Genomic DNA, 267,573 nt, shown 5'->3' with positions numbered 1-267,573 from the left:
GAGTTGAAATGAGAGTCCAAACAGAGTTCCAATTTGCCCTAAAGGACTCCTACAAATCTCCATAAACTAGATGGCAATGAACTCTTAGCTTTTATCATAAATTCTGAAATGGCTGGATCTCTTTTCTACTCTGACAGGGGAATTAGTTAGGATTAGATTGTAATTCTCCTGGAGCCTATAAGAAATTGAGTCCATTTGTGCAAAGGAGCAGAGAATGACTGAACTCCCTATTATCCTTCCCTGTTCTTGGCGTTGCTTTTCCATCATAGTTAAGTGTGTTTGCTAGTGGATAGGTATTTCTTAAACAATGTGGAAATTGGGTTGTTTTAGAAGGGGGCTGATCCTGAATAACATCGCACATAACAGCCACAGATATTCTGGGAAAAGTAGGAAGGGATTCAGAATTAGCATTCTCAGAGACTTCGGGGTCCTTACATTACATATAAGGCATTTATATTACATATAAATACCAGCATTGAGGTTTCTTCATCAGGATTGGGTGTCTGCAGCTGCAAAGTCACATGGGTCAATAATCATACAAAGAAGTTGTGCGTTTATACCTTCAGGTGAAGATTAAAGCTCAGAAAATAGAGAAAAACAAAAGGGAAGGGGATGATGATATAGAATTTTTGTTCCTGAAGTTGGGCTTGGGATTTATTATAAATAGAAGTTATAGAAAGGATTTTTTTTTTTGATATGTGTGTCAGCTGTGGGTTGGACTGGATGACTTCTGTGGTTAATTCCAGCTCTGAAATTCTGTGATTCCCTGATCCCTGATAGTTGAAATTGCCCTGTTCTCTGGCAAGGACCTATTATGACTCAGATGTTCTAGGAGTCAGCTTCCTCAACTTGAGAGGTGCATGTGCTTTTAGGTGGGGCTAGGGAGTGGGTGGGTATTATATCTTTGGAGCACACGTAGCCCCTTTTTCTATTCAATAGGAATTTTCAGTTCCCTATATTTTCTCCCTGAGATGTTCTCTCTCCTCATCTCTACCTATTGGTTTCCCTGCCTTTCTAATATTCAATTAAAATCCTATTTTTTTTTTGTCAAAGAGCATGAATAGGCAGTTTTCAGATTAAGTAATCAAAGCTATTTATAGTTATATATTTTTAAAATGCTCTAAGTCACTATTGATTAAAGAAATCCAGACTAAAACAACTCTGAGGTACCGCCCCATATCTATCAGCTGGCTAATATGACAGAAAAGGAAAAATGTTAGATAATGCAATCTATGTTTTAGGCTCTAGATGATCAGCCTTGGGGGAAAGTGGAATTATGGTCACCTCTTCTGATTAGGTGTCTCCTTCTATAATAGTTCAAAGTTAAAGTTTGGGAGACTGATAGCATGATTTAATGGACAACAATCAATCCACAAGCATTTATTAAACTATTAAGAATTTTTCTGTGTGAGAGGCTTGGAGAGACTTACATGAACTAATGCTAAGTGAAATGAGCAGAACCAGGAGATCATTATACACTTCGACAACGATATTGTATGAGGATGTATTCTGATGGAAGTGGATTTCTTTGACAAAGAAATCTAACTGAGTTTCAATTGATAAATGATGGACAGAAGCAGCTACACCCAAAGAAAGAACACTGGGAAACGAATGTGAACTATTTGCATTTTTGTTTTTCTTCCCGGGTTATTTTTACCTTCCGAATCCATTTCTCCCTGTGCAACAAGAGAACTGTTCGGTTCTGCAAACATATACTGTATCTAGGATATACTGCAACATATCTAACATATATAGGACTGCTTGCCATCTAGGGGAGGGGGTGGAGGAGGGAGGGAGGGGAAAAATCGGAACAGAAACGAGTGCAAGGGATAATGTTGTAAAAAAAATTATCCTGGCATGGATTCTGTCAATATAAAGCTATTATTAAATAAAATAAAATAAAATATTTTTAAAAAAGAATTTTTCTGTGTCAAGCCTTGTTTTAAGCTTTGAAGATGCAAAGAAGACTAAAAACAATTTCTATACTCAAAGAATATTCTACCAGGAGATCCACATTAGCATTTATTTCCCTCACATTACTATTTGAAATTCTACCATTTAAGAATATTTGGAGTTAAAAAGAAAATACCACTAAGAGAATTAAGGGCGGGAGGGGGGGAGAAGAAAATGCCTGTGACACTGTAGTTGATTCAGTTTAATTTCTTCTAAAAACATAGGCAAGGTGGCACCTGAGTTCAATTTGTGTGGAAAGTGTTTTGTAGTTTTGCTCATAAAGTTTCTGATTTTCCCTTGGCAGATAGATCCTAAATATTTTATACAATCAGTAGTTACTTTAAATGGAATTTCTTTTTGTAACTCTAACTGTTGGGTTTTGTTAGTGATATATAAGAATGCTGATGACTTATGTGGGTTTATTTTGTATCCTGCAACTTTGCTGAAGGTGTGGATTGTTTCTAATAACTTTTTAGTAGAGTCTCTGGGGTTCTCTAAGTATCCCATCATATCATCAGCAAAGAGTGATAATTTGGTTTCCTCATTGCCTATTCTTATTCCTTTAATCTCTTTCTCAACTCTTATTGCCAAAGCTAGCATTTCTAATACAATATTAAATAGTAACGGTGATAGTGGGCAACCTTGTTTCACTCCTGATATTATTGGGAATGGCACCTGAGTTCAAATTTAACTTCAGATACTAGTTGTATGACCCTTCTTAGGTAAATCACTTAACCTCTGTCTACCTCAGTTTCTTCATCTGCAAAATGGGGCTAATAATAGCACCTACCTCCCAGAGCTATTATGAGGACCAAATGAGATCATAATTAAAAAGTTCCAAGCCAGTGCTTGATATACAATAATCACTAAATAAATATTAGCTATTTTAGTAATAATAGAGAGATGGCATGGTACAATGGGTAGTACTAGTTTCATAGAAAGACCTGAGTTCAAGTCTAGCTTCTGACCAACTCTGACTATATGTAACTCACTTAACCCCTTAGTGTTGTAGATAATTCTCTCAGAATATACATTGCAGAGTATTGCATCGGGAGAGGGGGTCATATGGTCACTGAGGGTTCCCTATGCCAATCTGGTCTAAAATTGGTCTAAACCATAGATCTGGTCTAAAACCAACTTACAAAGAGACCAACCAACCTAACTAAAACTCAGTTGCATTGAGAAAATGAGCATTTTGATGGGAGATTTTTGAATCACGGAACTCTATGTGCAGGGAAGGGCAGGGTGAGGAGGGAGGCTGGGCAGAGACACTTCTTGTTGTATTGGGCATGGCTTTGCTTGTGTGTAGCCTAGAGGCTGTTATGTTCACAATGGAAGGGGAATCCCATGGGACTGCTAATATAGAAGGCTACCACAGAAGGACAGGGCTGGATGAGAACAAAGATAGAGTGGCAACAGCTGCATAAGCATGAGACAATGGAGCAGGAAGGAGGGAAAGATTGGCTTTGCCAGCAGAATGAAAATAAGCAGAATGAGGGAAATGAGCAGTGGTTTGGAAGGAAAGGTGCTGGGGGAAGCAGAGATTCATGAAGGGGACAGAAGGACAGTGGAGTCCAGAACCTAGTGTTCCTATGTTATCACCAAAAATGTTAGCTCCTTGTTCTGCTGTTGGCAGTGGTTTTCGTAGACAGCTCCAAGAATGCTCAGAAGTTTCCTGGCAAGAAACCAGATATCCCTGGATGCGTTTGGGAGCTTGTGTGAGAATCTAAAAGTGTGGCGAAGGGAAAAGAAAAGGGGTTTGCAATCAGAAGTCTGGGGTTTGAATTGTGGTTTTGCCAAACTTGTTTCATTTGCCTGCTTTGGAGATTCCCTTCTACCTACTTTCTATCTAGGACAACTAAGGGTGCAGTAGATAAGAGTGCCAGGTTTGGAGTCGGAAAGACCTGAATTCTAATCTAAGTTCACACTCTAGTTGTGTGTTCCTGGGCAAGTCACTTCATTCTGCCTCAGTTTCCTTATCTGTAAAATGAAATGGAGAAGGAGATGGCAAACTATTCCAGTAACTTTGACAAAAAAAAAAAAAAAACTATAGAATTGGACATGACTGAACAACTCTCTATATATCTTGTATGTACCTGTGTAGAAGAAACTAGGTAGCTCCACAGTACATAAAGCACTGAGTCTGGGGTCAAGAAGATCTGAGTTCAAATCTACTCTCTATTAACTGTGTGAGCCTGAGCAAATCTCTGTCTGCCTCAGCTTCCTTGGTTGTAAGATGAGGATGATAATGGCATTTATTTCATGGTTGCTAAGAGGATCAAATGAGATAATAGTTGTAAAGTGCTTCACAAATTGTCTAATACATGGTAAGAGCTACCTGAGTGTTATGTTATTATTATCATTGATCACCACATTGATCAGAGTTCTTGGATCTTTCAAGGACATTTGTTGTGACAATGTTGTTATCATATACATTGTTCTCCTGATTCTGCTCACTTGGCTCTGCAACAACACATGTAAGTCTATCCAGGTTCATCTGAAAAAGCATCTCATGATAATAATAGCTAACTCTCATAAAGTGCTTTAAGATCTACAAAGCACTTTATGCAATTAATTCATTTGAATCTCACAACATTCTTATGAAATAGAAATTATTATTATTATCATCACCATTTTACGAGATGGGGAAATTGAAGCACAGAGAAGTTAATTGACTTGTCCAGTATTAAGCTGAGAACCAAATAGGACTCAGGTCTCCAAGTGCAACCCTTTTGTTATTGCATCACAAAGTGTGTAGTTGTCTAGATAGGGCCTAGAACTAGAGCTAGAGATGGGGGAGGTGTATACAAAGAGGTAGTAATTTAACTCACAAAATAGATCAGTTATCCAAGAGAGAAATGTCGAGGGCAGAGGAGAAGAAAGGATCAAGGGGCAGGCATAAGAAAAAGAATAAAGCAAGGGAGTCATGGATGGCCAATAAAGAGAAAAGTGAGGTTCAAGAAAGAGAAGGAGGGTTATCAGTGTCAAATGCCACAAAGATCGAGGATGGTGACTTGAGAAATGAGGGGAAATACCATTGATTTGGGATAATACCGATTTTCCATAGTGTGGTTTTAGTGGCTAATTGAGCAGACCAATAAATAGAAAGGATGCCAAGGAAATGGAGGACCAGAGCACTCATTTAAGAAGTTTGACATTAAAAGGAAGTTGGTCCCAGGGAGAATGAAAAAGTGCAATGAGTAGCCTTGCTCCGTACTTCTACAGTTCCCACAGCTGGGTTTCCTTAGCCTCACTCAAGACCCTGGAAGCAATCCCCAAGTAAAGGAAACAGAAGAAACATTAAATTGTAACTCAGCTGACTCAACATTTAATTAGCCTTGCTGCTTTGGAACTGCTCTACTCCCACACATCAATGCTTTTGTATTTTTTTAAAAATAAGTTTGTATTAATCTTTTGTTTTAACTCAGCAGCATTTCCTCGCTTAAAAGCTGTTAAAGCAAAAAAGGAGAAAAAATTAGCACAACCAATCAATACATTGAAAAAAATCTGAAGAAACACATGCGGTGTTCTATATCCATATATTTCCTACTTCTTCAAAGGAGGAGGATAGAGTGAGGGTTATCATCTTATAAATCTTCTTTGAGGTCATGTTTCTCCTTTCTAATTTTGCAATATTGGATTTTGGTTGTTTTATGATGGTTGTTCTTTCAATTTACATTATTGTAGTCATTGTTTATGTTTTTTCCTTGGCTCTGCTTATACTTCACTCTTCATGTTCCTTCCCTAATTCTAATAATGTTTACTATGACCAAATCCTCTTTTCACTCTCTGTTTCAGTTTTTCCAAGGTTTTATTTTGATTTTCCTATGTTTGGTTCCTTGCTGGATACCCAAATTGTTTCAGGAACCTCAGTCCTGTTTCTTTCCCATGATATTACTGAATTCTAATTCCAAAGCAGGGACCTCGCTTATTGATTCCAGACTTTTCTGATGCTAATCATTAGTCTATTAGGATCTCAGCTTGTTGTCATCTATTGTTAGACTTCCCAGCTTTTAGAATGCTTCCTCCTCTAAGATATCCATCCACCTTTTGCCCTTTGCAAGACCTCTGAGATTCTGGGTGGCCAGTTTGTCTGGACTTCCTGATGTTCAAACCAGCTGCAATTGCATGTGTCATCCTAGGGGGTTTATCTAGTCACTTGATACCAAATATCCCTGGTTGGTATATTCTATCATCCACACAATCCTGGTTCTGACAACAAGTAGTGATAATAATATACTCACTAAAAAAAGTACTAAAAACATGATGGATCATAGTAAATGTCCCTAAATCTAAACTTTTAAAATCGCACTAAGAACTATATTTTATTTATTTGAAAGGAACTGAGCAACTATTTTTTTCCCCTCTTGTAGATCTTTTTACAGTTGGATTCATTTACTCCAATAAAATGTTAATAAAAAGAACCAGGTTTCAATAAAAAATGTGATGTTTGCAAAATTCATTATAGTGCAGAAAACAGAAAAATGATTTTATAACTAGAGAACCTGAGTTTGAAGATCAGAATTCAAATCCAGCCTCAGATATTTACTACTTGTGTGACACTGGGCAAGTCACTTAACCACTCACTGCCTCAGTTTCCTCATCTGTAAAAAATGAGGATAATAATAGCACCTATCTCCCAGGGTGGCAGTGAGGATAAAATGAGATGATATTTGTAAGTGGCTTTTCAAATCTTAAGTTTTTGTACAAATGCTATTACTGTTGTTATCATCTTAGCTTTGCCACTTACTGTATGATTGGCCTTTAGCAAATCTATTTCTTTCTCTGGGATTCAGTTTTCTCATCTGCAAAATGAATGAGTTGTAATTGATTACTTCTAAAATCTCTTCCATTTTTAAATCCTATGCTCTTTCTTTTTCTCCCAGGAAGTAGATTCATTTTCAATGTTCATGAAATCTTGTAGTATTTGTCATTATGAGTATCTCCTATGTATTACCATCATGAGCTATTGAATTTAATATTGTCTCTTAAGGAAAGGACAACTCAAAACCCTACCAAAAGAAATCTCCCAAGTAAATTCATCACATCTTTCTAGGGGAGCACGAAATGACAAGACAATGATCAATCAATCAATAAACATTTATTAAACGCCTGCTCTGTGCCAGACACTGTGCTGAACTTTAGGGATACTTAAAAAAAAAGAACAAGACAGCCCCTGCCCTGGAGGAGCTTATAATTTAATGTCGGAGACAACATTGAGAGAAATACATACAAAGCAAACTATTTACAAGATAATTAGAGAATAATTAACAGAGAGCAGACACTGTAATGAAGGATGATAGAGGAAAGTTACCTAGAGATATTAGATTTTAATTGGGATTTAAAGGAAGTTGTGAAATCCAGTAAGAATCATTAGCATTAAATTCATGACTGAGTTAGGATAGTATTCTTATTGTTCCATAATGAAAATAACTAAAGAAGATTTTTTTTAAATGCCTTTAACAGCTTGTAATTTCATGTGGTTTGAAAATAAAAATGAATGGTTTTCCTTTCTTTCAAGATAAGAAAGGATGTCTTTTATTTCTTTTTTCTTCTTTTTTTTTTAAAGTAACTTTTTATTGACAGAACCCATGCTAGGGTAATTTTTTACAGCATTATCCCTTGCATTCACTCCTGTTCCGATTTTCCCCCTTCACCCCCTCCCCCAGATGGCAAACAGTCCTTTACATGTTAAATAGGTTACAGTATATCCTAGATACAATATATGTGTGTAGAACCGAACAGTTTTCTTGTTGCACAGGGAATTGGATTCAGAAGGTATAAATAACCCGGGAAGAAAAACAAAAATGCAAGCAGTTTATATTCATTTCCCAGTGTTCTTTCTTTGGGTGTAGCTGCTTCTGTCCATCCTTGATAAATTGGAACTGAATTAGCTCTCTTTATTGAAGAGATCCACTTCCATCAGAATGTATCCTCAAACAGTATCGTTGTTGAGGTATATAATGATCTCCTGGTTCTGCTCATTTCACTTAGCATCAGTTCATATAAGTCTCACCAAGCCTCTCTGTATTCATCCTGTTGGTCATTTCTTACAGAACAATAATATTCCATAACATTCATATACCACAATTTACCCAGCCATTCTCCAATTGATGGGCATCTATTCATTTTCCACTTTCTAGCCACTACAAACAGGGCTGCCACAAACATTTTGGCACATACAGGTCCCTTTCCCTTCTTTAGTATTTCTTTGGGATATAAGCCCAGTAGTAACATTACTGGATCAAAGGATATGCACAGTTTGATAACTTTTTGAGCATAGTTCCCGATTGCTCTCCAGAATGGCTGGATGTGTTCACAATTCCACCAACAATGTATCAGTGTCCCTGTTTGCCCACATCCCCTCCAACATTCCACATTATCTGTCCCTGTCATTCTAGCCAATCTGACAGGTGTGTAGTGGTATCTCAGAGTTGTTTTAATTTGCATTTCTCTGATTAATAATAATTTGGAGCATATTTTCATATGTCTATAAATAGTTTCAATTTCTTCATCTGAGAATTGTCTGTTCATATCCTTTGACCATTTATCAATTGGAGAATGGTTTGATTTCTTATAGATTAGAGTCAATTCTCTATATATTTTGGAAATGAGGTCTTTATCAGAACCTTTGACTGTAAAAATGTTTTCCCAGTTTATTGTTTCCCTTCTAATCTTGTCTGCATTTGTTTTGTTTGTACAAAAACTTTTCAATTTGATATAATCAAATTTTTCTAGTTTGTGGTCAATAGTGATCTCTAGTTCTTCTTTGGTCATAAATTCCTCCCTCTTTCACAGGTCTGAGAGGTAAACTATCCTATGCTCTTCCAATTTATTTATAATCTCATTCTTTATGCCTAGGTCATGAACCCCTTTTGACCTTATCTTGGTGTACGGTGTTAAGTGTGGGTCAGTGCCTAGTTTCTGCCATATTAATTTCCAATTTTCCCAGCAATTTTTGTCAAATAATGGAATGTTTTTTATTTTGATTGTGTATTTGCTTTTTTGGTTTCAGTTAGTGAAATAAATCTATTTAATCTGTCTCTAAGGACAAAAATAAGGACTGGATTATAGTCAAATTAAACAACAAGGAAATATGTAGTGTCATCAAATTTGTGAAAAAAAAATTAAATGCTCCTCAAATCATTCATATGGAATTTTTAAGGCACCATTTAAAATTAAGATAATTTCTTACAAACATTTCCTTATCTGACTTTGTTCATTGCCTAAGATCCAAGGAGTTTCTATACAGACATTTCAAATCCCTTGTTCAGTAAAAATATATGTTATTGATTGGAGGATCTTGTGTCTTGATAAATAAATACTATCTGTGTGAAATGAAGGCAGTGAACTAGATGATCTCTGAGGTCCCATCAAGGTCTTATTCTGTGACTTAAAGAACTTTTAGTCCTGTCTAAGTATCACTCAACATAAGTCCTAGTTTTGACAAACAGTGATTACAATAGGAGTCACATGAATCTGATTATTTTTTGAAGATCATGTAAATCTCATTTGCTTAAGTCCTCATCCTAATTTAAATGGGAATTTCTAAACTCATATAAACTTAATTTGTTTATGACAGATTGGCAGACCAGGAAAGAAACATACATTTTTAAAAAAATAACTTTTTATTGATAGAACTCATGCCAGGGGAATTTTTTACATTATCCCTTGCATTCACTTCTGTTCCGATTTTTCCCCTCTCTCCCTCCACCCCCTCCCCCAGATGGCAAGCAATCCTTTATAGAAACATACATTTTTTAAAAGTAAAACACTTAATCAGGACTAAAAACAATTAGTGAAGTAATCAGGAAAATAAATATACACATACCAATTCTGAAGATTAGGTTTCTATCTTCAAGTTAATAGTGTAGGGAACAACCTAATCTGAGACATACTTTGTTGTGATGGTGAACTTGGCAAATATTCTTTTTGTGCTCAGGGGGGAAGGAAAGATATGTGCACTTATACAAGAGTTTGAATCTCTGCCCATGCTGCTGTAGCATCTCCTGCCTTCTCCTATTTCAGTCACAGTACAAAATTCTGTCTAGCTGTCCTTCTTCTTCCCTCCCTACTTCTCTCTGTTTCTCTACCTCCTTTCCTGATATCCCTCCCTCTCTGTATGTTTCTCTCTGTTAATCTTAGCAGCAGATAGGAAGGTTGAAGTACTGCCATCTCCATTTCTGAACCATGATTACTCCCCTACACGGCTCCCTTTCTTCTTCTCTTCCTGGACACTTTTATTACTTCCATTGTTCAACTGCTTTGCATTATTAACATAGAGAGTCATGGAGATTTGAATCCTGGAAACTTTATCCAGATCTGCCCTTAAGCTCTAGAGCTTCATAGCAAATGTAGTCCTTTTCTTGCACGTGTCCCTATTATAGTTTCATGTACACTTGATGCAGCCTCAGAGGCTGAGATGCTACAAAGTACGGATCGGTTCTCTGCTATTTGCACTAATTTTAGCCTAACAATGAACACCAAGAAAACAGGTTCTCTACTATCCAGCAAAGTACCATCCATATGTCAAACCATCAGTTACAGCAGATGGATATGTTCACTTATTTTGTCAGTCTACTTTCCAGGGATATACACATAGATGATGTGTTTGGGAAGCTTGGAAAAAAAGTGTGAGAGAGACGAGGTAATAGGCTGATTACCAAACTGAAGGTCTACAGAGTCATTGTGCTGACCTCATTTTTGTATACCTGGAAAACCTAGACAGTTTACCAATGCTATGCCAGGGAACTCAATCTCTTCCATTTGAATTGTCTTAGGGAAATTCTGAGCATCACCTGGCAAGATAAGGTACTCGACACTGAGATCCTTTCCTGAGCTGAGTTGCCAAGTATTCAAACTCTACTCCAGAGAGCTCAAGGCTGGCCAGGTTGTTCAAATGCCAATCATATATTTGCCTAAAATATTATTTTATGGAGAACTCACACAAGGCAAGCACTCGCTGGAGGTCAGAAGAAGTGATACAAAGACACTCTGAAAGGTCTCTGAAGAACTTTGGAACCAACTGTGGAACATGGGAGACACTGGCACAGGACCATCTGGCGTGATGTGCCCAATGGAGGAAGGCATTGTGCTCTATGAGCAAAGAAGGATAACCCAGAGGTAGCCCAAAAGAAATATGAGATGTACAAGTTTAGAGACATCTCCGCTCCAAATGTCCACATGGATTATTGTACCTGACCTGTGGAGCCTTCCTAGCTTGTATTGGTCTGCTCAGCCACACTGTGAATTGGCCACAACATAGTGATATAATTTGATCTTTTTTGAGGACGAAAAACAACCAGTTTCAAATTGCTTTCCTGAAATGCTAGGTCAATTCATAGCCTTACCAATAGTGCATTAGTTTGCTTTTCCTCCCATAACTACCTTGTAATTTTCTCTTTTTTTTTGTCATTTTTGTCAATTGTTGAGTGTGAGGTAAAACTTCAGAGCTGTTTCAATTTATATTTCTCTTATTACTAAGATTTTGTGATCATCTGTAACACTTATTTCATCATTTTTCTCCATCTATATAATTATGAAAGGTATTTCCTAACTCATTTTTTTTTGCTGGTAATAGTCCTGCTGAAAAATCCACTTACACTCCCTGGAGAAGTGCCTTAACTAGAGAAGAGAGAGGTTCCCTGTTGATGAAGCACATGATTCAGACCCTGGGCCTGATATCAGTAACTGGAGGTCCTAGTCGCAGCCTTTCGTTAGAATTAGCACTTTCCAAGAGGAAAAGGACTTCCCTGTTGCTAAGGTGCCAGGCCAAAGCCCCAAGCTTTTGCTTTCATTCTGAATCACAGCTGCCATGCTCATCAGAATATAGGTGGGGCTACCTGATTGAAAGATCTCTATTAAGAACAACAGTTCTTGAGCTAAGAGAAGGGAGTGGGAAGGTCCCTACTGGAGCACATAGTCTAGTGGTCTGTCTCTTGTCTACATCAGTACAGATAGAAGGCAGCAATGAGATTGACTATCCTCTGTATGTACAGGTGAAATGGTGAGGATGGTTAATCACAGCTCTGATCAGTGGCTCATGAGCTAAAGGAAGTTACCAGCTAGTTTGTTTGCATTCTGGCAAAAATTCAAAGTCCCTGCAGGAAGCTTTATTAGTGGTACACGATACTCACTGACAATGACTACCACCGGTAGTTAGGCAGGCAATAGTGATTCCAGAGCAACCCCAGAAAAACCTAAATGAGGAAAAGGGAGAAGGGCAGAGCCTTATGCTCAGTACGAGAGCATAAATGATCCTGAGGGCTGGGGAGGAAGATTTCTGGGCATCAACCAAGAATGGGAAATAATCAATATTACTCTGTTGGCTGAGGTTTCAGTGTGGTGTATACAGTGTATATATTCCCCCACTTTGGCCATTTGGAATAAGGCATTTCTCTTCACCTTTGAGGGAGGAAGGGGTATTTTTCCCTTGAAGCAAGAATGGGCCATTTCCCTCTGACTTTAAGTCCCTTTATCTCCACATGTAAAGTGTTAATGGGCCACCCAATATCCCAGCTTCCTGGCAACCTTGGAGTGCTGGTTCTGTGTCCTGGATGGTAGCCTATTAGGGTAACTTGTCAAAAAAAGGTCAAAGTGTAGTTTTGTTTTATTTTATTTTGTTATTAGCAAGATCAGTAGTAAATTTCCACAGCAAATTAAAAATGCAAGTTAAATTAAGTTAAAATTACAAGGTAAATCCCAAAAAATGAGATGAAAATTTAAGAGACATTAAAAAACTACCCAATTTAAGAAACATCTAAAGAAAATACAGAGAAACATATTTTCAATACAGCCATGTATCCATTTGGAGCTTGCTATGGCATATGGTGGGAGATGTTACTATAAATCCAACTTCTGTCACTGTTTTCCAATCTTTCTAGCAGTATTTATTGAATATGAGTTTTTATTTCAATTCTTGAATTTATCAGACACTGTGGAATGCTATTCATTTGTTTCTGGATCTTGATCAACTTTTCTATTTTTGTATCTAGTATCATATTCTTTTGATGATTACTGTTTTCTGGCATAATTCAAAATGGAGTACTCATTGGCATCCTTTCCACACTTTTTCCCATTATTTTCCTAGAGATTCTTATCTTTTTGTTCCTCCAAATGACTTTTTCAAAGCTAATTTTTCTAGTGCTATAAAGTAATCTTTTTTGTATGGCATTGAATCTGTAAACTAATTTAACTAGAATTCTCATTTTTATTATATTGACATACCCACGAGCAATTAATCTCTTAAATTATTTGTCTTTAGATTTATAAAGACTGTTGTCATATTCATATAACTACTCTGTGGGTCATGGGGGTGGACTGCTACATATTTTATATATTCTGCAGTTATTTTGAATAGAATTTATTTTTTCCATTTTCCTGTTGGATTTTTTGGTAATATTCAGCAAGTATAATAGCTTATAGATTTATTGTCTGTTTTGCTATTTTGCTGAAGGGATTGTTTCAATTAATTTTTATTAATTTTATTTTCCTGTTGGATTTTTTTATTATATTCAGCAAGTATAATAACTTATAGATTTATTGTCTATTTTGCTATTTTGCTGAAGTGATTGTTTCAATTAATTTTTATTTGAATTTGTGGTATTATCTAAATAAACACATATATCATTCAAAAGAAGTGATAATTTATTTCATCTTTTTCTAGGCCCATTTCCTTAATTCCTTTTGTTGCTGTTGTTTTACTGATATAGATAGCATCTTTAGAACTACATCAAATAACAAGCAAACAACAATCAAACAAACAATAGATGTACTTACTTTACCCCCGACCTTAGAGGAAAGTTCACTAGCTTGCATCATAGAAAATACTACCTCTTAATTTTTGATTTTTGCATTTTAAATTGTTCCTGTGAAATTTTTCCTTTAAAAATTTTTTAAATTGAATTTTTAAAAGTATGCATGTATTTTTCTCTCTCCCAATTCCTAATCTCTGTACTGAAAGTAAGAATTGATAAAACTTTACAAAAAATAATTTCTATATCAAACAATGTATTTAACTCTTCATATTAGTCTATTACCTCTCTATCATGAGATGGAAAGTATACTTCATTATGGGTCCTCTGGATGATCAATGAAATAATCAGTTATACGACTAAAAACTTTTTTTAATGATAGTAATATTATAGTATAAATGAAGTTTTTGAAAGATATAAATTTTTCTTATTGAACTGTTTTTGCTGTACCGCAACAATTTTGACATTTTGTTTCATTATTGTCATTCTGGGAGGTTAGACATGTTCTATTTCCAATGTCCTCTGGAGTATCACTGCCTTTGCAACCTAGTGGCCCCATATTCCTGAGGACTCAACACATTAAAGTCAAAATTAGTGTAGGCATAAGATCAACTTAGCTCACTGTAGCTCAGAACTCCTGAATTCTGGAGATATGCTCTTTAGTCTCTCCAGTAGCAGGAGAAAGAGACAAGTAGCATCATGTCTAGCTATCAGTCACTTATATTATTTGTTTTTTGACCTACAAATTCTTTAGGATTAAGTACTTAATATTTCATAGTGTGTATGTGTGTTTATTTTCATTCTCTATGGCACCTTTAAACATAATATAATCTCCCTGTTTATTTCCTTAAATTATGTCTTTTTTATTGTTGCCTTGTTTGATATCTGATTTTTACCCTTACTTTTTTGAATTCACCTGAATTATTAATACATTTTGTTCCAGCCCCTTATTTTATCTCTGTGACTCTTTATGTCTCAGGTAGGTTTCCATCTAGTTGTATTCACTATTTAGTCCATTATGATCAAATATAAAGAAAATAATTGTAAAGCTTGGCATATCATATCTGCTAAATAATTGTTAGCTATTATTATGTTCTATTTTATGAGTTAGTTTATGGTTATAAGTTATTAGCAAATGTTTCACCCTTTCCATCATATTCTCATACTTTTTCTTTTCTTTGTTCAGTTTCCCTTCTTCCTCTTTCCCTTCCTTCCCTCCCTTCCCCTTCCCCCCCTTATCAAGAAGATAGTGAAAAATAAGCAATGTGAACAATACTGGTAATCTATAATTGAAGTGTTCTGCTATCATTCCACTGGTTATCCTCTTTTCCAGACTCTAATCATTAGGTATTACAGTTTTTTTTCCCTTTTCCTTTTAATTTATCCTTTATTATTCAGCCTCTGAAGTTGAAATTTGTTTTGCTTGTAAATATAATGAAAACTAATATTGTTCTCTGTGTTTTAGACACAAGTCTACCAGAATAATTTTTATTAATTGAACGTTATTCTAAATTCAAACATTTTGTAGGCTGTCTTTATCTTTTAGAATATCATATTCTAATATTTTACTTCCTTTATAGCAGTTAAAACATATTATTGTATGCTATTCACTATGATTTCTTGCCACTTAAACTACTTTCTGGGTTTGCTGTATTTTTTATTTGATTTGGAAGCTAAGGATTTGGACTATGTCTTTGCTGAGAGTTTTTTATTTGGAGTTTTTTTCAGGATGTAAATAGTGGGGTTTTTTTCTGCTTTCTATTTGCCCTCTAACTCTAATTAATCTAGGTAGTATTTGTTTATGTTTTATTAAAATAGCCTAACTAGGGTTTGCTTGTTTTTTCATTTGGTCATTGTTTTTAAAATATTCTATTGATTATCCAATTATATATATCCTTAATTTGTTTTCTGAGTCAATTGTTTTTAATAATACATTATATTTTCTTCTATTAAAATAGTTTTTTCAAGTATTTCTTGTTTTCTCCTGTAGTCATTGAGTTCTTTTAATTCCATTCTCTTTTTTTTTTAAAAGAAAATTTGCTATTTGAGTAAAATTTAATACCCTAAATCTACTATCGACAGGGTATACAAGTGCTATCCATTAGACTTCTTCTAAACACAACCTAGCAATTTGGGCAAGCCTGAAGAGACTCGGAGATTTTCTAGAATATACAGGTCAGGTAACTTTTCATCCAAGTGACTTTTCTTTTTGGTTCTTCCAATGATCCATATACCTATTCATAAAAGATTAAAATGTGTAATTATAACTATTATTGGTAATAATTGGTTTTTGCTTTCATTTTTTCACCAGACAACAATAATTTTATAATCCTGGTATTATTTTTTGAAAGGTCTAGATATTATAATCTTTATTTCATACTCAGTGAAACAATTGGTAATGGGCCAAAGGGTTTATTTGGTCATATTGTAAGCTTAAATTAAAAAAAAAAAAGTCAGAATCATAGGATTATTAGTAGAGAATATCTCATTTTAAAGCAAATCACACAGGTGACAGAGCCAGAATTCACATTTGTATTCTCTTAATCTAGATTCAAAAGTCATCTTGCAATACTAAATGAAGGCCTCTACTTATCATGGGGGAGGAGGGTCAGGTGTATACAGGGAAGAATCATAAAAGTAAAAGAAATTTACATAAGAATAAGAAATTGTTTTGTGCTAATTGTATTCTAGTATACCTTAAGTAACAATTAAATATTGAAATGTTATCTTATATAAACATTAGAAGAGGATAATTTTGGGGGAAAAAAATTGAAAGCTCAAATCCAGCAACTGCTTTTCACGTGCTATTTTTGTTTCCTACACATTATTTTAATAATGCAGGATATAACCTCCCATGAGATCTTCATGGCGGATATGAGATAAGGGGTAGATAGGTTAACTTATTTTGGCTTGGATAAGGAAATGCGACTTCTCCAGATGCTTCCATGTTCCAAACACTTTGGCTCCAGTGGTTCAACATAAATGGGATTAGTATTAAGGAAAAAGTTTTTTTTTTTTTTTTTAAGTTAACAGAAGACTTTGTTTGCTTGTTTTAAGAAATAAAGCCTTTCCTCCCACCCTACTCTCCCAAATTAGTATAAGATTAGGTACCATTAAACTATCAAGGACAAGTATAAGTTAAATCTGAGAGAATACATTTAGACTTAGAAGGAACTTTGCTAAATCACAGCTAGTTAAGTATCTGAGACAAGAGTCGAACTCATTTCTTCCTGATTCCAAGCCCAGCATTTTATCTATTATATCATATAACTGCCTCTCCAAGTATAATTTTGTATACATTATAGAACTTTAAGACTTACAAAAGACTTTGACATTCATTATCCCATTTGGTCTTTATAAGCATACTCTATGTTTGGGGAAGGGAGGGGAAAGAAAATGATATTCCTACTTTATATTCAAAGTAACTAAGCAAAAAATAAGTTAAATGATTTACTAGCTGTGTAACCTCAGAAAGCTAGGATTCAAAATGTGATATTCTGGCTGTAGGTTGGCTACTCTTTCCAATAAACTGTGTTGCCTCTGGAGGCAAATTAAGGAGTTACTTCAACAGCTTGTGATTTCATTGGCCATTGTACTTGCTCCACAGACATCAATAACAATCCTCTGTGACTTAGGAGGCCTAGTGATACCATAGTTAAAACCGTAATTACCCCATATCTTCTGATACTTGTCTGATTCTAGGTCAGACTGTTCTTCAGATGATAGGTATAGGGTTTGCCTTTTTAAAAAAGATTACCAAGTAGATTGAGTTTATGAACTTAGATCTATAACAACAACAAAAAAAAGAATGCAGAAAAAAATTCTTCAGAGAGCCAGATAGGACCCTCCAAATCAAATAAATATATGCTTTAATACTTCCTGACTTCAATGCAAAGGAGAGTAAAGTTGGGAAACAGTGTTTTAGGCATAAGAACAAGAGGTCTTTGACCTGTATTCTAAATTCAGGAATGTTGTGACTATATATCATGGGTGCTTTTTACAGTAAGAAAATTGGAAAGTGCTGGACAGGATGAGGACTGAATAAAATACCACAAAATAAATAGATTGCAACTTAACAGGCAGGAGGGAAAAAACAACAAAAACATTTGGTTGTTAATGTGGGCATCATTTCTGAATTGGTTGAATATATTCAGTCAGACCACTTACTTATTAAAGGAAACATTAAAAACAATACCATTTAGAAGAAAAAAATGAAAAGTTATAAAGTATCTCTAACATAACTAGTAGGCAGTTGATGCTGAAAATGTGGAATAATTAAAAGAACAGAGCCGCAAAATATCACCATTTCTTAAGAAAGTTTAACAAGTATACAGCAATTGCCACAATGAAACCAAAAGATCCTAGAAAACATCTCAGCTGGGAAAACCTTAATCTTTCCACCAAACCACTTAGAATATAAATTCCTTTGTATGTAAAGGAAGTATTTTCTTCAACTCAACCTCTATCTAAAAAGAATTTACTCTTCCTAAAGGATTGATAGGGATAACGTACAACTAATACCATATAGGGAGCTTCTGGTGACTGACAAGATGATTGCCTTTGGCTCCTTGTGGGAAAGCAAGTTGCCCGCACTCTGTAGGAAGGTCATAGTGGTAGTTGTTCATTCAAATTAAGCTCCTAGAATCATCTTTCATCTTTCCAGTGAGGTCTCTTAAAGAGTACATCAAAGGAGCTGGAAGGGTTGTTGTCATCCTCGTCCTCCTCTCCCATCAGTAATAATGTTTTATAGTAGAAACCTTTGGGAATAGGAGATAATGCACTCCCTCTCCTATGGAAGGTTCAACTGTGGAATTGAGAAGAGTCAGAAAAAGGAATATAGGGGTCTATCACCTAAAATGGTGATTTGGGTTTAGGATATCCCAGGTCCCAGAGCTAAGATTCCTGAAGGTCCTTGGATGTGGGCTCCAGTTACTCTTGGGCCAGGATTTCAGCTTTGCCCAAAGCTGGAGATGATTGAGATCACAGCCAGGTATTAGGGTTCAGCACAGAAATAGACCGGATGGAGTTTTGCTCTCTGTCAAAGGATAGCACCTAGTGTAAAGCAGCTTGGGAAAGCTACAAGAGAAAAGCTAGGATCCTACACAGTCAGAGGAGTGTTTCCTCTTTCTTATTATGATTATTATGTCTTTCTCTAGCAAAGAACTCCAAATATGTCCTCTCTTTAAATTGATTTTGTATTTTTTTGATTCTGTATGATTTTGACAAAGTGCTCTCCATGTGGACAGAAGCAAAAACATATTTATTACTATGTTACTCAAGTAGAAACCTTTTGGGGGGGAGGTTATTGTGTTAGTTAATTACTAAAAGTAAATCCATAGGTGGAGACTTGTGAATTATACTTTTAGTAACTGAAATCCAGAGAACACATTGGTTCTGGAGTAGTTATTTATATAGGGACTCTAACTCCAAATGAGTGGAAGATTATGAACAGTATTGCTTCATGAAATTCCAAAAATGCAAAGTAGTTCTCAGTCCTCTGTGATCCTCTTTTACTTCCACAGTGATGGAAAGGTAGACAATTGGGCAGTAAGTGCTCAGAATTATAGCGCATAGGCTTTCTAGAACTACTATTTTAACTGAGATTATACACAATGTGCAATCTTTGTCCAAATCCCAATGAGTTGACAAGTTACTCTGTGAACCAAATCATATCCACATTGAGATGTTTATCATAAATGAATCAGAATAAAATAATTGTTAATAAATGGAAAATAGTTCACATGCTCTACAAGCAGTAGCAAATAAAGGAGTCAGTGGAACTGATATTTATCCTATGTTCCAAACACCAGGAAGCGTAGTTTACAAAATCCTTTGTCATTTTGTGTTACAGGGCTAATGATAATCATATCTGAACAGATCAACAGAAACATAATTTTAGCATATGAAACATCACATATTTCAGAGAATGAAGAAAGAATATCTATCAGGAACTCGGCAAGATCCTTCAAATTAAATAAAAATTTTACTTTTATACTTATTGACTTTAATATGATAGTGGGTGCAGATGAAAAATACATAGAAACACATTATTTGAAATAAAGGGAAGAAGGGGAAAATACTTAAAGACTATTGGTAACTTCCTATCTGTATCTCATGAAATTTTTTTTAAAGGTCAGATTTTACCAGATTTGGCAAGGACCAAATGATCTCTCTCTCTCTCTCTCTCTCTCTCTCTCTCTCTCTCTCTCTCTCTCTCTCTCTCTCTCCTCTCTCTCTCTCTCTCTCTCTCTCTCCTCTCTCTCTCTCCTCTCTCTCTCTCTCTCTCTCTCTCTCTCTCTCTCTCTCTCTCTCTCTCTCTCTCTCTCTCACACACACACACACACACACACACACACACACATACACACACCACACAACACACACACACAATTAAATTGATTGGGTCTATCAATCATTTCAATTCAATTTTGTACAATTCAACTTAAATCAAGCATTTATTAAGAAACTACTCTGAACAAAGTGTCGCTAAGTATACAAAGCCAAAAATAAAACAATCTCTGTCCTCTAAGAGTTTATACTTTACTGGGTAGGTAGAATGTATTAAAAGCTATGTAGTCTGCCCCTTCTCTGGGAGGATTTATACTGATAGACAGTTTCACAGAAAATAGTTCCTTGGAGTTCAGAGTGCCCTATAGGACTGCATTCTGCAACGATAGTTGCATAAGTTTCTATGAGTGCATTTATCTTTAACAATGAGTAGAAAGACATAATTAGTTCAAAGCAAAGATATTTACTTTAATGGAACAATAAGAATACTAGTTAACAAAATGTCTCCACCACTTTAATCTTGGGGTTTTACTCTTCTGTGCAAATACACACAGGATGGTGGGAAGAGTAGGAACATACGTAAATAAGAATATATTAGTAGAAAGACATGTACACAGGGAATTCATGCCAGGTTAATACAAAGAACGTTGCCCAAGTAACTCCCACCTCTAGCTCAGTAAGGTACCAGCATCTTTTTCTCCTCTGGTGGTCTCTTTATGCTGCTTCCCCTAGATGCAGTGTATCTGTTGGGATGCTTACTCAGCTGTTTTCCTTGGTCCAGTTCCTTTTTCAATCTACATCTTTCAAAATGGGTCAGGTTGGGTCAGGAAACCTTTTTCAACACAATATTGTGGTTCATGTCCTACTATGTGCTGGATACAGTGTTTCTCGTTGGGTGAAACTGCTAACTTGTGCCTTGGCTGATGGGAAAGGGAGGAAGTGAGGGAAATCTTCCTTTCACTTCCCCTTAGGGATATAAAGGATGATTCCCTTTGAAGCCCTGAGCTCTTGTGCATAATTGTCTTTCTTATTAGAAGTTCACACTCCTCCTGGAGCAGGGATCTTGGTCTCTAAAGGATTATCAAGAATACAGTTTAGCCTAAAACAGCCCTCTAATTCCATTCCATTATTTGATTTGCAACCTTCTTTAAGGTTTATGAAGGGGAAACAAAGTATACACATATTTTTACACTTCTTTTGAAGAATCTAACACCATAAGGCAGCTAGATGGTGCAGAGAATAAAGTACCAGCCCCGAAGTCAGGAGAACCTGAGTTCAAATGTGACCTCAGGGCAAGTCACTTAACTCCAATTGCCTCACACCCTCCACCCCCACCCCAATAACCTAACCCCTCAATGTCCTCTCTAATCTGCTCAACACATTCTGTAGTTTCTGGAGGGAAACCAATTGTTCAGGATGTTCTGATCATTCTCTCCATTATAAATTAAGTAAATAATAATAGCTGGCATTTATATATCCTATTCTAATGTTTTTGAACCACAGTGACAAATTTTACCTCATTTATCCTCACAACAACTCTTCAAGGTAGATGCTATTATTATACCCATTTTATAGAGGAGGCAATTGAGGCAGATTGAATTTAAATGACTTGCCCAGCATCACCCAGCTAGTGTCTGCAGCTAAAATTCAGCTCAAGCCTTCCTGACTCCAGGACCAATGCCCTATCCGTTTTGCTACTCTTTTTTATTATTTTTACATGGTAGTTTTCAGGGGATAGGAGAATACTAGGTTCTGGGTTAAAAAGGAAAGGTCTGTAGATGATAGTAAAGCTAAGACTGGAAGGGAGCTAAATATTCTACTAGTTTGAGAAGAGGAAGGAGAAAATCCCAGGTATGGAGAATAGCTTGTGAAAAGTCACAGAGGTCAGGAGATAGGAATGTCAAGCAAGTAGACCAGCCCAGCTGGAAACATAGAAATCATGATAAGGAGCAATACAAATTCAGTCTGGAGAGATAGGTTGAGCAAACCAATTGTGCAGGGCTTTGAATGCCAGTCTGGGTTGTCTTTTTTTATATCCTAGAGGAAATAGAGAACTTAAGTTTTTTTGCGGGGAGCTGAGGGAATTGTGCTTTAAGAAAATATAACTTTGTCTGATTCTTCTTGTGCAACAAAATAACTGTATGTATATATATTCATATATTGTATTTAACATTAACATATTTAACATGTATTGGTCTACCTGCCATCTGGGGGAGAGAAGGGGGAAGGAGGGGAAAAGTTGGAACAAAAGGTTTTGCAAGGGTCAATGCTGAAAAATTACCCATGCATATAACTTGTAAATAAAAAGCTACAATAAAAAAAAAAAAGAAAGAAAATATAACTTTGGCAGTAGCTCTGGGGAAGATGGATGGAGAAGGTGTTCTCCTCTCTTGAATCCTATTATCATATTGAAATTACATCTAGCCAAGCCTCAGCCTTGGATCATTCCCACTATTCATAGCATCTGCTTTTACATACAATTACAAAACCATTCTGATTGGATTCCCAAAGATTTCTGTTATACAACGTCAATTGGGCCCTTGTTGTTTCTAGGTAATCCAACTATACCTCACTTATCACTTCATTATCTCACTCTCCACAGTAGCTCTTCTAAACCTTTTTACTTCTCAAACTTACCATGGATTTCTCTCCACTCTCTTAGCTGAGGACTTTGCCTCATATTTTGCCAAAAAATGAGGCCATTTACTATGACCTACTGCTCCTCCCCTCTTCCTTATCTCATAATTCTCAGGTACCTTCTACCCCTCTCTCTTCCTTCATTCCTGGCTCACTTTTTGGAGACCTTACTAACCCTTTTATTTGTTCTAGTGATCCCATTCCATTTTATCTTCACAAGATTGCTGCCTGTGTCATCCCAATTCTTTCACTTATTTCCAATTTCTTCCTTTCTACTAGCTCATTTTCTACTGCCCATAAACATGTCTATATTTCTTCTATCTTGAAAAATCCCTCATTTGATCCTTCCATTCCTGCCAATTATCACCTTACATTTTCTTTGCCCGTTGTAGCTAAAATCCTTGAAAAGGCCATCCACAGAAAGTGTCTCTACTTTCTCCCCTCTTATTCTCTTCTTAATTTTTTACACTCTAGCTTCAAATCTTATTTCCCTAAAATGCTTTTCTCCAAAGTTATTGATGATCTTAGTTGTCAAATCCAGTGGCCTTTTCTCAATCCTCATTCTCTCTGACTCTCATCAGACTTTGAAAATGTTGATCGCCCTCTTTTCTTTGATTTTCTAGACCTTTTTTATAGGATTTTGAGACACCATTCTCTCCTAGTTTTCCTCCTTCCCATCTAACCAATCATTCTTTGTCTCTTTTGCTGGATCTTCCTCCTTTAATCATAGATTTTGTTTTGGACTTTCTTCTCTTCTTCTCTGTTTATACTATTTAACTTGGTGAGCTCATCAGTTCCCATGAATTTAATTATTTAATTATTATCTCTATGCTGATGATTTTCAAATCTACTTTTCTTGTCCCAATCTCTTTGCTAACTTCCAATCTTGAATTTCCAACTTTTTTCTTGGATATCTCAAACTGGATGTCCAATAGACGTCTTAAACTCAATATGTCCAAAACAGAATTTCCTAAAATATCCTCTCTTATTTTTCCTATTTAACGTAAAGGATAATATTGTCCCCTTAGTCCCTTAGGCTTGCAATCTATGAGTCACCCTAGTTACATTTTTCACTATCTCTCATTTCCTATAGTCAAGCTGATATACTTACCCTTGTAACATCTTTTGAATATGTCCCCTTCTCTCCTCAGGACTGCTGACATTCTAGTGTAGGCCCTTATCATTTTATACCTTGATTATTCCAACAGACTGTTATTAAGTCTGCTTCCTCAAATCTTTCTCTCTACTTCAATCCATCCTCCATTTAACCACTAAGGTGATGTTCCTAAAATGCAGGTATGATCATGAAATACCCACCGACCTTGCAATAAACTCCAGTAGCTTCTTATCATTTTCTATTGCTTCCAGGATCATATACAAAATGTTCTGTTTGGTATTCAAAGCCCCCTCCTACCTTTCCAGTCTTCCTACATCTTATTTCCAAACAGATATTCTTAAATCCAATATTACTGGCTTATTTATCCTGTATGTAACTTACTTTACATATGTTTGCACATTGCCTCTCCCATTAGATTGTAAGTTCCTTGAGGGAAGGAATAGTTTTTTTTCCCATCTTTTTGTTTCCCCAGCTTTTAACACAATGCCTAAAACATAGTAGAAACTTAATAAATGTTGATTATTGATGGGGAAACTCAGATCATAGAGAGATTTGAAACTATTATAGTAGTCAGGTGAGAAGTAATAAGTTTGTGAACTAGATGAGTTTGTGAATAAAGAGAATGGAGAATTCTCATCATTCAAGAAAGAAATGGTATAGAGGTTTGATAAGACTTGACAAATGATTGGTTATAGGAAGTGAAGAAAAGTGAAGAATCTTAGATAACTAAAGTTGTGAATCTGAGGTGAGTGAAAGACAGAAATAAGGGAGTTAAGAAGAGAATTGATTCTGGAGAGAAATTTGGAACTGTGCCCAAAGGACAATCAAACTGTGTATACACTCTTTAATTCAGCAATACCACTGCTAGCTCTTTTTGGCTAAGATTAAAAATTGAAGGAATATTCATCAATTGGAGAATGGCTGAACAAGTTGTGGTGTATAAATTGTGGCGTATAAATGTAATGGAACACTATTATGTTATAAGAAATGACGAGCAACTCTTTTTAGAGGGAAAAAAAAGGAAATTGAGGGGATACCCAATAATTAGGGAATGGCTGAATAAATTGTGGTATGTAATTATGATAGAATATTATTGTTCTATGGGAAATGATGAGCAGAATGCTTTCAGAAAAAGCCTGAAAAGTCCTCCATCAACTCAAACAAAGTGAAATATTCTATATGCAAAATAATAGTAATGTTCTGGGATAATCAGCTGTTCTCAGTAGTTCAATGATCCACAACTACTCTGAAAAACTTATAATGAAAAATCATATCCATATTCAGAGAAAGAACTGATTGTGTCTGAATACAGATTGAAGAATACTCTCTTTCTTTCCCTCTCCCTCCTTCTCCCTCCTTCTCCCTCTTCCTCTCCTCTCCCTCTCCTCTCCCTCTCCTCTTCTCTCCTCTCCTCTCCTCTCCTCTTCCTCTCCTCTCCCTCTCCTCTCCTCTCCTCTTCCTCTCCTCTCCCTCTCTTCTCCTCTCCTCTCCTCTCCTCTTCTCTCCTCTCCTCTTCCTCTCCTCTCCTCTCCTTTCCTCTTTCTCTCTCTCCTTCTTTCTTTGTCTCTCTCTGTCTCTGTCTCTCTCTGTGTGTGTGTGTCTCTCTCTCTCTTTATTTTCTTCAGGGTTTTTTTTTAGGATGGAGATGTATATTTTCTTTTATAACATGACTGTTATGGAAATGTTTTGTATAACTTTACAGGTGGTTTCTTAATGGGGATAAGGGAAAGAATCTGGGACTCAAAAGTTTTAAAAACAAATGTAAAAGAGTTGTTTTAAATGTAACTGGGAAATATTAAATTAATTAATTTAAGAAATGATTATCAGGCTGATTTCAAAAAAAGCCTGGAAAGACTTTTATGAATTGATACAAAGTGAAGTGAGCAGAACTAGGGTAACATTGTACACAATAACAATAGTATTGTGATAGAATCAACTATGACTGACTTAGCTCTTTTCAGCAATACAATAATCCAAGAAAATTACAAAAGACTCATGATGGAAAATGCTATCCATATCCAGCAAGCAATTTGTTATAGGGGTACTTTGCCTCAGGAAAGAGACTAGGAATGAATATATAACTGTGGGTGTCATCAGTGTAGAGATGGCAATTGAAACCAAGGGAGCCTTGATAACTAAGAATGTGTGGGGGATGGAGAGCCAGATATCTGTGATTGTAAGAAAATAGAAGGAATATAAAAGAAGATGTGAAAGGAATGAGAAAGGAATAAGACTAATGTAAGAATTCCAGCAAAAGCTTGACTGGCTGCCCCTATAGGGCCTAAATCACTAAAAACCTTGGAAGGTATATTACTTTCCACAGAGGGAAGAGAAGAAATACCTGGAAGGCAGAATTTTCTGCTACCATGGCAGTTTCTAAATCTCTCTGTAGAGGAGAGAAGAGAGAGGAAGAAAGAGAGGGAGGGAGAGACAGAGACAGAAACACACACACACACACACACACACACACACACACACACAATACAACAGCTGAAGGCTGAATTTAGAAAACTGACCCTAAGACTACTACTACTGGAGATTTTTCCTTAACTTGTCTTATAATTCAGCTTTTTAAGAAAATCCAGTAGAGTATGACTTAATTCTAGTATCTAGAAGAAACCATTGGAATAATGGTGAATATATTCCACTTGTGCAAGGCAGCAAGGTTCATTATTAAGAGTTTCTTTCATAATGGCTTTTTACATTTTTAAACAATAGTTTACCAGATGAAGATATTTTGCATTGTATCTTGGTTGTTGGTGGCTTTGTTTTTGTTGTTCTTGTTATTTTCTTTTTTCTGTAAAGAGTGATAAGGAAGGGTAAGAAAAATCTGTGAATAATTGATTACACTAAGTTCAACCAGCTGGAAGATCAGCTAGACAATCAAGCTTGGGGACTCAGCATTTTATGAAATTTGTTTATGACTTTATTTTTAATTTACATTTTAAAGCTCCTTTAATGTTGCAGAGAAAGGAAGCTATGTGAAACTGGGACCTTTGCTCTAGACTAAATCCCATTATCTCTAAGTCTGTGGTCTTTTTCAACCTAAGACCTTTGGGTTTTTCTCCCACTTAGAGGTAATAGAAGGAAAAAGAAGCAGAGACCTCAGTGAAATTTTACAGGTTGAGCCAACAGGAGTCAATTCCCTCAATTTTCTTTGAGAAGTGGGTAAAAATTGGTCTTCATCCAAACTGCCCTCCACAATGACCTCTAGGACATCCTAACATGTTAACAATAGGAGAATAGTTGCAGGGAAAAATAGTAAGATTGGGCAAAAGTGGCTATAGATGCTGAGGTGTACTGGGAATAGGGAGTAGACAGTAGTATCAGAAGAGATTTTTCTTGTAGGAAACTTTCAGCTTTGAGTCACGAGAATTTGGAGATTTAATCTCAGTTTTCAGTGTCTGCATTGATTCTCTGTTCAGTTACCCCACAAAGTAAAATTTCTCTTTTCTGTCTCTCTCTGTCGCTGTCTCTCCTTTTTCCCTCTGTAGTCTAAGTTTGAAATGATGAGGGACAGTACAGTGGTGTTGGTTAGATTATGAATTCCTTCAGGGCAGATTGGCCCTTTGACTGGTAACTGTGAATTATATATATGTATATGTGAATTTCATGTGAATTTTATATATATATATATATATATATATATATATATATATATATATATATATGAATATGTGTGTGTGTGTGTGTGTGTGTGTGTGTATATACACATATATCTCAGCAGTGTGTGTATGTGTATATATGGACTGCTGGTTTGTCTTCTTGACTCTTTTTCTCTTTATTTTAGTCCATTCTCTACTTAACTGTCAAAGTAGGCTTCCTAATGTGCATGTCTGACCATGTCACTCCCACATCCCCATCCCTCCCTTGGCTCTTTGTTACTGCTAGAATCAAATATAAAATCCTCAGTTTGTTTTTAAAACCCTTCACAACTTGGTTGTTTCTTTCATATACTTCCAAACTTCTTAACAGTTCACTCACCTCTAGGTATTCTATGCTTCAGCTACAATGGTCTTTTTGCTTTCCTTCCATTTGACACACCTTCTCGCAATTTCACACATTTTCACTGACTTCCCCTCATCATGCTTTCTCTCTTCACCTGTTTCTTGGCTTCCCTGATTCCTTCAAAACTGACAAATTCCCTTATTTATGAGGTCTATCTTGTCCCCTTCCCTCTCTTGATGCTTTATATCAAAAATTACATCCTATTTACATTGTATATGTCCTGATTATGCATGGTTGTTTGCATTTTGCCTCCCCCATTAGAATGTGAGCGCCTTGTAAATAGCTTTTTTTTGGGGGGGGAGAGGTATATCTCACCACTTACTATAGTATTTGGCATATAGTAAGCACTTGAAAAATGCTTGTTGCTGCTGCTGCTGACTATATTGATGCTTTCTTATTAAAATTAATGCAAAAGGTCTTCATTTCTTCTGTTAACCAGCAAGTAATAGATTTATATTCAGCAACTACTGTTTCTCATTTTTTTTTGGCTGAATTTTTTACAGTTGGAAGTTTTTTTTATGACTTTGTTTTGCTCAATCTGTGATTAGTTTTATTTGTTTTCCAATGAAATTTATAAAAAGAAAATGGAAGATCAAGACAAATAGGAGCAAAATTTAACAGACTTGCTAGTGTTTTAAAAATAATCTATTATCATGTAATGATAAACTGTCACCCTATTCTGTGATGGTCTATCTACCTTACTACTCAACTTACTATATATGGCAGTGGCAATAACAAGATGATATCTAGAATAGTGACTGGACTAGATGAAGTATACACTCTCAAATACATAAATGGAATAATTAATTAATTTGGTGGTTATTTCCAACAGTGCAGATTGCATCCCATCAATGTCTACCTATCTTATGTGACTCTTATTACAAATATCATAATTTAATACTTGAAAACATCTTTGATTTTGTCTATGTGGATACCCTTTCTATCAGTGTTGATCACAAGCCTTCTAATCATTAAGGGACAGTTTGCATTAGGTAGGCCAGAAAATAAGATTTTTTGCTAGTTAACCTTCTATGATGAGATTAATATCATATCATGCATCAAACAGTAAGGCATATGTTCATTTAACTTGTTCACAGATATTAAGGATGTCCCACACAGATTTCTTTTTTTTTTTTTTTATATTTATCACTTATTTTTAACATACATTTAAATTTTTGGAGTTTGAATTCTCTTCCTTCTTCCTATCCCTCTCCATCCATTGAGAAAACAAACAATATAAAATCATGCAAAACATATTTCCATACTAGTCATGTTCCAAAAAAGAAAGAAAAAGAAAAAAACGTTTTGTTCAGACTTCATCAAATCTGCACTTAGTACCTTCATTAGCTTTCTCAAAGTGAACAGAATTTTTCATTTTAAGTCCTTCAGAATGTCTTAGATTACTGTATGGATCAGAGTAACTTTTTCACACTTGATCATTAAAATATTGTCCACACAAATTTCAAAAGAATGATTCTTCATTGATAGAAAAATACTTCAAATACTATTACTTTTAGCTATATATTAATTTCATTGCATCTCAGAAAACTACAGTTTTCTATGTGAAATTCACAAGTATGTAAAAGAGATAAAATAGAAATCCATTCAAGAAAAACAAAGTGTATTTAAAAATGCCTCTCATCTTGATTATGACATACAAAATAGGCAGATCATTAAATTAGTCTTTGATCTACTTTATCTTTAAACTATTTGTCTTTTGGACAGGTTTTGCAAAGGAACAATTAGCTGGGACCAGAGCTAAGGAGGATACTACATTTGGAAAATTGTAATCATATTTCTCTCTGAGAAAATGAATCTCGGTCATCTTATAGGGCTGTATCTTTGATTCTTTAGTGAAACGTATACCCAGAATTCTATAAAATCATTGATGTATGGACATAAGAATTTCTAGATCATACTTTGATTTTTACCATGTTATATTGTTTTAGTGGTGATTTAAATTGAATACCTACAATAAAAAGATGTTTAATTCATTCCTTAGATCTTTAATGAAAAATTACAATCATATAACACTATTTGATAAATGATGAAGGATTCTATCAAATTATTTAACTATTTGAACTGACATAATAAATAATTATAATTTTAAAAACTCATGATTTTCTTCTACTTATTCTTATTCTCCTACTTATACTTATAACTACGTATCAAGAATCATTCATATCAGGGCTTCTTAAACTTTGTCTGGATCCTTTTCATCTGAGAAATTCTTATACAAGTCTAGATATTGAGATATATGAAAGAAGTGTACAAATTAAACATTTACTGATAATAACTCATAAAGAAATTTATTTTAAAATGTTTGGTATATGTATAATTTTACCACTTATTAAAGACAAAAGCTTGGCAAAATAATTGATATCTTTTACTGTTGCCAGATTTTTTGTGGACCTCCCCCATTTTGTTATACAAGCCAAATGAAAATCATCTTAAAGGGAATAAAATTAAAGTTGATTCAATAAGAAGTGATATATTACTACTATTACCAATAAGTAATTGTCATATTACTAATAATGTGCATGAAGTAGCATAAAAGACACTATCTAATACTTGAATGGCTGGGGAAAGAGTTGGGTTAGTCATGTAACAAGACTGAGAAGTGACAAATGGGTATTCAAATGTTGCATTAAAATCCATAAGACATAAAAAGACATTTGAGATGACTAGTACATTAGGTTGATCATTACAATGGATCCTCTATGGAAAACTTAAAGAGAAACAGGGCAAAGAAATTATAAGGTGAGAGACATGGGTTACTGATCAACATTGGTGGAGGAGTACTCATAGCAATGAACTCACAAAATTCACCTAAATAAGTTTGATCACAAGATCCAATTGAATTCTTATTCTCAGGTCCTAAGAAAACTAGAACTTGCTACTGACGAGTTACTGTTTGTGATTTTTGAGAGACTTAAGAAAAAGGAGAGGTCCTACAGGATTAGAGGACAAATGCCCTAATTTTTATTAGGTATTTACTATGTGCAAGGAATTGCTAGGCTCTGAGTGGGGGAAGGGATTACAAATATGAATTAGATATTGCCCCAGCCCTGAAAAAGCTTATAAACTAGTAGGAGAATGATGTAGGAAAAGGAATATTATAAAGTAAACAGAATATAAAGACAAAGACCAAGTGCTGTGAAAGCCCTGGGGGAAGAGATGAATTCTAGCATAAGAGAAGCATCAGTGTCCAGATAGAAGTACCCCACTAGCTTGTGCCTATAAGAAGCCTAAGTATCTGACAAAATCAATCCTTTGACAAATGCCATATGATTTTCATTCATTCTATATACTCTGATGCCCAGCTGCTTTGTAGAAGGGTATCTCCATAACATTAGTTTTAGTTCTGCACCCTTGCTTTGGACAACCAATCCTATCTAATGTATCACATGAACATGTAGCAGGAACAAACAAACATTAACCAAGGTCAAAGGTTAGTGGGAAAAGTTTTTTTCTCTGAGTAAAAGAGGAATTGATTACAGATTTAAAGAGCCAAACTTGTTAATTGGTGGTCTCAGGGCTCAAATGGAATAATTTTTCCCCATGAATTAAAAAAAAAACTGAAATAAAAGTATATGATATTATACAGTGTTAAAAAATGTGGCAAGGAGACATTCATTTAATTTTTGGTTAATTTATTCTTAAAGGATGACCTTTTCACATGACTTAAATGTGAATTATTCTTATTGAGTTAAACCTAAATTTTGATGAGTTGTGTGTAGTAGTTATTCATGAAGTTTAAATTGTTTAACTTTTAACTTTTAAACTTTAATCATTTAATTTGCAGGCATGATAGAAATACTCAATGAATATCATTTTAAAGACAAACTGAATTTTCTTTCCATAGTTATTAAGAACTCAGTCATAGTACACAGATCATCTAGCATTTCCTTCTGTAATGATTTTTCACTTATTGTAAGATATTGAATAAGATTAAGTGTACATAATTCTGTAATATAGTTGGTTTCAAACATTTGTTCATTTGATAAAGATTTATTATTCTAAAAGAATACTTAGCATAGTAGCTGGCACACAAATACTTAATGAATGTTGATTGATTGTATAAGTAATACATTGTTTGGGGTCATTGTAGACATTCAAAGTTAAGATAGGACACCTAAAGGATGCCTTAATGAGATCAAAAAAAAGAAGAAAAGTCACATACATACATAAATATTTATAGCATCTCTTTTTGTGAGTGTATTCAAATGGGGAACTGCTGAATATGTTATGGTACATGAATGTGAAGGAATACTATTGTATTATAAGAAATGAAGAAGATGAGTGCAGAAAAACTTCGCAAGACTTATTTGAACTGATGCAAAGTAAAATGAACAGAATCAGGAGAACAATGTATACAATAATACACACACACACACATGCACACACACATACATAATAGCTTATTTTTTAATTTTATTATTTTTCAAAATACATGCAAAAATAGTTTTCAATATTTCACACTTGCAAAACCTTGTGTTCCAAGTTTTTCTCCCTCACTCTCCACCTTCCCTCTCCTCTACAAAGCAAGTAATCCAATATAAGTTAAACATGTGCAATTCTTCTAAACATATTTCTACATGTATCATGCTGCACAAGAAAAATCAGATAAAAAGGAAAAAAATGAAAAAGAAAAAAAAAAACCAAGCAAACAAAAATACTGTTACGATCCACATTCAATCCCCAAGTCCTCTCTCTGGATGCCGATGGATCTTTCCATCATAAGGCTATTGGAACTGGCCTGAATCACTTCATGGTTGAAATGAGCCAAGTCCATCATGGTTGATCATCACATGATCTTCTTGTTGCTGTGTAATACCTATATCATAAGGAATATGAGTTATGAAAGATTCAGTAACACTGATGAACACAATGACCTACCATAATTTACAGAAGACTCATGATGAAGAAATATGTGCTATACCTCTAGATTGAGAGTTTGATGGACACAATGCAGAGTGCAGTATATTTCTTCTATTTCTTCCTTTCTTGCTTCTAAAATCCAGAATAAAGCTTCAAGTGTGATGTCAATGGACATATTTACATCTTGTGTAAAGATACAGATTCAAAGCCAAAACAAAGGCTTCATACGTTACCTTGCTAATTTTGACCATAATGTCAAATTTTTTTTGTTAGTGGTTTTGGATAACTTTAGGTAAAATTTCTCAAAAAAGTATTTGTTTGTAAAAACTTGGAATTATTAGAATATTTTATCATTGAATCAATTCTGTTTTTCTCTTCACCTTTCTTTTTTCTCTCCCTCTACTCTCTTCTACCTTCCAATAAAAACTATTTTAAAAATTATACTTTATGACAAATTTTTAAAACTCAGCCATGATATATTATAACGAATCTTAGTTTTGGAGCTGGAAGTGAACTTAGAGGGCATGTAATTCACCCTCATTTGAAATATTAAAAATTCACATGATTTGTCCAAGGTCAAACTGGAAGGTCAGCATCAGAATCAGGATCTAAATCTATGTTCTCTGACTCCAGACTTCAGTATTCTTTTCAATGTACCATGCAAGGGGAAATTGTTCCCATTAGTTGCTTTTTAGTTTGCCAAAAATTTCCAAAAACTTTGTAGTTTTTTAAAGCTGGACAATACTCGAATAGCTATTAGCTACACCTGTGTTGTTTGAAACTATTATTTTTAAGGTTTTTTTTTTTCCTAACTGAAAACAAATTATATTTTTGCTTACCAGAGAAGTTGAGAAAAAGAACAGTGAGATAAATCCTAGTTACATGACATATAACCTTTTGAAAGGTCTGATTCTCATCCCCCACACACCTTCATGTATCTCCACAAAGAATGGAGTTTGCTTAACAGACAAAGGGCTCCTCAGGAAGATAAGAAGTATATACAAAGACTTAAAGAAGAATTAGAATTGGGTGGAAACTTTTAAATAGAATGCTCTAGCCAATTGCATTTCTGAAGTGAACAGGATAGTCCTTACTGTAAACCATTCCAATAGAATAACTGAAGACAATTTATGGAATAATTTAAGGTATTCTTATGTTTTTGAAATATTATAAAATAAATTCTTCTAGGGGAAGAGAATAAGGATTTATGTAGTGCCTACAATGAATCAGGTACTGTGCTAAAGGTAAGCATATTATCTCATATGCTCCTCAATACAACCCTGCAAGGTATTTGTTATAATTCTCATTTTTTTACTTGTGAAAAGTGAGGTTCAGTTATGGGGGCCATATTTAAACTCACAGCTTTTTGAGTTCAGTCACAGTGTAATATGCACCGTGCCAGTTAGTAGTTCTACTAATGAAGTGATGGAGCAAGAAAACATCAGTCAAATTGGTAATAATTTAGGTGTACCATAGATACTAGAACGCAACAAGGAAACATGTATTTGCCCTGATTTTGAAGTTTTTAGGCATATTTAACTTATAGTATGTTTATAAGGGAGAAGAATAGAATGGACTTTTAATTTATTAGTGCCACTTTTCAGTAGTGATTATAGAACACTTTTCTTAATAACTCCCATGTCTTTTTTGCCCCTGAGAACTAGTCCAGAAATATGACTATATGATCAAGGTTGGGAGTTTCTTCTGGAGTAACATTCAATTATCACTTGCCCAAGGATCCATAGGAAATGATTGACTTATTTACTTTGATCTAGTATGAGCTGACATTATTATTTAGTTTGAAAGCCATCTAAGATTTACTGAATCCTTGGAGAAATTCTAGAACACAAAGTCTTTCTTTCCTTTTTTTCAGGAAAAAAGGATGACACTAATAGAAGCTTGGTGATAAACAAGCTAATTGATAAATATTATTCTTTTTTGCAAGCCTTCAAACATTTGTTCATTTGGCAAAGATTTATTATGTTATAGGACACTTAGTATAGTAGTTGGCATATAGATGCTTAATGAATGTTAATTGATTGTATAAATAACATACTGTATTGGGTCTTTGCAGACACCTTGGAAGATGCAAATAGATGTAATGAAAACATTATTTCTTAGAATCTAGATAAATTAACAAAATATACACCCATGAAAAGGTTTTTTATTTTTAAATACAACTAGTTCAAAAAGCAAAAGACAATGGTTAAATAGATAGAATCTGATCAATTGCCTAATGAGTTATAGAGACAAGTGCTATGAGTTCAGAGGAAGGTGAAAAGTGCATTCAACAGAAAATATTATATAAACATTAGTTATTACTATTATGATGAATGGCCTCTGAAGATTTTATGGAGGATTTGAGATCCTTTTTCCATATGGGGTTGTAAAAAGATGCTATCAGGAAATTTCTGATACTTTGAAGAGTTATGTCCACATTTCTTTTTTAAATTATAACTTTTTATTTACAAAACAGATGCATGGTTATGTCCACTTATTTCTTTTTTTAATTATAAGTTTTTATTTACAAAACAGATGCATGGGTAATTTTTCAACATTGACCCTTGCAAAAACTTCTGTTCCAAATTTTCCCCTCCTTTCCCCTCCCTCCTTCCCCCTCCCCTAAGCTGGCGGGTAGTCCAATACATGTTAAATCCAATACACACACACACACACACACACACACACACACACATATTTATACAGTTATCTTGCTGCACAAGAAAAATCAGATCAAGAAGGAAGAAAAAGAAAAACTGAGAAGGAAAACAAAATGCAAGTAAATAACAACATAGAGTGAGAATGCTATGTTGTGTTCCACACTCTGTTCCCATGGTTCTCTCTTTGGGTGTAGATGACTCTCTTCATCACTGAACAAGTGGAACTGGTTTGAATCGTCTCACTGTTGAAGAAAGCCATCAGAATTGATCTCCATATCATTTTGTTGTTGCCATGTATAATGATCTCCTGGTTTTGCTCATTTCACTTAGCATCAGTTCATGTAATTCTTTCCAAGCTTCTCTGAAATCATCCTGCTGGTCATTTTTTACAGAAAATAGTATTCCATAGCATTCATATAGCATAATTTATTCAGCCATTTTTCAACTGATGGACATCCACTCAGGTTCCAGTTTCTTGCTACTACAAAGAGGACTGCCACAAACATTTTTACACCTGTGGGTCCCTTTCCCTCCTTTAAGATCTCTTTGGGATATAAGCCTAGTAGAAACACTGCTGGATCAAAGGGTATGCACAATTTGATAACTTTTTGAGTATAGTTCCAAACTGCTCTCCAGAATGGTCGGACCTGTTCACAGTTCTACCAACAATGTATCAGTGTCCTAGTTTTCCCACATCCCCTCCAACAGTTGTTATCTTTTCCTGTAATTTTAGCCTATCTAACAGGTATATCAGAGTTGTCTTAATTTTCATTTCTGATCAATAGTGATTTGGAACACCTTTTCATGCGACTACATCATTTTCTTCATCTGAAAATTGTCTGTTCACATCCTTTGATCATTTATCATTTGGAGAATGGCTTGAACTATCATAAATTTGAATCAATTCTTTATATATTTTGGAAATGAAGCCTTTATCAGAACCTTTAACTGTAAAAATGTTTTCCCAGTTTATTGCTTCCCTTCTAATCTTGTTTGCATTAGTTTTGTTTGTAGAAAAACTTAACTTGATATAATCAAAAATTATCTATTTTGTGATCAGTAATAATCTCTAGTTCTTCTTTGGTCACAAATTCCTTCTTCCTCCACAGGTCTGAGAAGTAAACTATCCTATGTTCTTCCAATTTGTTTATAATATCATTTTTTATGTCTAGATCATGAACCCATTTCGACCTTATCTTGGTATATGGTGTTAAGTGCGGGACAATGTCGAGTTTCTGCCATACTAGTTTCCAATTTTCCCAGCAATTTTTGTCATATAGTGAATTCTTATCCCAAAAACTGGGGTCTTTGGGTTTGTCAAACACTAGATTGCTAGAGTTATTGATTACTTTGTCCCGTGAACCTAACATATTTCTATGTCTACTTATTTGAAATATATCAGGAAATGCACCAATTGAGGGAAACATTGAGAATCCATTTGTAAAGCAACACTGAAACTTAACTTCTTACAAAAAGTCTTGAGTTTGTTTAAAGGACTTTTCAAACTCTTCAATGGATTCCTGAAATTCTGAACTAGCAGTCATTCGAAAAGCATTTAAATGCCTATGTTTTGTTTAAAGCATACTGCTAAAGTTCCCTGGCACAAGTGGATTTAGATCAGAGGTATTTAAATCTTTTTCTGTGTGTTATGCACTCCTTTGGCAGTTTGGTGAAGCCTATAGCCCTCAGAACAATGTTTTTTTTTAGATGCACAGAATACATGCTATTGAAAAAGAAACCAGTTACACTGAATTAGTTGCCAAAATATTTTTTAAAAATTATTTTAGGAGACTCCCTGTTAAAAATCACTGATTAATCTGATTTTTTGATATAAGTTCTATCTATAGTTTTATAATTGCATGGTACTGAATATACTGGAGATTCTAAGGCCTGAATAGATGATTCAATGGGGTAAGCATATAGCATTTTCTTTTTTTGTGAAATGAAACTTTTCAGATATTAAATTTAAGTGAAGATATAGTTTCTGAATCTATTTTTCTTTTTCAAACTCCAAATCACTTTCACCTGCATCCATTACACAGAAGTCAATAGAAATGTATTGTGGGAATGGGATTTCATACTACTAAAGAGGAACTTTAAAGAACAAAAGTTAGGGGTGTGATCAAAGATTTGTATGGGAGAAAGAGAACACTGACTTATCTTATGGCAAGAGAGACGGATACTTATGTGGGAGACTAGTGTGTTCCACTTGGTACCTTGCCCTTCAGAGCTAAGGAGAATGAGATGAAGGCATCCTGCATGCTGAGACTCCTTCTATGGAAGTTTTGAGAGGATATTGAGGAGAATCATGTGAAATAGATTTTGATCTACATGTTGGAAAGAATTCCCAAGTCTGAGTAAGTATTTTCAAACTAAAAGCTATAGCTTTGTTCTGAGAAATGAAAATTCAGGCTAGAAACATAAGAATTACAAATGTTGCTATCCATAAATGAAAACCTTATTTTTTGACATAATTCAGGTAAGGAACTACCAAAAACAATTTTTTAAAAACTTTGTATAATATTTACCTACTTCAGACTCCTCCCCCAATATCCATTATTGACACAAATTTGTATAAATTTTGTTTCATCATTATTTGTCATATCTAGCTATATCCATATATGTACATGTATATATATCTATATCTATAGATATATATGAAATCAAAATTTTTCTGCTTAGTCTAGGTATCCAGAAAACATTTCAGAATTGCTGAGGATCAAATGAAACTACAAGAAAGAGCTGTGCACTTTGAAAGTTACATAAATGTAATATTTTTTCCAAAAAGTTTTAACATCTTGATTTAAAGCAAAGTATACTTAAACTTTGGGCTCTTCCCTTTTCCTTGCAACATCAGCATTGGAAAAGGGCCCAAGTTCTGGTTTGGGACTAGAACTCATGGTCTTTTGGCATCAAGTCCAAGAACTGAGTCATTCTGGCATAGGGAATATTTTGTGACTCAGCAGGCCTAAAGAGGAGGATGTCGGAATCTAGATAATTTCGAGTCTTTAAAGGCAAGAGAGAGAACACAAACAACACAGTGGAATAATTTTGCAGTTGGTTTGATGTACCCTGGGGAAAAAAGTTAATTCCATTCCCAGCCTTTTCACTTCCTTCCTAGCCACTGGTAAAATGATTGAAATTACACTTTAACTCCGGGACAGGAAATCACGGCTCAAAAAGTATTGGGATGCAGCTGCAAGGTCCCGAATCTCTGGGAAACCGTTTCTGCCCATCCGATGTCCCGACACATCCCCCTCCTCGGAAAGACTGTGGGGGTGGTGACCCTCGACCCTCGACCTCCACCCCTGGATTTGGCAGGAATCGCCCAAGATCGAGGAGGGAGAACGGGTTGGGGGACTAGTGACACCCTTACATTCGGCTGGGGCAGTCCCAGATGGGTGGAAGGCTAGTGACAACTCCCCCCCTCCACATTTGGCTGGAACAGTCACGGGGAAGGCGATCCTCCAGTCCCTTATATTTGGCTGGGACCATACCAAGTGGGTGGAAGGTTAATGACAAGCCCCTTCCCCGATTTGGGAGAAACGATCCCAGAGGGAGGAGGAAGGTGTGGGATACTGACACCCCAATTTGGCTGGGGAGGGGTACCATTGGGCAGGGATAGGAAGACGGGGGCGGGGGGAAAAGGGGTTGCTGGAAGCTCTGCATCGAGCAGAAAGAATAGTTCATTACCCTGTCTCCTGTCGCCAGGACTTCCCCTTTCTCCATCCTCAGTAGGTTTCCCACCACCCAATTTAGGGAATTACGCCTCAGAAACCCCCAAGGTTTCCCGGGCCCCGAGGAGACTCCTCTCCAGCCCCGATCCAGCCCGGCCCCTAACTTGCCTTTAGTCCCTCTTCCCAACTTTCCCTTCCCTCCCAGCATGCTCTGCGAGGGCCGACCCTCCCATCCTCCCTGCGCGTCCCTTCCCCCTCCCCTCTTCACTCCACCCTGCCCCGCCGACCCTCGCAGCCCCTCCTCCTCTTCTCATGCTCGCCCCCCTTGCTCCGATCACGCGCGCGCACTTCGGGGAACAAGACGCTTCCGAGCCCGCCCCCCTTCCCCCGACGCGGCCGCCAGGGGCGCGGAGGGCGCAGGAGGAGCCCGAGGGCCGCCGCCGGCCCCAGCTGAAGGGCTCTCGGGCGACCTTTTCCGTCCGCTCCCTCCTGGCCGAGCATCTTTTTGGGTGCTCGGGGACGCGCGCGCGGGCACGCGCGAGGAAGTCCGGGCCGGCGGCGGGCGGGGGTGTGGGCTAGGGTGTGGGACGGCCGTCCCTGCCCGGGGGGCGGGGGGGGAAGAGCAGAGGGGAGGGAGAAGCAGGAGGAGGAGGAGGAGGAGGAGGAGGGGGGCGGCGGCGGCGGCCCGAGGAGGGGGTGGTTAGAGCGAGCTGCGGAGCTCTCGCAGAGGCAGGCGCACCGGACGCAGCTCTCCCCGCGCCAGCGTCCGCCGCTTCCTAGATCGCCTCGCCCGCCCGTCTACCTCGCCCGATCTCGGGCTCCCTCCCGGACCGAGCCGCGCGGAGCACGATGCGCGGGAGCCCGCCGAGGCCCCTGGCCGCGCTGGCCCCGCTGTTGGCGGCCGCGCTGCTGGCGGGTTGGGCTACGGCGGCCATGGACGAGTGCGCGGACGAGGGCGGGCGGCCGCAGCGCTGCATGCCCGAGTTCGTCAACGCCGCCTTCAACGTGACCGTGGTGGCCACCAACACGTGCGGCGCTCCGCCCGAGGAGTACTGCGTGCAGACCGGGGTGACCGGGGTCACCAAGTCTTGTCACCTGTGCGACGCCGGGCAGCCCCACCTGGCGCACGGGGCCGCCTACCTGACCGACTACAACAACCAGGCCGACACCACCTGGTGGCAGAGCCAGACCATGCTGGCCGGGGTGCAGTATCCCAGCACCATCAACCTCACCCTGCACCTGGGTAAGCCATCCTTGGACCCTGGCCGGAGCCCGCCGCCCGAGCCCGACCGGGAAGGGCGCCTCCCTTCCGAGGGCTCCGCCTTAGGGCTCTTCCTCCGCCCCCTTCCAGCCCAGTGGGACATCCCTGTATCGTCCATCCCGGCCCTGGGGACGCCTTCACCCCCAAAGTTCCCGTCCTTCCTTAGCGCGGAGGGAGGATCTTTTCTCCTTAGACAGTAAAGGGGTCTTCGCTTAGGGACAGGGGGGAGCGGGGAGGAGCAAGAGCCTTGGCCCAGCCCCCTCCTCCTCCGAATGTGCTCCACGAAACACAAAATCAATTTAAAAGTTATTGTCTCTTTTTGCTTTTGAGCCTTAATTAAGAACCACAAAACCGCTGTAATGCTAATCTTCCTACAGGGGAGACAAAAGGTCTGTACCCATTGTAATCGATGAAACAGTTTTCCGATGTGTGTAAACGGGCCAGTCTTACAGTATTTTCCCATGCTTTGATTCCAAGTAAATGTAGAAATATATTTAAATAATTCTTTGGCAATCAGCAAAGGGATGGTTGAAAATCTCTTCACTGAAAGGGGAGGAGGTTGGGAAAGTTTTCTGCTGCTGTATCCAAAATAGTTTAAAATATTTCTTTAAATTTGTAAAATAGGTTAGCAAAAAAGTAATCGGTAACAGTAGTTAAAAGCATCAGTTAGTTACAAGTATCTAGATTGGTAGAATTAGAAGTCCTTTAGGATCAGAGACCTGGTTGCATCATATCTACCATTTAATGAAATTCCAGAGAACAAATACTCCCCTGATCTAGTCTTGCTATTATTCCTAGGCAGTCTAAATCTATAAAGCTGGTATTTATAGATGTGGTATTTCGAAATGGAAGTTTGGTAGAGGAATGCCACTTTTGCCCCTGATTTTTCTGTTCCCTTCTTTCATTAATGTACTTACTTTGGTACTCTGCTTTCTTGAGCACCAAGATTCTAAGGGAAAGTATTCGGAGTACAGGAAGTGCTGCTTTCCCCCCTTCCCCCCTCCTTTTAAAGTACAACTAACAAATTGTAATTAACTCTGTTTTGTGAGGGGAATAGAACTCATCTCTTTGAAATTAAATCGTTTTGGTTTTGAGGAAATCGAAATTTCTTCTGATAATATTAACAAAAGAAAAAGAAATGTAAGACAGATAGAATTTCAGAAATGGAGGAAGACCTTTTTGAAATGCACCAGAAACATCTAAAACTATGATAGATAATTTTCAACAGGTGCTTTTTGGGTAGACTAGGGAAGAACTCTTACACTTTTAGTTTATATTATTAGTATTGATTAGTTTTTTTCCTCCCAATGGCATACTTGACTTTAGCACAAAAGCATGTTTCTGTATTTTTTTTTAAATGCCATTTTTATTTTAAATTTTAGCTTAAGGAAATTCTAGGATTGTTTTCAGTAACAAATATAAATCTTAGCTTGTCCATTCGTGAATTGAGAAATACATTGTCCTCTTATGAAAAGGACCAAATTTATAAAGTTCTTTGTTGGAATGCCTTTTCGACTTGAAATATTTTGCTGAAGTGAAAATGGGCCTATGTACATTAGTAGATTTGGGTTTTTTACGTTAGTATCTATGTAGATTAAGGTTTTTCATTCAGACAGAACTTCAGTTATTCTGTTGATTGCTTCATTACCTATTGATTACTTAAGGTTGGGTAGAGAAGATAATTGTTCAGCTATTAAATGACTTGGAATTTGATCAAAAGTTGGTTAACCTTTTAGATTGTTAATATAACATTATGCTTATTTTATTCTTAATATAATTTTTGGCATACCTTTGAAAGATTTTTCATTCTTTGAGGGCGTTACAAAAGTCAGTACAGTTTTAAATGTTGTTAAATGTAGTCTTTGTGTATATGAATTTAAGATACTAATTGCTTAATTGTGAATTTTCATCCATGAAATGTTTTGTCTCCATGTTCAGAATTATTATTTTACTGATTGGTTTGTGAAAACATTTAATCCTATACATCTATGTTGAGTAAATTAGAGGGAAAAAGCTATCTTGGAAAAAGTGTATTCTTTAATATTTATAGTTTTAAAAATTGGAGTTTAGAATTAGGATATAAGAGATGATTAGCAGGATAAAAATGTAAAAAATCACTGGACAAGGAGTCAAAACCCCTGCAATCAGATTAGACTGTCTAGTTTGACCCCTGGACCACTCTCCTTTTAATACTCCTTGCTTTTTTTGATGGAAAATTGTTATACTTTAATGTGTTAAAAATGTTTGGATTGTGGGTTTTTTTGGTGGGAAGGAAAATGTGGGGTGAAGAGGGAAAAATTGTATTTATTAAGCATTTACAATGTGTGATCAGCATAGAGTACTTAAAGTCACATAGTAGGTATTCAATGTTTATTGACTGAGAGACTGACCAAAAGGTTTTTTTTAATGGGGATGTATAATTAGGCATTATGTTTTAAAATTAGTTTGTTAGAATTTGCATTGAAAGTATGAATTCTAATATTGGCTTTTTGAGACTCCTTTGGGAATTAAAAAAGTAAAATAAGAAATTGCAAATGAATTGGACATTAGAGTTTATTAAATTGATGTTAAGTAGAGCTTTAGATGCCAGCTTTCATGTTGGTTTTAAGAGCATTTGATATATCTTATGAATTCAGGTTACTTGACTATTTGACTATGCAATTATTAAATCTTCTGTACCTTCAGACAAATGTACTCTGTTTTTTAAAACATACAAATTTGAATCCTTCTAGATCCTGAAAACTTATTTTTCTAGTGTTCCAACTGAGACTTATTAAACATTGAATGGACAACTCTGAAGTGAGCAAAATTGGTTTCTTGGTGGCCACTGATTACAAAGCTATTTGAACTGGTGCCTTTTTTCTTAGGATGATACAATGTTTCCCAAAGGAAAACAAGTCCTAATTATGTTATTGTCATATTTATCACCACCTGTTGTATGAAAGCCAGAAAATCAACAGTTGATTCTGCAGGAGCCTATCTTAAATGCCATATACAGTAATCCATAGAGCTGTGTATTGTTGGATATAATTAGCTACCATTGCTGTGGGAGCCAGCACTGCACTTTCTTAACTACTAGATATTAGAACTCTCAGGCAGACGCTGTTCTTTGATAGGATTCTTTTTTTATTTTTTAATTTAATTTCTACCTGTAAGAAAAGTTGATCTCTCTCTCTCTTTTATCTTTTAAAACCCATATCAGAAAGATAATTGATAGATATATAACTTGAGATTTTCTATTATAAAATAATCCCATTTGTTAATATAATAGGTCCTGGATGAATACTTGGGATAAGGGGTTATGATCTTTGAGAGAATTCTAAAAATAATGAAAAATGAGACTCCTTTTTAAAGATGAAAGTTTTGAGAGGTGGTGATACATGTAGGACTGACATCTGAAGATTAGGAAAAAACATTAAAGCTAACATTAAAAGTAGATCAAAATGCTTTGTAGATACCTATTAAACATGGTAAGGGGATGAGGTATTTTTAGCTACATCTGAATGTCTCTGAGTTTAAATTGCAATGATTGATATGTAACAATGACTTATTCTGTATTTGGGTCAAGAAATATTTAATTGTTGAAGAAATATGATTTTTCAAGAAATCTTTTTGAATCAATCTCGGTTTCAGAATGACTTGCCGAGCATTTCAGTAACTTCACTGAGGTATTTGTAGAGCCCTGAGGGAAACTCTATTTTTGTTAGTCTCACAAAGGTTTGATTTACATTTTGCAGGTTTCAACAGGAGTAAAGAGATCAGCTTCTTCAATGGCAACCAGTTCAATGTAGTTATATAAAGCTGTTTTAAGATTCCTTCTCTTCTTTGATTTATCATTTTCATTAAATTTCCTCATTTTTCTAAGTCAGAGAGACAAGGGAGCTGGGGGATGGGTATAGAGCCAAGCATTTTATTTCTGATGGGTTAGCATAGCACCCCTTCACTTCCAAATAGCTGCATTATTCTGCATTCAAAATTCGTTAAATATTGAGGTCTCTTTACATGTATGTGTTTGTAGTGTCTTTGCAGGACATTTAATTGTTTGTCATGGGCTCCTGTCCTTGAGGAGTTTACAGATTTAATAATCTGATTAATAATTACAAATAATAATCAGAAGACATAATAATATGCCTTCTTTTACTATTTGCAATAGCCATTTTCTAAACTAATACTCAGTAAAAATATTATTTATTTATTTATTATTATTTTTTTTGCAACAGATTGGACATTTTAGTCCCAGGCTAATTAAAAGACAATAGAGCCAGACTTTTGGACATTTGCTTTTTGATTTTAAAGTTTCTATGTGGTTCTTATTTATCATGTTATTGAATAAAATGCTTTGTTATTAGCATTATCTTTTACTTAGATTTTTCTGAGATTCACCATCTATAATGTCTAGATTAAATATAGATTGTAATTATTAATCATATTAGTCATAATTAGTAAACCTTTTTTGGCAAAAAATCATTCATATTGACATAGAACTTTTATATCCTTCTGCTCATTACCCTTAAATCTTGATGTAAGATTTGAGACTATTTTTCCTTAAAAATGGACATTACAGAATTTTATTTTTATAGTTCATTCTTATGCTCGATTCTTGAAGTAGACTTCAGGACAATGTTGCTTTAATTATATATTGTAAATGATATTGCTTTTATTTTGTTTGTAGGTGGGATTTAAGGGAAGCCTAGGGTATTAACTGGTTTTATTTTAAATTTCATCACAGATAAGAAGTTTTAACGTTCTGAAAGAAGTACTTTAGATTTTATAGTGCTTAAACAAGTAATTTCTACATGATGCTTCCTGATTCATTAAACAAGTCTTTCCTTTGCTCACTCAATTTAGCTGTATCTAATAGACACTCTTGAACTACCTAATTTTAATTTTAGGGGGAAAGTGCCAAAGCTAAGAGATGTTTAAAAAAATTCTCTAGAGAAGATTAAAAGAAAAGATGATTTGCTGTCTTTAAGCATACCTTGGACATGTCAAGGAAACTCTTCTTCCCATTCTAATTCTGTGATCCTCTTTTGGAATAACTATTTCTAAGTGATATTTATGTGATTTTTGTTACTTTATCATTTGCAGTAATATACTAAAAAAAAACTATTTATTTGGTTGGATGTCATTGGATCACATATTTAGAATTGGATGAAGATTTGGCTTGAGATATTGAGTTCAGATTCTCATTCTGGTGATTATAACTTCATGTGTGAGCCCAAGTTTCCTCTTCTGTAAATCGTGGGTGTGGGTTAGGTGGCCTTTTCGACTCTTTCCTGATCTAACTCCATTTAACCTATGATCCTTTCCTTATCTCATTTTGCTGATGAGGAAACTGAGGCCAAGAAAGATAAGTATTTAATTGGCAGTCTGGCTTCCAACTCTGATCAAGTTCAAACTTTCTACTATTTTCCTTTCCTTTCTATAATCCTTGTAGATGATAAAATTAGATGTTTGCTCATTTTGGGCTAAATTTGATAGCTGCTAAATTAGTAGAAGTGACCAGAGAAATCATTTATAGGATTGTCTCTGAATTCTTTTGGTGTTGTACCAGACTATAGTGTGACACTAACTGCATCTGCTTTTCTTTGAGTAGGATCTGCCATGGAGCCACACTAAAATAACCAGGGGCACAGTCACTCTTGTGTTCCAAGTTACATATTCACAAAACAAAATAAAACAGACTATCTTTTTCTTAGAGGAGCTCCAGTATCTCTGTGGGTAGAGAGGAGGTGAGATGATGGCAACAAAGGGAAATAAATCTGAAAATTTTAATTTTTTTCTCTTAAAACTTTAAAGAGTGATAGACTTCCTTGTTTCTAAGTTTATAGTTTTCCCTTGGTTTTGTTTTCTTTCTAAATGTGTTTTAAAATGAGTGTTTTCACACTCAGAAATGGGGACCACCAAAACTGTACAGAAAACCCTGGTCACATGTTGACTTAGAGAACTACCTATTAACATTCTGTTTTATTGCAGTTTTATTTATTTTATTAAATATTTTAATCTTGTTTGGTCTTTGCTTAAGAATATTGTGGACATCATGCTTGATATCTCTGCTTTTGTAGTATGAGGAAAGCTTGGAATCCAAGTTAGTAAAACTTATTCTTCATCATGTGAAAGGAAATGCAAGTATAACTGTAATATTCTTGATTAAGAATTCTCTTTAGTGTGGGAATCACATGGGAAATTGGGTACTCGTTTGCCGACTGTGGAGATGACAAGACAATTCACAGGATGCTTTCTGTCATCAACTTGACTTCCTCACAATAGGGTCTGTGGACATGTTCTGTTTTCTGCATTAATTTTCCCAGAGATGAATTTTAACATTTCTTTTTTACACAGAAAATAATTTGGTAAACATTCTTTGTATAAACAATGCTTTCTTTTGTGTAGTATGGATAAATTGATCTCTACTTGCTATCAGGGACAGGAGCTAAATCATCTTTTTGATTTGGGGATTGGGGGGAGGGAAAGCTGAAAAAGTTATAAGATGAAATATTGGTTAGGACTGGAAAGGTAGAAGAAAGAAATGTAGAAAAAGTAAGTCAACTATTTACTTATCATTTACTCCTTGAAAACATTGTATAAGCTCACTGCCTCTATTTATAATTATCTCATTTCTTCATCTTTTGCAATGTGGCTTTTGACTTCATCACTCTACTCAACCTCTCTCTTCAGAGTTGCTAAATCTGATGACCTCTTCTTAGTCCTAATTCTTCTTGGTTTTTCTCCTGTATTTGGCATTTTGGCTACCATCTGTTCTGTAGAGTGTTTCTCTGAATTTTTGAGATTTTATTCTCCCCTATCTTGTCTTCCATCTGTCTGATTGCTGGTTCTCAGTGTGTCTACTTTTTTGGCTCATCATCCTTATCACACTGGCTAGCTGTGGATATTCCCCAAGGTTCTATACTTGTTCTCTTCTCTTATATACTCTTAGTATCATCATCAGCTCTCAAGAGTTTAATTATCTATCTGTTATCTCTATGCAGATTACTCTCATAGTCTCTCCTAAGAGCATCAGTGTCACCAACTGCTTTTTTATCATTTTAAAATGGATAATCAGTAGACATCTAAAACTGAACCTCATTATTTTTCCCTCTTTCATCCTTGAAGACATCACCATTTTTCTAATATCTCAGGTTACTAATCTTGGCATTATCCTTATCTTTATGCTCCCTTATTCCCTATATGCAATCAGTGAAGTCTTGCCATTTCTACTTTCAGATTATTGACTCCTCTCTACTTACGTAACTACTACCATAATTCAGACCTTCACAAACTGTTGCTCATATTATTGCAACAGTCTTCTCATTGGTCTCCCTGTCTCAAGTCTTCCTAATTCCACCTAAGGTATTCACTGTTAACAAAGTCATTTTCCTTAAGTGCAGATTTGACCATGTGACTCCCTTGCTCAGCCAATTCTAGTGGCTTTTTTTGTTGTTATTGCACTTAATATAGTGATTTTCTGTTCTAAAATAAACTAAAAACTTTTGTTGATTGCTTTTTACAACCTTGCCCCATTGCTTTTTACAACCTTGCCCAACTACCTTTCCAGCTTCATTGGACAATATTCTACCTCTTGCACTCAGCATTCTAGTTTAATTGGGCTTTCAGTTTGTTCATCACATATGACACTTCATCTCTTGGCTTCGTGCTTTTTGTTCTGACCCTTTCCCTATGCTTATAACATTATCCCTCCTTATCTCCACTTCACACAGTGTTTTAAAGAATGAACTCGGGCATCATCATTTTGCCTGAAGCCTTGGCTGACTTCTTCCTCTCCAACTGCTTGTGTCTTCCCTCCCAAACTACCTTGTATTTACCTACTTGGTGTGTGTATATATTTTTGAATTTTATGCTTTGTTATATATTTTTATGTTATCACCCTCATTGTGAATTTAGGATTATTATTATTATTATTTTTTTGTAGTTCACAATGCTTGGCATATAGCAAGTGCTTAATACTTGTTGATTGTGATTGAAAAGACATGGTTGAGTGATCAGTACATTTTAAAGTTTGCTTTTAGAAATCTTATCCCATTTTTGAGTTTTCTCTGTTTTCTATGTAGTATTGCATCAGAAGAGGAAACCTGGGATTCACAATTAGCTATCAAAGTCATCTAATCCAGCCCCTTACTATTACTGATGAGGAAAACTTAAAGAATTTAAGTGATTTGCTCAAAATTGTGGGGCAAGTTAATGACAGGACTCCTGCTATAAATTAGGTCTCTTGCTGTTCCTGCAGTCTACTGTTCTTTCCATTATACCATGCTCTCTTCTCTAGCTCCCTACTAACTGGTGTTTTGAGAATGTACCTGGAGAAAACTTACGGAAAAAAATTCAGGTAAGCACCAATATATTGTTGAGAGCTAGCTAGCTGAGGCAAACCACTATATATTCTATGTAGGAAGTTGTGCTGAGAGCACAGCTGCTTTTTGTCTTTTTGCCTTCCTTTAAGCAGGTTATAGCTTTGGTTGATAATTGTGGTTTGAAATGGTAAAATAACAGGTTTCTCCGTGGTTTTGGTGCACATTCCTGGGATTCTTTGAGACTGTTTCTGTTTGGTATGTGTTCTGGTCAAAATTGTGGCTTTTATATGACTTGTCATTAAACTCTGTGGTTAAAGCCAAAGTATTTTTTTCTCTTAAACTGTGGAAGATGCTTTCCAGACAATTATTTTGTTCATTAGTCAGTCAACTAACATTTATTAAAGGGTACTATATACTGGGAATATAAAGACAAAAATAAAATAATTCTTGCTCTCAAGATGAGTATAGTTTTTTTTTTTTTTTTGGAGTAGGAAGACTTGCCATAAATATGTGAAAAGTAAAATGTAGTATTTTTCCAGGAAGACATTAGCAGGTAGGGGATTAGAACAGACTTAATGTAGAAAATAAATCTTGAAATGAGTTTTAAAGGAAATATAGGAGTTCTTTTATTCTGAATTTAACCAAGCTATAAATAAATCCAGCATTTCCATATTTCTCCCACATTTTCTCCAACTTCCTTTCCCAATTCCATTGAAATGACAATAAAACCCTTGTATACAATATGCCTTTATTGACTATGTCTAAAAATATATGCATCATTCTGTATCTTAAATTCTTTACCTGTCAATCATTGAGGTAGGTAGCTGGTTTCTTCATTGGTCCTTTGGAATGGTGCTTGGTCATTGGATTGATTAGTTTTTATTTATTATGTTGTTATTGTTCTCTATGTTCAACTCAATTTACTTTTCAGTTCATATAAATTTTACCAGGTATTTATCTGAAACAGTTCCTCTTGTTTATCTCATAGCACAATATTATTGCATTACATTTCATATAACATAATTTGTTTAGACTTTCTTCAGTTGATGTTATTCTCTTAATTTCCAGTAGTAGGAGACTTAGGGTTAGTTTTCTAAATTCAGCCTTCAGCTGTTGTACCGTGTGTGTGTGTGTGTGTGTGTGTGTGTGTGTGTGTGTGTGTGTGTGTGTGTGTGTGTGTTTCTGTCTCTGTCTCTGTCTCCCCCTCCCTCTCTTTCTTCCTCTCTCTTCTCTCCTCTACAGAGAGATTTAGAAACTGCCATGGTAGCAGAAAATTCTGCCTTCCAGGCATTTCTTCTCTTCCCTCTGTGGAAAGTAATATACCTTCCAAAGTTTTTAGTGATTTAGGCCCTATTAGCAGGACAGGCAGTCAAGCTTTTGCTGGAATTCTTACATTAGTCTTATTCCTTTCTCATTCCTTTCACATTTTCTTTTACATTTCTTCTATTTTCTTACACTCACAGATATCTGGCTCTCCATCCCCCACACATTCTTAGTTATCGAGGCTCCCTTGGTTTCAATTGCCATCTCTACATTGATGACATCCAGAGTTATATATTCATTCCTAGTCTCTTTCCTGAGGCAGAATACCCCTATAACAAATTGCTTACTGGATATGGATAGCATTTTCCATCATGAGTCTTTTGTAATTTTCTTGGATTATTGTATTGCTGAAAAGAGCTAAGTCAGTCATAGTTGATCCTATCACAATACTGTTGTTATTATGTACAATGTTCCCCTAGTTCTGCTCACTTCACTTTGTATCAATTCATAAAAGTCTTTCCAGGCTATTTTTTTGAAATCAGCCTGTTCATCTTTTCTTAAATTAATTAATTTAATATTTCCCAGTTACATTTAAAACAACTTTTTTAGATTTGTTTTTAAAACTTTTGAGTCCCAGATTCTTTCCCTTATCCCCACTCCCCAGTCCCCATTAAGAAATCACTTGTGAAGTTACACAAAACATTTCAATAACAATTATTATGAAAGAAAACATACATCTCCCATGCTAAAAAAAAAAAACTGAAGAAAAATAAGGAGAGAGACACAAAGACACACAGAGAAAGTCAGAGACAGAGAGAGACAAAGAAAGAAGGAGAGAGAAAGAGAAAAGAAGGAGAAAGAGAGAGAAGGAGGGAAAAGGAGAGAAGAGGGAGAAAGAGGGAGAGGGAAAGAAAGAGAGTATTCTTTAATCTGTATTCAGACACAATAAAGAACTGATTGTGGATCAATCACAATGATTGTGGATTCCGAGTATGGATATGATTTTTCATCATGACTTCTTCAGAGTAGTTGTGGATCATTGTACCACTGAGAATAGCTGATTATCCCAGAACATTGCTATTACTTTGTATACAGTATATTTCACTTTGCTTGAGTTCATAGAGGACTTTCCATTTTTTTTTCTGAAAGCATCCTGCTCATCATTTCCCACAAAACAAAAATATTCTATTGTAATTACATACTACAATTTATTCAGCCATTCCTTAAATATTGGGCATCCCCTCAATTTCCTTTTTTTTTTTTTGGTTCTGAGAAGAGTTGCTCATCATTTCTTATAAAACAATAGTGTTCCATTACATTTATACGCCACAACTTGTTCAGCCATTCTCCAATTGATGAATGTTCCTTCAATTTTTAATCTTAGCCACTACAAAAAGAGCTAGCAGTGGTGTTGCTGAATTAAAGGGTATACACACAATTTGATTGTCCTTTGGGCACAGTTCCAAATTTCTTTCCAGCATCAATCCTCTTCTTAACTCCTTTATTTCTGTCTTTCACTCACCTCAGATTCACAACTTCAATTATCTAGAACTCTTTACTTTTCTTCACCTCCCATAACCAATCATTTGTCAAGTCTTATCTTATCTCCATGCCATTTCTTCCTTGAATGGAGAGAATTCTCCATTCTCTTTATTCACAAACTCAACTAGTTCACAAACTTATTACCTCTCATCTTGACTACTATAATAGTTTCAAATCTCTGTATGATCTGAGTTTTCCCATCAATCAATCAACATTTATTAAATGTTTACTATGTTCTAGGCATTGTGTTGAAAGCTGGAGAAAAAAAGCTATTTCTTCCCTCAAGGAACTTACAGTCTAATGGGAGAGACAATGTGCAAACATATGCAAAGCAAGCTACAGACAGGATAAATAGGCCAGTGACACTGGATGTAAGAATGTCTGTTTAGAAATAAGATGTATGAAGACTGGAAAGGCAGGAGGGGACTTTGAATGAAGGGCTCTGAATGCCAAACAGAACATTTTGTAAATGATTCTGGAAGCAATAGGAAATGATAGGAAGCTATTGGAGTTTATTGCAAGGTGGGTTTTTATGATCAGATATGACAAGTAAGTTATCATTGGTAATTTTTGAAAGAGCAGTTTGATTTGATTCAAGGTTGGAAATCAGATAGATAATCAGAGGATGGAAAAGTAAGGTGAGGGGGAATGTAGACTCTTTTCCGCCCTAGGACTTTGGCTGTGGAACGAAAAAGAGATATAGGATGATTATTTTGAAGAGATGGAACTGTTTAGTGAGCTTTGCTAAGTAATAGTTCTTAGACATTTTGGAGGTAGGCACTCTTTAATTGTGAAGTTTTTATTCCAATGGGCTTCTTCCCTCCCTCCCTCCCCAATTCAACTTTGTTAAACTTTATTTCATGTCCAACAAAATGCTTTTAGGATTTCCTCTCATCCCACATTACATGTTCTTTATTGTCTTAGCTTGTAGTGACAATCAAAATGGTGGACAAAAGTCTTTGGTTAGGTAATTTAGACAGCTGGTGTGAAAAGTTCTTAAAGAATTTGTATATAATTTTATGAACAAAAGCTTCATAGTATATAGTGTTGTAGTTGGTTGTTGTCCTTTGTTCTCGAAGAGGACCAAAATGACATCAAGATGTTAGAGTCAAGTTATAGTGTATCTGACTGTGGCTGATCAGATTAATACGAATTTGGAATGCTTTGCTGCAGGTCAAACACAAATAGTCCCTATGAACATTTGGGGGCAACTTCTCTAACTTTGCTCATCTACATTTCTTTTGGGCTAGTAAAATTCTGCTTTGCTTCTAGAGCATATCACCTTCTGTGATGCATGCCATGCTGGGCGGTCCTGTGCCCGTGTTTCTCATGTCATACAATCAATTCTAAAGTTCTTAAGAGAAACCTTGAGAGTGTCCTTGTATTGCTTTTTCTGACCATCTTGTGAGCTTCTCTATTGAAGATATAAGTTGTAGCTTTATTCCTTACCCTTCAGGAACTTACAATCTATTTTGGAAGGTAAAATGATCTTCTCTGAGTTTAATTACTCTACAATCTTAGAAAGGTCATGTAGTAAGAACTTTATAAAATAATGAAGATTAAATAGCATGGATTGAGATTAGCCAGAAAACACATCTTGGGTTGACTATTCAGCTGGTCTTAGAAGAACTAACAAATAGATCAATAAGGCATTTTCATAGCACTTAATTTGTGCTGGGGCTTGAACAAGAATGAAACAGCCTTTTCTTTTAAGAAACTTAAGTTCTAATTCTATTGGGGGAAATGACATAAATATATACAAAGTAAAGATGTGGTAATTTTGAGATAGGTAGGAAAAGGAATTAATTCTGGTGGAGTGGGGTGGGTTGGAGAATCAGGATATTCTTTTTGTAAGTAGAAAGCATTTGAGTCAGCCTTGAAGGAAACTAGAGATTTACTAAGAGGTAGTAGTGAGGTGGCAGTCCATTCCATACATGCTAGACAGACTTAGTAAAAACATAGTGACAGGAGGTGATATGTTGTGTGTGAGAAACTTTAAGTTGGCCTGGCTAGATGGAGTATGAATCTGTGGATAGGAGAAATTTCAAGCAATTAGTTTTTTTTTTTTTTTTTTTTAAAGGAATTTGCAAGGAATTGCTTGAATTGTAGTTTAAAACTTTGGGATTTGTCAGCATATGTTAATAGGTAAAGGAGTTACTGTAACCCATTTCCTGAAGGGTACTCAATGCTTTTATTTTAGCCAAGGAAATGTTACCCTATCTCCTTCTTAACTTATCCAAGACTCCTTCCTGACTGTTAGAATTTCAGTTTAGTTCAGTTTCTGCCTCTTATCTGACATCGCTAAAGATAAAACTACCTTACTCTAGTGCCCCAGGATCTATTTAGTTAACTCTTTATTGCAAGTTAATTCCAATTCTTAACACAATTTCCGGCAGTTTGATGCTACTTTTCTAACTGGAATAAAAATGGGGAGCCGGAAAGAAAAGAGGAGAGCAACAAATAAGTGAATAAAAAAGATCTACCACTATGATCCCTAAAGACTTCTACTAACACTGCCCTTCTAGTTTTATTCCCCCCCACCCCCACCCCCCAGCCTTGTTGTATATATAAACTCCATAGAACTGACAAGCAAAGAAAAGACAACAGAAGAAATGACTCCTTAATATCCAGTTAATGTTCAGCTACATTTTGTGTATTTTAAAATCATTAGCTATAGTTTTGATGAAAAGTTCATAGTTCTCATTGCTAAAATTTAATTATTAGTTTTCTCTTTCTTCTCCACCTTGTCTTGCTCTAGTAATCAAATATGTCTTTTTCCTTAACCTTTTCTAAAATTAGGAAATAAGACTCGAGCACTGCTGATTATTATTTTCTTTTTATCATTTTCTTGTTCTCCCATTAGCTTCTTTTCAACAGACTATTTATTACAAGGCCTGAGTTAGCTTATTGTATGTCTAGCAGTATGAGAGTCAGTGATCTTCTTTTGCATATTACACATACATTTGTGATATGTGCTGTCACTTTCTCACTTCCTAACGTAATTTTTTTCCCCTTTCTAATCTGTGGACTTATTTTCCTTTCCTTCATTTTGTGGAGGAGGATGAGATGTAGGATATGAGTAAGCATGCCCTTTACACACAGTTGAAAAAGGAGTGCTGACCACTGGGGATCTGCATAAAAAGTTTGCGTCTGAAACACTGGTTATAGAAAACTATGTTGATTTTCATAGAACTTTTTCTTTGCCTTTCTCAAAAGAGAACAAAATAATTGTAACTGATGCTTTTACCTAGGACTGTGAAATAATTAATAGTTGTAAAGGATAGTAATTTAATTTTAATAAAGTCTCATTTCATTAGGATTCTATTTTTCCAAAATTAAACATTTAAGTTCCTGAGATTCTACAGTATTAGGCACTATCTATATAAAGATGAATAATGCTTGTTATTTACTTAGTGTTTTAAGGTTTACAAATCAGTGTACATAAATTCTATTTGGTTCTCACAATGGTCCTTTAAAGTCATTATCCCTATTTAGGGAAACAGACTCAGAGAATCTCAAAGTCTTGTTGGGAGATATAAGACAAGTGTATGAGTAATATATAAATTAGATTCTTAATAGAGATACAAAGTTTGTTGATTCAGAGAGAGATCACGTCTGGTTAGGAGAAGATTGCATGTATATTCAAGGAAGTGAAGAGTTTTAATAGGCAGAGATTTGTTGTTGAGTAGATGCAGTTGGTGGAGGGTGTTCATTCCAGGCATAGAGTATAAAGAAGCCACCTGCAGTAGAAAATTTAGGGGAATAGCAGGTAATGCAATTGAATCTTAAGATAAGAATGCATGTGTGAAATGCATGGTTTCTTATTGACAGTGGTTGGAGCTAAATTAAGATCCTGTTCCAGACAGTAGCTGTGTGACTGGGAAAGTTATTTTACTTTTTTCAGCCTCATTTTTCTTATCTGTAAAATAGGGATTATTGAACCAAACTAACAGTTGTTATGAGGACAAAATGAGATGATATATGTAAAATGCTTTGCAAACCTAAAAGCACTAAATACATGCTTATTTTGACTCATTTATTATTTGAAATCTTGCAATTATTATCAAATATTTAGGATCCCCCATTTTTGTGAGAAATTAGGAAAGTTATGTGTGTGACATAACTTTCATGAGGATTTTAAAATTTATCCTCATTAGACTTAGATTCAGTATCTGGTCAGTAAGTTATTTTTTGAAATAGGATTGGGGTTTAAAAGGAATTTATTTAATTTAAAGAGATTTTAGTGATTTTTAAAAAAAGGAACATTCCTTTAATTTTTGTATTTGTTAAATAATTTTCCCTGGTTTGGCTGCCTTTTTCCAAGTAGTACTTAATTTTTCCAAAGTAATAGTCATAGTGATTTCCCCCTTGTTTTTGATTATTCATTTATAAAGAGGAAAAGTTAAATGTAAAAGAAAATGGCTTATTTTATTTATCTTGATTTTGTGACAGCCTTTCCATAGAAAAAGGATTATATTTTATGGGAATAAGTTTCTGGTAGAGCATGCCTGTGAAGAGTTTAAGTTTTGACAGAAAATCTCACTCAAATCAGTTCTTGGGTTAGGCAATACAGTTGTAACTTGTATGCATTTTCCTCTGCAACAAAATATCAAAACTTTTTTGAACATCTGCAAAGCAGCTGATATGAGCTTTTGTTTATTCAGCATTGCTTTAGAAACTCAATAGTTTGTTTATAGCTTTTACAGAAACTTAACTTACAAAACCAAGAAATGAGCTACCTTTTGGGGCTCCTAGTAAATGCTGGCTTATTTAATTGTATGAACATTGGTGAGGAATATAGATTTCGTTCTGAATTTGTTCATTTAAGAAGAACATCTATCCTCTCCTGGTTTATGGTGCTAATAATGAGTGGTTCTAGGTGGTTCTAAATATCACCAAATAGGGCTACTTAGGGCTTTTAACATAATTTCAGGATGTTTGAAAAACACAGAAAGGTTTTTGATGATGGATCTCTATATGTGTATGTACGTATGTTTTCCTATTTCTGTATTCATATACTCGTGGCCCCATGGGAAGTCTCTATTTAAGCTGGGGGGAAAATTTTATCATTTAGAAAAATAAACTCATTTGAGCTGGTACTGATATTGCTATAGGAGAAGGGGAGAGACAGCTTTTGAGTTCCCAAGGGGATATTGTTGGAAAGGTAGAACTTTTTTTCAGCAATGATTAGGAGCAAACAGAGGTCATTAAATAGATGAAATAATTTTAGATTATTAAATGTTCAGAACATGTATAATGATAGTACTATGAAGAAAAAACTTATATTGTGTATTAGCAGCCTTAAAACCATGCCTGACTAAATAGACCTTGTCTTTGAAATTCACAGCAATGCCTAGATCCCTGCTGGCTTTTTGTCCCTCCTGCTAACACACATCTGTTTTTACTCATTCACCATTGTGTGTTCAATGACTTGGTCACTTCCTTAAGTCCCTTTTATGGGAAACAACTCATGGCATTTAAGGACTTCGAACACCCAAGTGTGTGGTTAGTTGAACAGGAAGTCTCAGAGAAGCACAAGGTAAGCTTGCCAGAGGAACAAATGATGGTTAAAGAAAGACAGTGTATTAGTGTTACACCTCAAACTTGGGAGAAAAGCAGCATGGTAGATTTTTTTCTTTTTGGACATTTGCAGTTTGCAGAGATTCTGGGTAATTTATAAATCAATAGTGGAAGTCACCATGTATTTTCTTTTTTTTTTTTTTTAATTTCAATCGTAAAACATAGATTTATAAATTAGAAAAATAATGATACTAGTACATTAATATGTTGAGTAGGCTTTTTTTGGGTGCAGAGTTCTTAAAACCTGTTGTCTTTGACATTGCTGTTGATAATTTTCCTACTACTTAAAAGTTTCTTTTACCCCACCTTTTCCCCACCTTTCCATTGAGCAAACTAAAAAAAAAAAAAAAAAAAAGAATAAAGCTCTCACTACATGTGGGCATAGTTCAGCAAAATGAATTCCCACATTGAATTTGTCCAAAAAATGTTTGTGTTTTTCTGCATTTGAACTTCTTCATCTCCCTGACAGGTAAAGAAGAGTATGTTTCATTTTTATTCTTTTGGATTCCTGGTTTGTCATTGAGTTGATTCAAATTATAAAGTCCTACAAAGCTGTTTTTTTTTTTTTTCATAAAATTATCACTGTACATCTTCTATTAGCTTGGCTCACTTAGTGCTGCCTTAGCTCATAGAGATATTCCCAGTTTTTTCTTAAACTGTTCCATATATTTTATTATGGTACAGTAATATTTTATTATATTTCATAGACCACATTTTATTTCCCTGTTCCCTACCTAGTAGGAGGACATCACTTTAATTTTTCCTCTATTAAAATTCTTTTGCAAGGTAGAAACCTGGTAAAGTTGTATAGCTGGGTGATTGATTTCCAAGCTAATCCACAAAAGCATGTTTAATCGGTAACTATATTATAATTGACACAGAAGAAAAATAAGAGGATACATTCTGTGCTTTTGAATGTAAGAGTGTGTGTGTGCATGCATATATATGGGTGTGTTTATACCCATATATTAAACTGCTGTGTGGATGAGGATTAGCTCTCTGAAGAAGCAATCTGTATTTAAATTCAAACTTGGGAAACTATTTAGGCATAGGAAGAAATGCTTTATGATGGATTCTGCCACAGGGTACATCATTATATAGGTCTGACACGATTAACTAGGAATTGTGCTGTACTACTGAAGCTTATTATTGGGAGTTTGCCATTTCCTTAGATTCTGCTTCAAATTATGTCTAGAAGATATTTGAAATGTTATGTCTAGTGATTTTAAAATTTTGGTCAGATAACTAAAGGAGTTGGGGCCTCAGGTAGTATTTTCGTTTCCTTAAAATGTATGGTTGTGACTTTGGAAGAGAGGAAAGAACTGGGAAATGAGCAGCCAGATCTTTAGATTGTGTCAAACAACAGGATTTTGTTTTCTGGAGACTATCTTCTGATGGGAGCAAGAAGAAAAAAAAATTGAGTGAATCTTACAATGACTAGAAAGAACATGATTTTCAGTAAAAACTCATTGACTACTGTTCAGGAAGGCTGTTAGATAAAATCTGAGAAAGGAGGAAAAAAGGACCCAAAAAAGTAGTAAAATAACTATTACAAAAGATATTGGCTATAGCCATAGAAGGAAGAATCAAGACAAATTTTTAATAATGATAGTTGGAGGATGGAGATCCAGTAATTCTTAGGTATGAATAACTGGTAAATGGGACAAGAGCAATATTTCTGTCCTCATGTTCTACAAAATATGGGGGAAAAAAATGAACATTTTAGCCTAAGGAGCATATTAATGGGATATGAAGAACATTGAATTGAATTTAACACTATTTTTTTATTGAGGGAAGAGATTCTTTTTTTTCTCCTTTCTCTGTGTCCTCAACATTTAGCACAGTGTCTGGCACATACTAGATGCATGATAAATATTTGTTGACTAGTTCAAATCTTATTCTCTTTTAAAGCCTTTTTTTTTTTCTTTCAGCTTAGTGTTTCGTTTCTGACTTTACAGAAAAAATTCAGACTGCCTTTCAACATGATTTTAGTCTTCCTTTCTCTTCATCTCAGAATTTCTTGGTATTCATCATTCCTCATCCTCTCCTCCTTTTCCTCATTTTCTTACACAGATAGTCCATCTACTTGACAATGTTGAAGAAAATTCTGTGCTTATATCTTAATTAAGCACAAGCTCAGTGGAAATAATTTTCACTAATTTAGATTATTATAGCCTTAAGTATTTTTGCTTAGAGAGGATAATAAAGATGGACAGAGTTCACTCTATGGGTCTGAAAAATCTCTTGATGATGACATTATGAAGTTAAAATTTATAGTGTTCTCAGACAATAGATAAAATTTTTTAGTTAGGATTGAGCAAGGGTTCGGTTTAGGTAACAGTTCAGCTAACAATTTGCTTCTTCAAAAAGAATAATGGTCACCTAACTTTGTACACATTCTTTTTTTTAAATTTAAATTTAAATTTTTTATTTTATTAAAGCTTTTTATTTACAAAGCATATTCATGGGTAATTTTTCCAACATTGACCTTTGCAAAAACCTTTTGTTTCAAATTTTCCCCTCCTTACTCCCACCTCCTCCCCTAGCTGGTAGGTAGTCCAATACATATTAAATAGATTGAAATACTTGTTAAATCCAATATATATATATATATATACATATTTATACAGTTATCTTGCTGCACAAGAAAAATCAGATCAATGGGGCAGCTAGGTGGCGCAGTGGATAGAGCACCAGCCCTGAAGTCAGGAGGACCCGAGTTCAAATCTGGTCTCAGACACTGTCTAGCTGTGTGACCCTGGGCAAGACACTTAACCCCAATTGCCTCAGCAAAAAAAAAAAAAAAAAAAAAAAAAAAAAAATCAGATCAAGAAGGAAGAAAAAGAAAAACTGAGAAAGAAAACAAAATGCAAATAAATAACAGAGAGAGTGAGAATGCTATGTTGTGTTCCATACTCTGTTCCCACAGTTTTCTCTCTGGATGTAGATGCTCTCTTCATCACTGAACAAGTGGAAGTGGTTTGAATCATCTCATTGGTTTTTTTTTTCCAGTTTATCTTTTTTTTTTTTTAATTTAATTTTATTTAATAATAACTTTATATTGACAGAATCCATGCCAGGATAATTTTTTTACAACATTATCCCTTGCACTCGCTTCTGTTCCGAATCATCTCATTGTTGAAGAGAGTCACATCCATCAGAATTGATCTGTTATTGCTGTGTATAATGATCTCCTGGTTCTTCTCATTTCATTTAGCATCAGTTCGTGTAGGCCTCTCCAAGCCCCTCTGAAATCATCCTGCTGGTCGTTTCTCACAGAATAATAGTATTCCATAACATTCATATACCATAATTTATTCAACTATTCTCCAATTGATGGGCATCAACTCAGTTTCCAGTTTCTTGCCACTACAAAGAGGGCTGCCACAAAAATTTTTCCACCTCTGGGTCCCTTTCCCTTTATCTTTCTCTTTGGGATGTAAGCCCAGTAGAAACACTGTTGGATCAAAGGGTAATCACAGTTTGATAACTTTTTGAGCATAGTTCCAAACTGCTCTCCAGAATGGTTGGATTTGTTCACACAGTTCCACCAACTATGTATCAGTGTCCCACTTTTCCCACATCCCCTCCATCATTCATTGTTATCTTTTCCTGTTATCTTAGCCTATCTGATTAGGTATGTAGTGGTACCTCAGAGTTGTCTTAATTTGCATTTCTCTGCTCAATAGTGATTTGGAACATCCTTTCATATGAGTAGAAATAATTTCAATTTCTTCATCTAAAAATTGTCTGTTCATATCCTTTGATCACTTATCAACTGGAAAATGGCTTGAACTATCATAAATTTATATCAATTCTCTATTTTTCAAAATGAACCTTTATCAGATTCTTTCGATATAAAAATGTTTTCCCAGTTTATTACTTCCCTTCTAATCTTGTCTGTGTTCTGTTTGTACAAAACCTTTTTAACTTGATATAATCAAAATTATCTATTTTGTGATCAATAATGATCTTTAGTTCTTCTTTGGCACAAATTCCTTCTTCCTCCACTGGTCTGAGAGATAAACTATCCTATGTTCTTCTAATTTGTTTATAATGTCATTCTTTATGTCTAGATCATGAACCCATTTTGACCTGATCTTGGTATATGGTGTTAGGTGTTGGTTTATGCCTACTTTCTGCCATACTAGTTTCCAATTTTCCTAGCAATTTTTGTCAAATAGTGAATTCTTATCCCAAAAGCTGGGGTCTTCTATGCACACATTCTTGTAGAATCATTTTTCTAAAATCATTCAATCTCTTTTCAACCACTCCATTTAAGAATTCTCCTTTTGATCTGGTCAAAAGTGAATTGTAGAGATACTTCCCTAAACTGAAGTAATTAAAATTTTCTTCTACCTTCTTTTGAATTAATCTTTAATTTAATGCAGTCAAGATTTTGTCATGGCAGTGAATAACTTTGATTATATTGACCTATTCTTCTAAATTCGGTTACTACTCTTAATCCATTTCTGGTATGTTCTTAATATTTTTAAAAAATAGTCTCCCAAAAGAATGTGGTTAGTTTTTAAATTAGCACATTGTTTTTTGTTTGTTTTTATTTTCAGTTCGTTTTTATTTTCAGTTCTTCTCCCTTTACCCTGCCCTCACCCATTGAGAAGAGAAGAAATATGATAACCATTATACCCTTCTGCTTGTACGACTACTACCTTAGTTCAGGCCCTTATCACCTGTTGCCTAAATTATAGCATCAGCTTTGTAATGGTCTCTCTGCCAAGAGTTTCACCTTTTTTTGATCCATTCTACACACATTTCTGCCAAAAAATATTTTTCCATAAATTCTGACCATATGACACCCCTACACAACCAATTTCACTGAATGAATGAAAATAAAATTTTCTGTTTAGATTTTAAAGCAGTTCACAACTTTGCTTCAAATTACTTTTCCAGCCCCATTGAATATGATTGTCCCTCCTATATTGTGCAGTCCAGCCAAGTTGTCCTTCTTTCTATTTCTCACATATGACCATGGGTGGAAAGGAGAGAGAGAGAGACAGACAGACAGACAGAGAAAGGAGAGCGAAACAGAGAGGGAGAGAAAGAGGGAAAGAAAGTAAACAGAGACAGGGATAAACAGGAAAGGGGGGAGGAAGAGAGAAGAGAATAAGGGGGAGGGAGAAAAAAAGGGGGGGAGAGAGACAAAGAAGGAAAAACGGGAAAAAATAGGATTTTTAAAAATCCTATTTTTAAAAAATTAAATCCTATTTTAAAGAAATACACAATTAATAATCATGAATGAATGTGAATGGGTTGAATTGACTCATAAAACAGAGGCAGATAGGAGAGTGGATTAAAAACCAGAATCCTATAGTATGTTGCTTACAACAAATACATATGAAGGCAGGAGACAGAGTGAAAATAAAGGACTAGAGCAGAATCTGTTATGTTTCGACTGAAATAAAATAGTAGGAGTAGCAGTCATAATTTCAGATAAAGTAAAAATTGATCTAATTAAAAGATACCAGCAAGAAAAGTACCTCTTACTAATTAGCTTTGTGAAAAAACTCACTAGACTTTACCTGGATCTCAATTTCTTTATCAAAAGGGAAAGTGAGAACTAAGAGATAGCTACAGTAGCATAACCATATGAATTATTTTGGCCTAAAGGTACGGATCAAGATAAAGCCTGGTTCCTTTAGGTCATTTGTACAGGTAATTCTTAAGTTATGAATCTCCTCTTAAAGCAGATCAAGACTGTCTGTGCAGCTAGGCAATTTTAATAATGTCTTAAAACACTGAGAGGTTGACTTGCTCAGTCACACAGCCAGAACCAGAGGCAGGTCTTAACCCTAGGCCTTCCTTACTCTTAAGGCCAGCTCTCTGCCCATTATGCCATTGTGGCATGAGTCAAAGAATAAAGGACAATATTGGAGTATTTCATTATTTTAGGTGCTCAGAGACAAGTGAGCACAACAGAAAAGAGTTGCCAGAATTTGTCTCAACTCTACATCCTTTCCCTATGTGATAAAGTCAAACCCATTTTTAGTTAATTCTCAATACATAAGAAATGTCTAACAATTAAGGATATATAAAAAGAGAATAGGCTGCTTACAGGAGGTAGTTGATTCATGGCAGGAATATCATAAAAGGCTTTGATCTTTTAGGTTGAAGTTGGACTCTTGACAGCACCCAAGCTTTCTTCCAAGTGTAGAATTCTCTTCACTTGTTGGAAATGTCAGCCTAGCATTATTCTCTTAAATTTTTTTTTATCCTCACTTTTCCGTAGAGAAAAGTCCCATTCTGACTGGGGGAAAAATGTTTATGGAATTCATTTTAAGGATTTCCCTTTCTTCCTCCTCTTCCCCTCCAACATTAAGCAGTTTATTATAAGTTATGTATGTTCAGTCATGTAAAATATAAATACTCTGTCAGTCATTTTGGGGATTTCTGGTGGTGGAGCCAAGATGGAGGAGTGAAGCCAGGAAATTTTTTGAGTTTTCCAGTTTCCCTTGAAAATCACATGAAACCAATCCTTTGAATAGAATCTAGAACAACAAAATCTATGAAGAGACATAATGAAACTCTTCTGTAGCTCAATATGAATTAGAAAGTCTTCAAGAAAAGTAATTCTCACTGGGGTGAAAGTGTGCTCAGCTCAGCTCAGACTGTTTCCAGAAAAGCCAGTAAGGGGGTCATTAATACGCAAGCAAACTAATGGGATAGCCACTAGTCCCAGCACAGAAGACAAATTGCCATCCCAGGAAGCCAGGCAACAACAGCTGGGACTAGATTGGACCGATTACCCTTGTTGTGAGCAGGACATCAAACATTGGGAACCCCCATGCTCAAAGCCAAGGCTTAAAGGTACACAAGAAGCTTGGGATAGAGCTCTCTGTTCCCAGGAGCAATGCTTGATCTTAAAAGTCACAAAACAATGGGGAAAAAAAAGAAGAAGAAAATGACAAAAAACAACCATAGAAAAACTACCTTTGTGACAAAGAAGATCAAAATACCAACTTAAAAGAGGACAAATGCCCACATGCGAAACCTCAAAGGATCTTAAGCCCAAAGAGCCTTCTTGGAGGCACTCAAAAAGGGATTTTAAAAGTCAAATAAGAGAGGTAGAAGAAAAATTGTGAAAAGAAATGAGAGATATGCAAGAAAGAGTCAACAGCCTGGAAAAGGAAGGGCAAAAATTGAAGAAAACAACTCTTTAAAAAATACTATTGATCAAATGCAAAAAAAAAAAAAAAAAAATCCACCGAAGAAATCAATTCCTTAAAAAACACAATTGACCAAATTAAAACAAAAAAAAATCCACGCAAGAAAACACTTTGAAAAGTAGAATTAATTAAATGGAAAAGGAGATACAAAAGCTAATTGAAAAAAAAATCACTATTAAAAACTAGAACTGGGCAAATGAAAGCTAAGAATCAGTTAAATGAAAAAGTGGAAGAAAATGTAAAATAACTTTATTGGAAAAACAATTGACCTGAAAAATAAATCTAGGAGAGAGATTTTAAAAATTAATGGTCTACCTGAAGGCCATGACCAAAAAAAGAACTTGGGATAATATTTTTTAAGAGATCATCAAGAAAAACTGCCCTGATATACTAGAACCAGAGGGCAAAATAGTCATGCTAAAAATCCATTGATCTGGGAAAAGAGATCCTACAAGAAACCCTCCCTCCTTCCCCCCCAATGCAAACATTGTTGCAAAACTCCAGAACTATAATCTCAATATAAAAATACTGCAACCTACCAGACAAAAGCAGTTTAAATATCAAGGAGCCACTGTCAGAATTACCAAAGATTTGGCAGTTTCTACAATAAAGGATCAGAGGGCCTGGAAAACCATGTTCCGGAAGGCAAAGGATCTGAGATTACAAGCAAGATTCAACTATGCAGTGAGACAGCATCATCTTTCAGGGGAAGAGATGGATCTTTTAAGGAAGTAGGGGACTTTTAATCATTTCTGTTGATAAGACCAGAACTAAATAGAAACTTTGATTTATAAGCACAGGACTCAAAATAAGCATAGAAAGATAAATAGGAAAGAAAAAGAAAATTACTTAAAAGTTAAACTGTTTACATCTCTAGATGGGAAAATGATACTTGTAATTCTTGAGAACTATATCTTTTATTAGGGCAGTTAGAGGGGGCAAACAGAAACAGACTGTGGATATAAATTGACTATGATGTGATGTTATTAAAGAAAAAGATGTTAAGGGGTAGAAAAGGGAATGTAATGGGAGAAGAAAAAAGGGGAGGTAAAATGGGATGAATTAGATCACATGAAGAGGCACATAAGACTTATTATAGTAGAGGGAAAGAAAGGGGACAGGGATGGCATGGTCTGAAGCTTAATCATATCAGTCCTTTTGTGAAAAAGAACACAGACTTATAGGGGAGAAAACCATGAAAAAACCACAGAAAATTAAAAATAATGTGCTTAGATCTGCATTTAGACTACATAAGTTTGTTCTCTGGATATCAGTAGCACTTTTCATCATGAGTCCTTGATGGAATGATTGGAACATTGTATTGCTGACAGTAACTAGGTTATGTACAGTTGATTACCAGACAGTATTGCTGTTATTGTGTGTGATGTTCTTCTGGTTTTGCTTACTTGACTTTGACTTCCACTTAAGTATTTCCAAGTTTTCCTGAAATCCACCTGCTCATCATTGTTATAGTACATAAACTACAATTTGGCCACAATTGATAGACAATTGATTCCCCAGTTGATCGACATCTCAATTTCTCAATTCTTCGCCACCACAAAAAGAACTTCTATAAATTTTTTTTGTACAAATAGGTCCTTCTCTTTTCTGTCCTCTCTGTCTTTTTGATCTCTTTGGAATGCAGATCTTAGTAGTGGTATTGCTGGATCAAAGGATATGCCCATTTCCAAATTGTCTCCAGCAACTCCTTTAACAGGGCAACTAATGATCTTTAGTTGCCATATCCAATGGCCTATATGATTTTGCCTTTTTTCTGTTCCTATTGCTTAGGCATCATATGCTAAGAATATTAAATATTAAATTAATAATTTAATAAGTGGTTGATTTTGTTTCTTTTCTTCTCTTTCATTTTCTTTGAAAATAGATGAAATTGTTTGGAAGATCAACTTTTCCTGATGACTCTTGTGCTGCTTATTGTTCACTTGAACACTCAGCCAGGAAAAGCCTTCAGGCTATGCATTTTTGTATGAGAATTATAGCTAGGTAAAAATCCAGGCTGACTGCCTAGTTAACTGAAGGAATCTGGTGCCTGAAGGAATAGCTTCTTCTGTATAGCAGTAATAGTCCTGTCTTTTGTATCTGTTGGAGGAGGAGGAGGAGGAGCAGGAGCAGGCTGTTCCTTTCATAGCTCAAGTGGAGGAGAAATTAGCCTTGACCTTTGAGGAACTTGAATCTATCAGCAGAGTGGCCTGTGGTCTCTTAAACAGGATCAGAGACCCAGAATTGGAAGATATCTCAGCAGCCATGGAATCCTACATTTTACAGACGAGAAGCCTGAGTCCCGGAGATACTAAGGAACTGGTCCAAAATCACAAAGTTGGAATAGTAGGGATTTAAGTCTAGTCTCAGTGGAGAAAGTGCCAGGCCTCAAGTCAGTAGGACTCAAGTTCAGATGTGGCCTCAGACTTTACTCAGACCCTGGGAAGTCACTTCACCTTCTTTGCTTCAAATGAGCCTGGAGAAGGAAATGGCAAACCATTCTAATAGCTTTTTCAAGAAAATTCTGAAGAATAAAACATAGCTAAACACAACTGGACACATTTTACTCCATATCTCCAAGTATTCTGTAACATATAACCCCTATTGCCAGTTTTCTTTTTCTACTTACTGTCTTCACCCTCATTCAATCTTATTATTTTATTTCTGGACTATTATCTTCTTAATCAGTTCCTACTCTACATTCCATTCTTTTTTTTAAAAATTGATACATTTACTTTGGTACATCAGTTACTTCCTAACATATCTCCTCTTCCATAGCGTATTCACAGAAGAATTCAGAAAAAGCATCTAATAAGAGTGTGTATTCCATTTTCTTTTCTTTTTTTTTTTAAACAGATACTGATCTTTGAATTCTGTGGTCTGATCTTGTCACATAGTCCCTTGCTTAAAAAAAACTTCTTTCTTGCCTCAGTACTCAAATGGATCATGTAATTTGAAATGGAATGGAAAATTACATTTCATTGATTTTTTTTTTTTTTTACTGACATTAGGTTAATTTATACTAATTATTCCTAAAGTTGAGGTTTTGTTTGTTTTAGCTTTTATCTTGTTCTTACCTTGCTTTATTGATTTTTTTAAAAAATAGCTTTCTTTATGGAGAGAGAACTATGAAAGGTATGAGGGGAGATGAAAAAGTTTAGAGGAACTTATTTGGTGAATGGAAAGGTTGAGTTAATTAAGTAGGTGTAAAAACTTTTGTCTTAAAGAAGTAAGGTTCAGTTGAAATTATAAGATAAATGTGTAGTGGATCCAATGATAGTGTGGTTTTGATGCGGGAAAGCTTCCTTTCTAGATTCCCACCCTCTCCTAGTTAATAATGTAAATTGCCCTTTAACTCACAAATCCTGGTCCCTTTGAGTTCCAATAGAAGATCTGACCTGTTCCCAGCCCCACCCGGATATGAGCCAACTTTGGGGCTACACCCGAAAGCCCCTTGAGCTAAGTCTCCTATTATAAAAAGGCCATGCTGGGAACCCCTCTTTGCAGAGATTCCAAACATGGCTACCATGTGAGAACCCTCTGTCCACTGGACCCTCTGTCCAGTGCCCTCTTTATCTCTATCTTCCCCTATACTTTAACTTTGCTTACCCAATAATAAACCTCTTTTATCAATCTAGCTCTCTGGGCCAATAAATGCTTTTATTGGGAACTCGCGCCGCTACTAGACCCCCTTGTGCCGAATCTGTACCCCAAACCTGCCACTAGACCTTAACCCTAATTTCATTTAGGTACCCCAAAGCTAGACCTCAACAGTTTCATGAGTTTTCCAGAAGGATTATAGGAGCTTAGAATGCTCTAGCCATGGAATAGGGGATCTGGAGGAGACCCTTCTTGTAGAAGATTTGAGCTGAGTCTTGGATGAAAATAGGTGGAGGAAAGGAAGTAGAGTTTTCAAAGTTTGAGGGCTGAGGAGAGGGTATCCTGTGAAAAGGCATGGAGTTCTGAGAAGAATAGTAAGCAGGCCACAATAGTTAGTTGGTCATTAAGTGCATGGAATAGGGATAAAGTCTGGGAAGCCTTTCTCAAGTAATAATGGACCAGGTTGTCAAGGAATTTTAAATTAAAATCAGAGGATTTTATTTTTGAGTCTGGCAATAAGAGGGAGCCATTGGTCTTTATTGAATAAGAGAGTGATATGGTCATACTTTTCTTTTTCCTTTTGGCTATTTTGATATTAAACCTTATGGCAGTTTCATACACTTTAATGAAAACTTTCTTTTTAATATCTTCCATGACTGCTATGGAAACAGCAGAAGTTACACCCGCAAAAAGCTTGCTACCTTAAATGTGACCTTTGGGCGTTGAGTCCTAGGAGTATTTCTGATATGAGTATCTTTCATCCCCTAGTCGGTTTTGCTAAAGTATTTGTTTCAAAAACACAAAATTTTTTCGGCATGATTAATATATTAGGGGACATTTTGAGTATAACACAAATTTTGATTTTTCTTCCGCTTGGTTATTTTCATGAGAAATAGTGAGGATGAAGAAAGCTGTATTATCATTAATCACAAACTGCAAGCTTTCCTGAAGCCCACAAGCAAAAATCTTCAGGTCTTTGTCAAGATCAGTATACACACTTTTTGTATATTTTCTGGTGGTCTGCCCAACTCATGTAAGTCTGCTAGTTTAGCTCATGAAAGGCAGCTGGCTAGCAGCCTGAGACTATGTTACCACTATTTATGTAGTATTTATGTATTTCTTAAGCATTTAACATAAAAATATGCTACTATTTTTATTAGGTTCCTATCTTTTTTATGTTACTGACAACATTTTTGAGGCTATGCCCTTAACCTCATTTTCCTCATAAGCTCTGTAGCTTCTATTGTATGATTTTGCATACTGTGATGCTTTTTGAAAAGTCCTATACAACAGAACTGACTGTACCAGTACAGTAGCTTCTGAGCTTTCTTTGGTGTTTCTCACTTACAGGCAATGTATTATCATGACTCCTTTAACTCTTCAACATAAAACATTTGCTAAGCAATGGAAAAGCAATAATAATAATCATAGCATTTATTCAGTAAAATGAATTAAGAACAGAAAAAATCATGAGTCTACCTAAACTGAGTAATGTTCTATCAATGCATACAAAAGAAACTATGGATATACCTTTAGAAAAAACAGGCACATGAGTTGGGATTGCAGATTTTGATGTCCTTTGTGTTGTTTCTTTGTACCATATGAAATTGCTTCTCTGCTAGCTTGTTCTTCTGGTCTTTTGGGCAGGCTGGCTCATCTGCTCTTGAACTAATAAAATTCAGGTGACAGGGTCTTTTAGTTTGTAAGCTTCTTAAAAAAGAGTATAGACAAAATGTCCTCATATTTTAGTAAAACAAAACAAAACAGCTTCTCATCTCCCCCAGTTAACATTGTAAGTGTTCAATGATTTTCAGTGATATTTTAGTAAAACAAAACAAAACAGCCTCTCACCTCCCCAAGTCAACATTGTAAGTGTTCAATGCAGTTATTTTAAACTAGATAACGACAAATTTCAGCTCTGCAGACAGGAGGGGTTTCTGCTTTGTCCTCTGTTGTAAGTGCAATGTCTATGAACTTTTCTTTAAATTTTGCTAAATCTAGTTGATTAGATACTCAAGATTAATCCTATCATTCATTTATCAGATATTTATTGATGAGTTTCATGAGAGAAATGACTTGATTATTAGGAGAAGGTATTGTTGTGGAATAGTCATGGTAGGATCCAACCAAGATTTATAGCTGAGAGGGAATTAAAAGCTCATCTAGTCCATTTGCCTCATTTTACAATGAAACTGAGGCCAAAGGAAGTCCAGCTAAGATTAAGTGGTAGAATTAAGATTCAACTTCAGGGACTTTGGTTCTGGATTTCATACATTCTAAACCATATTCTCTCCAACTTTAAAGTTGGGCACATAGTTCTTGAAGATTTCTGGTCCCTTTTCCAATGATATCTTCCTGCCTTCTCTATTTTTCCATGAAAGAGATTGATTCTGAATATATGAATTTCAGTCATCTGCAGGAGCCAATGAGAAAATGTGTAGACCAAGAAGAAAATGGGGAGGACAGAATATTGCATTTAATTGGGGGAGATAGATAATACACATCAGAGGGGAGCTAGAAAGAATTGTCACACTGGAGGGAGCAATATCATAAATGCCAAGAAATGAGAGAATATTCAGGACAAAGGAGATAGTTAAAGTTCTAAGAAGCTGTAATGAATTCAAATATAATGAGGACTAAATAAAGGTCATTGAGAGATAATTGGTAATTTTGGGTGACCATTTTCAGTTGAGTCATAGAATATTAAGCCAGGTTTTAAAAGGATGAGAAATTAAGAATGGAATGAAAGCAGATAATGAATACACACAATTCTTTTAGAAGTTTGGTTATGAACAGGTGAAGAATTATAGCATGGGGCCTAAAGTGAAGTAAAAGTCATTAAAAAAGAGGAGACTTAACCATATTTACAGGAGATTAAGAAGGAAGCAGAGGCTGAAGAGAGAATAATTTTTTAAATGGCTTCAAATAGAACGCAGCATACTTCTAGTAATGACCGACCCAAGAAATGGTGTAAGGAATAATTGAGAAAATGTGATTGAAAAAAATGAAAGATAATGCTGGATAATGAAATCTATAGGAAAACTATATGGGGCATATCCTCTTTTGAAGATTTTATTATAGAAAACCATAGCCCAGCATTGCATGGGATGAAATAGTCATGCCCATCTAAGTGAAAGCACAGATCCACTGAAGTATTGGATGGTTAGCTTAATGGAATGAAAATAGTCCCAGAACTGAACTCAAAAAAGATTTTGTTGTTCAATCGGGTCTGACTTTTTGTATTTCCGACTTTTTGTGATTCCATGAACCATAGCATTCTAGATTCTTTTACCCTTGTCTCCTAATCTGTCCAATCTTGTGACTTCTAGTGACACTTTCTTTATCCTCTACTGTCCCTTCTCCTTTTCCCTTCATTTTTTTCCCAACATAAGGGTCCTTCTTCCTAAGTCATGTTTTTCATTATTTTCCTTAAAGTATTTAAATTTCAGCTTCAGTATTTGACCTTTCAATGAATAGTCTAAATTAACTTCTTAAAATATTGACTTTTTTGGTCATATATATTATACATATGTTTGTATTACATATGTCTACATGTATATGTGTTTGTGTGTATGTTCTTTAAGGAGAACTTTTTAGAGAAATCTTTTTTAAACACGGAAGGTAGCTATTTTGTGTCTGTGATGTTTTCTAAAAATTAAGTGCCATTTGCTTTCTTTAATTTTGAAAATTTTTGCAAGTTTGTTAAAGGAGGCATTTTAAGTATAGTTCTACTTGTATTTTATCTCAATTCTACTGATTTTTTCCCACAATATTAACTTTTGCCTTGTTAATTTTGGGCATGTTACTCTTAACAAATTCAGCAATATCACAAATGGTCAAAGCTTATTTTCTTTCTAAATTTGTCCATTATTATATATCTGGTTACAATGAAAACATATTTGTGCTTTGCAAACCTATTTTCCTATATGCAGTTATTTTATGGTGGAAAACCATGCTGTTCTTATTTTCTTCTATTGAATTCAAGATTGTAATTCAGTTGGTTGTGTAGTCAGATAAGACAGCTAAAGATTTAAATTTAACTTTATTACTTATACCTCTTTCCCAATCCTTTTATTTCTTATTGCTTAAAATGTAAATATTTTTTCTTTCCTCTTATTAATATCTGTTAACTAAATTGTATTCGAAGATTGTTTATATAAGTAGACTTGAAATAATTCTACTTGTAGGTGTGGGTGTTCTAAGTACCTCCTAGAAGACTTTCAGGAATTTCTGCCCACCTACCAAGTTTTCCCTGGAGGGTGTGTGAGAATTTTTTTAAAACAATCAAACATACAACACACAAGCAAAACACCTATTTAGTCTGCTTGTTCAGATATAACCTATTGCATGTGAAAATACTGACCAAAGGCTCTTTTGATAAAGACTTCTCTTGAAAAAACTAGGAAAAAAATACCCACTAGAAGAATCACAAAATGTTTTAATTGAAGTTAATTTGAAAACTGTTAGAGCTGTTGCTTACTTTATCCCCAAGGTCAGAAGAAGCCATTGCTTTCTATTGTGCTGTACCTACAGCATATTGCTTATCCTTTATATTTTCTTAGTATTAGATCTCATTGAAGTAGGCTCTCTTGATGTAAATACAAGTTCTCACTAGCTCCTCATGATAGAATAAACGATATGTTCAGAAATGTAGAAACAAGGCTCAGGATAAGCTCTTTGGTCTGCATGATTGAGGGGATAATAAATTCCATCTTAGTGGGCCAAGGCATCTTCAGAGTCCTAGTAGAGACTGCTACTAGGGAAATTAAAACAAGAGAGGTGAGGTTCAGGGCTGAGAAGACTTAAAAAAAATTGATTTCAGGTATTAATTTAACTTATTTTATGTCTAGTACTGCTATAGTCTGTCAAATATAAAGAAGAATTATGTCATGGAGTTATTTAGAACAGTGGTGTCAAACTTAAATAGGAATGAGGGCCACTAAATCTTATGTAGGAATTTTCAAAGGCCATATGTTGACTTAAGAAACCACATATTTTACATTAGCTGTGTTTTATTCTGTTTTTGTTTGTTAAATATTTTTGCAAATGCATTTTAATCTCTTTAGGCCACAGTCTGGAGTGTTGTGGGCCTTAGGGCCTTGTGTTTGACACCTCTAATTTAGAATATTGGTATATGTTGGGAATGTTAGAGGACCTACTCTTTACCTCTTCATTTTACCAAAGAAGTAGATATAGAAAAGTTTTGCCTTGCTCAGGACACAGTATCATTGGTGATTATGTTGTAGAACCCGTATCATTGCTCATTTCAACACTCTTAAAACACTATCAGTACTCTTAGTACTCTCTGCCTCTCTCTTTGGAGGACTTCAAGGAAGAGCAAAGAATTCCTCCCGAAGCCTCCATTTAAAGAAGGCCTCCCAGGCCAGCCATCTTTTAATTTTCCATCAGCTATATTCTTTTGGACTGGACACTGTTATACCCCTTTTGATGAATATTTCTTTCCCTACCTTTTTCTCAGCCTCTTATTTAGTTTTGTCTTATCCTTTTAAATTGTAAACTCTTTCAAGGGCACTGACTCTTTCATTTTTGTATTTGTATCCCCAGTACTTATTAGCACAATGCCTATTACACTATAGGTGCTTGATAATTGTTTATTCACTGACTGATTAAGAAACCTAGATTCTCCTTGAGAGTTGACACACCAGGAATATTTAGAGAACAGTACAGCAAAGTATAAAGTTAAATGTTAAATTGCATGATCCTTATTCTTTAAGGATCTCAGATATTCTTTTTACTAGTAGAACTTCTTGGTGCTTTATGTAGTTGATTTTTTTTAAAATTTTTAATTAAAAAATTTTATTGAAGTTTTTTATTTTCAAAACATATGCAAGGATAATTTTTCAACATTGACCCTTGAAAAACCTTGTGTTCCTATTTTTCCCTCCTTCTACCCACCTTCTCCCCTAAGTGGCATTAATCCAATATATATTAAACATGATAAAAAATATGTTAAATCCAATATAGACATACATATTTATACAATTATCTTTCTGCACAAGAAAAATCAATCAAAAAGTAAAAAAGAATGAGAAAAATAAAATTCAAGCAAACTACAACAAAAAAGAAACTGTTATGTTGTGATCCACACTCAGTTCCCATAGTCCTCTCTCTCTGGGTATATAGATGTCTCATTCCATCACAATTCTATTGGAATTGGCCTGAATCATCTTCTTGTTGAAAAGAGCCATGGCTATTTGAATTGATTCTCATATAATCTTGTTGTGTATAACGATCTCCTGGTTCTGCTCATTTCATTGAGCACCAGATCATGTAAGTCTCTCCAGGCCTTTCTGAAACCATCCTGCTGGTCATTTCTTATAGAATAATAATATTCCATAACATGCATATATCACAATTTCTAAAGCCATTCTCCAGCAGATGGGCATCCACTCAATTTCTTGCTATTACAAAAAAGTCTCCCACATACTAGTCGGTGGTCTTCTTAAGTTTTCTCTAAGTCCTCTAAAAATTTATCACCTGAGAGCCAAAATTCTAGTTAATGAGCCTTGACAACCTACATTTGAATTCATGATCTGAATTCAGATTCATATTGGAAGCCTTACAGTTTGGTGGGACATTCCAGAGTCTGGTTTTAGCTGATATAGCCATGGAAAGCCGAGATTCTTACAGTAGAACAGCAGTAGTTAAAATTGTATAATACTAGACTGCATTGTAGTTCAGAGAAGGCCAAGAATCATTTAAGAAAGGCTTAACAGAGGTGCTGTAAATAAAAAGTGATTTTTGATTTTTAGTTTTATTTGGAATTCCTGTTTCTGTAGGTTAATTTGGAAAATGATGAAGGGATAGTTTCCTCTCTATGCTGCCTTAAAAAGAAAAGACTTTAAAATATCTTCATATGATTACATACCCACAAAATATGCATCTCTATTTCCTTGTTGGCAGTAGCATTTTTATTAAATGTTTATTTTCTCTTACAAAGATCTTCAGGATCGACCTTATTTTTTGATATTGGGAATATCATAAAGAGTAGAAAACTTTAAAAACTATCTCTTTTGGGTAGATATGACAGGTGAAGCTGTTAAGATGAAATCAACTGTCAGAAAGAACTTTGTTTTTGAAAATAAAAATTCTATTAACATTTACCAAATTATATTTGTTTTAAAAGATTAGATTACATTATTAAACTAGTTTCCTGTACCTGAGTTGTTGCCTGGTTCCTTATTTCTTAGAGAAATTTAGCATGACCAAATATAAAGAGTAATTTAACGGCCGAACCTTGCTTATCAAAAAACATACTTCTCTCATTTTACATTGGTCTTGTCATCTCTTACCCAATTCTTAGATTCCTCAAGCGACCAGTTTAGTTCATGAAATTTTAAGATTAGAGAATATAAATAACAAAGTCAAAATAAAGTGAATGTTATATATTTATTGAGTAGCAAGTTTGTACCAAATTTGCTTCTGCTAGTGAATGAGCTTTCTTTTTGAGCATTCATTTCTTATTGTCTGAGCTTATGAAATTCCATGGATGGGGCCATTGTGTACCATGGTTCAGGTGAGTGAAGAAAAGAACAGGAAATATTTTCAAGCTATTCACATTTTTCTTGGGATGCCAGCAGAATTTAATGTTTGAGGTAGTTATTTTTAGGCATTTGAAAACACTGACATTTAGCAGCTTAACAGTATAAAGTAAACATTTAAAAAACTATATAATTATGAAGTACAAGCAAAGGAATAATTGTATTTATGAGGTTGCTAGTAAAGAAGAAATTAAAAGATGAGTGTTCAGAATTCTATGGGAGAGAAGGGCTTCTTTCCTCTAGTCCACCAAATTGTCTGTAATTGTGGATGAGATTTTTAATGAGGTAGATTACTACTATGTGATCCAAGTTGAAGTATAACATCTCTAAGGAATATTAAGAAATTTTTTTGACCTGTGTACAGCGTTTGCAAAATTGTGTCATTGGGAAAGGCACATTAAATTAAACTTTTTGTAATCCTTGCATCACAATCCTCTTGTAAACTTTTTCAGACCTAGATAGATCAACAAGACTGAATTGATTTTTATAGAACTCTTTGTATCGTGATCATAAAACTTTGAGGGAGTGTCAATACTTTAAATAGACCTGTGATTTCCCTAGTGTGTTTTTCCCCCAGGGGATATCATGAGGATCATTTTTTATCCTGTGCTGTTGTTTTTGAATAACCTTGTATGAATCCTATTAAAGATCTACCCAAGGTAGTAGAGACCTGCAGATACTGTGAAGTATTACTATTTTGCAATGCTTATTGAACCATTAAGGTCAATGTTTGGTAAAGAAGACTTAAGATTTAACGTTTTGAATTTTTTCTTTGTCATCCTACTATAAGCACTAGCAATTCTGGGATGTATTGGATTTAAGGTTAGGCTCAAGCTTAGGTTTTTAACTTTAAAATAACACAACAACAACAATAAATTAAAATAACACAACTTTTCTAATTAAGTAAATTAAGGATGAATTTTTCCTTCTTTTGATTTCAAGCTTATCTGATTAAACTGCATTTTCAGTATTACACACAGATACAATTCTGAAAATGCTAGGAACCACATTGAGAAGTATAAAGGTTTCAAAGATAGGTAGAAAGAAGATAAAACCATTTTTGCTTGCTGATGGCATGATATACTACCATGCCATACTTGGAAAATCTATTCAACACAGTGAATTTTAAAAATTCTCCTTTTCCTTAGGAGATTTTTTTTTTTTAGGAGGCAGGGAATATTAGCAGTAGTTTGTTACAGACATATTGATGATTACATTAAAGGCATTTTATATTTTAAAAGGAATAGCTAGCCTTTCCTTTTAGAGGAAAGCTTTGTTTTTGCTTCTGGTTTTGTCTCCTATTCTCAGATCTGATCCTCACACTTTCCTTCTCCCCTTTCTTTTAATGAGGAAGACCTGATTTGTGGTGGGAAGGAAGGAAAAGCACAAAGGCAGTATAAAGAGCGCAGATCTGACTGGCAGCTCTCTTGTTCATGTGTGAAATAAGGCTGTTCTGGTCTTGGTGTTGAAGGCTGAAAAGTAATGTTTGAGGCTGAGAAGTAATTTTGCAGATTTGAGAAGTTAGGGAGAAATGTGATTAACATGAAGGGGGTAAGGCTACTTTCTTTGGAGAAGTTTTTTATGTCTGGTTATTGTATGCAATACCTTTGAAAAGTAGACTTTTATCCAAAATCCTTGTTCTCTCTTCCTTATATAACTAACAAAAAGGGAGGAAAAACATTCTTAATTATTACAGATTGAAAATTGGTAAAAGCAATTTAGGTATTTGCCAAGCTCTATAACTGCATATCTATTTTGAAAAATAAAATATATTTAAAACTACATATAAAATGAGGAAAAAAAATCAAATAGAAAAGGAAAAAAACAAAACAAAACATTGTCATTGCCCAGCAGAACCAGGGAGGATTCAAAATATGTAACAATTAAATTTCCATTTCAAGAAACCATATATAATAATAAAAGAAATTACTGTATCAATTTTTAAGTAGCAGATTAAACATTTTCTCTGAACTCAAATTGCCAAAGAATTGCATATGATTTTGTTTTTAATGTCTAAATATTTTATGAAACATCTAGTAGATTGATGCATGGAACAAATAGATACTTGAACTATTAATTAGAAAATTATTTTCATTAAATTATTTTAGAAATCATGATTTTGCTTTTGGAGATGACTTTTTCTCAGTAGATGTAATTTAGAATTTTAAAAATTTATATCCAGATTTTGGTTTCATTTCATTTCTGAGTCTCTCAGCAACTCTGTCCCTTATAATAATGAATATTTGAAAAGACAAACTCAGTCAAGCAAAACTAACCAAATTAATCAATTGTGATTGTATATATAGTATTCAATGTCTAGTCCCCCACCTCAGTAAAGAAGGTTCATTTAAAAATTTCTCTTCATTCTTTGTTAGACTATTAAGCTCCAATATAGAACTATGTCCAGAGGGCTACAGTTGTATATACCTTTTGATCCAGAAGTTACTCTACTGAGCCTGTATCCCAAAGACATCATAAAAAAAGGAAAAGGACCCATATGTGCAACATTGTTTGTAGCAGCTCTTTTTGTAGTAGCAAGAGGCTGGAAACTGAGTGGATGTCTCATCCATTGGGGAATGGCTGAATAAGTTATGGTATGAATGTTAAAGAACATTATTGTTCTATAAAAATGATCAGCAAGATAATTTCAGAGAGACATGGAGAGACTTACATGAACTGATGCTAAGTGAAATGAACAGAACCAGGAGATCATTGTACATGGCACCAAGATGATTATATGATAATCAATTCTATGGACATGGTTTTTTTTAACAGCAAGGTGGTTCAGGGTAGTTCCAATGATCTTGTTATGAAGAGACTTATCTGCACCCAGAGAGAGGAATGTGGATCACAACATTGTAATTTCTCTTTTGATGTTGATGTTTGCTGGCATTTTGTTTTTTCTCATTTTTTTCCTTTTTTATCTGATTTTTCTTGTTCAGCATAATTATGGAAATATGTATGGAAGAATTGCACATATTTAACATGTATTGGACCATCTAGGGGAGGACGTTGGAAGGGAGGGAGAAAAAATTTGGAACACAAGATTTTGCAAGGGTGAATGTTGAACATTATCTATGCATATGTTTTGAAAATAAAAAGTTTTAATTTTAAAAAATTAGCTCCATGAGACAACTTTTAAACTACTACATATAACTGAGATGTAAACAGGATTTCATGTCTTTTAAGTTTTCTATATTTTGAAAACTTTTTGTTGTATTTAATAATATGCAGTTGCTTAAAATTTCACCAGTTTGCAAGATTTAAATGAAAACCAGAATTTTCTTGGCAAGTTATAGAAAGCACGAAAATCATCTGCGTCCAGGGAAAGAACTATGGAGACTAAATGTAGAATAGTATTTTCACTTTTTTGTTAGTTTTTTTTTTTTTTTTTTTTTTTTTTTACTTTATCTTTCTCATGATTTTTTCCCTTTTGGTCTGATTTTTCTTGTACAACATGACTAATTTGGAAATATGTTTAAAAGTATGTATGGCCTATATCAGATTTGTTTCCTGTTTTGGGGAGGAAAAAAGTAAGGGAAGGAGGGAAAAAAATTGGAACACAATATCTTACAAAAATTATCTTTACATGTATTTGGAAAAATAAAATACTATTGAGAAGGCAGTATAAATAGTATAGAGAGCAGTATAATAGAAAATAGTATATAAATTGCTATTGAGAATAAAATGAAAACAAAACAAAAATTAAAGTGTTTTTCAATAAGCTTATCTTATTTGATCTCATAGTAATTCAGTGAGGTTCACAGACCAGGCATTATACCTGTTTTTCAGTAGACGAAACAGATTCACAGAGGTTTTGATATACATATATATATGTACACACACACATACAGTAATCAAATTGGATTTGAACCCAGTATCTTTTCTGATTTCAACAACATTTCAAGTAAATTACAGAACAGTTAAATATCTCTCTAGAGGAGTTTTTTTTGGCATTAAAGATGTGATTTTAAAAAACATTATTAAAAAGTGTCTTCTACATGTTGTGTCCTAAATAGTCCTGCCTTGTCTATTTCTAGTCTTTTGTCAAAATCTAATTTCTGTCTGCCTGTATCTGATAATGAAGACAAACTTTTGTTCTTACTATGAATTCTGTCTTTGGCTACTAAGCTGTAGACAATAGGCCAGAGAGTAGATCTGCTTTAAATTTATGAACTTTAAAATTATGAATATGAAAATTATGAACTAATTTTGAACATCAGCTGACTAGTGGATAGGAAGAAAGAAAGTTTTTCCTACTTAAAAGTATGAAAAGATTTTGGGAGTTAAGGTCATAGATTTAGAGTTAGACTGACATGTAATCAGTCATCTTTATTTTACATAGGGGGAAACTGAGATCCAGGAGATTTACTGACTTATCTTACGTTCACACAAGTAGTAAATGTCAGAGGCAGAATTTGAAGACACATCTTCTGACTCCAGCATCAGTGCTGTTTTCCCAGATGTGTTATCAATTTCATTTGGTCTTACAAAGCAAAATTTTCTTATAATAGCAATTTACTGTGTTCTTTAGGCATTAGGAGCAAAATTGGTATCCACCTCAAATTTAAATTTTTTGACCCCCCCTCCCCTTTATGTATAAGAACATTAGACTAGAAATCAAAAGGAAATTTTTTTATTATTATTATTTATTTATTATAGCTTTTTATTTACAAGATATATGCATGGGTAATTTTTCAGCATTGATAATTGCAAAACCTTTTGTTCCAACTTTTCCCCTCCTTCCCCCTACTTCCTTCCCCAGATGGCAGGTTGACCAATACATGTTTAATATGTTAAAGTATAAATTAAATACAATATATGTATACATGTTCAAACAGTTATTTTGCTGTACAAAAAGAATTGGACTTTGAAATATTGTACAATTAGCCTATGAAGGAAATAAAAAATGCAGGTGGACAAAAATAGAGGGATTGGGAATTCTATGTAGTGGTTCATAATCATCTCCCAGAGTTCTTTCATTGGATGTAGCTGGTTCATTTCATTACTGCTCTATTGGAACTGATTTGGTTCATCTCATTGTTGAAGAGGGCCACGTCCATCAGAATTGATCATCATATAGTATTGTTGTTGAAGTATATAATGATCTCCTGGTCCTACTCATTAAAAGGAAATGGTTTTAAAGGTGTTGGACCAAGTGGGTTATAAGGTCTCTTCTGGCTTCAATATTCTACATGCATATGTACAGTGCTCTGCTCAGAGTTGACATTTCAGTTCATATTAATAGTAATTTATTGGGTTTTATAAATTATTATAAATATTATTTATTTATTGTTGTAGTTACTGGGTTTTACACAGGCAAGTGGTGGTGCATTGAATAATAGAGTATTAGACCTGGAGTCACGAAGACTTGATTTCAGATCTGGCTTCAGACACTTCTTGGGCAAGACAATTAACCTTTTTGCTTCAGTTTGCTCAACTATGTAAGATAGAGATAATAATAGCACCTATCTTGCAGAGTTGTTATGAAGATCAAATGAGATAATACTTGTTTAAAAAAATAGCACTTTGCATAGTGCTTGGAATATAATAGATCAGTGCTCATTTCCTTTCTTTTTCACTTTTTAATAAAATTAAACAATTCAATTCAGTCTACTTTTCCTCCCTGAATATTGTTCTCCATGTTTTCTACAATGAAACTGAAAAGTGGTTTTTCAGCCTTGGAACTTCTCCTAGGTGTGAGAAATCCATTCCTTCCCAGTTCTACACATTCCACTTTTGGATAGCTAGGAAATTGTTAGGAAATTTCCCTTCATTTCAAATCTGAATTTGCCTTTGTGTGACTTCTACCTGTTACTCCTAGTTCTGCCCTGTGGGATAAACAGAACAAATCAAATCTCTCTTCCCATAGGAGCCCTTCAACTAGTTGAAAGAAAGTTATCCTGCAAGCCCTGCTTTTTCCTGGCTCTACCCATCCCCATCTTCTGACTAAATACCTAATCCTTATATGACATGAACTGAAGAGCCTTCCCTCTTTATTGGCCTCCCTTGGATTCTTTCCAGCCTATCCATGCTCTTCCTAAAGTGTAGTGCCTAGAAACCCAGTATTTAAATGCAGTCTGACCAGGATAGAGGTAATCAGGAGCTATCTCCACCTTTTCCCTGTAAATTAGACTTTTCTTAATGTAGCCCAAGATTGCACTGACTCTTGACAGCAATTGACTGTTGATTCATAGAGGATCTCTCATAGCATTTTATTTTATATCTTATTAATGTGCTTAGTCTTCATTATAGTTACCTTATCTCTGATTAGACTATAAAGTCTTGGAGTTCAGGGACAGTACTATTTTAATTTATTCATCCATTTATTTATTTATTCATCTATCCATCCATCTGTTTGTCTGTCTCTTTGTCTCTCTGTCTCTCTCTCTCTCTAGCAACCCTGCTAGCACCTAAATGAATCTATACTTGGGTATACCTTTGGATTGAGTTTATTTACTCGACCAGTTGGCTGTTGTTTTAAGACATTTATTGATGGTTAGAATAATGTACACAGTTCAATTTGGGGTATTTATCGAGAGTTACAGGGAATAAGATATAAATAAGATAACCTACATGTCAAGAGTTGTTTAATTTTATAGGATACCACATACCTTTCATATGACTACATTAAAGTCTTAGGAAGGGAATGTTATGTCCATATACCAGATGGAAAAACGTACTTTAATATATCTGTGATCTCATCAATTTGGCTATGCATAGCAATGCAAATTGTAACTTCATCCTCTAGATTCCATCCATTCTTTGTTACCTTGCTCATAAAAGCTATTGTAGATGATGGTATTGTTATTGTTTGTCTGTCCTTCTGGAAGAGGACTATGACATTAGGGAGGTGATGCCATGACGTGCAAATGAATTGGATTTAACTAAGGGAGGGCTATGCAAGGTCACCTGCCTCACTTTCCCCTCCAGGGCTGCCATCTCTTTTTTCATCTGACTTGGGAGAGGATGCTAGTTTCACCACCTGTCATCCCTTGCTATTTGATCATCTATCTTTTTCTACCATATATTTCCCTAATGGCTTTTTACTCTTGTTTTTTTGTTGAAGTTCATTTGTTATGTGCTGCAGCTTATTCACAAGCCACCATGTGCATTTCTGTTAACCTCTGTATTGTATTTTTTTTTTTTTTTTTTGGCACATAGTCCAGTAGTTAATGTTCTTCTGATTGTTCTTTTTAATATATAAATTAGGTCTAAGAATTTCTTCATATCTTCAATATTTTTCCCCCCTGGTATCTTGTGAATTGTTCCCTCAGTGCTTTCACAGTTTTGGTACGTCCACTGTGTATATCTTGTGAGATATACCTGGGCCTAATTTGATGGCTTTTATCTTTTTCTCATTGACAGTATTTCTATCTCCTGTAGGCAGAGCAAGAATTATGGCAAAGTCCAAGTATGATGATTCTGCTGTTCTCTCCAGTGAAAAGTTGTAACAGTCTCCACAGATGGCTTCCATTTTTCTCCTGTTGGTTATTGTCCTTCCTTTTTTTGGGGGGTGTAGGGAGGAGGAGGAAGTACTTAAATGCCCTTATCTTTCTTAGGTCTCTTACCAAGCTCTCTCTTATTGAGCCTTGTTTTTAGGAGACAATCTTCATAATCTTTAATATTTTTCTTGGTAAGATTTCAAAAACTAGTTTCTATAGTTGATTGACGATATTATCTTTGACCTCCCTCTCACTATGTTTGGCAACTCACTATTTTCTGAATGAAATGGTTTTCAGGCTTCGGAGATATGAGGTTTAAACTATGATTCAGGGTAATGTGTTTTTAGCATATAAGTCAAAGAAGGAAAGCATGTTAAATTTTTTTCCAGTTTTGTTTAAGTAAAATCTATCTCAAGATCTTTGCTGAAAATCTTGAACTCTCCTACATTGTAATCCTACCCTGGAAAAGGCAGCATTCATCCTGTTGACTAAATTGCTATTGGACAGGTGGCAGTAAGGGATGAAAATTCATTACGAGAGAAGAAACCTCACATTTAGCCTAGTGGAAAAGATGTGAGGTTATAGTTTATATATTTCCTGTGGTCCATTGCAAGTTTGTGTGGGAGTCATTTGTTCTCATTTCCTGTTCTGTCATAACCTGCCACCTGCTATGTGGCTATACAAAGTAACACTTCCATTATGGATTGATGTTTACCCAATTATCTTTTATTTGATAGGCAGCTGATTTTGATCACAGTAAAACAAATCTAGGAAACTTATTTAAATAACTAAATTCAAAAGTTGATGGATTCACAGACACATATATAAGTTTGTAACATCGCAATGAGGGAAATGAAGAATAATTTGTAACTATGTGATTATAGTTGTTTTCTTTTGCATGAGTGGAGGGGAAAAGAAATTCTCTTACCCTGTTTATGTATCTAGATTGAGAACTAGAACCATTTCCAGGTACAGCTAAAAAATAAAATAAAGACCAAATCAGCAAATCATCAAATTACAATACAGTTTGTTCTTTTTTACTCTATCTTTACAGCAGGAAAGCTCACATAGCAATTGTGCGGCAGATCTGATGATAGCTTATCTAGCAGGTCTGCCTTTGGAACTTGGAGTCTTAAGTCCTCATGTTTTGGCATTTGAGTGAAAATGGGAAAATTTTATCCTAAAAGGAGTGAAAAAAACAAAAACCAAAATCATCAAACTCCTGAGAATAAAAACCATTGTTCAACTTTGAAACCAAGAGCAACTTAGTAGCACTTGGGGAAGTGTTTGGGTCACCATAAGTGCTGTGCTGATTGATGTGATTACATTATTCTTTTGAACATAGACCATATCTCATTTGAACAAATTCTAAGTTTGTCCAAAATTTTAGGTTTTGTGTATTTATGTGTGGAATATAATTTGAAAAAAGATATTGCCTGCAATTTCAGAATTGTTTTGTTACAGAGATTTTGTTATATTGATTTTTATTATGCTTATTAGAATTTCAGAAAGTCTTTAGTTTGTTCAGATTTCCAAAGTATATTTTGGGATTTTGTCATAACCAATACCAATTCTGGGTGCTCCCATTTTAATGCTTAAACTAAGGTGATAAAATTCAATTAGGCATTCAGTTCTAGATTATAGCTTCAGCGGTTAACTCTTTCAGTTGTCTTCTTTTCCTCTGAATTCCCCTCTGGCATTTAACTCTTAATGGCCTGGTCTTTTCTGATACTTTCAATCTTTTAATATCACTTCTCTCCATGCACTTTCTAGGGTTTAGCTGTATTTGCTTATTTGCTGTTTCTCACATATAATACTCCAGATAGCAGACTGGATCACATATAATATTCCATTTACCTTCTCTGTACTTTTGTGCTGGTTCTCTCTCACATTGAGTATAGTCTCTCTCATAGTCTCAGACTCAGAATCCTAAATTTTCTTTAAAATTACTTCCTGCATGAAGCTTTTTTATCCTTCCAGTTCAGGAGCTCCTAACTTTTTTTTTTTTTTTTTTTTTTTGGTGGCAGCTGAGTGGTATAATGGAGAAAGCACTGGATTTGGAGTCAGGAAAGCCTGGTTCAAATGTAATTTAAGACACATACTGGTTGTGTGATATTGAGTAAATCATTAACCTCTCTATGCCTCTTTTGCAGAGATAATTATAGCACCTATCTCCCAGGGTTGTTGTGAGATTAAATGATCAAATAAAATATTTATTAAGAACTTAGAAAACCTTAAAGTGCCATAGAAATGCTATTTTCATTATCACCATCATCACTATAAACTCTTTTGGCAGTACAGTGAAACCCTTGAGCTCCTTCTGAATATTTGTAAATACATTATCGATAGTATTACAAAAAAAATAAATTTTATTGAAACACAGATTTTTTTTGTTTTTGTTTTGTTTTTAATTCATAGACTCTGGGTTAAAACTCCTACTTTATCTTCCCAGTAAATACCTTCCTCTTTAAGGCTGCTTTCCATCAACTCTGAACTTACCTATTGTGTACTGATTTTGTATGTGGTGTTTCCCCCATTAGAATGTAAGCTCAGTGAAGGAAAAGACTTTTTTCTTTTTTTTTTTTTTCAGTCCCCTGATTATAATGTTTTACACTTATAGTTATAAAGTAACTGCTTATTAAATACTTTTTGATTGATAATTTCTTCTTTGGTTTCAGACTGACAGATGCCCACAACCATACTCACTAATTCAGTTTAAACAGTTAAGTCACCACAATGGGCTTTGTAGAGATAGAAAGGTAGTTATAAGGCCTGCTTTTAAGAAGCTTATACTCTATTAGGTAAAGGACAGATTTATAAACCATGATAAAAGGGAAAATAGTTTAGGTTGAAGCAGGGTCCAGGATTACTTTCTTTGAGAAACTATAAAAGGGAGAAATAACTTTTTTCCTAGAAGCCGGATTAGTTAGGAATGGTTTCCTGAAGGAGATGGAATTTGGCTATATATATATATACTAAGAAACTCTTTTTTTAACTCTCAAAAACCATTAAAAAAATTGAGTTGTTGGGTACTTGCCTCAGTGGAGAAGAATCTCTACTTTAATGAAAATAAAAAATGCTTAATGTATGATATCTTTCAACATATTAAAATGAATAAGAAATGATAAAAATTGTCCAATCTTGTCTATATTAGTTGAAAATATCTATAGCACCTTCGGTGTCTCTTCTAACAATTCAAATGATAATGCTTTCAATTTTTAGATAAATAGCTATTTGTAGTCAATTATCATGGTTGGAAGATCTATTCCAACCAGTAGTTTTAGTTTTGATTTCTTTTGACACTTGATTATTTTTATGTTACATTTGAAGTATAGGTTGATGTTTAGTTTGGTTCTTTTTATAGATGGAGAGAATGTGGCACTTGTTCAAGATTATATAATGAAAGAGGAGAGTGGTTAATACTAGAATTGGTTTACTTCAGTCCTGTCTCCAACTCTTATTCAAAATTGTGCATGCATGTGTGTGTGTTTGTAATTATTACAGGAAAAATTTAAGATCGTTTGTGTGATCAGAATTTGAGGTATGAGCTTTCCTACTTCTTAGAATGGAATAAGTTATAGAAGGGGCAATAAAGTCATTCTTATGTGTGCATGTGCATGAATATACCCCATAGAAGAAATAAACATGAACATTTCCAAAAAATGGGGATTGTAAATGAAATGTATTACTAATGTTAATACCGTTTTAATGTGTGTATATATGTAATAGTTTTAATATATGCATGTGTAATATAGTTTTAATGCATATACTTATATAACATATAGTTTGCAGACATATGTAAAATTTATGTGGTAATACCAACATTGTTGTGCTCATTTCTGTCCCCTTCTGAACTTCATTCCATGCTCTTCTCTATATTTTTTAAATGTTTAATTTATAATCATTTACCCATATGAACAGTTCTTTCCCCCTTTTAAAGTCTTTCCTTGTAACAAAAATATTATAAGTAAAAAATTGATGTGTGTTGTAAATGGTCCTGTCTGAATGTATGTGTATGCTTATTTGTATTATTCTGTAACTATTATTTGGTCATTTCATTGATCATAATCTTTCAGTGTTGTTTTCTTTTACAGTTTTAAGGTAATTTTATAAATAGTTCTGCTAACATCATAATATTAATTCATTTGTCTTATGTTTCTCTGAATCTCTTTCCATTTCTTATGATACACACTAAGCCTAAAGCATGCTCACATTGTGAGAGATTCTTTTCTTTAAATACCAGCTATTCTATGCACTTATTAGCTAATTATCATAGAAAAGTCTTTGTTTGCAAGAGCAATCCCTGTTCACAGATGAGGTTTGAGATATCAGTTTACTTACTCCTTAGGGATACAGTGATAAAAAGCAGGTATTAAAAACCCTATATCATAATCAATAAGCTTTTGTTTAGTACCCTGTGACAGGCACTGTGCTAAATACTGAAGATAACAAATACAAGATAATGACAAGTCTCAACTTAAACCTCAGTACTTAAACTTGTAATTTCTTTTAGTGATGCTGAATCTTGTGGATCATGTGCTCAGGAGTTCTTAACTACAATAGGACTTAATTTTCTTGGTGTAGAGAAATTTTCTGACCCTTAGTTCCAGACTGTTAAGATCTGAAATATTCTAGCAAAAGTTGTAAGGAATTGATCTGTGATGTTTTTATAACTAATATCTTGGATTAGGAAGATCAGAAATTTTGAAGCATCCCTTTCTCAACAGTTAATTTCTGTGCAAACCAAAAGGGTTTCCTAGAATTCTCGTTGTTTGGCAGATACTGATAGTAATAAGTCTTTTGAGAAATTAACATAGAATTAGGTAATGAAGTTTCCTGGAAAAAATCTCAAGTTTAAAGAAATGTACAATCTTCATTTGGAAATTAGTCTCACATTTGAGTTTTAAGGTGACTCCAGAAGGTGAAGGAAACTAACATTATGAAGTTTTGAATACCTTGTTTTGTGAGAACATGAATTAAGGTTTTGACCATGGAGTTGGAACACTTGGACCCTATCTCTGACAATATGTGTGTGATCTTGGTTGTCACTTAATCTCCTGGAGCCTCCATTTTCCTCCTTTATGAAAGCAAAGAAATGGACTAGATGGCCTCTGAGATTCCCCCCTAGCTTTAGACCTTTGTCACCATGAATATGAGCTTTGTACTCTGTGTTTCTGTTTGTGCATCTAAGATCAACAAAGATGTCTACTGAGAACCTGAGAGATTGATGAAGTACAGATTTTTCTTTTCTTAATTGGAGAATTTGGTAGTCTATCATGGAATAATTGAAAGAAAATTTAAACATATTGTTCCAAAGTAATTGTAAAATGCTTGATTATTCTTGTGAACTCAAATGTTATTGTTACTCTACTAAAAAAGTCCCTGTGATTTCATCTGTTTTAACTACTACTTCCACTAGCTGGCCGTAATTTAGTATATGAGTCCTAGAGAATTGATTAAAGCACATAAAATTTATTGTAATTAATTAGGTTTAGAAAAACCTGTATTCATCTTTCCCCACTGTGAGTTACTGATCTTTCTGTGCCCCTCATTTCACCATTTGTAAAATAAGGGCCAGATGCCTTTTTTAATAGCTTCCAGCTGTAAATCTGTGATCCTGTCATTTTTATTGTATCTTTTCTATGTGTTTTTATGTATGTCTACGTATTTTAAGATGTAACTTTAGTTTGCTCCTTAACAAGAATCTATTATGAAATCAATATATATGGACAATATGCATGAGTGAATCATGAGCCAAATTACTACCTTTCCAGTGATGTCCTAATCCAGTTGTATAAAGTTTGAAAATTTTGTGACTCCACATACACATCAGTAACTAAAGTTCTTTTTATTTCTGTTGCTATTTATTGACTGCCCTCTTCATTAAGGTTGATAAAGTCTCTTGAAAATAGCATGAAAGGTTCTGGAGCTCTTTTTTGTAAGTAGTGTAATTAGAGGTGCTTTGGAGAATGATGGAGATTGTTCCTGTCTTTAATTTAGAGAAAACTGAAAAAAGAAAGGACTTAAAAATGAAAAAAAAGCTTCAAACTTAATTTGTTCTTCCATTTCTTCCTTGTTCTAAAAAAGAAAAAGAAAGTACCTAGACTTCCTGCTGAAGGCTAAGGGCTCCTTTGAAGTACCAGGCAGTATAATTCCATAGCATTTCTTTTAACTGTGTGATTTCAGAGATAATCCTACTGAGTTGCTTTGAACAGAAAAGACTAATAATACCACACAATGCTGACTGCCTGCTGAAATGTAAGAAGGAATTAATTCTTTGTTTCTCTCCCCTCCCCTCATTCCCATCCCTAGCAGCTTCATTTTTTTAGTTTATGAGGATGGGCTCAGTGACATTTGCTTCATTTTTCAATCAGTTGTCACCTTACACATTTTTATTTCTTCCTTTTCCAAATTCAGTCACCTGTTGCAGCTTTACTAGTTCAGAAATTTAGTAATTGTATTTAGATTGATTAATCATTTGCACTATGATTTTCTTAATTAAAAAGTGTCAGTGATGGGGAGGGAGAGTTAGGAAAGGCTATATATGCAGTGGAATAGTGACCAGATCAAAAGGGATGGTGAATGGTGCCATAGGCACTTTATTAGTGAGACCTTTCCAAAAGGTCTTGACTCACTGATTCTATGTAACTCTTTCCAGAGTAAGAGGTAGAAGGATAGAGAACATATACTTTGTTTGTGATGGATTATACACCCGGGTGAAGGCGGGGCCAGAACAGATGGCACATTGTCCTGCAATAGATGAGGTATGAAGTATGGTCTTCATATAGTATCAGTTTGTATTCATTCCAACGAGACCACTCAGTCCCTTGGCAAAATTAAAAATATAAATGGATTAGCTCCTTCAAGGGAAGGGGAAAAGGTTTCTGAAGGTCTGATACAGAAGGTATTGGTTCAGGTAAGGAGAAGGGGCAGTAAGGCAGATGACAAGATTAGAGTCTAGGGTGTAGGAACAAATGATTGGACAGGTTGCACTACTCATTGGGAAAGATAATGAAAGAGATGTTAAGGATAAAAAGACATGATTTCTCACTAAAAGGAGTTGCAAGCTAGTGTGTATTTTTTTTTTTAATTTGTGCCTGCTTTCTTTTTTTATAAAGCTTTTTATTTTCAAAGCACATGCATAGCTTTCAGCATTCACCTTTGCAAACTCTCGTGTTCCAAATTTTTTTTCTCCCTTCCTTCCTCCTACCCCGCCTGTATTTCACACTATCAGGATGCTGCAAACTTTTGCCCATATGGGTGCCCTTTCCTTTTTTATGATCTCTTTGAGATAGGCCCAGCAGAGACACTGCTGGATCAAAGTGTATGCACACTTTGATAGTCCTTTGGGCATAGTTCCATATTGCTCTCCAGAATGGTTGGATTAGCACTCACAATGTATTAGTGTCTCATTTTTCCCACATCCTCTCCAACAGTCATCATTATCTTTTCCTATCATCTTAAGCTAGTGGTTTTGATTAGACATTCTTACAGAGAAATATAACACAAATAGAATTGACAGAGTATTGTGACGTCAGGTGAGAGAAAAATCAGTTGTGTCTAATAATTGGAAAATACTTAATAAAATGATAACTGTTTATCATATTTGCGGAAGGCCAATTTTTTTTATTGATTTTTTTTTATTTAATGATTACTTTATAATGACAACATTATTCCTTGCACTCCTTTCTTTTCCGATTTTTTTTTCCCCCTCCCTCCCTCCACCCCCTCCCCTAGATGGCAAGCAGTCCTTTATATGTTGGATATGTTGCAGTATATCCTAGATACAATATATGTTTGCAGAACCGAACAGTTCTCTTGTTGCATAGGGAGAATTGGATTCAGAAGGTATAAATAACCCGGGAAGAAAAACTAAAATGCAGATAGTTCACATTTGTTTCCCAGTGTTCGTTCTTTGGGTGTAGCTGCTTATGTCCATCATTTATCAATTGAAACTTAGGTCTCTTTGTCAAAGAAATCCACCTCCATCAAAATATGTCCTCATACAATATCGTTGTCGAAGTGTATAATGATCTCCTGGTTCTGCTCATTTCACTTAGCATCAGTTCATGTAAGTCTCGCCAGTCCTCTCTGTATTCATCCTGCTGGTCATTTCTTACAGAACAATAATATTCCATAACATTCATCTACCACAATTTACCCAGCCATTCTCCAATTGATGGGCATCCATTCATTTTCCAGTTTCTAGCCACTACAAATAGGGCTGCTACAAACATTTTGGCACATACAGGTCCCGGAAGGCCAATTTTAAAAAATATTATTTGACTCCTCCTCCTGTTACATGTCAAGAACATTTTTAGCATTCACTTTTTTATTTTTTTTTTTTTTTTTAATTTTATTTAATAATAACTTTGTATTGACAGAATCCATGCCAGGATAATTTTTACACAGCATTATCCCTTGCAATCACTTATGTTTCGTTTTTTCCCCTCCCTCCCTCCTCCCCCCCCCCAAGATGGCAAGCAGTCCTATATATGTTAAATATGTTGCAGTATATCCTAGATACAATACATATTTGCAGAACCGAACAGTTCTCCCGCTGCACAGGGAGAATTGGATTCAGAAGGTAAAAATAACTCGGGAAGAAAATCAAAAATCAAATAGTTCACATTCATTTCCCAGTATTCCTTCTTTGGGTGTAGCTGTTTCTGTCCATCATTTATCCAATGAAACTCAGTTAAGTCTCTTTGTCAGAGAAATCCACTTCCATCAGAATACATCCTCATACAATATCGTTGTCGAAGTGTATAATGATCTCCTGGTTCTGCTCATCTCACTTAGCATCAGTCCATGTAGGTCTCTCCAAGCCTCTCTGTATTCATCCTGCTGGCCATTCCTTACAGAACAATAATATTCCATAACATTCATATACCACAATTTACCCAGCCATTCTCCAATTGATGGGCATCCATTCATTTTCCAGTTTCTAGCCACTACAAACAGGGCTTTAGCATTCACTTTTACAGGAATTTGAATTTCAAGTTTTTCTTTCTCTTCCCTCCTCTCTCCTCTTCCAAAGATGGTAGGCTCTTTGATATAGTTTGTACATGTGCTATCACGTGAAAAATATTTCTATATCAGTCATAGTTGTGAATGAAGAGAAAGATCAAAAAAGAAAAAAAATGCAAGAATTTTTATTCAGAATTCAGTTCTTTATCTAGTTATGGGTAGCATTTTCCTTTATTGAGTCCTTTGTACATGTCTTGGGTCATTGTGTTGCTGAGAAGAACTGAGTTGCTGATACTGTGTCCAATGTTTTCTGTTTCTATTCATTTTACTTTGCAGTTCATACAAGTACAATATATATACTACAAGTTTCCAATTGATGGACATCCCTTCAATTTTGCCACCACAAAAAGGGCAATAAATATTTTTGTATATGTAGCATGATTTGGTCATCCTTTGGACATAGTCTGAATTTGCTGTCCAGAATAAATAGTTGGTTCAGTTTACAGTGACCAACAATGCATTCGTGACCCAATTGTCTCAATCCTCTCCAAAATTTATCACTTTCTTTTTTGTCATATTGGCCAATCTGATAGATCTCATGTAGTATCTCGGAGTTGTTATAGTTTGCATTTTCCTTAATCAAAAGCGATTTTGCAGCATTTCTTCATATGCCTATAAATAACTTTTGAGTTCTTCATCTGAAAATTCATCTGAAAACTGCCTTTTCATATCCTTTGACCATTTATTGTCAATTGGGGAATGATTTTTATTATAAATTTGATTCAGTTCTCTATGTATTTGAGACCTTTATCAGAGATCTGTAAAGCTTGTTTCCCTTGTTTTTTACTTTCCTTCTAATCTTGGTTGCATTGGTTTTGTTTATATAAAAGCTTTAATGCAATCAAAATTATCTGTTTTTCCACTCATAATGCTCTCCATTTCTTGTTTGGTCATGAAGTCTAGCAGTTTCTGATACTGCTACAAACCTCAAACAGGTTTTTATTACTACCTCAAACCTGGACTATTGAAATAGCAATAGTCTTCCAGTTGATTTTCCTGTTTCAGATCTCTGCACTCCAGTCTATCCTTCATTTGACTGTCAATTGATATTCCTAAAGTACAAATCTAACCATGTCACTCTTTTATTTAATCAATTTCAGTGGTTCCCTATTGCCTATAAAATTACCTATTACTTGTTTGGCTAAAGCCTTTTACAACCTGGCTCCTTCATACTTTTTCAGTCTTATACTTTTTTCCTGGTCTCCCTCACCCCCAGCATTGGATCTCTTGCTGTTTCTCTCACACAACACTTCATCCTGCAACTTTATACACTTTTATGGGCTGTTTCTTATACCTGGCATTTTCTCTCTCATCGGCAGTGACATTGGCTTCCTGGCTATTTCATGATCGAGATGTTGCATCTCTCAGATGCTTGCCTTTTTCTTTATCTTCCATGCCTGAAATTCTCACCTGCCTCAATCTTGCCTACTGGCTTCTTTGGCTTCCTTTAAAATTTCAATTTCAATTTTAATTTTTAATGGAAACCCTCCCTAAACTCTTGATTCTAGTGCCTTTCATCTGTTAGTTATTTTCTATTTTTTTTCCTATATATAACTAACTTTGTATATAATTTGTTTGCATGTTGTCTTTCACATTAGGATTGTAAACTCTTTTAGGGCAAGAAGTGTCCTCCCCCCCCCCCCCCCTTTTGAATCCCTAGCACTTAGTATAGTGCCTGGCACACAGTAGATGTTTAATAAATACTTTTTGATTGAGTAATCTCCATCTCTAAGCTTCCTTCAGTTTAAATCCCACATTTTATAAGACTTTTTCTATCTTCCTTAATGTTAGTGCTTCTCTCTCTCTCTCTCTCTCCTCCGCTCTCCCACTTTTTTTTTCTCACATTTTATTTTGTTAATATATAGTTGTTTGCTTGCTGCTTTCCTCATTAAATGGTGAGCTTTTTTAGCAAAGGTAATTATTTTTCCCTTCCTCTGTATCCCCATTGCATAGCACAGTGTCTGATATATAATAAATGATTTGACTTTTTAGCTAGTTCATTTTGGCTAGTTAATAGGTGTTGGAGAATAATGTGAAGTATGGAAGATTTTGAGTGTCAGGTTAAGGAATTTGGATTTTATATTCAGTAGCCAGTGGAAAGACCTTAAATAATTTTGAATTGTAGAATGGCATTATCTTCATTTAAAAAAAATTAATATAGCTCGGTCCCAATAGATGGGAATAATGAATCCCTTGAGAAGTGATTGCATTATTTGAATTCACACTGCATATTTTCATTGGGCTGGATCCAATTGCTATGCTATATTTTGCATAATTATAACTTTGAATAATATGAAATTGAATTCATAGGATCACTTTTTTTTTTCTGAGACAATTGGGGTTATGTGATTTGTCTAGAATCACACAGCCAGTTAAGTGTCTGAGACTGAATTTGAACTCTGGTCCTCCTGACTTCAGGGCCAGTGTTCTATCCACTGCGCCATCTAGATCACTTTAAAGGATTCATTATTTGCACAAATGGAATGTATTCCAAATGGAATATATTCCTTTGGAATATAGGATGTTTGTAGTGTCTGGTTATCTTATCCTTTAGAAAGTAGAGATAATGATGAAGGTATTAGCTTATTTTGAAAATAGAAATGATAGGATTGTTGCGGGGAAGTAACCTTTCTGTCTTCGTGTGACAATGATAAAAGAAAGGAAGATTGAACATTCTCTTATATAGCTCAGATTTGGGCAAAGTAGATTTCATAATTCAAATAAAGAATAGGTAGGATCCTATTACCTATAGTTCTATAATGGGAACTAGTTCAAAGATAAGCTTTTAAGAGAAACGTTCTGTTTTGAAAGACTTAATAACTTGTTTAGTTTAGTGACTACTTATGGTTTCAAAGGATTCATGATGAAATATGCTACTGGCTTCCTCCTGATAGAGAGGTGATAGAGTCAGAGTGAACATTAAGACATACTCTATGGCTAGAATAAGAATTTGTTTTGGCTGATAACACACATTTGTTGAAAGGGTTTTGTTTTTCTTTTTTTTTATTGAATTGGAAAAGACAGAATAAAATTTTGCCAAATGAGAAAACATTACTTATTAGGGAAGTTCTAATGATGAAAGCACAAATTATTCTAATTTCTGATTCTAAATTTTAATTTCTAAATTATTCCAATAAAGAAGAAAACGATCTCCAGAGACATATATGCTAGCACATTGACTAGCCTCAATTTGTAAAAAGGTATGTGCATTATGAACCCCATATATCTATCTATTCGTGGACTTGGTCTTAAGTTTGGAAAGACTCATAACTTGGCCTCTGATTGATGACTATTTTGACCATTATTTTTTAAAAAAAAGTTGCTAGGTTGCAGTGGATGAAATAAGGAGCCACATGGATGACATCAATAATCTTTGGAAGTCTCTATATATGGAAGCAAGGCCCTACTTGAATACAAAGAATGATATAGCATAAGAATGTCAGGCATACTGAAGCCCACACTGAATTGAGTTTTGCTAGAAATTCTAAGGATAACAAAAAGAATCTTTTAGGTATGATGATGGGCAAAAGGAAGATCATAGATGAAGGAAGACTTCTGTATGGGATTGATGGGAGGATGGTATAGCTTTCTCCCACTAAAATTACTTGATACATATTTTGTTTTTACTTATATACATAATCCCTCCAGTAAAATAGAAGCTCCTAGAAAGATAGTAAGGTATTATCTTAAAGATAGGTCACTTAACTTCTCTGAGTCCCAGTCTCCTGGAAAGTGTACAGGAACTATATACTACCTACTTCAGTAGTTGTGAGGAGAGAATTATAGACAACTTTACAGTTTACTTTGGAATTCGGATTATTCTCTAGAAATGTCTTTGTAGTCCTATTAAAAACTCTTCTTTCTCTGCAATTATCCCTCTTTCATTTTCCTCTTAAAAAAAACAGGAAAAACATTTTAAAGTAGAGAGAGAGTGCAATAGAATATATTTGTTAGTAGAAAATAGGGCTGAGAACAGTTAGATAATGCAGGAAAAGGACATTTCTCCCCTTTCATAGCTATTTTTGTTTAAGAAAAAGTGATGCCTGGGATTACCGTCAAGGAGAATTGGAAGAATCTTGGGTTTCCCAGGAAAAAGAGAGAAGGAGGACTTTGAATTTAATTGACTGAGAACTTACATCTTAGTGAGGTTTCACTCAAGTGTATCTAGTACAAAGAAATTGATAACACTCGAGCCACATACTAGCTTGCTTCATTCATGCTGTAAAAATTCCATTAGTAGGTTATAATAGAAAGTATTGCCTAACAAGTAGTTCTTATCCTAATTTATGCCACTAATCTCAATTCCACCTCTACCCAAATTCTGGTTTGATCAAAATATGTCTGTTATTGGAGGGATAGTGCCAGTCTGAAGGAGGAGAGGGATCATAAGGGATTGCCTTTCAATCAAGTGTTCTCCACCCATTGCTCCAATCCCATTCTCCATATATATAGAAAAATTTCATCTTGACAACCCTCCTATCCCTTGTTCTTTAAATTGAACATTCTGTTGCAGTCATATCAACTCCCTTGGCACACCAGTTGCTTCAGTATTAAAAGCTATGACTAAATTTTATTTAAACGCTCTTCTCTTTGTTTTGGAGGCCAAATGAACTTTACAATACTTTTTTCAAAGTAATTTTTATTTTGAAAAAAAATGAGACAATATGTGAGAAGTAATATTGCCAAAGATTTTTCCCGAGGCCAACTGAGCAGTTGAAGAGCAAACTGGAAAAAAAAATCCTTTGTATCTTTGATGAATAAAATTCTCTATTGAAATTAATCTAAAAACAAGTAATGTTAACTTATAAAAATAAACATTAAGTTCTAATAATCCTGGAGAAAAAAAAGAAAACATACTCATTGAAACAACATTTTAAAAATCAGTGTAATATAGAAAATAAAGCACTTTGCAAATCTTAAAGGGCAAATGTGGGTTGTTGTTCAGGGTGTGGAATCCTTAAGAAGGGTTACAATTTAGGGTTCGGTTCAGCCCTTTGTAGGATCAGGAACTGGACTTTATCAGTTTACTCTGTAGTGATTATTCTCTGGGTTATTCATACTAAAACTCACAAGAGAACTATTTATATAACAAAATGCATTTTTGTTAACTTTTAATAGAAAATATACCTTTTTTTTTTAATATAACATACCCTCCAGATATTTGAAGATAGTTCTTTTTTACATCCTCATTTCCTTCAATTGATCTTTCTATAGCATAATTTCAGATCTTCTCTGTCACTCACTCTTTTGAGAAATGTACCTAAATGTGGCATCTAGAACTGAATGTAATACTTGAAATATACTCTAACTAGAACAGAATTAGTCCACATTTCTTTATCTTCTTATGAGATCAGAGGATCATGGATAGAATGTAAGGATGTCTTGTAGAATGTGAGCTTAAAGAGGAGTGGAGTGAGTAGAACAAACATGGTGGAATTTTAGGAAGCAACAAAATGAGGTCTTCTCTACAAACTCTTTCTGATAGATCTAGAAAATACACCCGACCTTCTCTTCATGGGGAAACAAACTAAATATTAGTGTCATTCAGGAGACTGAAAAGATGGGAGAAAATGTAAAAGTATCTTATAGCAAAAACAACTGACCTGGAAAACAGAGTAAGGAAAAAAACATTAAGAATCATTGGACTCTCGGAACACTATGATTATAGCCTAGATATACTGTTTTAAAAGAAGTCTTAAAAGAAAATTGCTTAGACCTCTTGGAACCCAAATCCAAAGTAGAAATAAAAAGAAGCTGGGGATCACCTAAAAGAGACCCCTAAATGAACACTGCCAGGAAAGAATATCATAGCCAAAATCTAGAGCTTCCTGGATAAAGAACAGTTACTGCAAGCAGCTAGAAAGTACCAAGAAGCCATAGTCAGAACCAATGATTTAACAGTCATCACTATAAAGAAGCAGAGAACTTGGAGCATAATATTCTAGAAGGCAAAGGATTTTGGCTGATAGCCAAGAACAATTTATTCAGCAAAATTGAGTGTAATGTTATAGGAGTTAAAATGGATCTTTAATGAAATGGAGGACTTTCAAACAGTCCCAATGAAGAGACCAGAATTATGGAAAATAAATATAGGAATGAAAACATATTATGACTCAAAGAACTAGTCTAATTAGACAAGACCTAGGAGAGGGTCTGGTATGTTTTGGTGATCTTAAATGGACAGAAAGAAGTGGGTTTTTTTTGTTTTTGTTTTTTGTTTTATTTTATTTTTTAAATTTAATTTTATTTAATAATAACTTTATATTGACAGAATCCATGCCAGGGTAATTTTTTACAACATTATCCCTTGCACTCACTTATGTTTCAATTTTTCCCCTCCCTCCCTCCACCCCCTCCCCAAGATAGCAAGCAGTCCTATATATGTTAGATATGTTGCAGTATATACTAGATACAATATATGTTTGCAGAACCGAACAGTTCTCTTGTTGCACAGGGAGAATTGGATTCAGAAGGTAAACATAACTCGGGAAGAAAATCAAAAATGCAGATAGTTCACATTCATTTCCCAGTGTTCTTTCTTTGGGTGTAGCTGTTTCTGTCCATCATTTATCCATTGAAACTCAGGTCTCTTTGTCAAAGAAATCCACTTCCATCAGAATACATCCTCATACAATATTGTTGTTGACGTGTATAATGATCTCCTGGTTCTGCTCATCTCACTTAGCATCAGTCCATGTAGGTCTCTCCAAGCCTCTCTGTATTCATCCTGCTGGTCATTCCTTACAGAGCAATAATATTCCATAACATTCATATACCACAATTTACCCAGCCATTCTCCAACTGATGGGCATCCACTCATTTTCCAGTCGGAAAGAAGTGGTTAAAAAAAAAAGGAATACACAAGTAGACATCTATACAAATAAGGAAGAAAAGAGTAAAGGGAAGTGGCTGACACTTGAATCTCATTCTCCTCTGAACTAGTCAAAAGAAGGAAGAATATGCACAAATACATTTGGATACAGAAATATATTTCAACAATGAAATGCTATACAATTATGATGGAATATTATTTTACTGATTTCAGATTAATAACCAACCATAATTAGAGGACTAATTCCCTGAAATTCCTTAAATATGTCTATCATCTCCAGCTTTTCCAAAGAGAGGGAGGAAGGGGCCTCTGAGGCAGGGGGTACTGAAAAGACTGACTTTCTGAATTCTCTGTAGAATAAAGAGTTTCTGGAGATCTTGAAATCCAGGAAATCTGCAGAATTGAAAATAATGAGATTAACTCTCTATTTTACTTTCTCAAACAGAAGGTTTGTGAGAAACTTTCAAATGTTCATCCTGTACTCTTTGCAACTGGATGGTAAGATAAAATAGTCTACATATAACTTAAGTTCAATAAAAATTAATATAATAATAAAAATTAAATATAGGAGTATAAGGAATTGGGAAAGGTATAAAATTTTGCTGAGAGGTTTAATAAGGAGATAAGATAGACCCCAAAACCCATAATAAATAATAGTGAGTATTCTGTGTGCCTTTGAACTAGTCATTTAACTTGTTCTGACCCTTATTTTTCTCATTTGTAAGATGAGGCATTTTAGTGCCAGATCTGTAATTTCAAGATGGTAAATGCATTAAAAAACTGCAAAACAAAGTTCTTCCCCTTAAAAAAAAGTTAAGAAATATCACCAAATGAAGAAAATGACTATTGGCTTCTGTGGTCTCTTTCAGGCATCAGTGATCCCATATGACACTTTGTTGTTAATAAGATTATATTAAGAATGTTTTATGTTAAATTGTTTGAAGTTTTTTTGGTGAGGACTGGAGAAAGAGAGCAAGCTGCTCCAATGAGTTATCAGAATTGAATCACCATTCAGTAATGTACTACACAGCCCTGTGTTGTCCTGCACGCCTACATGAACAAGTCAATGGTGTCTTTGTTTCAGACTGTGGAAGAATGTATGAGCTAATCGAATGGTGGGAGTTTAGTTCCATGGTTTTTATAAGATAGAGTAATTCTTAAAAGGTCCTAGACATTCCCTTCACCAAATGAGCAGAAAATCCATTCTTTCTTCTCCAGGAACCCATTCTGAAAATGTCATGTGATATTTATCCTTGTCATGGACAACAATGTTTGGATAGTTATTGGTTCATCCTTTGTACATAGAATGGAAACTAGACTTCTTCAAGCTTAATTGGCTTAGTATCTAAAAATCAGAAGAAATAGCATGAGAAACAGCATATTGTGGCATTAGAATTTATTCATTATTTTAAAATGAATTAAATTCTACCTCGCTATTTTTTCTTGACAGTTCTGTGTTCAACACCAGCTTACAAACATCTGGGTATTTGGGGCTTTTCTGGTTGAGTAGGGAATGTTGGCAAGGACATTAAAATGTTTTCCAGAAATTACTTTCTAAGATATGTTTCCTAGAGCTTTCAAAAGGGGGAGTTTTGTGGTTGATCAGCTTTATACTACTATTACAAAAAAGGTAGTGTCTCATTTTAATTACTAATGGAACATTAAAATTACATTTTAAATTTCCTGATTTTTATATTGGCATAATCATAATAAGACAGTGCTTTGCTGACAGACTGTTTTTGAAATTTCCTTTTGGTCCACCTTGGAAGCCAAAGAGAAATTGGCATTTATTCTTTTAATCAAAAGATCATCATTCTTTTGACCCTTGTTAGCCTATTTTAAACTCTGGACTATTTGGTTCAGAGGCAAGAATGCTACCAACTGTCATAGCAGTGTTCTAGAAATAGCCTAGGCGGGAAGGTTAGTGTGGTTTATGAGGGTTTATCTAGCACAACCTGCCACACCCACGTCCCAGGATATAGGGTCTCATCCTCAAACCTGTTATCCCTCTATACGTGCATTTTGATTCTTCTAACTAGATTGTGAACTACACTTTTTGTTTTTGTTTTCTCAGCACTTAGTATGAATTGATCACTTCTTTTTTGGCTTCATTTACCTTCATCATTTTCTACCTTTGAATTGTTCTGTCTTGCTATTTCTGCCTTGCAAATCTTCACGCATTTGTCACCCCCATCACTTGCCTTCTGTGCTTCTGTTCCTGGTCTCCTGAACAAGTCTTTTAAGTTTGTGACAACTATAAACTCATCTTCTCTAATCTCAATTGCATCTTCACTGCAAAGCAATTTTTTAAATTTATCTTCGGATTTTATTACCCACTAATATTTTAAACTCTCCCTTTTCTCAAACTTTCAACTAACACACTCTCTCTCTCTCTCTCTCTCTCTCTCTCTCTCTCTCTCTCTCTCTCTCTCTCTCTCTCTCTCTTTCTCTTCTACAACTCTGTTAGTAGCTATTCCTGCTTCTTAACTGAGAAAATTGAGGCTGTCTATTGCAATACCAGAAAGAACTACTCTATGCTAAGCCTGAGGATTTAAAAAAATTATAATGTTATATATACACCCTGCTCTTGAAGAGCTTACTTACTATATTGTGAGCTGTTTTATTCTTTTTTTATTTAAAGTTCACAGTATCCTCACTCATCCTTTTCTCCAATCTGAGAGAGCCCTGCTTTGCTCTTGAATCTTATTTATTCCATGAACCATATTTTCCCTCTCCTCTCCTTTTTTAAAAGCAAATAAAGATTGTAATTAGCTCCAAATGGAATGAAATTGTTTAATTCCCTCACCACAACAGCCAAAGAGATGCCATTCCAGCTTAACCATTGCTTTCTCTAATATCTTCCCCCCTCCCCCCCCAAATTCCATTATTTCTTTGTTTGGGAAGTGTTTTAGTCTTTTTTATGTGCTCTTGCCTCTGTACTTGCCACTGATTTGGCAGCGCTGAAGATGTCTATATTAGCCCAGCTCTGGAGGTCAGTGTTACGTTAAAACATTATTTGATGAATCTGTAGAAAGTCATCCTTCAGATTTCTAGAGTATTGTAATACTAGTAGTGTGTGTGTGTGTGTGTGTGTGTGTGTGTGTGTGTAATATAGAGAATGATAAAACCTAATCCAAGTATAGTCTGACCAATAAGGATTTTATTAAGTGTCTATTATGTACCAGATCCTGTGTTAGGCACTGAGGACATAAAGGCAAAAATGAAATAATCCCTCTTTTCTGTTAGTTCATATTCTGTTGTGAAAGATAGATATGTGTAAAATACATACAAAATAAAAATATAATGTAAACAAGACAAAAGCATTAAGGGAACAAATGGAATTAAAAAAGAAAAATGTCAATTCCATAAAAAACATGATAGAAAAATTTTAAGGCTAGGAAAGGCTGAATTTTTCTCTTAGTAATTGTAGATTTTTACATGTGGCATCTCTTAAACATCATGAGTTCATGTTAGTTTTCTATTTTCTTAGTATTCAATGTTTTACGCACTTACCCCTCTTAATCTTAATATAGTCCTTTCTTCTCTCACAAACAACGCTTTCTTTGTTTTATTTTCTCTTTCATTTTTTCCCACTCCCTAATTCATAAACTTAAATACAAATTAGATATCAAGGGGTTTTCTCTTTCTCCTCGGTTATTCTCCATATTTCTTTTATCTTCCTGGTCCTTTTATAGTGGAGCATAAGATGATTGTGAGATGGGGAGAAGTTTTAAATTTTAACTTTTGAGTATGTCTTAGAGTTCAGATCATTGATCTAGTTTTCTGTGTCTCAATTTTCCTTTTATGTAATCTGTTTCTTCCTCTCCCATTCCTTATATATGGTATAGCAGCGGCATTAAGAATTATGAGAATTTTGAGAAATTTTGAGAGGAAGGGGAAAAATTAGTGTTACTGAATAGGATGTGGTACCATGAAAAGAGAAAGCTATTAATGGTATTTCTTCTGTAGTAGAGTCATGATGTGAAATAAAACACCTTTGTTTCATATATCATCATTGCTTTACTAAAAATTAAAACTCTTCCTTATTAAAGTATTTCCTTTGAATGTAAAACAATGAATTCAATTCAACAAACATTTTGTAAGCATCTACTATGTGCCAATTAATATTCTTGGTGCTGGGGTGCCGAGTGTCAATCCCATTCTCCTTCTCCTGTTTTAGAGAAGCTTACATTGTGGTAAACAAGAAGCAACTAGGTGATATAGTAAATAGAGTGCTGAACCTGGAGTCAGAAAGACTTATCACCCCATTTATCATCATCATTCCCATTTATCCACACACATATGCCCTCATACATTTGTACATATATCTGTCACTTAGTATGTGCTAGGCATTCTGCTAAGCACTTGACAAATACTATCTCATTTTATCCTGATAACATTGGGAAGTGTTACTATTACACTATCTTCATTTTATAGTTGAGGAAACTAAGGCAGACGGGATAAGTGAGACCTTGGTTTGAATCCATCCTTATACATTGTGTGATCAGGGACAAGTCACTTACTCTCTGCTCCATATATTTTCCTCAGATTCTCTACTCCTTCTAGAATTTCTTGATGCTTTTCTGTCCTACTTCTCTTAACTGCTCCTTGGGCTGTTTGCTGGTTTATCATCCATATTGTGTGTACTCCAGAATTCTATGCTGGACACATTCCTTTTCTTTTCTCTACATTTTCTTTTGATTATCTTATTATTTGCCATGAGTTTAATTAGAATTTCTATTCAGATAGCTTTCAGATCTGTAACTCTAGTTCCCAGTCTTGTCCGACACCACTTTTTGGGTACTGCTTGTCCTGGAGATATTTCCCGATAAGATCCTAATAGCTTTTCCCTTAAATCCATCCTCTTCTTTTTTTTTTTTTTTTTTTTTAAATTTTTATTTAATGATTACTTTATATTGACAATATTATCCTTTGCACTCGTTTCTTTTCCGATTTTTTTCCCCTGCCTCCCTCCACCCCCTCCCCTAGATGGCAAGCAGTCCATTACATGTTGAAATCCATCCTCTTCTAAATCTATTGAGTACACTACCATTTGTCTGTTTCCCAGATTTATTATCTTCTACTCATCATTTTCCCTCACCCCACATATCCCGCTAGTCACCAAGTTTGGTTGTTATTTCTTCCACCATCGCATCTTTCCTTTCTAACTCCCTTCTCTATACTCTTACAGCCATGCTATGTTTCAGGCCCTCATCTCATGTGTATGCTGTTTCATTGTCTGCTGATTGTTCTTTTCAGCTTCTCTACTTCAAGCTCTCTACCCTCCAATTTGTCCTGAACCCAACTGCCAAAATGGTTTTCCTAAACATAAATTTTAGTAGCGTCACTATACCCTAGTCTTTTTTTAACTCTAGGAGTTTCCTATTTCATCTAGGATAAAATAGGGATTCCTCTCTTTAAAGTCTTTCATAACCTTGCAGCTACTTATCTTTCCAGTTTTATTGTACAATACTCCCTCTTCCGTTATCTATAATCCAGCTAATTGCTCATCTAAATGTTCTTTATAAATGATCCTCTATCTCATAATAGTACCTTTGCATTGACTGTCCCTATATTCTTTCAACTGATTGCATTTAATAATAGCTTTGTATTTATTTTCATTTATTCTATATGTCTCTTTAAACACACATATACATATACTTGTATACACACAGTTGTGTATGTATATGTGTGTGTGTGTGTGTGTGTGTGTGTGTGTACACGTACATATGGACTCAGTTATATACTATGAGAATATCTTTTCTGTTCTGCGTCTCCTATCTCCTATCATTGTGCCTTTGCGTTCACTAACTCTGTGTCTGGAATACATATACTTCCTCAATATCTTTGAGAATCCCTTTTTTCAAAGTGCCTCTCAAACAGCACTTTATAAAACCTTTCTTGATTCCTTTACTTGCCAAAACCCTCTTATTTCAAACTGCCTTACATTTATTTTTTTTCCTTTACAACATCTTTATTTTTAAAATTTTATTTTTTTTTTCTGTTTATATGGTTTCTTTTTTTTTTATTTAATTTTTTTTTTAATAATAACTTTGTATTGACAGAATCCATGCCAGGATAATTTTTACACAGCATAAAATTTTATTTTTAATAGTATTTTATTTTTCCAAATATATGCAAAGATAGGTTTTAGTTTTCAGAATACACCTTGTCAAAACCTCGTATTCCAAATTTTTCTTCTTCTCCTTCCCTCTTCCCCCTTTCTAAGACAGCAAGCATGGTTTGGCTATAAAAGTACAGAGAAGGGAGTTAGAAAGGAAAGATGTGATGGTGGAAGAAATAACAACCAAACTTGGTGACTAGTAGGATATGTAGGGTGAGGGAAAGTGATGATTAGAGGGTGATAAATCTGGGAGACAGATAAATGGTAGTGTATTCAGTAGAAATAAATAGATTTAGAAGAGGATGGGTTTGAGGGAAAAGCTATTAGGATCTGCTCAGGAAATATCTCCAGGACATGCAGTACCCAAAAGATGGTGTAGGAAAAGACTGGGGGCTGGAGATACAGATTTGAAATATAGGTTAAATATTTGTAATTCTTCTAAATATATTTCCACAAATATGGAAATATTCATCATGCTATGCAAGAAAAATCAGATCTAAAGTGGGGGGGGGGAAGCAAACAACAATAGCAAAGGTGAAAAGCATGCTTTGATCCATTTTCCATCACAAGTGTTTTGGAATTGTCTTGGATCACTCACCACATTGTTGAAAAGAGCCAAATCCATCACAGTTGATCATCACATGTTCTTTTTGTTACTGCGTACAATGTTCTCGGTTCTGGTCACTTCCCTTAGCATCATGTAAATCTTTACATGCTTTTCTGAAATCATCATTTCTTATAGAACAATAATATTCTGTTACATTCATATACTGCAACTTATTCAGTCATTCCTCAACATCCACTCAATTTCCAGTTTCTCGCAGCCACAAAAAGGGCTGCTGCAAACATTTTTCACATGTGGATCCTTTTCCCTCTTTAATGATCTCTTTGGGATATAGAGCAGTAGAGATAATGCTGGATCAAAGGTGTGCAGTTTGATATCTCTTTAGACATGATTCCAAGTTACTCTCCAGAATGTTTAGATCATTTCCCAACTCTACCAACAATGCATTAGTGTTCCTTGTGCTTAACAAATTTGTATTTTTGTTCTATTTATATTTATTAATTATATATTAATCATACGAATTAATCAATTATGTGGATAATTGATTATATGTGTCGTTTTTTGGAAATGAGGCCTTTATCAGAACCTTTGACTGTAAAAATGTTTTCCCAGTTTATTGTTTCCCTTCTAATCTTGTCAGCATTAGTTTTGTTTGTACAAAAACTTTTCAATTTGATATAATCAAAATTTTCTATGTTGTGGTCAATAGTGATCTCTAGTTCTTCTTTGGTCATAAATTCCTCCCTCTTCCACAGGTCTGAGAGGTAAACTATCCTATGCTCTTCCAATTTATTTATAATCTCATTCTTTATGCCTAGGTCATGAACCCATTTTGACCTTATCTTGGTGTATGGTGTTAAGTGTGGGTCAATGCCTAGTTTCTGCCATACTAATTTCCAATTTCCCCAGCAATTTTTGTCAAATAATGTGCTCTTATCCCAAAAACTGTAGTCTTTGGGTTTGTAGTTTGAAGAGTTTTGACTGCTTTTTTTTGGGTGGGGTGGGGTGAGAATAGATAGGTTAATGTGTTTTCCTGTATGTAGATGATGTATGATGAAGGTGGATGATGAGTAGACAATTCTCTAGCTCCTTCCCAGCTCCCTCTGGACTGGGGCATTCCTGAGGGAATTAATGACTATTGGGGAAGAGGGTACCAAACTTCTGGCAGAAGATCAGAGGGAAAGAGAAAGAGAACTTGATCTTATTCCAGAATGTACATAAAAAGGTGGAATACATTCCATTGTGAATGAATGGGAAATCCTGTGGAATGAGAAGTATATAGCTTTATATCTGTTTGAAGGATGGGAAATGATGACTTACTGGATATTATTTCTTCGGGTACTGTGCTTTTAAGTGTTTAGACAAAAGATTTCAATTCAAAAAAGAATGAGAAGGCTCCCATTTTTTGAAGTATTGATAAATTTACTCTACATTTCTGTGCTATGTGTATAACTTGTAGTTCAAGTCTTGATATTTTCCTCACCAGTGTGAGAAAATTTCCTCATTCTAAGTACGTCATGCCTTGGTCTTGCCTGTAAACCCTATTGGATATTTTGTTAAAATAGCAGTTACCAAGTTGACTCTATCATAGAAACATAATCCTATTGTAATAATTCATTAGAGTGAGCAAAAAATTCTTTCTCTGATAATACCAGTTATTTTGACATAGTCTTAGAAATTCTGATGAATAGCTTGATTTATATTACAGATCAGATACCTTGGGGCTGCAACAAGTCTAGGCTTAACCTGTGTTGGGTGAAGGGAGGTAGAAAGGGCAAACTGACTTATGAAGTTTAGCTTGAAGGGAGTTCATTTCCATTGCACAATACTGAAACTGAGGGGATGAAAAAATGAAGAAAAGGAAGCATTAGCTTATACTTATTTCATGAAGGCATCTGTTCACAATCAGGCACTTGTAGACAGAGTACCAGCTGGTAGGGGAGTTTTCGTGATGTAAATTGCCCCTCCACTCAGAAGAGCAAAAGTACAAGGGAGCCCTTGTGTAGAGGATGAATTCTTAGTCCAGGAAGAGGAAAGGGAAATTTTTCATAGAGATCTAAATAAGATTTACTCACATTTTCCACTTTATTTACAATTTTTAGTATGTCATTTTATCTCTGCTGTTATTCCCCATTTTGAGTATCTTGATTAATGTTTTCTTTTTTTATTTGCTATTATAACTTATTAAGCATCCAGTGTGTGGGGGGGAATGGAGGAGGGAGTTTGAGAGCAATAATAGTATTTTTTCTGCAGTAGTGTCTTTACTTTACTTTTTCTCAAAATATACAGTTAAAAGATAAAAATTAAATTTCTGAAATTAATAAATTCATTTTTTTCTCTCTGCCCTCTCCTTTATCTTTTCACTTTGTTTGCCTTGGAGAAAAGGGAAAATTTCAGAGTTATAGAGCTCTGAAATAATTTAATAAGTTAACATTCTAGGTGCCAAATAGTTTGTAGTCATTGCTAATTTTGAATAGATGTACCAAACATGTTAATCTCTTTTCTCATTTATAATTGTCCCTAGAATAAAGGTTAGCTATCTGAAGGGAACTTCTACTATAAATGCCCTATGGAAGGAGGTAAAATATATTCCAAGAGAAGCCTTTATTACATATTTTGAATTAGTTTTATTTTTTGATGCCCTAATACATTTTGAGTTGAGAAAAATGAGTTGAAATCAAGTGATGAGTCTAAAACTGCATATTTAGGCCCTGTTTAATAGCTGTAAAGATAACCCAATCAACATAGGTTAGGTACAAACTTCATTTTAAGAATGTTTGAATTCCAGAATCTCATGTCTAGACTTTAAAGAGTTCTTGTAATTCTTTAGTTATACATATCTTAGATGGTTTGTACTTTCCTGTTAAGCCATCCCCCCACTTTAAAAAATTATTTTTAAAACAATAACTAGAATTTCTATTCTGTAAAGAAAATATTTATGTCACCTTCCACCCAAGAGAATATAACTAATGTCCTTCCACTAAATGTACCTTGATACAAAGCAGAGTTAAACAATTTGAACCTTTTGGAAAGAGAAAAGATAATATTCTTACCTTTTAAAATGTGTTGAAGCAGACTTTAATTCTTCCACACTAGTCAATTGATGTTTTATTAAATGTAATATAATAGTTGGTATATGTGTAATGCTTTAAGGTTTGTAAAGTGCTTTAAAAGTATCTCATGTGATTCTCACAACAACCCTGGATATCATCCCCATTTTATAGGCGTGGAAACAGACACACAGGTTAAGTGACTTGCCTAAGGCCAACGGCTAGTAAATCATTGAGTTTGGATTTGAACTCGTCTCATGATTCCATATCCAGCACTCTATCCATTGTACTATTTATGTGTTTTGAAATTATAATGGTTCAGTTTTAAATAATTGAGTGGGAGGAGGAGGTATGGGCAGAAAGACAAGTACATGTTATAAAGAATAACTAGTAATCATTGATTACATCTACAAGAGGACTCACAAAATTATAAATTTGGAAGGGAAGTGAAAAGACATCTGGTCCAAAACCGTCTGAATAGTGGAAATCTCCTCTGTAGCTTGCGCCTTTTCTAAGACTTCTTGGGAACCCCTAACTATCTGAAGCATCTCATTTCACTCTAAGAATTAGATTTAGAATTTAGTATTAATTTGGATAATTAAGGGATCTTTGGAAAATTTCAAGGTACTCCCTTCATTGTCACAGATGACAATTTTTCTATGCTTTAATTAGAGAATTAAATGAGAATTGTGTAACTGGAAAAAAAATCATTGATAGCCCATTTAATGATTTTCATTAAACTTACTCTGTTTCTTAGAAAACACACAATCTGTTCTTGGCTGCTATTCAAACCCTTTTTAGTTGGATAGGACCCACCCAGATTTGAGCCACATTTGCATAGCCTTTGAGACACAGGTTCCATCTCATGATAGAAGGCATCAGAAAAGCGTTCTTTCATGAAGTTTAAAATCTGTACTTTTGTTCCTCTTTCTAGCCTCTGGAGCCAAGCACAGCTAGGCTCTTTCCCTGCAGGCCAACTCTTCAGATACTTCCATTCTTCTTCCCTTCAGGTTTTCAGTTATTCAACTGATTCTTCAAAGTGTGCTATTCTGATTGCTCTTTTCTAGATGAGCTTGAGCTTGTCAGTGACTATCATAAAGTGGCAATGCCTAGAATTTAGCTTCAAATATAAAGATTATGACCTCCTTTCAGTATTCAGATTTCATTAGGTTTGGGGATAGCCAAGTCAAACTGTTGACTTGTCTTAGTATTTGTTGTGCACTGAAATACCCGGATCATTTTCACATCAACTTTTATCTAGCAAAGTTATCTCCTCTGCCATGTGCTCTCCCCAAAACTTGCAACATTGCTTTTTAAAAAACAAAACAAACTTGAGTAAACTTTAATAAGAATGAATGTAGATTCATTAGATTCAGTCCATTATTCTTACCTGTTGTATCTTAACAATGAGACCTATATTACTAAAAATGACGGCTGGAGAACTGTAGTTTCAGTTGGTTTTGGTTTCATTATTTCATATTATATTATGATTGACTTGTTTGTTTTCTTCATGTATGTGTCTTAAACCCCACAAGTTAATTCAGTGAATCTACAGAGTACAATTGTTTCTGAATCCTCTATTTGAACTTGACTGAGTGGGAGTGAATTCTGGCTTCATTCATTTAGCTGTGTCCCAGGATTTCAGGCATGTTTGACCTACTGGCCTGATTTTGAGAGTACTGGAATCAGAATATTTTAAACATGTGTTTTGTCTTCTGAAGTGCATAACCCATTGTGGAGGTTTTTTTCCTCTAAAATTCTTTTCAGGCATGGTTATTGGTAAGATAGCAAAAAACTTACAAAAACTTAAATTTATTAAATAGTTTGCATATGAAAGCAACTGTTCATAAACTATAATAGCAGTTTTTAATGTGTGTCTGAACTCATGTCATTGTCAGATTGTTTTTGATATGCACATAAAAATTCTCTCCTTATTAATATGATGACTCTTAATTAACTCACTATAATTTGTTAACTGACTTGGATAATTAATTTTGTTGCAAAGTACCTTAAATGCTTTGGTTGTGAACTGGAATGAATAGGTGAAAAAAGAACTCTGTAATGCTCCATATGGAATGCATAAAATATAACCTGTAAGAAATGACTATTCTTGATATAAATTACAAAGATTAGGGGAGTCAGATTTCTTTTCAGGATTAGGAAAAACTATTTCATACTTAAACTGATTCAAAAATGAAAAAGGTTGTATCAGTTGATACAACTTTTTCTCAAATCTTTAAATGGAAGCTACAATTACCTTGTTGATAGTATTACTACTTATAGCTTAGATTAGATTATCTGAGTTTTTAATTTTAATTAAAATTTTTTTAAATTTTAATTTAATTTTTAATGATAATTGTGTTACCCAGCATCTTAGACTACACACACATGCACACACACGTGCATACACATACATATATACACCCTCCCCAAATGGATGTGGCTTACATATTAAAGGCCATACACCATTTAAAAAATGAAAAGAGAACAGATAGATAAGGATATACAGTTTACAGATGATAAATTGTGTATTTACTAGCCAGAATTTTATCCATACTTTTAAAAAAAGCTTTTCCTGTTTTTAGCCTGTACAATCTTTGGAGATTACAGTTTGAGATGAAAGATTGTTGGGAGGCAGAGCCAAGATAGTGGAGACAACACACATTTCTCTCTGACCTTCTCTACAACCCTCACACCAATTACAAAATTCAGCCTCTGAAATAGCTCTGGACCAGCAGAACCCACAAATATTGAGAGTTTAACAAATTACTAGCAGAAGATAATTTCAAAGATCACCAGAAAAGTTCTGTTTCAAACAAAAACGGGAGGGAGGCAGTCAGTGCAAGCAGCTGAATATAAACACCAGTGCAGACAGTGCTGGGATGCTGCAGGAACACCCAGGACAGTGCAGTCTCCATGCACAGCGGTGTGGGCTCCGCGTGGTGGAGAATCTATGGGAAGGAATCTATAGCAGTGTTGGCTATTCTGCCCTGGTTGCAAGCCAATAGATCAGCAGAGAAGTTAGAAAACCTCCAACACAAATACAAAAGGTAAAGAGTGAACCTCAAAACGCCAGAATCTCAGGGAACCTGGCCATGCCCACCCAACACTAGGAGTGATCAGCACTGACCCAGCGCAGCTGAGGCTGCTTATAGAGGAAGCCACTGCTTATAGAGGAAGCTTGGCAAACCTTAACTTTTTTTAAAAAAGTAAAGAGGACTCTTGATAGTAGACAGTTTCTATGGTGAAAGAGAAGAACAGATTTCAAACCCTGAGGAGACTAAAGGCACATTGTCTCCAGATGAAGCCACATCAAAAGGTGATATAACCTGATCCCCATCACACAAGGCTCTCGTAGAAGAATTTAAAAAGGATCTTAAAAGAGAGCTAAACGAAAACTGGGGAAAGGAAATGAAAAAATTGCAAGAGGGTTTGGAAAAGGCAACACAGAAACTATCTGAAGAAAATTCACTACAAGATTGATTTAATGAAATGGAAAAAGCATATACCTCATTAAAAGATTTGATAAAATGGAAAAAGAAAGCAGTTCCCAGAGATGAAGGGTTGTTTTATATTCTTAGAACTTCCCAGCACAGTATCTGACACTTAGGGGGCAGTTAATAAGAACTTATTAATTTACTGAGTCCACAAATTTGTTACCTATTGTATTGTAGAATCTCCTTATCTATGACCCAAAGTAGTAACTCTCTAACTTGCCTTTATAATATTCTTACCTTTTAAAATGTGTTGAAGCAGACTTTAATTCTTCCACACTAGTCAATTGATGTTTTATTAAATGTTATATAATAGTTGGTATATGTGTAATGCTTTAAAGTTTGTAAAGTGCTTTAAAAGTATCTCATGTGATTCTCACAACAACCCTGGATATCATCCCCATTTTATAGGCGTGGAAACAGACACACAGGTTAAGTGACTTGCCTAAGGCAAACGGCTAGTAAATCATTGAGTTTGGATTTGAACTTGTCTCATGATTCCATATCCAGCACTCTATCCATTGTACTATTTATGTGTTTTGAAATTATAATGGTTCAGTTTTAAATAATTGAGTGGGAGGAGGAGGTATGGGCAGAAAGACAAGTACATGTTATAAAGAATAACTAGTAATCATTGATTACATCTACAAGAGGACTCACAAAATTATAAATTTGGAAGGGAAGTGAAAAGACATCTGGTCCAAAACCGTCTGAACAGTGGAAATCTCCTCTGTAGCTTGCGCCTTTTCTAAGACTTCTTGGGAACCCCTAACTATCTGAAGCATCTCATTTCACTCTAAGAATTAGATTTAGAATTTAGTATTAATTTGGATAATTAAGGGATCTTTGGAAAATTTCAAGGTACTCCCTTCATTGTCACAGATGACAATTTTTCTATGCTTTAATTAGAGAATTAAATGAGAATTGTGTAACTGGAAAAAAAAATCATTGATAGCCCATTTAATGATTTTCATTAAACTTTTCATTAAACTTACTCTCTTTCTTAGAAAACACACAATCTGTTCTTGGCTGCTATTCAAACCCTTTTTAGTTGGATAGGACCCACCCAGATTTGAGCCACATTTGCATAGCCTTTGAGACACAGGTTCCATCTCATGATAGAAGGCATCAGAAAAGCATTCTTTCATGAAGTTTAAAATCTGTACTTTTGTTCCTCTTTCTAGCCTCTGGAGCCAAGCACAGCTAGGCTCTTTCCCCGCAGGCCAACTCTTCAGATACTTCCATTCTTCTTCCCTTCAGGTTTTCAGTTATTCAACTGATTCTTCAAAGTGTGCTATTCTGATTGCTCCTTTCTAGATGAACTTGAGCTTGTCAGTGACTATCATAAAGTGGCAATGCCTAGAATTTAGCTTCAAATATAAAGATTATGACCTCCTTTCAGTATTCAGATTTCATTAGGTTTGGGGATAGCCAAGTCAAACTGTTGACTTGTCTTAGTATTTGTTGTGCACTGAAATACCCGGATCATTTTCACATCAACTTTTATCTAGCAAAGTTATCTCCTCTGCCATGTGCTCTCCCCAAAACTTGCAACATTGCTTTTGAAGTAGACAAATTTTTACTTCAAACCTGGATTTTCATTATTTAGACATATCTCTGTAGCTTTACCATTTACTAGGTTTTGAATATTGCAGAAAGACTAAGATCTTCCACATTATTGAAGTTTGTTTATAGGTGAGTGATTATAATAATGATTTGTTTAAACCCTCCCATTTTAGAGGTATGGGAATTGAGGCTCAGATGTTTAAGATATTTGCTCAAAGTTATACAATTAATAGTAATAACTGATATATAGTGCTTAAATTAAAAAAAATGCTTCATCTCAATTATCATTTGATCCTGGTAACAAACCGTATGAGTAGGTATTATGAGTATTACCGTATTTTTTTTAACTGAGAAGATTACAGGTTGGAGAACATTAAAATTTTAAGATTGGTACTTTTCTAGAAAATCCTCAAAGAGTTAAATGTGTAGTTGAATAGTAAACCAAAATCACAATTACTTTAATATTCTCTAGTATTTATAAATTCAGAGCTCCTCTTTGGCTGAAAATGAACTGCCTTTCATTTATGAAGATGCTGCTTTTTCATTTTTCATAGTTTTCATTTTGAATTTTCTAACTTTTATTGGACCACCTACTTCTTGCATTCATTTCCATATAACCAAAACCTCAAATTTGTCATTTAAATATTATGTTCACCCTCAATGTTTGTTGTTGTTTAATTGTGTCTAGCTCTTTGTGATCCCCATTTTGGGTTTTCTTAGCAAAAATACTGAGAGATTTGCCATTTCCTTCTCCAATTCATTTTACATGATGAGGAACTGAGGCAAACAGCATTAAGTGACTTGCCCACATACCTCCTAAGTGTCTGAGACCACATTTGAACTCACAAAAGGTGACTCTTCCTGACTCCAGGCCCTACGCTACATCCACTATTCCACCTCACCTTGCTCATTCTCAGTGTACAGTAGTAGTAATAGTTAAGACTGCTGGGGTTGGTATCAGAAAGACCTAGGTTCAATTACAAAAAATTGTAGGTGTATGATCATGGGCAAGTCATTTACTCTCTTTAGTGCTTCAGTTTCCTCATCAGTAAAATGGAATAATCATACCTATAATAGCTAACTCACATAGCTGTTTTGGAGGTTCAAATGATGTAATATTTGTAAAACATTGTTTACTTGTCCCCCCAGCCTTTTAAATGGCCATTGTGAAATCTTGTTAAAGACTTTTTGAAAATACAAAGCATTAGCAGTGAGGTTTAGAGTGGCCAGCTTGGAGTCAAATGGATCTGAGAACAAATTTGACCTCCAAGATTTACTATCTGTAATAGGTCTCTTTACTTCAGTTTCTGCATCTACAAAATGAGAATAATAATAGCACTTATTTCCCACAACTGTTGGAAGGATTGAATGAAATAATTATAGAGCTTAGTGCCTAGCTTAGTATGTTATATATATACGCACGCGCACACACACTAAATATATATATATATATATATATAAAACTGTCATTATTATTATTTACCATTCAGGTTCCCACTATATTTTAGCACAGTATAAGATAACCAATCAGATATTGTAAGCTCTGAGCTTTTTCCTCTTCTGAATAAAAGTACTTGTGGTATGCATCTTAGCTGCCATTGACAGTGTACAAATAGGGAAGCAGGAAGTATTGTGATTTCCACCTGAAAATGAATTGTTGTTGAAGTACTTTGCTGCTTTCTCTTCCATGCAAGAGCTTTTTGTGATTCTTCCCCTACCTTGTTCAGCCTTTAGCTAATTGGCAGCAGGGACTAGCAACAGTGAGCGTAGAAGAGAGAGAATAGAGCTGATTTTAAATGTACTCAACTCTACCTCCCTTGTGCTTTTGACCATACATTTGTGTCTGCTTCAGGATTTTGCATTTAGCATTAACTTGGCTCTAGGTTTTTTTTTTCTTTTTTTAGGATGTCTGTGTGTCTGTGTGTGTGTTATGTACGTAGTGTCCTGTGTGTGTTTTATGTACATAGTGTCCACTGAGTTGAAACAATAACAGCTGGTATGCAGCTGTAAATATTATTCTGGGAACTTTTCTGTAAGCCAGCTAGTTGTACTAACAAAATTGGAAACTTTTTGAGAGTGCTCTTCCGTGATTACTATTAACTGTTTAGAAGATCATATAATTGTCTAAACAGCTCATCATCATTTTATTTTATTTCCCACTAATATAATTTTTATAGTTTTAGGGTTTGTCATTTGCAGGTAGTCTCAAAGGAAAACTAGCTGCATCATTGAGCAGGGTTGGTGAGAGTCCAAATTTGAGACTGTCTTAAAATCATAATGTCCTAATTTTCTTAATCCAAAACAAGGAAAAACATCTGAAATGCTATTTAAAAACAACAACAAAGAATAGCCATTGTTATTCAGTACAGAATTGTAGTGGTGGTTGTATCACTAAACCTCATAGAATTTCTCCATGCTAGAAACAACAGAAGCATTTATGTGTCTGAGTATCCAGCACTTGAATATAATTCTGAGACAGGAAACCTTTCTCTCCTACTCAAGGAGATTTGAAATGCTTCATTGTGTAGGAGGTTTAAGAATATTTCTTAGGAGAAAAAATTCTTTGGCACTCTGTGAACAAGGATCAAACTTGCATTGTTAATTTTTAGGCATTGTTATTGTCTGTAACAATTTCCTCTGCTTGAGTTGCATCTTTCAGAACAGAAAGTGTTGCTTAATTTTTTGTGCTTCTTTTCTAAACATCTGCCCTTCAGCTTTTGTTCATGAAAGAAATGCTACATACCCTAAAGCAAAAAACATAGTATAAATGTTAAGAAATGAAGTATTTTCATGTGTGTATGACTCCATACTTTGTGAATATGGAGTAAGAAATAAAAATGTTCCAGTTATTGAAACACTTGTTGATTTACCCTAAATTTTTTTGGTTGCTTTTCCTTTTCCCTGAAGAGAGAAAAGCAGCATGTTGGAATTTTTTGTTTGTGGTTTTTTTTTTTGGTTTATGACTTAGTAGCTACTATGGTCAAAATTTGTTGAAATTTTATGTTTTGTTTCAAACATGTTTTTAGGAAAATTATCTATCATTGCTCTCACAGTGTGGTATAGTGGGAAGAGTAGTGGAGGAGGACTTTCTAATGTCAAGCTCCAACGTTAACTGGCTGTGTGACCTTGGTCACATCGTTTTTTTCTCTCTGTGCAGTCCAAAAGATATATTGATAGTTGCATAGCATTCATTTCAACTTTTAACTCCTCTTAAAAACAGGACAGAATTTTGTTTGGCATCAAGCCATATGTAATGTTCTCTGGTAGTTTTCTTGGGGTCTCTGGGTTCTTGGGAGCAGCCTTTATTTCAGTTCAGTAATCACAAGTGCAGCCAGGTGTTAAAGTCAAATCCTTTATTATCTCTTTCAAAGTCTTGTCTCCTTTTCTGGGGTCCAGTGAGCTTTTCTTAGAGGCCTATCTCTCTCCTTGTTCCGAGAGCTTGAGCTCCTGCTGCCAGTCCTTTGTGTTCTTTGCTTCTGAATCTCCCCAAATTCAAAGGTTTGTGCTTCAGCCTCCAGCCACCACAAAGGTGGATGATGGAATGATTGTCTCAGCCTCGGAGAGCTTCTAGTGCACTTGTCTCTTTTGGCCCTGAGATCTTCAAGCTTGCATATGCTACTTTATTTGTGTAAGCCTGTGCATGTTGTAGAACTTCACTCAAACCTAGTTTTCTCATCTGAGCAGTATTGGGGTTGGGCCTCTCAAGTTCTCCTACTTCTGATTCTATGTGCCTGTTCCTACCCCTCACCCACTTTTGAAGTAGACAAATTTTTACTTCAAACCTGGATTTTCATTATTTAGACATATCTCTGTAGCTTTACCATTTATTAGGTTTTGAATATTGCAGAAAGATTAAGATCTTCCACATTATTGAAGTTTGTTTATAGGTGAGTGATTATAATAATGATTTGTTTAAACCCTCCCATTTTAGAGGTGTGGGAATTGAGGCTCAGATGTTTAAGATATTTGCTCAAAGTTATACAATTAATAGTAATAACTGATATATAGTGCTTAAATTAAAAAAAATGCTTCATCTCAATTATCATTTGATCCTGGTAACAAACCGTATGAGTAGGTATTATGAGTATTACCGTATTTTTTTAATTGAGAAGATTAGAAGTTGGAGAACATTAAAATTTTAAGATTGGTACTTTTCTAGAAAATCCTTAAAGAGTTAAATGTGTAGTTGAATAGTAAACCAAAATCACAATTACTTTAATATTCTCTAGTATTTATAAATTCAGAGCTCCTCTTTGGCTGAAAATGAACTGCCTTTCATTTATGAAGATGCTGCTTTTTCATTTTTCATAGTTTTCATTTTGAATTTTCTAACTTTTATTGGACCACCTACTTCTTGCATTCATTTCCATATAACCAAAACCTCAAATTTGTCATTTAAATATTATGTTCACCCTCAATGTTTGTTGTTGTTTAATTGTGTCTAGCTCTTTGTGATCCCCATTTTGGGTTTTCTTAGCAAAAATACTGAGAGATTTGCCATTTCCTTCTCCAATTCATTTTACATGATGAGGAACTGAGGCAAACATCATTAAGTGACTTGCCCACATACCTCCTAAGTGTCTGAGACCACATTTGAACTCACAAAAGGTGATTCTTCCTGACTCCAGGCCCTACGCTACATCCACTATTCCACCTCACCTTGCTCATTCTCAGTGTACAGTAGTAGTAATAGTTAAGACTGCTGGGGTTGGTATCAGAAAGACCTAGGTTCAATTATAAAAAATTGTAGGTGTATGATCATGGGCAAGTCATTTACTCTCTATAGTGCTTCAGTTTCCTCATCAGTAAAATGGAATAATCATACCTATAATAGCTAACTCACATAGCTGTTTTGGAGGTTCAAATGATGTAATATTTGTAAAACATTGTTTACTTGTCCCCCCAGCCTTTTAAATGGCCATTGTGAAATCTTGTTAAAGACTTTTTGAAAATACAAAGCATTAGCAGTGAGGTTTAGAGTGGCCAGCTTGGAGTCAAATGGATCTGAGAACAAATTTGACCTCCAAGATTTACTATCTGTAATAGGTCTCTTTACTTCAGTTTCTGCATCTACAAAATGAGAATAATAATAGCACTTATTTCCCACAATTGTTGGAAGGATTGAATGAAATAATTATAGAGCTTAGTGCCTAGCTTAGTATGTTATATATATACGCACGCGCACACACACTAAATATATATATATATAAAACTGTCATTATTATTATTTACCATTCAGGTTCCCACTATATTTTAGCACAGTATAAGATAACCAATCAGATATTGTAAGCTCTGAGCTTTTTCCTCTTCTGAATAAAAGTACTTGTGGTATGCATCTTAGCTGCCATTGACAGTGTACAAATAGGGAAGCAGGAAGTATTGTGATTTCCACCTGAAAATGAATTGTTGTTGAAGTACTTTGCTGCTTTCTCTTCCATCAAGAGCTTTTTGTGATTCTTCCCCTACCTTGTTCAGCCTTTAGCTAATTGGCAGCAGGGACTAGCAACAGTGAGCGTAGAAGAGAGAGAATAGAGCTGATTTTAAATGTACTCAACTCTACCTCCCTTGTGCTTTTGACCATACATTTGTGTCTGCTTCAGGATTTTGCATTTAGCATTAACTTGGCTCTAGGTTTTTTTTTTCTTTTTTTAGGATGTCTGTGTGTCTGTGTGTGTGTTATGTACGTAGTGTCCTGTGTGTGTTTTATGTACATAGTGTCCACTGAGTTGAAACAATAACAGCTGGTATGCAGCTGTAAATATTATTCTGGGAACTTTTCTGTAAGCCAGCTAGTTGTACTAACAAAATTGGAAACTTTTTGAGAGTGCTCTTCCGTGATTACTATTAACTGTTTAGAAGATCATATAATTGTCTAAACAGCTCATCATCATTTTATTTTATTTCCCACTAATATAATTTTTATAGTTTTAGGGTTTGTCATTTGCAGGTAGTCTCAAAGGAAAACTAGCTGCATCATTGAGCAGGGTTGGTGAGAGTCCAAATTTGAGACTGTCTTAAAATCATAATGTCCTAATTTTCTTAATCCAAAACAAGGAAAAACATCTGAAATGCTATTTAAAAACAACAACAAAGAATAGCCATTGTTATTCAGTACAGAATTGTAGTGGTGGTTGTATCACTAAACCTCATAGAATTTCTCCATGCTAGAAACAACAGAAGCATTTATGTGTCTGAGTATCCAGCACTTGAATATAATTCTGAGACAGGAAACCTTTCTCTCCTACTCAAGGAGATTTGAAATGCTTCATTGTGTAGGAGGTTTAAGAATATTTCTTAGGAGAAAAAATTCTTTGGCACTCTGTGAACAAGGATCAAACTTGCATTGTTAATTTTTAGGCATTGTTATTGTCTGTAACAATTTCCTCTGCTTGAGTTGCATCTTTCAGAACAGAAAGTGTTGCTTAATTTTTTGTGCTTCTTTTCTAAACATCTGCCCTTCAGCTTTTGTTCATGAAAGAAATGCTACATACCCTAAAGCAAAAAACATAGTATAAATGTTAAGAAATGAAGTATTTTCATGTGTGTATGACTCCATACTTTGTGAATATGGAGTAAGAAATAAAAATGTTCCAGTTATTGAAACACTTGTTGATTTACCCTAAATTTTTTTGGTTGCTTTTCCTTTTCCCTGAAGATAGAAAAGCAGCATGTTGGAATTTTTTGTTTGTGGTTTTTTTTTTGGTTTATGACTTAGTAGCTACTATGGTCAAAATTTGTTGAAATTTTATGTTTTGTTTCAAACATGTTTTTAGGAAAATTATCTATCATTGCTCTCACAGTGTGGTATAGTGGGAAGAGTAGTGGAGGAGGACTTTCTAATGTCAAGCTCCAACATTAACTGGCTGTGTGACCTTGGTCACATCGTTTTTTTCTCTCTGTGCAGTCCAAAAGATATATTGATAGTTGCATAGCATTCATTTCAACTTTTAACTCCTCTTAAAAACAGGACAGAATTTTGTTTGGCATCAGGCCATATGTAATGTTCTCTGGTAGTTTTCTTGGGGTCTCTGGGTTCTTGGGAGCAGCCTTTATTTCAGTTCAGTTCAGTTCACTTGTGATTACAAGTGCAGCCAGGTGTTAAAGTCAAATCCTTTATTATCTCTTTCAAAGTCTTGTCTCCTTTTCTAGGGTCCAGTGAGCTTTTCTTAGAGGCCTATCTCTCTCCTTGTTCCGAGAGCTTGAGCTCCTGCTGCCAGTCCTTTGTGTTCTTTGCTTCTGAATCTCCCCAAATTCAAAGGTTTGTGCTTCAGCCTCCAGCCACCACAAAGGTGGATGATGGAATGATTGTCTCAGCCTCGGAGAGCTTCTAGTGCACTTGTCTCTTTTGGCCCTGAGATCTTCTAGCTTACATATGCTCTCTTAGTGTGAATCTTGTAGAACTATAGTAAGTACTTAGTACATGTACTGAACTAGAGGACTGTTAAGCACCATGCTAAATTAGATAACTATTGTCTCTATCAATTCCACTGACCTGGCACCTTGTTCAAGTTCTGGCCCATAACAGCCATATACATAAGAAATGAAGCATGTTGTAATAATATACAAGCTTAATCAGTATTTGTAGAGGTGGCCTTAAGTTGTAACAGTTAGTTAAAGGAAAGAGAAGATCCTAGGACAGAGTCTTGGGGAACCCACCCAATTAGTGCATATGTTATGAATAAATGAATTGATTATTTTTTTAAAAACCTATATTAAATGCTTATTATATGCCTATCAGTTCCTGCATTCAAGTTTATATTCTTCTAGAGAAAGACAACATATAGAGTTGGGAGAATGGGAATAGGAAGCAATCTGATTTGAAAATGGCTGGGCAAGATAAGGCAGAGGCTCATATTTCTAAGCCCTTAGTACTGAATTTCCAGTGAGAGGAGGTTGTAGAAATGGGCAGGGATTATCTTGGATGAAGGATCCACAAAAGAGACCAAGGAATGTTCAGATAGGTAGGAAGGAAATTAAAGGAGAACAGATTTGGGAAAATTCATAGAAAATAGAATAGCCACAAGGGAGAGGATAATAGTATAAAATGCTACAGAGAAATTGAGAATTATGTAGAATTAAACTCATTAATAAATTATCGTGAATTTTGGAGAGAGCAGCTTCAGTAAGGAGATGACAATAGTGAATAGGATAGGGCTTGCTGAAGTTTTTTTTTTTTTTTTTGTGAGATGGAAGGAGACTTGTATGTGTTTATAAACAACAGAGAAGGAACTAGTAGATAAAAATTGAAGATTAAAGCAGTGGGGTGATGGAGGAGACACATAAATTTTTAGAAAAGAAGGGGACAGACCAATGATATATGTAGAGGAATTGGCCTTGGCAGACAGGCTACCTTGTCAAAAGAGATAATGAAGAGGTGGTAGTAGATGAAAAGAGAGGTGAGAGATGGAGAAGAATGAGAAAATTCAGCAAATAATTTCTCTTCTGTGAAGTCTCAGGCAGAGAGGAGACATATTTGAGTGAGGAGGGAAGAGAATGTTTGGAATGGCTATTATGGTCAAAGGTAAATGACTGTGTTGCTTTGGTGAGGGTCAAGATGAAATTAGCTGGCACAAAATTATAATGGACCAGTCAGGATGGTTTTGACTCCTTCAGGGCAGAGACTATAATTTGCTTCCTTTTATATCCCCAGCATTTACTAGTGTCTGGCATAGAATAGGCACTTAATCAAAACTGTCGTGCTTCTTTATGAAGAGAACCAGTAGTATCAGGAGGTGATGAGACTTGCATATTTGCATATTAATTTAAATGAAGCAGGATTAGACAGAGTTTTCAGCCCCACTCTCTTTTAGAGTCATTAAGGTCCAGTGGTAAGACAAAAGTTAATATTACTGGCTTGGGATGCAGTGGATGATCTTGGCAGCTTTGATGTCTTACCAAATTCTAATTTCTTCATAGTACCTGCTTCTGCCACTTTTGTGGCCTTTGGAACAAATTGTTCTCATCTGTCCGTTATGCCAGAGGAAGTCATTAATGCTTGGGGTGGATATACCCCCCACTCACCAACAGGTTTGAAGTCTGAAAGATACTTTCAACCTAGTTTAACCCATTTGCCAAGAAGATGTATGGGGTATTCTTTGAGAACTAGCATCTCTGGTGTGAGAGCTTGCTGAGCCTTTTTCAGGGCTTCTCATCTACCTTTGGTAGTCAGCTTTCACACAGCTCTTGTTGCCTATGGTTCTAAGAAGCCATAGCATATGCGGCTGCCATATACCCAATAAAAAACTCTTTGAATACTTGTTTATTGATTGATTGACTTTTGTGATTTCTTCTAGATTAGGCTAGCAGTATGTTAGTAAGTGCAAATGAGATGTGTTGTTGGGGTTTAGTAATTTTTAGCAACAATAGACAAGGTAGTGATTTTTCTCCATCCTCTATTGGGGCCAAACTTCTTACCTTGGTATATGAAGTCATTGAGCTTCTTACCTACACAATCCTACTTTTACTATTCTTTAATACATTTCCTCTGTTCTGGTCAGACTTGCCTTCCTAGTCATACCATATTCTTTTTCATTTCCTTCTCCCTCCCCTGTCTTTGTTCATATTATTTCTCTGGGTTCTGGGAAATTTCTGTTTTCCCTATCTGCCTAAATCCAACTCATCTTTCAAAGCCCAGATCATGTCTTGCCTCTTCCATAAGATTGTGCCTTTCACTGACCTCTCTTTTTTTCTACTTACTCCTCTTACATGTACAACTTATGCAACATATATATACACATATATGTACATATATGTATATATATACACATACATATACATACACACACACAAGTATATACAAAAATTGCACAAAAAATACAAAGCAACTTTTAAAAAAATGACCATATAGTAGCAATGGGGGAAATGGGGGGGTAAGGGGATCCAAAAAGTTCTTATGAAGGAGTTTGCATTTGACCTCAGCTTTAAAGAAACTATGCATTAAAGGCAGCTAGGTGGTGCAGGGGGTAGAGCACCAGCCCTGAAGTCAGGAGGACCTGAGTTAAAATCTGCTCTCAGATACTCGGTACTTCCTAGCTGTGTAATCCTGGGCAAGTCACTTAACCCCAGTTGCCTCAGCCAAAAAAAAAGAAAGAAAGAAAGAAAGAAAGAAAGAAACTTATGCACTCTAAGAGAAAGTGGTAAGGAGGAAATCCGTTAGTAGCATGAAATTTTATGAAAGTATAGATAGAGGGACTTGAAGGGTCATGTATGAGAAACAGCAAAAAATGGTTTGGATGAACCTCAGAGCAATTGAAAGGGAAGAAGGCATGTTACAAGTCTAAAAAGATAGCTTAAAGCCGGATTGTAAAGGATTTAAAATGCCAAATAAAAGAATGTATTTGATCCAAGAGGTAATAGGGAGTCACTGAATTTAAGTAGCCTAATAACAAACTTGTGCTTTAGGACTATCACTTTGGCAGTTCTGCGGAAGTGAGACCATTTAGATGGAGTAGTGGAAAAGAGTTTCAGATTTGGATTCAGTGGGCAAATCATGTTACTGTTTGGGGACTCGTTTTCCCTATCTTTAAATTGGGGTGTTTGGATTAGATCAAGAATATTTCACCTGTTGTTTATGAAATTGCTTTTTAAAGGTTTTGATAACTATATTTCCATATAATTAGCTTCTTTTGTATTCTGTGTATATTTTGTATATTTAAAAACATTCTGAAAAAAGAGCTATAGTTTTCAGCAGAGGTCCACGTACAAAAAAGGTTAAGAACCACTTGTTCATCATTAAGGTCCTTTTTAGCTAAATGTAGCAAGTGGCCAAACCAGGCTTTTGTGTGCCAGTCTGGTAATCTGGTTATGAATTTTTAATTTGGTAAATGTGTTGAATGCCCCCAAACTAAGTTAAAAAATAAACTTTTAAAACATAGGTTGAAGACAACCTGTGTAACTTGGACCAGCATATTGTATTAACAGGCTTGTTTTTATTTTTTGCTTTAGATAGCAAAAATTTATATCCTATATATATCCTTTATTAATGTTGTTATATTTGATCTTTAGGAAAAGCCTTTGACATCACATATGTGCGCCTGAAGTTTCATACCAGTCGCCCTGAGAGCTTTGCTATCTATAAACGGACCCAGGAAGATGGGCCCTGGATTCCATACCAGTACTACAGTGGTTCCTGTGAGAACACCTACTTGAAGCCCAACCGTGGTTTTATCAGGACAGGCGGGGATGAACAGCAAGCATTGTGCACTGATGAATTCAGTGACATTTCTCCTCTCACTGGAGGCAATGTGGCCTTTTCAACACTGGAAGGAAGGCCCAGTGCCTACAACTTTGACAATAGCCCTGTGTTGCAGGTAGGATGTCTGAAAAATATGGTTGGCTTTGGTGGTGGCAAATTTTGCTATGGGCTCAGCCCAAGAAGGAAATTAAGGAGGGAAATGTTTACAGAGGATTTGTTTCTGAGATGACAGAGTAGATTTAAAAAATGCCTAGTAGATAGCGGGCTTTATTTTATGCTTAATCCCTATGTGTATTGTAAAGTTAAAGCAAAATTATTTTGTTTTTACTGTTGAGCTATGTTTTGAAAATTTGTTTGTTCTTTTATTTACAAACCACTTAAAAATACAATCAAGAATTGAATCCAGTAATTATTTCTTGAGTAGTTTTAACATTAACCTCCATAGTTGACACAGAAAACTTGTGTTCTGACTTTTGAAGGCAATGCATTTGACTTATTTAGTATATTAGCTACAATTCCTTTTTCCTCTTTCATGTTTCATATGAAGTCAGACTTATTTTAAATATTAAGAGTCATTCAGATAAAATCAAGGAATGTTTCAGTGAATGTTATTAGTTCTCTTATAAATCTATTTACTTTGAATCTTCCATAAAAGTATTGTAAAATGGCAAATGAGAAAATTCTGCCAACAAATGAATTTCTCAATTTCATATGATATGGGTGACCTTTTGTTGATAGATTATTACCACAATGAGAAAAAAAAAGTAATTCTCAGTTGCATAGGGAAGAATTCATCTTTTGAATTACTTTTCAAAAAAGGAGACATTTAGTCAAAGTAATTTGTACATGTATGGCAAACGTACAAATAATATGTCAGTATCTGATATACTATCTGATATATTTTGTGTTTATACTGTGACCTAAATTAGTGTAAGTACGATAGAAATTTTTCTTTACAGAGAATAAGGAATGAAGGGTTAAAGGTGTTTACTGTTTTGTGCTTTTTGATACTTCTGCCGATAAACTATATCAATATATCGACTAATTTTGTTTCATAGCTCTATCTGCACATTATCAGCTTGTGTTTTTATATTATAGAACAGTTATGTAGTGATTGGCTGGCCACCTAGATATTTATGTAATTTATGTGCCTGAATTTTGACTAGAGATTTATGGAAAAATGAGAGAATCTTACTGGCAGTTAGGGTTTGGAGGAGGGTTGGCTTCATTTGGCCAGTGGACATGTGAAAATAGGACAAGATGTATTAATTTGCAGACACAAGGAAAAAATTGGACTTGTTTGTTTTTTTAAATACTATGTTAACATTATGAAAATGGTTATTGTTTTCCTTGCTTTTGCTCTGAAGTGCCTCCTTATCTTTGAAAATTTAGTGACATCTAGTTTTGGAATTTTTTTCTAAATATCTTTTCCATTATAACTGTGTGGTTTGTGGATGAATGCATAAGGCAGGACTCTTGACTTTCTGTCTCTAGTTCCCTTCTTTCTTTTGAAATGTGTTTGCCTGTTTTTATTGTGGCGTTATTTAATAATACCTTAAGATGAACAGCTTTGCTCAAAACTTTGTTCCAAGTGAATATTCTTATATCTGATGATAGAACAAAGACACATAGGAAATATTTGACATTGAGCAAACTGAAATATTCACGAATGATGGAACAGATGGCTTCAAAAGATGGAAAAAACAGAAAGCAATGAAAAAGGGACTAGATTATGCATACATTTTTTTAGTTAATCAGGAAAATGTCTTAAAGCCTTTGAAGCATATACACATGCAAATGTGTATATGTAGATCCTTATTGATTGGAGTATCAATGGCTGCCTTATAGAGTAGTAACATAAACTGTAGCGAAACATTATATATAGCAACAGATAGGTTCCAATTTGCATCATTGTAGAGAATTTCCAGATTGATGAAATTACATATCCATTGGGACTTTGTAAATATTTGTGTTTATGTATATGTGTTTGTGCATTTTTAATATCTTAGAGAATGAACAGTACAATTTTTATAGGAAAAATAATCACTGGAGTAGAAATTGTGAGTGGTTGTTATTTCTTCCACCACCATATCTTTGCTTTCTAACTCCCTTCTCTGTACTCCTACAGCCATATCATTGCTTGCTGTCTTAGAAAGGAAGAAGAGGGAAAGAGAAGGAGAAAAATTTGGAACACAGAGTTTTGCAAAGGTGTATTCTGAAAACTATTGTTGCCTAACTAATTGAATTGTATGCAAATAAAGCAAGTGAAATTGTGAGATTCTAAGTAGGAGTTGTTTTTAAAGTTCTACTAAAATCAGGGTAATCGTCCCCTATTTAGGTGGTTATCTTTGAAATAAAGGAGGGAGCAAAAAAGGGAAGGGAGACAGAAACAGGGAATGGATGGGAAGAGAGAGAAGACAAAAGATAGGAAAAGGGCAGAGGGATAGAGAAGATGGCAGAGATGGAAAAAGAGTTCAAGAGCTGCTCAAAATGAAAGAAGAAAATCTATGTGTAGCAGGATAATCTTTGTGTGTGGTTTAGGAAAAGATTTGAAGTATATCAGTTGATATAAGGAAGGCTTTTAAATAGATCTACCTAAGAAGAATGGAGCAAAAATGAGAAAGTAGAAATATACCATAAAGCTGAAGGCTAATGAACATGACTAGAGGATTGATATTGGAAGGTAAGTATTTTTATATAAGCTCAAGATTGTACTGTGAATTTGGTAATTTCATACCAAATCCTTTTTTTTTTTTTTTTTTTTTTTTGACTTAAAAAAATTATATATTATTTTGCCTCTATATTTCTCTTCCTTTTTTATTTTTTAGGAATGGGTAACTGCCACAGACATTAGAGTAACTCTCAATCGCCTAAATACTTTTGGAGATGAAGTATTTAATGACCCCAAAGTTTTGAAGTCTTATTATTATGCAATTTCTGATTTTGCAGTGGGTGGCAGGTAAGTAGTTATAAAATCATAATCAAAAGGAAGTGAACATTTATTAATTATGTCATTAGATTTTTTTCTTTCCACATAAGGTGGTGTATTTCTTATAAGTCATTTTCACACATTGTTTTTCTCACCAACCTCACCTACTAGCTATTCTTTGAACTTGATATAACATTGCTTATCTCTATGCCTTTTCACAATCTATCCCCTTTTATGCAGCTCTTTGCGTTACATACTTAGAAAGTTTTCTTTTTCTCAAGGCTTAGCGCAGCTGCCACCATAAACTTTGTCTAATATACATAAAATAGAATACCTTTTTCTCATCTTGAAATTATTTTTTTATATAACTTTTTATTTTAAATCCCATTTTTAACTCTAGCTTTTTACATGATACTTTATACACAATACTTAATATCTATTTATTATTGTACAATGATAGAAACTGTAGACATGCTAGGAGAGTTCTCTTGATAACTGTTCTTTGGTTTAGAGTTTTAATTATTAAAAATTACTAAGTTTTTAAAATGCTGTATCAACTGAAGTTTGCATGTTAATTACTTATTATGAATAAACCCTTATACCAGTTGTTTCCTAGTATACAAAAATAATGAGATATTATCATTCCCTTCTATTCAACAAGTCAACAAGCATTTATTAAGTACCTTTTACATTATCAAGTACTGGGCTAAGCTCTGGAGATACAAAGAAAGGCAAAAAACAGCCCTTGATCCCAAGAGACTCACACTCTAGTAAGGAAGATAATATGAAAACAACTATGTGCAACAAAAACTATACAAGATAAATTAGAGAGAATTAAAAAAGGAAAAGCTCTAGCATTAAGGGGGATTAGGAAAGGCCTCTTGGAGAAAATAAGATTTTAGCTTGGACTTGATGGAAGTTAGAAAGCCAAGAGATAGAAAAGAAAAAAGAGAGAATTAATTGTAGGCTTGGGAGGCAAGCATGTAGTGAAAATTCAAGCAGTAGGAAGGTGCAATATTATAAAGAATGAACAGCAGGGTGGTCAATAAAGGACCTTATTGTAGAGGGTTTTAAAACCTAAACAGGATTTTATGATTGATTCCAGAAGTAACTGGGACCTACTGGAATTATTGAACAGTAGTGTGACATGGTCAGACTTTAAGAAGATCAGTATAACAGCTAAGTGATTGAGAGTGGAGTGGGGGAGAGACTTGAGGCAGGATGACTAACTAATAGATTATTCAGTAGCTCAGGTATGAGGTGTAGTGGCAGGAGATAAAGGGTGTGTACAAGAGATGCAGATAAGATAGAATCACAAAGTTGGGCCTTCATGTAGGATATTTTAGGTGAGAGAGAATGAAAAGAGAATTATTAGGATAGCAGTTAATTTGTGAGTTTGAGTAAGTAGTATGCTAGAAAGTTATAGCACAGCAAAAAAGAGGGGAGGGTTTGGATATGTTGAGTAAGAAGTCTTTGGGACATCTAGTTTGAGGTGGACAATAGATATTTGAAGATGTGAGATTGGATATCACAAAGAAAAATTAGAGCTGGATAAGTTGTTTTAAGAATCATTTGCTTAAAAATGATCAGTGAATCCATAGAAAACAGTTATATCCATGCTTAGCAGATATGACTTGGAGAGACTTGTAGGGGGTCAGATAAATGAGAGAAGAACTAGGAGAAAATAGTGTCCCTAAAACCTAGGATGAAACCTAGATGGACAATGGCAAAGACTGCAGAGAGGTTAAGAATGAAGATTGGGAAAAGACCATTGGATTTGACAATTCAGAGATCACTAGAAATTTTGGAGAGAGCAGTTTAGGTGGAATGATGAGGTCAGAAGACAGACTATTGAAAAGAAGTTAAGAAAACAAGAGAAAAGAAAGTGGAAGCATTCGTTGTGTAGATGTCCCTCTCAAGGAATTGAGTCACATAAGGGAGGAGAGATAAAAGACAATACTTAGTGGATATGAAGAACTAAGGAGAGAGAGTTGTGGATTTTTTGTTTATTTTTTTGAGCATAAGGGAGACCTGATCCTGTTTGTAGATGTGTCGGGTAGAGAGACCCTAACCCAAATTGACTACTCAGAGTTCTCTCAAAGTGCAGGTAGAAAGTTTTTATTAGAATCTTGCGAGAAGCAGGTAGTTTGCACCCCGCATAAGTCAGAATGAGGAAAATTGGATCCAGAAATAAAGAGCATCGTTAAATAGATAAGCAGTACCCAACACCTCCCAATCCATCCCCACCCCCAGCAAAGCATTTTGTCTCGATTGGTTTTTGTGGTTACTTTTCCCTTATATGGCAGATGGGGTGCGAATGGGCAGACTAGAAATGATGGAAGCAAGCAAAAGTTACAATTTTAAGATCACATGATTTCTAGGAAATCGAAACTAAGGCCTAAGGCTTCACTAACTTTAGTGGATAGTCTCTGAGAAACCACATTGCTTGCTCTTCCACATTCACATAGGCAGTAGGGAAGCAGCTAGTTCATAGGGAGACATTGAAGATGAGTTAAAGTGGGCATGAAAGAAGGAAGCAATTTTTTTTCAATAAAAGCTTCTTATTTTCAAAATACATGCAAATGTTTTTTTAAAAACATTCACCCTTGTAAAACCTTGTATCCCAAATTTTTCTCCCTCCCTTCCCCCCCACCCCCTAGATAGCAAATAATCCAATATATGTTAAACATGTGCAATTCTTTTACGTATTTCCACATTTCCACATTTATTATTCCGTACAAGGAAAATTGGATCAAAAAGGGAGAGAAAGTGAAAGAGAACAAAAAAGGTGAAAATACTTATGTTGTGATACACATTCAATCCCCATAGCCCTCTTTCTGGATGCTGATAATGGGAAGCAATTTATTGTGACAGACTGGAATAGGGTTATTTGTGCTTGTAGACACGTTTACAAGAAGGGTCACCACTTCATTTGTGATGAGTGAAGGAAGCAAACAAAAAATCTGAGAGATTCCTGAGGCTTCTGTGAGATGAAAAATGGGAGGGAGATAAGTTTGTGGAAAATGGCCTTCGTTTTTTCAGTGAGGCAAGGTTTTCAGCTGAGAGAGTGGGAAAATAGGATACATAGGAGACTTTTGGAGGGATAAAAAGGTTTAGAAAAGTTGTTGCAGTGGCAGTACATTTATTAAAACAATATAAAAGTACTGCTTTTTTTGAAATTACGTAACATATTTGTTATGGACCTGGTTAACACATTTTCTAGTTTTCTCCAGTTTTATTCAGAAAAACAGCAGATGGTGGAATTATTCCAAAGCTGAGGCTGGGTAAAACAAGATTAGCACTAAGATTAGCATGCTAGGGACTGTGTGAGAAGAGACCATTGTAAAGTTGCACTGCTTCAGCAAGTGGTCAAGATAAGAGAAAGAGAGAACTGAGGGTAGAGGTTAAGGTAAGGACAAAGAACAAAATTTGGGCTTACAAGGCAGAGGGAGTGGTGAAATGACTTTCAAGATTGAGATTAGAAGGGAATTTCAGACTTCATGAACATAGAAATGGAACACTTGTGGGTAATGGCAAGATCAAGGATATTATCATGGCTGACCAGAACTGATGTGAGGTGGACAATATTGAGTAATGAAGAATTGTAAACGTTGGGTATTTTTTTTCTTTCTTCTTTTTAAAATGTATTTTAAACATGAATACAAAATAAGAAAAGAAAAAATTGCCATGTACATAGCAGAACATGAGGATTCAAAATATAAAACAATAAATTTATATTTCAAGCAAGCCCTATCTAATCAATACTGCACATTGTGTTTAGGGCTGTCCATCTTTTCCTTGCTTCATTTTAGGTTTTCTTTTGTTCTTTGCAATATACTTTTTACTTTTTTTTTCCTGCCTTTCTCTCCTATCCCCAGGGAAGACTATAATTAATCATGGAGATATATAAATATAATCATATACATATATGTTTATATGTGTTTATGTAAAATTTGTGGTATGCTTATTTGTCCTCTGTTTCTCTAAAGGTGGATGATGTCTTTCTTCATGAGTCCCAAGCCTTTTAACCTTTTTTAAACTTCACCAACTCATCATTTCCTTCACCACTTTAATATTTTAACTTTACTTACTTTAATTATTTTAAATAGTCTAAATCATAATTGATTCATATGACTGACATATGGTGTAGTTTGTTCATTTTTTCTTTTGATTAAATCTATTTCAGCTTTAACTTTGAGATCATGATTAGTATTCCTGCTTTTTTTTTTTAACAAAATAAATTCTATTCCTCATTTTTATTATATGTTTGTATGTACAAATGTCAGATATTTAAAGGAAGAATCATTGTGTTTGTTGGTGAACTTGTGAGAGAGTTATCATTGGAGGTTGGTAGAATACAGTTCCAGAGTTTTGGTTGGGTAGTTTCTAAGTAATCCATGGCTCAGGTTTGGCATAGGACAAAAGGACAAGGGCAAGAAGTAGAACTGAAATAATGAAGTGTTGGGTTGAAGTTTGAGAAAGAGGAAAGGGAGATCAGAGCAAGAAGTAGTGGCTTCAGAAGGTCCGAGGGGTGGAGGAGATGGTATGGAAGAAAGACAAGTTTGCTTTATTCACTTTATGTTGCCCTTTATCCATGAAGATGTTTTCGCTGGCTATCACTTGAACATGGGCTTTGAAATGTTGCTTCCTTGCTAATGATGGGCTTCACAATCTTTAGCCTACTTTTCTTTTTACCCACTCCTTTGTGAAAGTTGTTGACTAATATTAAGGTTCTTATTTTTATTGGTTTTCTTTCTTTGTAAGGATCATTGATTTATTAAAACTGAATCTTGTAGTGCTCCTGCTTTTGTAGCAAGGTAGTAGTAACTGAATTTAGTTTAAAATAAATACTACAATCTATCTCATATCCTTTGGGTAAGTAGTAACACTATGAGTCCTTTGTGCATAATCATATCAGATAAAGATTTAAACATTAGAAAAGGTACTAAAGGTAACCACATATAATCAGTTGTGGTAATTGGCTGTCATAAATTCTCTGTTCAGAACTTTCCCTTTATCCCTGATCTTAGAAAGCTCCGAAATCCTCTTCAGTTCTGTTCTTGCTTTGTAACCTTACTGCCCAGAAGCATCATTTTCTGAGGCTTTTTGGGAGTTGTATTTTATTAGTTTACGTCTTTCTGCAGGTGTAAATGCAATGGACATGCAAGTGAGTGTGTGAAGAAGGACTTTGATAAGTTGGTATGTAATTGCAAACACAACACCTATGGAGTAGATTGTGAAAAGTGTCTTCCATTTTTTAATGACCGGCCATGGAGGAGAGCAACTGCAGAGAGTGCCAGCGAATGTTTGCGTAAGTACCCTGCATTTGATACCCACTAAGAAATCTAGAGGTTGTCTTTAGAGTCCCAGTAGAGAAAAAAGGAGCATGTGAATTGCTTCATTTTATTTCTTTGTTAAGAGGAAAATTTAGACCAGTTTTCCATTTGAATATTGAGGGAGTTTAGTGGGAAAGTGCAGTCATGTTAATAGGAAATTATAGACACAAAAGGAGCCAATTATATACAAATGTTTAAATTTCTGTGTTTTATCATAATACTTTGGGCACGCCTATAAAATGAAACTTAAGACATAAGAATTCAAAACTTTGCCTAGGTTCATGTTATTCCTGTATTACCTTATAACAATAACAATGTTAAATTGCTGTATCTATTTCATGAACTATTCAATATAAACATATAATTTTGATGTAGAATTATAATTGTATGTAGTGATAAAGATTCAATTGTTTGAAATTATTTTGTAGATCAAGCATCAACTCCCCCTCTTACCCTTCTTTTGATGCCAAAGATGCTACTTGGCTTGGTGATGTGGGAAGGTGATGGAATATGAGTAGCTTTTGGTTTACCTGGGAAGAAATAAAGAAAGAACCCAGAAATTTTCCAGTATTCTTTCTGGGGTTTGTTGTATTTATGTCTGAGTTGGGGTAAGGTGGGGGAGAGGAGTAAGAAACCATATAGACACAGTTTACTAAGTAATGAAATAGGAAACAACTTATATAAGCCCTGAAAGAAGTCATATTTGTGTTTCATCTTCCATTTGAGTTCTTCTTTCTTGGCAAGACATTACAATTTAAAAAATATGTTTGATTGAGAGCTAAAGGAATTGATACAAAGAATTATAAAGCTCTAGATCTGCTTGGCCTCAGAAGATGGAACATAGGCCTAATAGGGATTTGTTTAAGGGAGGTAAATTTCATCTTAATAGAAGAAGAATTTCATTATAATTAGAGCTATCCAAAAATGGAGCAGTTTGCCTCATGAAATGGTAAGTTTTCCCACCAAAGGTATTCTGGCAGAGATGGGAACTGTTTTTGTTGAATTCCTCTTCTGCATCCTTCCTTTCCTCTCATATGTCTAATTTGACAAGGATTACAAAATCAAAAGATTTAGATGTCATCTCCTCTTTATCTTATCCTTGTCCTCTAAAATAGTTTGCATACTTTAAAAAAAAAATTACTGAAGCAGGCTTTTTCATTGTAAAAAACTAGTAAGTCTCATTGCTAGTAACTAGACAGTAAAGGAAAATCATGAAATACAGAGATAAACACAGTTAAAAAATATAAAAAAGAGCATAAGACTATTTATGTCAACTGTTAATCTAGGACAAAGGTGTTTTATCTAACTGTGTAAATATTTTTGAGTTAATTTGCTTTGAGGAGGGTGGAGTGGGTGGGTTACGACTTAGATTATCCTTCAGCAAAACTAGAATATATATTTGTGAAGCTATCACATCATTTTAGGTGTACAAAGAGGAGAATAGGAAGGAGGAATTGAGGATTATATATAGAATATAGAATAGAATATGCTTATTTGAAAGAAGAAAATTGTCAACTAATTGACTTAACAAAAAAGTAATGCATAGATTTATGCATATCTTATGGGGGGGGGAGAATTATCTATGACAGTGTGTTGTCCTTTAAATATCCCCCACTCCTCAAATAGGCAATTATTCATTTATTGAGAATTTTTCACTCTTCTTCAGGAAACTTTCTTGATTTAAATGAAATCCAAAGATCTATGGTTTGTTCATTCCTTCCCTAAGTACAGATTACAGTTCTTTTGTGAGTTAATGGATGGTTTTTGAGACTTTACTATGACTGAAAAATTTATCAGTATGTGTTCAGTCTACTTAATTCCAGGTCCTTATTTAAAATTAATCTATCATGGTGGCAACCTACCAAAACTTGTGTTTCACTGGTTTAAACCTTTGAGAACCCAGGGTCACCCCATTCTATGATGCAAAATAAAACCAGGACTTTAATAGGTAGAATAGAGTAAAATAATTTTATTTGACTCCATCACATAGTGTTTCTTATAATTTTGCTTACATGAGGATGCAAAATAACTTTGCTGAGTTCCCAATAAATGATGTGGTTTGCTATATAGTGTGACAGTGGGTATAATAATTACAGTGGCATTGGGAGCAGTTAGTTGGTGCAGTGGATAGAGCCCTATCCATGAAGTCAGGAGGACCTGAGTTCAAATATGGCCCCAGACACTTAACATTTCCTAGTTCTGTGACCCTGGGCAAGCCATTTAGCCCCAATTGCCTCAGGGGAAAAAAAATAACTACAGTGGCATTTAGGGTTCCAGGTTGCCACAGAGAGGTCTATCTCTATTCTTCAGGTATTTTTTTTTTTTTTAAGAGTTCTTTAAAACTATTGTGGGGCATGTAAGCAAAATGAATTCCTTTTTGCTTTGGGTTTTCAGTCTCTGTGTGTTTTCAGAGAGTCTTCAGTCTTTTTTTATTCTTCAAGAATAATACTAGATCCTGAAAATTTGACCTTAAGACCCAGACTTTCTCAAAACAATCAATATTTGTGAAGATAAGAAGAGTTTCCTTCCTATGATTAAGAAGCTCTGGATGTCATCTGAACTTTACCTTTTTGCCCAGTCTGAATTATAGGAACACTCACCTTAGCCTAGTATTATACCATGGTTTGGACACAGCATTGATAAGATTTGGACACAACATTGATAAGTTCATGGCTTGTCATTCATTGGTTCATGTTTGTTGGTGCCTAAAATATTTTTAAGGTAGAATCTTAGCTTGGTATACATAAGCATCTTGTTTTTGTGTCAGGGACCAAGAGACATGGATTTAGCTTTTAATGAGAATGTGAATACCTACTAAATTAAAAAGGTTTTCCCATTATAGGAGTCCTTAATATTATATGGTAACATTAATACTGCTTTTAAACATAACTAAGCCTTGATAGTTTAGCAGCTTAATGAATCCAGAATGAGGCTTCCTATTAAAACATAGATTAATTATTCTCATTCGTGTTAGATTTAGCAGCAGACTCTATAAAAATCAATCAGAGGGAATATTGGAGGAAAGGAATTGCTTGTTTCACATTCCTTTGATTGTCCCTTTTAAAAAGCCATATGTCTAGTTAACTTAGATGGTTTTTCTGCAGCTTGTAACTGCAATGGAAGATCACAAGAATGTTATTTTGACCCTGAACTGTATCGTTCTACGGGCCATGGTGGCCACTGTACCAACTGTCAGGATAATACCGATGGTGCCAATTGTGAAAGATGTCGGGAGAATTTCTATCGCCTTGGAAATGAGGAAGCATGCCTGCCTTGCCATTGTAGCCCTGTTGGTAAGTAAGACGGCAGGACCTTCTTTCAGATCAAGGTTGCCCTTAGCTGCACTGTTACTGTTTAAAGCCACATTTTAAAATCTGTATGTACAGTGTACATACTTCATAGGTAAAACTTTGGTTATCAGAACATCTTAGGAAACAAAGGATAGAATGTGTACTTTTCCTTTTAAATGATATGGGATTCCTCCTGTCCTTATTCATGTTAAACTTTAATATAATTTTCTGGCATATTTTAAAAGTGTGTGTGTTGGTTTGAATAATAATTTTGTAAATTACTATAGTTCATATAATTTAATAACAATATAAAATTATAAATAGAATTGGAGCCTATTTTTGTTTTGTGAGCTTTATTTAACAGAATAAAATTACAGAAAATTTTGGATCTCTTTACTGTTAAATGATCAGTAACAATGTTCATTGTTGTGACTGTTTTCTTTAGATTGGTAAGTGAATACTATTAGATATCTGAAAGATGAAAATGATAGCTAATCTCACATTTAGCTTTAAAAACATAGATTTGAGATTAGTCCTACTTTTAAAATTGATATTTGATATACTTGTAGCCATTTGAAAATTCAACACAATCAATTTTCAGAAATAGCTTTTGTTTAGCCAAGTCTATGGGAGTTTATCTGACACTATTTCACTGCTCCTTTAATGATATATTTGTGATGGACAACAGATCTTTATAAATTGATCTCTTGTCCTACACAGGCTCTCTCAGTACACAGTGTGATAATTATGGACGATGTAGCTGTAAGCCAGGTGTGATGGGTGACAAATGTGATCAGTGCCAGCCTGGATTCCACTCTCTTACTGAGGCAGGATGCAGGTAAGGAATTTGAAATAAATACTGAGTATACAGATAGGAAGGAAATGTATTTCTTTGTCAGTGTCTTTTTTTCTTTTCTTTCTTTCTTTTTTTTTTTTTTATATCACCTCTGTTTCCAAATACGTTATCTTTGTTCCCTAGTCAGAGAATCATCCCTTGCAACAAAGAATAAAAAAGGATAAAAAAAAGTAGTAAAACAAAACTAGCCAACACATCCACTGCATCTGACTATGTATGCAGTTTTCTATATCATAGTTGCCTATCCATCTTGAAAAAAACAAAAGACTCGTTTTTTCATCTTTTCTTTGGGGATCTAGCTTGATGATTATTATAGTTGTTTATTATTCATTTTATTTTTGGGGGGAGTCTTTCATTTTCCCTGTAGTTATCAAAGTATATTGTTTTTCTGGTTCTACTTAGTACCCAGTTCATATACCTCTCATCCTCATGTTTCTCTGAAGTCTACATAATTATTATTTGTTATGGCACAGTAATCTTTCATTGGGGGAAAACATTTCTAATATAGTTAGTTGGGTTTTTTTTTTAAACTTTACATAATACTTCCTCAGTGGAAATCCCTTTATAATTATTATCTCATTTGTTCCTCACAACAGACCTCAGATACAGAGGCAAAAATGACTTTCCCAGGTTCACAGAGCTGCGAAGTGCCCAAGGCCAGAGATCTTCCTGACTTTAGATCCAATGTTCTATCTTTTTTTCATTTTATGCCTCATATACTCCACTATATGAGAACCCTCTCCTCTCTGTTGTTGGTCAGGGTCTGATCTCCTGGTAGCAAGTATTACCAAGTAGATCATTAGGTTGAAAGCAATGTAGTGTGAAAATTTCGTTCTTTTAAATGGAATATCTCCAAGTCCAAACTAGAATGCATTTCAAAACCAAATATGTATTTGATTTTGAAATGTATTCTGAATTATCTATATCTATATCTATACCTATAGATGGTTTTTGAATTTGTTGTATTATCTGTAAACTTGTTCATTAACTTGTATTATTAAAAGCCGACTTTGTTTCAAAGTGAGATTTCTTTCTCCAATTTATACTGTGTGTGTGTGTGTATAAATTTTTACCTTTTTTTCTATTCAATAGGCCATGTTCTTGCAATCCTGCTGGAAGTACAGATGAATGTAATGTTGAAACTGGGCGTTGTGTTTGTAAAGATAATGTGGAAGGATTCAGTTGTGAGAGGTAAAATGTAGGGCAATTTTTGTTGCCCCTACACTATATTTTTCCTGGGGACATCCTAAGCTGTAAATAGTTAACTCTTTTTCCACTTATCTATAGGTGCAAACCTGGATTTTTTCACTTGGAGTCATCCAATCCTCGAGGCTGTACCCCTTGCTTTTGTTTTGGGCATTCTTCTGTCTGCACGAATGCCGAAGGATACAGTGTCCACTCTATCACTTCCACTTTCCAGATAGGTAATTTGAGTCTTTCTATATCAGAACAGCTAAGACTGTAGTTTAATTATTGAAAGGAGGACGCATAATGATTTCTGAGATTTGATGTGTTTTGCTGATAGAAATGCCTGGTGATAAGAGTGTGGTTTTTACTTTGGTTGGCTTTTTTATTTAATGGAAAAAATTATGATTGAGAAATTTTTAAAGTTTAATGGTAGGTATAAATTATATGCTAAATAGATGAACGTATAACACAAGAAATATAGCATAGTCGGTTACAGTTTTTACATGAAAATACTATGGAAGCACTTTTGTTTTCATTCTCTGCTTCTAGATAAGGAAGGATGGCGTGCTGAAGAGCGGGATGGCTCTGAGACATCACTCCAGTGGTCTTCTCAGAGCCAGGAGATCTCTGTGATCTCAGAGAGCTATTTTCCCATATACTTCATTGCTCCTGGTATGTGAAACTAGAACAACATTTATTTGATACTTTCATATAACCATATTTCAACTTTATTGCATATCTTTGGTGTATTTCTGTATTTCAGACAAGTTTTTAGGTAACCACCTATTGAGTTATGGTCAGAATCTCACTTTCTCCTTTCGAGTGGAAAGGCGGGATACACGACTCTCTGCAGAAGATCTGGTCCTTGAAGGAGCTGGTCTTAGAGTATCTGTTCCTTTAATTGCTCAGGGCAACTCCTATCCTAGTGAGACCACTGTGAAATACGTTTTTAGGTAAGACGATGCATCATATCCATCTTTGCTATTGGAACAGGGGAGAAAGGAATGAGGAGTTGTGATTACTGTGACTTGTAGATCTTATTTTGAGTGGTGTGTGTTTATATAATATCTTTGATATGAAAGGATGACATCCTACTGTTTGCCTTTTCCAAGGATTGTGTCAGACTAATCAAAAGGTCTGGATTTTTTTTTGCATTTGTGCATTTACTATATTGCACTGATTGTAGAATGAGCAAAGAGTGCATTGTGAACTTCCAGAGACTATGACTACAGAAGCTAATATGAACTTTTCTCCATAGACTTCACGAAGCAACAGATTATCCCTGGAGACCTACCCTTACTCCTTTTGAATTTCAAAAACTACTAAATAATTTAACTTCTATCAAGATTCGTGGGACATACAGTGAAAGAAGTAAGTTATAGAAAAATTTGGAAGGCTCTCAGGGGTGGTGATCAGGTTGTAGAATCCAGAGTAATTCACACTTAAAGTAGTATGTAAGTTTTATTGCTTTAGAATCTATGGTGTTGTGTGATAATACTACAAAAATACATATTTTAAAAGTGCTTAACAGAATTGCCGCAGTTTACAAATTCTCTGAGTTTTAATATGAAATTTAAAATTCAAGAAAAGTATGTAGCGTAAAAATGTCCCTTTTCACTTGATTCTTATATATCAGACCCTTGACAATTTGTACAAAATTCCTTTCACTGTAAAGATTGTGCATGTGTGTACATCCATCTCCTACTACCTTAGAAATTGACTTAAATTAACTGCTTTGACCAAAATAATTCATTAACTGGTGCCCCACTTCCTGAAGAACCAATTCAGCTAAAATTTAGCAAAGCTTTATTTCATTTTTTATGGTCACACTCAAAGAAAACTTTTATTTCAAGACAAAATAAATCTCAATTTAAAACTACAGTATTTGATTTTTTTAAAAATAAGAATCTTTTCATCTGAAGATGTAATAAATCCTTAGAGGGAATATGATTACAATGTTCAAAAACAAACAAAAAAGGCAAGAACAACATAACTTAGCTCACAAATGCTTGAATTTAGTTGATTAAATCAGTATTTGTTGTATATCTGCTTTGTTCTAGGTATTGTGCTATAGGTAGGTTGTGAGTTGCAGATATAGGATACAATCCCTATCCTCAAGGAATTTTTGTTTTAGTTGGCAAGATAACACACAAACATATACCAAGTTAGATGACAGTAAAATATTTAAATAACAGTTTGAGACCTTGTCTTTGCCTGGATTTTACTTCCTTCTTCCCTTTGACACATAAGAATCCTTTCTTTCTTTAAGACAAGCTCAATTACCATCTTCTGCATGAAACTTCTATGATCTCTCCCACATGTACCTTCACTTTCAAATTACCTAGTATTTAAGTTGTGCAAGTTTATTTCATTTTATATTTATACATGTATTTGTCTCCTCCATTAGAAAGTTACTCTTTGCAAGGAGGAATTGTTTCATTTGTTTTACTTATATCCATTGTGCCTGGCCATAGTAGATGCTTTAAAAAATACTTGCTGATTGATTTGCCATAAAACGCTGAGTGATTAACTTCCAGATTACTTATTCCTAACTCATACTCAATGACATTTTGCTGAATTCAACACTGTTGCGTTATTCTGACATCCTTTCTTAATGACTCTATCCTGGTTTATACTGATCACTATTTTCCCCTCAAAGATTTACAAACCATCTTTTTAATCATATATTCCCAAAATGTCAATAGAAATAAGAGTCAAGTTCACAGACTTATAATTTGACAAATCTCTTTTCTTCTTGTAAAAATCAGGACATTCACCCACCTTTTGTCTTATGAGACCTAGTCTTTGTTCTCCATCATTTTGGAGGGCTCACCAACAATGATTAGTTACTAGCACTCTGGGATGTTGTTTAGTTCTGCAGGTGCAAACTCAGCTTTCACACAGTGCTTTATACTTCATTTGTTATGTATTTTTCTTTAGTCATTATGATCTTACAGAGAAGGTTGTCTCAGAAGCCAAGAGAGGAGAGAGTTTCAGGAGTGATGAGCAATGTCAGATTTTCATGACAGAACCACCAGGAAGGTTAGGAAAAGAGAAAAACCCATCCTGATGGAGCATTATGATTAAACCATTTTTTCCCAGATTAACAATGTCCCACATTTATGAGTTATGTGCCCCTCAAAATATTGATTCTATTAAACTTTGTTTATATAATATACTTTGTTTCACAGATGGAATGGGAGATAATGTTTAAAGTTAGACTAAATGGTCTAAAAGGTAGACTAAAATCAGAAAAAAATTAATTTCTAGTTGCCAGTCTTCTAACAATTATTTTAAGCATTAGATGTCATAAATAAAATGATTTTCATCATGTAAATAGGCCCTCATTTCTTCTAGGAAATCATTTGAAAATGGTATCTCATAAGTTTGGAAAGCATTAGATAAAATATTTTTGTGTAATACACATTATCCATAGAAGTGACAATAATAATGTTCTATATGGCCTTTTCTTGGGCTATCATGTATGTGGATGGAGTGACTTAAGGGTCTTACAAGGTCTTATGATCCAATGAAAGCTCAATGACTATTATTAATTGTTTATAAATTGTTTTGTTTTACATCCATACATAGGTGCTGGATATTTGGATGATGTCACTTTGGCAAGTGCTCAGCGTGGACCTGGGGTCCCTGCAGTTTGGGTAGAGTCCTGTACCTGCCCTGTGGGATATGGAGGGCAGTTTTGTCAACTGTGTGTCTCAGGATACAAAAGGGAAACACCTAGTCTTGGACCTTACAGTCCTTGTGTGCTTTGTACTTGCAATGGACATAGTGAGACTTGTGATCCTGAGACAGGTAAGGATGTCATCTGGTGCTGCTATAAGTTTTGAATTTTTTTTTTTAAAGAAATGAGCAAGGGTGAGAGGTTTTATTTACTATGTATATTTATTTATTCCTTTCATTTCAAATAGGTGTTTGTAACTGCAGAGATAATACGGCTGGTCCCCACTGTGAAAAGTGTGTTGATGGCTACTATGGAGATTCAACAGCTGGTACTTCCTCTGATTGTCAACCTTGTCCATGCCCAGGAGGCTCAAGTTGTGCAGTTGTTCCCAAGACAAAGGAGGTGGTATGCACCAATTGTCCCACTGGCACCACTGGTAATTCTCCATTTTCAACTGTCTTCACTGAGATTGTTTCTTTACAGTGATGCTGATGAGTTTATCTGGAAGTTTTTTGTTTTAAGTATTTTAGTTGTCCGGATCTATAAGAATATTGTAGCAATTTTTAAATCTGTTAGGTAATACCATAGCAAGTAAATAGTCATTGTATTAGCTTTGTGTTCAGTATATCAAGATGAGAAAGGCCATCTTCAGTTATATTAAAGGTAATAATCTCATATATTTTTGTAAAATTTAGACTTTAACTAAAATTTCTTATGAAACTTTTTATTTTCAAAACATATACCTAGATAGTTTTCAACATTCACCCTTGCAAAAAAAAGAAATGTTCCAAGTTTTTTTCTCCTCCCTTTTCCCTACCTCCTTCCCTAGATGGCAAATAATCCATTATATGTTTAACTAGAATCTTTAGACATAGCTATTGCTTCTAATTGCTAGAATGAATGCTGGGACTTCATTAATTACTTGCTTCATTTCTTCAGGCGATTTTAATCTTGCATTAGTAGAGAAATTCTCTAGAAATGTTTAGACTCTAGACTTTTGGCTCCCTCCAGACTGTTTTTGTGTTTGACAAAATCTTGTTTGGTATAGATGGAAAATCAGAGAAAAGAATACAAATACAAAATGACTTGATTTTCTGTCAATTGAGTCTTACTTCAGGAAAATCATTGATGATCTCATTTATAAAAAATGTTTTTAAAAAATGCAACTTTATATAATATTTTAAATTTCTGTTTTCCATCTTGTTCTGAACACTAAAAAGAAAAACGTTTTATACAGGCTTAAAAATAGAATTAAGTCCTTTCTGGCTGGCAAGTATCTCACTTATTGTTCTAAATTCTTCCTGATTTGATTTTCATTGTTTTGTTTAGAAGCCATAATCTGATATTTTAGATTAAAATGCATATTTATTCAGAAGAGTAAGAGCCTAAGAATGGGATAGTCTAAGGAGACTTCTCCCCCATGAACATAAGGGTATTCCCTGTTTTAACCTGCTTGGTTTTGGAGACTGAAGGCTGCAAAGAGAACTTATAAACCCAGCATGAACCTGGTAGTGGAAAGACCATTGGCCTGGAAGCCAGGACCTGTGACCTGTTGACATCTCTTTCACTCTGTGACTCACTTTGGGTGAATTATATCATATCTTTCCACATTGGTGTCCTCTTTTGGAAAATAAGAGGAGGTGCTAGATCAGAAGTTGACAAACTTTTTCTATTAAAGTCTAGATAGTAGGTAAAATAGACTTTCTGGGCCAATAGGCAAGTTAGAGAAGATAGCTATATAACAAGGAGGAAAACAAATTTCCACAAATTTTTTTATTGTCAAAATTCAAAATATAATAATACTTGAGTACTTTTAAAATTTGCAATAGAGATCTGCTAATGAGAGAAATGGAACTTTTTTTGGGGGAGGGGGGGAGTAGTATTGTTTAATTAGAATTTAAAGTTAGTGTTCCCTATTATCAGAATCAGTTGCAAATGTTCATATGTTAATACCAATCTGTAATGAAATTTTATGTATTTGATCTTTGAAAATGTTTTTTTTAACACAATTAGGTATCGCCCAAAACTGATCCACAAACATACTTGACTTTAATTGAGCCAAAAAGTTAATAGGCTTTTAAGTTTATTTTCTCTGGATAAATTTCTTTGGCTGTTACAATCAAACATATTTAATTTACTCATTATGAGTAAACAATTCTTGCTTGAATAATATAAAAGGTCTGATTGTAGACTCATTTTCACATTTTTAAATTTTTGTCAAGAAATTCTGCTGTGGTGAGATACTACATTTTATATTTTCTAATTTTCCTGACTTGCTCTCCTGTGAGTAGTTAGGAATATATCAGCATGAGTGCTTAGTCTCATAATGTATAGTGTATTCTTTTAGCATAGATATAGTGTCATTGCATAATAAACACAATAGTTTGCTACCTCTTTGAAAACAAAATGATCCATACTCTATTGTGCTTTAAACATTCAACATTCTATCTTTTTCTTCTTATTTTGATATGATGGATATAGACTGATATTTAAAAAAACAAAATGTCATCATAAAGCAATATAAATAGTACTGAAATGTTGAGTTATAATTGAGGTACTTGCAGTTTTCAGCATACTGAGAAGTAGCATGAAGTCATTGTTCCACATGTTGTAGTGCAAACAAATGAGTATGACTTTGTGCCAATAAAACTATATTTACAAATACTGAAATTTGACTCGTATAATTTTAATGTGATGAAATATAATTCTTTTGATTTTTTCCCCTCCCTTAAAAATGTAAAAACTATCCTTACTTTACATCATCATACAAAATAAAGACAGAAAGCCATATGTGATCATTTGCTCATCCTTGGTCTAAATAGTGTTCTTGAAAGTCTTTTTTTTAACATAAATCCCATTAGTAAAAGAAAATTTCAAATTGGACATGTTTTAATACACACAATTTTAAAAGGATGATGAAATGAAGAATAATTTAAAATAATTTTTATTTTATAAATTTTGAAGATTATTTTCCTTAATATTAATATCAATGCTTTTAGTGTGCTTCATTAATTTTAAAACTCTTTAACATCTCATGATAGATACAGCTATTCGGAAGTCTAGTTTTATATTCACTTTATTTTGATACTTGGTTTTAGTGACTGTCTTAATTAAAGAAATTAATTATTTTAAAAATGTACAAAAACAAAAATAAGAAGTGTGTCAGTAATTGTTCTTACTCTGTCCTGATACTCATTTTTCTACCCCATCCACTGGTCAGGCAGAAGTTTCTGTTTAATTTGCATCAAATTGCATTGTCTCTGTGGATCTTATGAACTAAAGAGAAGGGCTTTTTTTTTTTTTTTTTTTTAAATAAGTGGGTTCAAAAACCAATGAGATTCTTTGAAAGATAGTAGTGTACAATAGGAGATTCTGATTTCAAATTTAAGTGCAAAAGTAATGAGAATTTTATAGGTGACAATCTTTTTGAGAACAAAAGTTTAGTTTTAAAATCTTGTTAATTGTGATGTTTTCATACTATTATTAAATAATATCTCAAGGCATAGTTTATACTTGGGTTGAAGTTTATCGTTATTCCTTGCTGTTATAAATCCTGTTCCAAATTTTAATTATTTCAAATTTGGGGACTGCCTTCTCATCAAATATAATTAAGTTGTTGATGTTTTTGCCTCGTAATGTGGCTGAACAGAGCTTGTATTATCATTTCTGCTACTTTCTTGTTAACTTGTGTGTATATCTTTAATATTGTCATAATTTCAATAATTCGTGGTTCCTTCAAGAGGAATCTTTTTAAGCTACTTGCCCATTTTGTGAAAGTTAGCAAAAACTAGATAATATGGTTTATAAATATACTTAGCTGGGCATACCTAAGCTATAATATATTGCCGTATGCTCAAAGAAAATGAAGAAATAAGAATGCCATTTGACAGTCTCACATATCTCACAGGGTATGTGACTGACAAATGAAATGGAGGTTCTGATTCTATTCTACATAGGAATATTTGACACACATACTTAATAAAACTTAGGTGCTTTTTTAAATTTTCAGTTAAAAGTAATGGAATTTCTGTTATTTTACCACATCACAGTAGAATATCTTGTGTATGCACTTTGGAAACCACTATTCTAGACCTTCAGGGCTCTTTTAAAAATGTCCTTGTTCTGTAATTATAGCTTAGGGTACTCCTGTGAAGAACTAAAGCTTCTCTCTGGCTATTTGGTATGAATCCTTTCATTATCACTAGTATAATTGACAGAATTCAGTGAGCTTAATATGTCCTAGGCGCCTTTTATCCAATAGCCTATGATCATAAAATTGGATCATAATAATTAATAGCCATTTGGCAAGGGAAACCTGAGAATTATCCAGTGACTTTGTTTTTGTCCTTATTTTAATCTCTAATATTGATTTTTTTGCTTTGCAGGTAAAAGATGTGAACTTTGTGATGATGGCTACTTTGGAGATCCACTTGGAGAAAATGGCCCCACAAGACTTTGCCGACTTTGTCAATGTAGTGACAACATTGATCCCAATGCAGTTGGGAATTGTAACAGATTAACTGGAGAGTGCTTAAAGTGTATCTATAACACTGCTGGCTTTTATTGTGACCGCTGCAGAGATGGGTTTTTTGGGAATCCCCTAGCCCCCAATCCAGCAGACAAGTGCAAAGGTAATAGTTTTTGACTTAGAACCTAGTGACATTATGCATCAAGGGATTCAGTTTCCGGAGCCAGTGACACAGTGCTTGGCCCAAAGTCAGGAGGACCTGAGTTCAAATGCAACTTCAGACACTTATTAGCGATGTGACCTTGGATAATTCACTTAGCTGCTTTTAGCCTTGGTAACAGGGCCTACCTGCCAGGGTTGTTGTTGAGAGATCAAATTAGACAAAAATTGTAAAGCAATTAGCATAGCATTTGACACATAGGAAGAGCTGTATAAATGTTTACTCTCCTTTCTCTGCCATCTTGAGTATTATATTTCATTGTATACAAATGGTGTTGGACAACTCTGTGATGAATTTATCAAGAGAAGGGAAGAAAGGAAATTTATACAAATACAAAATATACTATTTTGTATTATATGTAATTTATAATTTAATTAATACAATTCATACAAATTCAAAAGCAATACATTCCTCCTTACCTTCAAGGACCTTACAGTTTTCAGAGGAGGAGACAGTAAATAAAGGGTAGTGAGTGGTAGCTAAATTGAGGGAGTAAGGAGTGTTTCATTTGGGAAGCCAAAGGGATGATGAGTAGGGCTTTAGGGGACTTGATAGATATACTTTCTGATATCTTTACACTACTAGATACCAGTGGCAAATATGGATTTGAAAACAGTTTCAACTGGAAATTGTGCTAGGTTTAGAATTTGTAGGCAGCAAATACATGCACAGCAGTAAATCATGTGGCAAGAAAATAGGGGAAAGAATAGTCTTTTGAAGATGATATAATATTCACATAAAAGAGATTATATGTAGGCCCTCTTATCAGCATTTTCTCCAATTAATCTGCAATTTTTTCTCTCTCTCAGCTTGTAGTTGTAATCCTTATGGTACTGTGAATCAACAGACTACTTGTAATCAAGTAACAGGTCAGTGTGAATGCCTCCCTCACGTCACTGAGAGAGATTGCAGCATCTGTGATCCTGGATTCTATAACCTACAGAGTGGACGAGGATGTGAGAGGTAATGCTGATCCCTTTGCACAGACAGTGGGGTGCAGTGATTTAGGCACTGGGCTTGGATTTAGGAGGCCCCGAGTTCAAATCCTGTTCTGGAACACTTATTGACTGTAGAATTTTGAGCACTTATGGCTCAGCCTCCTTTCCTGATCTATAAAAAGGGGATAAAGAAGAGTACTTTACCTCATAGGACTGTTGTGAGGATCATAAGAAATGATAAAAATAAATGCTAATTGTTATCATCATCCCTTAGTTATATCATTTTTTCCTGTGTTTTAGAGATGATGATTTATAAGTGAATACACAGAAATGATATTTAATTGGAGCCATCAATGTCTATTTAGTTTCTACTCTACAAGGCATGTTGATTGGCTATGTTATCTTCCTTTTTAAGGGAGCTATACTTAACAGTGAGAAAAATGAAAGAGTCCACATATCACTTTGACAGAGTGAAGGTCAAAGTTGTGGTAGGGTAAAAAAATTTTGGATAGACTCATTAAAACTTGAGTCCTACTTTTTACATATTGAAACAACTCCTAGTCAGTGGTATTTATCCTTTCATAATAGAAAAGGACAATTCTTATCTTTACTTAGAAAATTGTTTGTTCAAAGTCTGTGTTCTATCTGAAACAAGATTGTTTTCTGTTTCATTTTCAGATGTAACTGTCATGCTCTCGGTTCCACCAATGGCCAGTGTGACATACGTACTGGACAGTGTGAATGTCAGCCGGGCATCACTGGCCAGCGCTGTGAGCAGTGTGAGCCCAACCACTTTGGCTTTGGACCCGAGGGCTGCAAACGTAAGAGACTGGTAGCCCAGCACTTGAAGCATCTTATCCCATTCTTTAAATCTAATCTCAGGTCTTGGATGGGTCTCCATCTCTGTGGCTTATTGCCTTACAGATACAATAATTTACTAAGATCATCCCTAGATGCATGATTATATAGCCTATTCTTAGCAGTCTAGAGAGTTTAAAAGATGAACTTGGTAATCTGTTTTATTTGTTTCTTCTATTTGTTTTACTACATTATTTGTAGGTGGCAATTTTTGCTTTTTATCCAGTAAATTAAACCTTTGATTAATCTACCTCTCTTTAGATATTCACTGGACCTTTTTTGTTGATTTGTTTATAGCAGTTGTTTCTAAGTTCTAATTCTTTGGGAGAGCAGATCTAATTATAAAAATCTTTCTTTCCTTGCAATCAAGCCCCAGTGTACATCAGTTTTCTGCTTCCTAAATTCTTATATTTCTTCTATGGAGTGTTAAATGTTATTGATTTACACCAAGGAATAACATTAGTAAACATACCATAAAATCATGCCATAACTTCATTTTATTTTGGGTTTTCTGGCTTCTTAATGAGGAAACATTGAAAGCAGAGGAATTATGAGGATAGAGTTCACTGCTCAAGGTAAAAAGCATTTGATGGAATGATTTTCATCATCCTAAGTTACCATTTAATGTACCTTATGGGGCACATCCTACATTAAACTTTATTTTTGTTCTAAAAGTTTTTGTGCACATCTGCACTGTGTAGGCAGTGGCTGCGATAATGGTGCAGTTTCTTGATAAGCAATATACGGTTTAGAGAGAGTGCTACTTCCTTCCTTAGTCCTGTTTTGATTGTGATTTTCTTTTTTCTCTGCAGCATGTGACTGTCACCCTGAGGGGTCGCTTTCACTCCAGTGCAAAGATGATGGTCGTTGTGAATGCAAGGAAGGTTTTGTGGGAAATCGCTGTGACCAGTGTGAAGAAAATTATTTCTATAATAGGTCTTGGCCTGGCTGTCAGGAGTGTCCTGCATGTTACAGACTAGTGAAAGATAAAGTAAGACTTAGCTATGCTTTTTTAAAACTAGGACCACTTAAGGTAGAAAAATATCTAAACTTTTTTGGCATACTGCTAAAGGCAAAAAGATACACCAGTAGGTTGTAGATTACATGTAATTTTGGTCTGTGTTTTTATCTGTTATGTACCTGCTAAGGAAGGAGTAAACACTAGCTGGAATCCTGTCTTTTCAGGAATATTTTTGGGAGCAGGCCTGAGTAAGCATTTTATCTGTGCCCTCATTTCTTCCTTCACTTTATTAAGGTCGCTGAGCATCGAGTGAAGCTCCAGGAGTTAGAGAACATTATAGCAAACCTTGGAACTGGAGATGAAACAGTCACAGATCAAGCTTTTGAGGACAGACTGAAGGCAGCTGAGAGAGATGTTATGGACCTACTACGTGAGGCCCAGGACATCAAAGGTAGGTATTACTGTTATCTTCCATTGGACTGGTCAATTGATTAATGCAATTATTACCCATGGCTAATATATTGTATTATGAATTTCATAAATTTAATAGTCAAAGTTTTAAAAAATATTTTATTTTTCTCCAATTATGTGTAAAATTTTTTAAACATTTAAAAAAAATTTGAGTTTCAAATTTCCTCCCTATTTTCCCACTCCCGTCACTGAAAAGCCAAGCAATTTAATATAGGTTATATATTTCATTGTTACTGTTCATAATGCTCTCCTGGTTGTACTCATATCACTTTGTCTCACTCATATAAGCTTTTCCAGGTTTTTCTGAGGAACATCCTGCTTATCATTTCTTATAGCACAATAATACTCCATAACAATCATATACTACAGCTTGTTCAGCCATTCTCCAGTTGATGGACATCCCTTCAATTTTCAATCATTCGCCATCTCACACACACACACACACACACAGAGCTGCTATAAATATTTTTGTACATATAGTTGCTTTCTGTTTTGATTTTTTTTTATTCTCTATGCATTGAAGAAACAGCTAAAATTAATGAATCAGTACTAGCTTTTCTGTTGCTTACATATTGTAAGTTGTAGAAATTGGTCCTTTTTGACATTGGCTAGCAAGTCTCTAGATGGATAAATCTAAAGAATTAAAAGCTTTGAAATTAAAATCAAATTAAAGGATAAAAATGTAATGCAGTAAAATAGTTTCGTTGATTTTTAAAAAGAATCTGCTATTTTTATTTTTTGAGGTATTATCTCCCTATTTTTTCAGTCTGGTAGTGCATATTGGTGTGTTAAATTTAATATGGCCATTCTATTGATTTATCCCAATTGCAGCCCAGAACTCTTGAGTTCATATGGTCCACCAGTGCTAACTTCTCCAATAGCAAGGATTTACAGAGATGTACCACTTTGCTTAATGGAAACAGCTGTTTTTAAATTCACTGTTTTTAAAGCGTTGAGTTAAATTTTTCTTGAGCTTGGAAAGGCCCCATCTATCATTTTCAGCTAAAGCATAACCATTTGTAAATAAACCATTATAGTTCTACATGTGAATGATTATCTATTATGTACCTATGAGCAGTTGGCATCTCTTTGGAATAAATCAGAGCAAATTTCTTGTCAGAATAGCAGTAACTAAATAATATCTATTTCTAACATGATTACCTGTCATTCTTTGTGCACTAGATAAACAATTTAGAATTTTTAAAATTAATGTAAATTACTATTTTGAATTTGTTTAGTAATCCAACATCTGTTAAGCATTTACTGTGTGTTTCTGGTCTCTAATATAAAGAATTTCATACTGAAGTTCCATCAGGTATTTAGAGTATTATTACCAGCTCTATTAGATACTGCAGATATTCAGAATGGAGTAAAGAGGGGAAGTGATAAGAATTTTTAGGATTGTGAACATGTAATTAGGGGAGATTACTGGAAATGGAAATTCTTATGTTTTCAGAGAAATGGAGGATACACAAAGAAGTAATATACTTGGGGAACTGAGCAAAAGTTATTAGTTAAATTATACAGGTATGAACATGTATTGGTATCTTACAGTGCCCAATCTGATATCAATTTAGTCATCATCTTAACACTTTTCTCAGCAAAAGTGTTCAAATCACTAAATTTCTCAGTTAGTAGGGACTCCAGAAGCAATTTGGATCAGTTTGCATCTGACCAAGAATCCTTTTTACATCTCCAAAAAATGAGATCAGAAAGGCATCACTTCTTCTCTGGTACCTTTTCAAGCCATCCCTTTGACTTATTCTAATTATTAGGAAGTTTATTTAGAAATTTTTTTAAGTTAGGTAAATCTTACTGAAAATTTACTGAAGCATTTCCTTTGAGAGGAGTCACTAATTTTGACCCAAATGGAGGGAGGGGGAAAGGTAACTTATAAGTTGATTCTTCAAGATTAGTCTAGAGGTGTAGAATTTAGTGTTTTTGTTTCACTTTCTTTAAGTTAAAGCAAAATAGAAGAGGTAGAATTGATCTGTAGCATTCAAAACTACATTTCATCTATTGAGTATAGTAGCACAGAGGAAGTGTTCAGGAATTAGTCAGAAGTCTATTTTGAGGCCTGAATGCCATTAATTGGCTGTATGACTTGAGGCAAATGATTTAACTTTGTTCAGCCTAGGTTTCTTCATTTAAAAAACAAGGATAGTAATACCTACCCTGTTTACTTCATAAAGTTGTAGTTAGATGGTATTTAAAAATGCTCTGTAAAATCTAAAGAAGCACCCCATTTAAGATGTCATCATTGTCATTATCATTTAGAAATAATTTCCATTATTGAAGTAGTGCTCAGGCTTTTTTCTTAGAGGGATTATCTTTTTCCTGAAAGGCAAAGCTTTTGGAATCTCTTTGTAGGTTAGTAGGTGAGGAAGTGCAATAAAAAAGCAGGGAACTAAGAAAGGACATCCCTATAGAAAATAGTTTACTTTCACGCCCTGTAAATATATTACTTATAAACCTGCTGGTCCCATTGCAAGGCTCAGCTGTGTTCTTTTGTACTTTAGTTGAACCTAGTGACTGAATTTGTTAGGGATTTAGGAGTAGATAGAACATTTCTGGCAAGAGAATTTTATTATTGGCTTTGGCCAGTTTGTTTTTTGTATAAGTGCCCAGAAACTGTTTTATAAGATTCATTTTTAGAAACTTAAAAAAGTTAATAGGTCATTGGCCTAGTTTGACTGCAGCTTTTCATTTTGTTATATGGCTTGTTTCTAGTTTTAAGACTTAAAAACGGAATGATTTTAACAAATGCTTTCTGTTCCACTTTAAAAAAAAGTGTATCAGATCAAATCAGATCAAAAAGGGAAAAAAAGATAAAGAAAATAAAAAGCAAGCAAACAGCAACAAAAATACACAAGTGTACTCTGTTCTACTTGTGTTTCTTGCATTTAAGAAAATATTTTATTTAAAAGAATGTTACCTTTTTGAGGTATTCATTTGTGATGCGACTCTAGATCTTGCCATCATAATTGCTTAGCTTGATACAAACATCACTTTTTATAGTCTTGGAAGGGAAGTTTGTTGTCATTATTCCTTTTATAACAGATACTTCTCCATGCCTGCTTACAGTACAGAGACCTGAATTCTATTTATTTTCGCTTGATTGACTAACTCATTTTGTTGGTTGAAGAGAAGCAAGAAAGTTTTAAGAAGTGTAGTATTTGAAAGCAGCAGTATTCCATCTCTTTCATAGCAAATTCCCTGGTTGGTGAACATCCTAAGATGGCTCTGACAGTTGGGTTAGAGTGGCTGATGAAAGCTTCGTAGTTCTGAGATGAGTGGAACCATTCCTAACTGTTCAAGTGAAAATCATAGAATTTTTATTTTTTTAAAATTTTAAATAATAGCTTTTTATTATCAAAATATATGCACAGGTAGTTTTCAACATTCACACGTCTAAAACTTTGTATTCCAAATTTTTCTCCCTCTCTTCCCCCATCACCTCCCCATGACAGTTAACAATCCAATATATGTTAAACATGTACAATTCTTCTATACATATTTCCACATTTATTATGCTGCACAAGAAAAATCAGATCAAAAAGGGAAAAAATGATAAAATAAAAAGTAAGCAAACAACAACAACAAAAGTAAAAATACTATGTTGTGATATACATTCAGTCTCAACAGTCTTTTTCTGGATGCAGATGACTCTCCACAAATTTGTAGGAATTGATCTGAATCGCCTCATTTTTTGAAAAGAGCCTGTGCATCAGAATTGATTTTTGCATAATCTTATTGTTGCTGTATACAATATTCTCTTGGTTCTACTCACTTTACTTAGCATTATTAGTTCATGTAATTCTCTCCAGGCCTTTCTGAAATCATCCTGCTGAGCTTTTCTTACAGAACAATAATATTCCATAATATTCATATACCATAACTTATTCAGTCATTCTCCAACTAATGGGCTTCCACTCAGTTTCCAGTTTCTTGCCACTACAAAAATGGCTGCTATAGACATTTTTGCACATATGTATTCTGGGATACAGATCTAGTAGAGATACTGCTGGATCAGAGGATATGCACAGTTTGATAGCCCTTTAGACATAGTTCCAAATTGCTCTTCAGAATGGTTGGATCATTTATCAATGTCTCCTCTAACATTTATCATTATCTTTTTCTGTCATCTTAGCCAATGTGAGAGATGTGTAGTGGTGCCTCAAAGTTGTCTTAATTTGTATTTCTCTGATCAGTATGAAAATCACAGGATTTTACAAAAGAATATTTCTTTCATCTTTTAAAATTGAAAGTAATCGTGTTTACTTTTTATTTCCTTCTATCCTAAAAATATGAAAAAAAAAAACCTGTATTGAATAACTAAACCTTAGAAGTAATAGCATAAGTCTGGATCCTATGCTTCCTCTACCCTTGCTTCTAGACTTACTTTTTCCAGAAGAACTACCTCAGCATGATAGGATAACTTATTTTTAAGAGTTATCTTGAGAGAAAAGGAGATTTTCCAACTTGTTGGCAATCATTCTAATGTTTAGTGGTGTTATAACCAGTCATATTTTCTTGGGCCTAATCAGAGTATCTTAACATCTAAACCTTTTTTTTTTTTTTTTTTGCCAATTTCAAAGTATGGCAAGAAACTTATGCTGAAAATTTGGTCTCAACTCCTTGAGACCAAATTTTTTTTTTTTAATTCCCAGAGTTCTTTACTTCCCACACCTCTGTTCATCTTGGCTCTGCCCAGCATATTTTTAAAAATCTCTAAAATGTAGAAAATGTGATATGAGCATAATGCTATTATAAGTTCTGAATATAAATAAACAATTTACTTTGTGGTCCTTATTTCTTGGTATGCCCCAATTTAATGTGAAATTTTTAATATTCATAGTATATGGCAGATTTTTATTCATTTATAACTCTTTATGACACCAGAAATATGTACCAAGTTGATTCATTTCAACCAACCCCTGAATTAATTAAATAGTTATTGTGTGCAAAGTGTTAGAGATTCTAAGACAAAATAAAGCAATCCTTACGTTCAAAGAATTTACTGAGGGAAATAAAACATTCTCATTTGAAGGGATGGAGAGAAAAGGAGTGGGGGTAGTAGAGGGATAAGAAAAAGGAATAGAAAGATCTGTCTGAAAGACAGGTGAAAAGGGAATTCAATTCAGGCATGAAATTCTTCTACCATGGAACAGAGATAATAAAAGAAGATATATTTAATTTGGAAAAAAAAAACTAGGAGACCACTTTAGCTGGAACATAGATTATGGGAAAGGGAATAATTTGAAGATATATTTAATTTGGAAAAAAAACAAAACTAGGAGACCACTTTTAGCTGGAACATAGATTATGGGAAAGGGAATAATTTGAAATATTTAGAAAGGTAGGTGTTAACCATATTGTGGAAATCTTTATATACCAAATTGAAGAATTTGTGTATTATCCTGTACAAAATAGGAAATCCCCTAAGGTTTTGATGTGCCATGGTCAGATTTGTGCTTTGGGAGGATTAACTTGGTAGCTGTGTGGAGAATGGATTGGCGGGAGGGAAGACTGAAGTAGGGAGACCAGATAGGCAGTTCTTGTCCTATTCCTGGTGAGATGTTATGAGGCCTGAAGTAGGATACTTGAGAGCTGTTGTAGAGATAGAATTGACAAGATGTGAAAACTGGTGAGGTGTGTGTGAGATGAGAGGGAGGAAGTCTCATGGAAAAGAAAGATTATATTTTTCTATGTAGCCTCAAGGCAGAACTAGAATCATTTGGCTCAAGTTACAAAGAGGAAAATTTAGAAATGATGTAACGAAATGCATCCTAATAATTAGAGCTGTGTCTCAAAGTAGAATGGGCTACCTTACAAGATGGCCACCAGTCTTTTTTAATGAAGACAGTTTGAAGCAATGAATGCTAGGTGCCTGGAAGGAAGGTAGCAGTATCTTTAGAGAAACATATAGGAGGCTAAACTAGAGAAAAGAAGAATAGTGGTGATTTGAGAAGTGAATTAGGTAGTGGATAACAGATGATCTCATTTTTTTCAATCAAATAAAAGATACAAAGCAAGTGGTATAGGAGGAAAAGAGAAGAGAGAACATTTGCACTATGATTATCAATTGTGGAAGAATAAAAAGATTGCCATGTAGTAGTGAGAGCCAAGTTGAGATTAGATAGTATGAATTTGTAAGGGGATCCACTTAGGAAAAGTTGTATAACTTAATCCAGTGATATTAAATAGCATTTAAGTAAGAATAGAGAAGTTCGGTGGTGCAGTGTCTGAGAGTTGTAATATAACGGAGTGACTGGGGGTAAGAGGACAAGAGATTGAAGTGCTCTTCAGGGTTCAGTTGAAGTGTTTTCTGTAGAGTCAAGAATTAATAGACAAAGATTTTTTAAAAAAAAACAACCACTACATATTCCACAAAGAAAAAATTAAATCAAAAGAATTAGGAAAAAAATGCAACATTGATTTTAAAATATCATATGATTTGCCAACTTGGAATTGCATAATCTTGAAGATGTGCCCTATTGATTGATGATTGATGATATCTTCAGTTAATATGTTTGTATTTATGATAGCAGTTATATCTTAGAATGGGCTTAAAGATCAACAAATTAAAGTAAGATGTTGTTCACTTTGAAATACCAGCTCAGTTGTGTCTCAGTGAATTTTTTTTTTATTATTTTTATTAGACATTTTTATTAGAATTATCAGGTGGCAGAGCCAAAATGGCAGAAAAAAGCCAGCAACTCCCCTGAACTCTCCCTAGAACTCCTCTGAAAATTTTTAAATAATGCCATTAAAAAAATTCTTAGAACAGCAGAACCCATATTTTCCAGTCAAAGACAACTTAGTATGTTAGCAGGAAAGCTCTGTCATACCTGGGTGAAAGTGGAACATAGAGTAAGCCACTGAATCATCAGTGGCAGCAACTTCTTTCAGAACTCTCAGTCATTGATGGTAAAGGGGTTGAACAACTGGTCAGAAGGAGATTTACAGGCATCTTTTTGCTAACAATGAGGCAGGATTCTGTTGCATTGCCCAAACTCAAATCTAAGTTGCAGTCCTGATGACAATCCCAGAGCAAGGAGGAACATTAGCTTGCCAAAATTTGTGATTACAGAGGGGCAGGGATCCTCGTCACAGTTCCAGTCATAGCAGAAAAGAGTGCTGGTGGTCACTCACAGACCAGAGCATAGGCCAGGAAAATAGTAAATATACCTCTCCTTATATCATACAACCTTGTTTGAACTGAAAACTTCTCTAGGAGTATCTCTGAAAACAGCTGTGCAAAATCCCGAAATTTGAGACAGTGCATCCTCCATCCTGAAAGCAGAGCTTCACTTTAGCAAAGAGTTAATAATCAAGAAATAGATTTGGAAAATGAGCACATAAGAACAAAAAAATTCTGATCATAGAACATTACTATGGTGGTAGCTAGATGGCACAGTGGATAGGCCCTGAAGTCAGGAGGATCTGAGTCCAAATGTAACCTCAGATACTTAATACTTCTTAACAATGTGACCCGAGGTAAGACACTTAACCCCAGTTGCCTCTCAAAAATTATTATGATGACAAGGAAGATCAGAACACATATTCAGAAGAAAACAGAGTCAAAATTCTACATCTAAACCTTCCAAGAAAAATAAGAATTAGTCTCAGGCCATGGAAGAACTCAGAAAGGGTTTTGAAAATCAAGTAAAGGAGGTGGAGAAAAAAATTGAAAGAGGAATAAGAGTGATGCAAGGAAACCATGAAAAAAAGAGTCAACAGCTTAGTAAAGGAGACACACATAAAAATACTGAAAATAATAACACTTAGAAAAACAGATTGGGCTGAATGGTTAAAAAGGTATAAAAGCCAATGAAGAGAAAAATGCCTTGGAAAAACAGAATTGGCCACATGGAAAAAGCAGCACAAAAATGAACTGAAGAAAAGTCTCTTTTAAAAGTAGAATTAGCTAAATGAAAAAGGAGGTACAAAAGCTCACTGAAAAAAGTAATTCCTTAACAATTAGGATTGAGCAAATGGAAGCTAATAATTTGATGAGAAATCAAGAAACTAATAAGCCAAAGACCAAAAGAATGAAAAAATAGAATAGAGAATGGAATATCTCACTGGAAAATAGATCCAGAAGAGATCATTTAAATATTATTGGACTACATGAAAGCTGTAATCAAAGAGAGAAAGAGAAAAGAAAAAAAGAGAATGAGCAAGTGCTCATGCACCTAGGCATCATCTTTCAAGAAATAATCAAGGAAAATTGCCCTGATATTTTAGAACCAGAGGGTAAAATAGAAGTTGAAAGAATACATCCATTACTTCTGAAAGAAATCCCCAAATGAAAAATCCCAGGAATATTAATTAGAATAACACAGGATTTAGCAGCTTCTATATAAAAGGTTCAAAGGGCTTGGAATGTGATATTCTAAGATTACAACTAAGACTCATATACTCAACTGAGTATAATATTTCAAGAGAGAAAAAAATGGATTTTCAATAAAATAGAGGACTTTCAAGGATTCTTGATGAAAAGACCAAAGTCAAAAGGAAATTTGACTTTCAAATACAAGATTCAGAAGCATAAAAAGGTAAACAAGACAGGGAATTATAAAAGACTTAATAAGGTTAAACTATTTACATTACTACATGGAAAATTCATAACTGTAACCCATAAAAGCTTTCTCATTATCAGGGCAGTCAGAAGGAGTCCACATTAAGAGCACAGGTGTGATTTGAATATGAAGAGATAACATTGAAAATAGCAAAATGAAGGGGTGAGAGAAAGGGAGAGAGTGGGAATGGGGTAAATTATCTCACATAAAAGAGGCAAGAAAAATCTTCTACAGTGGAGGGAAAGATGGGAGAGATGATGAAATGAGTGAACCTTACTCTCATTAGAATTGTTAGCTCAAAAAGGGAATAACATATGCACTCATTTGGGTATAGAAATCTATCTTAGAATAGATAGTAGTGAATATTAGGATAGGTAGTAGTTGGGAAAAGAGGTAAAAGGAGAGGTGATGGAAGGGCAAGTTGAGGGGGGAGCAAGTAGTCAGAAAAAAAAAAACACAAGGAAGGACAGATTGAAAGGAGAGAGAATAGAATAAACTGGGAGTAATAGATTGAAAGGGAATATAGCTAGCAATAGTAACCAAGAAAAATTTTGAAGCAAGTTTCTCTGATAAAAGGTTTCTTTTTTTCCCCCCAAACATAGAGCACTGAGTCGAATTTAGAGTAATTATTGCCATTCCCCAGTTGATAAGTGATCAAAATATATGAATAGTTTTTAGATGAAGTAATCAAAGCTAGCTATAGCCAAATGAAAAAAATGCGCTCACTATTGATTGGAGAAATGAAAATTAAAATGATTCTGAGGGACTATCTGATATATTAGATTGGCTAATAGGACATAAAAGGAAAATGACAAACTGCATTGTTGAATGCTTTGTGAACTGATTGAACCATTCTGTAGCACATATGCTCAAAGGACCTGTATACCTTTGACTTAAAAATTTCACCACTAGGTCTATATCTCAAAAGAGATTAAAAACAAAAACAAAAAGGAAAAACAACACATATACAAAAATATTGCTAGCAGCTCTTTTTGGGGGGCAAAGAATTGAAAATTCTCCATCAATTGGGAAATGGCTGAACAAATTATGGTGTGTGCTTATGATTGGAATACTATTGTGCTAAAAGAAATTATGAATAGGATCATCTCATAAAAAAGCCTGGAAAGACTTCCATGAGTTGTTTCAAAGTGAAATGTTCTGTATACAAAGTAAGAATAATATTGTAAGATAAGTACCTGTGAGTGATTTAGCTAAATCTCAGCAATACGTTGATCCAAGACACTTCTGAAGAATTTAAGTTAAAAAATTCTCTCCATCTCCAAAGATAGAAGTGATATTGTTTGAATACAGATTGAAACATAAAACTTCTTTCTTTTTTTATTTTCTTTGATTTTTTTTGCCTATATTTTCTTTCTCAACATAATTAATATGGAAATGTTTTTGCACAATTACACATGTATAATCTATATTGAATTGTTTGCCATCTCAATGAGAAGGTGTTAGAGAGGGAGGAAGGGAGAAATTTGGTACTCAAAAGTTTTAAAAACAAATGGCAACAATTGTTTTTACATTCAATTGGAAAAATACTGATTAGAATGATCTCTCCCATCCTCAAATAAATTATATGCTTTGCCTCCACATCCATTTGTAGATATAGACCAGAACCTGATGGATCGCCTCCAGAGGGTCAATAATACCCTGTCCAGTCAAATCAGTCGCTTACAGAATATCCGTAACACTGTGGAAGAAACTGGAAATTTAGCTGAGCAAGCCCGCACTCGAGTTGAGAGCACAGAAAGACTTATTGAAATCGCTTCCAGAGAACTGGAGAAAGCAAAAGTGGCCATTGCCAATGTGGTGAGTTTCTCTGTTGGAGTTTGTGCCGGGGAAGTCCACCATATGGACTGGCAGTGTATTTGTTCTCTCTTCCAATTTATTTATATTCTCATTCTTTATGCCTAGGTCATGAACCCATTTTGACCATATCTTGATGTATGGTGTTAAGTGTGGGTCAATGCCTAGTTTCAGCCATACTAATTTCCAATTTTCCCAAAAATTTTTGTCAAATAGTGAGTTCTTATCCCCAAAACTGGGGTCTTTGGGTTTGTCAAACACTAGATTATTAAAGTTATTGGCTGTTTTGTCCTTTTGTCCTAACCTATTCTATTGATCAACTAGTCTATGTCTTAGCCAATACCAGATGGTTTTAGTAGCCGCTGTTTTATAATATAATTTTAGATCTGGTACAGCTAGGCCACCTTCATTTGATTTTTTTTTCATTAATTCCCTTGAAATTCTTGACCTTTTATTTTTCCATATGAGCTTTGTTGTTATTTTTTCTAGGTCATTAAAATGGTCTTTTGGGAGTCTGATTGATATAGCGCTAAATAAATAGATTAGGTAGTATTGTTATCTTTATTATATTTGCTCGCCCAATCCAAGAGCATTTAATATTTTTCCAGTTGGTTAGATCAGACTTAATTTGTGTGGAAAGTGTTTTGTTGGCAGTGTATTTGTTAATGGGGGGAGGGGAAGTCATGAGCTAATTTTACTCATTTCTATCTATAGATCTCCATAATCACAACTTTAGACTTTGAGAGCTTGAGTGGACCTGGGAAAAAGTGTCACCTATCTTAATTCCCTTTGTGTAGCAGATGTAGAAATTGAGAGACCTCAGGCAGTTGAGAAACTTGTGTGAGAGCACCCACCAAGGCCTTTCAGAATGGGCCCAGCATTCTCATTGCTCTTTTCCTTATTCTTCTACACAACCTTCCCTTTTGTTACAATGAAAATAGAGCTTTAGTAGCATTGCCCATAAAGCAGCTAAGAAATAAGCCTTGTTTTGTTTTTCTGGCTTTTCTTTCTATGCCATAGAGAAATTAGCATTCTTCTCTCCTTTTGTGAAAATAGGAATAGTACTTGGGTTCCATAAATATCCACTATACAAGTATGAGAGAGGAGAAACCTGGCTAGGCAACACTTTATTTAAAGAAGATCTGATTCTTTTAATTGACTTATAAGTTCAATATGAATCAACAGATGACACAAAGTTAGTTTTCTTTTGCTTTCTAATGGGTTGGAGTAGAATAGAATGGCATTTATTAACACACACCATTTATTGAACACTAAATACGAGCCATTAAATTAAAATTGTCCCTGCTCTAAAGATTTCATATGCTGATTGGGAGAAACACCACAGATTTGAATTCTGGCTCAGGGAAGTTGGAAATACCTGTTGATCCCTTTGGATTTTGTGATAGTTTATTGATAGCAAGTCCCAGAAGTCTTTTGGGTACACAGTTGGAAAGGATAATTGCTGGTGAAACCTGGGTAGGTGGGGTTTGGTCTGGGCTTCTTGAGGAAAGAAGGGAACAGAAGAATAATGTCAAAACCAAGAGAATTATTAATCTCATGATATTCTGTACTACTCATATTACAGTATGAATTACTAAATTTACTTTTGTGTGCCATATTTTGAGAGGAGCACTAAACTAAAATATATCTGGTGGAGTGTGATTAAGATGCTAAAGGAACTGGAAACTGTTTCATATGATGAATAGCCAAAGTTACTACAGATATTTAGCCTAGAGAAGAGACTTAATGGGGCTGGAGTCAATGACATCAAATACTTATTTGAAGAATTAGTGTATGGAAGAGCCTAAAGAGGAGAACTTGGAACTGCTAGTATTTAGAAATTAGAGTGCAGCGATATCAATTCAATATGCGGGAAAACTTCTAATAATTCTGTCTAAAAATTGAATAGTCTACCTCTCGATGCTTTGTGTTCCCTTTGCTGACTGTATTCAAGCAGAGGTTGGGTGAATATTTATTGAATATGTGTTGCAAGAAAAAGAGGCTCATGCTTCAGAGGTATAAGAATTGGGTGGTCTATGAAGTTTCTTTGAACGCTTATGATTTGGTCATTTCTATATACTAATATAAATCTTTGGAAGGGTGAAAATGTTGCCAAATAATATTTAACATTGACATTTACAAACACTTTTGTTATTTAAATTTATACAGTTCAGTTTTCTATGAAAGTAAGTCCAGTTTTTGCTTTATTTCGTTTTCAGTCAGTTACCCAACCAGATTCTACTGGTGATCCTAACAACATGACTCTGTTGGCAGAAGAAGCTCGTAATCTTGCTGAACGGTAATTTATAGATTTACCACCAAAGTTTAATTTCTGTCACCCACATTTCTGTATTTTTCCCCTGTGTAACCAACTTTTAGCAAGTTAGATTTCTTTCCTAAATTTTTTTTTCTTTAGTCACAATACAATTATTGTTACTGTTGCTGTTATTCTTTCCTTTGTAAAATCAGTGTAAAATATCTTCCTTAGAATTTAGAGTGTTTGGGAGCATTTAGGACATTCTAATGTTTTTGTATTGACTCAAACATGGCTAAACTTAGAAACTTCTAATTCGGATATATTTGTTCTTGGCTGTGTAGTATGCAACTCTTTGTGGATTTCTCTTCATGTATAATTGAGTTCTTAATTGTTGAATCGCCCAAAGATTCACAGTGAAATCTTGTGTTCACTTATATGATTCTGAGGTGCTTTCAGAGAGAGAAGAGAGGGAAGGGAAGACTGTGAATGAGGAAGGAATTCATCACACAAAAATTAATAACAATGAGTCAGATCCCTCATAATAGTGTCAGAATAAATTTTTTAGGGACCTTCATTTTTGAGATAACACATTTTTCCTGACATCCAGTTGATCTTGCATTGAGAGAGGGTACTGAGGTAGTTTTTCTCATAGGTATAGAGCCTCAGTAAATCAGGTTGAAAGATGTGAAAGCTAGTCTACTTAGAATAGAATTTTTAAGAAGTGTCATTATCTAGCCCTGGAACATAAGCAGTATTTTCAAGAAAGTTAACAAAGTGGTAAATATTTGGGGCTTTTGGGGACTTGTTATTTGTGATTTGTTTTAATTATAATTTATTGCTTCTGAATTAATTTTGGATCCTTGAATTTAGCTTATCTCAAGTTTAGAGATTTAACCCAATATGCATTTTATTTTGTTTATACTGTTAACTTTCTAAAGAAATCATTTCACCCAACAAAACTAGTTAAAGCAATTAAATTTATACCAACTTCTGTCCAGATTATTACAAATTCCAGACTGGTGAGATTTTATAGTATTTCAGGAGTTTTTGCCTAATTCATTGATTTTTTTTTTTTAACATTAAGAATTATTCTGTTTCCAGTTCATATTTTTTAGAGAATGGTACAAAATTATGTAATACATAAGTAATATAAGAACTTAGCTTCTGTAATAATTTATCTTATTTTGACAGACATAGTTATTGCTAACTGTACATGATTTAAAAAAAATAGGATGTTTTGGGATTTTGCTTGTTTCATGAGCATCTAATCGTAATCATTTATATTTATGAATTTGCCTATCTGGATTTACTGATATAATCTAAGAGTTAGCTGACAAATATTTCAGTCATGTTACCTTATGATCTCTGAAGTCACAGGTGATTTTGGAAAGATGTGTTTATAACTCTTCATTTGTGAAACTTTTCTTAATATACTATTATTGGGAGCAGGGTTGTCTTAGTTTGACTGATATTAAAATCAGCCTAGGAATAGCATTAAGAAAACTATAATCTTAAATTTTTGTTCTAATACAAGTTAACATCTTATTCTCATTATGAGACCTTTGTCTGAGACATTTTTAGTAGTTTTATTGAAATGTTTTATGGAGCTGGGATAAGCATTTTTTTCCCCTAGGGACATTCTTATGCCTGCTTCTATTTTTATGGAATTGTTTTTCTTTTTCTGTCACAGACATAAAAAAGAAGCTGATGACATTGTACGCGTAGCCAAGACAGCCAATGATACATCAACTGAAGCCTATAATCTACTCCTAAGGACTCTGGCTGGAGAGAATCAAACAGCAAATGAAATTGAAGAACTTAATAGGAAGTGAGTCTAATTTAATATTTTTATATTATATTTATATTATAAATTTAATAATTTAATAACGATGATTGTGTGTGTGTGTGTGTGTGTGTGTGTGTGTGTGTGTGTGTGTGTGTCAGTGTTTTACTGACAGTGCAACAAAAAATTAAATTCTGGTGTACCTGGAGCATTTCTGGATAATCTTTTACTTGTGCTTTTGAAATGTCCTATTAACAGTTAGGTCAGGGAAAGTGGAACTAAGGCAATCTACTTGATTGCTTATTGGAATTCCAGTTAAAGGAATAAATAATCAAAGCATTTAAGTTGCTAAAAAAAATAAATAAAAAGAAATATATGAGATAACCATAGTAGGTATGGAGGCAAGAAGAAAATATGATAATGGATTGCAGATATTGGTCATTGAAAAAGGAAAAGTAATCTGAATTTTAAACTAAAATAATAGGATAAAATTTAAATTTAATTAGGTATTAATATTAAATACAGTTTAAACAGATCACTGGCATTTTGCTGTTCTGCATATTCTGCCAGTTGTATTCCAACCATGTTCACTAATATCTAGGCACTTTGTTGAGAACAGTTGAAATGGCGAAGATGCTTTCACAGAGATTGAAATCTGTTCCAGTTCTATTAATATTTTCTAACTGTACCATTAGATCAGAGAAAATTTGTTAAAATGTTTCCTCTGGTTATTTTTGTTCTGTTTTTCCTACTTTTTTAGTTATGCTTTAAATTTGTCTTTTAGTTTATCCCAAAGTTTTTTCAAACTTAACAAGTGCTATCTTTATTATTAAGCAGGTAGATGTGGTATGTCTAGAGTTTGGGACTTGAAATCAGGAGTTGAAATCCTGCTCTAGATACACTAGAGGCAGTCACCTAACCTCTCTCAGTTTGTTTTCTCATATAAGATGGGATTAACAATAGTACCTACCTCCCAGATTGTTGTGGGGAAACACTAAATAAATGCTAGTAGCTGTTACTGTCTTTTTCTTTAAACCCACCCTTCCTCCTCACTTCCCTATTTCTTATAGGGGTAACTCCCTCCCCCTCCCAGGAATCACCATCATCCACTCTTTATTTTCACTTCCATCACTTTCTTTCACACTCACACCAAAGTCACCCTGACCTTTCACCCAGATTATTGCAGTGGCCTCCCAATTGTTCTCCCTGCATCTAATCCATCTCCCTTGTAGCTGCCAAATGGATATTCTTAAAGTATTGCCCTCTTTAAAAAGCTTCAGTGATGCCCTGGGACCCTTAGCCAAAATTCAGGCTCCTGTATTTGTCATTGAAAACGGTTTGACTCTTCCTCTCTTTCCAGACTGGTTTCATATCAGTCCCTCTCTTATATACTATGTTGTATGCAAATCAGCCTGCCTGCTGTTCTTCTTGCATGCTAGTTTGTCTCCTGCCATTATACTTTACACAGTTCTTTCCCTTCATCTATAACTTCTCAGCAGAGAAACTGCCATTGGCTTTGGAAGAGGGAACTTTTTTACCTGAAAATTCCCTGTTCCAGTAAAATTCTGTGTCTGTCCCTATCCCCATATGTTCTTATCTCAAGACATCCTTTCTACCTCTACCCTCCTCCCTAGTAGAGGGCAAACTCCAGCTTTAATTTAAAGAGGTGGGGCCTTTTTTCAGTTTTGCACAGGACCTAACAAGAAGGCAATTAATGCTTGTGGGTTGATTGTATTACAGAGACTCTTAAGAGTGCCAGTTATTAGTTAAATTTTATTTTTTGTTCCTTAGATATGAACAAGCGAAAAACCTCTCACGTGATCTGGAGAAACAGGCTACCCGAGTACATGAAGAAGCAAAACGAGCTGGAGACAAAGCTGTGGAGATTTATGCTAGTGTTGCCCAGCTGACACCTGTGGATTCTGTGGCCCTTGAGGTGTGGAGTCTACATGCATATGTGCATGCACACATACATATGAATGGGGGTATCAAGTACCATGATGCATAAGAAATCTTCTTGTCTTGTTCCCTCTGTGCACATTGGCCACACCTTCCAAGAACTGAGCCCAATTATTATTACAAATTTAATAATAATTTTTTTGCAGTTTCTCTGTTCCTAGAAAGTCATTCACACCTAACACTGCCTTAAACAAATTTTGTTGAAAAAAAGCAATATTTGTTGAAGTCATTTAAAAAATTAAATCATATTTTTAAATGTAGTAATGCTATCCAGATCATTTAAATAATGACTGTTGAATAGTAAAAAGCCATTTAATGTTGTGACAAAAACTTTTACAAAAGCAAAATGCTTTTATCCAAACATAGGTCCCCTAAATTTCTAGCGGCTTGCTCTGTATGCCCACCCAGGATGTCCTGCCTATACCTTTACTGCAACATATCTGAAATCAAACCTCTCTTCCTCACCAAATCTGCTTTCTCTCTAAATTTATCCGTTTCTTTTTTAGCTATAAATGCCCTTTAAGCAAGCCAGCACAGAGGTAGATTATTGGGTTGAGATTCAGGTGCAACTAACTTTAGATTATGGCTCAGATACGTAGTAGATGTATGACCTTGGACAAGTCATTTAATCTCAGTATCAATTTCCTCATCTGTAAAATGGGAATAATATTAATACTTATCTCACTGGGTAGTTCTGAGGATCAAATGAAATTACACATATAAACCTTTTTGTTGACTTTAAAGCAGTTCTCTATCATTATCATCAAAGACATCCAGGCTTGTAATGTTTAAGTTATCCTTCACTCTTCTCTTTCTCTTGTTCCACATATCCAATTAGTTGCCAAATTTTGTGAACTCTTTTCTTTTTTTTTTTTTTTTAACTTTTTATTGACACAACCCATGCCAGAATTTTTTACAGCATTAATCCCTTGCACTCACTTCTGTTCCGATTTTTCCCCTCCCTCCTTCTACCCCCCTCTCCCAGATGGCAAGCAGTCCTTTATATGTTAAATAGGTTACAGTATATCCTAGATACAATATATGTGTGCAGAACCAAACAGTTCTCTTGTTGCACAGGGAGAATTGGATTCAGAAGGTATAAATAACCCAGGAAGAAAAACAAACATGCCAGCAGTTTATATTCATCTCCTAGTGTTCTTTCTTTGGGTGTAGCTGCTTCTGTCCATCTTTGATCAATTGAAACTGAATTAGCTCTCTTTATCGAAGAGATCCACTTCCATCAGAATACATTCTCAAACAGTATCATTGTTGAGGTATATAATGGTCTCCTGGTTCTGCTCATTTCACTTAGCATCAGTTCATGTCCTCTCCAAGCCTCTCTTTATTCATCCTGCTGGTCATTCCTTACAGAACAATAATATTCCATAACATTCATATACCACAATTTACCCAACCATTCCCCAATTGATGGGCATCCATTCATTTTCCAGTTTCTAGCCCCTACAAACAGGGCTGCCACAAACATTTTGGCACATACAGGTCCCTTTCCTTTCTTTAGTATCTCTTTGGGATATAAGCCCAGTAGAAACACTGCTGGGTCAAAGGGTATGCACAGTTTGATAACTTTTTGATCATAGTTTCAAATTGTTCTCCAGAATGGCTGGATGTGTTGTGAACTCTTTTCATATATCTTTTGCTTTCTCTTCTCTTCTGTACATTAACATGTATACCATGCTAGTTCATGCCTTCATTAACTCTTTTCTGCCCTACTATTATAGATTCTTAATTGATCTCCTTGCACCTGTCCTCTCTTTCCAATCCATTCTAACTTAAGACACAATAAACTCCTTCACGGTACAAGTCCATCACTCAATCACTTCCCTGCTCAAACATCTTTAATAGTTCCCTATTCCTTGACAATAAAAAGTAAACCTCTCAGCCTCAAAGACACCTTGCAGTCTTTCTGCTAGTTGTCTTGACATATTTCATGACTGACATGGAAGGTTTGTTATGGCAACATAGCCTATTTCCCTCTCCCAGATTTATAAATTTGCATAATCTTTATCTGGTTTTAAGGTTTAGTTCAAGTGTCATTTTTTGGATAGATTTCTGATTCCCACCCTTTCCCACCATTTTTGGCTAAAATTGTTCTCTTCCTCCTCAAAAAGCACTTTATGTAACTCTTCTTTTGCCCAGTTTCATATATTTTACTTATTTCATGCATGTCATGTTTCACCATTACTCTCCAGTAAAGTACCAGTTCCTGGAAGGCAGGAAATTTTATTTTATTTTTTTTATCCCCAACTATCTAGCCCACTGCCATGTATTATAACATGCTACTGAATTGGATAGGAGAGTATATAAATCTGTGTTTTAATATATCAGCTTTGATTAAAGTAAGCAACACTAATATTCATATCCCTGCTACTACTAACAATTTTAGTAAAAAAGTAATAAAATCCTGTCAGGATGCTTTTTGATTGCATCAAAAGAGATGAAGCCATATGGTGTGTGACTTCATCTCTGCATTTTCCTAATTCCCAACTGTATCTCAAGACTTGTACAATTGAACTGTCTTCAGTCTATCTGTTAATGCCCTGGTGAGTGCACATGTACACACATTTGTGCTGTTAAAGTTAGAACTTATTACTCCACAGAGATTTGTTTGGCAAATTTACAGCCCGCAATTTTGTCATTAAAACCACTTCAGAAAGTCCTGGCTCTCAGGTCGTGGCCAATGCATTATAGGTAAATTTGTACTTAGGGATTTCAGAACTATACTCTTCGGGAGTTTCGTTGCCTTTTTAAAATAAATGGATTGTTTTTCTTTGATTTTTGAAGAATGAGGCTAATAAGATAAAGAAAGAAGCAGAGGCCCTAGACCAAATGATGGACAAAAAGCTGAGGGACTATGAGGACCTCCGGGAGGACATGAAAGGCAAGGAGCTTGAGGTGAAGGACCTCTTGGAAAAGGGAAAGGCGGAGCAGCAGGTGAGCCCCGTGGGTGACTCCCATGTCTGTGGCGGGTCTGGGGAGCGCTGGCAGGGGGGGGCGGGAGGGGGAGGGGGGTTGGCTCCCTCCTCATGGCTCCCCCGTGTGTTGACAGACAGCTGACCAACTCTTGGCCCGAGCTGACGCTGCCAAGGCTCTGGCCGAGGAAGCTGCTAAGAAGGGGAAGAACACGTTGCAAGAAGCCAATGACATTCTCAACAACTTGAAAGGTAGAAGAGAAAACTCCTGGAACCAAGAGATTTGTTGTGTTCCTTGACTGGGCCACCATCTTGATGTGGCTTAAAGTTTTGGTAGATGAAAGCTGTCATTTTAAATCTCTTCCGCTAGCTGCACGCTGTTCTCCCCGTCCCCGTCCCCTCCCAGCCTCTCCCCGAGCGCGCATCCCCCTCCCCCACAGCAGTAAGGTTGTGATGTCCCTGGTGCTTCTGGTCTTACCTCTCTGCGGCTGCGCAGCACTGCACCGCCCACTGCCTAAGTTAGGCGCGAAAGAGCCCAAGCCGGAAGCAGAGGCGCCGTGGGGGAGCGCTCCAGCGGCTTCCAAGCTCTCCTGGGCTCCCAGCCGTGTTCTGTTTGTCCTTGGTTGTCTTGGCTCTGACGTTTGTCTCACAAAGTGGCGCCGCGTTGCCTCCGTGATAGTAACTGTTATGTCCGTTTAGATTTCGACCGACGAGTAAATGATAACAAGACCGCAGCCGAGGAGGCCCTAAAAAAGATCCCCGCCATTAACCGGACGCTCGCCGAGGCCAGCGAGAAGACGCGGGAAGCGCAGCTGGCCCTGGGCAACGCGGCCGCCGATGCGTCGGAGGCCAAAGCCAAGGCCCATGAGGCCGAGCAGATCGCGGGGGCCGTGCAGAAGGTGCGGGAGACTCCAAGCAAAGGGCCTTTTAAAGTTCTTTAAGTTCTTTTTCTTTCCCAATAATAAAAAAGCCTGTGGTCGTGCTTCTGATAAAGTGTTGTTTACCCTTGTGACCCGGAGCAGTGCATTTAACCTCTCATCTGCAGTAATAGCATCTACCTCCCAGGCTTGATGTGAGAATAAAGTGAGATGATATTTACAAAGTGCTTTTCAAAAGTTGTATGCTATTTCATTATATAAGTTAGGATTCAGCAAGGTGCCATTTTAGTCAACGTAGTTGTCCTAGCTGGGCCCAGAATTGGGGTCGTACTTGAGGACATTTCTTTTATTGAAGATTCTTTTGTTGTGGAACTTAGTTTCACTGTCTTAAAGATAATTGTGAAAGCTAAGAAATAGAAATGACTGGAAGCGTGCCTTATTCTGCTGTTCTCTAACAAGTAACTATTTGTTATTTAGGCCACTTAGTTTTTGTGGGGTATTTAGATTATAGGATTACGGGTTTATCTTATGATAAATTATCAGAGCCATTATTGGCATGACTGCAGATAGTGAAATAGAAATAAACTTTATTTTCTGCTCTCAAATTCCTTAGGAAATCAGTATGCATAATTAACTCTTTGGTTTCAAAGAATGCAAGGCATTCATGAAAGATAATATAGTAAATTATATTTTAAAATTTTTTGAGAATTAAACATTTTATTCATCTCATGAAGAATAGAAGGAAAATGTTTTAGATCAAATAAAAAGGGTAATTTTTGTGTGTTGCTCCTAGAACGCTACCAGTACCAAAGCAGAGGCAGAAAGAACTTTTGCAGATGTTACAAATTTGGATAAAGAGGTGGATGACATGTTGAAACAGTTACAAGAAGCAGAAAAAGAACTAAAGAAAAAGCAAGATGACGCTGATCAGGATATGATGATGGCAGGAATGGTGAGTAATTTTTTGTATCTTTGTCCCTGGTCACTACATGAAAAAGGATAGGACTGCTCAGCGGGAGCCAGAGCTTATTGGAAACCCAGGCTTCTGCCCTCCAAGCATTGCTTTAAGGGCCATGAGGTCTCATCATTTCCTGTTGGATATTTGTGATTCAGAGATGCACAGTCCAATAGTTATTGTTGCCCTACCCCCAAAAGCTGGTACTCCTACAGGGAAGGAGGGAGGGAGGAAAAGAGGAAGAGAAGGATAGACTGCAAATATTACACCCTGCAACTTCAAGATTCTTTCCTTCATGATATATAGATGTAAACAGCTTGTAATATCATATAAATAAAAAACTTGTGTTTATGAAGCTCAAGAAAGGACAGAAAAGTGATTCTTCTTGCTCTGTCAAATCCAAGCTTTATCATTTTAAAGCACTTTTTTTGTAATTCAGGATCAAAGAGGTGACTTTAATATGTGAGCTTAGATGATAAAAAATCATCCTAATATAAGTATTCATTTCTAATAGGCACTTTGAGGGAGCTCAAAAGATGTTCCCTATCCCATTACTTAGGATAAAGATGTTTTTATGTGGGAGGTAACTGACTAGGAAAAAGTACTATGTTTATTAATACAAAAATCAGCTGTGTTTATGTACTCCACTTTTTACTTTGCTTATTTTCCATAAAAAGACATATTGCCTCAAGTAGAAATCCTATTGATCTAAAGTTTGACTTTAAAAAAAGTGTGCATATATGTGTGTTTGTGTTTTATGTATAATATAAATATTAAAAAAAAACATAAATTATGTGAGAAAAATAGCTTTTAAAAAAACTTAAGAGGAGCAGTTAGGTGGTATAGTGGATAGAGCACCAGCCCTGAGTCAGAAGTCCCTAAGTTCAAATCTGGTCTCAGAAAACTTAACACTTTCTGGCTGTGTCACCCTGGGCAAGTCACCTAACTCCAAATGCCTCGACCCCCCCAAAAAAAACCAACAACAACAACAAAAAAACCCCAAAACTTAAGAATTAAGGAACATTCAATGTAGAAAGTAGCTTAGAAATCATTTAGTCCAAATCCCTTCTTTAATAGATACAAAGACTGAATTTAGAAATACATCCTCTGATCTCTGAAAAGAGACAGTTGACAGACCTTGCTGTGTTTATTCTACAATTTTGCATACATACTAAGCTGCTTTAAATGTCCATGTTTAGAATGTACTGAGGGAGAAATACTCTGTCCTGATATTATTTCTTGTGATTGAGAATATTGTCCCAGAGGACAAGATAGCACTTCCACAAGGGGCCCTTAGAGGCCTAACAAAACCCACTGAATTGGAAAAAATAACAAAGATATAATTCTCAGGGAATTGCTTCTGTGTTTCTGTTTTGTTTTATTTTCCTTTGCTTGTTTGTTTGTTTTCCTTTGTCTTTCTCAGAGGAGTAAGTAAGGTGCTGGGAAGCAACATGGTCCACTAGACAGAGCACTTGGATCGGTGATCTGAGTCTGAATCTTAGCTGTTATATCAAATCTTAGGGGTCTTTCTTATTCCTCTTGAGCCTCAGTTTCCTCATCTGTGAAATGAGGGGGTTGAGGTAGTCTATAATGTACCTCACTAGGGAGTTATTGAACTTTGTTGCTAAATTTTTGGCAGATTTTCAACTGGATTGATTTGGGAATAATTTTGGAAGCCATGATCGCTAGAAATCAGCAAGAGAGCTCATTAAAAATGTTGTGTCAGTCTGACCTAGATTAAGGAAATGTCATGAGCCTAAAGTAACCAAATAGTATTGAAGCATTTGACAGTCAACATTCCACAATCCTATCCACAGATGGGTAAACCACTTTTCCCAAAGAATTGAGATCTCAAGTAATGGGCCATTGTTACTCCATATAACCAGTCATATCTTTTCTTGTATATTTTTATATCTCTTGCATCTGACAGTCACCTCATATCCTCCAGTTCATGCTGTCATGTTTGATACTGTCAACACCTACTTGCTTCTATGATTGAAACTACTTCCTCATATTGCTTCCTATTGTCAGATCTCTCCTTACTTTCAGACTGTTTTCCACTCAGTTGCCAAGTGATTTTCCTTAAGTATAGATCTGACCTATTGGTTCTAGGATTAAATATAAACTCCTTTGTCTGGTTTTTAAAGTCTTTCATATCCTGGACCCCAGCCTATCTTTTAGCCTTTTTTTATACAATATTAGTAACCCCTCCTCATTCCTCTGTTATTCAATCTAGCTAAAATAACCCTCTCTGTTTTCTTCACAATCCTCCATTTTCCAGCTCTATACCTTTCTTCTGATTATCCACCTCTATTTCATAACCTTTGATCTCTTTAGTTTTTTGTGGTCTACACCCCCTACCCTCCTCGCCAATTTTCAAATCCTTTGTATTTGTTTTCTTAGATTTGTTTCTTCCCTGCCTTATGACTGGGAATTATTTTTCTTTGTATTGGTATCCTCTGTGCCTAATGTAGTTACTGGTTTACAGAAGCTACTTAATAAATGTCAACAGATTGATTGCCAGATATAGGAGTGATTTTTAGTAGACTATCACAGGGTTCTGTTCTAGTTTGCATTCTTGTCAGTGACTTGGATAAAGTTAGAGGTGGTATACTTAATCAAAATTGTAAGTAACATAAAACTGGGGAGAGGAATAGCTCGTATATTGGATACTTGTCTAAAAAGATTTTGAGAGACATGAATTGAGATAGAGACAATATCTAAATTGATCCGATGACATATCCATTTGAGTATTTGTATACGATCCATCCAGACACATTAAAAATCCAGAACAAAACACCAGTACTTTTGTTGACAGAGAATATTGGAGGAGTATGATGATGGGAAATTCAGGACAATTGAATAAATGTAAGCCCCAGTTTTTAAGCAATGTGGATGTCTTTTCTCTCGGAGAATGGTGCTTTGAAATGTCAAAATGCCTTTCAGAAACACCTATGTTTCTAACAATCTATATTGGACTTTTATTGCCCCAATCATATCACATCTTAAAAATTGGAAACTTGAAAATAAAGCTGGCATATAGTTTTCCCCATGCTCATGGTGAAAATGCAGAAGGGACTGTCTATAGAAATAAAGTGCTGGTAGAGCACTCAGTATTTTCAAATATTTACCTAAATATACAGAAACATTGCTCTGATGGTAATTTTCTAAAGGGTTGTTGTTGTTGTTTTCCCCAGTGACAAAATACCCTTAGAGGAGGTAGCTAAATTTGTTTATATGATCTTTTCCCATTAATTTTAAGGAATTATTGAAATGAAAAATACTCAAGCCCAAATACTCTTGCCTTAGAAGAATTAAAATTACGAATCTCTTAGAACAATAATGTCAAACTCAAATAAAAATTGATTCATACAGGCTACTTTAGTGACTTAGAAAATAAAAGTAACATTTTCTGTGTTATATTTTCATTTATTTTGTTAAACATTTCCTAATTAATTACAGTTTAGCCTGGTTCTTGACATCAGGAGTTTATTAGCTTTGAGTCTTAACTAGTTTTTTCAAGTTGTTCGTGCTGTCATTTACTAATTAAAAGGTTCCCTTCCTTTATTTAATTAAAATTTAGTAGTTATCAAATGAAAAATTCTAAAAATGAACAATGATGATAAAAGTACAATATAGATTCTTAGAAAACATCCTCGGTTATCTGAACCAGGGTTCATCATAAGGATGACAGAGAATGTAAGTAGAGCTTTAGATTTAATGGTCAAGTAAAATTTTAAAAGTTTCAGAAATCTTAAGTTTGATGAAAATAGAATATGCTGATTTAGGACATCTGCTAAAACTTGGTGGAGGGACTAAAACTATATCTTTGTAAACCCTTTATTCTGGAATGTTTTCTTGTGCCAACCCTAAATTGAAAATAATAGAATTATACTCTGTTATGCAACCTTCTATCCTGTTCCCTGATGGATATTAGAGTCTGATGGATATTAGGAGTCCTACAAAAAGAATTGGATGATAGAAATTTCAAAATAAAAATACTGTAAAAAGTTATTGTGAAACATCAAACCCTTAGGTCAGGTATCTCAGAAATTACTCATTTCTAACCTTGCTGCATTTATTTGGATCAGTGAAACCATCTGTTTTCTTCTTTTAGTGGCTTCCTCTTTGATCAGTTTCCTGTGAGTCATGTACATTGTATTTATTCAAATTACATGGGATGTTCCTAATAAATTCATCTTTAAGCTTATTCTGAATTCTAATAGTAGTGTTATGAATGATTTAATTTTAATTTAATATTCTTTGGAGAATTGGGGTGAAGAGACTTATTTAATTATGAAAATATTTAAAGAGTTAGAACAATATGGTTCTAGCAAGTGTGATTTCTTTGATAATCCTGAAGAATATCTCTGTCCAAAAGTTGTTTTTTCACATAAATCCTTGAAAAAAAACTTGTTCCTCAATAGACCTTTCCATGTTTTAAGAATAAAATAATGTTGGTTTCTTGCCACCTACTTTTCACCTACCCTCCCACCCTCACCCCCACATACTGGAATAGGTTACAGATATCTTGATTTATTGATAGGGGTGACAGATGGAATTAATCTTCATCTCTAAAAGATGACTACAGAGAGTGTAAGTATTATATGAACAGCATATTTAACAGTATTATTGTGGGATGGATTTTAATGATTCATACTTCTTACCGAGTAATCTAGAAAGAACTCACCTTTCCTGAAGGGAGAAATTGGAATTATATTAGCTTGGAAAGAGAATATAAATCAGAAAGTAAGGTCTTTCTGTGTACTGAGAAAAGAAAGAAGTAAGGAGATTAAAGTCTATTGATGTTAGTGATATATTTCACCCACTTTTTCCCTCCAGGCTTCACAGGCTGCTCAAGAAGCAGAGATTAATGCAAGAAAGGCCAAGAACTCTGTTAGTAGCCTTCTCACCATCATCAATGACCTCTTGGAACAACTCGGTATGTAGTAGGAGTATGACCATTTCAAAAACTATAAAATGCATATGGAATCCAGGTTTTTTGACATAAAGCAGATTATATGGTAAAGGCTTACCTGATCAAGTTGTCCTAGATATATAGTTTCACTCTTTGTTTCTTTACATTGACTCATGACATGATTGTCAGTCATCTAAGAACTTTTCTTTGAAGGTCAGGAGTAGATAGGTATGCTGTCAAGGGGGGCTTATTTCTCTTAGGAACTATGTATCTTGCCATATCAACACCTTTCTTATTAAACTGGAATTTTATTAGATGCCTACTTGGAGCCAAATCTCATTAATAATAAAGGGCATATCCAGATCATGTTGCTAGTACAACAATATATAGTGAGAAGAGCCCACAAATGAAAGTCAGGAGGGGCAAGTTTTTGTTTTAGATTTGCCATTAATTAATTGTATGATCTTAATCAAGTCACTTAATTTGCATAAGTCTCAGTTTTCTTATTTGTAAGAGAAGGGCACGTTGGTAATAAGGAATTAGGTCATCTCTAGCGTTCCTTCGTGATCTAAAAATTAAGTGATTCTGAGTATCTTATAATCAATTTTTTAAATTTTAAATTTAAAAAAAATTTTTTTTAAATATTTTTTAAATTTTTAAAAAATTATCCTAGCTGGTGAATGATATCAACATTTTGGATAGAATGATCCAGTCTCAAAGGATCCTTTCTGAAAAGTTCTAGACCTGGCACCCTTGTCCAAAAATCCCTCTTGGTGCTCGCTTGTTCTCTCTCTCTCTCTCTCTCTCTCTCTCTCTCTCTCTCTCTCTCTCTTTCTCTCTCTTGCTCCACTCTTGCTCTCCCTTTCCCTCTCACTCTCTTTCTCTCTCTCTCTCTGTCTCACTCACTCTCTTGCTCTCTCTCTCACACACACACAGAAGAGGAAATGAAAATAGATGGTCAAAGGAAAATAAAGTTTGCAGGAAAATCTTAATATCCTGGAACATTTTTAATACTGTTTGACATGGAGCAAACTTCATTATGAAACAGAGCTTTCTGGACTCTGTCCAAGTAGATTTGGTGATTAAACTACCAAAATATGTCATTACAAGGTAGTTCTATCTATAAGGGAGTCTTATAAGAGAGTTTTATAAGCTTTTCCATTATCTTTTCATTTCTTATCTTCTGTTTTCTTAAATTAGGGGGTGTTTGAAGTCTTGTCTTAGGAAGCTGAAGTCATAGTTTGCCAGCAAGAGGGACAGGAGCTGTTCCAGGATACTGTTTTTACTGTTTCATTAATACTAAAAACATATCTTTTTAACTTTTTTGCTAAGCTTATTATAGAAAACTAACCTATCAATTTCCCCTCCCCCTATATTTTAAATCAAACTTAAATGCCCCAGCATTCTTAAACTGGTATCTTTTGCGGGGAGTCATTTATTTTCTTCTTCTGCTTTCGATTCTCTTAAAACATTATAATCCTGAGAATGGATCGACTTTGCCTTGAGAATATCTTTTCTGACTGAGAAAGTTTGAACATATACCCAACAGACTAAAAATTATCATGCTACACGGGAGACCGTTAAAATAACAAGCCAATCATAAATGCGAACTAGACTAAATATTATTTAGCTGTCTTTCCATTGTGAAAATTAAATGACCTATGAAATTCACATGTAAAGTTTGAGGTCCAGCATACTTATCCCCAAACTAGAGCTTTTTGAGTCATTGTTGTTTTATCAATAAACCTGGCATACAACCAACATGTAATCATGCTTAATTTGCCTTGAGAGACTACAGAAAACAAAAGTGAATGTTTCCTCAGACAAACCAATCCGACAAGTGTTAGCTTGTGGGTTGTGAATCATTCCAGCTGGATTCGGGTTAGCCTATGTTTATACTTTGCCTACGTTGTTGTGTCCCCTGTACAATCTCCCTTATTTAGGAGTCACGTTCCGTGGCTGGCTGCTGCCTGGCTCAGGTTGTCACGTCTACTTTGTTAAGGGCTTCAGGACTGTCTAGTGCTCAGTCTCATCCCAGAATGGAGTCCTTAGTGTCTGTACTTTGTTACTCCATAGGACAACTGGACACTGTGGACCTGAACAAGCTGAATGAGATCGAAGGCACCCTGAACAAAGCCAAAGATGAGATGAAGGTCAGTGATCTCGACAGAAAAGTAACCGATCTGGAGAATGAAGCCAAGAAACAGGAGGCTGCCATTGTGGACTACAACAGAGATATTGAGGAAATCATGAAAGACATTCGCAACCTTGAAGACATCAAGAGGAGCTTGCCCTCAGGCTGCTTCAACACCCCCTCCATTGAGAAACCCTAAAGGCTTGTCAGCAGGGCTGGGGGGTAGGGAGGTGCTGGCCCTCCCGAAGTGACTGGTGGAGTGATGATGAGGCTATGGAGCGCCTTCACACCCAGACGACCTTCTTCAGACCCCAACTCTCCGCTGCTCTTGGTCACTATTCTTTATGAACCAGGAAAAGTTGCAAAGTTCAAAGAGAGGCAAATTAAACTTCTATTTTGGGCATCAAAGGGTTTTATTTTAATAAAGTCTCTCTCTTCCACCCAAAAATACCTTAGCTTACCTACACTCTCCCTTTTTGATTTGCACAATGCCACAAAGTGTCCTGGATTATAATACAGTGGTATAAATACAATTGTATGTGAACCATTGTATAACAGGGCACAAGAAGCACATGCTCTAGCTTCTTTCTTTGCCACCTAAAAGACCCTCCTCAGCCCTAGTCAGATCTCTTCATTTTTTTTTTTTAATGAAGGAAACAGAGTGGCTACTAAAGTAGCAGTGAAAAGGCCAAGATAGCCCCACTTCCAGGGAAAGAAATGATTCTCTGGAGCCCTGCCCTTGTTCAGCAGACTTGTGCCAAAAGTAGTGTCCAGTTAGAACTTTGGTAGCAGTCTACCAAATGTTTTACCATCTGATCTGAGTGCAATACACTGAGCCACCTGCTGATTAAAAGATGCTATTATTTATAATATTGTATAGCAGGCCCCAGGACAGAAGAAGTGGGCTTAAAGTTTTCCTCAAAAGCCACTCGTGGCCTGGAAAACGAACCATTTCCCAAATCTTTGGGTATTTGGCTAGTTCTCTGGGCTGGCAGCTTGCAAGATAGGGACCTGTTTTGCATTCACCAAAAGACTTGCATCCCTGTATGTGGAATTAATATAGATTTTATGCAAGAATGAAATAACCACTAAAGTTTTGGGATTTTTTTGTTTTTAAGAAAAATAAACAAGTCAATACTTAGCCATATTTGTGGGGGGGGGTATATAATAGTCTTGGAGGTAGCATTAAATTATCAGACCGAATAATTGGTCACTAAAGTCTTGGTTTCAAAAATTCCTTTTCATTCATACCACTTACAGAAGGATAACATGTTTTGCTCATTTGGCATTATGTCAAGTTTCCTTGTGTTCTCCTGGAGAGAGATGAAATACTAAACCCTTTAGTCCTGTCTTCTTCCAGTGTTTCCATGTCAAAAATCACACCAGAATATGCTGTTTGTGTCTAAACCTTGTGCGTATCAGTCGCACCCTTAGTATGTCCCACAGCTGCCACCATCACCTAGAAGCCTTCACCTCATAATTATAACCTGTTGCAAAGTCTCTCTCCTTTATATTGAGGGAAGTCAATTTCCTACTAAGCTTTTCAACTTTTTGTCCTCAACCTATGAATTTTCTCCATAGTTCACAATACAGTGGCTCTCTTCTTACCACCCCCTCTCCCCTACTCCTTGCCTTGAAGATTCATATATAGCCTTTAACACTATGCAACTTTGTACTTTGCGTAGCGGGGAAGAAACTATTATCTGACACACTGGTGCTATTAATTATTTCAAATTTATATTTTTGTGTGAATGTTTTTTTGTTTGTTTTGTTTATCATAATTATAGATTAAGAAATTTATGTAAATATACTTGTCCAGTTTCCAGAATATCCGTGTCTGTTCTCCTCTTCCCTTCATATTTCCTTTTAACCAGCACAACAATTTGCATCACGCTTTCTCATGCCTTTTGCTATTTCTTCCACTTCTAATTCCTCTAAATTAGGTTCTCCCTTCCATTGCCCTCCCTTGTGCCCATTGCCTTGTGTTTGCAGTATTTGTAGTCTATAGTATTGATAGATAATTGTTTACCTAAACACAGTCTCTGCAGATAAGAGCCCCTTAGACATCCCACCCCCCAGATACTGTGTCACCCTGCATGTAACTTCTTTGTGTCTGTTATGCAATAACAGTGCATAAGGGGTACAGCTCCCAGCATCTGCAGCACCGTCATGGTTCCAGGTAGAAGTGCATTTCCTGGATGTTATCCCTGTGTGGGTACCTATGAAATGTGAGAGCCTGATTGTTAGATTTCCATAAGGCATCAGGGACAGTGCTATAGGAGGGTAGATGGGGAGGATGCTTAGTCTTTGAAAACGTCTCTCCCCCCGCTATCCCCTAGGGCAAGCTAGAGTTTACCAAAAATTCTGTGACTTGGCATTCTTCTGCCCTTTGACACCTTTGCATCTCCCAGCCTCCTCTTGCTACCATAAAACTCGCTGTTTTTTTTTTTTTTTTTTTTACGCCAAGTTTTCACGTCAGTATTTCTTGACTAGCTTTTGTAGTAAGGTGGTCATATCTTAGCACTCATCTCCTGGTCAAGGCTGCAGGAAGAGACAAAAGAATCTGCCAGCATCAGATCCCCCCTCCCTTCTACCAGGTGCACACCAGCCAGTCTTGGGCCAAGGTCAGGGACAATTAGCTTTCTGTTTTTCCTTTCCTCAACTCTGTGATGGTGTGTTTTTTTTTTAAACAGAATTTTATTTTTTTTGAATAAAAATTCTAAGAAAGTCTTTCAATTACATCCCTGCATTACAGCCATTATTACATTGTAGAGCTATCTGTCCTTTATGTAATGGCATTGACAAAGTGGCTGTCATGGGGAATGTATGAACACAGCTATTTTTTGCCTGGAATTTGCTCCTTTTTGATCTTGACTGTGGCCTTTTTTACGTGCCTTCACTTGAGCTGCTCGCCTTAATCTCTGCAGTCTTGCTGTCTGGGGAGGTGAACAAAATGCAACACTTGGCGTTTTTTTATGTATAAAACAGTATTTTTATTTATAATAAAGTCTGAATATTTGTAACCCCTCATATATTTGGTGTTGTCTGAGTATCACTTTGCAGGAAGAAAGAGAGGAACTTTGTCATAGGAGTAGAAAATTTTTGAAAGTGGTAAAGAATAAAGAGTAAATAAATCTTATTAATGTGGATGTTGATTTTCTGGAAGAGTGATTCCAAAGTGGCTTTATCTTCTCTGGGGACTTGACAGTGAATTCCATGCTAACTGAAATATTTTAGCATTTTAAGTACTTTACATATAGATTTATATTTGATTAATACAGTTTTGTAAGGTAAGTACTAGAGTTGTCTCCTTTTTACATATAAGGAAACAGATGTCAAAGAATTGACTTGTCGGTATGGTGATAGAACTAGAAAGTATCACAGCCAGATTTTGAATTCAGTTTTCTTCTGATTACAAGGTTAGCACTATGTTACAAGAGTAAAGAAGGGTATGTCTTCCAATGATAAAGATTAAAAGAGATTAGGGTTAGGGAAACTTAAATTTGAAGGGCTCATTAAGTTGTCTTAGTGATTTTTCCATTTGTCACACATTTCATCTGTATGCAAGACTTAAGATACTCATATATCATGCTCTGACAGAATAACAGGCTAGCATGTTTCTCCAGGAGAAACAAGTTCCAACACACCTTGAAATGAAAGGGCATATATTAGTAAATGGGTAAGTAGTGCCCTCTAAAGCTTTCTTTGCGGAAATTTCCACAAGAAATGCCCACAATATGTCCCTACATGCCTCTAGTACTTACAACCATGCTTAGTCCCACTTGGAAAGTCAATCCACAGAGCATGCTAAACTATGGGATCCTCTGTCACAGAGCGATGTGAACCTGAAGCTTCCACGTCTTCCAGATTTACTTGTAGCTTCTGTAAACACCAGTAAGTCTTAAATGTTTGTTGTTAACCCAAATGAGCTAAAAAGTGACATTATGAGTTTTTATAGGGTATTAAAAAATTTTTAAAAATAGAATGTTTGGGTGACTTCATCTTTCCAAGCATTGTAAGATCTAGAAGTTCAGTGATACTGATGAAGAAACCAAATACTATAAATACCTTTATTACAAGGATTCTTCCTAAATGTGCTTTTAGTTTCCCCCCCCCCAAAAAAAGTGATTTAAATGTTGATACATATTATTTATACTTATATACTTTATCTCTAAGCAGTTTCTTAGAGATTAGCTGCAGCATAAACTTCTGATTCTCGATATCACAAAAGCTAAATTCTTTTCAAAAGCACCTATTGGGACAGCTAGATGACACAGTGCATAGAGCACTAGTTCTGAAGTCAGGATCACCTGAATTCAAATTTGAGGTCAGACACAACGCTAGCTGTCTCACCACTTCCATCTGCCCACCCAAAAAAACACTTATGCAGAGCTCAGTGTTAGATACTTAGGGAGATATAAAGCCAAAGTAAATTTATAGTCTAGTACAATATTAGTATTAATTAATGATGCATGGTGAAAATTTCGAAAAAAAGCGGTGTGAGGTATGAGGGAAGAACAGAGATCAGGGAAGGAAGGCTTTGTAATACAGGTGGCACTCAGAAGGATAGTGTTTAATTTTCCTCCTGCATTTAAAAAACTTGTATTAAACACTTTCTATGTGCAAGATACTGAGAACGTAAAGACAATTACCAAACAGTTCTTGGCCTCAAAGAGCTTATGTTCTATTGGATGAGTCAGAATTAGAACAAAATTTCCCTAAGATGAACCAGTGAAAAACTTCATCGTTTATAGTTGAAATGTGTTAACCCCTTCCTGTTTGTAGTAGAGCAAGCATCAGCTTCATTCCATGGAAGGAATAGGAAAGAATTTTTAAAATTTTCTAAGATGCTGCCTTAATGTGTAAAAAAGAGGAATTTATTTCTCCGTTTCTTCCGATCAGAATTAAAGTACTGTGGTTTTGGAAGTGTCGCATTTTCCGCTAGTTATGTCTGTTTGGGGCTCGCTTGGCGTGTGGAGCTCTTCAGCCAATACAAAATGATCATAGTAGTCATTGGATTTGGAATTTTAGAGATCTTCTAGTTTGTCCAAAACGAGATCTTCTTAAAGCAGAACACATGATTGTGTGGCTTCCAGTGCTTAGCAAATTCCCACGGCTCTCTCTTACCTCCAGGATCACATCTCTGTGAAGTCTGCAGCCCTCGGCCCTCATCTGCTTTTTCCTTCTGACTCCTTTCTCTTCGTGTATTCTTTGGCATAAGCCAGTGAGCTTTGTTGCCCAGCTTTCTTGGGAATTGCCTTCTTTCCCAAAGGAAATTGGTTCTTTGCTGAGAATATACAAGCTCCTGATCTCTAGCGTTCCCTCCCCCAAACATACCTTGTAGTGCTGCTTTGTGTGGAGTCTGTTGGCTCCTGGATTGAGGGACTCTCATTTCTGCCTCTACATCCCAATGCTTAGTGTAGTCATCAGCATTAATGCTTAGCAAACCAATCCAACCTTGTGATCCCAAATGAGCTTTGGGTACACAAGGACAGAAGTGAGAGTCAGCATGTACAGGGGGGTCCAACTGCCAGGTGAATAACAGATCCCACTAGTCTTAAGGCCGTCTGCTGTAAGGGAGGGGTTGGGGTCCAGAGACCTCCAGGAGCAGCCACATCTGCCCCACAAGGAGCAGGGAGGAATTGAAATCTTAACAGGACTTTCATTAACTACAGCTTCTGGTCCCACTTACATCCTTCTCCCTTTCCAAATCCCCAATGTCTGAGCCTTAGAGGAAATCACCTGCTGCCAAACCAGCTTTTGTGGTGTCCTCTCCAGATCCTGACGGCAGGCTCAGGCCTTTCCCAGAGAAGGTTAAATAAAATTAAATGTTACACAGTTAGCTAACGATTTTATATATATATACACACACCACACACACACACACACACACACACACACACACACACACACACACACATATATATATAGGAAGACATCTAACTTGCCTGTGTATGCGTATAACACCGATTTACATTAGATAAAATGGTCATACTTGTAACAAGTTGGGCAACAGGCAGTTTGCTCAGGAAGATCACATATTGTTGTTTTATGAGAAAATTGATTAACATTGTTTTAAAAGGGTCTTTTCTAGGTAGATAATTTGCCATAAATATATAGACTAAAATGATTTCGACCTGAAAAGGATTTAGTCCAAGGCCCTCATTTACAAGTGAAGGACCTTAAAGGTCTCACAAGTTAGTAGAAGCAGCAGATTTTTAATTCAGAGATTGTTATCCAAACTTCAGCTCTCTTCCCATCCTACACAGGACTGTCTAGATAATATGTAATGTAATATGACCCAGAACTAACCCTCCAGGACATTGTCATGGATCACATTCAGTCTTGAAGAATTGTCACAAAAATCATTCCTCTCAATTCCAAGTACCCTTGGAATACCTGAATGGTTCATTGTCAGGTCTCCCCACTGAAAGAAAGAAGTCTCTCAACACTTGTATAAGCATGTAGGTCAATAAAACATAGACTCTAAGACAGACTTTTATATAACCTAACCTAACCTATTCATTAAGAAACTAATAAAAATAACAAATGGAAATAAGAATTTCTAAAGAAGCCATCATTTGAGAAAATCCAGGAACAAAATGGAATAAGCATGATGAAGAGTTTTGAGTGTATGGGAGGAGGAACAATATGGAACTGAAAATAAGTGAATTTTTAAAGTGTTTTTGTGAAGGTCAATGGAAATAAATTTAGATCTGAGCAGTTGGAAGAATATCAAGTGCTCATAGGTAGGCCTAGCTAATATTATAAAGATGACAATTCTACCTGAATTAATCTACTTATTCAGTCCCAAACTGCCAAGAAATTATGGAGCTAGAAAAAATAAAAATCATCTTGGAAGAACAAAAGGTTAATAATTTAAAAGGAATTAATGAAAACAAAATGCAAACAAAAGTGGTCTAGCTATATTAGAACTAAAACTATATTATAAAATAGCGGTTGTCAAAACTACTTGGTACTGGATAAGAAACAGAATAGTGGATCAGTGGAATAGGTTAGGTTTACAAGACAATGGTCAGTGACCATAATAGTCTAGTGTTTATTAAACTCAAAGACTTCAGCTTCTGGGATTAAAAAACTCAACATTCAACAAAAACTGCTGGGAAAATTGGAAAACAGTCATTGAACAACACCTAACATCCTATATATCAAAATAAAGTCAAAATGGTTTATAATATAGAGTAAAGAGTGATACTATAAGCAGATTAGAAGAACAAAGGATAGTAGACCTTGGATCAGATTGAAATTCACTCTCAAGCAATTTGGAACTATGCTCAAAAAGTTATCAAACTGGGCATACCCTTTGACCCAGCAGTGTTACTACTGGGCTTGTATCCCAAAGAGATCTTAAAGGGAGGAAAGGGACCCAAATGTGCAAAAATGTTTGTAGCAGCCCTGTTTGTAGTGGCTAGAAACTGGAAAATGAATGGATGCCCATCGGTTGGAGAATGGCTGGGTAAATTGTGGTATATGAATGTTATGGAATATTTCTGTTCTGTAAGAAATGACCAGCAGGATGAATACAGAAAGGTCTGGAAAGACTTACATGAACTGATGCTGAGTGAAATGAGCAGAACCAGGACATCATTATACATTCAACAACAAGATTATATGATGATAACTGCGATGGACTTGGCTCTTTTCAATGAGATGATTCAGGCCAATGCCAATAGATTTATGATGGAGAGATCCATCTGCTTCCAGAGAGGACTGTGGATATTGAATGTGAATCATGATACAGTATTTGCACCTTTTTTTGTTGTTCTTGTTGTTTGCTTGCTTTTTTTTTCCTTTTTGATCTGATTTTTCTTGTGTAGCATGATAATTGTGGAAATAGGTTTAGTAGAATTGCACATCTTCAACCAATATTGGATTACTTGGTTTATAGGAGAGGTAGTGTGGAGGGAAGGGAGGGAGAAATTTTTGTAACACAAAGTTTTGCAAAGGTGAATGTTGAAAACCATCTTTCCATGTATTTTGAAAAATAAAAAAAGATATTATAAAAGGAACATTTTAAAAAATAAATAAAAGGGCTAAGTTTCCCTGACTCCAAGACAAGCCCTCTATCCTCTACACCATTGGTGTTAAACTCAAATAGAAACATTTCTATGGGCTTCATATTGACTTAAAAAATCCAAATTAACATTATTAGATATTGTGGTTTTTTGCAATTTTGCCAAACACTTTTAATTACATTTCAATTTGAACTCAGGGAATTTTGCAGGTCGCCATACTATGTCTAAAGGACTATACTTTAAACCAAAACCAATCTGGTTCTCATTTACCACCAAGCCAAACCCCATTTGATCATTGTTTGGGTCCTGATTGACTCAGACTGAGTGTAAATAGCAGTCATTTCTGCTTTGGCTAGAAACCTTGAAAATCTTCCCTTCCCAGATTCCTTCATTCATTTATTTATTTAGATTTTTTTTTTTTTGACTAAGTGAAAGAAAATAATCTTGGTCTCAATTGCTGCCTAGTTTTCTTAATCACTGAATGGGTGGAACCTCTGTCAATCTGAAGCCTATGGAAGACCTTAGCTTAAAAAAAACCTCCCATTTCATTGAGGGCCATCTCCAGTCGTCCTGATCCATATCTGACCACTGCTCCCAGATGGCTCTGGAGGGGAAAGTGAGGCAAGTGACCTTGCACAACCCCCCTCTCACTTAATTCCAATTCAATTACATGTCATGGCATCCCCTCCCTGATGTAACAGTCCTTTTCAAGAACGAAGGACAAACAATAATCGGGAACTCTTGCCAGCGTTTTCGGTGTTCTGAATACCTTATGCTATTGAGGGATCCTTACTTTGCTAAGTTAATTGATCAAGGAAAATAGTCTAATCTCCCTTCCTGACCAGAGTCTTCACAGAACACAACTTGGAGGGGGAGGCGGCTGGCTGTCCTGGTGGTGGAGATTACAAGCTTCAGGATTGCTGAGCCAGCTGGCCAACATAATGGCTTGGGACCACGTCTATGATTTTGGTGATTACACGTTAACGTGATCAGAAAGGATAGTGTTATAACTTGCTGACCTTGAATGGCTCAGACTTCAAGCCTAGACAGTCTGTTCCCTGTGTTATTTCTGGTCTGATATAGACTTATCCTAGAATTCAAATCTGCTTTCACATAGGGACTCCAATTTAGGGCTGTCTCTTTTCACACAGCATAATACATTGCTGAGCCATGAGTTTTCCTTGCTTTAATTACAGTTATCCCTTCCACGTCGCAACTTTCCACATCAAGGTTTTGACATATCGGCATAAGAAATTAAAGGGGAATTTTTAGGAAGTTTTATAGAAGCTGTAGATAATATGCCAAGGCCAACAGACGACAGAGAAGTTTAATAATTCAAAACTGCATAAAATATATGCAAAGTATTATATACTATCAACATATTTTATCTTGTCTTTTAATACTATAAACACCGCAAAAAGAAAAAAGAAAAATTCAAACTTCTCTAATACAAAGGGAAGGCCAAAAATTTTTACTTGGATTGCAGGGACACCACACCCCTAAGCTCTGTGATGTGGAAGAGATAACTCTACTTGTAAAAGACTTTAAAAATGGCATATAACCTTATAAAGATGTATTATATTTGTATGTAGGTTTTCTTCAAGTGTATTTGAATCGTGTTCCTTATCTGATTCCTGAACCAATCCAGCAAAGAAGGATCTTTTCCCCTTATTGATAAGGAATCTGAGATACCAAAGATAACAAAGGTTGATTAGGTTGATTCCTGAACCAATTCAGCAAAGAAGGATAAATATTTATTTGGCCTAAAAACTTTTCCAGAATTGTGAGTTAGTGAAGGTCTTTTTTTTAGGGAAATAATTTAAGGGTGAAAAACAAACTTAAATTTATTAAGATACTGGCATTCCCTAGCCCCTGAAGGAATTGGCTTGTGACCTATCTAAATAGAGGAAGTGCCCTCTTTTCCAGTTAGAAGGAAATGCTCTGTAATGTTATTATTAAAAGACAGATATTGATCAGAGGGAGGAGAGCCTTGCAATCTCTGAGGGAAGTAGTTAAGGAAAAGAATTGAGTAATGACTCTAGTTCAGGAATGTTTACTCAAGACAGTACTTTAACATGTTATGACATTTTCCTTGTTCAAGATTCCTATAAATGTTACTTCAAATTGTCTTGTATTAGAGTGGTGTTCAATGGCATGGAAAAACTGTGTCATTTTGGACATTTCTTTCTAGGCTAAATACTTTTGGATTTAGTATGTCTGTTTCTGATGGACTTTTGTCTAAAAGAGAATATATTATTAATTTTTTTTCTCACACAAGATGCCAATATGCGACCTTGGGCAAACCCCTTAATAACTCTGTGCCTCAATTTCCCCATCTGTCTGTAAGAGAGGGATCTAAACAACTCTGCTTTACTACATTAACTAATGAGAACATGTCTCAATAAACTACTCATAAACCTTGGACTAAATGGCAAAGAATTATATTTAGATAGGCTGAGAAAATGCAGACATCATCCTGGGATCATCATGGATGATCAAATTATAAATCAAATTGAAAAATAAGAAAAAAAGAAAATTTGATTTCATAAAATGAAGTTAGCGTGGATCCTCTAAGAAGAAGCCTCCTGAGGGTGGAGGAAAGGCATTAAGTTTGAATTTGGCTGAGTTTCTTTAAACTTGAAGGGTCTATGTGTAAAGATCTATATTATGCTGCTATGATCTCCTTTGGAGAGTAATTCATTCTATTCTTTTCCTCAGAAAAAGCTGGGACAGCCATGTCTGTCCTTATATTACTCCTGGAGAGGATATAGAATAAGATGTCAGCCACATTTTTTCTTTGGATATCATTAGGATGGAGTTATGTTTTATTAACTATATAACCAGGTTTGTCTGAGGGATGTACCTGAATAGAAGCAATTCTGTGGATTTTTCCCCCATTTCCTTTAATGGGAATAATTAGTGAAATATATCCAGCTGTAACAAGACAGTTCCATGGAAAATGACGTTTAACTCTGAGGGCATCATTGAGTTGAAAAGATATTATCAAGTTTAATCAACTTATCAGAATGGTGCCAAATACCAGTATAACTGAAGTGTTTTATTATGTAAGTAGCATTGAAAGGTTGAGTAAGTATGATATAATGCATTGAGAGCAAATAAGACGAAGTAATTAAATTTCCAAACCCCCTCTTTTTTTTTTATTAAGGATAATTCCCAAGATAGTGCATTATAGTTAGGAGAAAGGGAGGGGGGAAAGGAAGGGAGGAAAGATTTTAAGGAAGTCACTCCATTCATTTTAATTTTATTGAAATCATTAGTTATTTAATCTTGGCAGAGAACATACTATAACTTTATTATTCCATCAGATTATGAGCAAACCACTGTCTTTTGTTTTCTTTTATATCCCCACTGCTTAGAACAGTACCTGGTATATAGTAAATGCTTAATAAACATTTATTACTAATTGATTATTTCACTCGGTGCTTTTCAGGGTAGAAGAGAAGATACAATTAATGCTCTTTAGTGAGACTTTCTAAAATCAGTATCCCACCTGACTCAAGCTCCCAGTCACTTCAGTGTTTTGAGTGATAAGAATTATTGAAACATAACTCAACTCCTTATGTAGGATATTCTGTATAAAACTTACATTTTTATACAGCATTACAAAACAAATAGTAAAGCTTTCAAAAATTGGAACAGAATAGCAAAGCTAACAAGGTTTGATTGCCCTAACAAATTAGTATAAATTTCCAGATTTTCACTGTGGAAATTTCCTCTACAATAAATCATAGTTTTAAGGTTCCATCTTGGCCAGATCATCACTTCCATCTCAGTATCCCTTCCATTGGTTGTATTGTTTTGCTTTCTATATTGTTTCCCCTTCCCCCTCCCCTCCAGCCTTACTCCCAATTGTCATTCCTCTCTTCTACTGCTACCATTTGCTTTTTCTCTACCACAGTACTGTTGCTATCTGTTGTTAGGACTTCTTTTTCCTTTGGGAGATCCCTAAGTGGCTAATCAATGTATTTGCAGATCTTTGATAAATCAGGCCCATAGTCCCACCCAACTGGTACACCAAGAGGTCTTCCTTACACTGATGTGAATTTTACTAGTACACTTTAGCCCCACTTCCCTGCCTTCCAATAAGAAGTCCCTTAGATATTCTTGACAATTTAGATTGAGCATACTGGAGAGCAATCTGGATCTATGCCCAAAGGGCTATCAAACTGAGCATACCCTTTGACCCAGCAGTGTTTTTACTGGGATTATATCCCAAAGAGATCATAAAGGAGGGAAATGGACCCATGTGTGCAAAAATGTTTGTGACAGCCCTTTTTGTAGTGGCAAGAAACTGGAAACTGAGTGGATGCCCATCAGTTGGAGAATGGCTGAATAAATTGTGGTATATGAATGTTATGGAATATTATTGTTCTGTAAGAAATGACCAGCAGGATGATTTCAGAGAAGTTTGGAGAGACTTACATGAACTGATGCTGAGTGAAGTGAATAGAATCAGGAGAACATTGTATATGGCAATAATAAGATTATACGATGATTAATTCTGATGGATGTGGCTCTCTTCAACAATGAGATGATTCAGGCCAGTTCCAGTGGTCTTGTGATGAAGAGAGCCATCTATACCCAGAGAGAGGACTGTGGGACCTGAGTGTGGATCACAACATAGTATTTTCACTTTTTTTGTTGTTATTTCCTTGCATTTTATTTTCTTTCTCATTTTTTTCTCTTTTTGATCTGATTTTTTCTTTGTTCAGTATGATAACTGTGGAAATATGTATAGAAGAATTGCACACATTTAACATATATTGGATAACTTGCCATCTAGAGGAGGGAGTGAGGGGAAGGGAGGGAAAAATTGGAACACAAGATTTTGTAAGGGTGAATATTGAAAATTATTCATGCATATGTTTTGAAAATAAAAAAATAAGATAAAATAATATTGGATTAGAAGGGGGGAAATGCAGTTTCAAAACATGATACAAAACATTTTTTTTTAAAAGACAATTTGAGTTGGGGAAGTAAATTCCTTCTATAGCCATTATTTTCCTCCTAGCACCAACACCAAACAAATTGCTTTGAAGCTTTGACAAGTATATAAGAGCCATTCACTAGTAATAAAGGGGACAATAGAATTAATTACTTGTATCCCTGCCTCCTTGCATCTATTTACTCCAACACAGAGAAAAGTTAATTTCACATAAGAGATACCATGGCAGATCTGAATAAGATAAGACTAAAACTGGGAGACCTAATTTTTGGCACGTTGAGAAACAAAGGCATTGATATCGAATTCTCTGTTACCTCCTAAATTTATTTTAACAGAACAGAGAAACTTTTCCTGAAGGAGATGGTGGACTTTACTGGTTGTATGGCTTGCCTTTATGTTTTATGAAGGCCAAATATTGAATAAGATGTTTATTTTCCCTCCAAGAAAGTCAGATAAGAGTTTGTAATCCTTAACATCCAAGTTGGACAATATTGTTTACAATTTTCATATTGTTATTTTTCCTTTCAAAATGTTATTGTTGCCTTTTTTTCTAGTATCTAACTTTAAACTCCGTTTAAAAATATTTTCTATTGTTGTAGTTATTATTCTCTTGGTTCTATTTTGCTCTGAATCATTTCATGTAGATCTTCGTATATTTCTCTGAATTTTTCATATTCCTCTTTTCTTATTGGATGAAAATATTCCTTTACATTGATATACCAAAATTCAGTCAGTCCCTAATTGGTGAGCATTCACTTTGTTTTTGATTTTTTTGCTCCCACAAAGAGTGTTGTTAGGGTTATTTTAATAGCTGTTAGATCTTTGTCTGACTTCCCTAGTTTAGTCTAGTACTGCAAAGTACTTCATGAACAAAGAAATATACTGTATACAAAGTTTTGAAAGAAGAGTACTCTCTTTTTTTGTTTTTGTTTTTGCCATACTTCCAAACTGATTCACAGCTCCACACCAATTAGTGTGCCTCATCTTTAATTTTCTTGTTGGCTTTGCTATATATTTCTTTTTTTTTTAATTTTTATTTAATAATTACTTTATATTGACAGAATCCATGCCAGGGTAATTTTTTTACAACATTATCCCTTGCACTCGTTTCTGTTCCGATTTTTCCCCTCCCTCCCTCCACCCCCTCCCCTAGATGGCAAGCAGTTTTATATATGTTAGATATGTTTTTTGCTATATATTTCTGCTAGATTTCAATTCAATAAACAGTTTTTACGTGCCTACTTTGTTCCAGGTATTGTGCTAAGCACTAGGGATACAAAAAAAGGCAAAGGACTATCAGTCTTTGTTCTCAAGGAATTTATAATCCAGGAAGGCAGACAACATGCGCACAAATATAAACAAAGCAAGCTATGTACAGGAGGAACAGGAAATAATTAAAAGAAAGAAAGCACTGGAATTAAGGGATTAGAGAAGACTTCCTGTATCATATACTTTTCTTGCAATTATTTGAAGTTGTGATATTTCTTTGCTTGTCTTTATGATCATTTAATCCTTTGAAAGATAAAGGGAGAATAATAAATAATAATAAAATAAATAACAAAGGGAGAAATGGGGAACTGCTCTTCAGGATTTGATGCCCACCAACAAAGAGCAGCTGGTTGCTAAAGTAGAAATTATTGCCACTAGGGAGAAAGTGACCACTCCAGAATTTGTAATAAGAAAAAGGAAATCCAGGCATAGAGAGGTTCATACCCACAAATTGGAGAGAACAGAATTCAAAGTGTTCTAAAGAATCCATCTACTAATTCAAAATTCTACAGGAAGGACCAAGCTAGGAAGTGTGAAAAGTTCTCAAAATTGATATTTTGAGAATACTAAAAGAAATAATTTTGATGAAGTATGGTGATACAATGGAAAGTACAATGAATTTTAAGTTGGAGGACTTGGGTTGAAAAAGTCCAGCTAGTGATCCAAGACAATCCCAATAAATTTTGGATGGAAAAACTCATCCACATCCAAAAAGAGAATTATGGAGACTGATATAAATCAACACATACTATGTTCACTTTTTTTTTCTTGTGTTTTTTCCTTTTTGTTCTGATTTTTCTCTACTAATATGATTCATATGGAAATATATATATAAAAAGCAAATGTACATATATAACCAAAAAAACTGGTTTTTTACGCATAACTGGGGGGGAAAAACCCAAACAAATAGAAAAAGCCTAGCTTTGAAATTTATTGTCCCTATAAATTTAGCCGACTTCTTTAATCTTTGAGTTTCATAATCTATAAAGGAGGAAGTTCCAGCCTTAAATCTATATTCCCTCCAGTAGAATATCTAGGTAGGAACCTTGTCAGGAGTTAGGGAGACCAAGTTAGGAATCTCTTAACTATGCTAATGGAAACCTTAACAATTAGAATCTCGACTGTTAGTCTCTTCACAGGGAATGCCTAAATGACTAGGAAATTGACTGCCTCGTGTAACCATTGAATCAGATCCTTCAAAGTGGGAGGCTATGCCTTTGGGTGGAAAAAGGGGGAGAGAAAGTAGACCCAAGAGAAGTGGGTTGGGGGAGGTGCAGAAGATCCGGGTTTTTTTTTGTTTGTTTGTTTGTTTTAAATGGGAATAGACTAATCTGTCCTTTTAAATCTTTAATTTTGTGAATTTTCTGTCAGACTTCTGGATAATGAAAAAAGTGGTCAGAGCAAAAGGACTTGATTTTTAAAGGTCTTTTCTAATGATATACATACTCAATAGGAATATAGAAATCTATCTTACCCTGCAGGAAAATAGGAGGGGAATGGGATATGGGAAGGGGGAAGCAGAGATAAAAGAGAGGGCATATTGAGGGAGAGAGTGATCAGTAGCAAAACACTTTAGAGGAGTGACAGTGAAAAGAGAGAGAATAAACTGGGGAAAATACAATTAGCAATAGTAATTGTAAAAAAAAATTAGAAGCAAATTTCTCTGGTGGAATATTATTGCTTTTTGGGACATGATGAACAGGAGGCTCTCAGGAAAAAAAAAAGCCAGTCTGGAAAATCCTCCATGAACAAAGTGAAATATACTATATACAAAGTAATAGCAATGTTCTGGGATGACCAGCTGTAAATGACTTTATTATTCTCACTAGTACAATCACTCACAACTACTCTGAAAGACTTATGATAAAAAATCTTTTCATATGCAGAGAATGAACTAATTGTGTCTGAATACAGATCGAAGGATTCTCTCTTTCTATCCCTCTTTATGTTTAACTTAATTTTTCTTGAGAGTTTTAAATTTTCATTAGGATGGGAGATCTATGTTTTCTTGACTTTTATGGAAATATTTTACATTAAAAAAATGTGCAATTCTTTAAAAAAAAAAAACTTTTCCAGTCATAGAATATAATTGTGACCCAACTTCTAAGGTTGATTTGGAATTCCCCAAAGAGCAGCCTTGAGATGTTGCAAACATAGGGAAACATAATCTGCTGACTCTTAATGATTTAATAATAAAAGTAGCTAGCATTTATATCATGTTTTAAGGCTTACAAAGCACTTTATAAATATCTCTTTTTATCCTCGCAACAATGGTGAGAGGCAAAGTGCTATGATTATCCTTATTTTACAGATGAGGGAACTGAGGCAGTGAGAGATTTCTTTCCCAGGATCACACAGCTGGTATGAAGAAAGAAGGGAAGCACAAACTTCCAGTGGCATGTGGGGGGTGAGATAACCAGATTTATAAACTTGTGGGAAGGAGTCAGCACCCAATGATGTCTTTTGATTCCCAGTGCTTACAATTTCAGAGACTATTAACACTTGACAACCTGGTGAGCATATTCTCATTGTCATATACAGTATTTTTCATTTTGTTCATGGAGCATTTTCCAGGTCTTTTTTTTTTTTTTTTCCTGAGCACCTCCTGCTCATCATGTTCCAGAGAACAATAATATTCCATCAGAGAAACTTGGCTTTGAAATTTTTTTTTTAACAATTATTATTGCTAATTGTATTTCCTCCCATTTATTTTCTTTCTCCTTTCACCCTGACCTCCTCAAATTTCATCTCACTCCTGGGTAAGATTCCCTATACTCTTGTATATTCTATCTAAATTAAGCTATGTGGCTTTCCCAATTACTGCATTATTGCTTGCTTTGATAAATGTTTGCTCACTATCTACAATTGTCTTTGTGTTAAGAGTATTTGGTGGAAAGGGAGTTAAATTAGAAGAGATTAGACTATTATTACCTTTCAGGTCACCTAGGCTATTTTCCTGTTCCTCTCCCTCCTCCCCCCCATCCAAGGCAAACATCTAATGAATGATGGACGGATGTAATTCCAAGCTCCATAACCCTCTTGAAATTAGAAGAGTGGAGGAGTGATTATTAAACCATGGTACAGGTTATGACCTTCTTAACAACAATACTCATAGGGTGTTACCCAGAGCATTAAGATGTTGGGACTTGCCTAGGGTCCCACTGCTATGTGTAATGGGGTTCTGGCACAGGGAAGACTGGCCGGAACAATTGGTCTGGTTTAACTTCCCTGCTAGAGAGCTTATTTACAGTAGAACCGGGGTGATATAAAAGCTATTACAGCCTGAAACTACCGTAAGCCCTTTCAGGACAACCTGGATTAAGGCAAACATTTCTCCAAAGATCTGAGTCAAGTCCAGGATGCCAGGCCAGTGGAGGGAGTCACCCAGCAGTCTTGGTGGCTATGTAAGAACTGAAATGTTTGGAGTCCCCAGACTCAGGTCATCTAAGGGAGAATTTGCCCCTGAGGTATTAGTGGAAATGCTGGTCTATTGCAGCTTACTCTATAGTCGACCATAAGTGTTGAAGTAGAAGACAAGATATTGGAGTGGGAAATTCAAATCCAGCCTCAGACAACGATTAGCTTTGAAATCCTGGGCAAATCATTTAACTTCTATTTACATCAGTTTCCTCATTAAAAAAATGGGGATAATATTTGGACTTACTTCCCAGGGTTGTTATAAGGAGCTGCATTCACTAGGTGCTATATAAATATTATTTTTATTATATAATAACTTATTATATATTATTATATATCTCTTTGTAAAAAATACTCTATATTATGTAGTTAAATGTAATTAGGGTTCTAGGTAAAGGTCCCTAACAAGGTGGGAGAGGGGAACATAGCCAGTATGATAGAAGTAGAGAAAAGCAACACTGAGATCTCAGGGCTAAGCCCCTGCAATTCCCAGGGAATATGTAGCTTGAAAGATTGAGTATAGGCTGTTTATGTTATATTTGTCAAAGATTTGAACCCAGATCTTCCTGGCTTGGAGACTGACTCTATCCACGGCATCTCTTAAATTGCCTCTACCAACTTCAAACCTTGCCAAAGAGCTTTACCTACATCTTCTCCTTTGAGCCTTATGAAACACCTTATGAAGTAGGAATTATGAGAATGATTATCCCCATTTTCCAGATGAGGAAACTAAAGCTTAAAAATTAAGTGATTCACCCATATGTCACCCAGCTATTTGAGGAAGGGTTCAGACTGAGATTTTCTGATGCCCAGAGCCAGCAGCCTTCTTTCCCTTGATGCCATGTAGCATCTCCATCAAGGAGAACCAAAGGCCCCATGAAGACCCTGCCACTTAGTATTAAGGACGGCTTAGCATCACAGCAGCCGAGGTGAAGGGGGTGGAAGTGCTTTCCTGCTATCACCTGGGTCTGTCCGCTGGCCCCGGGGTGTGTCCCGAGGAAGGGCAGACATGACTGTACTTCCCTTCTGCTTCTGACACCTCAGCCACAGTCTAGCCAGGTGAACCTGCTCACCTGCTCGGCGTCAGAGGGCGAGGCTTCAAGGAATGTGTCCAGAGGCTGCAGAATCAGACTTTAGCTGGATCTGGAAAAGCAGCCCTCAGGCTATGGGCTCTGCAGAATAGCAGAGCTCTGCTGTCTCTTCCAGCTAAATGAGAGGAAAATAAAAGGGACCTTAAGGATCAAGCGTAAATTCTACTAGTCTACTAGAACTGGGGAAAAACTGGAAGGGACCTCAACTAGTCAATAGTAAACATTTATTAAGCACTTATGCTAAGAACTGGGAAAGAGCAGCCAGGATTAACTAGATAATGATCAGTAGACATTTATTTAACACCTACTATGTGCCAGGCGTTATTTTAAGCTCTGGGGATACAAAGAAGAAAAAATAAAGACAGTTTAACCCCTTCTTTTTGGAATCAAGGAAATTGAATTGAGTGGCCAAATAATTTGTCCAGTGTCACCCAGTAGAAAGCATCATAGGTGGCATTTGAACTCAGGTTCTCTGACACTGTATACTGGTAAACTCATCATACATGGATTCTTAAAATTTTTATTTTAATATTTAATAAATATTATTTAGTTATTTATTACCAATCAAACATTTAATTATTTATAATTTATAAAATTTATATACACTTTGCATATTCATAATTTATAATTAATTATTTAATGCTTTTTATATTTACTTTCAGTTACAAATTCTTCCTCTTCCTCCATCTATTGAAAAGATATAAGGATTACATATGGATGGAGGCCAAGTTTAAGAGCTCACCTATGGCTATCCCCTCATCCCATTCCTCCATATACATACACATAGAAAACATTCTTTGGACACTAAAGAGCTATGTAAATGGTAGCTGGTATTATTATTATTATTAGTTCAAACATTGGAAAGATTACTTTGGGAACTAAAATCTCATTTCTCCCAAATGACACAACAGATTTAAATGACATCTTTCAAGAGAATACTGGCAGACTGCTTTCCTCTTCCCCTCCTCCACTAGGGCTCTGCTGACACTATTAGTCCCCTTGAGTGAGGAGTTCATTGCAAAACAAGTTTTGTTTTATTTTTCTCCCTAAGATATCTGTCAAATGGTTTGGAATTATGGCTGTGCTGATGGTTAGAAGGCACCTTCCACAGAAGTGTTTTAAAGATCTTTGCAGACATCCAAAAGTTCATTATTCAAACCTGAGAAATCCTGTGGTTTGAAAGATTAGGGGAATGGGGGTTTATAAAGAAAATCTATCAATTCCCTTTTACTAGGGGTACCAGAAGACAGTAATTTTTAGCATCCATTGACCCGATTCCAAACTAAATGAAAGATCTTTCATTTGTATAGTAGAAATCCATCTTTCAGTAAATACTCATAATATAGCTAGATACTGGAGATACAAGTACAAAAAATAAAATGATGCTTATTCCCAAGGAGCGTTGCAGACCACACAAAGACTTCTGGGACACCTTATGGATGCTTGTCTAATGAATTAGAAGGTTAACTCCTTATGAGGTCGCACTTATTAAATGCTTATTGATTGATTTCTAGTATGCTAACAACAGGTCATAATTTCAGTTTTTAACAGCTTAAGCTACAGTAAGACTTTTTGGAGTACCTTAAAATATAAGAAAAATAGACATCATAAATATAAAGCAGATAAAGATAAACATTCAAAGCAATTAAATACAGGGCAGTTTGAGAAAGAGGGCAGTTATATGTGTGTTAGGAATCAAGAAAAGCTTTGTGCATAAGATAATGTTGAGTGGTCTTAAAGGAAAAACTTTCTGAGGCAGAGATGTAGAGGGAGTGCTTTCCAATCACGTGTAAGAACCACTTCCAAGACTCCCAGTTGGAAGGTAGATTGCTGAGTGTAGGGGAAAGTGTAACGTCCAATGATCCCGAAAGGTTATGTAGAGCTTTAAAAGCAAAGTGATTAATAAATCTAGTGGAGTGTCATGTAGTAGATTAGAGCTCAGTAAATTATTAACCAGGAATCATGCTAACATTATTACACCTTATGTGTCCCTCATGTTTTCCATGATTCAGTGTAACACAGCACTGAAGAAGTGGAGGGGCATTTCTCAACATAGATTTAGGTTTTTTATTTGGTAGAGGAGGAAAAAGAAAATCAGGGAGGTTAGATAAGCTAGCCAAAATCAGAGCTTGGACCCACGATTCCTGGCTCCCAGATCAGTGCCCTTTCTAATACCGTGGCTGCTTGGCTGCTTCTGTGGAATTTTCATGGTATCTGCATTTAGAAGCATTATGGCAAGATAGAGTTGCATCCCATTATAGTAGGTCTCTCACAAGTCAGGTATAATATAAGTCAAATCATGTTCTCTCTAAAACATCCTAAATGTTTCATAAATACAATAAAATGACAAAAACAAAATCTAGTATAAAGTGACATAGGATTCAAAAAATTTATTCATGAGACTTTACATTTTCATTATGTAAGGTCACAGATCTAGAATTGAAAAGGACTTCAAAGTCTAATATTCTCATTTTACAGATGAAGAAACTGAGGTGATTGTGGTCACACAAATATTGTATCACTAGGGGATTTGAACTCAGATTCCTAAATCTAAGGATAGCACACGCTTCATTACATTATATCACACTGTTTCTAGTCCTAATCCAATTTTTGCAAATGAGGGAATCCAGATGGGTCGTGACTTGAAAAGATCACATATTTGGCAATGAAACCAGGACTAAGTCTCCCCTGATTATAATTAGCTCCGTGTTCTTTTCACAGTGGAGTTCTACAACATATCTAATTAAGGCATCACTTGTAGGGATAGAGAAAATCTTTTAAGTAGCCCAATTTAAGGGACACATCAAGTTTTTTCAGTTATGTCAAAGGCAATAGGTTAGGATACAGGAAAGGATAGGATCTTTACCAGAAGGAAATGTAATGGTAAGAGACAAGCGAAGATGAATGGTCATTTGTTGTCTCTTCTAAGGAGGATGATCTTTGATCTAGAGAGATAAAAGCCAAAATGGCTAAAAGGATGTTAAAATTAAGGGTAAAGGAGAGCATCCAGTTCCCTTTATGGCATAGGAGGCTCTGATAAACTAGATTCTGGTGGATATGATTGCTGAACTTCTGTGATTAATCTTTGGAAAAAGGGAGAAGTGCTATGGAAAGGGAGAAGGACAAATGTCTGGATTTGTTAAAAAGGGAGAAATGTGACATCTTTACAGTTTAGGTCAGTGAATTATATTTCTATCCTTTGTGAAATTATTATAATTAAAAGGATGGTCTGTGAACAGTTAGTCACAAGCATTATAAGTGCTTATTATATGTTAGGCGTACATATTTTGGGTATATAACTGAGACAAACAATATATAGGATAAATTGGAGATAATCAATAGAGGAAAGACACTACATTAAGGTGACTGGGAAAAACCTCTTGCAGAAAGTGGGACTTAAAGGAATCCTGGGGAGACTGAAGATGAAGATGAGGAAAGAAAGATGGAAGATGGTCAATAAAAAGGCCCAGAGTTGAAAGATGGAAAATATGTATGAAGAATGACAAGGAAGCCAGTGTCAACCAGAATGTAGAATATGAGGAAGTGAGGTAGAAGAAACGAGAAAGGTAGAAGAGAGGCAGGTCCTAAAGGGCTTTGAGTACAAAAGAGAGGATTTTATATTTGATTCTGGAAGTGCTGAAAAAGGGAAGAAATGATCATGGAATATGAGCATGACTTCATCAAGATTAGGATTACAACATATACAAAAAAAATGTTTGTAGCAGCTCTTTTTCTGGTGTCAAGAAATTGGAAAATGAGTGGATGTCCATCAATTGAGGAAATGGCTGAATAAATTATGGTATATGAATGTTATGGAATATTATGGTTCTATAAGAAATGAGGACAAGATGATTTTTACACATATTATTTCAGTTGATCTTTATAAAGGAATAGGTAAGCTAGGTATTGCAAATATTTTTGTCTGTAGATGAGAAGACTGAGGCTTAGATGGGTTCCATGATTTGCCAAAACTCATATAGTTTGTAGTGAGTAAAGGAGCCATAAACTGAATTTAGGTATCTGATGAACAAAATAAACAAATTCCTGAATTGTCAAAGAACTACTAAATCATATTCAACATTTCCTACTTCAGAAGACAGAGACTAAAAAATATTCAACAAATGTTGAAACAAGTTAACTAGAAAAAAATCAGTTGAATATTTGCTTACTTCATCAATTCCTTTATCATTCTACTTAATTTGTCCAATCTAACAATTAATAAACATTTACTAAACACCTATTATGTGCTAGGTACTGTGATAAGGTAGATAAACAGACAGTCAAGAAAGTATGCTAAATGGTTTTAACATTTGTTTTTTAAAATATTTTTATCCATTACATGTAATAGGATTCCTGGTCCTCTCCTCTATCTCATCTCCCTTTTAATAACCTGAGATAATAAAACAAAAGACCCTTTCCTCAACATATTTGTAAAAACAGGGACCAAACAAACAAGGTAGGGCAGGAAACAAGAGCTTCCCCAAGATCTCATACAATACACCCTCGATGCACTAGGAGCTAGGTGGGATTCCCAGAGTTGCAATGTCAGAGCTTTGGTATGCACTGACTCAGGCTCTGCCCCATGGAAGGGCAAAGGAAGTCTGAGCAAATAGGAGACCATAAAAGCAACATTCTCAAATCTGGGCTTTCCCCTCCTATTTGATTCTTTAGAAGGCTATTGCTTTAAGAGAAAAATATCTTTATCTAATGAACCAGGATGGCTAATGCCTGATTGATAGACTTTGATCATGGTACATTGGTATAAAAAATACTGGATTTTGAGTAAGAGGATATGAGTTCAGATCTTACCTCTGGTGCTACCTCTGTAAAATTATATAAATCATTTAACTTTTAGGGGCTTCAGTTTTCTCATCTGTAAATTATTTTTCCTAGTTCTAAACAAGTGATATCATAGGATGTTGATATTTGAAAAGGACTTCAGTGATCCAATCCATATAAGAAAGGAAACCCTACTATAATATTCCTAAACAGGGTTCATCTAGTCTCTGCTTGAAGATCTCTAAGGAAAGCTAGCATGTTTATTTATTTTAAAATAGCTTTTTTATTTTCAAAGGTAATTTTCAACATTTACCTGTCCAAAACCTTGTGTTCCAAATTTTTCTCCCTCTCTTCTCTCCACCTCCTCCTTAGATAGCAAGTAATCCAATATATGTTAAACATATATGTAAATTTCCACATTTATCATGCTGCATAAGAAAAATCAGATCAGAAAGGAACAAAAATGAGAATGAAAGAAAAAAGCAAGCAAACAACAACAGCAAAAAGGGAAAAATACTATATTGTGAGCCACATTCGGTCCCCACATTGCTCTCTCTGGATACAAATTGCTCTCTCCATCGCGTCTATTGGAATTGGTCTGAATCACTTCATTGTTAAAAAGAGCCAAGTCCATCACAGTTGATCATTACATAATCGCCATGTACAATGGTCTCTTGCTTCTTCTCTCTTCACTTTGCATCAGTTCTTGTAAGTCTCTCCAGGCTTTTCTGAAATCATCTTGCCGATTGTTTCTTATAGAGTAATAATTTTCTTTTACATTCATATACCATAACTTATTCAGCCATTCCCCAACTGAGGGCATCTAGTTTCCAGTTTTTTGCCACTACAGAAAGAGCTGAAAGTTAATGTCTTAAAACATCCCATTCCACACTTGGACATCTCTAATTGTTATGAAGTCTTACCTGAAGTCAAATCAGGAACAAATTGAATCCTTCTTTTGTTTGATAGCTTTTAAAATACTTGAATACATCCTTTTGAGTTTTTCTCCTTCTGATTAAGCATTTCCAGTTCTAATCAATAAATAATCACTTAGTAGACATTTATATACAATAATTTCACAGCTTAATTCAATAATTCTTTATTCAAGTTTCTTTAAAAATGAGCAACTCTATATACATAATTGTAGCATTCGATAACTGAATGGGACCTCAAAGATCATCAAGTCCAGACTTCTACTTTCATGAATCCCCTCAACAAGTGACATGTTAAGTAGTCATTCAACTTTTGCATCACTAATTCCAGTTACAAGGAAAGGAATTAAGTGTTTATTGAGCACTTATTATGTGCTAGGCCCTGTGCTAAATACATTATGATGATCTCATTGGATTCTTACAACAATCCTGGAAGGATTATTATTCCCATTTTATGGTTGAAGAAACTTAGAAAGAGTGACTTGCCCAGAGTCATACAGCTAATAAGTATCTCAAGTCTTCCTGATTTTAAACTTATCACTCCATCCCACTAGGAATCTGCCATAATAGCGAGCTTAGTTATATATATGTATGTATGGGATACACACATACATATATATAACTAAGCTCGCTATGTCCCAAAAAATTCATCACTTACCTTAGTGATTATCAGTCAATAAACACCTATTAAACACCTTTCTATGTGCCAACCATAGTGCTAAATGCTGGGAATATCAAAAAAGCTAAAAATGGTCATCACTTTCAAGAGCTCACAATCTAAAAGGGGAGATAATATGTGAATGACCATATTGTATTCCCTCAATTCCAATTTTTTGCTACCACAAAAAGAGATGCTTATAAATATTTTTGCATATGTAGTTCTTTTTCCCTTTTCTTTGATCTCTTTGGGACACAGATTTAATAGTGGTATTTCTGGGTCAAAGGATTAATCATTCTACTTAATTTTGTAGTCCTTTGGACAAAAAGTTCAAGTTTCTCTCCAAAATGGTTGTATCAGTTCACAACTCTACCAATAGTGCATTAGTTTCCTAATTTTTTCACAACCCCTCCAACATTTGTCATTTTTCTTTTCTATTTCATTACTCAATCTGATAAATGTGAGATTGTATCCTAGAGTTGCTTTAATTTGCGTTTTTCCAATCTGTAGTGATTTAGAGCATTTTTTTTCATGCAATTGGATACTTTGATTTCTCTTTTTGAAAACTTTGTTCATGTCCTTTGACTATTTATCAAATGAGGAATGGCTCTTATTTTTTATAAATTTAGAAAATGGTATATATTTTAATCCCTTTCTGCTACAGTTCTGAGATTTCACTATGGCTTTGAGGTGTGTCTGGATTGTCCAGAATGTTGCCACTGGATTGGAATTTTTGACCTTGAATTCTGAGTGGTGAATCTCTGCCTTAGCTTGTCCAGTGTCATGCCCATCACACCACTTCCTGGCCATCTCCATACCATGTCAATACTTGTATACCTTCTTCAACCCTTTTCACATCTAGCTCTGAGAATGATATAGAGAAAGCATTATGACTTAGAACTCCAAAGGTGCATTTATGTGGTAGGCTGAGTTTTACACGTTTAAACATGTTTAAGAATTCTTGTCTGTTAGCTCATGGCAATTCATATCAATTTTGACTGCCCTAATCTTTTTAAGAAATCCCTTTACCATTTTCCTCTAGATATAGTCAGTATTTTCATTGTATGAATAGCTAGAAATTTCTAGTTCTAGAAATCCTATTTGTAGAACTACACTTGAAGGCTAACATGGATTTTTAATGATCTTTTGTATTCATTATCTATTTCCTCTTGCCCTAGCTCAAGATATAATAATAATAACAACAACAACAATGATAATAATATGATAATAATAATCAATAAAACACTTACCCAAAATGGTGATTTTTAGATAGTTGTTGCAGGTGGGGAGATTTAAAAGGCAACAGTAGGGAGCCAAAAATAAAAAATAAAAATAAAAGGACAAGAGAGGTTGGGATGAGAACAAAGATTGTTAAATAGTTCAGTTTTTACTATGCCTTGTTCCTACAGATACTAAGCAAATATTTGATGAATTCATTAAAAGGAAGAACACCTGAAGAAGTATTATATAAAATTGAAAAGGTTTTTATGGACACATATCTATTTAGAATTTAGGATTTACAAAAGCTTGTATATTTCCTCTGTGTGTGTCTTTAGATGTTTTCTCAAAGTTTGGACTCTAATTCTCTTTCCCCTGTTATTTGTTATAGAAAGTTAGTATGATGTCTTGAATAGAGAGAGCTCTGAATTTGGAATCATAAATCCTTAGAATTCAGTCTTCTTCACCCTCCATTTACTCACCATATATCCTTCTTCATCTGTATAATGAAGCTGATAATGCTGGTAGAACCTATGTCCTAAGGTTGTCATGTAGAAAACACTTTATAAACTAGAAAGTGTTATATAAATGTGAGCTGATATGATAAAATCAAACTGTACTGATTGACCCCAATGAAGGGAATTTCTTAATATATTATATATATTTCTTAATATATTATAGCCTTCTAGGAAGCTGTTAGAAGCTCTAACCTCTTTTCTTATTAATAATGTTAGATGAGTCAAAAATACTTGATTGATTTTTTTAAAGATAGAAATGCCTACCTAAACAGGAAAGATATTCCATTCTGCCTAAATTCTCTCAACCAAATCAAAGCTAATTCATACTCTTTTGTCTGTCTTATCCGTGGAGAAAACTGCCACTTGAAGAATATTTTGCTTCTGTTTTAAGGCAAGGTAGGGATTAAAGTTTTCCCAACAGAGTTAAAAACTTACCCTCCCATCCCCTGAATTCATGGATTTGTACATGCGTACATAATAATGGGGCTAGGTCCTGCAAAGTGACTCTGAGTACAGGAAACTTTCCTTCTGTCACTAAGGTACAATTATGAGAATAGGAATGGGCTCTGCGATTTCATTTGTTTAGCAAAGTTCTAGATAGGGAACTCCCTCTATCCATGTAGGTTGGTACCTCCTCTGTAATTTATAATCTTAAAACATTCAAACTCAAAAAGAAACTGAACTACCTAAGGATCCCTGGTAGCATATTAACTTAAAAAGCACCATATCAACATTGTGTTCTATTGTAGTTTTATTTGTTTGTTAACTATTTCCTAAATAAATATATTTAAATATGCTAAATATTTGTTAAATATTTTTCAATTGCATTTTAATCTACTTCACATCACACTCTCCAGAGCTGTTGTAGACTGGCTGTTTAACATCTCTGACCTAGAGCATATAGAAAAGTAACACAGCTAAACTTTGGGAGATAGTACAGAATAGAAGGACCTGGCATATTATAACCATGAACAGAAGGAACACTACTGAATGATTAAACAATAACTCATTTCCTCTCTCTTTCTTTTTCCATACACATAGAAGATAGATGACTCATTAGATAGAGCTGTAGGCCTGAGTTCAAATCTAGCCTCAGATAGATTTCAAGCTGTGTGACTCTAGGCAAGTCACTAAAGCCTGTTTATCTCAGTTTCCCTATCTGTGAAATGAGCTGGAGAAGGAAATGGCAACACCTCCAGGATCTGAGCCAAAAAAAGCCCAAATGGGTTCACAAAGAGTTGGACCTTACTGAAATGACAGAACAGCAATAATTATACATATAATGAGGGAAAGAGAATCTGATTTTTATAATAAGTGAACATGTATGACCAGTCCCAGGATTACTTCTCTTCCCTGGTACCTGTCCATCTGCAGACATTATAATATAGCATGTTATTTTGTTACCCAAACATTTCCAATATAGTGAATTTTGCCTCAATCATAAAGTGGCCAGATATTGACTAGAAAGAGATATAAATACAAAATTAGGCAAAGAGCCCAATCTCTGTCTAAATGTTAAGCATTTTCCTAAATGGGGGTTTAGAGAAATTGGGATTGAACTCATCTCATACAAAACAAACTCCTTCCTGTTAAAAGGAGGGAACCGGGGAACCTTCAGGGGCACTGTGTTACCCCTAGGGTAAATGAGCTAATTAGTACAGCGGGTTTCATAAGAACAACAACATAATGATTTAGGATTTACAAAACCTTACATAGCTGGCCAGAACAACCAGCTGCCTTTCTGTTCATCCTCATTCAGTCATAAAGTTTTTCTTTAACTTCACTCTAGATCTTCCTCCCTGAGTCTTTTACTTACTGATTCTAGTTTTCTAGTGCATGGATCGACTAATCCAGGAATCTTTTACCATTTTTGTGTCAGAGACCCCTTTGGAAGACTGAAGCTTATGCATACTTTTTTATGATGATGTTTTTAAATACATAAAATAAAATAATATCTTACAAAAGAAAACAATTATATAAAAATACATTAAAAAGCCTACATCTATATATGTATGTGTATATATACATACATATATGTATGTGTGTATGTGTGTATGTGTGTGTGTGTGTGTGTGTGTTTGCAGATCCTACTTTAAGAACCCTAATCTGGTCCAGTTAAGGAAACTAAGGCTCCAGCTACTTACCTAAAATAACTTGCCCAATGTGACACAGCTCAAACCCAGGTTCAACAATTACTTTTTTTTTAATTAAAGCTTTTTATTTTCATAACACATGCATGGATAATTTTTCAACATTGACCCTTGCAAAGCCTTGTGTTCCGAAATTTCTCCCCTTCCTCTACCTCCTCCCCTAGATGACAGGTAATTCAATATATGTTAAACATGTTAGAAATGTATGTTGAAGTCAACATATGCACGTGTGTGTATACACACACACACAGAGTTATCATGCTGCAAAAAAAAATCAGATCAAAAAGGAAAAAAAATGAGAAAGACAACAAAATGCAAGCAAACAACAACAAAGAGTGAAAATGCTAGGTTGTGATCCACTCTCAGTTCCACAGTCCTCTCACTGGGTGTAGATGGTTCTCTCTGTCACAAGATCGTTGGAACTGCCCTCAATCTTCTCATTCAACAATTACTCTTAACACTGCACTGTGAGTTCTATCCTCTTGACTAAGTCGAATTGCCCTTTTAGAAAACAATCTTTCAGATACTTACCATGTCCCACTTAAACCTCTCTTCTCTAGACTAAAATCCCCATTTTCCTCAACTATAAGGTAATAGATTTAGAGTTGGAAGAGACCTTAATATATTACAGTAGAATCCCTTCATTTTACAGATAAAGAAATTTAGGTCTAAAAGTTAAATGACTTGGCCAACATCATACAGATAGTAAATGTTGGAATTAGGTTTAGAATATAGGTCCTCTGATTCAGCCTTTGAACAATTAATTTAATAACCAGTTATTAAAAACCCACTATATGTTAGATACTGTGCTTTTATTATTGTTCAATCATAATCAAATCTTCATGATCTCATTTGGGGTTTTCTTGGCAGAAATACTGGAGTAATTTGCCGTTTCCTTCTTCAGCACATTTTACAAATGAGGAAACTGAGGGGACAGGGTGAAATGACTTGCACCGGGTCTCGAAGCTAGTAAGTGGCTGAGGACAGATTTGAACTCAGGGCTTCCTGACTCCAGATCCTGAGCTCTATCTACTACATCACCTAGCCATCCCAAAAATACTGTGCTAAAGTGCTGAAATCACAAAGATAAAAATAAACGTTTCTGATATCAGATAGATAACATTCTACTCAGTGATGCAATATGCACATAAATAAGTATAAAAAGATAATCCAAGGAGAAAGAACATGCTTAAATTGATACATACACACGGCTGTCCTGCCTGCTTTCAGTGATCCAAGGAGCCAACTCAGATCTTGAACACTTTTAGTTTGATGAAGCCATTGGTTCTTTCCAGGTGGCCTAATGTAATTTAGCTCTGAATAATTCAGGTGTTTTGGGGGTAAGAAGCAATCCCTTTACTGGCACCTGAGCCATAAAGGCTGATAACAGTGGGTGTTTAAAAAGCAATGAGTCCCTCTTTGTTTCTCTTCTTTAAACTCTCTAGGTAACATTTCTGGGACTTAGTGGGATGGGTGGCCCTGCCCCCAATAGAAAAATATCATTTCCTCTGACATGATAGCTAGGGCAGGGGGGCTTAGCTAAATGACCTTGAACCTAGGCTCCTGGATGCTTTCTTTGTTAGATTCTAAATGATTAAACAAAGATCTCCAGATGGATGTACCATGCTTGGAGATATTTTGTGTGTTTAAGAAGCCTCACACTACTAGAGTCAGTATTGTCTGCACTTCAATAAGTTTTCCAGAAATTGGTAAAGTGCTATTGAGGATAATGAGCACAAACCCTATTCTTGTTTTTCAAAAGACATCTACTATGTAGGGGATAGTACAAAATCAAGGTGAAATGTGAAATGCAATTTTTTTTTTTTTTTTTACAAAAGGGACTTTATATTTTACTGATGTTAAATCTCAGCTTTCTAGTAAAGTGTAGCAATAGTTATCACTGATGCTTATTTAACTTATTTAAATTTTTCTATATGAGCTTATAAGAACCTTTTATGTAAAGCATTTTTTTCAGCATTTCAGGAATAAAAAACAAATCCCTACCTCAACCTGATTATATAGTGAGTATTTTCCTATTCCCTATTTTGGGGAAACTTGATGAGTCAAAATTAAATAGTAAGTAATTTTATCCTAGAGCTCTAGAAGAATGAGTAAAAGAACCAAAAAAATGTGAGAAAAGGAATCTGACCTTTTTTTTAGGGGGCCAGTTCCCTTAGGACTGAACCCTATCTGCCTTTATGGGTCTAAAAACTGAGTAAAGAGACAAAAGGGTACAATGCTTCAGGGTCTATTGGATCTAATGGTAGTTCTAATCTTAGATAAGACAAACTGGAGAGAGCAGAGAAAATGAGAATTGGTATCTGAACTGAGCAAGGATTTCTGAGAAGCAAAAGTAAGGTGAGAAAATACAGTCTAGGTATGGAGGACAATTTTATGAATGCACATTAGCAAGAGATAAAGTATCAAGTTTGAAGCTTGGCTAACAATTCAGTTTTCCTGGACAGCAGAGTTGATGAAGAGGAATATTATGAAATCCTCTCCTGGCACATCCTCTGCCATTGTGATTATGTTCATTTGGACATGCTGAAACTTGTCAAACTCTTTCTTAGAATAACGCAATACTCCAAATAACTTTATTTGACTAGGATGAAATGCTGGGGGGAATATCACCTCCTTTGTTCTGGACACTAAGTCTAAGGCTATTTGTGTGTCACACCACTGAGTGAGATTGGGCTGCTATCCATTCACAACCCTAGATCATTTTCACTTGAATTCTGGTTGAATTATATCTCCTGTCTCCTGTATTTGAACAAATGATTTCTCAAACCCAAGTGTTGGGCTTCATGCTTATCCTATTAAACTTCATCTTAATAGATTCAGACTAATACGTTAATCCCTTAGTGGGCCACGATAATTAAAGGTAGAGCTCACAAAATGGAGAAAGGTGTGATAGCTCTCCTTTCTAGCTTGTGGCCCAGGCAAATTTGACCAGAATGCCATCTATGCCTTCATCTAGGTCATTGGTAAAAATGTTAAATAACACAGGGTCAAGGATCTACCAGATGTCTCCCTCCAAATTGACTGTAGAGTTAGAGATTGCAGTAGTTCAAAAGAAATACACAATGCCCAAGTTTAGAAACATTTCCACTCCAAATGTTCATATGGACTATTTGTGCCTGACCGTGATAGAACCTTATGACTATGAAGAAAAACAATCAGTCCAATGGGATCAAGTGCAAAAAACAACAACAAAAACAACAACAACAACAACAACAAAAAAAAAAACCAGCGGCCATTAATCTGTACCATCAGATCCATGAAGGTTACATGTTGGTTTAGTTTTAAAATGTTACATCTATATTTTATAATATTTTAATTTTTAAAAAGTATTTCTCAATTGCATTTTAATCTGATTCAGCATCATTTGGGTGTGTGGAGCAACATGTGTCCTGTGGGTTCTTTATTCTAGTCCAATCCTGAGGACACTGAAATCAAGAAGGTCTCTGGGTAAGCTCAAGATACGCCAACCTAATTATAAGTACTCTTGGGGTCTACATCATTAAACCAATTCTGAAACTACCCAACTTTTCTATCACTCTAGTTCAAAATGTTCCACCTTGTTCATGAGTATGCAATACAGACTTTGCCAAATGATTTGTTTAAATCCAGGAATACCACTCAAATTTTTCCCTAGCCTACCAGCCTAATATTTTTGTGGGGGGGGGGGGAAGAAATTTAGCAGATCTGATGGGATCTCTTCTGGAGGAAGCCATGTTAGATGAAGTCACCAATTCCTTTCCTTGCTTCTTTTTTTATTCATTCCTTTTCATTTTGACATATTAGTCATTTTCCAGCAAATAACCACCCCATTTTACTGTTACAATAGGAAAAACCAACAGTTGATAAAACCATTCAATATTATCAATTGCATTTTTATTTATCATTTTTGTAGTTTGCCATTATTGGAAAGGAAAGATGTATATTTTATCTTTTATCTTTTGTAGTCAATGTTGTCCATTATATTTTACTTATGTTTGGTTGCCTTTTACTGTTTTCTTAATTTACATTACTGGAGTAACCATATATGCTGTGTAATTGGCTCTGTTTTGGTTTCCTTCCATCAGCTGACCTGGGTTTTCCCATAGTTTCCTGAAATCTTTCCATTTGTTGTTCATTATGGTATAATAATAGTCTATGCATTCTGCTTACTTTTCAAAATAATTTTTGAGAGGCAGTGTTACTTAGGGTAAAGGATACTAGACTAGGACTTAAGAGATCTGGGTTCACACATCATCTTAGATGCTTAATTTCTTAGGATTTAGGACCTAAGAAATGGGGCTAATAAATGGAGGCTATTTGGCAGAGTGTGTCGAGTGCTAAACTTTGAATTAGGAATACAGATTCAATCTGAGAGCCCAGATGTTTCCCTCTATGTGCCTCAAACTACTCTCCAGGACTTATCTATCTACTAAATCCTAGATTGGTTAATGGATGAACTCCCCCACTTACGGCAATCCTAAATCCCATGGGTTCGCTTATCATAATATTTACACTCCAAATCTCACAGGGCTCTTGTGAGAAAAACACTTTGCAAACATTAAAGTATTAGATTAACATGGTTATTTGTCATGTTTAAAACTCCTTGTCTTTAATAATACAACCTAATCCAATGACCCATGCTTGGAAGACTCCACCCTCATTCCTTTGAATCAGGACCACATCTGCCCACTTCTAGGCTTGCAGGACCCATCCTGTTCATGTTGATTTTTTTTTTTCAAATAGCACTCAGGGGCTCAGTGTCATCACATCTGCCAGTTCTTTCAATATCCCTCCATGGGATTCATCTGGGGCCTCATCCAAGATGGTTAGCTGCTTTTTTTTTTTTTTAACCATCCCTTAATTTGAGTCTCAACTTTTTGTTATCTCTTTTTGTCTAGTATTCTCAGTCCCTGAGATTGCTTGTCATCTAATCACTAGAGAGCTAGTCTTAAAAGCAGGAAGACATAAATTCAAGTCTCACTTTATATATATATATACACACATATACATACACACACCAGCCATATGACCCTAGAGCAAAACATTTAACATGGGTGTTCCAGACAAGAATTAGAATATACTAATTCTAAAAATGAGAATAAAAGAATATAGATTGCAGAGGTCATGTTGACATGCATTGGTGGAAAGAAATTTTTTTCTTTTTTTATCATATTTTATTTTTTCTCAATTACATGTAAACCCAATTTTTATGTATTTATTTATTTTTTTTGCAAGGCAATCAGGGCTAAATAACTTGCTGAAGATCATCACACTTAGGATTTGAATTCAGGTTCTCCTGACTCAGGGCTGGTGCTCTATCTACTGTACCACCAAACAGCCCCAATGTTAATTTTTATTTTTTTCACTTAATATTGTTTAATTTTTCCATTTACATGTAAACTTGTTTTCAATATATTTCAATATTCAATTTATTCATTTTTGCAAGATTTTGAGTTTCAAAATTTTCTCCCTCCTTCCCTTCCCTTTCCCTTCCCCAAACCAGCAAACAATCTGATATATGCTATACATGTATAATCATGTTAAACATATTTCTATATTAGTCATGTAGAGAAGGAAGAATCAGAACAAAAGGAAAAAACCAGGAGAAATAAAAAGCAAAAAAATCAATTTTTTTTTTTTGAAAAGTGAAAATAGTAAGCTTCAAGTATGCTTGAAAATAGTACTGCATTCAGTCTCCTTAGTTCTTTCTCTGGATGTGGATAGCATTTTCCATCACAATTCTTTTGGAATCCACTATTTATTTTTTGAAAAACTTTTGAGGTCTTAATTTTCTTCCTCCTTTCCGCTCTTCCCCAATGTTTCCTATAACATTGAAATCACAATTCCAGTCTTTACCCCTTCCCACTCTAAAGATTATTCTGGGTAGACCAAGAAAAATAATTGTCTGCTTAGGCTCATCAATGATTCTGTCTTTTCTTTATTGTTCTATATCTAAGATGTTTTTTAAAAATAAACTTTCTTGTCGTCAGCCTTCAGCATCAACTTCAGTTCTTCTGAGCTTTCTTGGTCCTGATGCTACATATTGGCTTTAGTGGTTCTCTACCACCTCCAAGATCAAATATTAAGTTCTCTGGTGCTGAGACTCTAGGCTCCTTCCCAACTCTCCAGTCTTATCGTATCTTCCTTTCCTCCATGCACTCAGCCATCCAGCAACTCTGGCCTTTTTGCAGGTCCTCAAACATAGCATTCCATCTTCCATCTTCATCCTTTGTATTGGTTGTCTGCCATGCCTAGAATGCTCTGCCCTCTTGTTCCTGCCTTCAAGCTTCCTTCAAGTCTCCACTTAAACCTCACCTTCTAAAGGAGTCCTTTCTCCATCCCTCCTGAGCTGTTAAGGCCTTCTGCTTTTGGATTACCTTTATCTACTCTGTAAGTATCTTCTGTGTACTTGGTTCCCTACATTTTCTATATCCATCAGAATGAGAGCTTCTTGAGGACAGAAACTTTTTTTTTGTCTTTCTTTGCATTGCTGAGACTTAGCATAGTGCCTGGTACACAGTAAATGTTTATTGACTGACTGATAGTATTCTTTTTTTGAAAAATTTGTTAGTTTTTGACATTTACTTTTATAAGGTTTTGATTTCCATTTTTTCCTCTCTCCTTCCTCTCCCTTCTCCCCAAGATATTAATCAATCTGATATAGGTTATACATGTATAATTATATTAAACATATTTCCACATTTGACTTTTACTATTCTTACTGTGCCACATTTTTACATTCATTGGTTAATACCTGCCTTTGTCTCTATCTTCTTTATACCTCTCTTAAAAATAAAAATTGGTCCATACAGTCCTTCTATATCCACAATGATCTCTTTAAACAACCCCCTTTCTTCTCAACAGAATTTTTTACATTTGTGTCTTTAGAATTTAATTATTGAGCGCTCCCTATTTCTCTTGGATCAGCTATTTCTATAGAGTTTTAGGCCATGGATCTTGCTTTATTCTTTCTCCAAACCCTTTGAAATTCACTCTCTCAAAATCTAAGATGAGTGTCAGGCTATGCTTGACTTCCTTCTTTCTGTATCATTAATTTTAATATGGGTTGGTCACTTTTCCCTTAAGATTCCCATCATTACTACTTGAGCAGTCAGTTCTGCTTTGTTAGTCAGATTCAGATCCGGAATAACAGCTTCCCTGGGCACTGGTTAAGATGATGATGTCTAAAAACAGGATTTGGATTTTTGGATTAAAATTTAAAATGTTGGAATTATAGGTTATTGACTAGGGATAGAAAGAATTGAGGGTACTGAAATAGAAATGATGGGAACCTTGAAGAGAAGTGGCAGGCTAATTTTAGAATTTGTAACAGAGAAGGAGAAGAATGTCAGAAATAAGTCTGATGCATGTCTTTGATTTGGGGAAAGCAGAATTTACTTTGTAAAACTATCTTTCTCTCTTTGATCAACTGGTAGCACTGACAAAAATATCATCCCTTCCCCAAAGGTCTTAGATTTTTTTGGGTTTAATCTCCAGCCATATATCTTAGGTTCCTTCTGATGTTTTTTTTTTTGGTCTTCACATGAAATGTAAAGAATGGATAGTAGTGGTCAGGTTTGATGCACCTTGGGATGTTCTCCATTATATCATAAGTAGACAAAACTCTTTTTTGTCCACATCAGGTAGAATGTGAAAAAGTCTTAAATTTAGTGAATTAAGGTGTTCATCTTTTCCATAAAAATTTAATGCTATATCTAAGGTAGACCACTGGTATCCACTACAACCAGGATTAATGTGACCTTCACCACAAGGAACCTTAATATTGATCAGTTGCCACTGATGTGCAAGTAAGTCCAAGAACTTTGGCAAGGGCAATAGTTTCCAGACCATTTACCTTACTTCCTGCCCAATCTTTGCAGACAACATTCAGAGAAGAAATTCAGCCATTCCCTCTCCCCGAACTGTTGGCAGACTGCTGCTGAGGAGATGGGCAAAGTCAGAGTAGCTGAAGCAGCAAAACACTTTGGGGGAGAAACAGGAGACAGCATGTACAGTTGAGTCAGAGTTTAATGACCACCTGTTCTCAGACCCTGATGGAGACAGTACAGGGTCCTGAATGGAAGAACTTTGGGACTAGCTCTCCTAGACCATGGGTCATGCTTCCAATTCATCACTGATAGGGAGTGACTCTTATGGAGAAGGAACTCAACCCATCCTTGATATTACCAAAACCAATTGACTGCCATCCACGAGAATTAGAGTAATCTCCAGATCACCAAACTGTTCTCAGTCCAAGTCCTGACAACTCTAAGCTAGGAAATGAATTCTTTTCTTTTTCTTTTTTCAATTACATTTTATTTTTCCAAAATACATGTAAAGATAGTTGTTAACATCCATTTTTGTAAAACTTTGTGTTTTCAGTTTTTCTCCCTTCTTTCCCTTACTTCTTTCCTCTCCAATAGAGTGAGTAACCTGATATAGGTGAAATATGTGAAATAGGAAATTAATTCTTGTGGACATTAATAAATAAACCAGTAAACACTTAATAAGTGCCTACTATGTGCCAGAAGGGCAGCCAGGTAGCAAAGTGAATAAAACACTGAGCCTGAAGTCACGAAGACCTGAGTTTAAATGCTGCCTCAGACACTTATTAGCTGTGTGATCCTTGGGCAAGTCACTTGACTCTGTAAGCTCAGTTTCCTTATCTGTAAAATGAGCTGGAAAAGAAAATGGCAAACACTTCAGTATCTCTGCCAAGAAAACCCCAAATGGAGTCACAAAGAAGCAGACATGACTGAAAAATTACTCAACAACAGCAACATTGACAACAACAAAATGTTCCAGGCACTGGGAATACAAAAAGAGGCAAAAGAAAGTTCCTGTCCTCGAGGAGCTTCCAATCTAATGAGATTCTATGTGATAATTACTTTTGCAAGTTCTGTATCCGTTTTTTTCTCAGTGGCCACAGCTATTGGTGACCTAAGAAAAAAGTTTTGGCCACCAAAATCCTTGGCTTGAGAAATGACTTGAAATAAAAAATGGACGTGGTTTAATCAGTGGAAATATTATCATATCTTTGGCATTGCACCCTAAGGATCATGAAGCCTTTCCATTCACTCTGTTGGTTAAATTTCTATAATCTGTTTCTCTCTCTCTATTAGAAAGGGAACTCCTTGGTGGTACGGATTGTTTTCCATTTATCTGCCCAATATTTTGTACATAAGGAGTACTCAACATTCATTCATTCTTTCCAAGTGTTGCATAATTCCATATTGCCTATGAAACAAAAGCTGGATCTAATCTTTAATATGATTGCAACACAGCAGTGGAATATTTGGGGATTTTTTTCTTTAACTAATTCTCAGAATATTTGAATCTTGGGATAAAGTGATTGGACATTTAAGCCATTCTGAACTGCTTTTAACTTCTAATTAACAACATAGAACAGACCACTTTGGAGAGCAGGAGAGACTGGTTGTTTGAAGAAGGTGTTCTTAGTCTTGGACTGATGATAGTATAGCAAGAAGAAAGCTATCTGAGAAATGATGGGATACATGTCAAGAGATGAGGACTTGCAGTAGCTGTCCAGGGAAGCAGGAAAAAGGTGAAGTACAAAGAAAATGAATAACTAATCACAGGAACAGATTGATGGTAAAATTATAGGAAAACTAATGTGTTTAGTTTAGATTAATTTAGATGTATATTCTTCTAAGGGATAATGTTTGAAGTCTTTTAACTCAATGTTTAGCCAGGAAGTCTGAATCAAAGTCTTCTTAATGGGGAGGAGATGTTTAGGTCTATAGAGAAGCTTCAATTTTTTTTTCCCTCTCAGATTTCACCTAACACTGGTCTTTACCACTCTGAATCACAGTGGATGGAATGTAGGACTTGGAGTAAGGAAGAATTGAGTTTGAATGTTGCCTCAGACATTTACTGTCAGTGTTACTCTGGGCAAATCACTTAACCTGTCAGTTAAATACTTCAGTTTCCTCATCTGAAAAATGAGCACAATACTGGCACCTGATTTTGTGAGGAGCAAATGAGTTAACATATGTTGTAAATCTTAAAGTGCTATCTAAATGTCAGCTATTTTCATTATTTAATAATTATGATGGCGATGTATCATGTATTAGAGTTAGTTATCTGTGTTTGTGTTCTGCCTCCACTAAATTATAAATTCCTTAAGGAGAGAGTTCATCTTATCTGAATTTCATATCTTTTCCAGCACAATATTGTGCGTTCAATAGGTATTTAATTAATGTTTATTAAATGAGTAGGGGGGCTGGCAAAAATAAAACTCATGTTTATGTAGTACTTTAGAGTTTGCAACATACTTTCCTCATAATATCCCTGTAAGGCAGGGAGGACAAGTATTATTTCATTTTGCAGTTGAGGAAGCAGAAAAAGACTATATCCCAGGTGTTCTTGACCTCAAGCTCCATACACTTTTTTTTTTAAACTACCTGCACCATTCTGCTTCTTCTCTCCCCCTCCCCATCTGCACAATACACACTCAAGTTCTCTTGATATGGCTTGTTAGTTAGTAAACTAGCATTTATTAAGCAACAGCTATATATTAAGAGTTGGAGTTTTTAAAAAATGGATTCAGGAAGATCTTGATTAAAATCCTGCCTTTGATACTTAATTAGTGATATAACCAAGGTGAGGCAACTAGGTATCAAAGCGGATAGAATGCTGGGCTTGGAGTTAAGAAGACTTATCTTTCTATTTTCAAATGAACATTTCAAAGGGCAGTAGATAACAGGTCATAATACTTGGAAGTCCATAGACTAAAAAGTCCAACCTATACCTGAGCAAGAGTATCTTCTACAATATAAATGGTTAGTCAGCTTTTATTGGGACCTCCCCAGTGATGGGGGAACTTATTACCTCCCAAGTCAACCCTCATCTGGGTTGCTGTTGGCTGACTAATTTTTGTTGTTGTTGTTGTTTTTCTTAAATTCAGTTTTCAGCCTTTGCAACTTCCATCCATTCTCCCCTTTGGGACCAAATAGAACAAAGTCCCTTGATGCTAATTTACAGTTGAATGATTTACAGTATATTTCTCTAAGGGGAAAAGAATAAAAATTAAGTTGCTTTTTTGTATATGGCCTGGGTTGATTTTCCCCCCCTGAGTCATTGACTCTTAATAAAAATTTCCCACCCCTGCTGTAAGTTGCAGGTATGCTCTGAGATTCCTGGTGTCTTGCTCTTGGCTCCATTAGTAATTTGAACCTTGACTGCAGGCAAATTATTATAAGTCTCTCCATAAAGTGGATACTTATAACCTTGGCATTGGTCAGAGAATACTGTATCTTGGAGAGTATCCAATAGAGAGAACTTCACCAGCTGATCTGGGAAAACAATGAAGTGTTTCCATTTATGGGCATTTTCCTTGACTGAAGTAAAGGATCAGAAAGGGTAGTTGGTTTGGGTTTTTTGCTTGCATGATTTTAAGCTCTGAGTTATTATGCAAATATTGACATAATTAATTAATGAAGAGGGGATCTTGAAAAGGAAAGAACTGCTCTAGCTTTAGTAGTATTGCCTTTTTTTGGCTGGTCCTTTAAAAGCTTGTGCTTCAGTTTAAAAAAAAAATCACAAGGGAGTTTGAAAATGGGCAGCATTCCATGCATTCTCTTTCAAAGTTAACTAAGGTAATCGTGGCTCTTTAAAGTAAAAATCAATATGTCTCTGATAATTTTCTTTTTGAGGGGTTTTGAGGGGGAGAGGAGGATTATGAAATTCATTAAATTGCATTGAAAAAATTGTGTCCCTTGGAAACAAAAAAAAATAGAATATGTTTGTGACCACTGATTCAATTTGATATGTGCTTTAAAAAAACAATAAAACAAAACTAAGTTGTGTGTAGCAGAAATGCACAGCTTTCTCTGCAATCTGAGGACCTTAGAGGCCAACCACAGGATATGAACCCAGGTGTTGATTCTAAAGTTAGTGCTCTTTCTTATACCACACAGTCAAGTCCAGAATTAAAAAAAAAAAAAAGAATGCTCCTGGGGAGATGACTGAGAAACAAACAAAACTGGACAAAGGGGGTTTTCAGAGCTGTCCATAATTCATCCTGGCCACACCTTTCAGAAATAGTCAAGTGCTTTTCTTGCTTTCTTTTTTAGAACTGCTGAACTGTTAAAGTATCCCAGTCAGCACTTGGAATTAATCTCCATATGAATGTCCAAACATTCTAAAAGATTAGAAAGAAAATCCAAGTGTTGATTTCTTAGAATAAGAGGCAGTTTAACTTCTGAACTCTTAAAAGGAAAGAGAGAGAGAGAGAGAGAGAGGGATAGAGAGAGAGAGAGAGAGAGAGAGAGAGAGAGAGAGAGAGAGAGAGAGAGAGAGAGAGAGAAGAGAGAGAGAGAGAAAGGAAGAGAGAGAGAAAGGGAGAGAGGGAGACAGAGAGGGAGAGAGAGACAGAAACACAAACACAGACACAGAGAGAGGCAGACAGAGACACAGAGACAGAAACAAGTAAACAGAGACAGAGACACAGATCAGACACACACATAGACAGACAAACAGATACCGAGAGAGACAAACAGAGGGAGAGACAGAGAGACAAAATTAGGAAGGACAAAGATAGGCAGAGATACAGAGAGATAAATATAGCCCAACAGAGGGATACAGACAGACACAGAGAGACAGATAGACACACAGAAAGATAGGCAGATAAAAAGAGAGATAAAGAGGCAGTGACACACAGAGAGATACAGAGATGGACAGAGAGAGATACAGAGAGAAAGAGAGACAGAAAGAGACACAGAGATAGACACACAGACAGAAAGAGATACAGAGGAAGAGACAGACAGACAGACACAGAGGGAGACAAAGAGAGAGAGACAGACAGAGACTAATAGAGGTACAAAAGAAGACAGACACATACAGATACAAAGATAAAGAGAGAAGCAGAGACAGAGAGATACAGAGGGAGAGAATAAGAGAGACACAGACAGACACAGAGGCAGAGAGACAGAGACCACAGGTTGCCTTACTTTTAAAATGCCAAAGACCTAGTTTCAACGGACAGAAGCTGCTCCTTTCAGGGCCCCTGTGTGAAGCTTGGGTGGTATTCTATACCTACTTAACTGCCTGGGTGGCATTTATACATATAGCCCCAGAACTGTCTTAGAAGAGCTTAGCTAAAGAGAACTAGCAGAATTAAATAAATTCATAGTGGAATCTAGGAGCTGTCTCAGAGACAAAGGTGTATTTTTATAGCTGAGTTTGAGTTATGCACTGGGATTGAAGCATTTTATTTCTTACATGTATTTCGAATTCAAGAATCACTTATCAAACACTAGGAAGGAAATAAGCATTTATTAAGTGCCTATATGTGCCACAATGCTGTACAACTCTTGTTTCATTTCATCCTCATAACTGCCTTGGAAGGTAGATAATATTATTATCCACATTTTACAATGGAGGAAACTGAGGCAAACAGCAAGTATAGTATCTTGCCCAGGGATACAGATAATAAGTCAGATTTTAATTCTGGTCTTCATTCCAATAGACCCAGCACTTTATTCACTGTGTCACTGCGAGGTTTTATGTGAGGCCTCAGAAACACAAAAGAAAAAAAAAATTCAGCAGTCTATACTCTCAAGGAGCATGTTTCACTGGGAAGATATATCATTTACATAGATAAGGAAATGTAAAGTACATTCCCAGTAATATAAAATCACTTAAAGAAAGAAATGGTAATACAGGGTTACTTGGATTTAGAAAAATCTGTAGAAGGTAGCCCAATGCTATAAAAGAAAGGAGGTATTCTGTAAGGCAGAGATGAGGAGGGATTTACTTTAGGTAAGGGGAAAACCAAACCCGGATCTTTTTGGATTTTATGAAAAGACAAATTTGCTTTTTGTTTTCTGGGAGGCAACTATTAATTAAAGTAAATCAATATTAGAGAATCTGTCCAGAAGTTGGAACCAGATTGGAAGAGGAATGAGAAACTTTTAAAAATGGCAAGTATACTTTGCCTTGCTGTCTCAGAGATGGACTAGCTATATCTGCTCCTCAGGTTTTTTTTAACTACAAAAACTTGAATATAATTACCTTCCTTCCCTTCTCCCCTCCAACATTCTCTTTTTCTAGCTCTCTCTGCCCCACTCCTTCAAATGATGTTCCTATAACATTGTCTTGTCTGTTTGTCCTTTTCTGGACTAGGTCTAGGTTGTCAATCTCCTGCCTGAACTATGGTGGCCAAGATGGAATGCAGTACTTCAGGTATAGTTAAAATTTTGAAGGTTTTTTTTTTCCTATAATGCCATGGCTTGAACCCCCTTGTGTTCCTCACATTGGTGGGCATCAGTGGATAATGCCTTAGTTTCATTTAAACAGTTCATATCAGTTAGCTTTTACGAAAGTATATTTTTTCAAGGATATAGCATGAACAAAGTAAACAGAGACAGAAACACAGATCAGACATAGACAGACAGACATAAAGAGAGACATACAGAGGGAGAGACAGAGAGATAGATTTTCCTCCCAATATTTTGAGGATATACTCTCCCCTGTATCACCTTAAATCTGTGAGGGGAATAAGTACAAAGCACTTATTTCCCACCAAGTTCAAGTCCAGATGCAGTATGTTTACTAAATAAATTCTCCTCTTAAGCAACTACTAGTCTGAGTCCAGAAGGTTACTCCTGAAGGTCAGTGACTTTTTGCTACTTAGGGAATCAATGCTGAGCTTTTCATTTAATCCTCACAACAACCCTGGGAGGCAGGTGCCAATAATATTCTCATTTTACAGTTGAGGAAACTGAGGCAAAGTGAGTTTAAGTATAAGGTTCAGGTTACATAGCCAGTAAGTGACTGAGCCAAATTTGAACTCAGATCTTGAATCTAAGCCAAGCTCTCTGTCTCCTGAACTACCAGAAAAGAAAGTTTTCATTTGTTTGTTTGAATTTTGGAGTAAGAGCAGGAGAAAAATTGTGGGAGAAAAAGGGAAAAGCCTTGATGGAACTTGGTTTTCAAGTCTTAAGAGGACAAAGATGGCACAAGAGTGTTACTGTTCATTTACCAGTCACCATGTTACTGAGATTATCCCATTCTATATCTGAAGGGTCGGGGCAGTTGGTCTGAGACCTGGGGGAGAACTCTGTTCACATTTTAGAGTCATGGAATTTTAGAAGCAAAGGGAACCTGAGAGATTATTTCCCAGAATATTGATAGTTGAACAGGACTTCAGAGCTTGTCTAGTCCAAGGATTTCCCTTTACAACATTCGTAAGGACTGGTCATCCAGCCTCTAAGAGCTTTGCAGCAAAGGGGATCCTGTTGCTCTTGGCTCTGACCCATTCCACTTTGGATATTTTTAAGTAGGAGGAAGTATTTCTTTTTCTGGAGCCAAAATCTGCCTCTTTGAAACTTCCATCCATTGTTCTTAGTTTGACCTTCTGAAGCCAAGGGAGACAGATCTAGTCTTTCTTTCATAGGGCAGTCCTTCAAAAACTTGAATACAATTACCCTTCCTTCCCTTCTCCCCTCCAACATTCTCTTTTCCTAGCTCTCTCTGCCCCACTCCTTCAAATGATGTTCCTATAACATTGTCTTGTCTATTTGTCCTTTTCTGGACTAGGTCCAGGTTGTCAACTCCTGCCTGAACTATGGTGGCCGAGACAGAATGCAGTACTTCAGGTGTAGTTAGATCAGTGCAAAACTCAAAGAGATTATTAGCTCTCTCCTGGCCATAATCTTAGGATGCAACCCAAGACTGCCTGAGTTGGCATTTTTGTCTGTCGTGTCACACTGTTGACTCATGTTGAGTTTGCAGGCCACTTTGGTTAGTTTATCTGTTTGTCTGTTTGACATTACCTAGTGTCTAGCCACAATAGTCCCATCCTGTTTTTATAAAAACTACTGATTTTCTTGAACCTGAACATAAGCATAGAGTGTTAGAATCATAAAATATTGGAAATGAATGAACCCTGAAGAATAAGTCAAGTCCCACAGAAGTGAAATGATGAAAGCAATATGGTTAGAGGCAAAGGGGCGATAGGATCACTTAGAGGTATAGTAAACATTATAATTTTTCATGATAGAACTGAGACCCAGAGAGTTTAAGTGACTCTTGTAAGGAGGTCAAAGCAGAAAACTCAAGTCAAGTCAATAAACATTTATTAAGCACTTATTGTTTATTAGACAGTGGACTAAGCACTAGAGCTACAAAGCAAGGAGAGGAAATCATCAGATACCCATTCCTACTCTCAAGAAGCTTATAATCTAATGGGGGAGACAACATACAGAAGCCACACCAGTCCTCTGATTCCAAATCCTTTCCTTCCAGACTGTCTTTGTGGATTTTCCTATCAGCCCGTGGAGGTAGATTTAGTTCTGGGTTTTTGTGATGTCTGGTGGAGGGGGGACGGGGCAGGGGAAAGTTCTTTAGACCATGTGTCCTTTAACATTTTTGGATATTTGATCCTTTTAGCAATATGATGTAACTTATAGACTCTTCAGAATATTCCTTTTAAATGCATACAATAAAATACATAGGATTGCAAAGGAAACCAATTATATTGAAATAATTATCTATTTATATGTTTATATATGTATGTATACACAGTTATATGCATGTATATATACATGTATGTATACACATGTGTATACATGTAGATATGCATATAGAAATACATTCTCTCTCTATATATATGTACACTTATTTATACACACACACACACACACACACACACACACACATTCCTATCACCTCGTGGCGGACCCCAGGTGAATAATCCCTATCTTTTCTGTGATTATCAAATGAAAACTCTTTGACTCACACTCCAATAACTCTGAACCCCTGAAATAGTAGCAGGTCTGATACCATCTCTCTAGGTGCTTCTAGCTGTGATCCAGGGTCTCTCTGGTCTATTTCTGACCTTGTCCCAGGATCCCAATTGAAAAATATTCTTTTCTCCCACTCCTTGGCTAAGAGAAGATCCTGGAAATGAACTGGCTCCCTGAGCAAAACTGTAGGTACTTGGGGGAGCTCTGGAGTTTTGTGGTGAGCACTGGCCCCTAGACTGAAAAGGAGAGGCCTGAGGGAGCTCTAACAGGGAGCACTCAGGCTCCCTTCTCCTTCCCTCTCCTCCCTGAGCCCTGTCCAGGTATGTGCTATTTTTGTGGTTTGAGGAGGAGCATGGCGGCTGGCTTAAGGAACTTCTAAGTCTGTGTGTGAGTGAGTGAGGGTGTAGATGTATGTATGTTTGTCTGCCTCCCGAGGGCTGGGCCTCCTTATTCACAAGGTGAGTCACATTATGAAACACACTTTTTCTTCCTGTCAGGACTGAGTCAGGTAGAGGAGTCGATATAACCACCTGATCGGGGAAAAGGAAGACACAGCAGAAACCTGAGTGCACATCACGGAGAGGCTCCAGCCAGCCCTCCCAGCGGCTTCCCTGCTGTCCCTGCTGGGTCCAGGAGGCTTTCTTTGGGTCCAGAACACCTGGAATCCCCCCTTCCTCCTTTGGGATGTCTCTGCTCTGGCTGAGCTGTTTCTGCTTCTTTTTCCTCCCGCCTGCAGCCCTGAGCACGTCTAGGAGGGAAGGTGAGTTACGAAAGCAGGTAAAGTTTTACTTGGAAACTGGGGGTGGGGGGGAATTTTCCTGTTTCCTCCCTGAGACACATGTACCCCAAAGGTTCTAAATCTCTCGGGATCCTTTTAGGGCAGTCCTCTTCCTTTCTCCTCAGGGATTGCCCTGGTATTCTACTTGGAAGGAGGGAAAAACTAACATGTTAGGGTGTGATTTTAAGATGTGAATCTAATGCGTAGGGCCAAATGAAAGTTTTTCTCATTTCTCCTACGTTCCTAGGGTCTAGGATCCCTAGCTTAATCAGTAACTTGCTGGTATGTAATTCCCTTTCATTATGGATTTTTTAAAAAGGATTTTGGAATATTTTCAGTGGGTGTGAACCCTGAAAAAGATTAGGGGGAAAAAACTTTTCAAGAGCCTTTCTGGAATTTAAATGCCTTGTTTGGGGCAGAAAATTGGACTTTAGAATAATAACAACTGTATCTTACATTTGCATAACGCTTTCTACTTTTCAAAGGACTTTCACACACGCCTAGAAACTCATATTATGATTATCTCAAGCATGACAATATGTAACGGTGTTTTTATTGACAGTGAGGAGGTTGACTTTGTAAATGAATACATAATTACACAGGTTGGCATGACGTATATTTGTACTCCCAGCTCTGATATTTACTAGCCCTATGAGGTCAGACAAGTAACAACGTAGCTGAGTCTCAGTTTCCTTATCTATAAAATAGAGCTCCTAATACCAGAACTACCAAGCTTACCAGTTCTTATGTGAAAAATGCTTGGGCAACCTTACAGTGCTGTATTGCTGTGATTATATGCGGTTATCATCACAGCTAACAGTTATTTAGCACTTAGCATGTGCTAGGCACAGGGCTGAGAGCTTTACAATTATTATTTCATTTGATCCTCACAGCCGCTGAAAGGTAGGCTGTTGTTATCATCTCCATTTACAGGTGAGGAAACTGAGTCAGGCAGAGGTTAAGTCTAGGCTCATACAACAAGTGTATGAGGCTGAATCTGACTTTAGAATCAGCACTCTGTCTACTGTATACTAGTTGAGATTTTTCATGGTTTTAAAATAGTCTGGAAGAACACATTAAAGTTAAGTTTTACAATTATTATTTTATTTGATCCTCACAGCAACTCTGAAAGATAGCTGTTATATCATCTCCATTTACAGGTGAGGAAACTGAGTCAGGCAGAGGTTAAGTCCAGGCTCATACAATCAGTGAATGACTGTAGGATCGGTACTCTATCTACTGTGTATGATATAAATAGATTCTAGGTGGCATTTTTCATAGTTTCAAAATAGCTTGGAAGGACACATTAAAGTATCTGATGTAGGATCTGAAGCTGTAAATCTTTCTGATTCCAAACCTAAGTAGTCCATATTACCTCCACATATGCTAGTATAATGTGGGAACCAAAGACCAACTCATCTTTGAAAAGCTAAAAATGACTTATATTGGAGTGGTTCGGTGGGCCATTAGAAAGGTGTATTGTTTTCCATGAGACTGGGATAAGGGATCTCATCTCTGTGGAGGACATCTGTGAAGTGTCAGGAATAGAACTTTAGACATTATCTGATTCAGTCCCCTCATTTTACCATGGAAGAGTTGATCAGCCAGAAAATGTAAGTGACTTGTCCAAAATAACACATCTAGTTAGTGTTTTGTCCAAAACATGATAGTTAATTAGTGTCTTGTCCAAAGTATTGCAGCTAGTCAGTGACAGCAGATCAGGTCTTCCTCTATATCTAACTATTCATCTACCAAAAGTGATTGATGGAAGAGGAAGTTATTTTCATCTAATATTCAAACACATAGGATTTGATATTATATATGTGAAAATTTTGGTTACTTTTCTTCATCATTCCATGTTTGTTTGTATTTTGTCCCCTCTGCTATATCATTCCTTGTACATTTTTGTATATAACAGCAAGTGATTTCTGCCTGTGTGACCCTGGCAAGAATTGGGCCAAATGATGCCTTAAGCTCTCATTCAGCTGTGAGCTAGTGGTATAGGTCTCAGATAATCAATGGAATAGTATTACCAAAGAAAGTGAGCTGCGATAATAGATTTTGAGTCTTCAAGGCTGAGTCCAGAAACTGAGGCCAGAGAACTTAAATACTTGGCCAACTGATTTTGGGCATCATTGAGGCAGAGGCTGGATCTGAACCAGGTCCTTCGGATCCCAAATCCAGTGTTCTTTTTTCTTTCAACAGCACAGGGTTATAGTTACTTTGTATATTGTCAAGATTTGATCGACTTCTAACATTTCTACCTTGGGACCTAACACAGAAAATGGAAATGGAATCGATGTTCAGGTTCACCTCATTTCTTTCATCCTCTGTTCTTTGGGAAGTAGAGGAAGAAAGACTTGTAGCATGAAGAAGGGATAACAGTGCTTGTCTCTCATAGTGCCATTAGAATATTTTGGGACCTCCATTGTATTTTTGCTTATTTTGTCAAACATTTCCTAATTTTACTGTAATCTGGTTCAGACTCATACTACGGAACCTTGCCCCACACTGCTCTGTGTCTACATCATAGGCAGGGATGACTCTGCCAGTAGAATTAGAGATATTTGAAATAAGTAGTCCAGTGGCACAAGCAGTGCAAGTGGCTCATCAGAAATGATTATCATTTTTCTACTGGGCTTATACCCCAAAGAGATACTAAAGAAGGGAAAGGAACCTGTATGTGCCAAAATGTTTGTGGCAGCCCTGTTTGTAGTGGCTAGAAGCTGGAAAATGAACGGATGCCCATCAATTGGAGAATGGTTGAGTAAATTGTGGTATATGAATGTTATGGAATATTATTGTTCTGTAAGAAATGACCAGCAGGATGAATACAGAGAGGACTGGCGAGACTTACATGAACTGATGCTAAGTGAAATGAGCAGAACCAGGAGATCATTATATACCTCAACAATGATACTGTATGAGGATGTATTCTGCTGGAAGTGGATCTCTTTGACAAAGGTATCTAATTCAGTTTCAATTGATCAAGGATGGCCAGAAGCAGCTACACCCAAAGAAAGAACACTGGGAAATGAATATAAACTGCTTGCATTTTTGTTTTTCTTCCTGGGTTATTTATACCTTCTGAATCCAATTCTCCCTGTGCATCAAGAGAACTGTTCGATTCTGCACACATATATTGTATCTAGTATGTATTGTAACCTATTTAACATGTAAAGGACTGCTTACCATCTGGGGGAGGGGACGGAGGGAGGGAGGGGAAAAATCGGAACAGAAGTGAGTGCAAGGGATAATGCTGTAAAAAATTACCCTGGCAGGGGTTCTGTCAATAAAAAGTTATTTAAAAAAAAAAAAGAAATGATACCATTTAAAGTGAGGGTGGGTTAGCTTGTACCTTCTAGAAGGAAATGGTCAAACCTAGACAAAAGTGGGAAGACCTGATCCTCTGCCGTTAACTAACTGTGTTACTTTAGACAAGACATTAACTAGTTGTAGTATTCTAGACAAGCTACAAACTAGCTGTTTGCTTCAGTTTCCTCATCTGTAAAATGAGCTGGTCAGAAGGAAATGGCAAATCTCTAGTAGCCAAGAAAACCCTAAATGGGCTCATGAAGAATCAGCTTATGAAATGACTGTGACTTTAAATAGGTAGCTTTAAAAAATTAGCATTTGATAACTAGTCTTCTTACATTGAGTCTTCCCAAACTTTGCTAGACTGGTTTTGGGGCTTACAAAACACTTCACATATACTATTTCATTTGATTCTCACAATAGCCCTGGGAAACAGGTACTATCATTATTAAACCCATTTTACAGAAGCAGAAACCAAGGCTCAGACAGTTTTAAATATTTGCATAGGATCCCATAGCTAGTAAGTGTCTGAGGCAGGATTTGAATTCAGGTCTTCCAGATCCTAAATCCAGAATACTATCATCTATACCGTGCTGTCCTTCTTTAAAAGCTGCAAAGCTGGAACCATACATAAAGGCTTATGTTTATATGCCAAAGCTAGCTTTCTATTGGTACACCTTTCAAGAACCCAGAAACACTGCTAAGGTACTGCTTGGAAACAGAAGGTGAGAGCTCATGGGCTTCCTTCTAGTCCTGGATACAATCCCACTTTATTTGAAGCCTTTCCTAATCCCTCTAAATGCTAGAGACTTCTTTCTATTGAACACCTTCTGTCTATTCTGCATATAACTTGTACGTACTGAAAGAAAGATTATTAAATAACTAATTGTCATTATTGGAGATAAATCCTATCTTTCTTTTTTCCCCTCTCTGAAACCTTATTGCTACTGGGCCAAGTCAGTGTCTGAAAGACATTGCTTATAATATATTGGATTAGTTTGCTCCTCATTCTTGTTTAGACCCCACCCAAGTGGGGTCTACTAAGGTTAGGGTGGGGAATATATCCTTTGAGTACATTGCCCAAGGCTGGGGGTGATTTAGAAGTAAAGTCATATCCCTCAACCCCTCATTAGAATAATCTACTTCTCCTTATAATATTCATTCTCTCATTAATTGTTAACCAATCAGAGTGGATTTCCACTCTCAGGAATACTCACCTTCCCAAGGCCAAAAAAATGATGAGTAGGTGCCATGATTTGTCTTGGTCTAAGAGAGTCAGCCAAATGATCATTCTTTCATTAATAATATTCTAGAATTGTTAATAAAATGATTAATTACTTAGAAACTATAATTCTCAAACGTTTTAAATGTCACAATATGTGGTAGTTATTTCATGTTTCCTCTAATGAAGTCTGAAGTCCTTGAAGCAAGGGCTAGTTTTGCTTTTTTTTGTATCCCAAATGTTTAACAGAGTACCCAGCACACAGTAGACATTTAATAAATGGTTATTGTCTGGCTTGACATAAAATTTTTTAAATTTGATTTTTACTTATATTTTTGACTTGATGACATCCTACCCATTTGTGGGCCATTAACACTTGCTAAAACAAATTTATTCCTTTGACTTAGAATGAGACTTTCAATTATTTTCCAGATATTTGACTCACCTCTGTTCTTTTCAAGGCCTGCATTACAGATAAGCAAATTTACATGCTTACATGTTTTTTGCCTCAGTAGAAGGTAAGCTCCTTAAATGCTAACAGTGAACAGATCACTGAATTTAAAGTCAGGAAGGCCTGAATCAAATTTTATCACTTATGTGACCCAGAATAAGTCAACTAACCTCATTCAGCCTCAGATTCCTTTCCCAAATGGGGATGTCTATAGCACTTACCTCACAAAGGTTACTATGAGAATGAAATTAGATAATAGCTGTAAAAACCTTAAAGTTCTAGATAAATAATAATATTATTACCAATAAGTACTTAATTGCTAATTGATTAAAAGTAGTGATTTATTCAGATTTATCCTGGCATTAGCAATTTGTTTACTTATTTAAAAAAAATTAATTCATTTTGAATTTAAATACAAAAAGATAAAATATTAGAATATTTCCATACACACTGTACAACCTAAGAAAGAATTCAACATATAGCCATGAATTCCCATATTAGATTGTTCACTTAAAAAAAAAAACCCAAACTATGCAATAATTCCTACACATTGTTTTCAAAGCTATCTGCTTTTCTGCGCTTCCTTCTAGATTTACTTTTGTTCTCTAGTGTATGCTTTTTATTTTTTTTTCCTTTCTCACCACCCTTCCCTATATCCATATTTGTAAAACCACATTATAAATCCTTCTATTTATTACTTCTTTCTCTAGAGGAGGATAGCATCTTCCTTCACGCTGCCTACTTATTCTCTCCAGTTAATAGTTACCATATATATACATTTTAAAGTTTGCAAAGCACTTTAGATGACCGATATATTTCCATCCCAAACATATGAAAAAAACTTGACAATTTCTCTCGTATTCAGTTTAAGTGATGAAAAATTCTCATAGCCAGAAAATTCTCTCTTTTGTCTGTTACACAAATCCCTGTCTCTCACTCATGAGATCATCAGCCTGACCTGTTGCCTGGCCCATCATAATAACCCCTTAATTGTGTCTCTCATTTATTCTCTACAGAGCTGCCAAAGGGATCTTCATAAAGCCAAAAGGGACTTGTCATTCTCTTGTTCAGAAAGTTCCAACTCCATCCAGGACATAACACAGACTTTTCTGTTTGGCAGTTAGATACTCTCATTGTCTGGTTCCATCTTATCCTCCTGGGTCTCTTACATTTCCTTCACTCTCTTCTCTCTATTGCATCCAAACTGGACTCATGTTCTTCCACATAAGCAAAACTCCATATTGTCTTGTTTCCTTTGGACAGTATACTTCCTATGCCTGGAATATACTCCCTCTTCATCTCCATCTCAAATAATCACTATCATTTTTCAAAACTCATTTTAAGTGCCATTTACATCACATAGTCCTATCCAGCTCACCAACTCTCCCTCCTTCTCATGCCCCCAAATAACTTTATATTTATTTTGTTTGTGTGTATATGTGAATGTTGTATTTACTTATATATGTTCCCCATCCCCATTCCAAGAGAAAGTAAGCTCCTTGAGGACATGGAATATTTCATTTTTCTGTGTATATTTCATTTTTCTATGTAACAAATGCTCAATAAGTGCTCATTGAATTAATCAGTGGTTTATAAATAAATCAAATCTCAAATCTACAATACAAACTTGATTTAAAGTCAAGTTTAAACAGCATTTGATTTTGTTTTATCCACACACATAATATCCCCATAACCATTGAGTATATGTCACAAGCAATAGTTATAGGGATACCAGTCATTTTCAGAAAAATTTTTAAATAGATAATTGAGAAAAGGTGTGTCTAATGGATTACACTTTAGTCACCTGCATTTTATTGGTAAGTTGTCAGTTTTGCAACCATCAAAAAGCATTAAGAAGACAGTCAGAAGACAATAGCATAGAGATGATGGCCAGAAAGAAGAGCAGAATCCAGGAATGAATTTCAGAGAACAGCCATGGCTAGGGAATGGAAGGAAGAAGAGAAAATGATAGAGATAGAAATAAAATGGAAGCTTTTTGAGAACAAGGACTTAGTAATTTTTTTGACTGAACCAATGAAAGAACTGCTTAAGAAAATTTAGGATAGACTATAGGGGTGTAGAAGGGAAGAGAGAATTTGTAGAGAGAGGGGATATTCTACAGAGTCAAATTTCAAAGAGATGTCCAGAAGAATAAGAATGAAGAAGAAGCTATTGAATTCTGCAATCAAGTTTGTAATCAGAGAATATTAAGAAAGTTTCAGGAGCATGGTAGAGATGGAAGCCTGATTGCAGAAGGCTGAGGAGGAAAGGAAGAGAGAAGAAACAGACAGTACACACATCACTTCAATTTACTAAGTTGGGCTTGGAAACATTTCTAGATCTCTCCATGACTTCATTTTTTTTCCTCAATAGTATTCTATTTTCCCAAATATATGTAAAAATAGTTTTCAACATTCATTTTTGTAAGATTTTATGTTCCAGATTTTTCTTTCTCCCTCGCTTTTCCCTTCCCCAAGATAGAAAGCAAAATGATATATGTTTACAATCGTTTTAAACATTTCCATATTAGTCATGCTGTGAAAAAAATCAGAACAAAATGAAAAAAGCACAAGAAAGAAAATAAAAAACAAGCAAACAAAAAACCCAGTGAAAATATTAAGCTTCGATCCACATTCAGTCTCTACAATTTTCTCTCTGGATGCAGATGGCATTCTCTATCTCAAATCTATTGGAATTATCTTTCTCCATAGACTTCAGCATTTATCATAAAATGTAAATTTCAGAACTCAAAAGAATTTAAGTGATAATTGTCTTTTCTCTGTAGGAAAGTTGCTCTTATCCAGAGATCTATGAACTTTGTTTTGTTTTAAATTTGATAGCTGTATTTCCAAATGATTTGTTTCCTTTTCAATCTTATGCATTTTACTTTATGCATTAAAAACATGATTCAGAGAAGGAAGGAGGCTTCAGAGACTCTACCAGTGGAGTCCATAATACAAACAAGATGAAGAATTCATCACCTAAGGTCTTATAGTCCCAAATGAGTGACTTTGGAGCAGGTACATTGATAAACAGAACAGAATCATGGATATAACAACTGGCTAAGGGAATCCCTACCTTAAGAAACCCAGAAAACAGTGAAAAACTTGAAAATCATGAAGAAAGAGAAGGGTTTGGGGCAAAGATGAAGATGAAGTTTCAAAGTAAGAGTGTTGTATTTGAAAATAGGTTCAAAGTATGACTGATGAATATATGAATATGAATATGATGAATATATGAAAGGACATTAAAATTGAGCAATATTTCAGTAGGAGGGTGACTAAGTGGCAAAGGTACTTGAAACCATGTGCTAGAAGAATCAGTTGAAGATGTTAGTCTGTTTTAGTCTAGAAAAGCCCCAAAGAGATCATTATTTTCTGTTTGACCTGAGAAGAGAGAAAAAGGAGGAGGTAGAAGCAGATTTTGGTTCTAAAGTTTCCAACATTTAAAGGGGACTAGGTAGCCAGGTGGATCAATGGATAGAGTGCTGAACCTAGAGTCAGAAAAACTTGAGTTTGAATCCAGCATTGCACACTTACTAGTTGTGTGACTCTGGGCAAGTCACTTCATTTGTTTTTACTTCAGTTTTCTCATCTGTAAAATCGGGAATGAATTTAGCACCTATATCCCAGAGCTGTTACGAGAATCAAATGAGATAATAATTGCAAAACACTTAACACCATGTCTGGTATATAATAAGTACTATGTAAATATTAGCTATCATCATAATTTTATTATTATTATCATCATCATCATCATCATCATCTGAAAAATGGGGATAATAATAGTATCTATTTCTCCAGGGCTGTTGTAAAGATTTTTATGTATATATGTACATATATATACATATATATACACACACACACAAAATATATAAAACCCTTTGTGAATCTCAAAGTGTAATATAAATTTGTTATTACTATTATGTTTGGTTCAAGCAAATATGTCATGATATATTGGTCTATAGGGAGGAAAATTACTAAAAATTAGAACCATTCAGAAGTAGAATGGGCTGTCACCATCCCGGGGAGAACTTTTAGTAGACTGAATGACTGTTTGTCGACAATATAGTAGCGTAGATCCCTACTCAGATACATGACTTCTGAGTCCCTGACAACTCTGAGATCCTATAATATTTTAAAATTTTATTAAAGTTTTTTTATTTTTCAAAATATATGCATGGATAATTCTTTGACATTAACCCTTGTAAAACCTTGCATTCCATTTCCTCCCCCTTCTCCCAACCCCTCCCCTAGATGTCAAACAGTCCAATATATACTAAACATGATAGAAATATATATTAAATCCAATATGTGCATATATAGTGATACAATTATCTTGCTGCACAAAAAAAAATCAAATCAAACTGATCCTATAATTTTTAAGAAGTATTGATATACTATTTAAAGACATGCTGATATGAGCACGTGGCCACTAGCTTCAAATTTCAGCAACAACATTTTTGTCCCTTGTAGCTAGATGTTCCTGATCCCCACAAGAGCAAAAACTTGGGGGATTATTGTATGGGGCTGAGGGAAATTTCTTCCTATTGGAAGAAATGCAAGATCTGAAACAGATTGGAATTCCAAAGTTAGATAGCATTTCATCTCTCAGTCTTCCTGTCTCTCTCATTAGACTTGACCTTGTCTAAATTAGAGATAGGATAAGGTTAGAATGTGAGCCGGCAGTGAGTAGATAGGTCCATAGATTTAGTTAAGCCCTTCTAACAAGTAAACAGATCAAGGAAATGTGGAAGAATGTTGTCATTGGGTACAGCTGTGTTTATGGTAAAGTCTGGACAATCAAAGTCAGGTTAGCAGACTGATGGAAATTTTTCTCCCACTTTAGTTTGTAATGGTTCTTGAACAGTGGAAAAATCTCCTTTGAGGCTAGAATTTTTTTACAATGACTAGACTTGACTCCTCTCTTACTGAGTAGGATCAGTAAGTCTTAGACTCTGGCATCCTCTCTAGTAATGAATGAAGTTTATTAGATCATTTCACCATTACTCTACGGTGGACTATTATAGCCTCTGGATAAATGACATAATGAACAGTTGAGCTCCAACCAAAGACAAAAATTTAGAAAATGCCTCTGGGCGTGTGATTCTGTGTCTATTGGTGTCCTTGACCCATATGAGAGTGTTCATATCATAGTTCTGGAATAAATGTTCAGAAATGGGCTGGCTTTGGATTCAGAGGACCTACTTACTAGTTGTGTAACCCTGGGAGGGTTGTGCCTTGATTCACTCTTCTGTAGAGTTAAGAAACTGGATTAGATCACCTCTAAGATTCCTTCCAGTTCCAAAGTTAAGATACTATGTTTTCACTGTCCAAATCCTCCCCCCAAAATGAAAGAATGATAAAAGGCAGGATCTTTACCCTGCAGAGAAGCGGCATTAACTAGGGAGATGCACACTCAGGATTTATTCATTGCTGACAGGTCTTTTAAAAACTTCCAGTTTTCTTTTGCTAGCCACACCTTCACAAAATGCAATGTAATGATTTTTATTGCAATAACAGCAGTTAACATTTAGATAAGACTTTCAAGTTTTACAAAGTGCTTTAGACGTGTTATCTCATTTGATCCTTGCATCAGCCCCATTTTTATCCTCATGTTTACAAAAGGAAACTGAGGTTAAGAGAGCTTCAAGCACTTGGCTGGGATCATAGGGATAGGGAGTTTCTGCTCAGTTTTTCCTAATTCAAAGTCTAGCCCTCTAAAAATTATACTGAAGCAAACAGGGTTAAATGACTTGTCCATGATCACATAATTAATAAGTGTCTGAAGATGTATTTGAACTCAGGTGTTTCTGACTCCAGACCTGAAGCTCTGTCCACTTCACCACCTATTTTCCCCCTTGCACTAAGAATGTACTCCTCTCTTATCACTGCCTCTTTAAATTCCAGATTTCCTTTAAGATTTACTTCAAGGGCCACCTTTACTGAAAGCCTATCCTGATCTTAGTTGCTAATGCTCTGAGTTCTGGAGTTGCAAAATCAGAATAAAACATTTATTTCCCTCAAGGAGTCTGCATTCTATTAGGAAGAAATGACAAATACTATTTATAAGTAAATTTATCTATAAATTTATAAGTAAATACAAAATAATTTCAAGGGAGAGTAGGTCTAGTTTATTGAAAAGGACACAATAAAAGAGTAGAGAAGACCAAAAGAACAGTGGAGGGACGGGGCTGACATGGGTATGAGGATTCCAGGAATGATCTCCAGGCAAGGTGTTTCAATCTAGACAGCTTTGAATCACAGAATCTCTGAGTGGAACTATGTGGCAGTAGATTATCAAGCTGTTAATAGTTGCAAAGGAAAGGTAATTTGACGACACTCCCAAGAAGTAGGAAGGAAAGTACATTATGGAAGGGCAAAGCAAATGTATTGCCAGTCCTTGTTCTCATCCCTCTACCTGACATTCAAAAGAAACTCAGAAGCCTGCGGTCATATTGGGTATAGCATGATTGAGACAAAATCGAGATGATCAGAATAGTGCTAGGTCTCAGTGCAATGGTGAGTAAATTATTTCAACAGGATCTTTGTTCCTGGACTAGTTATTGTGTGTTTTTGTGTGGAAGGTGTGTGTGTCAGGGAAGATGTCCAATCCTTGGTCTCATGACCAGCCAAATAACCCCTCCATGCCTTACTAATTTCCTTTCCTCCCTCCTGTGCTTTGTTATTTAATATACTATCTTATTTACTGTTCTGCACACACACACACACACACACACTCATTTCCCATGTCTTTGTATAGTTTTTATAGGGGGAGAAATCACCAGGAAGTCAATCTTCTGGTAATGAACTTTTCTGTTAAATGGACCAGTCTTTCCACCAGGTCTGTATTTAAAGCTTTTTCAACTTGATAGGCTTTTGTTAGGGATTTTGCTCTGCTGGTTTTGCCTTTGAGAACCTTAAATAATTTTATGGTGAGACATTAAAGTGGGGTGTTAGTGGAGGGTGAGTTCTTAAAGGATGTATAAGGGGCTTTGCTGGTGTAAATGAAGCAGAGATTCTTTTAGGATAGGGTAGAGATTTCTGGAGGATATGACATTTGAACTAGGCCATTTGAAATGTATAAGTTTTGACTGGTGGAAACTGGAAAGATGGAAAAGATAAGAGTTGGCTATTCATGGCAGAAGGAATAGCAGGAGCAAAGAAACAGGGATAAGAAAATCTGGAGTGAGTATGGGGTAGCCAATAGACCAATTGGTTAGAATATAGAATGTAAGCTCTTTGAGAGCATGGATTATCTCCATTTTTCTTTGTATCTCCAGCACCAGCACAGTGCCTAGCACATGCTAGGATTTTAACATATGCTTGTTGCTTAATTGGTTGAGTAGAGTGCCCTTGTCAGATGGCATAAATATCTTTAAGAGGAAAGATTGTTCAGTGGTAGAATAGTGGTCTAGAAATTATGGAGCAAGAACTCTGGCATCCCTCATTTGAGTCAGAGCCAGGGGGAGAATACCATGACAATAACATCTTCTGTTTATTTCTAGTGTTTATATAAAATTGTATTTTAATCCATTTTCAAAATTTCACAAGATGCTGATCCAACTAAACAAAATTGACTTTGTCTAAAGCTAGGATACTAAAGCCCCAGTTATTCAGACACTTTTGTAGACTTAACATAGTGACCTTCTTCTAAAGAACTGCTACCTTCCACCACCATGAAAAATAGTGCTTTTAAAGAGCTCAAAATATAAAGGGTTAATATTAAATATAAAGTCTGCTTGGTGATGGAGGATGTTGACCAAAGCATGACTGAAAATGATTATGTCTCCTCCCTTGTTTATTCATGTTTGTGGTGTAGGAATAACCCATCCTAAAATAGATCAAGTGACTCAGTCCATAACAATCAATTGAGGAACAGTGATAAATGTTTCCAGATCAGTGCATTGTCCTCAAGAAGTCTGCAGTCTAAAAGCAAGGATGACATTCATTTCAATAAACATTTATTAAAGACTTACAATAGATAATGAAGGTACTGTGCTAAAAGTCAGCAGAAACAATGACAAAAATGAAATTGTCCTAAATAATTTCATAATAATTTAATCAAACATTAATTAAGTTAATTAATTTAGCATGAGAAAGACCAAATATGTTAGTTAACACAAAAATTGCTTGGTCCTTCAAGGTATTCTTAAATTCCAGCCTTTTTATTAAATACCAAAACTTGGATTTTTTCACCCAGGAATTCTAAGTCCAAAATCACCTATCTTTACTCTAGATTTCACTGGCAAACTGGGGCCAGATCATACAGGACCTTGTATGCCATGCTTAGAAGCTAATATTTTATTTTATTTTGACATAATCAGAGCTGTGTTTTATACAGCTTGGTATCTTTCAGGTCCCAGCCATTATCACAGCCAATATATCAGCCTCAGTTTCCCCTGAGGTAAACTTTATGCATACCTGCTACTGTTTCAAGTCACTCATTTCTGCTTCTGGTCCAGAAGGGTTTTAGCACTGGAAGATCCCACAGCAGAGAGGGAGTCAATTAGACCTGGCCAGGTAGTGTGACAAGAGGCAGCAACTGAAATGTTTCCACCATTACTTGAGTCAGTGAAGTTAACTTGACTAACAAAAGAAATTACAAATGTGGAGTTATTCTTTGACCAGAAGCAGAAATGGGAGTAGCAGGAGCAAGCCTGTGTAACTAAGGTGTATTCTCTTGCTTCCTTCCACTTCCTGGTCATAGAAATTAAATTCAAATAGCATTTTTTTTTAAAAGCCCTGATTGTATCTGTAGCTCTACAGTACCTTCAGAAGTCTAGTTTAGCTTCCTAGGGCATTGCTGTAGGCAATACTGTGAGAAACCATTCCTTTTATATGGCTGCCTAGTTTATTTTTTAAGATGATGGCTTTCAAACTCCCTTGTTATGGGGAAAATAAGAGAAAAATATCTATAGGCATTCGAATGAACTTACTGGGTCACCCTCTACTCAATAAACTCCAGTGGCTTTCAGTTTTGTCCAGGAACAAATATAAAATCTTTGTTTTGGCTTTTAAAGCTCTTCCTCATCTGCCCCACTGCCCCCCTCTCCTTGATCTTCTTATACTTTGCATCTGCTTATACACTCTGCAATCCAGTGATAACTGGCTTCCATGCTGTTTCTCATACTTGACACTCCATCGCCCAACTCTGCCTTTCCTCTGGCCATCCCCTTGCCTAGAATGCTCTCTCTCTTCATCTCTACTTCCAGGGCTCCTTTAAGTCTCAGCTGAAGTTCCATCTTTTGCAAGAAGCCTTTCCTAGTCTTCCTTAATCTTAGAGACTTTCCTTTGAATTAATTTCCAATTTAGTCTCTACCTATAGCTTCAATCTATATATTGTCTTCCCTTCAAATCCTTGAGAGTAGGGGTTTTTGCTTAGCATAGAACAAAAGTGGTAGCCTTCTGACCCATATTATTAAAAGCACCTTGATTACTGGTGCATTTTAATTCATATTTAGTGTATGAATTTAAGAAAAGACTAACTAGGGACTAGTTAACTAACTATCTAACTAGGGATACCTGGAGGCATGGGAGTGGGATTAGGAAAGAGGCACAGAAAGGAAGTGGTATTTAAGGTATTTCTCTGGTTCTCAAAAAGTATTTCTCTGGCTCTCAGTCACAACAGATCCTTTGCTTGCTGTAGGAGAGGTGGTTGAGCCTCAGGTGTGATGATCTTTAGGTCACAGCAGAAGGAAGAAGAAAGTTGATGATCTTGTGAGAGACTGTCCTCCTGAACTTGGCACACTTAGGCGATGGAAGATCTCATCATTCTTTATTTGGTATTTTGTGGATACTTGGGGTGTGCCCTTTACATATCAAGACTGCTCAATGATACAGGTGAAAACCAGAGGTTTCAGAGTGATCACTGGATCGTAGATTTAGAGTAGGAAACAACCTTAGAAGTCATCAATTACAACCCTCATTTTACAGATATAGAAACTGAGTCTAGGAAAAATTAAGTGACTTTGAACTTAGATCATTGTGAAGTCTACCTGGCTATTTTGCTCAGGTGTTGCTGATGGTCCTCCATATATGGGTAGGTCATGGGAAAGGAGATGTCAGGAATTGGTGAGAGAGACCTGACTGATTAAAGCATAGACTATGAATTTCTAGTGTGGAAGAGTACAGATCTAGGAGACACCAGTAAAGGGATAATTTTTGGATGCCAGGGAGGTGAAAGGAAGCATGCCAAGAGTAGAATCATGCTGTTGCCCATAATTCTTATGTCTCATACCACTCACATCTTTCCCAACACATTTTTTAAACTATCACAACCTGCATATTTGTAAATTTATTGACAGTAAAAACTCAATTCATTATTCATGATCTGTCTACTTTTCAAAGTGAAAACCAACATCATCCTTGAAAAGAAATATATGGTACTAATGAGTTAGAAAATGCATAAGGAGAAAGATTTGTTTAGTTGGTAAAATGTCAAAAATGATTAAAGAAGAAGTAAATTATTTATTATGTTTTTGAAAAGAGCACATTTGTGAATATACTTTGATGATTTAATCTTTTTGTATAAATTTTCTTCTTGAAAGTTGAAAGTAAAAACACTAAAGTGAAGATAAAATAAAAATCAAACCCCTTCCCTCTTTGTGTTCTTCATTCACAATATTTCTCTTAATTTTCTTTGTATCCCTTGCTGCTTCCAAATGACATGGAATTCTGACTCCTTTTTATTCCATTAAAAAAATAATATTTGTTGATTTAAATTATTTTTTCATAACATTTAAATTTCCTCCTGTCAACTTCTTTCTAGAGCAGGGAGGTGACCCAGTAGATAGAGTGCCAAACCTGGAGTCAGGAAGACTCATCTTCCTGAGCTCAAATGTTGTCTCAGAAACTTATTGGCTGTATAGTCCTGGGGCAAGTCACTTAACCCTGTTTGCATCAGTTTCCTCATCTGTAAAATGAGCTAGAGAAGGAAATGGAAAATCACTTTAGTATCCTCGATAAAAAAAAAACCCAAATGGTGTCAGGGGATTGGGTACCATTGAAAAAACTACACAAAACCTTATTCCTCTCCTCCAAGAGAGCCATTGCATTCTAACTGCTTTGCAAATGGTACATAGTATTAATCGCTCTAAGCCATCTATAAAATTTACCCTTTGTGGATCTATTCCTTGAATACTTAGTTAAATGTTTTATTTACTTAGCTACTCATTTTCCCCCATTGTGTAGAAATTTCATAGGAAACAAATCTGTTTCTATAGTCAGAAGAATCTAGTTGTAGGTGTATGTTTTTGTGTGTGTGTGTACAGCCCTACAGTCAGTCAGTCAACAAATATTTATCAAGTACTTACTGTGTCCTAGGCTAAGTATCATGGATACAAAGAAAAGCTAAAATTAGTTCTAGATAGATTGTAAGCTTCTGAGAACATGTAGGCTGTCTTTTAACACTTTTTTGGGGGGCAAATCTAGCATTTAGCAAAATGCCGTTGTTGTTGTTGTTGTTGTTATTGATACTGGAGTGGTTTGATATTTTCTTCTCCAACTCATTTTATAATTGAGAAACTAAGGCATTAAAGCATTTGCCCAGGTCTGTCACTCTATCCACTGGACCACCTAACTGCCTGGGGCAAGTGTTTAATAAATGTTTACTAATTGCTATCAAGGAATTTTGTTTAATAGGAAAGACAATAAGTAAACAACCACATACAAATAAGCTATATAGGAATAAGTTGGAGATAATTGATAGAAAGAAAGTTCTAGAATTTAGAAAGGTTGGGAAAGGCTTAGATTTTGGCTAGGACTTGAAAAGTATCAGAAGGCAGAGATGAGAAGGAAGAATGTTCTAGGTGTGGGGAACAGCCAGTGATCATCTCTGGAGTGAGCAGATGGAATGTCTTCTTTCAGGAAATGAAAGGTAACCAGTGTTACTGGATTAAAGAATACATAGTGGGGTGTAAGGTACAAGAAAACTAGAAAGTTATGAAGGGCTTTAAAAATCACAGAATTTTATGTTTGATCCTAGAGGTAATAGGGAATCACAGAAGATTAGGGAGTAGGAGGGAAACTTACATCAGACCTGCAGTTTAAGATCAATTTGGCAACTAAATGAAGGATGGATGGAGTGGATGGATGTGTGATAGGGAGGCCTCAATAGTTGTGAGGTAATAAAGGGCTTGCACCAGGTTAGTAGCCATATTAAAAGAGAGGAGAAAGGGGTTATGAAGGTAAAATTCCTTAGCAGATGAAATATGGGTATGGAGACAGAATGAGGAGCTGATTATGACACCTATATTATAAGCCTGGGTAACTTTGAAGATGATGATACCCTTTATAGAAATGGGAAAATTAAGAAGACTTATGCATTATTGTGGTAAAAGTTCTATTTGTCTTAATTATTTTAGAACATGTTTTATTCGATATATTAAAGATAAAATATGTTTTGTCTTTATATTAGCCAATTGAGGGATTCCCTTTCATGGTAGGTATTCAACTACATGCTGAATGACCACTCGTGGAAAAGGTTCTTAGTTGGGCAAGAATGGGACTGGATGGTGTTTGAGGTTCCTTCTAGTCTGAGCTTTTGTGATTCAGTGACACTGAGTGAAGGAAAAGGGGGATTTTAAAAAATCTCACTTCCCACTGCTCACCTAGATTAGAGTCGTGGTCTCCATTCCCTAAACATAGAGGATTGAATCTCAGGACAGGTAAATCTGAATTCCAGTCATCCTCAGATACTTATTTGGGCAAATAACTTAACAGTACTCACATCACTGAATTGTGAAGATCAAATGAGATAATATTTATAAAATACAATGCCTGACACACATTAAATATTTAATAAATAATAATTTAACAAATAAATTTAATAAATTCCCTGTGTTCCCATCCCCAGTACTTTTTCTTTCTTCCTTTTTCTTTCTCCTACTACTTTTGACTGAACTTGGGGGGAGAAGGGAGGAAGTGATTGTAATAGTAGGGATGGCCTCCACTGTCCCCAGGGCAGGAGCTACCTCTGTGCATTGCCACAACAAAGTATAATAACTTGCCTAGAAACAGCTTACTAAAAATGAGTCTCTTAATAGCAACAAGATTCAAAATGAAAGTGCTAAATTTTGTTCTGTCTCAATGATTTTAGTCAGTCAAGAGCTAAAAAGATCACATTTCCCATTTTCTGCCACTCAGAATTCCATCTAGGATTAGACAGTTAAATTAGTTTGGTTTCTTTGATTAGTAAAATAGAATTCCTGTTCTGGAATTTACCTGATACTTTGGCAGCCAACATCCAAAGCAGGTTCCCCTGCCCATAATTCTGATTATGAATAGGATACAGAAGTTAAAATGTCTTTTTCAATAAAGAAGCTGATTGAAGTTGGCTAAATGAATTAACCTTGGTGCCCTCAGAAGCCACCAAGTTCAGTACTCTTATAACTGGGGGCTGGGGAAGTTCAAGGTCACTTAGATGAGAAGTTTTAGGCAAGCGCCTTCTCACTCCAGTGTCAATACAATTTCCACCATACAATGCAAAGGAACATATTAGGTATTTAATAAACACACTAGCTTAAAGTCACATAAAATTATAGAATTTTTAATCTCTGTTTTTCAGATCATTAAAGTAATTGAAAAGTCACTAAATCAAAGAAAGGAGAAAATTCCCTTCCAAAAGGATTTAGCACTGGAAAATTCCAGGTAGTTAGGAACAGATAAATCTCTCTGATCATTAGGACAGCTCCTTCTAAACAAATTATTCTTCTCCCTCATTGTACCATCTGTTATGCTTCTCTTCCTCCTGATGCCTAAAGGAGTCAAGGGAAATCGAGAAGCAAGAGCAAACTGGAAGGGACAAAGGTGAGAAAGCCTGTTAAAAAAAAAGTCTAGATGCCATGGGAGATGACTCCAGCCGTGATTTTGTGAGAGTTAAAATTAAAGAGAAGAGAGGCAGCTTCTGCATCTCAAGTAGGGGTGGGAGGGATCAGGGATTGTTTTAGGGAGGTTCGGCAGCCCATGTCCCTACTAAATAAGGAGAAATGTGTTTGTCCCTTCAAATGATTTCATGCTTCCATTCATCTTTCAGGAAGATTTCAGGCAAACCACAGCATGACGTGGCTGCTTCTATTATATTAACTTAAGAAAGTGGTAGTGTACTGAGCAAGCGTTCCATGTAATCTTTAGCCGGCACACACACACGTTGTCAGGTTCAAACATGACATTTGAATTCCAAACATCTGAGATAGTGCCGCAAACTGGCCAAGTACCCTACCTGCCAAGCCTGCCAGATAAATACAAACTTATCTCATAGCCTCCCTTCCCCCAGCAGAACATGTTGTCCCAGCTCCAGTCTCACAGATGGATGGTTCCCCATTTTTATTTCTCTGTGTCTCTCTCTGCCTCTGTCTTGTCTGTCTGCCTGTCTCTCTCTGTATGTGTCTCTCTCTGCTTCTCTTTGTATTTCTCTCTCTCTGTTTCTGTCTCTACCTCTCTGATCCCCCTTTCTCGGTCTCTGTCTCTGTGTCTCTGTCTCTTTCTGTCTGTTTCTCTCTTAGTATGTTTCTCCCTGGCTCTGTGTCTCTATGTTGCTATTTCTGTGTATCTCTATGTCTCTGTGTCTCTCTCTCCTTCCCTCCCTCTCTCCCTCCCTCTTTGTCTCCCTCTCTCCTTCCTTCTTTTCCTTCCTCCCTCCTTCCCTCCTTGCCTCCCTCCCTCTCCCTGTCCCCTTTCCCCCTCCCTGTCCCCTTTTTTCTGTCTCTCTCTGTCTCTTCCTCCCTGCCTCCCTCCTTCTCTCTCTCTCTCTTTTCCTCTCTCTCTCTCCCTGTAATGCTGATTATTATTTCTGGAAGCATCTGTCTGGTGCATTTATCAAATTCCCTTAGACTTCTCTGTTGGAAAATGTCAATTTTCCTCTTGTTATCCCTCCCATCCCAATCCTAATAGAAGTCTATGTGGAAAGAGACCTCTCCCACTGAATGCTCTCCATGCAGAGACAATGAAAACTTTGTGTGTTGGGCTGGGGAAATTTCAAGGGGAGGGGGAGGCCCTAAACTTCCAGGTGATTCCTGTATGTACAGGTGTTTGCTCTGCTCTGGGAAAAGTAGAGAAGTTTTGTATCAGCCAAGTTTCCACTCATAGACCAAAACTTCTCTTGACATGGGAAGAGAATGCATGTGGAAAAAATGTCCCATTTCTAATTTGTTGTCCTGTCCCACTTTTATTCATTCAATCAACATCAAATATATACGTATATATATGAAATAAAATTGAAGCAGATTACCTTTCGTCCTTTAATTTATTATTTCTACTCAATACTCAGATCATTCTTCTATGGTTATTAGCATGATTCAGAATGGGATATTTCATATTACTATGTTATATCAATTAATAAGCATTTATTAAGTATCTCTGCATACTAAGGGTGCAAAGACAAAAATGAAATAATCCTTGGCCTCAAGGAGCTTACATTTTATAGGAAAAATCCCACATGTATACATCTAAGTATATCCAAAATATGTACAATGTAATTTTTGGAAGGAAGTACCAATAAGGAAAGAGTGGGAATGGGAATTAAATGAGAGTAAAGGAGAGCAGGAAAGAAATCACAAATTTTTGTAGATAATAATAGCAATAATGATAATAATAAGAGCTTTGGGGATCAAAGATTATGTCAAGACAGATCAGATTGTATTAGATATGATCTAGAGTCTAGGAGTCCTCAGACTTTTTAAATAGGGGGCCTGTTCACTGTCCCTCAGATTGTTGAAGGGCCAGACTAGAGTAAAAACAAAAACCTTGTTGGGCCTTTAAATAAAGAAACTTCATAGCTCTGGGTGAGGGGGATAATCATCCTCAGCTGTTGTGGGCCATAGTTTGAGGACCCCTGAATTCTAGACCATCAGTGAAGCAAGGAAATAATTTTCCTTTCTGATTTGTTCACTATCCCATTCTCTTTAGTAGCTATTCCAAAAATTTCCCCAAACCTCTCATGATATTCTCTTCATTCTATCCTTTCTACTAAGGACCTCACCTCTATTTCACCAAAAAAAAGATATTTAATGTGAGGTCTCTTTTCTCCTCTCTCTATCAATCACTGATATCTCCCTCTACTATGAATTCCTTTATGATTTCTGATTTCATCTGTGCTTTTTCTTTGCCAAGGCCAATGTCTTTACATATACCCTTGATCCCAACCCCTCCTGTTTTTTCAAGCAGATTGTCTCCATGATTATCCCTACTCTCTTTCTTATCTTCAATTTCTTCTTAACTACGGGTTGCTTCTCTGATGTCTATGAATATGCCCATGTTTCCACCATCCTTTAAAAAATCATCTCTCAATCATAGAGATTTTTAACCACTGGTTATCATTTTGTATGTCTCTTCTTCTCAGATTTATATCAGCTATCCAATGCTTCTACTTCTTCTGTTATTCTCTTCTAAACTCTTCTAAATCTCTTAATTGATAAATTGATTATTGCTTCTTCTTAGTCTCATAGCCTCATTTGATGCTGTTGATCACTTTCTCCTTCTAAATGTTTACTCCTCACTAATTTTTATGACTCTGCTCCTCTTGGATCTCCTCTGAGGGATCTGACCTCTGCTTCATTCATTTTTTACCTTTGTCACACTCATTAATTACTGGGTGTCCCCCCAAATCTTTGTCTTATGGCATCTTCTTGTTCCCTTCTATACATCTCACTTGGTGACCTTTTTAATTCCCATAAGTTCAATTATTGTATGTTTGCAAAAGATTTTCAGATCTACCTACGGAGTTTTAATCTCTCTTCTGAACTCTTGTCCTGAATTCTCACAATGCTTGGGGACATCTTGAGCTGAATGCCCCATAATCATTTCAAACTCAAAACTGACAAAACAAAAATCCTTACCTTTCTCCCTAAACCTTTCTCTCTCCCAAACTTTTCTATTACTATTGATTCTAATCAATCAAACCCGAACTTGAAACCTCACTATCATTCTTGACTCCTCATTCTCACTTATTCCATGTGTCCAATCCATTGCCAAATCTTGTCTTTTCTACACTGAAAATTTTTCTCATATAAATCTCCTTTTTTCTATTTATTGGAGGTCAAGGGAGAAGCCAGTTAAGATTGGATAGCATAACTTTAGAGTGGATCCAGCTAGCAAATCTTTGCAATTTCCTATAATAGCATCTGAGTAGGAATGAAGGAGGCAGGGAGAAAGTCCATCTATACTCAGGCTTTTACTTCCTCTCCTGTTATTCTCTTCTAAACTATCCACAATCCTGCTCCTGAATTCATCCTTCAATTTAAACTACTCTCTTCAAAGTTAAGAGTAATCTCTTAATTGATAAATCTGTTAAGATTTATTAATCAAGAGATTCAAGAATAGGAAAGTGGGGTGTTACACTGGCTCTTTATTGAACTATGGTTATAGAGGCCCAGAATAAGATGGAAATAGTAGGAAATGTTAAGAAGGGATAAACCTGAAAGACATTTGAACAAAGAAATGAGCATATTTGGTAACAAAATAGAATAGATTACTGAAATCCTGGTATTAAAAGGAGGTCAAAACTATGAAATTTGGAGACGGGACAATGATGGCAAAACTTCTGAAATTTTTTTTGTATGTGTGTTTCTACCAAATAATAGTATCTGCTTTATTAGAACTCATTTGACCCAAGCTTTCTGGAGAATGGAAGCTTGCTAGACATTTTTCTTTCTTGTAAGAGCCAATGAAACAGTTTTAATTCATTCATTTATTTATTTATTTATTAATAATTTTTTATTGATAAAACGCATGCCAGGGTAATTTTTTTTAATTTTTATTTAATAATTACTTTATATTGACACTCGTTTCTGTTCTGATTTTTTTCCCCTCCCTCCCTCCACCCCCTCCCCTAGATGGCAAGCAGTCCTTTATATGTTGGATATGTTGCAGTATATCCTAGATACAATATATGTTTGCAGAACCGAACAGTTCTCTTGTTGCATAGGGAGAATTGGATTCAGAAGGTATAAATAACCAGGGAAGAAAAACAAAAATGCAGATAGTTCACATTCGTTTCCCAGTGTTCTTTCTTTGGGTGTAGCTGCTTTTGTCCATCATTTATCAGTTGAAACTCAGGTCTCTTTGTCAAAGAAATCCACTTCCATCAAAATATGTCCTCATACAATATCGTTGTTGAAGTGTATAATGATCTCCTGGTTCTGCTCATTTCACTTAGCATCAGTTCATGTAAGTCTCGCCAGTCCTCTCTGTATTCATCCTGCTGGTCATTTCTTACAGAACAATAATATTCCATAACATTCATATACCACAATTTACCCAGCCATTCTCCAATTGATGGGCATCCATTCATTTTCCAGTTTCTAGCCACTACAAACAGGGCTGCTACAAACATTTTGGCACATACAGGTCCCTTTCCCTTCTTTAGTATTTCTTTGGGATATAAGCCCAATAGAAACACTGCTGGATCAAAGGGTATGCACAATTTGATAATTTTTTGGGCATAATTCCAGATTGCTCTCCAGAATGGTTGGATTCGTTCACAACTCCACCAACAATGCATTAGTGTCCCAGTTTTCCCGCATCCCCTCCAACATTCATCATTATTTTTTCCTGTCATCTTAGCCAATCTGACAGGTGTGTAGTGGTATCTCAGAGTTGTCTTAATTTGCATTTCTCTGATCAATAATGATTTGGAACACTCTTTCATATGGGTGGTAATAGTTTCAATTTCATCCTCTGAAAATTGTCTGTTCATATCCTTTGACCATTTATCAATTGGAGAATGGCTTGATTTCTTATAACTTTGAGTCAGTTCTCTATATATTTTGGAAATGAGGCCTTTATCAGAACCTTTAACTGTGAAGATGTTTTCCCAGTTTGTTGCTTCGCCAGGGTAATTTTTTACAGCATTATCCCTTGCATTCATTTCTGTTCCGATTTTTCCCCTCCCTCCCTCTACCCCTTCCCCCAGATGGCAAGAGTCCTTTACATGTTGAATGGGTTGCAGTATATCCTAGATACAATATATGTGTGCAGAACCAAACAGTTTTCTTGTTGCACAGGGAGAATTGAATTCAGAAGGTATAAATAACCCAGGAGAAAAAACATAAATGCAAGCAGTTTATATTCATTTCCAGTGTTCTTTCTCTGGGTGTAGCTGCTTCTGCCCATCTTTGCTCAATTAAGGCTCTCTTTATCAAAGAGATCCACTTCCATCAGAATACATCCTCAAACAGTATCATTGTTGAGGTATATAATGATCTCCTGGTTCTGCTCATTTCACTCAGCATCAGTTCATGTAAGTCTCGCCAGTCCTCTCTGTATTCATCCTGCTGGTCGTTCCTTACAGAACAATAATATTCCATAACGTTCATATACCACAGTTTATTCAACCATTCTCCAATTGATGGACATCCTTTCATTTTCCAGCTTCTAGCCACTACAAACAGGGCTGCCACAAACATTTTGGCACATACAGGTTCCTTTCCCTTCTTTAGTATCTCTTTGGGATATAACCCAGTAGAAACACTGCTGGATCAAAGGGTATGCACAGCTGATAACTTTTTGAGCATAGTTCCAAATTGCTCTCCAGAATGGCTGGATGTGTTCACAATTCCACCAACACTGTATCAGTGTCCCGAAACAGTTTTAATTTAATGCATACTATGAGCAGATATGTTTGGAGAATACCAAGGGAAAAAAAGGAGAAAAAAGGCCCTCCCCTCAAGGAGCTCCCATTCTATTGGCTTTCTTTAAATCCCAGCTCAAATCTCACCTCCCCCAAATAGTCTTTCCTCATCCCTCTTAATGTTAGTGTCTTCCCTCTGTTAATTATCTTCAATTTATTCTGTCTTTACCTTGTTTATACATAGTTGTTTGCATGCAGTCTCCCCATTAGACTTGTAAACTCCTTAAGAGCTGGGTCTGTCTTTTCTTTATATTCCTAGAATTTAGCCAGGTTCTGGCACCCAGCAGGGATTAAATAAATGCTTATTGTCTTATTGCATCATCTTAACTCCATGGCAATAAGAAATAAGGAAACAAGTGTTTATTAAATGATTATTCCATTTCAGATACTTTATAAAGTTTGTCTCATTTGATTTGCATAGTACTCTTGCTAGGTAGGGGCTATTATTAATTCTCATTTTATAGATGAAAAAACTGAGGCAGACAGAGATTTTTTTTTAATGGTTTACTCAGGATCACACAGTCAGTAAGTGTTTGAGTTGGGGTTTGAGCTGTCTTTCTGACTCTAGACCCATCTGGTTATATCACTAGGGAGCCACTAATGATTTTTAAGTAGGTGGATATTGTGATTAGACCATGATTTAGGAATATTGGTTTGGCAGCTATGTGGAGGATGGATTGGAGGGAGGATGGATTTTTTTAAGCAGAGAGACCAATTAGAAGGCTGTTGAAATATTTCAGTTAAGAGGTAATGAGGGCCTGGTTCAGGGTGGTAGCTAAGTGAGTGAAGAAAGGGAATAGAGCCAAAAGATTTTGAGTTAAAATTTATAAGACTGCAATGGATTGGAAGAGAAATTGGGAGAAGAAATGGAAGCAGTATCAGATTTTATATTCTTGGGCTCAAACATCTCTGTAGATAATGACTATAGTTGTGAAATGAAAAGGTGCTCAATCCGCAGAAAGAAATCGATGGCAGATTTGGACAGCATCCTAAAAAAGCAGAAATATCACTTTGCCAGCAAAGGTCTGTATAGGCAAAGCTATGTTTTTTCAGAAGCAATGTAAGGGTGTGAGAGTTAGACTATGAAGCCACAGAATCAATGTGTTCACTTTGTGGTGCTGGAGAAGACTTCTGAGAGTCCCTTGCTCAGCAAGTAGATCAGATTAAAACTTAAAGTCAATACTTAAAGAAATTTATTCAGGCTATTCACTGGAAGGTCAAATGCTGAAGCTGAAGTTTAAATACTTTGGCCACATAATGAGAAGCTGGGACTCACTAGAAAAGATGTTGATGCTAGGAAAGACTGAAGACAAAAGGAGAAGGATGAGATGAGATGAGAGGATGAGATTCATAGCTAGTGTCATTGAAACAATGAGCATGAGCTTGGACAGATCTCGGGACAAATGTGGAAAATAGAGGGGCCTGGTGCGTTATGGTCCACGGGATCACCAAGAGTCACACAGGACTAAATAACTGAATTGATTGGAAATGAAAGGTAAATGAGAAGTAATAACAATAATAAATTAAATAATAACTTACCTTATGTGGTATTTTTAGGTTTATAAATTATTCCAAGTTGAAACTATTATACTCCAAGTTGAAACTTCTGTCCATGATATCACCTGTGTTTCATCAGAAAGAATCAAGACTGACTTCAAGGTTGTGAACTTGGAGACTAGAAGAATGTTTGTGCCCTGAAAAGAATCAGGAAAGTTTGAAGGGGAGACATGTTTGACTTTGTGCTTTCCTACTTTTGCTGAGTTCAGGGGACCAGATTTTCAAAATGATATAGAAAGGCCAGTGGCATTACTGATTAGAAGGAATATTTTTATATAAATGGGGAAAAAAAACCAGAATGAATCCAAAAAGCAAGAAGTTATATTACTTTTGTTTGAAGTTTTTCCATATGAAATTATGTCATCCCAATTTGAAAATATTACATGCTTTTACTAAAAAGAGGATCCATAAAAGAGGGCCCATTTGGGCCCAATTTATTATATTAATGCCATTGTGTTAAATGTTTTGACTTTCAGATAGGACATTTGGAATGAGAACCAGACATGTTGAGATGAATTGAGGTGTTGATATAAGTAATTATTCTTGTTCTGGGTCCCAAAGAAGCTCTAGGAGTCATTTTCTGCCTACCTTCATTGCTCTGTAGGATGGAGTGGGGGATTACAACATTCTGCTTCCTGTCCTAACCTGTTCAATTGAGTGTTTTAGCGAGGGGGGGAGGGCAGTGTCTGTGGAGAGATCCCTCAGGGATTCTGCACACCTTGCTTCATTGTTTGGAAAAAAAGATTGTGAATCACTTTGATCTGGTCTAGGTATCACTGTGTGGGGTAATGGGAGGGATCTGTGTGGGGCTTGTCTTTTCTAAGAAGTACCTTGGGGTCAGATACTGGGCATTATTATTGTTATTATAATAATAAATCCTTATATGCCAGAGGGATTGAATAAAGCATAGATTAGATATGATTCCCACCCACAAGTCAACTAAAAACATTTAATTGGTATCAAGATAATGAATATACAGTGATTTCAGATAGAGAGATAGAAGTCTTGGATTAAATCCAGTTAATTCATGTGTCCTTGACTGGGGAATGGACCCTTTCTGTCAGAGATAAGAATGGGGTTGTCAAAATGATTTTCGTAAAGCCTATATCTGACCATGGGAAAGTACCTTCTATCATCTAGTGATTTATATTCTAGAACAATTTCTGGAGTTTGGTTAATATAAAATTCTTTTGTGTAGAATTCAGGAAAGATGGTAGAAGGGGAAAAGGGTCCAATCTAGGAAAAGTTGAGAGGGAAAGAAATGAAGGGGAACAGTCCAGTTCAACATTTTTCAAAACCTATAACATTTTTCAATATTATTAAGATTATAAAGATGAAAAATAATATAGTTTTTGCCATCAATATGATTATAATATTCTACTAGGATATAATAGATACCTATGATTTCATCAGTATAAACGGAATTCCCAGATTAGGAAAATACTTGTGCAGGTCAACAACTTCTCTGTAGCTATCATTTTAGAGAATTCCTAGAGTGCTGAGAAATTAAATGACTTCCTCAAGATTACACAGTAAATAAATAACGCAAGACTTCAATCCAGGTCTTCCTAGATGCAAAGACAGCTCTCTATCCACGTCATAAGGCAGTTTCTTATATTATATAACTGCCAATCTGAAATAAAGGGGACTACTAAAGTAATAATCTTTAATCTAGGCAAGAAAATTGCAATTGAAGACACCATGCAGCACCAAAATACTGGGATGTCCAGGAGGAGCAGAAGGAGTAACATTTAAATCAGGGTGGGAATATCATGGAAGGCACAGTCTCTTGAAACTGTTACATAAAGTTGTTTTGCAAAATAGTCAAAAGTCCACAGAGAAGGCTGGAAAAGCTTGGGAAGTGATAACATCTGGTCAGAACAGCAGGTTCTAGTTATAGTCATGGGAAGTTTTCAAAGAAACCATAAGACTGGCTCCAACTGGTTTAAATCTGCTCTGACCATAAGGTCAGGGTCAGCTAGCCCCTTTGATACATAGGTATAAATAATAAATCCTGGAGAGATTGCAAATAGTGGTGTAAGCTTCTTGAGGGCAGGAGCTATCTTTTTGCCTCTTTTTTTGTAGCCCTAGCCCTTACCACAGTGCCTGGCACATAATAGGCATTAGTAAATGTTTGCTAACTAAATGACTAAAAAGATTTGACCATCTTTTCATACATTAGATCGGGGTTTTTTAAACTTTTTCTACTTGTGAGTCCTTTTCACCTGAGAAATTCTTACATGGCCATGGATCTATGGGTATATAAATCAAACTGATTATAATCTGATAATAAATCATAAACAAATTTATTTTAAAACAATTCTTTGGTATACATATAATTTTGCCACTTATTAAAGATGAAAGCAAATCCATACTAATGAGATGGATATACTTGTTTATTTTTACATAAATAATTGAATCGTGGCAGAATATTTGATACCTTTTACTGTTGCCAAAATTTTTCACAACTCCCACATTTAATTATAGAATCCTTAAGTCATAATCCACAGTTTAAGAAGTTTTGCCTTAAATTAAAGTAAGCTTTAAATGGATGTGGCAAAAAGGTGACATTGTAAACATTAGAAGAGTAAGGAAAAAATTGTGTTTTTCATCTTTGCACAAGGAAGAGTTCATGACCTAACAAGATCATCAGAAGAGATAAAATGTATAATTTTAATTACTAAAATTAAAAAGTTTTCGCACAAACAAAATCAATGCAGCCAAAATTAGAAAAATAAGAGGGAAAAATAGGGAAAATCTTTTCAGAAAGTTTCTCTTATTAGAGTCCCATTTTCCAGCTATAAATGAGATAGATTCAAAAATTTAAAAATAAGAGCCATTCTCAGTTAATAAATGGTCAAAGAATATGACCATGAAGTTTTTCTAAGAAAGAGAGTCAAGCTATCAATAACCATATGAAAAAAAATTCTGTGATATCACTAATAATTAGAGAAATGCAAATTAATATAATTCAGGTTTGACATTACATCCTTCAGACTGGATGAATGGACATAGCTGGAACATGAAGGACATAGAAGGAAAATATTAATGGGACTATGGAATAAAAATAGCATGCTAATGAAATTTGGAGGATTGTGAATTTATTTGGCACTATTTTGGAATACCATTTGGAACTATTTCCCAGAAGTTGCTAAAAATGTTGCATAACCTTTGACCCAATAACACTACTACTGAGCATATAGGGAAATAAGTGCATGTATATAGCACCTACTAACTACCAGCAATGTGTTAAGTGCTTTTGCAAATATTATCCCATTTGTTATCCTCATAACAGTCCTGAGAGGGAGATATAATTATACCTATTTTACAGTTCAGTTAATTGAGACAGACAGAAGCTAAGTATCTAAATCAGGATCACACAACTAGTGTCTGAGGCTGGATTTAAACTCAAGTTCTTCTAACTCTGGGCACAATTTTCTAACTCTCACTGAACCACCAGCTGCCTCTCTATACTACTGAAGAGATCAGAGAAAGGAAGAAAAGAACCTTTACTATAAAAATAAAAAAGCCACTTTTTTCATGGTGGAAAAGGGATGATGAGAAGATGGTATGACCCAAGTTAGACTAATGGTGACATTTTCTTAGAAAGCCCAAGAAATAAGGTCATATCCTAAAATTGGAGGGACCTTAGTAGACTCAGCTACAGCTACCCTTTTGTGATATAGATGAGGGCACTGAAACCCAAGGAATTTAAGTAACTTTCCAAGGTCCCATAGTAAGTACCAGAAGAGGATCTGAATCCTTCTGTCTCTAGAAATGATGTTCTTTCCATTTTTTAAAGACAGCTAGTCTTGTATTCTTTCTCTAACCTAAATTTTTTTTTCTTCTTAGTCTGTGATTGTAATGGGAAATCCAGGCAATGTGTCTTTGATCAAGAGCTGCAAAGAAGAACAGGAAAAGGATTCCGTTGTCTCAACTGTAATGACAATACAGCTGGTGTACACTGTGAGAGGTGCAAGGATGGATTTTACCGCCTGAGAGACAGAGACCGCTGCTTGCCTTGCAATTGCAACACAAAAGGTATGGACAATGTGATTTGGGCTTCTTTGTGAGTTCCAAACCCATCCTTCCCTCCCATATTTCCTTTACCCACATCCCATCCACTCCTTTTGTTCATGCAAAAAAAAATCTAAATTTCATCTAATTAAAATTGTCTATTTTATCTTTTATGATCCTCTCCATTCCTTGTATGACCATGGATTCTTCCTCTTCCTGTTGGTTTGGTATAATGTTATTCACATCATCATCAACATTCCAGACTTTCAGTCTATAATTTCTTTCATTTATATTATATATCCTGCATGTGCAATTTTTAACATGCTCTCTTCCCTTAGAATCCGTGTTCCTTAAGAGAAGGATCCATTTTTTCATCCCTTTCTTTGTATCCTTGCAGCTTAGCACAATGCCCGGCACCTAGTAAGCACTTAAAAATGTTTGTCCACTGACTGATTGGCCTCTTCTTTCCTTGGCACTCTCAGGGTTGACTTAGGGTTTATTACCTGGACAGGTAGGTGTTACGGTGGATAGAGTACTGAGCCTAGAGTTAGGAAGACTCATCTTCCTGACTTAAAATTTGGCCTCAGATACTGTGTGACCCTGAATAAGCCATTTAAACCCCTTTACCTCAGTTCCTCATCAGTAAAATGAGCTAGAAAAAGGAAAAGCAATCTCTTTGCCAAAAAACAAATAAGAAAAGAAATGGGATCACAAAGAGTCAAGACATGATTGAAATAACTGAACAATGACTACACTTTCCTCGACCTTAATTCCTTGACAAAGGAATTTGCCCTTTGAGAATGATGGTAGAGTTCCTTAGTCAATGTCTTGGTCATGGCCCTATCTTTCTAGATATTGCTCCTTCTCCCCTTTTGCTCGAACGTATATATGATCTGAATTAATTTTTGGGACATACCTGGCATTCAGCCTCAGGTGCAATAGGAGTCAACAGAAGCAGTGATTGAATCTAGCCCAGAAGAACTGATCCAAGTCAGTTGCTTTAAAGAATTTGAAAATGGCTAAAGTCTTGTTGTAGAGTCACCTATTAAAGATTCTGGGCCTCTCGATGAGCTGTATCATAAGAAACAATCTTGTAGAAAGGGTGATGGTTTCAGACTCAGATTTGAACCCTGATCTGCTACTAACTACTTCTGTAATTTGGGATGAATCACTTAACTATGTGGATCTTTGGTTCCTTTTATGTAAAATGAGAGGATTGAACCCTTAAAAGTTTTTCTGGTTCCAGATCTGTGATTTGAGAAAGCTGGAGTTGTCCAGTGAGGATGTGAGCCGGGACCCTTAGAGTCTCTCTCTAGGGTCTTGCCATGATGCAGTTTATTTTCAGATTTCTCCAGTGTGGGTGTTTTAAAGCAGCGCTCAAACTCTTTATGGCTTTATGAGTCTTTGGATGGAGAAAGAAAAATCGGGTTATCGTTCTTAAAGAAGCATTTAACCTCCACCTCCCTGAAGAGCCCATATCCCTTGAGGCTATACTGCGGCACAGTGAATCATAGGAGCTGGGTCATCTGAATAAAACATCAGTATGAATGTAATTAGGAATTTAATTGGCTCAGCTGGAGTGTTTGGCGGGATGACAAATTCAGTATTCAAGGAACAAATGAGTAACTTGCGGCCCAATAGAATATGACAATGTTTTTTTTTTTTTTTCTTTACCATTCTCTCATTTTTTCATTGTGTGTGTCCTGTTCTCCCCACAGGAAAATAAAGCTAACTTTTAAAAAAATATATGTTTAAAAAGTTGTGTTATTAAAAAGAGGTGGGGGATGAGAAGTGGTTATTCTTTATATTAGTGAAAGATTTTAGACGTATTAGGGGGTTTTCTTGACATATTGGAATGGTTTGTCATTTCCCTCTCCGATCCATTTTACAGATGAGGAAACTGAGGCAGACAAGGTTCAGTGACTTGCCCAGGGTCACACAGCTAGTACGTGTCAAGTTAGATTTGAACTCACAAAGCTGAATCTTCCTGATTCCTAGCCCATTGCTCTATCCACTGAGCCACTTGGTTGCCTGATGCCTACATCGCTGAGACATCAAATGAACCATTGCTTGGGATCACAAAGTCAGTCTATGTCAGAGACATAATTCGAGGTCAGGTCTTCCTTTCTTTGGGAGCAGCTGTCTGTTCGCTATGCAGTCCCTATTGCCTCTACCTCCTAACAAAGAACAAAAAACAAGGGGGAAGAAGTTCAGAAAAACTAACTTATAGAAAAAGTTCAATGTTATATGTGTGTGGTACATTTTTAGTCTCTTGCCTCTGGAAAAAAAGGGGAGTGGGGAAGAACCATTTTTCTCCTTTGGAAACCCCAAATCTTCAAAAGCATTAAAGAAGATATTTGAATAAGGAGGTCAAGGATGATACCCAAACTCCTCCCATGTTGGTCTTTCCTGGAGTATGGGAAAGAACACTTTGAATAGGACACATCTTTCCTTCCCAAATTATACTTTTTAGTGCCTTGGCAAGGAGTTTAAAGGTATCTTTCATTTATTCAAATACTTACTAATCCTTAAAGCCATCTCTGTGCTATCTGTACATAACCATCTTAATTATACAGGAAACCAAAGTCACATAGCAAATCAACAGAACAGGGATTCACTATCCACACGTGCCTTGTTCACTAAGTCCAAACAAAAGTATCCAGTGACCATCTTGTACTTTTTTTCTTAGGTTCTTAGTACTTATGGAATTAGATATTCATATTCACAACACATATGATATTGTCTTGTTTAGTGCTTTATATTTTTCAGAGAATTGTTACATACTTTATCTCATTTGATCTTCACGACAAGGAAAATAGCAAAGTCATTGTATTATTGACCCCATTTTAGAGATGAAGTAATCAAAGCCCCAAAAGGTTAAGTGATTTGTCCAAAGTTGAATAGCAAGTGAGTGACAGAGCTAGAAGAAGAATTCAGTTCTCTAAATTCTAGCCTTTTGTTTTGTTTTCTTTCTATGACACAAAACTGTCTTCAGGAGCTTGATTTGATATGACCTTTACATGTCTAAAATACATTCTTTTCTTTCATTCCTCCCCAACCTGCCTCTCTTCCAAATGTTTCTTTTTTGTTAAGGGTATCACTATTTTCTGTCTCCCTGGTTCCCATCTTTAGAATCATTCTTAATGCATCTCTTTCCTTCATCCCATCCATATCTCTCTGTTGCCAAGCCTTATAAATTCTATCTCCACAACATCATTTGCTTCCATCCTCTTGTCCATTCAAATGGCAGCTACCTTAATTAGCCTATAAGCTCCATGACAGCAGGAACTGTCTTTTGTCTTAGAATATGCCTGAACATAGAAGACCCTTAATAAGTATATGACTGACTGACTAGTTCTGATTCTTACCATCTCTAATCTAGATTGCAGTTATAGCTGCTTTACTGGGTCCCCTACATCTGATTTGCTCCCATCTCCAATCAATATTCCATGTTTTGGCAAGAATAATTTTTTTTTAAATATAGAATTTAAATTTTATTTATTTATTGTTAAAGCTTTTTATTTTCAAAACATATGTAGAGATAATTTTCAACATTCACCTTTGCAAAACTTTGTGTTCCAAATTCTGCTAGAATAATCTTTTCCAGGCACAGATCTCATTTTTTCTTCCAGGATATTCATTAAATTCTTTTGTGGTTGGAATTAATAATTGGTTTTTATTAAAAAGGTAAAGCTGTTTGTGTCCTTCATTTTTAACATTTCACTGAATAGGAATAGAAACTAGACCTCTGATCATGTTAGTATAGGGACTCTCAGGAGAGAAAACTCCCTCTACTAAGGCAGATCAACACATTTTTGCAGCTTCTAGTCTTTGAGAGTGTTCCGGAGTACAGACACTTAAATAACTTGCTCAGAGTCATATAACATGTGTCAGAGATGGGATGTGAGTGTAGTTTTTCCTGGTTTGGAGGTCAGATATCTATCCATTATACCAAAGCATCCAAAACTCTGGGTTGCAGCCCCATATAGGATTAAGTAACTGAATGTGGGGGTTGTGAAATCATGATTTATTATCAGTAAATGTTTGACTTGTATAACTATTTTGTATACCTATATATCTGGGACCACAAAAAATTTCTCGGACGAAAAGAGATCACAATGGAAAAACTTTAAGAAGTCAAGCACTATCATATTGAAATTGGACATGAACAGAATATATTCTTCAAAATTATTTTCCTGCTGGTTTCCTAATGCAGGGTTTCTTAACTTCATTTGGATACAGAAAGCTTTAGAAGTTGGAAAACACTGACAGAATCCATAAATTCTGCTCTGAAAGGGGAAAGGAGAAAAAGAAAGAAAGTTTTTAGAGTAAAAGAGAAAAATAATAATTTTTTTCATATCTCAAATTTTCTAACAAAGTAAGAATATTTGACAATTTTATATGGAATGTTTTAGTGTTGAAAATACACTAGCATCATTATTCTCTCAGAGGATACCTATTTCTGATATATGGAACACCAGAGCTTTACACTACGTAATTTGGGAAATGTTGCCCAAATGGATCAGTGTGTCTTGATTAATAATTAATAATAATTAGAGACAACAATAATTATAATATGTAAAATAATCATTAGAGATAACACTGTTGATTACTGTTGAATTCTTTTTGAGTCTTAATAAAGGGTTAACTGTCTTTTCTTGCCATGTAAATTAATCAAACATTTCCTCCCACTTTTCTCTCTTCTTATTCACTCCTACAGGCTCTCTTAGCTCAAGGTGTGATAACCATGGAAGATGCAATTGTAAGCCAGGTGTGATGGGAGACAGATGTGACCAGTGCCAGCCAGGATTCACTCTCACTGAAGCTGGATGCAGCCGAAATAGACAATTAAAGTAAGTTTCTCCCAAGACAGAGCTAGGGAGGGTCATTGAGAAAACTTTTAGAAACTTGATGGAATAGAGATAGGGAGAATAATTGGCCCTGAAATTTCATCAGTATGGAGAACTCCCAGGTGAGGAACGAGCTTGGTCCTTTCTCTGCACTTCACAGTGTTAGAGAGATTCCCAGAGACCAAGCTGTTAGGCAATTTGCCCCACAAGTATTATGTGTCAGAAGTTTCCTTGAACCTGGGGTTTAATGGCTTAAAGGCTTGCTGTCAGTTCCCTAAACTGCACTATGTAGTCCTTCAAAATCTGGTTCTTTTACAGGTTCCTTGATTCCTCTCTTATCTCTATTACCAGGATAAATTTCTACTCTTGGACTTTATCCAATGAGTGTCTACCTCTCAAGTTTGCTGTAAAAATCAAATAAAAATTTTGTAAAGAACTTAGCATGGTGCCTGGCATACAATTGGTGCTTAATGGATACTTATTCCCTTCTGCCATTCATCATTCTATAGCTTCTCCAACAGCTGAAGAAAATGAAAATACTTATACTGTATAGCACCTTTTACAAAACACTTTCATAGTCACAATCCATCATGACAGCTTGCCTTTATACAGTGTTTTAGAGTTTGCAAAACACTTTATTAGGATTATCTAATTTGATTCTTACAACAACCCTGGGAGATAGATTTTATTATGATTCCCATTTTACAGATGAGGAAACTAAGGCAGACAGAGGTCAATGAGTTTCCCTTGGTCACACAGCTAATAAATAGCTGAGGCTGGATTTGAACTCAAATCTTCATGACTCCTTCCAGCTCTCCATCTAGCTGCCACAACAGTCCTATGCCGTAGAGACTGAAGCATTCCTTTACAGATGAACTGAAGCAATGCAAAAAGTATGTGAAGGAGTAAGATTCAGATCTATCTTTTAGCATTTTCCCTGCAATACTCTCTACCTCACAAATGACAAGATGGAAATTAATTAATAACTTACTTAGGAGTTGATAACTGGATTATACAAATGAGGAAAGAAAAGGAAAAGTCTAAAAATGGGGAGTTGTAATCCTACCGCCTAATTAGGGACCTCCTTAATATTTGTAGTAGGAAAGAGAGAAAAATTATGATCAGAAAATTTCAAATCCCAAGAAGAGATTATTACTTTTTCTTAGACAAACCAAGGTCTGATCTTTCTTTACCACAATATTCTACCACTAACCAGAAGTGCAAAGGCTAGAACTTTTACAGCGCAGATGAGGTTAGAGGTTTGGCAAAAGATGAACCCAAAGATAGGTTTCCATCTCCTTTTACCACAGGCTCCTTCTTCCTCAACACCCAACCCTAGAGAAGTGATGACTAAATACCCATGTGCTGAAACACCCTCTGAAAGTAGCCCAGACTTGCCAGTACCTCTTGTTCTTAGAGGTAACCCTAGTCATACATACCCAAACCACAGGAAAACCTTTAATGTGGCTTCCAGAGCCGGGCTTGAGCTGTGTCAAGGCCAGAAGACCTTTGTTCCTATATTGAATTTTCATTAAAGTGGTCTTTAAGACATGGGGGTGTTTTTGAGTTTTGGCCAAAGCCACATTCTATATCCCTGATTTATTCTTGGACTAGTCCTCTGGTGTGAGTCCAGCGTCTTCACCTCTCACAGACATTGGAGGTCTCAGGAAAATGTTCAGTGATTTGGGAATAGGATGATAATGTCTTTTTGTCATCAATGTCACCAAAAGACTGATGATTTCTCAAAGATGGTTCTCTAAGTTCTCCAGGACATGAGAACTTGACTTTGTCTACCTGACGTGTTTTCTTTAGTGTAGAACAGTTGGTTAATCATTTAATTAGCAGTGAACTAGTTATTCTCCTTTAAAGCTTCAGTGTAGGTCACTGTGGGGAACTATTACTATACTACTTTATGGATGATTCAAATGGAGTTTGACATCCTTGACCCTCTCAATCCCTTTGGATTCTAAGGATTCAAATTTGGACCAGGCCAGTTCAAAAAGCATTTGTTGCTTCATTCCTGTTTAGTTAAGCCTCAGGACTGCTCTTCCTTAAGATATTAACTTCAAACAACAATAATAGGGTTGGGTCTTAGAGGTCTTGTCATTTATCCTTTATAGGGATCACTTGACAACTGCTCCCTAAACAATGCCCCTATTTTAGAACCATCAAACCAAACCAATTGTGGGGCCCTGGAAATATAGTCGCTTCTACTGAAAAAGTTGTATATTGATTAATTTATCAGTTCGAACAGTTCAAAAGGAGAATGCAATGGCTTGGGAAGTGGGTTTCCCTTCATTGAAGGTCTTCAGGCAGACCACTCATCAGACATGTTATACTGGGTGGTGCCATAGTGGAATCAAGAAGACTCCTATTCCTGAGTTCAAATCTGCCCTCAGACACTTAATAGCTGTGTGATCTAGGAAACATCATTTAGCATTTCCCAGCCTCATCTTATAGAGGAGAATAATAATAGTAGCTCCATCACAGGATTTTTATGGATCAAGTGAGATAACATATGCAAAATGTTCCATACACCTAAAAATGCTAATATTATAATCATTATTAATAACAGTTATCGATAATGGCCATTCTCTTGGACTAGGTGGCTTTGAGTATCCCATCCATCCCTCAGATTCTTTAACTCTGATTTTGAATAATAGTATATTGTTGTTGTTGCTAATGATATTCAGGGTAAATAGATTATCTGAGTAAAGTATCTACAAGATGAGTCATTTTATAAAACCATGTGAAAAGACAATAGAAGTTGATGACATATCATAATTATTATTTAATCCATTTAAACATTTACTAAAGACTAATTGTGTTGGATTATGTGTTCTTGGGCTTGTGTCCCTGAGGATTATAATCAGTGACTTGGATAAAGACATGCTTATCAATGTTGCAGATGACAAATCTGGGAAGGTTAGCTAACACATGGGATAGCAAGCTGCAATCTGAGACTAAATCTAGTAAAATGGAATTGAACAGGGATAAAAGTAAAATGTTATATTTGGATTGAAATACCTTTATACTACAAGATGAAGGAAGCATGTCAAAGTCTCAGCTTTTGCGTTATATGACGACTAAAAAAGTGAAATATCGGGCTAAATTCAGAATATCCAGAAGGAGTAAAATCGTCATTCTGCTTTATTCTACCATGGTCAAATTGTACCTGGAAAGGCAGAATAGTGCAGTGGAGAGTGCCCTGTATTTTAAATCAGTGGAGATGTTACTCTGCTATTTCCCACCTATATAATCTTAATCAAGTACTCAATCTCTGAATCTCACTATACTCATTGATGGAATGAATGTGTTGGACCAGTTTATCTCTAAGGTTCCTTTCAATTACAAACTTGAGCTTATGATCTTTCTGGCCTGGGCTTTATAAGGTTGAGTTCTCTGGGATCCCTTCAGGATAAAGAATCCCAGAACCCCTCTCCCATGGCTTTTGAGTTGTTCAAGAAAGGAGAATATGAGGTATTTCAAAGCATCTCAGAACTCCCTGCAATCTTAAGAAAGATCTATCCCCCAACCTTAACTGCCTTCAATTTTGTGATTGGTTTAGTGATTGATTTAGTTCTAGAATTTCTTTGTTAAGATGTTTTATATTTTCTTGGCAAAGATATTGGAGTGTTTTGCCATTTTCTTCGTTAGCTCATTTTAAAGATAAGGAACTGAAGTAAATAGGGTTAAATGACATGTCCAGGGTCTCACAGCTAGGTATTTGAGGCTGAATCTGGAACTTACTTCCTGATGGTAGGTCTGGTGCCAGGTCTCCTAGAAGAAGTGGGATTTTTAACCCTAACAACAGTAGGAAACATGGCCTTGCCTATGGTGATTTTATGCATATAATTACTGTGCATTTATTAATCAGTACATTGCCTTTTCTTTTCCAGAGATTCCAAATGTGACTGCGATCCAGCTGGAAGCACAGGAAGCTGTGATTCAGGTCGATGTGTCTGCAAGGCTTCGGTCACTGGAGAACGCTGTGATAGGTCTGTGGTTGTGCATTGAGTCTGTCGAATTAGCAGTAAGATCCCCTTGGTGATGAGCAAGACAATCAATCTCCTGACTACCTTTCTGCATGGTTTCCACCTGAGCCCTTGAAAAATAAATTTGACTCTTAAATCAACCTCTGGCCATTCTGGTCTTCAAGAGTCATTCATCCCAGACCTCCTCCATTTTTGATAATGAGCCTCCTTCTCTCACCCAGGCTAGAAGCACAGTGGTCACTCACAGGCTCAGTCCCAAAAATGATTGACATGGAGCTCTCCAGTTACTCCTCCTTAGATAGCTTGGAGACTCTGCTCCTGGAACTCACCATACTGGTGCTGGACTTAGTGGAGACTTTAATGGGGACCCTGGAGAATGCTAGAGCCCCTGAGCTCAAGAGTCATCAGCCTTAGCCTCCCCCAGAGCAGGTTTTGGAGGTGAGCACTACTGCCACTCAGCCAGACTATTTATTTTAAGTCTTCATTCCCAAAGCCCCAAAATTTCTCCTCCATCACTGTTTTTCTCCTCACACGTACTTTGATACCAATTTAATGTGAACTCATGAGAGCATGAGTGCTCTATATTTATTTATTATCTATAAAGATTGACTTAGTTATACCTGTTTTGAAAATTCTCATAGAATATCACCACATGTGGCCTTAGATGTCCATCTATGTATAGAAAAGAAACTTATCAAAGCTGGGATTGGGATATATATATACAAGACATATCTTGTATATATATAAATCCCAATCCCAGCTTTGATATTTGACAAATATATGTATATAATATTTGTAATGATATATAATACTATATTTTGTATATAGTATTATATATCATTACAAATATATATATATTATATATATATATATATATATATATATATATATATATATATATATATATATATGGGGGGATATACTGGTATATTACAAAAGCAGTCCCACTTACATGTACACACACACACACACACACACACACACACAAAACGTGCATAAACATGAACTAGACAAAGCTGTCAAAGCCTCTTGGGAGCTAAGCCATGTTAGGGCAGGTGGAGCAATGTGGTGGGATCCACCCTAAGCTTGCTATTGCAGGACACTCCTCAGGTACAAGTTGTGCTTGGGTTTAACATTTCTCCCTCCCTGGGGATTATTAGTAGAGAGATATGGTATTCTATTAGAGGGAAAGACTTCCTTTCTCCCCTCATTTTCTTAAAAGTAAAAAGCCTTCTTTTGGCATCCATCCAATCACTTGTACCCAAGGTAAAGGAAACTCTTAGTGAATTCCTAGCCTGCATTTTAAAGGGTTCTTTGTTGCTGAACTAAGAGCAAGGAGAAAAGCAATTTTTGCTTTATTATAGTAAAAATCTTTTTTTTAAAATTTTTTCCTCTCTTCCTTCCTTCCTTTCTCTCTTTCTCTTTCCTTTGTTCTTTCCTTCCTTCCTCCTTCCCTTCCTTTTATTCTCTTTCTTTTTCTTTTCTTTTTTCTTCCCTTCCCTTCCTCCTCTTTCTTTCCTGCCTTTCTTCTTCCTTTTTCCTTCTTCCATATTTTCCTCTCTTCTTTCCTTCCTTCTTTTCTTTTTTTTTTCTGTCTCTTTCCCTCTCATATTTTATCAGTATAGAGAAAACCCATAGAACTTCCCTCCTTTGCTATAGATTGACAAGAAAAGTTCCCTGGGACAATAAGAGGTTAAAGGTCTTACCCACTGTTACAGCTTGAAACTAGGTCTTGCTTTCTCTAAGGATAGCCAGCCATCCACCATGTCATACTACCTCTCAGTTCAAACATAGACAAACAAAAGTGCCCCACCTGCCAAGTTTACTTTGAGATCTCATCACAGTAGCTTGGTGGGGGTGTGGGGGGAGGATGTGGTTTTCATCATGGCTGCTGCTCTCAATGCATCTTTCTTAGTTCTTTCCCTGGAAGGTGGAGATGGGGGAGGCAGGAAAGGGAGGAAAGAAGGTTCTATCCACCACTTTTTTGAAGGTCATGCATCCACCCTTCACCTTTTTTTGTAGTCTTAGTGCATTTGGGGCTTGGACTTTGGTTATACATCTCTTCTCAGTTTCCAGGTCCATGCTAGGGAGTAGTGGTTGGTGGAATGAGATCCCACTGCCATCCGAGCTATGATAAGGAACTGGGTGGTCAGAGAATTTCTTACCCTTTCCCTTCATTCACCACAAGAACCTTCAAGAACCTAACTCCAATTCTATATCTTCCCCCACTTCTCAAGCTTTTGTGTATTTCTGCTTCACTCCTTCAAGTTTGGAAAAGGCAAGTCCTGTCTGGCAGAGCATTCAAAATGTCAAAGTTGGGTCAGTGACTAAGCCCCTAAGGTTAACTTGACCTTGTTCTACTGATGGGCCTTGGCAGTGCAGGAGAGGCTTCCCCTGGGGGGAAATAGGCACTTTCTCTAAAAGCATTCTTCTTGGGGTTTGATTGCCAGTCAGAGGGAGGGACTCTTACAATAAGAAGAGGTACTTTTACTAATGTGGACAGATTTCTTCTCCCAGAACTGTCAGGGCCTGGTGAGAAGGAAGGAAGGGAGAAGATATCATGGGTGAACCAGGTATCAGACTCTTTACATAGAACAAGAGAACTTGCAGTGAGGTTACCAATTTCTGAAATGACTCTTCTAGGTGTCGGCCTGGTTACTATCATCTGGACAGAGACAACCCTGAAGGATGCACTCAGTGTTTCTGCTATGGCCACTCAGCCACCTGCAGCAGTTCTGGAGTTTACAGTGTCTACAAAATCACTTCTACTTTCCATCGAGGTAAAAATTCTTAACTGCTTCAGTTTCCCAGGAAAGATGTATTCATAGATACCCTAGGAGCACATTTCTTTAGGAAAGATCATAAGTTTTGAGCAGAAATGAACTTGTGGGTCATTTAGCCCAATATCCCTTCCCCCTATTTTACAGATGAGCAAATGAAGGTCCAGAACATCAAGGTCACATAGAGAACCAAAGCTTAAACTCAGGGCCTTTACCACCAAATCAACTGGGTTTTTCCACAATCAAGATGTGGTCTTCTGCTTGATTGATAAATGAAGTTGTCCTTTGATATGTTATTGCTTCAGAATACTGAATAATAATAATAATGATAATAATAATAATAAAATATCCTAATACCTTGGAAGAATTCACAGGTGAACTTGCACTGAGTTTTTTTTTTTTTCCCCACCAGATTTTAATTTAAAAAAATCTAAAACTTACCATACAGTTAATTTCCTATTAGTGCGAATAATGAATCCCATGAAGTGGTCCCATTACTTAAATTTGCACTGCATATTTTCATTAGGCTGGAACCAATTACCATATTTTATATGACTATAACTTTGCAGAGTATAGATTTGAATATATGACCACTCTGGGAGAGTCATTGTTTGCACTAATCAGGATCTATCTGAATATCTATCTCCCCCAAAGCAACTCATGATCACTAACACATCTTCCAGAAGTGTTTTGGAGATCCTTTGAGATCTTACGATGCTATCTAAGCTGGAGTTTCTCCTTCTACCACCTGGATGATTTTGCCTTGCCGGGGGTTCTAATTGTATAAATAAAATGAGTACATAAACTTGATATGATCTTGAGGTGAGGTATGGGAGTGGCAATGACCACAGGGAGGAAGTAATTGCTGCTCCCTCTGAATGTTGCCATCCTTTCACAAAACTCCAGTCACCCCGAGCTAGTTACAACTCTGTAGTTAGAAGCATCCTAAGTGAAACCTTTTTTATCTGCTTGTTTTCTAGATGTCGATGGCTGGAAGGCTATCCACAGAAACAGAGCGCCGGCACCACTTCAGTGGTCTCAACGCCACCATGATATATTTAGTACAGCCAGGAGATCTGACCCTATCTATTTTGTAGCTCCTGGTACGTAAAGCAGGGCATTTATTCAAAGGGTAATTAACTTTTACAAGCTATGAAAATCAAGTTGATGAACTGAAGAGAAATGTGGAAGTC

General features: G+C 35.6%; 2 protein-coding genes across 2 annotated transcripts in view; both read left to right on the top strand.

The window, feature by feature from the left end:
* The first annotated feature begins 39,691 nt into the window (after positions 1-39,691).
* LAMC1 (laminin subunit gamma 1) lies at positions 39,692-181,125 on the top strand. The gene is made up of 28 exons (XM_051998810.1): positions 39,692-40,217; positions 124,386-124,690; positions 127,404-127,534; positions 132,649-132,815; positions 135,945-136,133; positions 136,851-136,968; positions 138,079-138,177; positions 138,274-138,410; positions 138,724-138,846; positions 138,938-139,127; positions 139,433-139,545; positions 141,766-141,987; positions 142,104-142,292; positions 146,242-146,487; positions 147,354-147,507; positions 148,161-148,303; positions 149,153-149,331; positions 149,596-149,752; positions 159,970-160,175; positions 162,392-162,471; positions 164,120-164,257; positions 166,004-166,148; positions 168,974-169,123; positions 169,239-169,353; positions 169,801-170,000; positions 170,773-170,931; positions 175,777-175,876; positions 177,929-181,125. The coding sequence occupies exons 1-28, from the start codon at positions 39,824-39,826 to the stop codon at positions 178,183-178,185; spliced, it is 4,806 nt and encodes a 1,601-aa protein (XP_051854770.1). The 5' UTR covers positions 39,692-39,823; the 3' UTR covers positions 178,186-181,125.
* Positions 181,126-224,164: 43,039 nt separating this feature from the next.
* The window catches only part of LAMC2 (laminin subunit gamma 2), a 75,388-nt gene continuing 31,979 nt past the window's right edge, over positions 224,165-267,573 (top strand). The window contains exons 1-6 of the mRNA XM_051998809.1: positions 224,165-224,549; positions 254,591-254,779; positions 259,476-259,608; positions 263,505-263,603; positions 266,244-266,380; positions 267,361-267,483. Coding sequence (XP_051854769.1) covers positions 224,474-224,549; positions 254,591-254,779; positions 259,476-259,608; positions 263,505-263,603; positions 266,244-266,380; positions 267,361-267,483 — 757 coding nt within the window. The 5' untranslated portion in view covers positions 224,165-224,473. The remainder of the gene's footprint in view (positions 224,550-254,590; positions 254,780-259,475; positions 259,609-263,504; positions 263,604-266,243; positions 266,381-267,360; positions 267,484-267,573) is intronic.

Source organism: Antechinus flavipes, chromosome 4 (genome assembly GCF_016432865.1).
Source record: "Antechinus flavipes isolate AdamAnt ecotype Samford, QLD, Australia chromosome 4, AdamAnt_v2, whole genome shotgun sequence".
Lineage (NCBI taxonomy): Eukaryota > Metazoa > Chordata > Mammalia > Dasyuromorphia > Dasyuridae > Antechinus > Antechinus flavipes.
The sequence above is the reverse complement of the archived record's forward strand: the minus strand, read 5'-3'. Positions and strand labels throughout refer to the sequence as shown.

Coding starts and splice junctions, on each gene's coding strand:
- LAMC1 (XM_051998810.1), top strand. CDS start 39,824: ATGCGCGGGAGCCCGCCGAGGCCCCTGGCCGCGCTGGCCCCGCTGTTG. Junction 136,134..136,850: donor TTGCCATTGTAGCCCTGTTG/GTAAGTAAGACG, acceptor TGTCCTACACAG/GCTCTCTCAGTACACAGTGT. Junction 175,877..177,928: donor TGACCTCTTGGAACAACTCG/GTATGTAGTAGG, acceptor GTTACTCCATAG/GACAACTGGACACTGTGGAC.